Source organism: Mustelus asterias, chromosome 17, assembly GCF_964213995.1.
Source record: "Mustelus asterias chromosome 17, sMusAst1.hap1.1, whole genome shotgun sequence".
Classification (NCBI taxonomy): Eukaryota; Metazoa; Chordata; class Chondrichthyes; order Carcharhiniformes; family Triakidae; genus Mustelus; species Mustelus asterias.
Window position 1 is genome coordinate 67214928 of NC_135817.1, and position 241911 is coordinate 67456838.

Here is a 241911-nt window from a genome sequence, read left to right on the forward strand (position 1 = left end):
TACGTGGTGAGACATTGAGCACAAGTGGGTTACCACCAGGAGAGGTGCCAGCTGGCCAGAGGATGAGGTCAGACAACCGCAGAGGACTCAGATGAGTACTTGGATGGGGCAGCATACAGAGGAATGTTAATAGGTATTCACAAAAAAATAAATGCTTGGTGCATTGGGAAGCCTGACAGAAAGGCTGTGGCCAATCTCCAACTTGGGTCAAGGTTTTGCAGAGCTTGGAACCCCTCCTATCCGGTGTGGAAATGGTGTCAATTACTCTCGATGATACAGTGTCTGATGGATAATGCTGCAGTTTCCGATGGATTAGTCAGATTGCCGAGATGCAGCACCGAGAGAGGCAGTGGCTCCATGAGGCTCGTATTATCAGGAAGAAAGCATTTGTCCTCCCATCGCTCCCACTCCATTCGTGTCTTTGCTGGTCCCTGTTAACCATCCCAGGCTACTGCTGAAGTGGTGCAATCATAGTCAAGCTCCTCAAGGTTGTCCTCCAAGTCTGTCTGTAGTTGCCACCACTGAAAGTCAGCAGCCTTTCTTCAGCCATGCTGCAAACACCGAAGTTGCATTGTACAGGAGCACTAAGACAAGCAAAGATATACAGAAGTTGAGCACTAAGGGAATGCACAAGGGAGTTTGTCTCTTGCTGCAATATGGCATGATTTGATTTATAAATGCAGCTTGTTGTATTAACTTTGTGGTCAATTCTATTTCTGTTTGTGGTCAGTGAACAGAAGGAAGATGAGGTTTGTGGAAGCGTTGATCGGGGAATTGGACTCTTGGTCACTTAGATGCATTCTTCATAGAGAGCCTGAACAGAACGCAACTGTCCAGGCTGCCTCCTCTCTTCCTCTTCTTCCCCTTCCTTCTCCAACTCCTCTTCCTTATGTTCTGCTCACCCTCCTCGTGCATCCATACCTCAGCTGCTCACCGTATAGCTCATTGTCCTGTCAAGATGGCATGCAGCAGACTACCAACGATATTGACATTTACATTGACATGTGAGGGACAGCTCGGTGGATAGGATATTAGGATGTAGATAGGCTGGAAAATTGGGCGGGGATCCTGGATTCAGGATTCAATCCTGGACCGGGGAGCGGCGCGGGCTTGGAGGGCCGAAGGGCCTGTTCCTGTGCTGTATTGTTCTTTGTTCTTGTTCTTTGTTCTTACACTAGGGTCAATTTAGCATGGCCAATCAACCTCGTGGGACATAGGTTTCGCTGGCTGGACCAGCATTTGTTGCCCATCCCTAGTTGCCCTTGGAGGGCAGTTGAGAGTCAACCACATTGTTGTAGCTCTGGAGTCACATGTATGCCAGACCAGGTAAGGTCGGCAGATTTCCTTTCCGAAAGGGATATTAGTGAACCAGATGGGTTTTTCTGACAATCAATTCACGGTCATCAGTAGATTCTTGATGCCTGATATTTTTATTGAATTCAAATTCCACCAACTGCCGTGGCGGGATTCGAACCCGGGCCCCCAGAGTATTAGCTGAGTTTCTGGATTAATAGTCGAGCGATAATACCACTAGGCCATCGCCTCCCCATGCACAAAAGTTCATTATCACAGTCGCCTTCATAGTCACTGGCAATTCAGTCTTTGCCCTCCTCCGAGATTGAAGTTGTGACTGGAGCAGGAAGCAGATTTCAAAGAGGAAATCCTCATGGAAGCGCAAACGTCTCACAGGTCGTTCCGATAGGAAAATTGTTTCATGAAAACCCTGGGTAGGTATGGCCACTTGCTAGGAGTCCTTCTCTCCCTCCTCCTCCTCCCTCTTCCAGCAGCTTGCCCTGCTCTGTATGACCTTCTGCTCATTTTCCAAGTCATGCTATGCTCCAAGGAGACTACCTACTAGTGCACCCACAAAGTTGTGCAGCAGTCTTGAAGTCAGCAAAAAGTGCTTCAACACCTGCCACGCCACTTCCCGGAGACTTCTTCAATTTTAAGTAACTAGAGAAAGCACCAAAAGCTTGTGGAATTGAACAGGAGCCAAACAAAATAAAACAGAAACTAATCTGTAAGTACTTAGTAATCCTTTTAAATACTGGAAGTGGGTATATTTCCTGCTGCCGAATGACTGCTCAGCGATACAAGGTTAACTGGAGAATAAAGTGACAAAATATCACTGCTGCAATCAACAGCATCACATCACATTTCTGCACTGTACGACTTTATGACTCTACGTTAATTGATGTAACCGCTTGTTCTGAATAGTTTTGCTGGATGTATCGTGTACACCATTCCTAGTGTCATCACTGATGTAGCATCTAATGTGATCTGTCCCACAACTGTGCGCCTGCTGCAAACACAATTGCGGAGCCTAAGAATACTAACAAACCTCATTTCCTGACCCATTAATCGGGACATCTTTAGCCCATCAGTGTAAGAAACCTACTTGATTCTTTGCTGTGCCATTTTACGAAATGTTCATACTCCACAGCTGGGTGGATGATGCATTTGATGGCTGTACTGGTGAAATAATAATGTTTAAAGTTTATTTATTATTGTCACAGGTAGCCTTACAAAGTAAAAAGTAAAGTAAAGTTTATTTTTGAGTCACATGTAGGCTTACATTCAAACTTAATGAAGTTACTGTGAAAATCAGTAACTTCATTAACACACTGTGAAAATCATTAACACTGCAATGAAGTTACTGTAGAAATGTCACAAATAAAGGTAAAATACTGTGGATGCTGGAACCTGTAATAAAAACAGAAAACAGCAACAACAACAGGAACACAACACTGGCAACAACAACAACAGGAATACGACACCGGCAACAACAGGAACACAACACAGGCAACAACAAAAATAACAGGAACACAACACCGGCAAGAATAACATATAGACAACATCGGCAACAACAACAACATGAACACAACACCGGCAACAACAACAACAGGAACACAACAGAGGCAACAACAACAACAGGAACACGACACCGGTGACAACAACAGGAACACAACACTGGCAACAACAACAGGAACACAACACTGGCAACAACAACAACAGGAACACAACACCAGCATCAGCAACAACAGGAACACAACACTGGCAACAACAACAACAGGAACACAACACCGGCAACAACAACAACAGGAGCACAACATCGGCAACAACAACAGGAACACAACACCAGCAACAATAACAGGAACACAACACTCACAGCAACAATAACAGGAATACAACACCGGCAACAACAAAAACAGAAGCATAACACCAGCAACAACAATAACAGGAATACAACACCGGCAACAACAACAAGAGGAACACAACACCAGCAAGAACAACAACAGGAACACAACACAGGTACCAACAACAACAGGGACACAACACTGACAACATGAGCATCAGGAACACAACACTGGTAACAACAAAAACAGGAACACAATACCAGCAACAATAATAACAGGAACACAACACCGCGAACAACAACAACAGGAACACAATACTGGCAACAACAACAACAGGAACACAACACCAGCAACAACAACAGGAACACAATACCGGCAAGAACAACAAAAGGAACACAACACAAACAACAACAACAACAGGAATACAAAACCGGCAACAACAACAACAGAAACACAACACAACTAAATGAATATTTTTTGTCGGTATTCACACTGGAGAGGGACAGTGTTGTCGAGGGGAGTACTGAGATGCAGGCTGTTGGACTGGATGGGATTTATGTTCATAAGGAGGAGGTGTTAGCAATTCTGGAAAGGGTAAAAATAGATAAGTCCCCTGGGCCCGATGGGATTTATCCTAGGATTCTCCAGGAGGCTAGAGAGGAGATTGCAGAGCCTTTGGCTTTGATCTTTGTGTCATCATTGTCTACAGGAACAGTGCCAGAAGACTGGAGGATAGCAAATGTTGTCCCCTTGTTCAAGAAGGAGAGTAGGGACAACCCTGGTAATTATAGACCGGTGAGCCTTACTTCTGTTGTGGGCAAAGTATTGGAAAGGATTATAAGAGATAGGATTTATAATCACCGAGAAAGGAATAATTTGATTAGGGATAGTCAGCACGGTTTTGTGGAGGGTAGGTCATGCCTCACAAACCTTATTGAGTTCTTTAAGAAGGTGATCAAAGAGGTGGATGAGGGTAAAGCGGTTGATGTGGTGTATATGGATTTCAGCAAAGTGTTTGATAAGGTTCCCCATGGTAAGCTTTTGCAGAAAATACGGACACATGGGATTGAAGGTGATTTAGTGGTTTGGATCAGGAATTGGCTAGCTGTAAGAAAACAGAGGGTGGTGGTTGATGGGAAATATTCATCCTGGAGTTCAGTTACTAGTGGTTTACCGCAAGGATCTGTTTTGGGGCCACTGCTGTTTGTCATTTTTATTAATGACCTGGATGAGGGCGTGGAAGGATGGATTAGTAAATTTGCGGATGACACTAAAGTCGGTGGAGTTGTAGACAGTGCGGAGGGAAGTGGCAGGTTACAGAGGGACATAGATAAGCTGCAGAGCTGGGCTGAGAGGTGGCAAATGGAGTTTAATGTGGAAAAGTGTGCGGTGATTCACTTTGGAAGGAGTAACAGGAATACAGAGTACTGGGCTAATGGTAAGACACTTGGTAGTGTGGATGAACAGAGGGATCTGGGTGTCCATGTGCATAGATCCCTGAAAGTTGGCACCCAGGTTGATAGGGTTGTTAAGAAGGCATACGGTGTGTTAGCTTTTATTGGTAGAGGGATTGAGTTTCGGAGCCAGGAGGTCATGCTGCAACTGTACAAAACTCTGGTGCGGCCGCATTTGGAGTATTGCATACAGTTCTGGTCGCCGTATTATAGGAAAGATGTGGAAGTGTTCGAAAGGGTGCAGAGGAGATTTACCAGGATGTTGCCTGGTATGGTGGGAAAATCATATGAGGAAAGGCTGAGGGGCTTGAGGTTGTTTTCGTTAGAGAGAAGAAGGTTAAGAGATGACTTAATAGAGGCATACAAGATGATCAGAGGATTAGATAGGGTGGATAGTGAGAGCCTTTTTCCTCGGATGGTGATGGCTAGCATGAGGGGACATAGCTTTAAATTGAGGGGTGAGAGATATAGGACAGATGTTAGAGGTAGGTTCTTTACTCAGAGAGTAGTAAGGGCGTGGAATGCCCTGCCTGCAGCAGTAGTGGACTCGTCAACATTAAGAGCATTCAAATGGTTATTGGATAAACATATGGATGATATTGGAATAGTGTAGATTAGAGGGGCTTTAGATTGGTTCCACTGGTCAGTGCAACATCGAGGGCCGAAGGGCCTGTACTGCGCTGTAATGTTCTATGCTCTAACACCAGCAACAACAACAACAGGAACACCACATCAGCAACAATAGCCGGAAAACAACATCGGCAACAAAAACAGGAGGAACACAACACCGGCAACGACAAGAGGAACACAACACTGGCAACAACAGCAACAAGAACACAACACCATCAACAGCAACAATAATAGGAACACAACACTGGCAACAACAAAAACAACACGAACATAACACCAGCACCAACAATAACAGGAATACAACACTGACAACAACATCAACAGGAATACAACAGTGGCAACAACAAGAGGAACACAACAAGGGCAACAACAACAACCGGAACACAACACCAGCAACAGCAGCAACAGGAACACAACACAGGCAACAACAACAACATGAACATAACATCGGCAACAATAACAACAGGAACACAACACCGGCAACAACAACAACAAAAACACAACACCAGCATCAACATTGGCAGGAACACAATACCCGCAACAACAACAAGAACACAACATTGGCAACAGCATCAACTGGAACACAACAGTGGTAACAACAACAACAGGGACACAACACCAACATCAACAATAACTGGAACACAACAACCCGCAACAACAACAATAACAGGAACACAACACTGTCAACAACAACAGGAACGCAACACCGGCAACAACAACAACAGGAACACAACACTGGCAACAACAACAACAGGAACACAACACCAGAAACAACATCAAGAAACACGCAACACCATGAACAACAACAACAGGAACACAACACCAGCATCAGCAACAACAGGAACACAACACTGGCAACAACAACAACAGGAACACAACACCAGCGACAATAATAACAGGAGCACAACACCCGCAACAACAACAACGAGAACACGGCATCGGCAACAGCATCAACAGGAACACAACAGTGGCAACAACAATAACAGGAACACAACACCGGCAACAACAACAGGAACACAACACCGGCAACAACAACAGGAACACAACACCGGCAACAACAACAGGAACGCAACATCGGCAACAACAATAACAGGAACACAACACTGTCAACAACAACAGCAGGAACACAACACCGGCAACAACAACAACAGGAACACAACACTGGCAACAACAACAACAGGAACATGACACCAGAAACGACATCAAGAAACACACAACACCATGAACAACAACAACAGGTACACAACACCAGCGTAAACAACAACAACAACACAACACATTAACAACAACAACAGGAACACAACACCGGCAACAACAACAATAGGAACACAACAAGAGCAAAAATAACAACAATAACAACAGGAACAGAACACCGACATCAACAACAACAACGACAGGAACACAACACCGGCAACAACAACAACAAAAAACAACGACAGGAACACAACACCGGCAACAACAACAGGAACACAATACCAACAACAACCAACAAGGACAGGAACACAACACCAGCAACAAGAACAACAGGAACACAACACCGGTAACAGCAACAACAGGACCATAACACCAGCAAAAAGAGCAGGGACACAACACCAGCAACAACAGCAGGAACACAACACCGGCAACAACAACAACAGGAACACAACACCGGCAACAACAACAACAGGAACACAACACCGGCAACAACATCGACAGGAACACAACACCGGCAACAACAACAACAGGAACACAACACCGGCAACAACTTCGACAGGAACACAACACCGGCATCAACAACAACAGGAACAAAACACTGACAACAACAACAACAGGAACAAAACACCGACAACAACAACAACAGGAACAAAACACCGACAACAACAACAACAGGAACAAAACACCGACAACAACAACAACAGGAACAAAGCACCGACAACAAAACAACAACAACAACAGGAACACAACATCCGCAACAACAACAACAGCAACGTAACACCGGCAACAACAACAACTGGAACACAACACCCGCAACCACAGCAACAACAACAATAGCAACACAACACCGGCAGCAACTACAATAGGAACACAACACTGGTAACAACAACAACAGGAACACAACACCCGCAACAACAACAACAAGAGCAACGTAACACCGGCAACAAAAGCAACAGGAACACAACACCAACAGCAACAACAACAGGAACACAATATCCACAACAACAACAGCAATGCAACACCGGCAACAGTTACAACAGGAATACAACAGCGGCAACAACAACAGGAATGCAACACCGGCGACGATAACAGGAACACAACACCGGCAGCAACAACAACAGGAGCACAAACCAGCATCAACAACAACAGGAACTCAGTACCAGCAACAACAAGAACAACAACAGGAACGCAACAGCGGCCACAGGAACAGGAACACAACTCTGGCAACAACAACAGGAAGACAACACAGGCAACAACAACAACAGGAGCAGAACACTGGCAACAACAACAACAGGAGCACAACACTGGCAACAACAACAACAGGAACACAGCACAAACAACAACAACAGGAACACAACACTGGCATCAGCAACAACAACAACAGGTACACAACACCAGCATAAACAACAGCAACAACACAACACCATCAACAACAACAACAGGAACACAACACCATCAACAACAACAACAGGAACACAACACCGGCAACAACAACAATAGGAACACAACAAGAGCAAAAATAACAACAACAATAACAACAGGAACAGAACACCGACATCAACAACAACAATGACAGGAACACAACACCGGCAACAACAAAAGGAACACAATACCAACAACAACCAACAAGGACAGGAACACAACACCAGCAACAAGAACAACAGGAACATAACACCGGTAACAGCAACAACAGGACCATAACACCGGCAAAAACAGCAGGGACACAACACCAGCAACAACAGCAGGAACACAACACCGGCAACAACAACAGGAACAAAACACCGACAACAACAACAACAGGAACAAAACACCGACAACAACAACAACAGGAACACAACACCAGCAACAACAACAACAGGAACACAACACCGGCATCAACAACAACAACTGGAACAAAACATCCGCAACAATAACAACAACAACAGCAATGCAACACCGGCAACAACAACAACTGGAACACGACACCCGCAACCACAACAACAACAGCAACACAACACCGGCAACAACTACAACAGGAACACAACACCGGCAACAACAACAACAGGAACACAGCACCAACAGCAACAACAACCAGAACGCTACATCTGCAACAACAACAGCAACGCAGCACCGGCAACAACTACAACAGGAACACAACACCCGCAATAACAACAGGAATGCAACACCAGCAACAAAGCAACAGGAGAACAGCACCAGCAGCAACAACAACAACAGGAACACAATACCGACAACAACAACAACAAGTAAAACAGCAACGCAATACCGGCAACAACTACAACAGGAACACAGCACCGGCAACAACTACAACAGGAACACCACACCGACAACAACAGCAGGAACACAACACCGGCAGCAACAACAACAGGAACTCAACACTGGCAACAACAACAACAGCAACAAGAACACAACACCGGGAACAACAACGACAGGAGCACAACATCGGCAACAACAGGAACACAACACTGGCAACAACAGGAACACAACACCGGCAACCGGAACACCAGGAACACAACACCAGCAACAATAACAGGAACACAACACCGGCAACAACAAGAACAGCAACAGCAACAAAGACACAACACCGGCAACAACAACAACAGGAACACAACACTGGCAACAGGAACACCAGCAACAGCAACACAATACCGGCAACAACTACAACAGGAACACAACACAGGCAACAACAACAACAGGAGCACAACAATGGCAACAACAACAGGAACACAACACCACAACAACTACAACAGGAACACAGCACCCGCAACAACTACTACAGGAACACCACATCGACAACAACAACAGGAACACAACATCTGCAACAACAACAACACAAACACAGCACCAGCAACAACAACAGGAATACAACACCGGCAAGAACAACAACCAGAACACAACACCGGCAGCAACAACAACAGGAACACAATACCAGCAACAACATCAACAGGAACACAATACCAGCAACAACACCAACAGGAACACAATACCAGCAACAACAACAACCGGAACACAACACCGGCAGCAACAACAACAGGAACACAATACCACCAACAACACCAACAGGAACACAATACCAGCAACAACACCAACAGGAACACAACACCGGCAACAACACCAACAGGAACACAATACCAGCAACAACACCAACAGGAACACAATACCAGCAACAACAACAACAGGAACACAACACCGGCAAGAACAACAATAGGAACATAACACCCCCAACAACTACAACATACAAGATTATGCCCCCTATAATCTTGTAGACTTCTATCAGGTTGTCCCTCAACCTCCGTTGTTCTCGTGAGAACAAACCAAGTTTCTCCAATCTCTCCTCATGGCTAATGCCATCCATACCAGGCAACATTCTGGTAAATTTTTTCTGTACCCTCTCCAAAGCCTCCACATCCTTCTGATAGTGTGGCCACCAGAATTGAACACTATATTCCAAGTGCGACCGAACTAAGGTTCTATAAAGCTACACCATGACTTACCAATTTTTAAACTCAATGCCCCGGCCGATGAAGGCAAGCATGCCGTATGCCTTCTTGACTACCTTCTCCATCTGTGTTGCCACTTTCAGTGACCTGTGTACCTGTACGCCCAGATCCCTCTGCCTATCAATACTCTTAAGGGTTCTGCCATTTACTGTATATTTCCCATCTGTATTAGACTTCCAAAATGCATTACCTCACATTTGTCAGGATTAAATTCCATCTGCCATCTCTCCACCCAAGTCTCCAACCAATCTACATCCTGCTGTATCCTCTGATGGTCCTCATTGCTATCCGCAATTCCACCAATCTTTGTGTCGTCTGCAAACTTACTATTCAAACTAGTTACATTTTCCTCCAAATCATTTATATATATTACAAACAGCAAAGGTCCCAGCACTGATTCCTGAGGAATGCCACTTGTCACAGCCCTCCATTCAGAAACGCACCCTTCCACTGCTACCCTCTGTCTTCTATGACTGAGCCAGTTCTGTATCCATCTTGCCAGCTCACTTCTGATCTTGTGTGATTTCACCTTCTGTACCATATGAGGAATGGTTGAGGACTCTGGGTCTCTACTCATTGGCGTTTAGAAGGATGAGGGAGGATCTTATTGAAATTTACAAGATACTGCGAGGTCTGGATAGAGTGGACATGGAGAGGATGTTTCCACTGGTGGGAAAAACTAGAACCAGAGGGACAATCTTTTAAAACAGAGATGAGAGAAATTTCTTCAGCCAGAGAATGGTGAATCTGTGGATCTCTTTGCCGCAGACAGCTATGGAGGCCCAGTCATTGAGTGTCTTTAAGATAGCGATAGATAGGTTCTTGATTGATAACGGGGTCAGGGGTTATGGGGAAAAGGCAGGAGAATGGGGATGAGAAAAATATCAGCCATGATTGAATGGTGGACCAGACTCGATGGGCCGAGTGGCCTAATTCTGCTCCTTTGTCTTATGGTCTTATAGTCTATGGTACCAGTCTGCTATGAGGGACCTTGTCAAAGGCCTTACTGAAGTCCATGTAGACAACATCCGCTGCCCTACCTTCATCACTTCCTCCAAAAATTCGATCAAGTTAGTGAGACATGACCTCCCCTTCACAAAACCACGTTGCCTCTTGCTAATATGTCCACTTATTTCCAAGTGGGAGTAAATCCTGTCTCGAAGAACCCTCTCCAATAATTTCCCTACCACTGACGTAAGGTTCACCGGTCTGTAATTACCTCGATTATAGTTTCCCCCGTTCTTAAACAAAGGAACAATATTGGCTACTCTCCAATCTTCTGCGACCTCCCCTGTAGCCAGTGAGGATATAAAGATTTCTCTCAAGGCCCCAGCAATTTTCTTCCTTGCCTCTCTCAGTATTCTGAGATATATCCCATCAGGCCCTGGCAACTTGTCTCCCTTAATGTTTCTCAGGAACCCCAATACCTCTTCCTTTTTGATCTTAACATGACCCAAACTATCTACACACCCTTCCCCAGACTCATCATCCACCAAGTCCTTTTCTTTGGTGAATACTGGCACCAAGTACTCAGTTACAACCTTGCCCATTTCCTCTGGCCCCCCTGTCCTTGAGTGGGCCAACCCCCTCTCCCTGGCTACCCTCTTGCTCTTTATATATATATATAAAAAGCCTTGGGATTTTCCTTAATCCTGCTGGCCAATGACTTTTCATGACCCCTTTTAGTCCTCCTTACTCCTTATTTAAGTTTCTTTCTACTTTCTTTGTATTCCACAATTGCTTCATGTGTTCCCAGCCTCCTAGCCTTGACAAATGCTTCCTTTTTCTCTTTGATTAGGCTCCCAATATCTTTCGTTATTCAAGGTTCCCGAAACTTGCCATACGTACCCTTCATCCTTACAGGAATGTGCCGGTCCTGAATTCCTATCAACTTATACTTGAAAGCCTCCCAAGTGCCAGATGTTGATTTGCCCTCAAACATCTGCCCCCAATCTACATTCTTCAGTTCCTGCCTAATATTGTTGTAATTAGCCTTCCCCCAATTTAGCACCTTCACTTGTTGATTCCACTTATCTTTATCCATCAGTACCTTAAAATTTACTGAATTGTGGTCACTGTTCCCGAACTGCTCCCCTACTGAAACGTTGACCACTTGGCCGGGCTCATTCCCCAATACCAGGTCCAGTATGGCCCCTTCCCTAGTTGGACTATCTACATACTGTTTCAAGAAACCCTCCTAGATGCTCCTTTCAAACTCTGCCCCATCCATGCCCCTAGCACTAAGTGAGTCCCAGTTGATATCGGGGAAGTTAAAATTTCCCACCACAACAACCTTGTTGCTTTTACACCTTGCCAAAATCTGCCTCCATATCTGTTCTTCTATCTCCCACTGGCTGTTGGGAGGCCTATAGTAAACCCCCAACATTGTGACTACACCCTTCCTATTCCTGAAATCTACCCATATTGCCTCACTGTATGAGCCCTCCGAGGTGTCCTCCCGCAGTACAGCTGTGATATTCTCCTTAACCAGTAGTGCAACTCCCCCATCCCTTTTACATCCCCCTCTATCCTGCCTGAAACATCTGTATCCTGGAACGCCAATTCTGTCCTTCCCTTAACCAAGTCTCTGTAATGGTAACAACATCATAGTTCCAAGTACTAATCCAAGCTCTAAGTTCATCTGCCTTACCTGTTACACTTCTCGCATTGAAACAAATGCACTTCAGCCCACCAGACCCTCTCTGTAGACTGTGTAGAGCCACAGTAATGAAATGGCTGGTCCAGTTCAGTTTCTGGTCAATGTTAACTCCCAGGGTATCGACAGTGGAGTGACTTAGAGAGAGAATTGCCAACCTTAGCTTCCAGGCAGCTGAAGGGTAATGGTGGAGTGATGTGAATTGGTGATGCATATGGTCCCAAAGTGCAGGAGTATTGGTATCTCAGATGGTTACAGCCCTGCAAGAAGTGAAGCAGAGTGAAGGGTGGGGCTAAGGAGCATTTTGAACATGAGGATGTGAATTTTAATACGGCAGAGTTGTTGGATTGGAAGCTGACGTAGGTCAACGAGCAAAGTGTGCTGGGTGAAAGAGACTTGTGTGGGCTTGAATGTAGGCAACATAGTTATTGTCAAACTCAGGTTCATGGAGTGAAAGGCCAGCCAGGAATGGATTGCATGCAGGAGGCAGTCACAGTTTGCTGATCCAATTCAAATCAAGCTTGAGGTGGAATATCGATGGGGGCTTTGAGCTTTCCTGTTCTCATTCAGGGAACGATCCCCACCTCAGTTCAGTGCAGTTCACAGAATAGAATCATAGAATCACACAGTGAAGAAGAGGTCCATCGAGTCTGCACCGATTCGTGAGAAACACCTGAACTCCCATCTAATCCCATTTAGGCCCATAGCCTATAGTTGATTGGTATTATTCAATTTCAGTCTCTTGCATCAAGTCGGCAAAATTCAAGTTCAAACACCTGGACTTATTTTTATTTCATCTGTTACTTAGACAATAATAAAGATCTCTGTCTACAAGTGCAGTACTCGTTGGAATTTAGAAGGCTGAGGGGGGATCTTATAGAGACCTATAAGATAATGAAGGGGCTGGGTAGGGTAGAGGTGGAGAGATTCTTTCCACTTAGAAAGGAAGCTAGAACGAGAGGGCACAGCCTCAACATAAAGGGGGGTCAGTTTAGGACAGAGTTGAGGAGGAACTTCTTCTCTCAGAGCGTGATGAATCTCTGGAATTCTCTGCCCACTGAAGTGGTGGAGGCTACCTCGTTGAATATGTTTAAATCACGGATAGATGGATTCCTGATCGGTAATGGAATTAGGGGTTATGGGGATCAGGCGGGTAAATGGAACTGATCCACTTCAGATCAGCCATGATCTTATTGAATGGTGGGGCAGGCTCGAGGGGCTAGATGGCCTACTCCTGCTCCTATTTCTTATGTTCTTATGTTCTTATGTGCCTTTTTTGACAGAAATGTAATAATACGTTCTACACATAGAGGGGGAGATTTCCAAGTGTTCCATTTATGATAACATTACAAATAGCAAACAAGAGGAAGTCTAACCACCTAAACATTTATTCCACATGCATTATAGAATAGTTGTGGCAGTGGTTTCCTTACAATTTTTGGAATATTTTTGTCCAGTACATATTTTTGCTTACAGTTGGCAGGCAAGTTCCTGGAATGCACCTTTTAGCTATGATGGGAGGGCAATAGAGGTTTAGCCAGAAAGTGGACACTTGGTTGAATATTCTGATTCCACCATGATTTCTACACAGTGCTTTAATCAATGTATCGATCTATACTTTCCTGATTGAATAAATTATTACCAAATGCTTCACTAAAATCGTAGGCAGAAGAGTGTCATTGTATAGAGGATTACATTTTTAGCATGCTATTTTCCAATCAGGCTTTGCAGTTTGTTTCCATCATGCTAACATCATGGATGATTGATGATTCTTCCGAAGGAACTCTTCAAATGCAGACAATAAAAATATAACAAAACTTACTTCAACTTCTAAATCAAGGAAAGGGTTCAATAAAGAAACTTCATTACTTCAAACCTGGGGCCTCGCTCTGGGCCAATCCAAGTGCCCCACAATTCCCAACAGGTTCTTATTTATAGTGAGTCAGCTGGTCAGCTGACCATCACATCATTCTGTAATTGGTTCCATGGTTCACTGGGTCAGCTGACCCTTACAGCTTGTTATCATTGATCACATTACATTCAATAAAAAGTTGTCACCGGTTACATTCTAACAATTGAAGTGCTTTTCCTTGTTGTGCCTTGATTATGAATTCCAGAGAAGCAAATGCGGAATGAGTTGGATTGGAATTCATGTTTACCTCATGTTTGCCATCTGTTTATCTGGTGTAAACTGAAATGCTATTTAAGCAATTCATTAGAGGATAAGTATTTCTTTGATTTTGATTTGATTTGATTTATATTGTCACATGTGTTTGCATACAGTGAAAAGTATTGATTTTTGCGGCTATACAGACAGAACATACCGTTCATAGAAAAGAGAATGAGAGAGTGCAGAATGTAGTGTTACAGTCATAGCTAGGATGTAGAGAAAGATCAACTTAATGCAAGGTAGGTCCATTCAAAAGTCTGATGGCAGTAGGGAAGAAACTGTTCTTGTATGTGACCTCAGACTTTTGTATCTTTTTCCCGACGGAAGAAGGTGGAAGAGAGAACGTCCGGGGTGCGTCGGGTCCTTAATTATGCTGGCTGCTTTGCTGAGGCAACAGGAAGTGTAGACAGAGTCAATGGGTGGAAGGCTGGTTTGCGTGATGGATTGGGCTACATTCGTGACTTTTTGTAGTTTCTTGCGGTCTTGGGCAGGGCAGGAGCCATACCAAGCTGTGGTACAACCAGAAAGAATGCTTTCTATGGTGCATCTGTAAAAGTTGGTGAGAGTGGTGGCTGACATGCCAAATTTCCTTTGTCTTCTGAGAAAGTAGAGGCGTTGGTGGGCTTTCTTAACTATAGTGTTGGCATGGGGGGGACCAGGACAGGTTGTTGTTGATATGGGCACCTAAAAATGTGAAGCTCTCGACCCTTTCTACTTCGTCCCCATTGATGTAGACAGGGGCATGTTCTCCTTTAAGCTTCCTGAAGTCGATGACAATCTCCTTTGTTTTGTTGACATTGAGGGAGAGATTATTGTCGCTGCACCAGTTCACCAGATTCTCTATCTCATTCCTGTATTCTGTCTCATCGTTGTTTGGGATCTGAATCACTACGATGGTGTCGTCAGCAAACTTGAAAATCGAGTTGGAGGGAAATTTGGCCACACAGTCATAGGTGTATAAGGTGTATAGTAGGGGGCTGAGAACACAGCCTTGTGGGGCACTGGTGTTGAGGACGATCGTGGAGGAGGTGTTGTTGCCTATCCTTACTGATTATAGTCTGTGCGTTAGTAAGTTCAGGATCCAGCCACAGAGGGAGGAGCCAAGGCCCAGGCCATGGAGTTTGGAGATGAGTTTCGTAGGAATAATGATGTTGAAGACTGAGATGCAGTCAATAAACAGGAGTCTGACATAGAGTCATAGAGTCATAGAGGTTTACAGCATGGAAACAGGCCCTTTGGCCCAACTTGTCCATGCCGCCCAATAAATCTTCATTCCTTGACCAGGAATCGAACCCGGGCCGCAGAGGTGAGAGTGCCAAATCCTAACCACTAGACCACCAGGTAAGACATAGGTGTCTTTGTTATCTAGGTGTTCCAGGGTTGAGTGCAGGGCCAGGGAGATGGTATCTGCTGTAGACCTGTTGCAGTGGTACGCAAACTGTAGTGGATCCAGGCAGTCCGGGAGGCTGGAATTGATTCGTGCCATGACTAGCCTTTCAAGGCACTTCATAATGATGGATGTCAGAGCCACTGACCGATAGTCATTAAGGCACGCTGCTTGGTTTTTTTCAGGTACCAGGATGATGGTCATCTTCTTGAAGCAGATAGGGACCTCAGATTGTTGTAAAGAGAGGTTGAAGATGCCTGCGAATACCCCCGCCAGCTGATCCATGCAGGATCTGAGTGCTCATCCAGGTACCCCATCCGGGCCAGTCGCTTTCCATGGGTTGACCTTCGAGAAAGCTGCTCTGACATCTGCAATGGTGACCCCAGATACAGGTTCATCCAGGGCTTCCAGGGTAGAGGGCATGCTCTCGCTGACCTCTTGCTCAAAACGGGTATAGAATGCATTGAGCTCATCAGGGAGGTGTGCGTTGGAGCCGACGATTTATTATGTCTTGCAGACCTTGCCATTGTCGGCGGGGGTCCGCATGGCTAGCCTGGTACTCTAACTTTGTCCAGTACTGTCTTTTGGCATTTTTGATGGATCTCCTTAGATCGTATCTGGCTTTCTTGTATAGGTCAGTGTCGCCTGACTTGGACGCCTCAGACCTAGACTTCAGCAAGCAGTGGATATCCCTATTCATCCATGGTTTACGGTTGGGAGACACGTGGATTTGCTTCTTTGGCACACAGTCTTCTAAAAACTTACTAATGAAGACAGTTACTGTTGTGGCGTACTCATTCAGGCTGGTCGCAGAGTTTTTAAATACTGACCAGTCCACTGACTCCAAGCAGCCCTGTAGGAGATCATCCGATTCCTCAGACCAACATTGCATAACTTTCTGTGATGGATTCTCTCGCTTCAGTTTTTGCTTGTAAGCCAGGGGCAGGAGAACAGCCTTGTGGTCTGATTTTGCATCGACTACTTGTACCTCTGATAAAAAGACAACAATTTTGGGGACCAAATTGCAATTACCACGGAGTTTATTTGAACAAATAAAATTTTGCTTCACTTCAAGTTTTTTTTTCATAAATTAAGATGCCATCTCTCTATTTTGTCTGCAATATTCACCAAATATTTCCTTCAGGTCTTCTATGACTCTTGGGAACAGATCAGCTTGCTTGGGGTGAATAAACTCCAGGGGGGTCATCCTCCCAAAAGATTCTACGCGTTGAATTTGTGTAAAAACTTGAGTAAATCACTCGCGCTTTTTCAGCGGGTGTTTCACAATGAATCTCCCACACTCTGCGTAACTCACTGAAAATCAGTGGCCGGGGCCTAACCTCGCTGGAGAGGCCGGCAGCATAGCGCTGAGCGGGCCACTGCGCATGCGCCGATCTGTCAGCGCCGGGATTGACGCATGCGCAGTAGCCCTGTCTGCCAGCCTCCCGATCACTGGCCAGCTCGATCGCTGGCCAGCCCCACGACCCCTGCATAGCTGGCTGTGCGACACCACCCCCGCCCCCCACAGCCTGATCGCTGGCCCCCCCAAACATGCCCAGGCCAGCCTCGACCCCCCAACCCATCTCAATGCCTCCCCCCCCACAGCCCCAATCTTTTGATTGGCCCTCCCGATCCACCCCTCCACCACACGACAGCCCCAAATCTCCCCCCTCCCCCGCTCCGTCCCCGTCCCCCCGACTGGAGTGAACCACTTCCCCCAGGGGGGAGCAGAAGGCTAACGGGCCCAGAGGCTTCAGTCCCGGACCCGTTAATGATATTTAAAATAGCTTATAATGTGCATTTTCATAATGTACGCAGCTCCGCGCCGATTTCCACAGCGGGATGGGAGAATCGCTCCACTGATTTTCCTACACTCCTATTGTGGCAAAATGCCTTGCCACCCTTGAGCATCCCTCCCTGATGACCTGTTTGGGAAATCCTGGGATCTAGTCCATTAGTGGCCCTTTCTGCTCTGTCATTGGGCTGTACTCAATTCATGCTTTTTAATGTGCCCTGAATAACAATTAGGAAAGCAAAGAGGGGATATGAGAATGCTCTGTCTGGTAAAAGTAAGAAAAATCCCAAGATATTCTGTAAGAATATCAATGGGAAGAGGATAACCAGGGAAAGAGTAGGGCCCATTAGGGACTAAGGGGGCAATCTGTGGGTGGAGTCAGAGGACATTGAGTGTTGAATGAATACTTCACATCCGTCTTTATCCAAGTGAATGAGGATGATGGTATGGAATTCAGGGATAGAGACTGTGAGGTTCTTAAGCAAACTGACAAAGGGAAGGACAACGTATTACAGATAATGACAGCCTTAAAAGTGGATAAATCTCCAGGTCCAGATGAATTGTGCTCCAGGCTTCTGTCGGAGGCAGGGGAGAAGATTGTAGGCATTCTGACCCAAATTTTCAATTCCTCTCTGGCCATAGGGGAGGTGCCAGGTGACTGGAGAACAGCTAATATGGTTCTGCTATTTAAGAAGGGTTATAGAGATAAACCAGGGAACTACAGACCAGTGCGTCTCATGTCAGTGGTAGGGCAAATATTGGAGAAACATCTGAAGGAGAGCATCTATCTCCACTTGGAGAGGCAAAGCTTGATCAGGGATAGTCAGGTGTATAAGGCGTATAGTAGGGGGCTGAGAACACAGCCTTGTGGGGCACTGGTGTTGAGGACGATCGTGGAGGAGGTGTTGTTGCCTATCCTTACTGATTATAGTCTGTGGGTTAGTAAGTTCAGGATCCAGGGAGGTCATGCCTAACAAATTCGATTGAATTTTTTGAGGGGTTGACCAGGTGTGCAGATGAGGGTAGTGCAGTCGATGTAGTTTATATGGATTTCAGCAGAGCCTTTGACAAGGTCCCACAGGGAGACTTGTAAAGTAGGCAAATGCACATGGGATACAGGGTAATTTGACAAAGCGGATTCAAAATTGGCTCAGTTGTAGGAGACAGAGGATGATGACAGAAGGCTGCTTTAGTGACTGGAAGCCAGTGTCCAGTGGCGTACCACAGGGATCTGTGTTGGGCTCCCTACCATTCATCCTTTATATAAATGACATTGATGGCGATGTGGGGGGTAGGATTAGTAAGTTTGCGGATGACACAAAGATTGGCCAGGTGGTTAACAGTGAGGCAGAGTGTCTTGGGCTACAAGAAGATATAGATTCAATGGTCAAATGGGCAGATAAGTGGCAGATGGAATTTAACTCTGAAAAGTGTGAGGTGATACACTTTGGAAGGAGTAATTTGACTCAATGAATGGTAGTACACCAGCAAGTTCTGTGGAACAAAGGGAACTTGGCATGTTTGTCCACAGATCTCTGAAGGCAGATGGGCATGTTAGGGTGGTGAAAATGTCATACGGGACACTTGCCTTTATCAATCAAGGCATAGGTTACATAAGCAGGGAAATCATGTTGGAGTTGTATAGAACTTTGGTGAGGCCATAGGTAGAATACTGTGTGCAGTTCTGGTTGCCACATTACAGGAAAGATGTGATTGCACTGGGGGGAGTACATAGGAGGTTTACCAGAATGCTGCCTGGGATGAAACATTTAAGTTATGAAGAGAGTGGGTAAGCTTGGGTTGTTTTTGTTGGAGCAGCGAAGACTGAGGGGCGACCTGATCAAGATGTACAAGATTATGAGAGACATGGACGGAGTGATTAAGGAGAAGCTGTCCCCTTAGTTGAAGGGTCAGTCACAAGAAGACATAGGTTCAAGGTGTGGGGCAGGAGGTTTAGAGGGGAATGTGAGGAAAAACCTTTGTACTCAGAGGGTGGTGATGGTTTGGCGCTGTCTGGGAGGGTGGTAGAGACAGGTTACCTCAAATCCCTTCAAAAAGTATCAGGATGTGCACTTTGCACATCATAACATTCAGGGCTATTGGCCAAGTGCTGGCAATTGGGATTAGGTGGGAGTTCAGGTGTTTCTGATATGTTGGTGCAGACTCAATGGGCCAAAAGGCCTCTTCTGCGCTTTTCCTAACAGCATATATCTGAAGATACATTGGTAAACAGTAGTGCATTGTTCTTGGAAAGAAGGTGGCTTATTTATAAGTGTGCTTTACAGATATCTCAATCCTGAATTCCAAAATGAAATGTCAGTTGAGTGCAATGATGTTGATGTAGGTTGAAATGTCCTAAAGAGGGTGCTATTTCCGTTTTTATTAATACCAGCAGTGAATTCTTCTGCATAGTGTGATAGACGTCATCAAAATTGTAAAAGCTTTCAACACTGTCAGATTTGCCATCGTGCATGTGAACAGCTTGAGGTGCAGTTCCTTCTGTGTGTTATTTTAGCATGCTTGTGTTAAATTCTTGTCTGCGCTATTTATTTTCAACATCTTAATGACTTACTTTAACAAATCACAGACAGGGATCTAACAGAAATTAACCAGAGCACTAAAAAATAGAGGGCAGAGGAAATTAAACCACGTCAAGTTGACAAATTTGTAAGGAGTCTTAAAAAATAAAGTTTATGCCCAAAATACTCAATCATGTCACACCTTTGTTTCACGCACTAAATGGGCATATTTAGTCTATCTGGCAGGAGCCACGAGCTAAACTGGTGATTTAAATGTGCCACTTACCACATTGGATCAGACTGCCCCATAGGCATCCAGTACACAAGCCAGAATTATTCAAAGCTGTGACAACAGCAAGAATTTTATTCTTGCGGTGATGGCCCAGATTGTGGGTGACACTTTGTGTGACACTTGCTCTTGTTTTAAGAGGATCTGGAAACTGCCAATTTGATTCACTCCATATGATAACAAGAAGCGGCTGACGGCACTGGATATTGCAAAGGCTACGAACTCTGACAATATTCTGGCAATAGTACTGAAGACTTGTGCTCCAGAACTTGCTGCACCCCTATCCAAGCTGTTCCAGTGCCACTATGGCACTGGTATTTACCCGGCAATGTGGAAAATTGCCCAGATAAGTCCTGTATACATAAAATGCAGGACAAATCCTACCCGGCCAATTGCTGCCCCATCAGTCTACTCTTTATCATCAGTAAAGTGATGAAAGGGCTCATCAAAAGTGCCATCAAATGACACTTGTTTAGCAATAATCTGCTCACTGATGCTCAATTTGGGTTCCTCCAGGGTCACTCAGCTCCTTCAAGCCTTGGTTCAAACATTTTGATCAACTGGGCCACTGGGCTGACGAATGGAAGATGGAGTTTAGAACATAGAACATAGAACATTACAGCGCAGAACAGGCCCTTCGGCCCACGATGTTGCACCGACCAGTTAAAAAAAAACTGTGACCCTCCAACCTAAACCAATTTCTTTTCGTCCATGAACCTATCTACGGATCTCTTAAACGCCCCCAAACTAGGCGCATTTACTACTGATGCTGGCAGGGCATTCCAATCCCTCACCACCCTCTGGGTAAAGAACCTACCCCTGACATCGGTTCTATAACTACCCCCCCTCAATTTAAAGCCATGCCCCCTCGTGCTGGATTTCTCCATCAGAGGAAAAAGGCTATCACTATCCACCCTATCTAAACCTCTAATCATCTTATATGTTTCAATAAGATCCCCTCTTAGCCGCCGCCTTTCCAGCGAAAACAATCCCAAATCCCTCAGCCTCTCCTCATAGGATCTCCCCTCCATACCAGGCAACATCCTGGTAAACCTCCTCTGCACCCTCTCCAAAGCCTCCACATCCTTCCTGTAATGTGGGGACCAGAACTGCACACAGTACTCCAAGTGCGGCCGCACCAGAGTTGTGTACAGTTGCAACATAACGCTACGACTCCTAAATTCAATCCCCCTACCAATAAACGCCAAGACACCATATGCCTTCTTAACAACCTTATCTACTTGATTCCCAACTTTCAGGGATCTATGCACACATACACCTAGATCCCTCTGCTCCTCCACACTATTCAAAGTCCTCCCGTTAGCCCTATACTCAACACATCTGTTATTCCTACCAAAGTGAATTACCTCACACTTCTCCGCATTAAACTCCATCCGCCACCTCTCGGCCCAACTTTGCAACCTGTCTAAGTCTTCCTGCAAACTACGACACCCTTCCTCACTGTCTACCACACCACCGACTTTGGTGTCATCAGCAAATTTGCTAATCCACCCAACTATACCCTCATCCAGATCATTAATAAATATTACAAACAGCAGTGGCCCCAAAACAGATCCCTGAGGTACACCACTTGTAACCGCACTCCATGATGAATATTTACTATCAACCACCACCCTCTGTTTCCTATCCGCTAGCCAATTCCTGATCCAATTTCCTAGATCACCCCCAATCCCATACATCTGCATTTTCTGCAGAAGCCTACCATGGTGAACCTTATCAAACGCCTTACTAAAATCCATATATACCACGTCCACTGCCTTGCCCCCATCCACCTCCTTGGTCACTTTCTCAAAAAACTCAATAAGGTTAGTAAGGCACGACCTACCTGCCACAAAACCATGCTGACTATCACCTATCAATTCATTACTCTCCAAATAACTATAAATCCTATCCCTTATAATTTTTTCCAACATCTTGCCGACAACAGAAGTGAGACTCACCGGTCTATAATTCCCGGGGAAGTCTCTGTTCCCCTTCTTAAACAATGGGACAACATTCGCTAACCTCCAATCTTCTGGTACTATACCAGAGGCCAACGACGACCTGAAGATCAGAGCCAGAGGCTCTGCAATCACTTCTCTTGCCTCCCAGAGAATCCTTGGATAAATCCCATCCGGACCAGGGGATTTATCTATTTTCAGACCCTCCAGAATATCCTGCACATCCTCCTTATCAACTGTAATACTGTCTATTCTACTCCCTTGCAACCCAGTGTCCTCCTCAGCTATATTCATGTCCCCTTGCGTGAACACCGAAGAGAAATATTGGTTCAATGCTTCACCAATCTCCTCCGGTTCCACACATAACTTCCCTCTGCCATCTATAACTGGCCCTAAACTTGCCCTAACCAACCTTCTGTTCTTGACATACCTATAGAACGCCTTAGGATTCTCTTTAACCCTATCCGCCAAAGTCTTCTCATGTCCCCTTTTAGCCCTTCTAAGCTCGCTCTTCAACTCCCTCTTAGCCAATCTAAAGCTTTCTAGTGCACTACCCGAGTGCTCACGTCTCATCCGAACATAAGCCTCCTTTTTCTTTTTAACCAACAAAGAAACTTTTTTGGTGCACCACGGTTCCCTAGCCCTACCAATTCCTCCTTGCCTGACAGGGACATACCTATCACAGACTCGCAGTAGCTGCTCCTTGAAAAAACTCCACATGTCGGACGTTCCCAGTCCCTGTAATCTCCTAGTCCAACCTATGTTTCCTAATTCTCTCCTAATAGCCTCATAATTACCCTTCCCCCAGCTAAAACCACTGGCCCGAGGTTCATGCCTATCCCTTTCCATCACTAAGGTGAACGTAACCGAATTGTGGTCACTATCACCAAAATGCACACCAACTTCCAAGTCTAGCACCTGGTCTGGCTCATTTCCCAGCACCAGATCCAATATAGCCTCACCTCTAGTTGGCCTGTCTACATACTGAGTCAAAAAACCTTCCTGCACGCTTTGAACAAAAACTGACCCCTCTAACGAGCTAGAGCTATAACAATTCCAGTCAATATTAGTCAAGTTAAAATCCCCCATAACAATTGCCCTATTACTTTCACTCCTAAGCAGGATTGACTCCGCAATCCTTTCCTCAACCTCTCTAGAACTTTTAGGAGGTCTATAAAAGACTCCCAACAGGGTGACCTCTCCTCTCCTATTTCTAATCTCCGCCCATACTACCTCAACAGATAAGTCCTCATCAAACCTCCTCTCTGACACTGTGATACAATCTCTGACCAATAATGCTACCCCTCCCCCTCTTCTACCTCCTTCCCTACTTCGACTAAAACATTTGAACCCCGGGACCTGCAGCATCCATTCCTGCCCCTGCTCTATCCATGTCTCTGAAATAGCCACAACATCGAAGTCCCAGGTACTGATCCACGCTGCAAGTTCACCCACTTTATTGCGAATACTCCTGGCATTGAAGTATACACATTTCAAACCCTGCTCCACCCCACCTCTGCAATGCCGTGCATTGCAGTCCCCATCCATGCATCCCTCACTTTCAGCCCCACTACTCAGGATCCCTCCCCCCCCCCGAATCAGTTTAAACCTCCCTGCATGGCCTTAGCAAATTTACCCCCCAGGATATTGGTCCCCTTCTGATTAAGGTGTAGACCATCCTTCTCATAGAGGTCACACCTTCCCCAGTACGAGCCCCAATTGCTTAAGTACCTGAACCCCTCCCTCCTGCACCATCCCCTCAGCCATGAATTCAAACCTTCCCTCTCCCTATTCCTCTCTAAACTATCCCGTGGTACAGGCAAGAGTCCAGAGATAACCACTCTGTCAGTCTTGGCCTTTAGTTTCCACCCCAACTCCATAAATCCCTGCCTAATATCCCCTTCCCCTATCCTCCCTATGTCGTGTGTCCCCACATGTACAATAACTTGTGGTTTATCTCCCTCCCCCCTAAGAGTCCTGAATACCCTGTCAGACACATCCCGGACCCCAGCCCCTGGTAGGCAACACACCAACCCTGAGTCCCTACCTTTAGTTCCGACCCTCCTATCTGTCCCCTTAATTGTGGAGTCCCCAATCACAAGGCCCAGTCTTTTACAGCCCCTAACCACCTGAACTTTCTCACTCGGCTCACCCCCAGAGATCTGCTCTCTATGCTCAGTTGATTCCTCCTCAACTGTAGCCTTTAATTTAGATAAATGCGAGGTGATGTATTTTGATAGATCGAATCGGGACAGGACCTATTCAGTTAATGGTAGGGCATTGGGGAAAGTTATAGAACAAAGAGATCTAGGGGTACAGGTTCATAGTTCCTTGAAAGTGGAATCACAGGTGGACAGAGTGGTGAAAAAGACATTCAGCATGCTTGGTTTCACTGGTCAAAACATTGAATACAGGAGTTGGGACGTCTTGTTGAAGTTGTACAAGATGTTAGTAAGGAAACACTTGGAAAATTGTGTACAATACGCCAACATCTTCATGCACAAGTTCGAGCAAGACATCTTCATCGCACATGACATTCAGCCGACGCTATACACCAGATACATTGATGACATTTACTTCCTTTGGACTCATGGCAAAGAATCACTGAAAATACTACATGATGACATCAACAAGTTCCACCATGCTGCCTGGGTTTGCAAAATCCTACTAACTGTCCTGGCTTCAGACAATTCACACCTCTTTAACCTGTGATTATCCCTCTCTCCACTCGCATCGCCTGTACCTGTAAAGACTTGATTACCTGTTGTGGTGAACCATCGTTGGTTCCCACTGGATAGTGCTGAGCCAGGGGCTGGCCAGGACTACAAGGATGTACATATGTTACTGTTGGATTGTGCTATTGTTGCTGTTGGGTTAGGGTGGGGTTGTTACACCTGTGTATGTTACTGTTGTGGCACATCCCAGTCGGGCTCCGCCTCCTGGGAGAGGTATCAGAGTCCCTGCTCTGGCCGGGACCCCTTCAGTCTCGGAGAGTGTACATAAGTTCTGATAGCTTCATTAATAGTAAATAAAAGCCTTCATTTACTGAGCTTCGAGCCTCGTGTCTAAATTGATGTGCATCAATTTTATTTACTATTATTAAACTCTCGACGGAGAAAAAAAAGAAGAGAGAGTATGGAGCAAATTCTCAAGCCAGAACGTCTGACGCTAGATCCACGTGCGGTGGGCGCTTCTAACACCTTCGACCACTGGCTGAAGTGTTTCGAAGATTACCTAGCAGCCTCCGCAGTGGTCACTACAGATGATGACAGACTCCGGGTCCTCCATGCGAGGGTAAGCGATACAGTCCACCTCGCGATCCGTGCGGCCACTAATTACCCTAAGGCTCTCGAGCTTCTAAAGAAGCGCTATACAAAACCACCTAACGAGATACACGCTCGTTACCTCCTAGCCACACGACGACGGCAGTCGGGCAAAACGATGGAGGACTATGCCAATGAGCTCCTACAGCTAGCCAGGGGCTGTGACTGCAAAGCTGTGTCGGCTGAGCAGAGCATGTACGACCTCGCCCGAGATGCGTTTGTGGCCGGGGTCGGATCATCATACATCCGTCTCAAACTGTTGGAAAAGGGTAACCTTAATCTTACCCAGGTCATCGAATTAGCAGAAATGCTCGAGTCGGCTTCAAAGAGCTTAGTCTTATATCCAGAGGACCACGTGGAGACAACGTGGCAGGAGCAGTCGCAAATCCCTCCTCGCCCCTTGGGTTCGAAATGCTGTGTAATGGCATGCTCCCATTCAGGCCAGACGACGGCTGCAGCCCCGTGCGGCCCACGGTGCTATTTCTGTGGAGGAGCAAAACATACCCGACAAAAGTGTCCCGCTAAAGCGGTAATGTGCACCGCATGCGGTAAAAAAGGGCATTATGCAAAGGTGTGTCGATCGAAACCCAGGAACGGCAGTGCGGCCTGCAATTCTTCAGAGCTTGGATCATCATCATCGTCGAAGTCGTCGCGGGGTTCATCCACGTGCGAGTCCAGGACGATGCCATTACGGTCGACGGAGTCGGAGGAGTATGACCACCAGGGGTCGCTGAGTTTGGCGCCCTCACCCACGTGCGATTCATGGGGGCAGCCATGTTGGTCGACACTGACCACGAACGACCAGCAGGGGTCCTCCGCATCGATTTCGGCTGCCTGCAGTGGCGTTCATGAACCAACGGTGGCGTCGATCATCCTGGACCAGGCCAAGCCTCATAGACTCGATCGTTCAATGATGGATATCCAGGTAAACAATCATGTGCTTTATTGTCTGTTTGACAGCGGGAGCACTGAGAGCTTTATCCACCCAGACACTGTGAAGAGGTGTGGACTCCAGATTCAACCTGCCAAACAGACAATCTCTATGGCATCAAGGTCCCGGTCTGTTGCCGTGCTAGGGAGTTGCGTGGTAACCTTGAAAGTACAAGGCACAGTTTACGAGCGCTTCAAGCTCCTTGTGTTCCCGTATCTTTGCGCGCCAATACTTCTTGGACTAAACTTCATGGTCCACTTGAGGAGTGTAATCCTACAGTACGGGGGGCCACTCCCTTCGCTGGCAGTGGGAGAACAGCTGCAGTCTCCAAATTGCCCAACGCGCCCCGCCTGCAACCTCTCTACGTTAAAGATCACCACACAAGTCCAAAGATGTGTGGGTTAGGTTGATTGGCCATGTTAAAATTGCCCCTTAGTGTCCGGGGATGCGTAGATTAGAGGGATTAGCGGGTAAAATATGTAGGGATATGGGGGTAGGGCCTGGGTGGGATTGTGGTCGGTGCAGACTCGATGGGCCGAATGGCCTCTTTCTGTACTGTAGGGTTTCTATGATTTCTATGATTTCACACCCTCCTTATTTCAGAATCTGGTACCAGGCTGCAAGCCCATCGCTACTAAAAGTAGGCGTTACAGCACTGAGGATCGGATCTTCATTAGATCTGAGGTTCAGCGGCTCCTCAAAGAAGGGATCATACAACCCAGTGTTAGTCCGTGGAGAGCACAGGTTGTGGTGGTCAAGAGCGGGAACAAACCCCGGATGGTCATTGACTACAGTCAGACCATTAACCGATATACGCAGCTGGATGCGTATCCTCTCCCGCGCATATCTGATATGGTCAATCAGATTGCGCAGTACCGGATGTTCTCCACCATAGACCTCAAGTCCGCCTACCACCAACTCCCCATTCGCCCAGAGGACCGACAATACACGGCTTTAGAGGCGGATGGTCGCTTGTATCATTTTCTTAGGGTTCCCTTTGGTGTCACCAATGGGGTCTCGGTCTTCCAGCGTGCTATGGACCGAATGGTGGACCAGAACAGGCTGCGGGCTACCTTCCCGTACCTGGATAATGTCACCATCTGCGGCCATGACCAGCAGGACCATGACACAAACCTCCAGAACTTCTTACGCACTGCATCTCGCCTGAACTTGACCTACAACAGGGAGAAGTGTGTGTTCCGTACGCGCCGTTTAGCCATCCTGGGATACGTGGTAGAAAACGGGGTCATTGGCCCTGATCCAGACCGTATGCGCCCCCTTGCTAAACTTCCCTTGCCTGCTCGTGCAAAAGCACTGAGAAGATGCCTAGGCTTCTTCTCATATTATGCGCAGTGGGTTCCCAACTACGCGGACAAAGCCCGTCCGCTTATTAAGTCCACGACTTTTCCCCTAACGCCAGAGGCCCAATTGGCCTTCAAGAAATTGAAAGACGACATCGCGAAAGCTACAATGCACGCGGTAGACGAGTCCATCCCCTTTCAGGTGGAAAGCGATGCATCTGATTTCGCCCTGGCCGCCACACTTAACCAGGTGGGCAGGCCCGTCGAATTTTTTTCCCGCACCCTCCAAGGCCCCGAAATTCGGCATTCAGCGGTGGAAAAGGAGGCCCAGGCCATTGTGGAGGCCGTCAGACACTGGCGCCATTACTTGGCGGGAAAACGGTTCACCCTGATCATGGACCAGCGGTCCGTGGCGTTCATGTTTAACAACACGCAGAGGGGCAAGATCAAGAATGACAAGATCTTGCGGTGGAGAATTGAACTCTCCACCTATAACTACGATATCATGTATCGTCCAGGGAAACTCAATGAACCCTCGGATGCCCTCTCGCGTGGAACATGCGCTAGTATTCAGGATGATCGTTTGAATGCCCTCCATAGTGATCTGTGCCATCCTGGGGTCACTCGGCTCTACCACTTTGTAAAAGCCCGCAACCTGCCTTACTCGGTGGAGGACGTCAGGTCGGTAACAAGGAGCTGTCGGATTTGCGCGGAATGCAAACCGCACTTTTACCGACCTGACCGGGCACATTTGGTCAAGGCCACTCGTCCCTTCGAGAGACTGAGTGTTGATTTTAAGGGCCCCCTTCCCTCAACAGATTGGAATGTGTACTTTCTAAACATCATCGATGAGTACTCCTGGTTCCCTTTTGTTGTTCCCTGCTCGGATACATCCGCTGCCACGGTGATCAAGGCATTCCGTGATCTTTTTACCCTGTTCGGGTACCCCAGCTACATCCATAGCGACAGGGGCTCGTCGTTCATGAGCGATGACTTGAGGCAATTCCTGCTCTCATACGGGATTGCCTCTAGTAGGACCACGAGTTACAACCCCAGGGGTAATGGACAGGTGGAACGAGAGAATGCTACAGTCTGGAAGGCTGTCTTACTGGCGTTGAAATCCAAAGGTCTTCCAGTCTCCCGTTGGCAGGAGGTCCTCCCTGATGCGCTTCACTCTATTCACTCCCTCCTGTGTACGGCAACCAATGCTACTCCCCACGAGAGGATGTTCTCATTCCCTCGGAAGTCTTCCTCGGGGATATCTTTACCGTCTTGGTTGACGTACCCAGGACCCGTCCTCCTGCGGCGACATGTAAGGGCCCGCAAGTCCGACCCGTTGGTCGAACAGGTCCATCTCCTCCACGCCAACCCTCAGTATGCCTATGTGACATACCCTGACGGGCGAGAGGACACGGTCTCGATCCGAGACCTGGCGCCAGCAGGGGACGTAGCAACCCCTGTCGCTCCCATACCCCCAGTAACAAACCCATTATCTCTCATTTCTTCCCTGGACACGGCGCGGGCAGCATCGGGACCATTGCTTAACAATTTTACTCCCATGTACAGCTTGCCTGAGCCCAGAAGATGGTCGCCACTGCAGGGCATGTCAGGATCCCCTGCACTACCGTCTCCTCAGGGTCAACCGGCCTGTGAGTCCATGGAAGAACAGCTGGACGCCGTTTTGGGGAGAACACCACCGCAAGTGCCTACTCCGGTGTCACCGCCGGTATTGAGGAGGTCACAACGACGGTGCGGTCCCCCTGACCGTCTGAACTTATAGACTGCTGACATTTTATTCTGGTTTTTGTACCCCGCCGGCCTTTGTTTTCAAAGGAGGGGTGAATGTGGTGAACCATCGTTGGTTCCCACTGGATAGTGCTGAGCCAGGGGCTGGCCAGTACTACAAGGATGTACATATGTTACTGTTGGATTGTGCTATTGTTGCTGTTGGGTTAGGGTTGGGTTGTTACACCTGTGTATGTTGTGGCACATCCCAGTCGGGCTCCGCCTCCTGGGAGAGGTATAAGGGTCCCTGCTCTGGCCAGGACCCCTTCAGTCTGGGATAGTGTACATAAGTTCTGATAGCTTCATTAATAGTAAATAAAAACCTTCATTTACTGAGCTTCGAGCCTCGTGTCTAAATTGATGTGCATCACCTGTAAAGGCTCGCATTCCAACCATTCTTCACATTCCAATCTGTAATTATTTTGCAATTGTTTCTTTGTCTATATATGCCATGTTTGTGAACCTACCTCCATTCACCTGATGAAGGAGCAGTGCTCCACAGGCTTGTGATTCCAAATAAACCTGTTGGACTTTAACTTGGTGCTGTGAGACTTCTTACTAGCAGGTAGGAAGCAAAGAGTTGGCATAAATGGGTGTTTTTTCTGATTGGCACTCAGTGACTAGAGGGGTACCGCAGGGATCTGTGCTAGGACCCCAACTGTTCACATTATATATTAATGATTTGGAAAAGGGAACTAAATTTGGATGGGAGTGTGAGCTGGGAGGAGGATGTAGAGATGCTTCAGTGTGATTTGGACAGGCTGAGTGTGTGGGCAGATGCAATATAATGTGGATCAATGTGAAGTTATCCAATTTGGTAGCAATGATAGGAAAGCAGATTATTACTTGAATGGGTGTAAATTGAGAGAGTTGGATACTCAGCAAGACCTTGGTGTCCTCGTGCATCAGTCGCTGAAAATAATCACGCAGGTACAGCAGGCAGTAAAGAAGGCAAATGGTATGTTGGTCTTCATAGCAGAAGGATTTGAATATAGGAAAAGGGATGTTTTACTGCAGTTGTACAGGGCATTGGTGAAGCCATACCTGGAGGATTGTGTGCAGTTTTGGTGTTCTTATCTGAGGAAGGATGTTGTTGCTATTGAGGGAGTGCAGCAAAAGTTTACCAGGCTGATTCCTGGGATGACAGGCCTGTCATATGGGGAGAGACTGAGTCGGTTAGGATTATATTCACTGGAGTTTAGAAGAGTGAGAGGGGATCTCATAGAAACTTATAAAATTCTAACACGGTTAGACAGAGTAGCTTCAGAAAGAATGTTCTCAATGGTGGGGGAGTCCAGAACTAGGGGTCATCGTTTGAGGATAAGAAGTAAACCTTTTAGAACTGAGGGGAGGAGAAGTTTCTTCACCCAGAGAGTGGTGAGCGTGTGGAATTCATTACCACAGAAAGTAGTTGAGGCCAAAATGTTGTCTGATTTCAAGAAGAAATTAGATATAGCTCTTGGGGGTAAAGGGATCAAAGGTTATGGAGGGAAGGGGGGAATCAGGTCATTGAGTTTGATGATCAGCCATGATCCATAATGAATGATGAAGCAGGCTCGAAGGGCCAAATGGCCTACTCCTGTTTTGAGTTTCTATGTTTTCTACTTTCTGAATGTGCATCTTGTTTGTGATCACTGATCTTAGCCCAATTTCCTGGCATCAGTTATGGTTCATTCACCCTGCAGCTGTTCTCTCAGCTTCCTTTGGCCTGACCAGCACTGAGTCATTGACTGGCTATTAGGTGACTAAATACAGCCCCTCTGGACATGGCGAGATGCTGCATTCTGCAAAACACTGAGCAAGCACTCATTCCCACTATCGGGCAGCAAGAAGTGGGTCAAACTAAATCAAGCAGACTCAGCCATTTCAACTCTTAGCTATCAGAACTCTCATTGTAACTGATTCTGGTATTTCCAACACTACCAACAATCTCACAGTTCTTATCACTATCATCCTTACCACTACCATTTGATTGCCTTCCTTCAGTCTAGTCTCACACAGCTTAGCCTGGGCTGCCTACAACTAAGCATTGATCAGCCCTTGTCAGGATCTGAGCCCTCTACACCAGAGCTAGCACATAATCTCACCTGGCCCCTGTGTCATCCTATACCACTGCCGTAACATGGCCAGTGATTTACCACATGAAGTTCTCTTCTTTAGCCTAGCCTAGCCTCTAAAATGCACATGGTGCCCATAGCTGAGATGTTACTTGTTAGGGTTAGATTTGGATTACACTATATCCCAATTCATAATAAATCAAATCAAATGACCGAGGATAGACCGAAGGGGCGGTAATTGGCCATGTTGGATTTGTTCTGCTTTTTGTGTACAAGACATATCAAGGCAATTTTCCACAATGCCGGGAAGATGCCAGTGTCATAGCTGTACTGGAACAGCTTGGCTAGGGGTACACATGTTCTGCAACACAAGTCTTCAGTACCATTACTGGAATATTTTACACACTGATTCCAGCCTGCATTTGAGATGAAAGTCCGGGCCCAAGCTTTTGGTCATCTGTTCGAATATCCACTTAAATGGTTTTGTGTCAAAATTTGATAGATAGCGTTCCGGTGAAGCCTCTTGGGATGTTTTACTGGGTGACACGGTGGCACAGTGGTTAGCACTGCTGCCTCAGAGCGCCAGGGACCTGGGTTCAATTCCGGCCTTGGATCACTATCTGTGCAGACTGTGCACATTCACCCTGTGTCTGCGTGCATTTCCTCCAGGTGCTCCGGTTTCATCCCACAGTCCAAAAGACATGCTGGTTAGGTGCATTGGCCATGCTAGATTCTCGCTCAATATACTGAACAGGCGCCGAAGTGTGGCGGCTAGGGGATTTTCACAGTAACTTCACTGCAGTGTTAATGTAAGCCTACTTGTGACACTAATAAATAAACTTTAAACTTTATCTGACACCAAAACCTCTGCCAACCCATAAATTGGGAACCAATTTCTCAAAGACTCACTTGTTATCAATGCAGAACAACACTCTCTAAAACTGTCACCCACTATTTCTCCTCTTCTTACAAGAGTTGGATCAGTTGCCAGAGCCGTGTAGGACATTGGGGGAGGAAAGTAGTGAGAAAGCTTTCTAGAGCAGGTCACGGCATTGGAAAATCCTACGTCAAAATGTCACCACGTAAGGTCTAGTGAAGGAGTGCTAGTCATGGTCCCCTACAAAAGGCAGTAATTGAGTTTCAGAAGTAGCAAACCTTATGTTTGGGCAGCATACCACTGTCAAGCATTAATTCTAATCTATCAACCATGACCAGGAGCAATGGAAATTTGTGGACAATTTTGGCAAAATACTGGAGCTGGATTTTACTTTAAAATATGCAGGAAATCTGGGAGACATTGCTCTGGTGCCCTTTAAATACTCATTTTTATTAAATAATAAAAAAAAAATCATAAGGATACAATAAAGTCCATATTGACGGTTATTAAATGTAAACACTTTTACAAGGCATTGCAGTGACCTACTTTATACTGGATCATCCTGCAGTCATCTGTGTGATAATTTAATATGCCATCAGTGCGTCCAAACTGTGAGCAAACATTGAATGAGTCTGCATTGCCTCATGAGTTTTTACAGACAGGCCAGCAGTAATTTTAAATGGTGCAGCTATTAGCTGAAATGGTTGCCACAAGAGGTCACAGGTTTAGGGCGCTGGGGAGTAGGTACAGAGGAGATGTTAGGGGTAAGTTTTCCACTCAGAGGGTGGTGGGTGCGTGGAATCGGCTGCCGGTAGTGGTGGTGGAGGCGGATTCGATAGGGTCTTTCAAGAGACTTTTGGATAAGTTCATGGAAGTTAGTAATATAGAGGGTTATAGGTAAGTTTAGTAGGTAGGGACATGTTCGGCGCAACTTGTGGGCCGAAGGGCCTGTTTGTGCTGTAGCTTTTCTATGTTCTATGTTCTATTTTCAGCTTGGTTGCAACTGGATTTACATTGAAATTCAAAATGGAAGAGTAAAGTACTATCTCATTAAGGAACGAGTTGAGAGGGAAACGGAGAGCCAACATTTCTTCCATTCACTCATAGAATGTAGGCATCGTGGGAAAGCCGGCATTTATTGCCCATCCCTACTTGCCCCTTAAGAGGGTGGCGGTGAGCATGCCATTGTCACAGCTTGGAGTGTGGACCCAGTTTAAGGTGGCCCAGGAGATATTATTATTGCACAATGCAAACTACATTTCTCTTTAACTTTTATGAGGGTGAGGCACAAGTGGTCAGAATTGGAGGGGGTCTCAGAGATGGGAGGGTGACAGATACTCTGCAGAGATAGGGTGGGGCTTGGCCATGAAATGGTTACTAAACGAAACATTTTCAAAGCAAGGGATTGCTGGACTGGGAAGCACACATAGAACGTACTTTGCACCTCAATTGCCATGTTTGGACTGACGTGGGTGAAGCAAGAATCGTGCAGAACTATAGCAAGAATAAAAAAATACCCCACGCTTTCCCTCTCTTTCATTCTGAAGAAGAGTCAAACGGACTCGAACGATTAACTCTGCTTTCTCTCCTACAGATGCTGCCAGACCGGCTGAGTTTTGTTTGCCCAGGATTCTCTGTTCTGTTTCAGATTTGCAAAGTGTTGCTTCATAAGAGCAAGAATAAGTTTGTGACCCTGAAAGAACACCCCAAGGATAAGCTTCTCTTTATTTTGTGGGACTGTGAGGAGAAAGTGTGCCCATCCAGGCTCTGCAAAAACAGCCCGAGGCCACTTCCATCCCAGCGACCCCTTTCCAGCCAGCCCCATGGGCCACCACGGCAGTGGCTTGGAGCGGGCAGACTCTGCTTGGCATGTTCACTGTCCGGCTATAGCCTGTCACCCAGTGCTGACATGGACAGGTCCTCCAAATGGACTGGGCCTCCCACTGGGGTCAACAGACACGCTGCCATGTTCCACTGGCCAGCCACACAAAATCCCCTCAGTGCAGGGGGGTGGTGTTGGAGGGGGCGGGGAGGGGGTGTAATCCAACCATACTGTTTATCCTTAAACAGACACAGAATAGTCTGGAATCATTCTCTGAATGTGGTTAATAGGAGCAGGAGGAATGATAATAATTTTTGGCCAGACAATATAGGAGGAGCAGGTCCATCAGTGACTCCAATTTGTTGTAACCCAATGGCCACGCTAATTTTACTGTCTTGAGAAACTTTGGTGGAAAATGTTTTCCTTTAACACCATAGCCAGTTGGCTTTGTTTAAAAGCTTAAAGTTTGCTGCGTTGAAAATAAAACACTGTTCCCAAATCTCCTGGAACACGTTTAAATGCCAGAAACTGAGATTAAGTTACATGGTTCGGCTTAACTATTCACTGACAGAAATCTACATTTGCTATTGAAGGGATTGCATTCTATACAGTATGAATCCGCATTTCTGTTCAGATTGTATGACCATCGAGGTAATAAATTTAGTGTAAGTTGCAGCTAAATACTATAGCTAAGATGTCAGTAAATTGACAGGAAAATGAATTACAATTAGCCTTAGCTTAAGTGACCAGGCTTGTTCAGAGCGCATTTACTTAATCAGAGGCTTCAGTGAAGGAGGAACTTCTCCAAATGTTCTGATAATATCTTGAAGATGCTTTTGCTCAGAGTTGGGGTTATGTGAACATAGTTATGCTTATTACCATGAGTGTATTGTTGGGGAATTTCACCATCTATCCAATAATCGGCCTTTATTCAAGCTACAGCAGGGAAGTCTGTCTCCACAAGGGGGCATACAGATTTCTTGAGTGATACGTTGCAGCAGTAATTATACCTTTGTTTATCTTACAAGTAGTTTGCATATACCAATCTCAAACAAGTATACATTGGTCCTGAAGTCATTGATATCCAATTACAGCTAACAGCTCTACTTCATTTATGTGAGGTGAATATAGTTAACCGGTTACAGCCTCTAAACACTTGTCTAATTATAATATTCAGCTACTAATGAAGCAAGTCCACATGGCTGCACCATCCAAGCATCCAAACCTGCAGATCTATGGGCGGCACGGTGGCACAGTGGTTAGCACTGCTGCCTCACAGTGCCAGGGACCCAGGTTTGATTCCTGGCTTGGGTCACTGTCTGTGTGGAGTTTGCACATTCTCACCATGTCTGCGTGGGTTTCCTCTGGGTGCTCTGATTTCCTCCCACAGTCTGAAAGGCATGCTGGTTAGGTGCATTGACCCGAACAGGCACCAGAGTGTGCCGACTGGGGGAATTTTACAACAACTTCATTGCAGTGTTAATGTAAGCCTTACTTGTGACTAATAAATAAACTTTAACTTTAGACCTTGACTGTTATGGCTATTTTTCTTGTGGCTTATCAAAGTCTCCATGCTCTTGTCCCTTGTTCATCTTGTTTAAGCAGCCAACCTGTAACTCTGCTGCATTCAATTCACACGGCAACTCCAGTGCATTTAGTGATTGTAACCCTTTCACGAAGGCAGTCTTCCCTGCTATAGCTTGAATAAAGGCCGATTTAAAACTCCAAAAATCTTTGTCTGGTCTTCTTTAAAATTTATTTTTAAGTTTATTTATTAGTGTCACAAGCAGGCTTACATTAACACTGCAATAAAGTTACTGTGAAAACCCCCTAGTTGCCACACTCTGGTGCCTGTTCGGGTACACTGAGGGAGAATTTAGTACGGCCAATGCACCTAACCAGCACGTCTTTCGGAATGTGGGAGGAAACCAGAGTACCCGGAGGAAACCCACACAGACACGGGGAGAACATGCAGACTCCACACAGACAGTGACCCAAGGCTGGAATCGAACCCGGGTCCCTGGCGCTGTGAAGCAGTAGTGCTAACCACTGTGCCACCGTGCCTGTTAGCTGTTATCTCTCATCATTGCTGAATGTTGGGGAGCTTGCCTCGTCTCCAGTTAAGTCCAGGGAAGAAGAGGCAAAACGGCAATGAGGCGAGTCATCATGATTCCTGTGCAGCCTTGGGAGCACTCCAGGATCATGGATAAGGAATATTAGTCTGACATAGTACTTACAACCAGTCACATAGTCTGACATAGAGTCAGTTAGAGGGAGAAAACATGTTTTCTGAGCAAGGCAGTGAGAACAGGAAACCACGTTTTTGAGGAAATCAGTCAATAACATGGAAATAAGGTTTTGAGAAGAAGGGAAAATACTGGAACAGAAAGGAATGGATTCAGTTTCCAACTTTGAAAGTTCAGATAAGAGCAGTAGCTATGTTTCTACTCCCGTGTAAAAGCAAGCCTGTTCTCCATAATCAGATGAAAAAGGATAAACAAGAATGATTGTGGAAATGAGGAAGCAGATTAGTTAGTTGGCCAAGACTCAGTCTCTGACCCATACAAGCCGAGTATATGACAGCTTAAATAACTCATGACCTGCAACAGAGTAAGTGTCAAAGCATTATGATCATTCGACAAACGTAATGCTTTGTTAAGTTCAGTAGACTTTGCAACTAAAAAAGTTCAAATCTCAGCTAAATGAACTTCTTGAATCAATTGGCATGTTATTTGGTCTGCTCAACAGACCCTGACAGTGTGAAGTTTTTCAAAGTTATTTATTCGTGTCACAAGTAATAGCCCACCAATGTCTCTATTTTCTCAGAAGACTAAGGAAATTTGTCATGTCAGCTACAACTCTCATCAACTTCTACAGGTGCACCAAAGAAAGCATTTTTTCTGGTTGTATCACAGCTTGGTATGGCTCCTGCTGTCCCCAAGACCGCAAGAAAATACAAAAGGACGTGAATGTAGCCCAATCCATCACGCAAACCAGCCTCCCATCCACTGACTCTGTCAACACTTCCCGCTGCCTCGGCCAAGCAGCCAGCGTAATTAAGGATCCCACGCACCTTGGACATTCTCTCTTCCACCTTCTTCTGTCGGGAAAAAGATACAAAAGTCTGAGGTCACGTACCAAACGACTCAAGAATAGCTTCTTTCCTTCTGCCATCAGACTTTTGAATGGACCTACCTTACATTAAGTCGATCTTTCTCTACACCCTAACAATGACTGTAACACTACATTCTGCACGCTCTCAATTCCTTCTCTATGAATGGTATGCTCTGTCTGTATAGCGTGCAAGAAACAATACTTTTCACTGTATGCTAATACATGTGACAATAATAAATCAAATCAAATCAAATCAAAAATAACACTGCAATGAAGTTACTGTGAAAAGTCCAAGTTGCCACACTCCGGCGCCTGTTCAGGTACACTGAGGGAAAATTTAGCATGGCCAATGCACCTAACCAGCACATCTTTCGGACTGTGGGAGGAAGCCAGGCATCCGGAGAAAACCCACGCAGACACGGAGAGAACGTGCAGATTCTGCACAGACAGAACATTAGAGTTAGGGTTAGAGTTACTTTGTTGAAACAATTCCAGAGAAAAGATCACCATGACCTATAAATCTCCTCAGAACTGGCCACTGCCTGATGCCACAATGTCACTGAGAGGGTGGCAGGTACACTGTTGGCATAGGTTTTCCAGTGTACTTCTGATCAAGTTACAGGGACAGAGCGTGAGCAACTCTGAGGAAATTCCCAGCCTAAGTATTTTTCCAGAAGTTTTTTAGGAAGTAGTCAGCTTAGTTCTTATTGACCAGACTGATTCCTGGGATGGCAGGATGGACGTATGAGGAGAGATTGAGACGGTTACGATTGTATTCGCTGGAATTCAGAAGAATGAAGGGGGGATCTTATAGAAACCTATAAAATTCTAAAAGGACTAGACAGGGTAGATGCAAGAAGGATGTTTCCGATGGTGGGGTTGTCCAGAACCAAGTGGTCATTGTCTGAGGATACAAGATAAAACATTTAGGGCAGAGGTGAGGAGAAATTTCTTCACCCAGAGAGTGGTCAGCTTATGGAATTCGCTACCACAGAAAGTAGTTGAGGCCAGAATATTGAAAGCTTTCAAGAAGCAGTTAGATATAACACTTGAGGAGAAGGGGATGAAAGGATTTAGGGGGAGAGTGGGATCAGGGTATTGAATTTGATGATCAGCCATGATTATAATAAATGGCAGAGCAGATGTGAAGGGCCAAATCACCTCTTTCTGCTCCTATTTTCAATGTTTCTATGTTTTGAGTGTTTGAGGAGTGATGAGGAAGACTTCAATTGTAAATATGTATTGTGCAATCGTTCCTTATTTTGTCATCTTCCATAAAACAAATTCATTTCAGATTTAGGCCTGGATTTTTTCTCTGCTGGACCATCACATGTTGGGCAATATAGCAATGGAAAATATAGGAAAACTAGGCCTGCTGATCTACTGCTGCATTCCCATTTCAACATTAACTTTTCTCCCCTTGCCTTAGCAGGATTGATTGCCAGAGACCAAAATGCAAGACGCAGCGATCCAGCCAATTTACCCAGCGTCTGCTACTGATACAGGAGAAGACCACTGAACCCCCATTGTACCTCAGTGAAGGGTCTGTCTACTTCTTCAGAATAAACTTGAGCACAACTGTTCCGAAATAAATACTCATCTTAAATCATCTTTTATAAGCATTTTACAGAAAGTGAAATAAGGATTACTTAAGAGAGAGAGGGAGAGAGAGCAGCAAAAGCCAGTGCTGAGATCGAACAACTCAAAACATAGTCTGGATCGAACCAACGAAACATCGATCTGTGTCTACAATATAACTGAATACTTATTATTACAATGTTGGGTTGGGTCACCAGATGCATCAACAACTTGCTGCTGTGGCCATGAGAAAGCTTCTGTTTACCTTACATTGTACTTTCAGAGAAGGCAGCTAAGTCTCTAGGCTGGATCCAGAATTCCAAGCTGATGTGGCCAAATTAGCTTCAGTTAGCTTAAAGCATAGCATAATTAGTTACATTAGGCAGAAATACCTTAAAATGAAGCCTTTTAACTGGACAAACCACACAGAGGATCCCACACTCAGTAAGCATCATTTTAGGCCTAAGCTCCAGGCATGGCTAGACTCTGAGACAAAGTGAAAAACGACTGGAAAATGGCAGCCTTTGACACCGTTTGTCACTTAATCCATGACAGAGTGGTATAAAAACAGACTATGGAGATTTGAAATTTAAATGTTGTCATTTTTTAATTTTCAATCACAATTTCTGTTCAGACTTTATTAAAGAACCAAAAACAAATTAAAAATACTTATGAAGATCAATGAATACAATTTGGAATTCTATAACAAGTGATTATGACATAAAATATTCTAATCGGAATATAGGACCTAGGAAGAGTAGGCCATTCGACCCTTTAAGTCTGCTCTGCCATTCAGTAAGGCTAAGGCTGATCTTATTATGGTCTCAACACTACTTTTCTGTCTGCACAACACCAGGTTCCCCATCCCACCCCACCCCATTCCCATAACCCCTGGTTCCTTTGTCTATTAAAAGTACTCAGATAGTTTTGCTTTTTAAGGGAATCAACGAAAACAGAAAAATGCTGGAAAATCTCAGCAGGTCTGACAGCATCTGTGGAGAGAGAGTAGAGCCAGCGTTTCGAGTCTGGGCGACCCTTCATCATATCTGTGGATTTCACTCATTTGTTTGTTCCCCTCCCCCAATGTTAAAAGAGCTAAAAATGCATAGTTTCTATGCTTTCAAGTGGATATTAAAATAAATTCTTGTATTTTAACTTGATTGCTTTTGCCAGTCTTTACCTATCCAGGGTCAGGTACAACATTCGGCATGCTGATAGAAATATAGAAACCCTACAGTGCAGAAGGAGGCCATTTGGCCCATCAAGTCTGCACGGACCTCAGTCCCACCTAGGCCTTATCCCTGTAACCCCACATATTTACCCCACTAATCCCTCTAATTTATGCATCCCAGGATACTAAGGGGTAATTTAGCGTGGTCAATGCACCTAACCTGCACATCTTTGGACTGTGGGAGGAAAACGGAGCACCCGAAGGAAACCCACACAGGCAGTGACCCAAGCCAGGAATCGAACCCAGATCCCTGGAGCTGCGAGGCAGCAGTGCTAACCACTGTGCCACTATGGGGTCCCTGATGAACCTATCATATCTGTACATTCCCAACTAGCTCACTGTGAGGGAAATGGGGTGTGGGAATGCATAGTTTCATTTCCTCGCTTTGTTGTTGTTCCAAAATAGTGAGCTGAGCAAAAGAAAATCCTTTTCAACACTTAAAAAATTTATTATTTAATTTTTAACATTTTTGAGCCTGATTTCAACAATTCTTTCTCTAAGAGTTTGAGGAAATCTGAATCCAGCACATTAATAGCATGGCGGTGGAGGGGAAACATGGGCACATTGCTGTCAATGGATTTTTTTTGGTGTGTCCCAGCCTGGACATGCTGCAGACCTGAAAGGCCAACTTTAAAACAAAATTGGAACTATCAAGCTCGCCATTCTGAATTTTGTAAAGCCAGTCTGTCACGTCAGATTCACCAGGTTGCTGATGCTGCTGTTTCTGACATTTGGGCAGTTTCATTATTCTTTTTTTTTAAAGCCTGCCAGAAAGTTACGAAGTTGCCTGAAGGTCATCAACAGTACCAGCAACTGAGAGTGTTCTTGCTTGAAAAATAGTAAGTGAAATCTCTATTTTAGAGCCATGTGGATGCTGAGGGAGTGAGGCTGAAGGGTTGTTGGAGGGGTTGACAGGAGGCTTTTCAATTATTGGAGGAGTGTGGGAGGTTTGGGGTGTTGGAGGGGTGGGGTGAGGTTAGGTCGTGTTGGAGAAGTAGGGGGGAGGTGAGGGATGTGGGAAGGTATCACTTTTTTCATTTTGGGCTTTAAATTCACAATGTACAACACAATTTGTATGGCGGCTTCAAGGGGGAAAGGGAAACAATTTCTGGTTTAGGCCGTACTGAAGGTGTGTACCATGTATCATCCTTCTCTGAAAAAGTCAGAACAATAATTCAAGCTACATTTTTTCTAAATTGGTAGATGTCTGACTGACAAATCCTGTCATTAACGTAAAAGGAGCAGATGCCATTTATGGTATATTTTGGGTTAGGATCAAATGAAGGTTTTTTTAGCTACAGAGTTGAATTGTTTTGTAAATGATTTCTTTGCAGCCGACTTCCTAACATCAATCGATTGCTCTGTAATTAATTATCCTTAATTAGCATTGGGCTTACAGTTTAATCATTGATACTGCCTGCTGCATGCAGGTGTAATGAAAAGAAGACAAAACCTACACTTATACCTTTCAAGATATCTCAAATTGCTTTAGAGCCAATTAAATACTTTTGAGTTGTAGTCACTGGTATAATGTAGGCAATGTTATCAAATGGCAGAGCAGGCTTGAGGAGCCCAGTGCCCGACTCCTGCTCTGAATAAGTATTAGGGGCGGCATGGTGGCACAGTGGTTAGCACTGCTGCCTCACAGCTCCAGGGCCCTGGGTTCGATTCCCGGCTTGGGTCACTGTCTGTGTGGAGTTTGCACGTTCTCCCGGTGTCTGTGTGGGTTTCCTCCCACAGTCCGAAAGACGTGCTGGTTAGGTGCATTGGCCATGCTAAATTCTCCCTCAGTGTACCCGAATAAATAAACTCTGAACTTATATCTGATACCAAAACCTCTGCCAACCCATAAATTGTGAACCAATTTTTCAAAGAAATTTCTAACAGTCTGAAAGACGCGCTGGTTAGGTGAATTGACCTGAACAGGCGTCAGTGTGTGGCGACTAGGGGAATTTTACAGTAACTTCATTGCAGTGTTAATGTCAGCCTTACTTGTGACACTAATAAATTAACTTTAACTTTAAGACCCACTTGTGGCATTGGGCGGAGACTCAACATTTATCCACTTTCTATAACTATCGACCAAAACAAAGTACTCTTTCCCTTCCACTTCAAAGTAAACAACCTGTACTCTTCTCACAGTTTCCTTATCTTTGACCACGGAATGGAAAGAATCTTGGTTGGATCATTTCTCTTTCTGAGAAACACTTCACAACTTTTCACCAACTCTTCAATATTTCTATCTATCTTTGGAAACAAAAATCGCTTCTTGCTGCTGCTTTCAAACGGACTATCCCTGATGAAGTTCCTCTAACAATCTCTCTCTCTAAATCTTGGCAGAATAATGACTCTCAAACCTCAGAGGAGACAGCCCTGATCTACACTCACTTCATTTCTACATGTGAAATATTCCTTCAGTTTTCAACACCACACTCTTTTGACCAGCCATTCATGACATAATTGAGCACATAACTGAGCGAAACACCACTGCAAATTTCTTAATTAATATATCTGGCAGACACTGATACTTCATCTGGGTATGTCAAGTCATTCATAAGTAATGTAGTGGCTAATAATAAATCAGTCTTTACGGGTAAATCTGCCTGCATTCACATGATCTGGTGAATTACAATATTTAATATTACACTGATGTCTAATTTTATCATTTGGTCCTCCTTGCCCAAGACCACTTTTTGCTCTGTTAGCACTATCTCAATGACAGAGATATTCTACTGTAAATAACTCAACCCAGTTTCTCTGTACATTCTTAAGCTTGCCCATCAGGGAGACTTTACTCTCTCTATTAGTACCAATGGCAATTAATAGAGTTCATCATCATATTCTGTTCTCACACTAACTTCACCTAACACGGGAATACTGTCATTGGAATAACTGGGAAGGGAATATGACTGAAGTTCTTCTCGTCCGCACCTTTGGAGATATCAGACACGGCTGCTGATGATTTAATGATGAAAATAAAATGTAGATCTCCAACTTTCATGTTACTGTGGCATTGTAATTACATGGAACTGTATCATGTTGACCATGAGGCATAGCAATTTGACTGTAAATGGAGGCATTTAAAGCATTGAAAAAATACATTGTTAGTTTGTGTGCTTCCTATAGGTGATACAACTGTGAGTATTAATTGGCCTTTTGGCTAAGATCAAGTGTAGTATGGTCGGCAGCCCATGGTCGGCCGCACTTGGTTGAGGTCATTAGGTTACACTGAAGCTTCATATGTTTCATATGAAGCAATTTTTTAAAGCGGCATCTCGGCCTTTTGGCTAAGATGCAAATGAGCTCAAGTCTTGGAGGAGGAACCTCCCCCTTCTCCAATCAGCTTGGCTCATGTAGATCAGGCCCAGGACAGGGTGGTTTAGTCGCTCGCCCTGTCTTGTCAGCCTGGATCTGGAATGTCTCAACTTGTTGAGACTCTGAATTGGATTTGATTTGATTGAATTGGAAAAGTATTTTAAAAAAACTGTGAGTATTGAACACACAATTTGGTCCAATTTTAGTCCAACGCCGGCATCTCCACATCATGACTATTAAACAAACCAAAGAGTACAAAGTTTACTTCAGCAGCATCGTTCAATATTGTTAATTTGTCAGGAAAATATCCAATTTGTTAACTCAAGCACCGCAAATGATAACGCTGATCTTGGTGATTCCCTCAGCCCTTATAAACATGTTACCAAGTGTACAGACTGTGAAGAGATCATTGCGGAGGTTTTTACTAGATGACATGTTAGGCGGTCATTGATATTTTTCCTCTTCGCCACAGGTTAGATAATCTGTTATTTTACAGAATAACCCCACAGCCTCTAACAGATCCATCAACTTATAAGTTTACTGTCTAACTATGCTCATTAAATAAGATTTGGTTTGCTTAAACCTGACGTCAACAACAATGTAAGAGAAAAGTAAGCCAAAGTGAAGATGAACCTTGATACACCAGGCATGAAACTTAGAGAATTCAGTGCTGGTCAAAAGGTCATGCTGAAAAATCACTGCAATGACAAACAAAAATATGTGATTAGAGTGTTGTAAAGAGATTAGGTGCATTCAAATATCTAGTGAAGATTGGAGAGAGACTCCATCAGTGTCATGTCGAACACTTGCTAGAAAGAGGAAATCTGACAAAGGGACAACCTCGTATGGGCCAATTTCCCCCTTTAGTTCCAAGCGGAAAACAGAAAGAAAGTGAAAGTCACAAAGAAACTGAGGGTGGAATTTTCACGTCCTGCCTGCCACGGGAATTGTAGCGGGCGGGTGTGGACCATGCAAAGATCCGTTGACTTGGGGCAGCAGGGCCAGAAAATCCTGCCCTGAAAGTTTGTCAACATCACGGAACCCACCAGTTAGAGCAAAATGAGTCAGGGTCTTTTATTAAGACAAAGCAATCATAGCCAAGTCATTAAGTTGGTAGTCAAAATCAAAGTTCAGGTTTGACACAGCCAGAGATATAAAGAGAGCAGAGTCAAGCTGATAGAAGTGAAAGGAAATAACCAGACAGAAAGAGAAAGAAGCCTTAGTTGATAGTGCACAGGAAGGAAGGAGAAATAAGTTGTTGTTTTCATTAATTCTTGTCAAATAATGAGACTTTTGTAAAACATATACTGGTTTTAAGAAAAAGCATTTTTGTCTCATATAACTTACTCTGCAAATACTAATCATGTATGTTTTAGGGTTACAGTGACAACAGACTTGCATCCCAACATCCTCATCAGTTAAATTTCAGATTTTTTGATGTTTGTTAGTGATATTGTAATCATGATGTGGAGATGCCAGCGTTGGACTGGGGTAAGCACAGTAAGAAGTCTCACAACACCAGGTTAAAGTCCAACAGGTTTATTTGGTAGCAAATACCATAAGCTTTCGGAGCACTGCTCCTTCGTCAGATGGAGTGGATATCCACTCCATCTGACGAAGGAGCAGTGCTCCGAAAGCTTATGGTATTTGCTACCAAATAAACCTGTTGGACTTTAACCTGGTGTTGTGAGACTTCTTACAGTGTTATTGTAACCAGGGAAATTATACACTTTACATTTTAATGAACAAGTTGGTCTTAAGTGGGGAGGGAGTGTAATATATTGCAAGATTTGATCATTTTGTTACACTGTCCTCTCTGCTGTCCTCTTTGTTGGGGCGGTGTTTGTTCAACAATGGTCGTCTGCAGTTGAGCAAGTTGGTGGCCTTACTCAGTGCAATACATGACACCAAAAATATAAAATTTCTTCTGCAAGGATATTTCAATTCATGATAGAATGTTTGAGGTGGGAGTGGAGCAATTCAGCTGGCAATATAAGTTTTCTTTCACAGGTAGAATGCAAACGTAATTCCTTAATACGGGAAACAGTAACACAAACTGTTCTGGGAGTAAAACATTTAAGAAATTGTGAGGGAAGTGACATGGAGGGCAATTCAGAGATTCAGGTAGACTGCAGGGGAGGACAAAAGCTATGCCAAAGAAACTTTGCAGATAGATACTTACCCCGTCGTCTCACCCTGTAGAGACAAACTTTAAACACTCTACTTTGCAGCTGAGCCACTGACAGCTAATAAAATACAATCAGGTGTAGCTTCATTTGGAGTCATGATGTGGAGATGCCGGCGTTGGACTGGGGTAAACACCTGGTGTTTACCTGGTGTTGTTAAAACTCTTACTTCATTCAGAGTCCCAGCCTCTGACAGATTAATCATTATACTGTTAGTTTGTAACTGTTTGTGCATTTTCCAATGAGATTAATAGCATTTTCCACACCATGAAATGTGCCTTCATAGCAGCTTCTACATGGTTCAAAATGCATAGATGATGGAGCCATCTTCAAGGATTTTTCCTCACAATTACTGGTGACTTTGGAAATAAGGCAATATGATGCATCAGCCTGAGTGCAATGGATAAGGACCAGCCAAAAAAATGCACACACACATAGCACATCCAACTTCTCAAAGCCATCTGTAGATGCAAAAATCGAAGAATCCCGTCTGGCCCCCCTACTGGTTCTTGTTCAGCAATGAGCCACAATATGATCATTAGAAGGAGCAACATAATTGTGACTGAAGTTAAGCATTCAGGAATATCATTTTGTGACATTCAGCTTGCTGCATGAAGGACCATTTTGTTTCTGTGATAAACATTTATTCAGCATCCTCGATAAAAGTGCAGCAAAGGTACATGGTAGGCTGGACAGCCCAATGTTCCTCCATGTGACACCCACTTGTATGACAGGTTAAAGTTTAAAATAATTGTAGTTTTACTGTTTTGTGGAATTTAAATACCACAGCTATGCTTTTTATGGGACGTGGGCATCACTGGCAACATCAACATTTGTTACTCATCCCTAATTCCACTTGAACTGAACGGCTTGCTAGACCATCTTAGGGGGGGCAGTCAACCACATTGCTGTAGTTCTGGAGTCTCATGCTAGGCCAGGCTAGGTGAGGACAGCAGATTTCCTTTTCTAAAGGACATCAGTGAACCAGATTTTTTTTACATCAACAAGTTTACAGTTGCTATTTACTGACGAGCTTTCAATGCCAGATTTTAGGAATTGAATTTAAAATTCCACCAACTACTATGGTGGGATTTGAACCTGTGCCCCCACAGTATTAGCACAGCTCTCTGGATTACTAGTCCGGCAATAATACCACAACACCACCATCCCTATACTTTTCTTGTAACGTACCCTAGACATGAACTTTGTGTCAGTATTCACCAAAGAGAAGGACTTGGTGGATGATAAGTCTGGGAAAGGGTGTGTAGAGAGTTTGAGTCTTGTTGAGATCAAAAAGGAGGAGGGACTGGGGTTCTTGAGAAACATTAAGGTAGACAAGTCCCCAAGGCCTGATGAGATACCCCAGAATACTGAGAGAGGCAAGGGGGGAAATTACTGGGGCCTTGAGAGAAATCTTTGTATCCTCACTGACTACAGGGGAGGTCCCAGAGGATTGGAGAATAGCCAATGTTGTTCTTTTGTTTAAGAAGGGTAGCAAGAATAATCCAGGTAATTACAGGCTGGTGAGCCTTACGTCAGTGGTAGGGAAATTATTGGAGATTATTCTTTGAGACAGGATTTATTCCCACTTGGAAATAAGTGGACATATTAGTGAGAGGTAACATGGTTTTGTGAAGGGGAGGTCATGTCTCACTAACTTGATCGAGTTTTTCAAGGAAGTGACAAAGATGATTGAGGGTAGGGCAATGGATGTTGTCTACATGGATTTCAGTAAGGCCTTTGACAAGGTCCCTCATGGCAGACTGGTGCAGGAGGTGAAGTCGCATGGGATCAGTGGTGAGCTGGCAAGGCGGATACAAAACTGGCTCGGTCAAAGAAGACAGAGGGTAGCAGTGGAAGGGTGTGTTTCTGAATGGAGGGCTGTGACAAGTGGTGTTCCTCAGGGATCAGTGCTGGGACCTTTGCTGTTTGTAATATATATAAATGATTTGGAGGAAAATGTAACTGGTTTGATTAGTAAGTTTGCGGACGACACAAAGGTTGGTGGATTTTCAGATAGCGAAGACGACCATCAGAGGAAACAGCAGGATATAAATCGGTTGGAGAGTTGGGTGGAGAGATGGCAGATGGAGTTTAATCTGGACAAATGTGAGGTAATGCATTTTGGAAGGTCTAATACAGATAGGAAATATACAGTAAATGGCAGAACCCTTAACAGTATTGATAGGCAAAGGGATCTGGGTTTACAGGTACACAGGTCACTGAAAGTGGCAATGCAGGTGGAGAAGGTAGTCAAGAAGGCCTGTGGCATGCTTGCCTTCATCGGCCGGGGCATTGAGTTTAAAAATTGGCAAGTCATGTTGCAGCTTTATAGAACCTTAGTTAGGCTGCACTTGGAATATAGTGTTCAATTTTGGTCGTCACACTACCAGATGAATGTGGAGGCTTTGGAGAGGGTACAGAAAAGATTTACCAGGATGTTGCCTGGTAGGCAGGACATTAACTATGAGGAAAGGTTGGAGAAACTTGGTTTGTTTTCATTGGATTGACAGAGGTTGAGGGGCGACCTGATAGAAGTCTACAAGATTATGAGGAACATGGACAGAGTGGATAGCCAGAAGCTTTTTCCCAGGGTGGAAGAGTCAATTACTAGGGGGCATAGGTTTAAGGTCCAAGGGTCAAGCTTTAAAGGAGATGTACGAGGCAGATTTTCTACACAGAGGGTGGTGGGTGCCTGGAACTCGGGGGGGGGGGGGGGGGGGGGGGGGCAGTGGAAGCGGATACAGTAGTGACTTTTAAGGGACGTCTGGACAAATATATGAATAGAAAGCGAATAGAGGGATAGGGTCCCATGAAGGGTAGGGGTTTTAGTTAAGTCAGACAGCATGGTCGGTGCAGGCTTGGAGGGCCGAAGGGCCTGTTCTTGTGCTGTAATTTTCCTTGCTCTTTGTTTGTGTTGCGAAGATTCGATAATTAGAGTAACACTTTTACTTTTTTTTATTCATTCGTGGGACATGGGCGTCGCTGGCTGATCAGCATTTATTGCCCATCCCTAGTTGCCCTTGAGAAGGTAGTGGTGAGCTGCCTTCTTGAATCGTTGCAGTCCATGTTCTGTGGGTTGACCCACAATGCTGATAGGGAGGGAATTCCAGGATTTTGACCCAGCGACTGCGAAGGAACGGCAATATATTTCCAAGTCAGGAAAGTGAGTGACTTGGAGGGGAACTTGCAGGTGGTGGTGTTCCCGTAACTGTATTTGAAAGACTTCTATGTGAAATCTGGAAGATATCCATTTACTGTGTGAAGACATACTCTGGTAATGTCAGCCAAGGCAACTCCCACAGAGCACGTCTGTTAACTAGCATTGAAGTCAGACTTTGTGGTCTGTTTTCAGAGCAACTTGGGGCTGTCATTTTCTCATTGAAGAAGTTCCAGGCAAGTTTTTTGTTGTCTTTAACTTTTTCTTTGCATATATTGAGTGACATAGTAACAGAGTGCAGCTGGAGGCATCAGTAATTAGAACAGATGTTTTACAAAATTAACCTCAGTGGATGCTAGAGAGCATATAGGGTCCAACGAACTACAAAGGAAGCCTTTCGATATAATTTTTTGATTTGATTTATTATTGTCACATGTATTAGCATACAGTGAAAAGTATGGTTTCTTGTACGTTATACAGACAAAGCATACCGTTCATAGAGAAGGACGTGTAGAGAATGCAGAATGTAGTGTTACAGTCATAGCTAGGGTGTAGAGATTGAATTAAAGCATTGTTAGGGATTAAAAGAGTTACAATGAAGTTTTGGAAGCATAGAACAAGTTAAAAGATAGAATTAGAAGGTATGCTGGGCACAGCTTGCGAGAAGTCACCTCGCTCCGGTGCCACCTTGGAAACAAAAAAATGTTTTCCAAATAATGATATTAAATTTATGAAAATCACACCAAATGGCAGACAGCTACAATTTCAATGTATTTATGCATTGGGATTCCATTCTCTTTGAAGCCATTTATGACTGCTCATTATAATCTAAATTGTATGTGAGTTATGTTGGCTATTCTCACCTTGAACATCATTAACTTAGTGGTGCTGATAATATTGAAAAGGTAAACACAAGAAGGAAAGGAGAGGGTGCAGAATATAGTGTTACAGTCATAGCTAGGTTGCAGAGAAAGATCAACTTAATATAAGGTAGGTCCATTCAAAAGTCTGATGGGAGCAGGGAAGAAGCCGTTCTTGCGATCATGCCGACTCAAGAACAGTTTCTTCTCTGCTGCCATCAGATGGTTTGAGTTATAAGGAGAGGCTGGATAGACTGGGACTTTTTTCCCTGGAGCGTCGGAGACTTGGGGTGATCTTATAGATGTCTATAAAATAATGAGGGGCATAGATCAGCTACATAGTCAACATCTTTCCCCAAAGATAGGAGAGTCTAAAAACTAGAGGGCATAGATTTAAGATGAGAGAGGAGAGATACTAAAGGGTCCAAAGGGGCAATTTTTTCACACAGAGGTGGTGAGTGCCTGGAACAAACTCCCAGAGGTAGTAGTAGAGGCAGGTACAATTCTCTCCTTTATAAAGCATTTAGACAGTTACATGGATAAGATGGGTATAGAGAGATATTGGCCAAACGCGGGCAATTGGGTCTAGCTAGTGGTAAAAAATGGGCAGCATGGACAAGTTGGGCCGAAGGGCCTGTTTCCATGCTGTAAACCTCTATGACTCTATGACTTTATTTCTTACAATACATGATTAGAATTGACCAGTTAGGTGACATACCATTAACTGTGGAACCTCACCTCATTGCCTTTAACTGTGGAACCTCAACTCGCAAGAATTGGCTTCTTCTAGAGAGGAAATAGATAAAGGGAAGCAAATTAACTTCAAAAGGAAACAATCTTCTGATCAGCTCCAGAGATTCATCTGCTCTCACTTCCCTTCCCTTCACCCAAGAACAGCATTAAGGTGTACATGAAGTTGAGAATGTCTCAATATGCAGTGACATGGACCTGAGGGACAGTTATACATTAATTCCCTTTTTTATGTGACAGCAGAGTAAGAAAACTGTTTTGCTACACATTATTTACTTGATGTCAAGTGGATCATGAGGAATGCATCGTTGGAGTAAACATAGCAGTTTACACATGTCACAGGCTCCCAGGCATTTTCCTCTTTAACAGTGCCTAGTATTTTAACACACTCAGTCCTGCAAGTGACCTTCTCGAATCAGCCTTGTCGATATGAAAAGTTCCTGGAACCGCGTAGTTTTGTCGACGTTTAATTTTCCTTCAATGTTAAGTCTTTACATTGATGGCAAAAACAACCCTCCCAATTTTCCATGTGAGATGCTTGCTGCTACTGGAGCCATGCAGCTTCAAGATCTGCCAGGGATGGTTTATGCTAAGCTTACCTCTGTTTATTATTACGGGGCTGTGAATGTGAGATTTGCACTGTCTATCCAACATGAGCCACACCACGTGGACTCAGTTTCTATCACTGGAGCGAGATAAACACCCAGTTAATTTGTTTGGAAATGTTGATTGAGGGATAACAGTTGGCGCTGCTTCAAGCAGTATTACAGGATGCTGGACTTGGTTTCACGTCTTACTGTACCTCCAACAATGTAGTCTTGATCCCCTCAGTCTGCACGGACGTGTCAGCCAAGATTATGTGCTCAAGGCTCTGGAGTAGAACTTAAACCCACAGCCGTCTGAGGCAGAAGCAAAAGATGAACCACTAGGCCAAACCACCTCGCAAATAGAAGGTCCCATATAAATTGTGAACCTGTTCACTTTCTCTCGGTTGTAGGTGTAGACATGAGTGCTATACTGGGGATTGACAGAACGGAGCCATGCATGCAGATATATAAATCTGAACACTTGCAATCGAAGCATTTAATAGGTTAATATTGCTGAAAAGAGAGGTATGTTGCAGAAACTATTCATCTTGCCCCCATTGGGACAAACACAAGAATGCCAAAATTTCACATGCTCGCAACTATTTTGTCTATAGGAGAAAAGTGGGCTGATTGGTTGGCAAGTCGACTCTGACTGGTCAAGGTGGTTAAGATCTGGCTGGTTGTAGGGATTCGCATTCTAATCAGTATTCTGTAACTTGATTTTTCTGTCTCTGTGCCCTGTTTGAGAGCACATTTCCACTCCATCTGACGAAGGAGCAGAGCTCCGAAAGCTAATGGCATTTGCTACCTAATAAACCTGTTGGACTTTAACCTGGTGTTGTTAAAACTCTTACTGTGGTCAAGGCGTTGCCATGGGAAAAGCAATAGGGAACTATAGGCTAGGCAAGATTCCGAGCAATTCAAAAAAGACACAAGGCGTGAAGTATTCCTTTTGTTTGCAGAGAATGTATGTCACTTCCAGCAAGCGTAAATGAACCATGTTATAGGCTCGACTGATTATCTTAAGCTGGTTGTATCTGTAGCTATCGGTGGAATCAGGATTGTTCAGCAAGTGCTCCCCGATTGTGGAATCACATCTAATAGTCAACACTTTGTTTTGGATTTTGCAAGTGCAGACTGGTTGTGTCTCGCCTGTACTTTGCCTATTTCTCCATGATAATGTCTCAGCCAATGTTTTAAGTGATATTTAAATTCTGTAGATAGCAAGTTATCCCGTAAACTGAATGGAATCCAAAGGAGACCAATTTTTCTGTCTCTTCGACACCAAAGAGTGAGGCAGGAGGATCGGGGCCTTCAGATAAATCTGGTCGCTGGAGCAACCTTTTACTTGGAAACTGGGGAGAAATACAGTTCTATGGCTTTCAGCAGTGGGGATAACTGTCAATGTTGAGGTATGCCCGATGGGAGTAGTGACTATTAGGTTCTTGGGTGAAAATGTTGGAACATTTAACAAAATAACAAAATACTCAGCAAAATCTAATTAATCCTTTCTCTCTTGCTGCTTATATATATATATAATATATATATACGCAGGTAAATTTCATTTTTACATCGTACCATTTTACTGGAAATGCCAGTTTTATGGAATGAAAATGATCAGGTTGTAAACTGGCAGTCACACACGCTGTGGCACTGTCTGCTTCCCTCAAACACATGAAATCACTTGAACACATACCTCCCTGTTCAATAACCAACATATTTATTTTCCAATGTTATTAATATCTTTGTGTATTTTACTAAAATTCTAAGGGTGAACAACACAATACCGGTTTTCAGGAAATTCCTTTTTTATGGAATGAACTCGGCTCCGGCCCATTTTGTAAAAACGGGATTTACCTGCAACACTCACTCAGCACTTTACTGATAGGCACTTTATTTATGCTACAGAGCTGTTTGTGCACTTACACTGACAGTGCAGTGAATAGAAGTGTGACCACACCAAACCTGAGTAAAACTGAAAGCACTATTGTGAGATTTCCAGAAATCCATTTTAAAGTGAGAATTACTAAAACCTGATTAGCAATCGTACAAAATTTCATGAAATTGCTGAAGGGTATCAATAAATGTAAATGAAGAGTAGTTTATTTATCTCCAATGTGTGTGAATAGACAGATATTCCAATTATTGCAAAGTAATTAGCTATTCACAAACTGAATTTACACCAGATTAAAACCCTATTAACTGGGCCATTATGTAGTGTCCCAACTATTCCACACAAGCTTTGCACCACACATCACACCATAGCACAGTCCATTAACACCAATCTGACATAAATCAACCTCACTGTCCAAGAAATGTGTGTTATTTGTCTCCATTCTTGCGCTGTGCTATTCACGTTGAGTCAACAAATGTGTTTCTTGATCATCTGCCATTATACGGCAGAGGGGTTCCCATCATTTTAGAGCAAGCCTATTTTGGAGCAGAAAAATTGCACAAAGGACATTGCTGATCAGCATAGCTTGAAGTAACTCAGTTTTGTATATGCCTTGATAGGCTTTCCAATTGCTGAGATCCTAATGTCTTTGTCTCTATCCTTCTTGTGGAGAGGATCGCACCCTCTGAAAAGCTCTTGACTAGGCCGTCACTGACACTAATACCTGTTTTTAATTCATTTTAGGGGATGTGGGCATTGCTGGCTGGGCTGGATCAGCATTTACTGCCCATCCCTAACTGCCCTCCATTTCAGAGGGCAAATGAGGGTCAACCACATTGCTGTGGGTCTGGAGTCACATGTAGACCCGACCAAGTAAGAACAGCAGATTTCCTTCCCTAAAGGACATTAGTGAACCAGATGGGTTTTTTTTAACAACAATTGACAATGGCTTCATGGTCATCATTAGACTTTTTTAAAATTGAATTCAAATTTCACCATCTGCCACGGTAGGATTCAAGCCCAGGTCCTCAGAACATTACCCTAGGTCTCTGGATTATTAGCCCAGTAACAATACCACTACCCCACTGCCTCCTGCTGCTGCTCAGTACTGTTGGGTATTTTGCCATATTCAGAATCCTCTCTACCTTAGTCCACATCTACCTTACACTGCATCTGGAGTACCGTGTGCAGTTAGGGTCTCCACATTGGATGCGGTACAGCAGAGCTTCATTCAATTGGTTCCTGGGATGAGGAACTTGTCCTTTGATGAGAGGCTGAGTAAATTAGACTTATATTTCCTGGAGTTTAGAGGAATGGGAGGCGATCTCATTGAAACTACAAAATTCTGAGGGAGTTTGATAGGATGGATGCTGAGAGAATGCTTCCATTGGTCGGGGAATCTAAAACACAGAGACAGGGTCTCAGGGTAAGGATCTGATCATTTTATGACTGAAATGAGGAGAAATTTCTTCATTCAAAAGCTTGTGAAACTTTTGGAGTTCTCCACCCCAGAGGGCTGTGGATGCTCTATTATTGAATACATTCATAGAATTCCTACAGTGCAGAAGGAGGCCATTCAGTCCATCGAGTCTGCACCGAACACAATCTCACCTAGATCCTATTCCCATAACCCCTCATACCCACCTTGCTAATTCCTCTGACACTAGGGTCAATTTAACATGGCCAATCCACCTAACCCACACATCTTTGGACTGTGGTAGGAAACCAGAGTGTGCGGAGGAAACCCAAGCAGACACAGGGAGAATGTGCAAACTCCACACAGTCACCTGAGACTGGAGTTGAACCGGGTCTCTAGCACTGTGAGGCAGCAGTGCTAACCACCGTGCTGTCCCTAGGGTTTTAAGGCCAGGTTAGACAGATTTTTGGTCTCGGGGAATTAAGGGATATGGGGAGCAGGCAGGAAAAATGGAGTTGAAGCCCAAGGTTGACCATGATTGTATTAAAGGGTGGAGCAGTGTCGATGGGCCAGGTGGTCTACTCCAGTTCTAATTTCTTCTGTTCTTTTGTAGTCTCTATCCCCGCCAGGCTGTCTATCTCTGAAAGTGGTGGGGTGCATGGCAATGCTTCTCAGGATTCTCCAGGTATCTTGGAGGTGGGGAAGGGGAGGTGGGGGGGAGGGCAATGCTGTAGTTGCCAAGAAGAATCTAGGGGAAAGGGATAAAGAGCGGAGAAGAATTGGGATGACACTGAAAGGCTGGACAGAACAAATGAAGTTGTTGCAATGCAGCTAGATGCAGTCCAGTTTTGTGATTGACTGTGTTTCAGAGGATCCTGGGAGAGTGCAAGTAATATAGTTAAAGGTCAGTTCACAGCAGTTCACAGCTTTGTAATGTGCTATCCTGACAGCCCTTGCTGGATCACTGGTCTTGAGCATTTGCTGCTGCAGCTCACACAGCACCATGAAGTCAGAAGGTTGTCGCCTGGTGTATTCTCCTCCCTTTTGTTGTATGCTGTTGAGAGTAGGACTATCACATGTTGTGTAATGTTGAGAGTGAGAAGAAGCAAAGGACAATCGGAATGGAAAGGCGCTGAATTGAAAGTAGGTATGCGGAGCGTGAAGACAGAAAGGAGCCACGAGAAGAGTTGGTGATTAGGCAAAGGCCAATAAACAAGGTGAGAAATGCCACCAGTGACTGCTGTGAAGGGAACAAGATAAAGGTTTGTGTTTGCAATTGGAATGATTGGCGTGACTGTGGCATTGTGTTGAGTGAAGAATGTGATGGAGGGGAAGAATTGTTGAAAGTGGTGCAGGAGGAGACTGTTGCCACCAAATAGAAGGTGGTACAAAAGCTAGCCTCAGTCCAACCACTTTGATGCAGCAGTTCAAGTTAATAGATGCCAAATACCAAGGAGCGGCTGCAATAAATACATCTGAACCATCAATAAGTACTAATGTGCTTGGGTGGCACAGTGGTTAGCACTGCTGCCTCACAGTGCCAGGGACCCGGGTTCAATCCCAGCCTTGGGTGACTGTGGAGTTTGCACATTGTCTGCATGGGTTTCCTCCAGGTGCTCTGGTCTCCTCCCACAGACCAGAAGATGTGCTGGTTCAGTGCATAGGCCATGCTAAATTCTCCCTCAGTGTACCCGAACAGGCGCTGGAGTGTAGTGACTAAGGGATTTTCACAGTAACTTCATTGCAGTGTTAATGTAAGCCTACTTGTGACACTAATAAGTAAATGCAAACTTTTAAAATCTATTTCTAATATAACATTTGCTTAATACTGTCCACACTGAGTGCCAGGATCCTGGATATGACAGTGTCTAAAATGTGCTTGATATATCTTAAAAAGTTTCAATCTTGTCCTGATATTTTTGTCCCTTTATATAGTTAGCATTTCTCATAGCCCACCAATGAACATAAAGTTTTGACTTTAAAGATTTGGCGACTTGCATGATTTCCTCGATTCCCCGAGGATTACAATTACTTTCTGCTGCTCCATTTCAACTGGTTCCAAACCCTAATAAAAATGTAACCTTTTAAAAGCTTGCTTTGAACTTAATCAAATGAGTTCTTAATAAACCCAGCAGCCTGCATCTTGCCAGAACTTTAATGATTTGTAATATTTGGCATTCAGCATTGATCCAACATCTGTTGAAGAAGATGCTCAGTTTCAGTAAAGTTCAGTACATAAAACCAATGGTGAAAACCCGTCGAGGCAGCAGAGGCCGCGGAAAAGGTGGGGGAAGGCAAAGCCACGAGGAGATCGGGCTGGCGGGCAGGCCTGGAAGTCGCTGGGGATCTGGCATGGTGGTCAGCTGAACCCGATTACATGATGCAGGCTCGCCACTGGATCCCGTGGAGGTCTGAATTCAGGAAGCCCGCACCAGGTGATTGCCGTACAGGAGCTGCCGCCGTATTTAAAGAGCAGCCAACCAGTTAGGATTGGAAATTGTCTTACAACCTTTTTATGAAGGCTCTGCAGTCTAAATTGGCTGCATCTGAGTTTCTGCTGCTCCAGCACAAAAAGACATTCTGAAAACCAGGGAGAGGCTTCCACTGCCATCACACGTGACTATTCAGTGGCATCAATGGGTTCAACCGAGGTCTGAATTATCACAGTCCAGCTAATGCATCCTCCCGAGCACTTAGGGATGAAGAAGGACAGGGTGATGATTCCCCGTGCAACTATTACCTCCCCCTTTTCTTGCAGGCAGCCTCCAAAGTGTCCTCTCTCCAGGGACTCAGACTGGTGAGGCCACTTTAAGGGATGGCCCCTCAGTACCTCAGTTTTGCACTGCCCCTTCTAATTTCGAACCCACTACTTTCTGGGTTCTACATACAGAATTTAACCCGCCTTGGACTGCCGGAGGGGTACGTCCTCGGACCTCAACTGTTTACAGTCTATATAAATAATCTGCAAGCAGGGACAGAGTGCAACATAAGCAAAATTTGTGGAGGATACTAAAATAGGTGGAAAGTCAGCAGTAAAGAGGAGATAAAGATTTTACAGATGGATATAGATAGGTTAGGAGAATGGGCCAATATTTGGCAGATGGAGTTTAATGTGGATGAGTGTGAGGTTATCAGTTTTAGCCAAAAAAAAGGCAAATTATTATCTAAATGAATAGCAGATTCAAATGCATCTGGGCAGAGGGATCTGGAGTCTTTATTCATGAATCACAGAAAGTCGGCGTGCAGGTACAGCATGTAATAAAAAAGGGAAATGGAATGTTAGCATTTACTGCAAAAGGACTGGAGTATAAAAGTAGAGAAATGTTTATGTAATTATTTAGGGTGTTGGTGAGACCACATGTGGAGTATTAGGTCCAGATTTGGTCTCCTTATTTGGGGAAAGGATGTAGTGGCATTGGAGGTTCACCTGATTGATTCTGGGAAATGAAAGGGTTGACTTATGAGGAGAGATTAAACAGTTTGGGTTTGTATTCGCTGGAGTTTTGAAGGATGAGAGGTGATCTGATCGAGGAATATAAAATAGTAAAAGACATTGATAAAGTAATCATAGACCAAATGTTTCCTCTTATGGGACAATCTACAACAAGAGGTCGCAGGTATAGGTTGAGAGGCAGTAGATTTAAAACTGAGATGAGGAGGAACTGCTTCTCGCAGAGTGGTGAATTTGTGGAACTCACTGCTCCATAGCGTGATGGAGTCTGAATCATTAAATGGTTTCAGGAAGGAGATTGATATATTTCTGATTTTAAAAAAAGGATAAAGGGATTTGGGGAACAGGTAGGGAAGTGGATTTGAGACCAGGGAGAGATCAGCCATGATCTGATTGAATGGCAAGCAAGCTCAAAGGGCTGAATTGCCTACGTTTGCTCCTATTTCCTATGTTCTTATGTTGGAGTTGAAAGATAGAAACTGAAATATTATACATTATCTTAAAAAGCTAATCTTGTGTTTAAAAAATTAGGATGATTGGAGAAATTTGACATTCCACAAATAGAAAATTTATTTTTCAGAGCCAGAGATATCATTCAACAATAATTATAGAGAAAGAAAGACTTGCATTTCTATAGCAACTGCCACGATCTCAAGATGTCTGAAAGTGTTCTAAAGGCAATAGAGTATGTTTGAAATGTAGTCACTGTTGTGATGGAGTAAGCTATAACACCAGTAAAAGCAAGTTACACCTCATTCAGCAAGGCATAACCTTTTCATGGGTTTTTGCAGCAAGACTAAAAGCACAGGGAAGCAATGGCGGAGTGGAATTGTCACCGGACTAGTAGTCCAGAGACCCAGGATAATGCTCTAGAGAACCGGGTTCGAATCCCACCACGGCAGATGGTGAAATTTGAATTCAGTAAAGATCTGGAATTAACAATCTACTGATGACCATGAAATCATTGTCGATTGTCATAAAACCCATCTGGTTCACTAATGCCCTATAGGGAAGGAAATCTGCAGTCCTTACCTGGTATGCCCAGCCAGCAGCGCCCACACCCCGCAAATGAATACAAATGAATAAAAAGTGGAGGTACACATCAATTGATATCATTTCCGTACAGAAGCACTTCGACAACACAACATGTGGAGGAGTGAGGAATCTCTGAGAGCAGCTTCTGGATTCTGTGGAGGCAGTGGAAGTGGCTGTCAGCTCCACAGAAAACTGATGGGGAATGCCACCGTTTCATTACAAACTTTCATTATTGGGGCCACTGAGCCATTTCTCACCATGTCCAGGAAATCACTGCTCCTCTGTGCTTGGAATTTGTCAATTACAAGGGGACGCAGGTTCGAGGTGAGAGGGAGGAAAGTTTAACGGAGATGTCCGGGGGAAGTTTTTTATGCAGGGAGCGGTGGGTGCCTGGAACATGCTGCCCAAGGATGTGGTGGAAGCATTGCACATTAGCAACATTTAAGAGGCATCTGGATGGGTACATGAATAGGGAGGGATAGAGGGATATGGACCGAGTAAGGGCAGAAGGTTTTTTTTTAAATAGGGCATCACGATTGGCACAGGCTTGGAGGGCCACAGGACCTGCTCCTGTGCTGTATTTTACTTTGTTCTTGAAACTGGATAAGAGGTAACGGTTCCACGTTGAACTGAATTTCAAAGTCAAAGTTAAAAAGTTTAATTATTAGTCACAAGTAAGGCTTACATTAACACTGCAATGAAGTTACTGTGAAATTCCCCTAGTCGCCACACTCTGGCGCCTGTTCAGGTCAATGCACCTAACCAGCACGTCTTTCAGAATGTGGGAGGAAACCGGAGCATCCTGAGGAAACCCATTTGTGAACAATTTGTGAACAACGTGAACAATTATATCAATTCTACTTTTCTGAGCCAATAAAGGTTTTATTACAGTAGATGTAAATTATAATTGAGCAACTGAAATTGCCTGGAAATATAATTCATATGCTAAACATTTCAATAACATAAAGAGGTCACAAGTGCAGAAATAGTACTTCAGGCTTCAGTACTTCATTCCAACCAGAATATGAATTCTGAAAATAATTTGCTTGAGTATGCATGAAAATAGACCTTTTGTTGAGTCTCTTGCATGACACATAAGTATTCATTCAATATGAGGTTACCTGGCTTCTCGACTGTAAGTTAAGCCCATCATCCGGTTGGAAGATAGTTCTGTTTGTGGCAACAGGTTGCGTGAAATTCAAGAGTCTTATAAAATCTGCCAGCGTCCAGGCAAAACAAATATTGGTATGTTTTTATTGGAAGGATGGCTGAAGATTAAAAAGCCCTTGGATTTCATGCTGCTTGTTAGCACACAGCAGCGAGCTCCTACTATTCCGAGGTAGACTTGAGTTCCCAAGGGTTGTTAGACACCTGTTTGCCTGCCTGCCACTGTTCAGATCCACTTCAGACATTCATCTCTCAGCCAAACCTACACTTTGGCAAGGGACGCTGTGCCTTTGAGAGAGACAGGGAAGGGAAAGCTGACATTGTTGGCTTGGAAAACGTAGGTTCTGCCCAAAGACAATAGGCAATTGCAAAGGAAAGCAAATGATGGCCACTGTAATAGTGAAATGTCACTGGGGTAAAAATAAACCATACCCAAATGATTTGATATAACTTATGTAGAAATTCGAATTGATTTTAATAGAATATAACTTATATTCTAATAGATTTTAATCGAATATAACATATATTCTAATAGATTTTAACAGAATAAAACTTATGTAGAAATTCTAATAGGCCCAAATGCCTGTAGCTGTAGACCCATAAAAAAACAATGAGGTGTATGGGTGGATGCACAATGGGGCTGCACTTGGTTGTACCAAAAATGGGAGAGCGTATTATGACTCCATGTAAATGCAAATTATATGTCATAAGATATATATCCTGCCAGTTAGTCCCTAAAATGACTGGAATCAATTAAAATCTGTGAGCCACTGACATCCAGCACTAGTAAGGGTGTTCTTGGGAGGAGTTAAAATGGCCGACTACCTAAAAGTAATGAATTCAGTGTGATTGATTGATTAATTTGGGGACTTTGGCCATAAGCAGCAGTCTTGCTCTTGGGCCTGCTCAGTCTGCTGAAATGCACTGCAGTGAATTTCTCCCTGCCCTCCACCAGAGATGTATCTTCCATTGGCACCATCAATAGGCGAGGCTATCATCAGGTGCCTGCTCCTAACTCTAAGGATTGGGATCATACATAATGCTGGGGAAAGTTCCACCCTGACCCAGATCCAGCTCCTAAGAATGCGTCACCATAGCCCTTGGGCCTTTAACTTTAACCTCCAACTAATCAACAATAGCAGCATCAGAGGGCAAAAATATTCAAGGATAGTTTCAACCCAAATTCACTCAGCAGAAAACTGGGATTGGCTACCAATGACCGATATCACCCTATCAGATTCCTGCTGAGTGGGTTAGGATAGAATTATCTTCCATGCATCTTAACGTTTTAAAGTTTGTTTATTAGTGTGACAAGCAGGCTTACATTAACACTGCAATGTGAAAATCCCCAAGTAGCCAACTCCGGCACCTGTTCAGGTACACTGAGGGAAAATTTAGTGATTACACCTGTCGTTCTGAATGGGAAAAAGCAAGATTAACCTTCTCTGTAATAAAGTACTTGTCTGAACAATACAATACTAAAACAATAACACCTAAAATTAAAAGCAAATTACGTTGTTCACAATAGCTATTTCTCACAGTGGGTCTTGAGCATATCATTAAGTGGAATATTATGCTATAATCTTTGCTTTTAACATCCCTAATCTGCCCTTGTTGGTAAAATGGTTGTTCAATGGACTCTAGGGGAACACCTTTGTTCTAAGTTATAGGGATCCAGTGGGGAAATCTCACACTATTCTAAGTACTCGCTTGGACTCTTGTTATTTTTAATGGAAGCTAAAATTAGTAGCACATTTCCTACAAAGCTAACCTTTGCATATATTGGATATAAAAATCAAAACAATGGTTACGAAGAAGGAAAGCAGTCCCAAATACTTTCGAGCAAAATAAATCTCTTAAACCAAGCATATAGCAATAGGATAGTTGCCAAACTTGCTATTGATTTGTTGTGCCAATTTGGTACCGTCTGCAAACTGCTGAGAGTAATAAAGCCACGATCTCACTTTGATGCCAAACTCTGATAATAAGGCTAATTAAGTCGCAAGCGGAATATGGGCTCACACTTACAATGACTCCTCTATTCTTTCCACCTGGAGATTAAAGCATTGATACATATTGTTCAAAGGTTAAACCAAAGGACTCCAAAATACTTGAGTTAAAATAATGGGTGGAATTTAATCCAGGTGATGGAGGTCTCGTGTAGAGCCCTGCGTCGCCTCCCCAGGGAAGGCCCGTTGTAATTGCCAGCGACAGACCTTCCCCAAGATCTAGGATCCCGGGGACAGCAACCCTGCCCACCGACAGCTCCTCATTGTCATCAGCAGTGGTAGCAGCTGGCAATGCGCCCACCAGAGGCCAGGGTCAATGAGGGCAGGATGATGGTCATGGAGAGGGTGTCGCTGGCTAAGGGAGGGGCAAGGAGGTAGGGAGGTCAAAAGAAAGTGTGTGGGGTGGGGGGCTGTCATTTGCCCCCGCCCCCATGTTGTGTCGCTGTGTCACTCCATCAGGCCCTGGGAGCCAACCTCTCAGTCTCAATAATTTTGCCATTTATGATCTTGGGCATACACTCCACAGTTATGCACTCACTATAGCCAGAGACCTCCCCCCTCTCCATGACCCTTGCTAGCTATTGATCGAAACAAAGTACACTTCCCCTTCCACAAAATAAATCAACATATATTCATTCTTGTGGGTTTATTTTGTGTTTGACCATGGAATGAAAGGAATCTCAGTTGGATTATTTTGTCTTTCTGAGACACACTTCACAACTTTTCACCTGCTTTTACTGTCTCTAACTGTGCATAACTGTGCCTAGCATAGCAAACTGCACATTGGGTGGAACTGTCAGTAGGTTCAATGGCAGATTGGGGAGGTGGGGGGCTATGGGGGTGGGGAGAGGGGGGGGAGATTGGAGAATTTAGCAGGAGTTCAAAAATCAGTTTCACGCCAGTGTGAATTTCCCATGGAATCTTCTGCTGGTGCCCACCATGGCGAATCGGGAAACCCGTTCAAGTCTGGCATCACACTAATTTGCATCCATTACTGGGATGCAGATGAAGACCAGACCAAAATCTTCCACCCATGTCCGATTCTCTGTCATGCCAGCGGGAAAACGTGCCAGTCCAAAACACGTCTGGAACAATGTGGTGTGCAGAAGTCGGGACTCATCTGAAGAAAGCCTGGGGTTGCCTCCGGAGTTTGGGATGGAGGCTGGCAGCAACTCTGTACCTTGGAACACCAAAGCAGCGTGTGGGTGGAACATCTTTTAGGTGGATCTAACAGTTTTACTGGTATCAAGGAGGTCCATCTTTCAGTCTCAGAGTGTTCCTGGATATTGTTCTCCTTTCTTCAACAATAGGTTCAGTGATGTTGGGCACCTTTTAAATATGGCAGCCAGATATGTTGATGGGATGTGTGCCATTATGCCCACCCTGCCTCAAAATACGTCGCTAATTAATCAGATCGGGGTCATAAGATATGGCACAGTTTCCGCCAGCCTTTGCAGAGGGAGACACTCCCCACTCCCGTCCCCACCATAGTCCCAGATGGGAAAATTCCACCCATTGTCCTTTACCTCAACTTTAGACTTTATCATTTGGATCCCTGTTTCAAAGACCACTTTGTGCTCCCTTAGCACGATCCTCAATGTCAGACTTGCTCTTGTGATCCCCATTGGCCCAGTTTAACTGTATTTTCTTAAGCAAATCCTTTCCAAAGGGAGATCTCATGCCCCCTGAGAGGTTTGTACATCATATCCTTACGAATACAACCCATTTTTCACCCCGGTTGAAGCGGAAAATGTCTCGGGTGAGTGCCACAGTGCAGGAGTGAGGAACAGGCCAAACCTGCACCACGTACAGTAACACTGAGAGTGCCTCGCACCTGATGACCATGTTCTTACCTGCAATGGAGAGGGAGCGTGGCTCCCACCTACCCAGCTTTTGTTCATTATACCTACTCACTCCCTCGATTTTCTAAGGTGTGCCCTGATCTCGCCAAACCATATCCCCAGCACCTTCAGGCCATCTGACCTGACAGTGAAGGGGACAGGGGATTGGCCAGCCCATTTCCCAAAGTAAATGGCCTCGTTCTTGCTATGTTTCACCTTGATGCCCGAGGCCAATTCGAACCGGTCACAAATGTTGATCAGTCTGTATCGACAACAAGCAGAAGACGGTGATGTTGTCCATGTACAGCAGGCTTTGACTTGAGTGCCTCCGCTGCCTGGGGTCATCACTCTTCTTATGCCCGAATCCTTCCTCAGCAAAGGGCTCTATGCAACGCACAAACAGGTTGGGAGAGAGAGTGCAGCCCTGCCTGACCCCAGATTTACTTGGAAAGCTTCCTGATTCCCACTTGTTGATTGAAACTGCACTACTGATGTTTGTGTGGTGTCTGCTCTGGCCCTAACTGCATCTTGAAGCTCCAATATCCCAAGCAGCATTTCCCCTGCAACAGCTATCCTAATGACCACTCTAAGTGAGATTGGGCGGCAGAGTGGCACAGTGGTTAGCACTGCTGTCTCACAGCCCCAGGGACTAAGGTTTGATTCCCGACTTGGGTCACTGTCTGTGTGAAGTTTGCACATTCTCCCCGTGACTGCGTCGGTTTCCTCTGGGTGCTCCAGTTCTCTCCCACAGTTCGAAAGATGTGCTGGTTAGGTGCATTGACCTGAACAGGCGCTGGAGTGTGGTGACTAAGAGAGTTTCACAGTAACTTCCCTGCAGTATTAATTTAATACAGTAAGAAGTTTAACAACACCAGGTTAAAGTCCAACAGGTTTATTTGGTTAAAGTTTAACAACACCAGGTTAAAGTCCAACAGGTTTATTTATCACGACAGCGCAGAGTCGCGGAGCAGAAACTGATAGCCAGGTTCCGCACACACAAGGACGGCCTCAACCGGGATATTGGGTTTATGTCACACTATTTCACATAAATATTTCTGCTTTTTTCCTCCTGAGTCTTTATCATGCGATCCTAGAATCAGAATTTATGTCACACTATTTGTAACTCCCACAGTTGCGTGGACCTGCAGAGTTTCACTGGCTGTCTTGTCTGGAGACAATACACATCTTTTTAGCCTGTCTTGATGCTCTCTCCACTCCCATTGTTTTGTTTCTTAAAGACTGGATTAGTTGTAAGTATTCGCATTCCAACCATTATTCATGTAAATTGAGTCTGTGTCTTATAAGTTCTGTTTGTGAACAGAATTCCCACTCACCTGAAGAAGGGGCTCAGAGCCTCGAAAGCTTGTGTGGCTTTTGCTACCAAATAAACCTGTTGGACTTTAACCTGGTGTTGTTAAACTTCTTACTGTGTTTACCCCAGTCCAACGCCGGCATCTCCACATCAGTATTAATTTAATACAGTAAGAAGTTTAACAACACCAGGTTAAAGTCCAACAGGTTTATTTGGTAGCAAAAGCCACACAAGCTTTCGAGGCTCTGAGCCCCTTCTTCAGGTGAGTGGGAATTCTGTTCACAAACAGAACTTATAAGACACAGACTCAATTTACATGAATAATGGTTGGAATGCGAATACTTACAACTAATCCAGTCTTTAAGAAACAAAACAATGGGAGTGGGGAGAGCATCAAGACAGGCTAAAAAGATGTGTATTGTCTCCAGACAAGACAGCCAGTGAAACTCTGCAGGTCCACGCAGCTGTGGGAGTTACAAATAGTGTGACATAAATTCTGATTCTAGGATCGCATGATAAAGACTCAGGAGGAAAAAAGCAGAAATATTTATGTGAAATAGTGTGACATAAACCCAATATCCCGGTTGAGGCCGTCCTTGTGTGTGCGGAACCTGGCTATCAGTTTCTGCTCCGCGACTCTGCGCTGTCGTGTGTCGCGAAGGCCGCCTTGGAGAACGTTTACCCGAATATCAGAGGCCGAATGCCCGTGACCGCTGAAGTGCTCCCCAACAGGAAACTTGTGACACTAATAAATAAAAAACTTTTCAAAAAATTAGTGTCAGCAACAAACTGCAGAAATTTATTGTAGAGTCAATTAATGGAAAATATCTTCTATGCGTTGATATGATATAATTTTAGAAAACACAATGGGTTTCTTTATACAATATAATGTCCCATGATCCACTGAACAAACCTATTGATACTAGCCAATCACCTTGGTGCTGCTTACAGTTAACCTGGGCAAGCTGTTCCTGTCATGATATTTAGCTTCTGACGGGGAGCTGTGTTTAATGTAACCCCTGCCTCTTCAAGACCATTGCTGAGATACTCCGATGGACAAAGTCTACACATTCACATGGATTCTGAGGTTTACATGAGTAAGGTTTCTGTATATTGGCAGCCACTGGTTCCCTGATTCCTGCCTGTTGGGGCAGGTCAGGTTAGCAAAGGCGAAAAAAACCAGCAGCAAGAACTGTTTTGCTTTCTCTTTCACTCAACAGTATTGCGAATTAAGTGTTGCGTTTTACATGTACCTTCTATCGCTTTACGACAGTCGGTGAAAAAAGAAACACGGGTAATTGTTGCAGATGTAAGCTGATGAAAACTAACTGAACAAAGAAGAACAAAGGAAAGTACAGCACAGGAGCAGGCCCTTCGGCCCTCCAGGCCCATGTCGAGCATGATGCCCTAACTAAATTCAAAAAAACCTTCTGCCCTTCCTGGACCGTATCCTTCTATTCCCTCCCTATTCATGGACCCATCCAGATGCCTCTTAAATGTTGCTAATGTGCCCGTTTCCACCACCTCCTCTGGCAGTGCGCATTCCAGGCATCCACCACTCCCTGAGTGAAAAACTTCCTCCACACATCTCCCTTAAACATTCCCCCTCTCACCTTGAACCTGTGCCTTGGCGTTTTACAAACTATAGCATAAATGAAGTGCGCTAAAACTTGATTTTCAAGCTAATACATGATTTATCCATGCAATTAATGTCATTAATTTTATGAATTATTAATATTGCAATTTGCAGAAAAGTTATTCAAATTACATTGAAAGAAATTCTGAGCATCCATTGCAGTACTGTGCATTATCTGTGTCAGTTTTATATCATTAAACTGAAATATTAGTTTAGTCACAATTATACATCTTGATGAAGTTCTGTTGTTCATTCAGTTCTGACGCTGGAGTCTGAAATAGCCTCTTTCTTTTGGATCTGAATATTTCAGTTGCATTTGGTTTCCGTAAAGATCTTTTTTCAATAGAATGTGCTATTCTTTCCAAACAGCTACTAGTGCAAACAGATGAAAGCATGTAAAAGTTGCAGCTGCTCCCTCAACTGAGTGCTGTCAGGGGGAAAAAAAAAAGTGGGGCTGCTTTGAATTGGTTGTGGCAATAGGTGGGAGGGAGAGAAGGAGGGAGCAGAGGAAAGCAGTCTGACTGAATAATGATAAAATGCTCTTGAATCAATCATCAGCTTGAATGTATTTATTTTTACTCTGGTTGCTTTAACGAATAATGTTCCTTTTCCTCTTCTTCTACGTTCTTAGCTGCTCTGCAGCTTTGCTTTAGCTCTTATCTCTCTCTCTCTCTCTCTCCAAAAACAATAAGAGGTCCTGTCTGCCAGTGTGCCTGTCAGATTCTTGTCTGCCTTCGGGACTGCCCACCTCCTGTTGGCGAAGAGCTCCTCCCATTTGCACATATAAGCCAAGTTAAGTTGCTGGCAGGCGCCGAGCAGAGCATTTTCCCAGTCCGCTGCTGTACTGAGCCAGTGAACATCAGTCCTCGCATCACCCACAGCCCAAGGTAAGAGTTCTACAGCCACTGAACATTGCTGTTTTAAGTTGCTAAGGGTCTGACTGCCAGCTGTTAAACCTCGACCCACCAGGGGTTTGGTTTCAAAGTAACTGTTTCTGTGATTCTGATTTTTACTGCTGCAGTTGACCGATTTTTTTTAAAAGGTGGGTGACCTAAGGGCAGCAGGTAATAATATCCTGACACTTGTCTTACGCCTGTACTGTGAGCCTTTCACGCTCAAGAATTAAAAATGAGAGGAGAAACCATAGGGAGCATGCTTCAGTCAAATTAAAGAATTAAAAGGCTTATAACAATTACTCCCTTTTCTCCAGCAATCGGCTCACCTGAGGTTCACATCTGTCAGAATGTCACTAAATTATCAGCGACAGACACTGGTGTAAAGACATGCTGACAGACCATCGTGTGGAAATCAGAGCTGCTGTTAAACTGGAGAATTTCTGCTCACCAGAAAAATAACAAAAGAAAACTGGGGACTAACTTTTGTTTCAGCTGAAGCAGATTACTATTCAGTGCAGCAGTTAACACTGGATGAAGGGGGATTGTTAACAACATTGCAACCGGAGACTTCTAAAAATTGTATTCTGAGGTAGAGTTCTGCTATAATCTGTGAATTCCCTGCTGCGTAACAGTATTTTTCAGTCAGATTGCTAAACATAGAGCCAGATGTTAGAGTGTCTTCTTACCGTCTGCTGTGCTGGATATTTGGACAAGAGTGGAAGGAGGCTTGGCTTTATTGAATTGTCACATTTACCTGGCACAGGCTCTGGCGCAGGGAAATGGGACCACTGGGCAATCAGGATTTAGCTTCGAGTTTAACCAGTCCAAGGCAGCGAGGTACCCTGCGCCTTTCAATTAACCTCGTCAACCTCTCCCAACCTTCCTCCCCCATTCCTTCCTTCACAAGTGTTTCAACAAAGGCCCTTTATGAAGGTGCAGAATTTGAAACTTCCGTGTGGTCTCCCCTCGGCCGCACTTCTTTGGGGAAAAGTCAATTTCCTCAGGAATTTTGCGGCTAAACCTTAACATCTGCAGTGCGTGACCTCATACTTTCACTCACCAAATTGCAAGTCGCAGAAACAAGGTGAAAGACTGCGATGTAGATTACATTTTTAAAAAAAAACTTTACTAGGCTTGTTAACCTGCCAGGATTGCCTTGCAGTCTCGAGGAATTAAAGTTTAATCCTCAGCAACCTTGGAGAAAAAGCTTTGTAAATGCACTTTTTTAACACTTTTTCATATATTAATTATAAAAGCATTGGCGATGGGGAAAAGGCTGTTTGCCTGTATCATCCAATCACACAATGAATGATCACTTTCCAATTTTCGTGGGGAAATATTGTGCCATAAGAAGGGCTTCATTGGTTCACCTGAGGTGGGAGCATCGGAGCTGGATGGTTGGAGGTAGGGAAGTCGGGTGACAACACAGCTGGGAATACATTCTGGGGCGGTCAGGGTAGCACAGTGGTTGGCAGTGCTATCTCACAGCGCCACGGACCCGGGTTTGATTCCTGGCTTGGGTCACTGTCGGTGTGGAGTTTGTACGTTCTCCCCAGTGTCTGTGTGGGTTTCCTCCGGATGCTCTGGCTTCCTCCCACAGTCTGAAAGATGTGGAGGTCAGGTGCATTGACCCGAACAGGTGCCGAACTGTGGCGACTTGGTGAATTTCACAGTAACTTCATTGCAGTGTCAATGTAAGCTTTACTTGTGACTAATAAATTAACTTTTTCTCCCCTTCAGTTGTTTTTTTCACAAGCTATTCTGTCAATAGCAGAATATAGACTTTATTCTTTTTATAGTTCCTGCGAAACAGTTTTCCATTTTTTTGAAGAGCTTGCAGAATGTATTTTGTGATGTGTCCCTTACGAGCCTTGATTCTCTTTAAGAGTTGACCTCGTACGGGCTGCCAGAGTTTCTGCTTTATAAATCCGCAAAAGCAGTCTGATTTATGGCTTTCACCACAGTCATGGTTAGTTTTCAAAAGTTCATTCATGGGATGTGAATGTCACTAGCTGGGCCTGTATTTGTTGTCCTTCCCCAGTTGCCTCTGAGTGGCTTGCTAGGTCTTTTCAGAGAGCAGTCAATTGCATTGCTGTGAAGTCACATATAGACCGGACCAGGTAAGGATTGCAGATGACCTTCCCTAAGGATAATTGAAATAGATGGATTTTACAACAATCGATTCATGGTCATCATTAGATGATTTTTAAAAATTGAATTCAAATTTCACTATCTGCTGTGGTGGGATTCAAACCCTGATATCTAGAGCAATCCATTGGTTTATCTTAATCATTAGTTCAGTGACAATACCACTGCACCACCATCTCTCATTAGGCGGCTTGTGCCATTCTGTGACACTTTAATGGTCCCAGGAGCATTTACAACTCCCAGTTAGAGCATTGTGTTACTCTGATACTCCCTCTACTGATCTGAATAAGAAGCGAGGAAATTTGCACAATGCGTTTCTCGTGAACTTTTCTGATTGGGCAGCTGAAATCAGACAATTTGATTCTGAAAAAGGTATTTGATCATTTTTCTGTTATGATGAGTAAAATTGTTAATGATGAGTGTTTCATTGCAGTCCTAACATAAATACTTTTTTAATGTGAAAATCATAATGCAATCATATACATTGGATAGGATAAGCCTCTGGTTTAAAAGGACCTTTCAGTCCATCAATAGTAGTGACAAATGAATGACTCATTCATAAACTGATGATGCAAAGTGATTGACAACATTATGTGATTTTGTGACAATTGTGAGAATTTTCTTCATGCAATTAAAGTAATTCAATTGCAGATGATAAATACAAATCCATACTCTATACTGCAATGACATTTCATAGAATCATAACAGTGCAGCCTTAAGGGGGCCATTTGGCCCATCGAGTCTGCACCGACTCATCCCACCCAGGCTCCATCCCATGTATTTACCCCTCTAATCCCCCACCCTACACATCTTGGGAAACTAAGGAGCAATTTAGCACAGCCAAGCCACCTAACCTGCGCATGTTTGGACTGTGGGAGAAAAGCGGAGTACTTGGAGGAAACCCACGTAGACACGGGGAGAACATGCAAACTCTACACACAAAGTCACCCAAGGTTGGAATCAAACCCAGGTCCCTGGCATTGTGAGGCAGCAGTGCTAACTACTGTGGCACCGAGCTGCATTTAAAAATCATTGAGATGCAGGCTGTTAAGAAAGCATCACACGATCACAGCAGAACATGGTGTTACTGAACCATTTGGACAGCTCTTTTTTATAATTGCACATTCAAGCACAAAGGTAGATTTTGCCTTTTGACTGTCAGAGGGAGATGGTGGTGAAGTACGATTGTCACTGGGCTAGTAATGCAGTTGATGCAGGGTAATGCCCTGGGGACCTGGGGTTTGCAAATTTGAATTCAATTAGTACATATTTAGAATTAAAAGTCTAATGATGACCATGAAACAGTTGTCATAAAAAGACATCTGGTTCATTAATATCCATTAGGGAAGGAAATCTGCCATCCTTAGCTGGGGCCGCCAAGTGACTCCAGACACCCCAACAATGTGGCCTCCAAATGTCCTCCAAAATGGCCGAGCAAGCCATTCCGTTCAGGGACAATCCGGGATGGGCAATAAATGCTGGCATCTCATGAATTAATTTAATTCAAAAGCCTGATGCTTTTGAGGATGTGGCTTTAGCAGAGTTGTAGAGCAGCAACAGGTGTCCTGGCACAGTTTGCCAGACTGAACACTGGAAATCAGACTGGAGATGCCCACGAGCAAGTTGCAGGGGGGATCGTAACATCAAATGCTGCTCTGCTGGAGTCCATGGATGTAGTTGAAATCTTACCTTTGGAAGTTCTTTTCTCTTTTTCACACTCTATGGGCTCTGACTATAGAAAATGTCAATCGGGGTGCTACAATGCAAAGATGACACCTATTTCTTTTCTCAAAAAAAGGGCCTAGCATCTGAAATAGCTGGGCGGTTTGGACTCCCTGATTGGCCCTCCTTATAATGCTATCAGCTGTATTGCTGGTGTTAGTGGGTGATAAGAAATAATAATAAAAATAATAATAGTAATAAAGACAGGAAGAATAGAAAAGCAATATACTATTTAAAAAGGAGAGAGATTGCTGAACTCTGATGTACAGAGGGATCTAGGTGTCCTGGTACATAAACCAAAAAAAGTTAGTATGCAGATACAGCAAGTGATTAGGAAGGAAAATGGAATGTCGATGTTTATGGAATGGAATATAAAAGTAAGGATGTTTGCTGTAGCAGGACCTTGGTAAGATTTGGAATATTGTGTACAGTTTTGGTCTCCTGATTTGAAAAAGAATATGATTGCATTAGAAGCAGTACAGAGAAGGTTACCTTGACTTATTCCTGGGATAAAGGATTGTCTAGTGAAGACAGATTGAACAGGTTGGATCTAGACCCATTAGAGTTTAGAAGAGTTTAGAGAGGTGATCTTATTGAAACATATAAAATCCTGAGGAGACTTGATAGGTTAGATACTGGGAGGATGTTTCCTCTTGGGGGGGTGGGGTGGGGGGGGGGGGGAGACTCTCTTTCGGAGAGACAGTGCAGACTCAATGGGCTGAATGGCCACCTTCTGCCCTGTAGGGATTCTATTTGCCTCAACCACTCATTGTGGCAGTGAGTTCCACATTCTCACTAGAACCAGGGAACACAGTTTAAAAATAAAAGATCTTCCGTTTCAGGTTAGTTTTGTTTGGTTGTAGAATTTGCTCCCCCAGAAAGCAATGAAGGCTGAATTTGATTGAATTTATTCAAAATAAATTGGATAGATTTTGGATAGATAAGAGAATCGAGAGTTATGGGGACTGATAGAAAGATGGAGTAGGGACCATAACCAGATCAGTCATGAACTTATCAAATGGCAGCACAGACTCAAAGGATTGAATAGCTTACATCTGCTGCTAAGTCCTAAGTTCCTCTATTTACCCCATTTTGAGGCTATTATCACCCTGTTAATAGTAGGGGAACACCACCATGTAAACAGTGCAGAGTCAACATGTTAGGTAGATTGAATTGTCAGACTAATACATGGGTGTCTAGAAAAGATAGGAAAGACCCAAGAATGCCAACAGACTACTATTATGATCAACTGATCCAAGAAGCATCGAATAAATTACTGAATTTAAAATGCCCTGGTGACCTCATGTTGAATTTGTTTTCTGATCTTGGGTCAGGTTGAATAGTGTGAAATGAGTGAAAAACTTGTAATAATGCCTGGAAATGGTTATGAGGATGAGTGAGGTAAGAGGTTGCAGAAATGTCATCGACCTGAAACCTGGGTCCGGATGGAATGCATCCCAGGGTATTGAAAGAAATGTCAGAGGTAATAGTGGATGCGTTAGTGATTATTTGTCAAAACTCGTTGCATTCTGGGGTAGTGCCGGTTGATTGGAAAACGGCTAATGTTACGCTGCTGTTTAAAAAAGGAAGGAGACAAAAGGCGGGTAACTATAGGCCGGTCAGCTTAACGTCTGTAGTAGGGAAAATGCTGGAATCCATTATTAAAGAGGAGATAGCAGGGCATCTGGATAGAAATGGTTCGATCAATCAGACGCAGCATGGATTCATGAGGGGAAAGTCGTGCTTGACGAACATGTTGGATTTTTATGAAGATGTGACTAGGGCGGTTGATGGAGGAGAACCGGTGGATGCGGTGTTTTTGGATTTCCAAAAGGCGTTTGATAAGGTGCCCCATAAAAGGCTGCTGAAGAAGATTAGGGCACACGGAGTTGGGGGTAGTGTGTTAAAGTGGATTGGGGACTGGCTATCCGACAGGAAGCAAAGAGTCGGAATAAATGGGTGTTTTTCCGGTTGGAGGAAGGTAACTAGTGGCGTGCCGCAGGGATCGGTACTCGGGCCGCAACTGTTTACCATTTATATAGATGATCTGGAGGAGGGGACAGAGTGTAGGGTAACAAAGTTTGCAGACGACACAAAGATAAGTGGAAAAGTGAATCGTGTGGAGGACGGAGAAGATCTGCAGAGAGATTTGGACAGGCTGAGTGAGTGGGCGAGGATATGGCAAATGGAGTATAACGTTGATAAATGCGAGGTTATACACTTTGGAGGAAATAATAACAAATGGGATTACTATCTCAATGGAAACAAATTAAAACATGCTACCGTGCAAAGGGACCTGGGGGTCCTTGTGCATGAGACGCAAAAGCCCAGTCTGCAGGTACAACAGGTGATCAAGAAGGCAAATGGGATGTTGGCCTATATTGCGAGGGGGATAGAATATAAAAGCAGGGATGTCTTGATGCACCTGTACAGGGCATTGGTGAGGCCGCAGCTGGAATACTGTGTGCAGTATTGGTCCCCTTATATGAGGAAGGATATATTGGCATTGGAGGGAGTGCAGAGAAGGTTCACCAGGTTGATACCGGAGATGAGGGGTTTGGATTATGAGGAGAGGCTGAGGAGATTGGGTTTGTACTCGTTGGAGTTTAGAAGGATGAGGGGGGATCTTATGGAGACTTATAAGATAATGCGGGGGCTGGATAGGGTGGAGGCGGAGAGTTTCTTTCCACTTAGTAAGGAAGTTAAAACTAGAGGACACAGCCTCAAAATAAAGGGGGGTCGGTTTAAGACAGAGTTGAGGAAGAACTTCTTCTCCCAGAGGGTGGTGAATCTCTGGAATTCTCTGCCCACTGAGGTGGTGGAGGCTACCTCGCTGAATATGTTTAAAGCGCGGATGGATGGATTCCTGAGCGGTAAGGGAATTAAGGGTTATGGGGATCAGGCGGGTAAGTGGTACTGATCCACGTCAGATCAGCCATGATCTTATTGAATGGCGGGGCAGGCTCGAGGGGCTAGATGGCCTACTCCTGCTCCTATTTCTTATGTTCTTATGTTCTTATATGGTATGCTTGCCTTTATAGGACGGGGTATAGAGTATAAAAGCTGGAGTCTGATGATGCAGCTGTATAGAACGCTGGTTAGGCCACATTTGGAGTACTGCGTCCAGTTCTGGTCGCCGCACTACCAGAAGGACGTGGAGGCGTTAGAGAGAGTGCAGAGAAGGTTTACCAGGATGTTGCCTGGTATGGAGGGTCTTAGCTATGAGGAGAGATTGGGTAGACTGGGGTTATTCTCCTTGGAAAGACGGAGAATGAGGGGAGATCTAATAGAGGTGTACAAGATTATGAAGGGTATAGATAGGGTGAACAGTGGGAAGCTTTTTCCCAGGTCGGAGGTGACGATCACGAGGGGTCACGGGCTCAAGCTGAGAGGGGCGAAGTATAACTCAGATATCAGAGGGATGTTTTTTACACAGAGGGTCGTTGGGGCCTGGAATGCGCTGCCAAGTAGGGTGGTGGAGGCAGGCACGCTGACATCGTTTAAGACTTACCTGGATAGTCACATGAGCAGCCTGGGAATGGAGGGATACAAACGATTGGTCTAGTTGGACCAAGGAGCGGCACAGGCTTGGAGGGCCGAAGGGCCTGTTTCCTGTGCTGTACTGTTCTTTGTTCTTTGTTCTTTGAACAGGCGCCAGAGTGTGGCAACTAGGGGATTTTCACAGTAACTTCATTGCAGTGTTAATGTAAGCTTAAATAAACTTTAACTCTGTCCCTCTCTCCACAGATGCTGCTGAGTATCTCGAACATTATTTTTATTTATGAAGATGAGATAAGCTGTGCCAAAAATGAACGCATTTCACAATGCTAACGTGTCTGAACTGGGTTAAACTGGATTATTATTTTGAAACAATCCAAATTTAACCTGATTCAGTAACAGTTTTACACTATTTTGTTGATGCCCTAACTTTTAAAGACAAAAGGCCGGAATTCTCCCGTCCCACCCACACTGGAACTTTAGCGGACGGATTGCGGACAATGTGAAACCCCATTGACAGTCAGGCGGGAATTTCTGGCTTTTAGACCAGCACGGTTGGAGAATTCCACCCATGCCTTCATTGAGGGACAATGAGATCCAATTTTCTATAGCATCAAAGGCTTGCAATGCCTCTAAAAATAGCACCTGCTTCCAACAGGGACTGTTGCATGGGTGGGTCCTCAGCCATCAATCTTATTGGTGCTGGTGGATTTTTAAAGTTTATTTACTATTGTCACAAGTAAGCTTACATTAACACTGTAACAAATGTGCTGGTTAGGTGGATTGACCCGAACAGGTGCCAGACTGTGGCAACTAGGGAAATTTCACAGTAACTTCATTGCAGTGTTAATGTAAGCCTACTTGTGACTAATAAATAAACTAAACTTGAAAGTTACTGTGAAAATTCCCTCGCTGTCACACTCCGGCACCTGTTCGGGTACACTGAGGGAGAATTTAGCATAGCCAATGCACCTAACCAGCACGTCTTTCGGACTGTGGGAGGAAACCGCAGCACCCGAAGGAAACCCACGCAGACACGGGGAGAATGTGCAAACTCCACACACACAGTCACCCAGTACGGGAATCGAACCCGGGTCCCTCTTTTCATTTGACTTTCAGCGATTTTAGAGGAAGCATGAATCGCTTGGCCACCATTGTACTCAATGTTCCTATGTGGGAAATGAAGGTGTTTGAGTTGCGTATTTGTGCATGTTTTGGTGATGAGAGGATACAAATATGCAGTCGGGGGTGGTCTGGTGCACGAGATATGTACCTGATCCCCAGTGGTGTAGTGAAAACCATGTGTATCTGAAGTCCTGTGGTCCACACATTGGTCTCATTATTTATAAATGAAGTTCCATTCAGGCAATTCAAACATTTGGATTTATGCAGACGGATATATTTAAATGCTCACCCCAAGACTGTATATGCATTGATCACTGCTGCTCCTTTCTGTGGTCCCATCTTATTTCAGTATGTGTCCTGCATTCACTATTCCTTTGGTTATTGGAATTGGCATGATTCAGATTTTCCGACTGAGATGGTCACTGAGGAATGTTAAAGGTTTTTATTTTCTTCATTTTACATCACTTGGCCAGTGGACAATTTTTATTTGCAGTGACTAGTTAGCCAATGGATTAGTATTCAGTTAAACCTTCAGCCACTGTGTTCAGACCGATTTAACAAATCGCTAGTCTCTAAGGCACAGGTAATGTTCAAAAGCATTCCCTCATCATCCCGAGCAAATCGGATGAGACCTCCAGTTGCACGGATAGCTCTTGATGGTTGCTAATGATTTATGACAAGTGCAAGCATTCCTGGGGCATTCTTCTCTCCGTTACGAGTGGATATTCCCTCAGCTCTCACTTGGGCTTTAGAAATACATGCAGATCCCAGTTGTTGTCAGAGACTCCTGGGTTCTGAGCATTAAAATGTGCCTGAAGTGAGCCCATTTGTGTGAATGCACTGCCCTGTGCAGTAATGCCCAAGGTGGCCTCGCGCGTCAAGGGTATACTCTCAAAATTAAAATGACTACCTCCTAGACTGTTAAGAAACTTTATGAGTTCTTTTGTATCAATGTTAGAACATTACAAAGAAGGATTCTGGCAAGTAGAGTCACCATGGAGGGAGACAGTCAAAAGGATTCCCTTTACAGGAATTACTGCCATGGGAAGCATAGAAGGAAGGTTTAGAAAATACTGGTAGCAACATTCAGAAAAATCTTATTTTCTGTACAATACTTTTAGAGATCTATTAGCGTAGTTTGCTAAACTGGCCTTTTAATGGCAATACGACAGGTAAATTATTTAAATTATTATTTCAGATTACTTCCAATATTGAAATAAAAACTTATGTTGACCAAATACTTCATTGCAATGTTAATATAAGCCTACTTGTGACACTAATAAATTTACGTAAACTTAACGTTATTATCACTGATGTTTAAATTTTAAAATATTTGGATTAGATTTGCATGCTGAAATTACTTGGGAACATTGTGTAGTGTGAATGAGGCCAAAATTTTCCAGCAGTTCCTGCCGGTGGGATCTTCCAGTCCCGTCGCGGCTCATTCCCTGGCAGCAGAGGGTACAGGCCACGCAAAAGCCCGTAGATATTGACAGAACTGGAAAATCCCACTGCTGGCCAATGGCAGGCCACCTCCGCTGCTGGGGAATGCACCACAGGGCGGGAGGGTTGGTGGAGGAAAATCCCATGTCTTCTTTTTAATCATTTGTCAGGTCCGTGTTGTTTGTAATGCAGTAGTGCTACCAGAGACATAAAGAATGATCTGTTCAGGAATTTCCAGCATATGTCTCGCTCCAAGCCTACTGCCACATTTTTAATACTGCAGGTTTGTCAAGTGTTTTGTAGAGTATTTGTGGTGATTTCTTACCAGCAGCATTGTAGGAGACGTCATGGTCTATCTGTGTGGGTGACTGTACAGAGTGGGTTTGGAGCCTGTACTGAATATAAGACCTCTCAGAATTTTTTTTTGTTTCAATTAAGTCACCTCCTTCTCTTTTAAACTCAAACGGATACAAGCTTAGCCCATCTAACTTTCCTCATAAGACAACATGCCCTATCCAATATTAGTCCAGTAAACCTTTCAACTGCTTCCAATGCATCCTTCCTTAAATAAGGAGTCCAGTACTGTACACAGTATGGAATGAGCTGCCAGAGGAAGTGGTAGAGGCAGGCACATGGATGGGAATGGTTTAGAGGGATATGGGCCAAGTGCCTGCAAATGGGACTGGTTCCATTTAGGAAACCTGGTTGGCATGGACGAGTTGGACTGAAGGGCCTGTTTCGGTGCTGTATATCTCTGTGAGTTTAAAACTAGAGGGCATAGGTTTAAGGTGAGATGGGGGAGATACAAAAGGGTCCAGAGGGGCAACTTTTAGAAAAAAAGGGTGGTGAGTGTCTGGAACAAGCTGCCAGAGGTAGTAGTAGAGGCGGGTACAATTTTGTCTTTTAAAAATCATTTAGACAATTACATGAGTAAGATGGCTATCGAGGGATATGGGCCAAATGTGGGCAATTGGGACTAGCTTAGTGGTTTAAAAAAAAAGGGTGGCATGGACAAGTTGGGCCGAAGGGCCTGTTTCCATGCTGTAAACCTCTATGACTCTATGGGCAGGATTTTATGGCCTCGCTCGTCCCGAAACCATAAACTCCTGCCCAAGGCCAACAGGCCTTTCCATGGTCCGCCCCTCGCCCACTCCAATTCCCGTGGCGGGAATGACAGTAAAATTCCGGCCTATGACATCTTTTCCTTAATAAATCTCCTTAGTATGTTGCACCTCCATGGACTCCTCGCCTCAATCCTGCAAACACCAATATACAAAACGTTTAAACAGGAAGTTCCATATATGGGTCAAAGTGATTAAATTCTTGCAAAAAGGTTGGAATTTGGTATTAGTGTTGTGTTATATACAGGAAAGGAAAGATAAACTGAAGCCTCTAATTCCTGTCCCTTTTGTCCAGAATCGGTGTGGTTTATTTTTGAAAAATAAGGCAGCCAGTCTTTGGTGAGTTTAAATCAAGAAGATTATCAATTCCCTCGCTCACCCCCAAAAATGTAAATGCTAGATCAGTTAAAGCCCACTTACTCAAGAAAGGTACAGTAAAAGAAGTTAGTGCACTTAGTGAATTAACAAAAATAGTTAAAAGTTCACAACAAAAACAGAAAATGCTGGAAAAACTCTGCAAGTCTGACAGCATCTATGGAGAGAGAATAGAGCCAATGGTTGGAGTCAGGCTGACCCTTCGTCAGAACACAGTTCACTAGTTCAAAGTTTATGTCACTTTGGGAGTCCAGTGAAGAAGGGAGTTTTTTTTGCCATTCTTGGATTGTAGTTCAGGTAAATTCAGATGGCTGGGGTCAGATCCAAATTAACTGCAGGGATCCTTTGAAATAAAGACTGTTCAGGTTGTGCAGACAGATATTTATACTGCTTTATGAGGAGGTCCAATTTCATTACTCGGAACTCGGAATTTTGGAAACAGGCTAGGAGGCTGTTAAAAAGACTTACAAGCCTCTCGGTTCAGGAAAAAGTGGCACAGCCTTTCTCTGCAGCTGTTGTATTCTTGGTGTTATTTTGCAGACTGCACAGGTCTCTCTGAGTTTTGGGATAAAGTGTTTCAGTATCACAGAACCAGATGCAATCACATGATTAATGACTATTGATGTACAGTAGAAGGTAAATTATGACTTTTGCACTTAACTTGTGGAAAACTAGTCTCCTTGTTACATCACAAAACTAAATGGGGAAATCTGAAGCACAAAGGGACTTGGGAGTCCTGGTTCAGGACTGTCTTGAGGTTAACATGCAGGTTCAGTTGGCAGTTAGGAAGAAAATTCAATGTTAGCGTTCATTTCTAGAGGGCTAGAATACAAGAGCAGGGATGTACTGCTGAGGCTGTATAAGGGTCTGGTCAGACCCCATTTGGAATATTGTGAGCAGTTTTGGACCTCATACTTAAGGAAGGATGTGCTGGTCTTGGAGGGGGTCCAGAGGAGGTTTAGAAGAATGATCCCAGGAATGAACGAGCGGAAACTCCCAGTCATATGTGGAGCGGTTGAGAAGTCTGGGTCTATACTCGACGGAGTTTAGAAGGATGAGGGGGGATTTAATTGAAACTTGCAGGATACTGAGAGGCTTAGATAGAGTGGACGTGGAGAGGATATTTCCACGAGTGGGAGAGACTAGAACGCGAGGGCACAACCTCAGAGTGAAGGGACGCTCCTTTAAAACCGAGATGAGGAGGAATTTCTTCAGCCAGAGAGTGGAGAATCTGTGGAACTCATTGCCACAGAAGGCTGTTGAGGCCAGGTCATTGAGTGTCTTTAAGACAGAGATAGATAAGTTCTTGATCAATAAGGGGATCAAAAGTTACGGGGAGAAGGCAGGAGAATGAGGATGAGAATCATTAGCCATGATTAAATGGTGGAGCAGTCTCGATGGGCTGAATGGCCTGATTCTGCTCCTATATCTTATGGATTTTATGGAGACAGATAGAGCGGGATTTACTGAGCAACCTGCTGCGTGTTTCATGGCAGCAGAAGGTGGCCCGCCATTGGCCTGTGGCAGGATCTACTGGTCCTGATACCTGTGGTGGTCGTGCACCATCGGTGGGACCGGAAGATCTGGCTGCGTAAATGGCTGGAAAACCTCACCGTAGAATCTAGGAGTCCATGTCTTAGTGTTTTGTGGAGTAAGCTTCAACAATAGCACACATAAAATTCCCCACAGGGGCGGTGTTAGGGTATGTCCATTCCAGGAGTCACCCGCACCAATTATAATTCAACTCTGAGCTCCCCAGCAGCTTGATAGTCTATGTTGAAGTTGCAGAGATCACCTGGCCCTCTTGGCAGCCATCTTAATAGTTCATCAATGTGAAGAAAATAATATAAAAATACAATTTTAAAATTTGCAATATCTTCACTCATACGGCCAGTGCCGATCCGATGGGCTGAATGGTCTCTTCTTGCGCTGTAACAATTCACCATTAGACCCTCGTGAGGCTTGTAAGTGGATAATTTATAGCCACTAAGATACTTATCTCTCCACTACCAGTCTGGTGGGGGAGCAGGCTCACAGGGGAAGTATGGGCTGATGTTGGGCAAACCGGAGTGGGGGGGGAGGAAGGTGGGGTGGGGTGGGGTGGGGTTGGGGTGGGGTGGGGTGGGGTGGGGGAGGAAGGGGGTGGGGGGGGGGGGGAGGAAGGGGGGGTGGGGTGGGGGAGGAAGGGGGTGGGGGGGGGGAGGAAGGGGGTGGGGGGGGGGAGGAAGGGGGGGTGGGGTGGGGTGGGGGAGGAAGGGTGTGGGGGGGGGGGAGGAAGGGGGTGGGGGGGGGGAGGAAGGGGGTGGGTGGGCGGAGGAAGGGGGTGGGGGGCGGAGGAAGGGGGTGGGGGGGGGAGGAAGGGGGTGGGGGGGGGAGGAAGGGGGTGGGGGGGGGAGGAAGGGGGTGGGGGAGGGGAGGGGTGGGCGGTGGGGAGGGGCTTGTGTGGTCCTCCTTTGTGGGTCCTCTGAGCCTATCTGAAGCACACCCTCCTCTACTCATCCCCGCCTTCAACCTTCACCCTGGCTTCTTGAACTCGAGTCCTCAGTCTTCTTGCACACATACACACACACCCCCCACACCCTCGCCAAGACCCCTACCCTGGATTTACATGTTTCCTCAGCATTGGGAACCACCTGCAGTGGCTGTCTCATCATTGAACAGGGGCTTTCTCTCGAGAAAGGGACAAAGTCTTGCCTTAAAGCAAATAAACGTTGCTGCCAGTGTTGACTTGCTGTAAGGAAGCTGTCTGGAATGCAGGGAGGGTTCCCCCGTCTGACCTTTTGGCCAGTCCCCTGCTTCCGTTATATTGCTGCTGAGGAAATACAGCTAAGGCATTCATGCGTTCCTTACCACAACTGGTTAAGCTTTCAGTGTTATACTGTTAAATATCTCCCCAGACCAAACACTGCCACAGTTTTCCTAATACAATTACCTCTCCACAATATCTTAGCTCCAGGGCTTGTGAGTTATTTGAATTTTGAAAGTATAGTCTTGACGAGAGATGGTAAATAGCACAGATTGCCCCTACCTGCCAGTAAGAGCAGATAGAATCATAGAATCCCTACAGTAGAGAAAGAGCCCATTCGGCCCATCAAGCCTGCACCAACACTACTCCCATCCAGGCCCTATCCCTGTAACCCCACATATTTACCCTGCTAATCCCCTTGACACTAAAGGTCAATTTAGCGTAGCCAATCAGCCTAACCTGCATATTTTTGGATGATGAAGATGATTTTGAAGATGAATTAGAAATGCTTCCAATGAGCGAAACAGTTTTCTAGAATCTGGCAGCAGATAATGAAAGATAATTTGACATCCCTGTGTCAACATTGTCTTTGAGTTTGAATGAATTCTGACAGTGCTATTGAGGCCAACTGTCTCAGTCTCACGTCAAGTTATTTGCTGCCAGCTCCTAGGTCTCTCTCACTTTCAACCGCCCCATGCACATGTCTCACTCTCTCTCTGTCTAACACTCTGACTGCACTATATGGCATCTCTGTGCCAAAAACTCCAGCTACAGGTCTTGGTCTTCCTCTGTGTACCGCTCTGATCTTTCCCCAGGGTTTCAAATGCTGATTCTCTTGATTTTGTTCCAGTGTGTTCACATCTGAATATATCCAGTAAATTTCAGTCCTGCAGAAGCGTGATCAGTGCTAAGGCAAGTCATCAATCTGCCTTTTCTTCCTGATCCCTATCCATGTCCGCACTGCATAGTGTGTGAGCTAACATTGACCGTGAGACCAGAAGAAATAGGAACAGGAGTAAGCCATTCAGCCCTTTGAACCTGATCCACCATTTAAAAAGATCACGCAGTGGTGGAGTGGGATTGTCACTGGACTTGTAATCCAACGACCCAGGGTAATGACCTGGGGACCTGGGTTCGAATCCCACCCACGCAGGTTAATAAAAAAATTGTGGCTGGAATTAAAAGTCTAATGAGGAACATAAAACCTTGTTGTAAAAATCCATCGGGTTTGCTAATGTCCTATAGGGAAGAAAATCTGTGATCCATACCCAGTCTAAGCGATGTGGTGGACTCTCAAATGCCCCTCTGAAATGGAGGGCGGTTAGGGATGGGCAATGAATGCTGGCCCAGCCAACAATGCCCACATCCCATGAAAAGAATTTTAAAATAAGTGCACTTTTCTACCTAATCTCTGCAACCGTTAATTCCCCATCTGATTACCAATTTATTGGTCTCTAGCTTTGAAAATGTTCAAAGACACGGCTTCCCACAAGACCCAAATCTCCAAGGTGTGAACCATATCTGTCCAATGGACTTTCTGGCCATGAAGGGGCTAAGAGGTACAAGTATACTTTTACATTGCATTGTTATTAAAGTTTTAAATTTATTTATTAGTGTCACACACACAGGCTTACACTAACACTGCAATGAAGTTACTGTGAAAATCTCTTAGTCGCCACACTCCAGCGTCTGGTCGGGAACACTGAGGGAGAATTTAGCGTGGTCAATGCACCTCGCCAGCAAGTCTTTCGGACTGTGGGAGGAAACCGGAGCACCCGGAGGAAACCCGCGCAGACACGGGGAGAACGTGCAAACTCCACACAGACAGTGACCCAAGTCGGGAATCGAACCCAGGTCCCTGGCGCTGTGAGGCAACAGTGCTAACCACCGTGCTGCCCAATTACCTGTTATGGTGGGTTACATCATATTTATATTACACTGACCATTTTTGACAATAGGATTGGAATTAAGATGCCAATGGGGTCCAAAGATGTGCAGGTTAGGTGGATTGGCCATGCTAAATTGCCCCTTAGTGTCAGGGGGACTAGCTAGGGTAAATGCATGGGGTTATGGGGGTAGAGCCTGAGTGGGATTGTGGTTGGTGCAGACTCAATGGGCCAAATGGCCTCCTTCTGCACTGTAGGATTCTATGAGTATTGAAGAGCCATTACTTTTTATATTGCAGCCAGCTGGAATTCTCAGTCCAGTAGCAAAAAAAAGGCAGCAATGGATTCCTGGGTAGGGACGTGGCAAAGCCGGCAGGTTGCCCATTTGGTTGTCGTGGAGCAGGCTCAACCGATTGTGACGGCTGGGACGGTTTTAACCAGCATGCCGCTTGTCAACATAGCCAGCTTTCTCAGTGGGAAGCGGCTGCTCAGCTGTTCAAATTTCCAGGAGGGGAATCCCAGACGGGGGAGGGAGGAAATAGCCTGGGGGCAGGGGAGGCCCAAAGTTTCCTTGTGGGGCCTGAAGAAGTACTCCTGTTCCTCTTGGCTTGCAAAGAAACTAATAAAAAGCTAAAACAAAAGCTTACCTTGCTGGGCCTCTTCTGGCTCAGGATCTTGTTCCCAGCTGGTTTGGCCTGGGATGGAAGCCACCACTACTCTCTCGTTCAGGCCTCAAGTTAAAACAGCAGATTATCACAGAATCCCGACAGTGCAGAAGGAGGTCACTCTATCCATCGAATCCCCACCGTCTCTAACAATGCATCTTATTCAGGCCCTATAATCCCCCTAACCTACACATTTTAGGACACTAAAGGATAATTTTGCGTGGTCAATTCACCTGACCTGCACATCTTTGGACTGTGGGAGGAAACCAGAGCACCCAGAGTAAACCCACACAGACACGGGGAGAACATGTAAACTCCACATGGACAGCGACCCGAGGCCAGAATCGAACCAACCGGGGTCCCTGGTGCTGTGAGGCAGCAGTGCTAACCACTGTGCCACCGCGCCACCCTGATTAGATTTGACCCTGATGATATCATCAGAGCGTGACCTGTATAATTAAAGAGGACCCCATTGGTTTGGGACAGGTGTCCTTGCTGACGGCTAGATAGAATGGTCAAAAATTGAGCACATAATCTTAGCATTGCTGGACAGTGTGATCTTTTCATGTATCCCTGGGAAAATTATAGAGTCAGAAAATGACAGTCACACGGACTGGAGAAATTTTGAGCACTACTGGGTTGCTGGGGGAGTGGGGCGGAGGCCGTGCGGTGGGAGGTAAAATGTGAAAACAGTTCCACATTGTAAAAGCGCCAATCAAATTGTTATCCCAGATTTGATGCATGTTTCCATGCACTACATTAGACAAAGGGCAGGATTTTCCAGCCCAATGGCCATGGTTGTGGGCAGAATGGGAAAGTTTGGAAAACCGCAACAGCTTTCCCAATTTTCTTGTACCGTTGGCAATGATGCCCGGTGGTGTTGGGGCAGGAACCGCCCAAGAACCTTGCATTCAGTAACTGATTAACCTCTTATGAACTTACACTGTTATTAAATGGTGAGCCCAAAATATAATCTGGCAACGGCTGCAGAAAGAAAAAAATCATAAAACTTTTCAATTCGGAACAATCATTAAGTTATGGAACAAATTGCCTACAGAAAATGGTAAAATGAGCACATCGTTTCCTCTTTGTAGTCCGAAAATAAAACATTTTAACTGACAATCATGAAAAATGTTCACACTGCTTCGCAAATCAGCATTAGTGGGTGGCACGGTGGCACAGTGGTTAGCACTGCTGCTTCACAGCGCCAGGGACCAGAGTTCAATTCAGGCCTTGGGTCACTGTCTGTGTGGTGTCTGCACACAGTGTCTGCGTGGGTTTCCTCCGGGTGCTCTGGTTTCCTTCCACAGTCTGAAAAGCGTGTTAGTTAGGTGCATTAACCCGAACAGGTGCTGGAGTGTGACAACTAGGGGAATTGCACAGTAACTTCAGTGCAGTGTTAATGTAAGCCTTACTTGTGACTAATTAATAAATAAACTTTTAAAAAATCACATTGATATAAATTTCACAATAACAGTGTGGTTGTAATTTCTTAGCGATTAAATGGATGTGACGGCTCATTGTTGCAAGCCATGTTACAGACATCGTCAAACATTATATGAGGCCATTGGTGGTCATATGAATGGGAAAGAAATCACCTTTTCAAGTGTTCCCTTATCAGAGTGCAGTTGAAGGATCATTTCACATAAATGCATTGTTTTAACACTGCTGCAGTTTTTAATGTAAAACTTATTCTGAGGCTATTATTAGGATTAAGGAGTAAATTATTTATTAAGCTATTTAGTTAAGAGTAGTTATTCAGAACTAAAATGGACTTCCAGGAACTGCACAGGCACAGATAATTGCAGAAATCTGGAGGTTTTTGACTTGCACCTCCAGAAGTTCTGCTACAACAGAATCTCGCAGAGATTTAGCATCAAATCATAAAATCTTAGAATCACCAGAGTGCAGAAAGAGGCCATTCGGTCCAACGTGTCTGCACCAACTCTCTGACAGAACATCTTACCCAGGACCACCCCACCCTATTCCCGTAACCTCATGCATTTACCTAACTAATCCCCTAACCTACACATCTTTGGACACTAAGCAACACAGTGGTACAGTAGTTAACACTGCTGCCTCACAGCACCAGGGACCTGGGTTTGATTCCGGCTTGGGTCACTGTCTGTGTGGAGTTTACACATTCTCCCCGTGTCTGCGTGAATTTCCTCCGGGTGCTTCGGTTTCCTCCCACAATCTGAAAGAGATGTTGGTTTGGTGCAGTGACCCGAACAGGCGCCGGAATGTGGCGACTAGGGGAATTTCACAGTAACTTCAATGCAGTGTTAATGTAACCCTTACTTGTGACTAATAAATTAAGGGGCAATTTAGCATGGCCAAGCCACCAAACCTGCACATCTTTGGAATGTGGGAGGAAACAGGAGCACAATATGTGGAGAGACACGAAGTTGCTGTTCTTGACTTACCAACTTGGCTACCAACTAATCATGTCAGAAAATGTTAAACCTCATCTATTATAAATTATTTATTAACAATGTGACAAGTCTTAATTACTGCCAAACTCTTTTGCTCTGAACAATACATTTCACAAATGTGACATTCCCTTCATACATATTTTAAGTATTGTATGGAAATTAAATTAAAATAGTCTCATTTACGTTTCCTGCTTTACAAATGTTGGCTCATGTAGATTGAGGAGAGGTTTCAGAATGGGGAGGTGCGGCAGATGAGTTATGGTTGGGGAAGGGCAGGTTTCCTGAGATGCCATGGAGTTTTAACCCCAAGGTGTGCATGTTCTTTTTAAATAGAGTCCCCAACCAGCCGCCAGCCAGATTGGCAGACTTGGCTCCCTGTTGGGCAAGTAATTCACCAGAATATGCTTCAGCTAGGTTTTCTAGTTGTTGGGAATCCGAATCATGGGTAAGGGATTGGAAGTATATAGAGAGTGGTGGTGGGATGGAGGTTCAAGATTGATCACAGGTCAATGTAGCCATGCTTTATAAAAATAAATGAATTTACTGGCTGCAAACCACCAGCTGAATTTTTAAAAAGACGAACGCCATATTCCAATGACTTGAAATCAGTCAAAGATGGCTCCATATTTGTGTCACTTATCTTCTACACTTCAAATGAAATTAAAACAATTGTTTAGGTATTCAAAAGGGTGGAGACAAAGCATTCAACATAATCTCTTGAACAATGAGACTCTGGCTATGAAAGGAATGTGCTCAGAAGTAATCTAATCATGTAAACCAGGCAACTGGAATCCACGAGCCAAGACCATATTTAGATGACTGGGCAGCTGGTGAGTGAGGGTCGTGTGACAATCTAACTAACCGCTTGTGTGTTTAAGCACCTGTTTCGTCTGTAGACCAGAGTACAAGCAAATGAGATGCTAAAGAAACAAAACTCTAGGCGGGTTACCCCTCTCTTTCTCTCACCATCTGACTGGCAAGCATTGAGCCCTGTCTGCTGTTTGACTATCCATGTGCCACAGGCAGAGGGTAAAGACTAAAGCTAGCAGCTGAAGATAATTCGTACATTAACATCCTCACCACCTCAATGCTGAAATCAGAAGGACGTTCTAGTTGAGCCTGAAGCCAACAAAATCACAACTCTTCAACATCCACAGGCCACATTAACTCTACTGGACTTTAAATTGCTTCATCCATCTTCTCACTTTATAATCTATTAATGTGTGTGAACTTCAAGTGTGTGTGTGTAAAATTGGAATGTTTTTATTATTTTACTAAGAACAGGCTAAGTACAATGACAATACTTATTCTCTTTTCTTTTTAAAAACTCAGGAAACTTGTCTGTGTGTATCTTTTATGGTCATAGATTTTAAATAATTAAACACTCATTGAATTGGACAGCACATCCATTTTTTTAAAAACCTGTTGCAGTCAATCGAGGAGTTGAAAAAGAGGGAAATCATCCTATCCCTCCTCACCTCATCGTAACAGGGGTAGTGAGGGGAGTTCATGGGAGATGGAGATTGGAGGGGGTTTGGACATCAGGAGGTCGGGGAAGAGATCATTGGGGGTTTCAGAGACTGGGGAGGGTGACAGGTTTTCAGGGGAAGAGTTGGATACCGGGAGGGAGATCAGGAGTAAGTGCTGGGTGGTCTGTTATCAAGTGGAGTTGGAATATCAAAGAAAATTACAGCACAGGAATAGGCCCTTCGGCCCTCCAAGCCTGCACCGACCATGCTGCCCGACTGAACTACTGAACTAACTACCACCGAACAGACATTTTCAAGCCGGGGTCTGTATTTACAAATAGGTTTGTTGAGCCTGGAATAAACATTGCTGCTCCTTCTTGGCCACAGCACTGCTGTAAAGGTAACTACTCTTGTATCTAGTCTTTCTTGTCTCCATTAGCCAGCTGGGTTATGGGGCTTGAGAAATCTGGCTAAAATGTGTTAAAAATGGAAGCATACAGCTTCTTGAAATGATATGAACCAACTGACTCATCTCCTGACTGTGGACTAATTATCCAGCCCTCATTTCGTCTCCATTAAGAGGATTCAAGGTAGGTTGGCTTCTGTTTCGGGTTCTTAATCTCCCATCCCCATAAATCCCAGCTCATCACAAAACAGCAGCACCACTGACCTTCATTAGCTGCTAGGTTCCCACCACCTTGAATTTAAAACTCTCATTCTCATGTTCAAAGCTCTTTATGACCTAGCCCCTACCTATCCTTGTAGAATCTTACCAACCCTCTGGGAATCTTGCGTTTCAGTTTTGGTCAATCCCTTAGCCTGTTATTGGCCGCTGTGCCTTCAGCTATCTAAGTTTAAGCTCTGCAATTCCCTCCCCAAACCTCTTTAGCATCCATTCATCCTTTAAGACTCTCCTTAAAAACTACCCATTGACTAAGGTTTGAATCACACCACCCAATAGTTCCTTCTTTAACAGTGATGATTTTTTTGATTAAAGAAGTGAAGTTGCCATAGTCCCAGATGACCATAGGCTGCTCTCCTCTTTGAGGGGGGGAGCTGGTTGGTGGTGATTTAACCTGAGGATTACCACCCCTCAGGTGAGGTGCAGGGTTGAGAAGACAGGGCCCTAATGAATAACCTCAGCCTATACGGGATATGAACACATGCTGTTGGCGTCACTCTGCATCATTAACCAGCTGTCTAGCCAACTGAGCTAAATCGAACCCATTTCTCTGATTACACTAAACAAAGAGCAAAGAACAAAGAAAAGTACAGCACAGGAACAGGCCCTTCGGCCCTCCAAGCCTGCACTGATCATGATGCCTGCTTAACCTAAAACCAGATGCACTTAGAGTCCGTATCCTTCCATTCCCATCCTATTCATGTATTCATCCAGTTGCCCCTTAAATGCCGCTATCGTACCTGCTCCCACCACCTCCCCAGGCAGCGCGTTCCAGAAATTCACCACCCTCTGCGTAAAAAACTTGCCTTGCACATCTCCTCTAAACTTTTCCCCACACACCTTAAACCTATATCCCCTAGTACTTGACTTTTCTACCCTAGGAAAGAGCACCTGACTATCCACTCTGTCCATGCCACTCATAATCTTGTAGACCTCTATCATGTCACCCCTCAACCTCCGTTGTTCCAATGAGAATAAACCAAGTTTATCCAACCTCTCCTCATAGCTAATACCCTCCAGACCAGGCAACATCCTAGTAAACCTCTTCTACCCTCTCCAAAGCACCCACATCCTTCTGGTAGTGTGGCGACCAGAATTGTACACAATATTCCAAATGAGGCCTAACTAAGGTTCTATACAGCTGCAGCATGACCTGCCAATTTTTATACTCAATGCCCCGACCGATGAAGGCAAGCGTTGCCATTTTCAGTGGATATGTACGCCCAGATCTCTCTGCCTGTCAATACTCCTAAGAGTTCTACCATTTACTGTATAATTCCTATATGCATTGAACCTTCCAAAATGCATTATCTCACACTTGTCCAGATTAAACTCCACCTGCCATTCCTCTGCCCAAGTCTCCAACTGGCCTATATCTTGCTGTATCCTCTGACAACCCTCTTCACTATCCGCAGCTCCACCAATTTTTGTGTTGTCTGCGAACTTACTAATCAGACCAGCCACGTTTTCCTCCAAATCATTTATATATACTACGAACAACAAAGGTCCCAGAACTGATCCCTGTGGAACACTGCTAGTCTCGGCCTTCCAACCAGAAAAGCACCCCTCCACTGATACCCTCTGTCTTCTATGGCCAAGCCAGTTCTGTATCCATCTTGCCTCTCATCCCATGTGACTTCACCTTTCATACCAGTCTACCATGAGGTATCTTGTCAAAGTCTTTACTGAAGTCCATGTATACAACATCCTCATCTATCATCTTCGTCACTTGCTCGAAAAACTCGATCAAGTTCGTGAGGCACGACCTCCCCTTCACAAAACCATGCTGTCTATCACTAATAAGTCAATTTCTTTCCAAAAGTGAGTAAATCTGCCCCTAAGAATCTTTTCCAATAATTTCCCTACCCCTGATGTAAGCTATATTGGACTATATTGAAGATACCTGGGTTTTTTGTTTTACATTAAAGGAACTACATAAATGCCTTTATTTTACATTCTTGAGAAGGCCAGTTTAAGTTCCATTCCTAATTGCCATTGACGAGGTGTTGGTGGGCATTTTTTCTTATCTGTTGTTGCCCTTGTGTTGGAGGTGTTCGTAAATGCTGGTACATGGGAGGGAACGTTATCACGATTTTGCCCCAGTGATCATGGAGTTACAGCAATTTATGTTCACGTCAAAATGGTGCCTTGGAGGAAAGCTCAGAGCGAAAAGGTTGCCTGGCTAAAAGTCAAAAATCATTCAATAGCCTCCAATTGGTTTATAAGGTGATACGCCATATGGATGAAGAGAATGTGGGGATGTGGGGATGTATCTGTTGGAAGCAGTCGGCCATATGCCCAATGCACAATCAGAATTGGCAATCTTGGTGTTGTGTTGTTCGTGTATGTCCGGGTCCAATGCAGCACTCTCCTCACTTAACAGCTGCAGTGACACTTCCAAGAGGGGACCTGGACAGACTTACTTCTTTCTTCCCATTTCCCTTGACCAGTAGAATTTGTAATCTTACTTCTATCCAGTTGGCAGCTATTGAATCAGCATTGATTATTCATCATTTTCGGAGTATTTATTAATTGTGTCAATTAAAATTAAGTATATACAGGTGGAGGGCATTGATTGGATTGCTACTTAAACACATACAGAGACACTTTTGTGGGGAGAGAACAGAGATATTGTTTAAAATATTGGTTCTGTTCTTTCTCCACAGATGCTGTCAGACCTGATTTTGTTTTCAGCATGCCAACATCTGCAGTAATTTTTTAAAACATTCATTCGTGGGACATGGGTGTCACTGGCTGGCCAGCATTTATTGCCCATCCCTAGTTGCCCATTAACCTGAGGGGCTTGCTAGGCCATTTCAAAGGGCAGCTGAGAGTCAACAACATTGCTGTGGCTCTGGAGTCACATATAGATCGGACCAGGTAAGGACAGCAGATGGTTTAATGGAAACCAGTAGATTCTTAATTCCAGATATTTATCTTTTATTGAATTCAAATTCCACCTTCTGCAGTGGTGGGATTTGAACCCGAGTCCCCAGAACATTAGCTTTTATCATAAAAAGACACGTTTTGAGTTTAATCCAGGTTTGATGGAAGTAGTATGAAGAGACACTACTGCCAAAAGAGTGCAGTGAATTCAGGAGACACATACCAGTAATGTTTCACTCTGTTAATAAATCTATCCAAAGAAAGACTTGCTTTTGATTCTTCTTTCACCAGCTGGCGATCAGGAGTATAACAATTTGCCTGCATTTTCATTTCTAAATGCTGAATCCTAGCAAATAAGCTGTGACTTATTATTTTATTTAAACTTCAACAGTAAATAAATGTTCAGTTATTTAAGTAGTCTCTCAACACCAGGTTAAAGTCCAACAGGTTTATTTGGTAGCATGAGCTTTCGGAGCGCTGCTCCTTCATCAGGTGAGTGGGAGTTGGGTTCACAAACAGGGCATATATAGACACAAGCTCAATTACAAGATAACGGTTGGAATGCAAGTCTTAACATGCAATCAAGTATTTACAGGTACAGACAGTGTGAGTGGAGAGAGGGTTAAGCACCGGTTAAAGAGGTGTGTATTGTCTCCAGCCAGGATAGTTAGTGAGTTAGTGGGCTTGCAAAATCTCACTAACTGTCCTAGCTTGAGACAATTCACATCTCTTTAACCTGTGCTTAACCCTCTCTCCACTCGCATTGTCTGTACCTGTAAATGCTTGATTACCTGTTAAGACTTGCATTCCAACCATTATCTTGTAATTGAGCTTGTGTCTATATATGCCCTGTTTGTGAACCCAACTCCCACTCGCCTGATGAAGGAGCAGCGCTCTGAGAGCACGTGCTACCAAATAAACCTGTTGGACTTTAACCTGGCGTTGTGAGACTACTTATTGTGCTTACCCCTGTCCAATGCCGGCAACTCCACATCAGAGTTATTTGAGGTTACAATTGCTATACCAATTGGCTCCAACCAGTTCCTATTATAGTGTTGAAATCCAAAACACACAGAATTGCACAATTAAGAATTCTTACAGACTAAGCAGAATTAGTAAAATCCTGATTAATGTGGAACTAATTTCACAAAGAATGTTACTCTTGCATCAGGATTACATTTTAATCAGGATTTCTACAGACGCAATATAAAAAATAGTTGTACCTTGGCCTTTAACGTGTGTTTTTTTTTCCTTTATTCTTTCATGGGATGTGGGCATCATTGGCAAGGTCAGCATTTGTTGCCCACTCTTAATTGCCCTTGAATGGAGTGTCTCCCTGGGCCATTTTAGAGGACAGTTAAGAGTCAACCACATTGCTGTGGGTCTGGAATCACATGTGGGCCAGACTAGGTAAGAATGGCAGATTTCCTTCCCGACAGGTCATGAGTGAACCAGATTGGTCTTAAAACAATCAGCAATGGTTTCATAGATATCACTAGACTTTTAATTCCAGATATTAATGTTATTGAATACAAATTTCACCATTTGCCGTGGTGGGATTTGAACCGGGAACATATCAGTACCTTGGGTGTCTGGGTTACTCGTCCAGTGACAATACCAATACGCCACCACCTCCCAGAGTGGTTTAGTATATAAGACTGTAATGTATAACGATGGGAACAGCCATAACTGATTCAGTAATTAACCGGGAATACAGAAAATTGCCTGGGCCCAACTTTTAGGCCGAGAATTAGTCCTGTGTAGGCTGTTCATCCCCAACAGGGTGGCTGAAGACTGGCCTGAAATTGGGTCCTGGACTTTAGTTTAGCCAAAGGACTGTCACCACCCATCACATTTCCACAGTCAGATTGGTTATTTCAGCAGATGAAGGTAGGCAGCCCTTGGCGGCACAGTGGTTAGCACTGTTGCCTCACAGCACCAGGGACCTAGGTTCAATTCTGGTCTCGGGTCACTGTCCGTGTGGAGTTTGCCCATTCTGCCCGTGTCTGTGTTGGTTTCCTTTGGGTGCTCCGGCTTCCTCCCACAGTCCAAAGATGTGTTGGTTGGCCGTGCTAAATTGCCCCTTAGTGTCAGGCAGATTAACAGGGTAAATACGTGGGGTTATGGGGATAGGGCCTGGGTGGGTTTATTGTCGGTGCAGACTCGATGAGCTGAATGGCCTCCTTCTGCACTGTAGGGATTCTATGGATTCTAAGCATGTAGATAATGAGGGCTGCAGGAGTTGCAGCGATCACTGTCATCAGGGATGCTGTGAACACAGGCAGAACAGTCTTGACTCCGGACATAAACCGATACTTACCTCTTTTGGTGTCGGTCAGCTCCTCAGCTACAGCAATGCCTAAGAAACATGAACAGAGCAGGGCTGAATCCTACAGGGCAAACAAACTTCTCCGAGGGATTTTTCTTTGGTTGGGTAATTCGAGGTAGGATTAAGATTAAGACTAGCATTAAAGTTTATTTATTTGTGTCACAAGTAGGCTTACATTAACACTACAATTAAGTTACTGTGAAAATCCCCTAGCCGCCACACTCCGGTGCCTGTTCGGGTACACTGAGGGAAAATTTAGCGTGGCCAATGCACCTAACCAGCACGTCTTTCAGACTATGGGAGGGAACTGGAGCACCCGGAGGAAACCCACGCAGACACGGGGCCGGAATTTTACTGTCCCGTCCGCCATGGGAATCAGAGCGGGCGAGGAGCAGATAATGGATAGGTCCGTTGACCTCGGGCAGGATTGTACGGTTTCGGGACGAGCAAGGCCGTAAAATCCCATCCAACAAGAACGTGCAGACTCCGCACAGACAGTGACCCAAACTGGGAATCGAACCCGGGTCCCTGGCACTGTGAGGCAGCAGTGCTAACCACTGTGCCACCGTGCCACCCACAATTGCAGCTGCTTCTGTATCCTGACCGTGGCTTTAGCAGGTTGACAAGTAACAATCACAACTTCCATCAAACACACGCGCAATTCCTTCGACCGACACAATAATTGGTCCTGAGGAAATCACAATCCTCAAAATGAAATTGTATGCGTAGCGCCCTAAGATACGCTAGGACTGCCAGGACAGCGCAAAATCATTTAGAAACTTCAGGGTCGGTCCAAAGTTTTCTCTTTTGCTTACAAGTTCCACAATTTCATAATAGTCATGATAAAGCATCAGGAAATCATTGCGGAATTGCTCTGTACATACTTGCAGCAAATCACCAAATCTCTAACATTTCCAAGCATTAGCAAGCGTACCGCAAGCTGTGTTCAAAATATTTTTCCAGCTTTTCATTAAGCAAACAAATCAGAACACATCTAATGCGAACTCTAATACCTGCAATGAATCAATGATTAAACTGGAGCCGGCGTTTTAAAAAAAAATCAGCTTATCGGCCAAGTCTCAATAGTGTGGTCTAATCATGTTACACTATTATTTTGAGCTGAAATACCGCTATAATTCTCAAACAGTGAAAACCTCCAGAGATTAAGATGATATGTTTTTTTTTGCCTTTTGCGAACTTTATCTCTTTTCCTGAAGACCTTTATTATTTGCTGGAGCAGGACTTCATGGTTTCATATCCAAAGACCCCGATGTGTGAGTCTTAGCAGTAAGTTTCAGAAAGTTATTCAACCCTAGCAGGCCATAATCCAATCCTCACACAATGTCCACACATGTCTCTAATCTCAAGTAGCCACTTGGCAGCAGTCAGCCTGAGACATTCCTGTTCCACTAGACTCAATTGTGCTCTTAATGCCACTTTGGCTGAGGTCAGCTGTAGCTGACCAAAATATCACTTAAAAAAGAACAACAAGGTAATATTGTGTCAATCATTTCAAATGTTTAGATCCGGTGATCCGCACACACAGTTTGCTGTCAAAGTCTGCGCTGTTGATAGAGTTACAGAACAGAAGTCAGTCACTTGCAATGTTAGCATTCATGTCGCGAGGGCTAGAATATAAGAGCAGGGATGTACTTCTGAGGCTGTATAAGGCTCTGATCAGACCCCATTTGGAGTATTGTGAGCAGATTCGGACCCGTACCTAAGGAAGGATGTGCTGGCCTTGGAAAGGTTCAGAGGAGGCTCACAAGAATGATCTCTGGAATGAAGAGCTTGTTGTATGAGGAACGGTTGGACTTTGGGTCTTAGAAGGATGAGGGGGGATCTTATTGAAACTTACAGGATACTGCGAGGCCTGGATAGAATAGATGTGGAGAAGGTGTTTCCACTAGTAGGAAAAACTAGAACCAAAGGGCACAACCTCAAACTAAATGGACGATTCTTTAAAACAGGTGTGAGGAGGAATTTCTTCAGCCAGAGAGTGGTGAATCTGTGGAACTCTTTGCCACAGAAGGCTGCGGAGGCCAGGTCATTGAGTGTCTTTAAGACAGAGAATGATAGGTTCTTGATTAATAAGGGGATCAGGGGTTATGGGGAACAGGCAGGAGAATGAGGATGGGAAAATATCAGCCATGATTGAATGGCGGAGCAGACTCGATGGGCCGAGTGGCCTAATTCTGCTCCTATGTCTTATGGTCACTTTCCAAATGAGATTAAGGAGGGTGAATCCCCCTGACTGAATATTACACGACTCCCAGGAGTTTATGTGAAAATGATAGAATCCCCACAATGCAGAAGGAGGCCGTTCGTCCCATTGAGTCTGCACTGACAACAATCCCACCTAGGCCCTATCCCTGTAACCCCCCATGTATTTACACTGCTAGTCCCCCTTACACTCGGGGGCAATTTAGCATCTCCAATCAACCTAACCCACACATCTTTGTGGGAGGAAACCAAAGCATCCAGAGAAAACCCACACAGACACGGGGAGAACGTGCAAACTCCACACAGACAGGCCAGATTTGAACCCAGGTCCCTGGAGCTGTGAGGCAGCAGTGCTAACCACTGTGCCACCATTCTGCCCCATCTACATTCGGCACAGATTTATAGAAGTCTCAGTGTCATTGCTATCAGACTAAAATCAATGTTGCTCCCACTCTAGGAGTCACTAGTCTTATTGCTGCTATGGTAATTCTAGAAACTGCTTCCTGTGAGAAGGAGTTCTTACTAGTTCTCCTGATTAGCACGTATCTAGTGACCAGTTGAAAAGCAATCTTGGCAGCAACTTGGAAGTTGACTACACTTTTGACCATTAGTACTTTATTGGATCAGGGAGTCCTAAAACAAGGAGAGGAAAGTGATGATGGAGATTAGGGCCCAGATTTTAGTGGAGTTGTGTACACTCCACACCTCAACCAAGATGGCGCGGTGAATCTGGAATTCCCACACTCATTGAGGAACAGATCCTATTTTCATCTGGGGCTTGGGGAAGAAGGCGGGATGTAACTTGCAAATATGGGAAACCCAACCCCACCGGGGCCATTTGAACTTCGTGCTGAATTCAAACAGACCCCAAGTCTCGGTTCCCACAATGTTTGACTTATAATTTTTAAGAGTAGGTGAGAATGTGTAAAAAAAAAAATGAATAAGGTTTGTGGAACTGTCAAGCCGTCAAGTTATTTAAATCCACTGCTCTTTAAATTTAGCAAAAAGCACAGCAGGCTGTGTCTCTGAATTGAAAAAAAGTGTTTGCAATTTCAATAGCTGTTTGTTTACATAAGTTTGATGGCTATCATTGCACTATCATTACTGCTTGATTGTTTCCATAATCTATCACTATCACAGTGGAGGGCCTGGAGGTTCATAGTTTGATTGGCAGCTCCAAGAAATTATTAAGGGATTAGTTGTCTTTAATGTAGGGCTATGAATACAAATGTTTGTTTCTATGAGGGATGAAGTACTTGAAGGGATTTAAATGTATTGAACGGCCTTTTATAAATGACAGTGTTTTATATATAATGAAGTCTGCAATAGGTACATAGAACTTCATTTCAGCATGGCTCCTGAGGTCCATGGTGGATAGTGGATAGGTTGGCCTGTAGGATATAAGAGAAAAGCATAGTGGGTAGAGGGACATGGTTTGGCAGAAGTTGGCATGGCATTGGCTTAGAGACTATATGGGGCTATGATGGTGAGAGTCATGTGTTGAGATGCTTTAGCACTAAGTTGGAATAGGGGCTTTAAGGACATGGGGCATAGATAGAGAAGCACAGGTTGGCATAAAGAGTATGGGGAGTCATGGAGATAGCTGGACCCATAATTTGACATGAAGGTGGCATGGGGAGTGGGCAGGTGAATGAGGAGTAGGATAGCAGATGTGTGTGAACACCTTAATTTCCAAATCACACACTGTCCTGACACCCAGTACTGGATGAACAAAATTTCCTCCATTTAAGTATTGGGAAGATGGAAGCCATTTTATTCAGTCCCCACTACAAACTCCATTTACTAGCCACCAACTCCACTCCTCTCCCTTACAACTGTCTGAGACTAAGCCAGACTGTTCACAACCATGGTGAAATATTTCACTCCCAGTTGAGTTCCCAACCACAAATCTGTGCGACCTCAAAGAGTGTGCACTTCCATCTCATTCACATCGCTCATCTTGGCCCTGTCCCATGTTTCTGAAACTCTCACCCATTCCTTTATTACCTCTCGACATGGCTATTCTAACACACTCCTGATCGGCCTCCCACATTTGACCCATGATAAACTTTGGTTTATCTAAATCCTTGTCCTCCGCACTGAGTCCCATTCACTCACCCATCACCTTGTTGTCACTGACCTACACAGGTTAAACAGCTATTCAATTTAAAATTCTCATCCAGACCTAAGTCTCCAGAAACTGTCGTGGTATTTCCCCGTACCTTTCACAAGTCAGCAGTCTAATTGTATAGTTTCCAGATCTGAACTTATGTTGGTGGCATCCTTGAAATTGAAATGAAGTATATGTAGATTTGTTAAAGTGGTCAGATGCATTTTAAAGAGCAATTTAGCACTCATGAAATTGTAAAGGTTTGAAAATAGTGGTGGAACGAATATCAAATTGTGACAAAACATTTAAAATGATGCCTTAGTTTCATTAAGTCTTTTCCTCAATTAGACATTTTCATATGATGATAACGAAAGGAATTATTTCCTCACATTGAACAGTATTGAAATGTCTTGTCGGGAATAATGTCATTCAAATGATCAAAATGCCCCATTCAGCAAAGTAGGAATGAATGAGGAATTAGCCCTGATCAAGGCAAAACCCCAATAACTAAATTCTGACGAGCATTTGGAGAATACTGCTGATTTCAGTTCACTGCTCACAATCTCCCAATCACAAACCATTACCGGCATTGAAAACAAGCGGTAGGATTTTCCAGCCACACTCGCCCTGAAGCCGGAAATTCCCAGAGGCAGCACCTCGGAGAAGCTTCTGAAGCAGATCAGAAAATGGCCCAATCAGCAGCAGCAACAGCAAAGGATAACTGTGGATGGAGATGAAAGGATTGGGCAGAATGAGAGAAGTTGATGAGTGGAATGCCTTCAGATCTCATTCTAGGAGTGTTTGAATTTACATTCTACATTACTTGGAAGATTGTAGCATAGCGATAATGGCACTAGTCTAAAAATCTAGAGACCCTGGCATCTGTCCTAGTGTGTGGATTCAACTCCCACCATGGCAGCTGGTGGAATTTAAATTCAATTAATAAATTTGGAAATGAAAGCTAAGCTGGACGTTTCCGGCCTTTTCTTGCTGGCCGGATCTTCCAGGCCCACCCCCACCTTTCCTGGCAGCAGGGGAGGTGTGTGCATAGAACAGGAAAACCCATTGACAGCAGAGGAACCAGAAGATCCCGCTGCCGGCCAATGGCAGGCCATCTCCACCACCATGAAACATGCCGCGGTAGAATTGGAAAATCCCACCCAAGTCTTAGTAATGGTGACCCTGCCAACAGTAATCGATTGTTGTCCTTTAGGGAAGACTGTAAGTTTCAATCATATCACCTATAAGACCAGAGGAAATAGGAAGAAGAGTGGGCCATTCAGCCCTTCGAGTCTGCTCCACCATTTAGTAAGATCAAGGCTATCCAACACTCACTAAGTCCACTTTCCTGCCCTATCACTGTAACCCTTAATTCCCTTACTGATTAAAAACCTATTGATCTCAAAATATTCAAGGACTCAGCCTCCACAGTTTCCTGGGGTAGAAACTTCCAAAGATGCACGCTCTTTGAAAGAAGGTCGCAAATCTGAAGGAAATCTGCCAACCTTACCTGGTCTGGCCAACATGTGGTTGACTCTTAACTGCCCTCTGAATTGACCCAGCAGACCACTCATTTCAGGGGTAATTAGGGATGGGCAAACAATGCTGGCCTTGTCAGCAATGCACATGCAATGAAATAAGGGACAAAAAAAAAATGATTTGAAAGCTGTCCCCCTTTACTGACAACACACGAGTTTGGGGGAGGAACTTGCATGTACCAGTTCACACAATCTAAGTGTAAAAGAGTTAAGAAGGATTGAGGTTGGCTAACGCGCTGTTTAATGTGGACAAATGCTGGTGAGAGTGGGGAAGGGAAATAAGCATTAAGGATGTTGGATCAACCAATGCATACTGCAAGAAAGTGAGGCAGAAGGTAAATAACTCACTGAAATCATCAGCCTGATGTGCAACAGCAATAAAGGAAAGAAACTAAGTATTGCCAGATGCAGAGAGCCTAAGTCACAGGAGCAGTACTGAGCTTATGCAAAACATAGGGTCCACACTATCTGCAGAGCTGTTTACAGGGTTGATCATCATTCTATAGTAAACGTGTTCTGTCTTTGGGGGGGACTAAAGTTGTACTGAGGCTTAGGCAGTGGAGGAGATAGCAAAGAGTCTGGGAATGTTTACTGGAGAAAAGAAAGCCTCAGGGAGAACTTAAAAACTTTTCGAGATCCTTAAGAGTATACGAACTCTAATAAAATCACTTGACATAACCACAAAGTCTGTAACTAAGCAGCATGGCCTCAAGGTCAAGAAGAGAGAAGCTGAACAAGCAATTTAAATATTAACTGCCTCACATGAGCTGTAATGAATTGTTTCTAAGAAATGCACAGGGAGGCAATTCAAGTGTAGAGTGTCTGGGTGGTTTTGTTTGGGGAAAAAGCCTACAGGAGAAAACAGTAACTTATATTTTTATAGTGCAACCCACACAAAGAGGGATGGCTCTTGACTATTCTACAGTCTGGAAACAAGGACTTGATGAAAGAGGTAAAGTGAGTGATTTTTGTTGGGCAATGTATCTGAAAGAACATTACAAACTTTTCAAAATGGCCTTCACACCAAGTGCCATGTTGACACAATGTCTACATAGATCATGTTGTACTCTGAGATGCTTCAATACAGTCAGAAAAACATGACAGACATTTCCAAATGGTAAATACAAATGTGCCTCAGCTAACCAGTGCTCCCTGCAGCCGATGCACTGACATGGAGTGTCAGTCAGAGAGTTGAAATAGCAACACTACAGCCCTTTCCCTGTGGGCAGTGTGAGATCAGGTCCTCATTCCGAAAATATGGTGTGGTAGTCAAACTGAAAACAACCCTCTCAGACCGAATTTCCTGATACGTTTGTGTAAAAGAAATGTTTATCTGCAAATATTTCACACTTCAATCAACCTGCGTGCAGGCACTTTTCGGAGTGTTTTTCGATAACACATTCAGCCTAGTGGCGTCATAATATCAACTGAGAAGATGTGTTTGCAAAAGTTGTTAAGTTAATGTGGTCAGCAACAGTATACACCTTAATAACATTTCAATTTTTATTATCAGGGAATTAAAACATTCTAGAATGAAACAGTTTCTGCTTTTGATGATATTGCGCTGATGCGGGTAAGTGGTTCTTGCAAAATGGAGCTATTTTCCTCCCACTGCACTACCGGATCAAGCGTAGTGAATCCACATACAAAGTAAAACCCTCTTGCCAGTCTCCTGACTGTACACAGCCTTCCGGGCTCATGTCTGAGGGTCAGCCGCACCATCATTTGGCCAATACTCTGGGGATGGGGGGATTGGGGGGAGGGGTGGTGCGGCCTAGAGTTCAGTGGATGACAAGGCTGTTATTCCAGGATGTCTGTCACCGTGGGTCACCATGGCTGTCCGTTGGAATTGCTTGGGAGGCCAGTAGGGGATTTTGAGCACAGAATGCGAGATAAAATCCCTGTGGGAAACGGGACAAATATGGAGGAGTTGCAGCTTTGAGGTGCAATATTCTTTAATGCTGATTATCCGATCCCTAACTACAGCGTCTGCCTTTAGGACTGGCAGCGCCAAATACCCTCTCGTTGCTCCTAAATCTTAATCTTGCGCAGCCTAGCGCTATGTCTAGCTGACCCCCCTGACCCCAGGATGTACATCAGAGGTGGAGACGACCTACTGTGTTCCGCGCCAGTGGCCTTTGATGCCCTTGGTGGGTGTCCACTGGAAGATCAGGATCCGGAGTGCCTCAGCTGGCTTTCGGATGTCACGGATGTAGCCATGCCAACCTGTTCAGCATTCTGCCTTTCATATGCCCTGGTGTCAAGAAGGGGTGGAATTCAGAAGGGCTGAAGATGATTGGGTCTCCTGGGTGTAAGGCCCTGGCATGGCCTCCTGAGCTTCTTCCTGCCTCGGGGCACTCATGGGCCCTTGGGTTACTCCATGGGTTGGAGGGGTATCTGGAGTCAGTGCCAGTCCTAGAGGCCTAACATTGTCTGCACCATGGTGTGAGACCCTCAGCAATGAACCTCTGCACCTGGATCAAGCTCGGGAGTCCCTCTGCAATTGCCCTCAGTGACTGGACCATGATCTCAAGGACTGCAACCATAGCCCTCTGAATCTGGAGCACGTTCCTGAGGCCTTCAATCATGGTCCTCAGAGACTCAGCCATGCTTTAGACCCTGCCACCTATGGCTAGAAATTCCGGCCCCTTCCCATTGTGGTGCCTCCCCTCCCCCCATCCTTTTGCAGTGTTGGCCTGGATACCACGCACCATCTCCTGTGCCTGAAGCCTGTGGGACTCCTCCAAGCAGACTTGTAGTTGCCGGAATGTGGCTGGCAGCTCCTCCTGCAATCCTCGGCTCTGCCTCTGCCTCTGCCTCTCCAGCACCTTGGGAAGAATGTTTTCTAGCAGCTCGGCACCTGGTTGTGGGCCAGCGGTTTCCTGGGATCCAGCAGACCTCCACTTGCTCAATCGCTCGGACGTTCCCACCTCCACCTGATTTGCATCAGTAGATGTGTGGTGACCTCCGGGTTTCTCTCTGGCACAGGTACTTAGGCCCAATTCGGAAAAATCACGGCCTGAGTCATTTTTTGAGAAGATTCGGCCCAGTCAATTTGGATAATAAAAACATGTGTGCAATTTAATCTCAATAGTTTTTCAGTTGAAAAATATTGTTTGTTCTTTTGTTCTTCTTTCGTTTTTGAAAATGTTTTATTTGGTTTGACTCTGCACAAATGGGAATGTTGAACACAACCAGGGGGCAGCACGGTGGCACAGTTAGCACTGCTGCCTCACAGTGCCGGGGACCCAGGTTCAATTCTGGCCTTCGGTCACTGTCTGTGTGGAGTTTGAACATTCTCCCCGTGTCTGCATGGGTTTCCTCTGAGTGCTCCGGTTTCCTCCCACAGTCCAAAGATGTGCGGGTTAGGCTGATTGGCCATGATAAATTGCCCCTTAGCGTCAGGGGGATTAGCAGGGTAAATATGTGGGGTTACAGGAACAGGGCCTGGATTGTGGTCGATGCAGACTCGATGGGCCGAATGGTCTCCTTCTACACTGTAAGGATTCTATGAACTGTGTCAGTCTGGAGTGTATTGGATCACTCTCGAATAATTGATGGATTTAATAATTAGGAAGGAAGTACCAAATATGAGCGGGTAGAAATCTGGCTAAATCCTAAATCTTCCAAAATCGAGTTTTCCTGACAAGATTGAAAATCCAAGCTGTAGATGAACTCTGCAAATATTTTTAAACTCCAATTCTACAAGAAGACCCCCTTTTTACACCATGGTTGAATTTTCTATTTTCCATACTGTTTTTTCCTCGCGCTCTCCCCAAGTAAGATTCCTAACCCAGTGTTCATTTATACCAGATCATGAGCAGTCTTATGTCGCAGTTTATACCCACACAGAACTGGAACCTTTAACTTTACTTCGTATGTAACTCTTACAGCTGGCAGACTGTGAGGATTTTCCTCTCAGTGGTCTGTGCTCAATTCAAACCCAGATTTGAGTATTATCCACTGGACCACCCACCAACCTCTTCAGAACTATTCCTGAGTAGAATTATGGAGCTTGCTGTATTATTTTAACTTAAGATTCAGATGATTAAAACGTGGATGCTACTCCTGGTTTTAATGGAATTATTTTGTTAATTGAATGCATTTCCTGAAATGTAAGTAATAGATATATTACGGTTCAGATGTTCCCGTGTGAACTTTCTTTTTGGCAAATATTAAATTGTCATTTTCCTGTTTGACAGATTGCATTCATTAAAGACACTTTATAAGTTTTCTTGTTATTATGCTTTTTTTCATCCCACAAGTATTAATTTAAATGGTAGGGTATGCGTGAGTGAGAGTTTTTATGGGTGCATATTTTCTGACCAGCCTTTGGTTCATATTAAGGTAAGGAATGACAGGACTGCAGATTTTCACATGATGCAGCCAAAGGGATCAGTACTAGGCATTAGGATCAGTATTGAACAATAAGGCCTTTTTTTTAAAACTTGTTTGCCCTGACTTCTTCTTTATGAGGGGAAATGTTACGGAAATACTTCCTCACAATTTAACCAAAAATAGTAATGGAGAAAAATATAACAACATCTCCACGTGAAAGCCAAATAATTTCATGCACTGGGAGAGTGGGAACTACTGAAGGAGTAAATGTTCAGCCTTAAAAGTACAGATTTTGAACTATTTTGGGCCCCTTATCTAAGGAAGTACGTGCTGGCCTTGGGAGAGGGATGATGTGGAGATGCTGGCGTTGGACTGGGGTAAGCACAGTTACGGAGGGCTTGTCCATAGGGAATGGCTTCTTTAATGTGTTTAGGGTTGTGGTGAACCATAGATAGTTATCACTATGGGTACTTGTACATATGTTACTCTTGGTACTGTTGGGGTTAGGGTTTGGGTGTTCCACCTGTTATTATTGTTTATGTGGTACACTCCGTTCGGCTCCGCCTTCTTACAGGAGTATAAAGGTCACTGCTACTTCCTAGTAGCCCTTAGTCTGGGATAATATTGTTAAGTAGTGTGCTCCAATCTTGTTGTGAATAAAAGCCTTTATTCCCGGGTACGTCCTAGCCTCCCGTGTGAATCAATCGCACATCAAGGGTGGAAGCTGGAGAAATGGAGCATCGTGAGGTTATCCGTGGGCTTGCGGTACAGTGAAGTGCGGTACAGTGAAGAGGTGGCCGTCCTTGGGAGAGGGTCCAGAGGGGAGGCTTTAAGGGCCAAATGGCCTTCTCCTTCTCCTATCTTCTATGTTTCTATGTTCATAAGGATGATCCCAGGAATGAAAAACTTGACATATGAGAAGCGTTTGAAGACTCTAGGTCTGTACTCGATGGAGATTAGAAAGATGAGGAGGCTCTCATTGAAACTTACAGAATCCATAGATGTGCAGATTAGGTGGATTGGCCATGCTAAATTGCCCATAGTGTCCCGGGGTGCGTAGGTTAGAGGGATTAGCGGGGTAAATGTGTGGGGTTGTGGGGATAGGGCCTGGGTTGGGATTGTTGTTGGTGAAGACCTGATGGGCCAAATGGCCTCCTCCTGCACTGTCGGGTTTCTATGATTCTCTGATGAATACTGAAAGGCCTGGATAGAGTGGATGTGGGGAAGATGTTTCCATTAGTGGGGGAGACGAGAATCCAAGGACACAGCCTCAGAATAAAGGGACAACCCTTTAGAACCCAGATGAGGAGGAATTTGTTTAGCCAGAGGGTGGTGACTCAGAGGGCTGTAGAGGCCAGGTCATTGAGTGTATTTAAGACAGAGATAGATAGATTATTGATTGGTAAGGAGATCAATAGTTATGGGGAAAAGGTGGGAGAATAGGGTTGAGAAACTATTCAGCCATGGTCGAATGGCAGAGCAGACTCGATGGGCTGAATGGCCTAATTCTACTCCTATATCTTATGGAGATGGAATACGCTTTAGGGAGACATGAAAGGCTCAACAATGAATAATACTTTTAACAACATTTCACAGTAATAAAGTAAAGGCCATTGCAAAATGTACTTGGGTGAAAAGACTCGAACATGAGTCACAATGAATATTCATAACATCCACTAAGAACGGACTTCAGAGCTCTGACGAAGGGTCAACCAGGCTCGAAACATTGGCTCTATTCTCTCCCCACAGATGCTGACAGACCTGCTGAGATTTTCCAGCATTTTCTGTTTTTATTTCAGGTTCCAGCATCTGCAATATTTTGCTTTTATTTAGAATAATTGCAAGGCTTGATGAATAATTCCCATGAAGTCTCATAATTCCTGCCTTTGGATACCAGACATGTGTATTGTCCATCTGTCATTTTAATATAAGAAGTGCCTTTATTCACGTTACTGATGTGGTACTGAAGTTGATTGACTGGGATGAGATTGTGTAAACTTAATGGAACTGAGGTACAAGGTGGGAGATCATTGTGGTGCAGGGTATTTGGTACCCTTGAATGAACTTGGAACCCTGCATCACATCCATTCGGAATTCAATCCTTGAGACTTGGGGAGGGATAAACTGAATATATTTACAATAGTGCTGATCATATACAGTGGTTTAACAGCTGTGCCACCATCATGCTGTCAAAGTTTCTTGATTTTTCTTACCCTACCGTGACATCAAGGTGCAGCCCCAACATCTGCAGCAGAGGTGGTGGTAGGCTGCTAACTGCTGTGCCCTGTTGTCTGAGATGGCTCTTGCTGGCGCCCTCTTGGAGCCCGTGGCCTGGATGGCCCCAGCCTACTCCGGGACACGAGCACCTCCCTCAGCCTGACCTGCTGAAGTTGATGGGAGTCACAGGCAGAGGGGAATTGGAGCATCAGACACCCTTAAAGACTCCTGGGTTGATGCCCCTGGGGTATCTGGTCGGTGCCTCTCCTACATTTGGGTTCCTGAGGGCCCCTCCTTAACTCATTGAATATAATGAGTTGGGCAGCACGGTGGCACAGTGGTTAGCACTGCTGCTTCACAGCACCAGGGACCCGGGTTCATTCTGGCCTCGGGTCACTGTCTGTGCGGAGTTTGCAGGTTCTCCCCGTGTCTGCGTGGGTTTCCTCCGGGTGCTCCGGTTTCCTCCCACAGTCTGAAAGAAATGCTGGTTAGGTGCATTGACCCGAACAGGCGCTGGACTGTGGCAACTAGGGGAATTTCACAGTAACTTCATTGCAGTGTTAATGTAAGCCTTACTTGTGACTAATAAATAAACTTTAACTTTAGCATTGGAGTGCAGGTCTGGGTCCAAATTCAGCAGAAATTGTGCATTTTGCTGGACCAGGGTCTCCAAGGTGGCCTCCATCCTTTCCATGAAGACTTTAATGCACTGGCATGGTGGAGGCAAAACATCAGACAGAATGTGGACAGAAACCTCCATCCTTCATTCCAGTTTGGTGCTAGCCTCTGACAACTGTGCCTGATGTTCCCCTGCCTGGCTCTGCATCTCCAACATTACTCTCAGGGTTGATTCCAGAGGTTCATCATCGGACCCAGACTCTGCAGGGGCCTGGTCTCCAGCAGTCCTCCGAGTGTCAGAGACCTCAGCTGCCTCTGCCTGCTGTGGCCGTGTGTCCATGAGATGATCACCAGATTGTGATCCCAAGCCTTCTCGAGAACTCGGTCCCACCGAGGTGCGTATACCTGTGCTTCTGGAAGGTCCAGGTGAATGCAGTGACAAGCTTCATCAGATGAGCCTTCAGCATTCACATCTGAGGTGGGCTTGGGCTGGGGCTGAGGCTGGGGCATTCACTGAAAGTCTTCCTGCTCTTTTTCTTGCTGGTAGCTGGAATAGAGAGAAGAGATAATTAGTGATTGACTAAGCAGACACTCAGTCATTGTGTCAGTGTACACGCATGGAACCTTGAGGCTTGCTGGGGGAGTCTGATCTCACCTGCCACAGAGGAACAATCTCTGTCCTTTCCAGTGAGCTCTGCTGCTTGCTTCTCATAGGAAAAGGGTATCCTCGGCTCTGGGGCTCCTTTCTGACCTTCAATCTCTCCTGCCGATTATGGGTGAGCTTGTCCTGGTTAACAAACAATGCCTCTACTTTCTCAGAAGACTAAGGAAATTTGGCATGTCAACTATGACTCTCACCAACTTTTACAGATGCACCATAGAAAGCATTCTTTCTGGTTCACAGCTTGATATGGCTCCTGTTCTGCCCAAGGCCGCAAGGAACTACAAAAGGTCATGAATGTAGCCCAACCCATCACACAAGCCAGCTTCCCATCCATTGACTCTGTCTACACTTCCTGCTGCCTTGGCAAAGCAGCCAGCATAGAACCCCACACACCCCGGACATTCCCTCTTCCACCTTCTTCCATTGGGAAAAAGATACAAAACTCTGAGATCACGTACCAACCGACTCAAGAACAGCTTCTTCCCTGCTGCCGTCAGACTGGGCGCATCTTGCATGAAGTTGATCTTTCTCTACACCCTAGCTATGACTGTAACATTACATTCTGCACTCTCTTATTTCCTTCTCTATGAACGGTATGCTTTGTTTGTATGGCGCGCAAGAAACAATACTTTTCACTGTATATTAATACATGTGACAATAATAAATCAAATCAAATCAAAAGATGGATTGACTGTGAGTAATATGGATGAAAGAGCAGCTCAGAAGCATGATGCCTGCTGTGTGTGCTGAGATCTCCCCAGCGAGGGATCTTGCATGAGTTATGTTACAGCTGTATTAAACTTTAGTTAGGCCGCACTTGGAATATTGCATGCAGTTCTGGTCGCCACACAACCAGAAGGACCTGGATGCTTTGGAGAGGGTGCAAAGAAGGTTTACCAGGATGTTGCCTGGTCTGGAGGGTTTTAGGTATGAGGAGAGGTTGAATAAACTCTGATTGTTTACATTAGAAATACGGAGGCTGAGGGGCGACCTGATAGACATCTACAGAATTATGAGAGGCATTGGTAGGGTGGATAGTCAGAGGCGTATTCCCAGGGTGGAGGGACCAACTACAAGAGGGCACAGGTTTAAGATGAGAGGTGGTAAGTTTAGAGGGGACATGTGAGAAAACCTTTCACACAGAGGGTGGTGGGTGCCTGGAATGCACTGCCAGTGGCAGTGGTGGAAGCAGGCACATTAGCAACGTTCAAGATGCATTTTGATAGGTACATGGACGGGAGGTGAACAGAGAAATAGAAACCGTGTATTGGTGCAGATTTAGAGCCATAGAGTCATGGAGGTTTACAGCATAGAAACAGGCCCTTCGGCCCAATTTGTCCATGCCACCCTTTTTTTTTTAAACCCCTAAGCTAATCCCAATTGCCCACATTTGGCCCATATCCCTCTATACCCATCGTACCCATGTAACTATCTAAATGCTTTTTAAAAGATAAAATTGTACCTGCCTCTATTACTACCTCTGGCAGCTTGTTCCAGACACTCACCACCCTCTGTGTGAAAAAATTGCCCCTCTGGACACTTTCGTATCTCTCCCCTCTCACCTTAAACCTACGCCCTCTAGTTTTAGACTCCCCTACTTTGGGAAAAGATATTGACTATCCAGCTGACCTGTGCCCCTCATTATTTTATAGACCTCTATAAGATCACCCCTCAGCCTCCTACGCTCCAGAGGAAAAAGTCCCAGTCTATCCAGCCTCTCCTTATAACTCAATCCATCAAGTCCTGGTATCATCCTAGTAAATCTTTTCTGCACTCTTTCTAGTTTCATAATATCCTTTCTATAATAGGGTGACCAGAATTGCACACAGAATTCCAAGTGTGGCCTTACCAATGTCTTGTACAACTTTAACAAGACATCCCAACTCCTGTATTCAATGTTCTGACCGATGAAACCAAGCATGCCGAATGCCTTCTTCACCACTCTGTCCACCTGTGACTCCACTTTCAAGGAGCTATGAACATGTACCCCTAGATCTCTTTGTTCTGTACCTCTCCCCAACGCCCTACCATGAACTGAGTAAGTCCTGCCCTGGTTCAATCTACCAAAATGCATCACCTCGCATTTGTCTAAATTAAACTCCATCTGCCATTCGTCAGCCCACTGGCCCAATTGATCAAGAACCCGTTGCAATTGGAGATAACTTTCTTCACTGTCCACTATGCCACCAATCTTAGTGTCATCTGCGAACTTACTAACCATGCCTCCTATATTCTCATCCAAATCATTAACATAAATGCCAAATAACAGTGGATCCAGCACTGATCCCTGAGGCACACCACTGGTCACAGGCCTCCAGTTTGAAAAACAATTCTCTACAACCACCCTCTGGCTTCTGTCAAGATTGATGTGGAGATGCCGGCGTTGGACTGGGGTAAGCACAGTAAGAAGTCTCACAACACCAGGTTGAAGTCCAACAGGTTTATTTGGTAGCAAATACCATAAGCTTTCGGAGCAATGCTCCTTCGTCAGATGGAGTGGCGGGGCACAGGAGAACAGAGACCACTCCATCTGACGAAGGAGCATTGCTCCGAAAGCTTATGGTATTTGCTACCAAATAAACCTGTTGGACTTTAACCTGGTGTTGTGAGACTTCTTTCTGTCAAGGAGCCAATTTTGTATCCATTTAGATACCTCACCCTGGAAACCTTGGTGGGCCAGAAGGTCTGTTCCTGTGCTGTATTGTTCTCTTTGTTCTTTGAGTTGGTGATTTTAAAGTATGCCTGCAAACATGCAATGCTGATATCCCATCTGCTGGTAGCGTGTGACATCCCTGTGGACTCTAACACAAAAACTGCCTGATACCCTGATGAGAATGTGAGTTTGGAGTGAGTGGAAGTTTCACTTACCCTGGTGGAGTGCATCAGAGCATTCATTCGCTTCCTGCATTGCAGGGTAGTCCTCCTTTGGGTGTCACAGGCACTGTTGCCTGGCAACCTCCTTCCAGGTCAGCACCCTGGGAGAAGGAGGTTGACCTGACCGGTCGGTGGATGCCCTGCACCCTTCCTGAAAAAAGAGGACCTCCCACCTTTCCTGAATGGCATGGAGAAGAATCTCCAGGAAGGCCTCACTGAACCGTGAGGTTCATGATGACATGGTGGTCAGCACTGCTGCCTCACAGCGCCAGGGACCCACGTTCGATTCCCAGCTTGGGTCACTATCTCTGTGGAGTTTGCACATTCTCCCCGTGTCTGCGTGGGTTTCCTCCGGGTGCTCTGGTTTCCTCCAACGGTTTGAAAGACATGCTGGTTAGGGTGCATTGACCCGAACAGGCGCTGGAGTGTGGCGACTAGGGGAATTTCACAGTAACTTCATTGCAATGTTAATGTAAGCCTTACTTGTGACTAATAAATAAATACACATACAGAACTTAACAATACACCTCTGGCCTGCAGTGAGTGAAAGTATGTGTGGATGCCACTTAAATATGTTGGCGGGACCTTCAGCCCAGTCAAGTAATGGCAAATCACTGCCTGTCCCACCACGAGATTTGACAAGCTTCTGTCTGATGCATGATTAATTAGCTGCAAAGCAGAAGACCAGACATAAAATCTGTTTCACCGCCCAGGAGGAGTCACACTGACTTTGCTGCTTGCCACCACATTTAGCCTCCAGAAGGCAAAATTCCACCCTGGATATTTCACGGGGAAAGCACACTATTCTTTTGACTGAATGCCCTGGCCTCTCGGTTAACAGAAATGAGGGGATGTCGGCCCATTTTGTTGTTGACCCCAAATATTCTGACTGAAATACGTTTAGTTTTCATTGAAATTTAATTGAAAAAACTGTTTATAATTATAATCATCCTAGATAGGACATTCTGACTCCAAAGTTCTGGTTGATATGGGAAATGGAAAAACTGACATAAATTAAAGGAAGAAATTTTTAACTTGTTCGGTTAAGACCCATTTATTGGTTGGCAACGTAGAGTGCACCTTAATGAGCTTACAAGCCATACTGGTCAGGAATGTTTGATACTGATATTTGGTGATAAGGGGTGGAAGAGTATTCAATCCCCACGTTTCTACCCTGTGGTGATTGTCTCTTTAAGGATCAATCTGCAAGGTAAGGATCACATGACCCAGGGAACCAATTGGAGAGTTGGGTGTGGGCTCACCTTGGTGAGCTCAGATTTCTGTTCCAGAACGTTCTCAGAAGCTGGCTCCACCACGGGGCTGCAAGCCTCTGTACAACCTTTAGCTGTCAATAAATGTTTTTGTTTAAGCTTATTTATTTGTGTCACAAGTAAGCTTACATTAACACTGCAATGGATTTACTGTGAAAATCCGCTAGTTGCCACACTCCGGTGCCTGTTCGGGTACACCGAGGGAGAATTTAGCATAGCCAATGCAGCTAACCAGCACATCTTTCGGACTGTGAGAGGAAACCGGAGCACCCAGAGGAAACCCACACAGACATGGGGAGAATGTGCAGATTCTGCACAGACAGTGAGCCAAGCCGGGAATCGAACACGGGTCACTGGCCCTGTGAGGCAGCAGTGCTAACCACTGTGCTACCTAATGTGTTGTTGTTTTTCCCTAAACTGGTGAATAAGAATTATTACATACCCCTGACAAAATAATTCCCCCCCCAACTCCCAATAAATACAGATTTAAAAATCCCTTACTCCACCAAATCCTGGAATTCCCTCTCTATACCTGAGGCATTGGGATGGGGCATTGTTCACCATTAAAGGTGCCCTGGTGGCGCGGTGGTTAGCACTGCTGCCTCACAGTGCCAGGGACCCGGGCTCAATTCCAGCCTCGGGTCACTGCCTGTGCAGAGTCTGCATGTTCTCCCCATGTCTGCATGGGTTTCCTCTGGATGCTCCAGTTTCCTCCCACACTCTAAAGATGTGCAGATTTCGGTGGATTGTCCCTGCTAAATTGCCCCTTAGTGTCCCAAGATGTGTAGGTTCAATGGATTAGCCATGGTAAATGTGCGAAGGTACGGGGATAGGGTGGGGGAGAGGGCCTGGATAAGATCATCTGTCAGAGAGTGCGTGCAGACTTGATAGGCCAAATGGCCTCCTTCTGCACTTTAGGGATTCTTTGATTTTATAAATTCAATGGCATAACTATAGGGTTCGTGGTGGGAGATACAGGAAGGATATCAGAGGTAGGTTCTTTACGCAGAGAGTGGTTGGGGTGTGGAATGGACTGCCTGCAGTGATAGTGGAGTCAGACACTTTAGGAACATTTAAGCGGTTATTGGATAGGCACATGGAGCACAGCAGGATGATAGGGAGTGGGATAGCTTGATCTTGGTTTCAGATAAAGCTCGGCACAACATCGTGGGCCGAAGGGCCTGTTCTGTGCTGTATTGTTCTATGATAAAATGGAGCTGCAATTGCTGTCATTTTTTTTCTTTAAATTATGTGTGTGTGTCTGTATGTGTGTGTGTGCGTATGTGTGTGTGCGCGTATGTGTGTGTGTGGAAACAACGGGAGGGTGGGGGGGAGGCGGTGGTGGGAGTCTCTCTGATACAGCCATTTTGCATTTTTAAGGTTAAGGGCCTTGTTATGCAAGAAGAGCAAACTGGCTTAGTTTACTACATTCCTCAAATCTGTGAGCTTCAGGAGAATAATGGACCCAGTAGCACTACACACCAGGTGCCAAAAAGATTCAACAAAAGGCAGTCTTGTACTACAACTGGATGCAACATTTTGAAAAAGAATGGGCAAACAAAGCCTTGGGAAGTAAATTACTGACTTCACTCTCTTACTTTCAAGTTGCTTCTTCATCTGTAATATGAGAGATTTTACTTTGGAATACTAAAAGCTGGTACAAGTAACTGCTCTGTTCTTGTGGACCTACTCAAAAAGCTTTATAAAGTATATTGTACGATTTGAAGCCTCCGATTTTATTTACAATCCTTGTCTCCATGCAACCTTATTCAGCTGTGGAATGCTACTGGCTGTGAAGCAAGAATTACTGTGTCAGGGTTTTGAAACTCAGGGCTAGCTGCAGCTACAAAGAGCTGTTCTTAATATTGATCCCACAGCCAATGAGACTGAACAGCAATGTATTTAATTCCGGCAAGTTGTTAGTTCTTTGTTCAAACCATGAGGCTGGAAATGCCAAGAACCTGAGCGTGGGTACCTGGAGTTTTATTGTATTGAGGAGGCTAAGTGGGGATGTGTGTGGTTTACCGACACGGGGCAATTGATTCTGGTATTGTGCCACTGTGGCACAATTTGGGTTGGCGGGTTCCATATTGTTGGGAACAGCAAGTGCTGAGAATATTACCTCGTCCAGCCGTCTCAGTGGGAGACTTCAACAGCCGCCACACTGGCGGGGGTTATTCAGCACTGGACAGTGATGGTGAACAGCTCCTAAACTGGGGCCAACAGGAATCACTTCACCATGATAAATGGCCCCAAGCAACAAGGAATGTTCTGTTCAGCCAGTTGGGGTTAAGAACATAAGAAATAGGAGCAGGAGTAGGCCATCTAGCCCCTCGAGCCTGCCCCGCCATTCAATAAGATCATGGCTGATCTGAAGTGGATCAGTTCCACTTACCCGCCTGATCCCTATAACCCCTAATTCCCTTACCGATCAGGAATCCATCTATCCGTGATTTAAACATATTCAACGAGGTAGCCTCCACCACTTCAGTGGGCAGAGAATTCCAGAGATTCACCACCCTCTGAGAGAAGAAGTTCCTCCTCAACTCTCTGACCCCCCCCTTTATTTTGAGGCTGTGCCCTCTAGTTCTAGTTTCCTTTTTAAGTGGAAAGAATCTCTCCATCTCTACCCTATCCAGCCCCTTCATTATCTTATAGGTCTCTATAAGATCCCCCCTCAGCCTTCTAAATTCCAACGAATACAAACCCAATCTGCTCAGTCTCTCCTCATAATCAACACCCCTCATCTCTGGTATCAACCTGGTGAACCTTCTCTGCACTCCCTCCAAGGCCAATATATCCTTCCGCAAATAAGGGGACCAATACTGCACACAGTATTCCAGCTGCGGCCTCACCAATGCCCTGTACAGATGCAGCAAGACATCTCTGCTTTTATATTCTATCCCCCTTGCGATATAGGCCAACATCCCATTTGCCTTCTTGATCACCTGTTGCACCTGTTGGAATTTCTCAACCGATTGCTGGGTCAGCTCCTTTGATGGTCACCCCTAACCGGCACGGTGCCTAGTCCTGGATGGTTTCCCACCAGTCAACACCTAGCCATTGCTCATTCACGTTGACCTTTGCATTCCAGTTATCAGTGTTGCAGAGGCGATGCAAGATGGAACTTGCGTAAAACAGGCTGGCCAAGCTACAGCGAGGCCTTGGCCCATGTCATTGTAACCGTAACTATTCATGGAGAAAAAAATCATATCATTGCCTTTGTGGTGCCATTCACAAAGCTGTTTGCACAGCCATCCCTCATGGCCATTGACTCATCTATATCCCATACCTTGATGCGGAGAATGCAGCACTCTTAAAGAAATATGAATCATACGGCGACCCCTAATGTAGCAGACCACCTCACTGAATCTCTCAATGCCACATCACTAGTAATGAACTGAAAAAAACAATACCAACAACATGCAGAACCTGGCTGTCCTGATCCCTTCAAGATCACAGAACTGGAGAAAGCACGGAGGACCGTGGAATGTGGAAAAGCAGCAGGATCTGACAACATTGTACCAGAATTCCTGAAAAAAACTTCATCCCCATGCTAGTGCTGACTCAGTTCCATACAAGAATCATCAGCTCAAACTCACTCCCGAAGCTGTGGCATACAGCAAAAAGCATTCTAGAACCTGGAAAAGATCTCACGTTGGCAGCCAGCATCGAGCGATTTCACTACTTTCTGTGTGCTTTACAATATTAGAGCGTCTTATCCTGGAACACACCTCTGGAAGCAGAGACAGTCCTTCAAGTTGACCAAGCTGAATTCCATAAGGGATGTAGCACATGTGATCAAATCCTTGCCTTCACCACCTACGTTGAAAATGGCTTCCAAAAGAACCTGAAGACAAACACAGTGCTCCTGGACCTCCCAGCTGCCTACGATACAGTGTGGCACACTGGCCTGCTCTGAAAGATGTCCCGTCTGCTTCCAGCATGGGATGGGAAAGCAACTGACCATAACTGGAACTCTCCGCTCAATACTTACAGAATCATAGAATCCCTATAGTTCAGAAGGCATCCATTCGGCCCATAGAGTCTGCACCAACAACAATCCCACCCTATCCACAGAATCCCAAATGTTTACCCTAGCTAGTTCCACTAAGGGGCAATTTAGCATGGTCAATCAACCTAACCCACACATCTTTGGACTGTGAGAGGAAACCGGAGCACACGGAGGAAACCCACGCAGACAACGGGGAGAATGTAGAGACTCCGCACAGACAGTGATCCAAGCCGGGAATCGAACCCGGGTCCCTGGCTCTATGAGACAGCAAGAAGTTTAACAACACCAGGTTAAAGTCCAACAGGTTTATTTGGTAGCAAAAGCCACACAAGCTTTCGGAGCTCTAAGCCCCTTCTTCAGGTGAGTGGGAATTCTGTTCACAAACAGAGCTTATAAAGACACAGACTCAATTTACATGAATAATGGTTGGAATGCGAATACTTACAACTAATCAAGTCTTTAAGAAACGAAACAATGGGAGTGGAGAGAGCATCAAGACAGGCTAAAAAGATGTGTACTGTCTTGATGCTCTCTCCATTCACATTGTTTCGTTTCTTAAAGACTTGATTAGTTGTAAGTATTCGCATTCCAACCATTATTCATGTAAATTGAGTCTGTGTCTTTATAAGCTCTGTTTGTGAACAGAATTCCCACTCACCTGAAGAAGGGGCTTAGAGCTCCGAAAGCTTGTGTGGCTTTTGCTACCAAATAAACCTGTTGGACTTTAACCTGGTGTTGTTAAACTTCTTGCTGTGTTTACCCCAGTCCAACGTCGGCATCTCCACATCATGTCTATGAGACAGCGTCAGGGACTTGGGTTCGCTTCCCGGCTTGGGTCACTGTCTATGTGGAGTTTGCATGTTCTCCCCGTGTCTGCGTGGGTTTCCTCCGGGTGCTCTGGTTTCCCCCCACAGTCTGAAAGACGTTCTGGTTCGGTACATTGATCCCGAACAGGCGCCGGAGTGTGGCGACTGGGGGAATTACACAGTAACTTCATTGCAGTGTTAATGTAAGCCTTACTTATGACTAATAAATAAACTTTATTTTATTTATTAACTTTATGTCATTCTATCACACATTCGCTGACTGATGAAAACCCACAAACTGATTGAAAGCATGCGTGCTGCACCTCACTTAGCTCTCCACAATGACCTGTCCTACGCAACCGCCTTCCATCTCGCTGCCCCATATGAATCAACCCTACTGAGCAAGCTCACTCGGGGGCATCCTTTGAATCAAGGAATGGGAAACACGCGAGGCACTAACAAGTTCCTGTAACAAACCCCATTTATCGAATGGTAGATTCTGAACTATCACAGCTCCTTGCCAAATAGGATGAGGACAGGGCAGAGCCTCATGTGTGGCCAACTTCCATTGCTGGAGCCTCAGTGCAAACACCTTATATACTTGTGGAAAGACACAAATAATGCTACACGTTCCCAAAGAGTGTCGCCTCTACAGCCTCAGTGTCAAACTAATCAGGGCAGCACGATGGCACAGTGGCTTTGTGCAGGTTAGCTTTAAGTGGTGTGAGCCTTGCATGAACTTGGCCCTGCACTGAAGCATGCAATCCCTCAGCAGTGCATTCAGTCAGGGTTGCATGCCACAGTCAGAATTAGCAGGCAGTATGAAGTCCACACGCAGCTTGCATCATTTTGAATGGGCATGGATTAATCTTGCATTGAGATCCCGCACTCCTTAATTTAAGGGTTATCCAATTTGGGCCCCATTCTACAGTATTGCCCTGATCAACCTCCTCTGTTACCTCATCAAGATTTGCTTTGATAAATCCATACTTGCTCCGCGCGATTAACTCACACCATTTCAAATGGAAGCTTATTTTGTCTCCGGTAATGGTTCCTAATAACTGACTTTGATTTGATTTATTATTGTCACATGCATTAGCATGCAGTGAAAAGTATTGTTTCTTGCGCGCTATACAGACAAAGCATACCGTTCATAGAGGAGGAAACGAGAGAGTGCAGAATGTAGTGTTACAGTCATAGCTAGGGTGTAGAGAAAGATCAACTTAATGCAAGATAGGTCCATTCAAAAGTCTGACAGCAGCAGGGAAGAAGCTGTTCTTGAATCAGTTGGAACGTGACCTCAGACTTTTGTATCTTTTTTCTGACAGAAGAAGGTGGAAGAGAGAATGTCCGGGTGCATGGGGTCCTTAATTATGCTGGCTCCTCTACAAATGGTGTTAGGCTAATTGGCCCTTAGTTTCCTGGTTTATTTCGCACCCTTTCCTGTACAGCAATATAACATGAACAACCTTTCAGCCTTCCAGCACTGCTCACTCCTCTTTCCAATGAGGGTTGAAAGATTATGATTAATTCTTCTGCTATTTCTATTGGATTTTATTTCAGTGAATGAGGGTGATTTATCTGGGCCAGGTGACTCATCGACTTTCAGCAACACTACTCTTTTTGGAATGTCTTCTCAATCTATTACTATCCTGTCCATTACTTCCCTCTCTAACTGTACTGCAACTTTTACTTCAACTGCTTCCCTTGTGAAGGCAGATGTGAAGTACCCATTTAATATCTTAGCCAGGTCACCTACCTTTGCATGAAGATTTCCCATTAGATGCTTAGTAAGCTTTTCCCACTAGCTAATGACTTGCAGTCATTGGGCCAGAACTTTCCAGCAATTCACGCCCCGCCAGTGCTGTAAGCAAGGACGGGGCGCTCAGCCAAATCTCCATTCACTGCAGCAACACCAGAGAATCCCGCTGGCCTGAACGACCGGAAAATTCTGGCCTAAAACATTTTAGGGTTCAATTTAATGCTGCCCTATAATCAATTCTCCTAACTTTGCTGTCTCCTGCATTAACTTTTTCAATTCACTCTTATACTTCCCATAATCTCCCTTGTTATTAGAGGAATATTTTTCCGGTGTTACAACCATGTGAGGAAGTGTGAAAATGACCTCCCTCCCCCACCCCGCCTCTCCCAGCTCCCCCATTGCAGCATTCCAGATTTGACCGGAGTAGAGTATTTTGTGAATTCAGTAAGAATGAAAGTATGAACATCTGTATGTCTGTACTTAACCATTTCAGTACTGATTGCAAAGAAACTAGTCTGACAGGCTTTCAAGAGTTTAAAATGTAAATGTGTTTGTTTTTATTGATTTTAAAATCAAGCCAGATAAAGATATAAAGTTATTTAAAAATGTAAACCCATGTCCAAAGATGTGTAGGTTGGGGTGGATTAGCCATGGTAAATGTGCAGGGTTGCAAGGATAGGGGGCAGTGGGGAGTGGACCTGTATATGATGTCCTTTCGGAGAGTCGGTGCCAACCCAATGGGCTGAATGGCATCTTTCTACACTGCAGGGATTCTATGGATTCTCTTCCAATTAATCTTGCATCAGTTGTCACCATATCTGAATTTGAAACTTACTACTTGCTTTCATCCAAACTGAGTTTTTCTTAAGCTTTCCTCTCTGCCACTCTTTCAATAAGTAGGTATATGAGTTCTGTCATGCATTTCCCTGTTGTAATCTGCCCAGTTCTTCATGTGTCCCTATTTCAGTCGATCGTTGACCTGAAAAGGGAAATTAAGAAGACAATGCATTTTTTCTTGTCCTCAGATAGCACAGAACTCAAAGTCAAGTGTCTGGGGATTAAGTTGCCAGGGAGATCCCCTAGTGAGTAGGGAATGTCTTTGCCAGGGAGATCCCCTAGTGAGTAGGGAATGTCTTTAGAGCCTGAGTGAACTCTGTACCCCTCTTTATTTTCAGCCCATGCCTACAGCCAGGGTTATTAAATTCTTTTCTGTATAAGGTTGTCTTTTTGTCTGAAATTCGCTTCTTCTCTTGTTGCATCCTGAGCAACAGGCCGAGAAGACAGTGAATGACAAGTCTGAGTTGAAGCACTGAAAACAAACATGTAGGTGGAAAACTGTTAGGCTGTCCTCAGTCTTTGCAACTCCCCAAAGCGTACTTACCTGAGAGTCAGCTTTTTACTGTCAACACAAACAGCTGCAGCCCCCCCTGCCCCCGTCCCACCCCCCCACCATATTAGGTCACAGGACCTCAAAGTAAATCACAGGCAGTAGTTTTCTCAACAGAGCTTCATAGAATCCCTTCAGTGCAGAAGGAGGCCATTCGGCCCATTGAACCTGCACCAACAACAACCCCACGTATTTATCCTGCTAATTTAGCCTGACACTAAGGGGCATGGTCGATCAACCTAACCCACGCATCTTTGGAATGTGGGAGGAAACCGGAGCACCCGGAGGAAACCCACGCAGACACAGGGAGAATGTGCAAACTCCACACAGTCACCCGAGGCTGGAATTGAACCCGGGTCCCTGGTGCTGTGAGGCAGCAGTGCTAACCACTGTGCCACCGTGATGCTGCACTTATCTGAGCTGCAGTTCTAATCCTCAGCAGTATCTTGCTGTCCTCCTTCACTCAGGAGCCTGCACTGTTGGGACTGGAGCTGTATATTAATCTAACACAACCCTCCAGGGAAAGCCAACTGTGCTATCTGTGATCTCTCTCTCTCTCTCTCTCCCCACCCCCTGCAATGTTCAAGATCGCACCAGTTCAAAATCCCACCAGGAGACCAAAAGCAGGTTTTCTTTTCCCTGAGGTAACTGCTTTACATTGTTATGCACACCTCACTTCACTTAGGGTAAGAACGAGAGGAAAGAAAAGGCCACACTTATCCTTAGAGCAACCAACTGATTTAGGATAGCTTAACTCAAGTCTGGTGATTCCCCTGTCATGATGTGGAGATGCTGGCATTGGACTGGAGTAAACACAGTAAGGAGTCTAACAACACCAGGTTAAAGTCCAACAGGTTTATTTGGCAGCAAACGCCACTAGCTTTCGGGGCGCTGCTCCTTCGTCAGGTGAGTGGGAGAGCTGCATATACAGACACAAACTCAATTTACAGAATAATGAATAATGATTGGAATGCGAGTCTTTACAGCTAATCGAGTCTTACAGACAATGTGAGTGGAGAGAGCATTAAGCACAGGTTAAAGAGATGTGTATTGTCTCTGGAGACAGTGACCCCACCTCAGCGCAAGAACAGCAGCACTAGACAGTGAGGCTGGGGGAGCTCCCAGTAACAAGCAGGGATAGGACATAGGGATTTGAACATGGGAATTAAAAAGCAGAAATAATCTAAAATGAAGGAGAGAAGGAGGAAGGATACTAAGAAATGTCAGTTAACCATTGTCTTTAATCAGCCCAACTCTGAAACAATTTATGACAATTGAATTGTGAACTCAAGTTAAGGTCACAATCAACTTCGTCTCTGAAATTGTTCTGCTACATTTCTTCCTCTAGGCTGGAAGAAGCCAATACTCATTGTCCAAGATCCTCAGTGATTGTGCAATTTGTATTCTTTTAAGGTGAATTGTCCCTTTGTTGGACATAATGAGAAGTGGAAAACGCTGCATTGTTTATACGGCACAGCAACAGGCCATTCAGCCCAACTAGATTGTGCTGGTATTTCTATTTCACACGAGTCAGTACCCATTTTCATCAACCTTGTTTCAGCCTTCCAGCTACTGCTGTTTGGCTTGGAAATCCAGAAGTAAAATGACAATGAGGTGGGTGTATTAAAAGGCCACAGACAGAAGATACTCTCAGGTTTCCCACACAATATCAGACTATCACCTTTACTCCCTGTATGTACCCTAGTTAATATCAGGACCAATCTCTCTACATCTACCTTGTTCAACCCATTCATAATTTATCTCTATCGAATCACCTGTAATCAGTTCCCTTTTCTAAAGAAAAATAGCCCCAACTTGAGCTTTAATATAAATTAATAACTATTAACCAGAAACTCAGCTAATGTTCTGGGGACCTGGATTTGAATTCAGCCATGGCAGGTGGTGGAATTTGAATTCAATAAATAATATCTGGAATTAAGAACCTATTGATGACCGTGAAACTATTGTTGATTGTCGGAAAAATCCATAGGATTCACTGATGTCCTTTAGCGAAGGAAATCTGCGGTCCTTACCTGGTTTGGCCTACATGTGACTCCAGAGCCACAGCAATGTGGTTGACTCTCAACTGCCCTCAGGCAACTCTGGATGGGCAATAAGTACTGGCCAGCCAGCGATGCTCGTGTCCCACGAATGAAGTTTAAAGTTTAACTTCAATGGTTTGGTGAGTGTTGATGGCATTCATTGTGAAGATAACATTTATTTTGAGCAGAAATCAATTTTGGATCAGGAGTATAGTCATGATATGTATTAACTCCTGATTCTTGCCAGTCACAGAGTTAGCCTTGAGGGGTGTAAGTCGGAAATGAGAAATCAATCCCACATTAAAAATCCAAAACACAGAACATATTTCTAAATCATGTCAACCTGAAAATGGTATTTGGAAATGGGTTGACTTAAATTATTGTCCTCAGTATTAAACTGTAGTGACTACGAAAGATTTTTGGCTTGGGTTAGAACCTCTCCGCAGTTGTGGTGAATGAGGCATGTCGGGTATGTTTGTATGATAATATTGGATATCTTTTTATTTGGAGTTGATTACGTTTGCCCTTATTCTGTCTGCTTGAAATTTATTTAAGCAGCACTGATTTTATTATATGTGAAGTATTGAACCGAATCAAGTTCAAACCCAAAAACTACAGAGATGAACGATGAAGCCTGTGAGATGTTAGCTTCTCCTCAGTTTGCCAAGACATCAGTCTGTTGTTGCTTTTCAATTACATTTTACCAGTAAATTTCAATTACTCTTTAGCTTGTTCACCAAATTTAGCTTGTTCTTGTATGGTTCCCATGAAAAAAATCGCCTTTTTTAAAGTTTATTTATTAGTGTCACAAATAGGCTTACATTAATGCTGCAATGAAGTTACTGTGAAAATGTCTGAGTCACCACACTCCGGCACCTATTCGGGTACACTGAGGAAGAATTTTGCATGGCAAATGCACCTAGCCAACACATCTTTTGGACTGTGGGAGGAAATCAGAGCACCAAGAGAACCATGCAGGCACAGGGAGAATGTGCAAACTCCACACAGACAGTAACCCAAGCCGGGAATCGAACCTGTGTCCCTGGCATTGTGAAGCAGCAGTGCTGGCTACTGTGCTACCGTACTGTAATGTCGTATGCTAAAGGATAAATCCAATATAACATCCTAGAATGACTGATGTATCACTGTGATACCTGTATTCAGGCTTTGCTGAATACACTTTGAAAATTTAGCCATATAAGAACAAAGAAGAAAGAAAATTAGAGCACAGGAACAGGCCCTTCGGCCCTCCAAGCCTGCACCGACCATTCTGCCGACCATTCTTCACATCTTTTAAAAATGGCATAATATTATTCAATAATTAATCACTAATATGATTGAACTACGTTGCTTCTTTGTAATTTTTTATGGTTGTAAATTGCAGTGAACTTCTATCAGTTAGTTCTCCACCTCCGATGAATCCATGTTAACCGTATGATATTTCACACCAATTAGACTTAAAGAAAATGGATTTCCATTTTGATCCAGCATAATAGCTCCCACTTATCTTCCCTCCATCCAAATACTTTACCCATTCTTCCTGGTTTCTACTGTTTCCCAGAATATTTCTCACACTGGTGGAATTCAGATCTGGCCATCAGCTGTGTAAAAGCCTGGACACAGCTATGACACTTTGCTGTTTCAATGGAGCTGTATTTAATCTGCCCTGTCTCTTTAGGGTCACTGGTTAGAGATAGCCCTGGTGAGGAACTTGTCTAAATAGGTAAACCCAAAGGTCAATTTGAGGTTAACCTTTGTGGATTGTCAACAGTTTGTGAATTCCTGGCTCCTCAGAACAGCCCAGGTTATCTAAGAAGGAGAAAACAGCAGAAAATGGAGTAGATTTTGACTTGAGATAATCTTGCATAACAAGTCCTAGGAAAATTTGTTAACCCATTTTAAATCTCCCCCAGTGTTATTTTTCTTTGAATTCACCTGTGGCAGGATTTGTGCCGTCTTTATTTTTATATAATTTGAAATTCAGATGTTATGCAGTCAGACATGAACTCGGTTTAGCCGATTTGCTTGAAATTTGTACTAAGATAAGGAAGGAAGATAAAAAAAGAGGGTAAGCTTTCCACAGAGAGTCACCTCATCTCCCAAAGTAACTCATACGGTTAACATGGATCAGGGCTTTGATTCATCGGAGGTGGAGAACTAACTGAGAAGTTCACTGCAAAACAGCAGTAAAAAAGCAATTTGTATTCAGTGCTTTTCTCTGAGGAGAGAAGAATAAAGCAGAAAAACATAGGTTAGACAGCTTAATTGTATCGGCCACGCTAAAGTGGAATCATTAAGAAAGCATGTTTTGGGCAGCGAATGTACAACAATCTCAGGCCTTGGAAATGGTATGTCAGCTTTTTTTAGCAATACTTGGACTCCTAAGGCCACATTAGTTTAAGTTTATTAATTAGTGTCACAAGTAGGCTTACATTAACTGCAATGAAGTTACTGTGAAAATCCCCTAGTCTATGATCCCCCCCTCAAGATTGGTTTGCTCTGAACTAGCTGGGAAACCAAGCCTACGGATCACCTATTAGGCCCAACCAAGGCATCAAGTAGGTGTGATTCTCCCAAACCCTCCTTAAAAGAATCGAGTGGTCATGCCCCAAAACATTGCCTCCGCTCCCTTCCATCACAACGTCCAGCTCCCCCAATCCCTGCTCCTCTGTCCTCAAATTCAGGGCCCAAAACCATCTAATCGCTGATCCCCTTGGCCCAGTCCTGAACCTGATTAGCTGCCCCATTCTCAATCCTACCCCTGGACTTGATCTGACTCCTTGATTACCTTGATCCAGCCCTTGGCTGGATCCAACTGATCATAGACACCAGTCCAATGTCCTCTCTGCTGGCAACTACTCATCACCGTCAACTCCATTTGGCCAGATATACACCATTTTGGAGTAGCAACTGTACCCCTCACCCCAACTCTGCAAAGAGTGGGTTCATCCAAACTCCTGGACCTTGGAATTTGGTCACAGAAGGGTTAAGATACGTGAACATCACCAACCTCATAATTGGAAACCCTACAATATAAACTTTCACTTTGCTCAATGTACATAAGAACAGCATTAGAAATAGAAAGAGAGTAGGCCATATGGCCCTTGGAGCCTGCTCTGCCTTCAGTGAGATCATGGCTGGGATTTTCTGGCCACGTGACTCCACCACAGGGGATGCAGTGGGCCAGCCAAATGCCCATTGACTCTCAATGGGACCAGACAATCCCAGTGGCACGCGGGGCTGGGAAATCTCTCCCCATGGCTGACAACCCTCTGAGAAAAGAAATTCCCATATCTCCTTCTTAAATGGGAGACCCTTTATTCTGGAACCACATTCTCAATTCTAGATATTTCCACAAGGGGGAAACATTGGGCAGAATTTAATATTGGCAGTGGGAACCTTGCCTACTGGCTGAAGAACTGACAGAACCACCATCGTTGGGGAAGGCCTGCAGGAATTAAGGGCCCACCCAACACTTAACTGGCCAGCATTAGGTCTTCACTGGAATTTAGGACTCAGGGGTAGAATTCCTACCCCAAAATCCCAATGAGAAGCCGGCAGATTTCCATTGCCCGTCAGGAATGGTGGCTGCTAGAGGTAAGTGCCCACCAGAGGCCTAGGATCGTTAAGGGAGCCAGGCCACAGGTGGGTGAAAGTGGGATGGAGGTTATGGGCAGGGGATTATTCGCTGGGAATGCTGAGGCTCAGAAAAGGGTAAGGGAATGACTGCCAGCAGGTCCTCCCTTCCTGATGTTGGGTTCCTCATTCAATCAAGCTTCTGAACGAGGGACCAGTCCTGGAAGCCAGGAATGCAAACCTGACAGAGTTGGATAAGTAAGTACCACCAGCGAAGGAGATAGTTATCGACTTCAAGAAGCATAATGGGGGACATGCCCCTGTCTATATCAATGGGGACGAAGTAGAAATGGTCAAGAGCTTCAAGTTTTTAGGTGTCCCAATCACCAACAACCTGGCCCGATCCCTCCATGCCGACGCTATAGTTAAGAAAGCCCACCAACAGCTCTACTTTCTCAGAAGACTAAGAAAATTTGGCATCTCTGCCATGACTCTCACCAATTTTTACAAATGCACCATAGAGAGCATTCTCTCTGGTTGTATCACAGCTTGGTATGGCCCCTGCTCTGCCCATGACCGCAACAAACTACAAAGGGTCATGAATGTAGCCCAATCCATCACGCAAACCACTCACCCATCCATTGACTCTGTCTACACTTCCCGCTGCCTGGGCAAAGCAGCCAGCATAATTAAGGACCCCATGCACCAAGGACATACTCTCTTCCACGTCCTTCCGTCAGGAAAAAGATACAAAAGTCTGAGGACATGTACCAACCGACTCAAGAACAGCTTCTTCCCTGCTGCCATCAGACGTTTGAATGGATCTAGTTTGCATTAAGTTGATCTTTCTCTACACCCTAGCTATGACTGTAACACTGCATTCTGCATTTTCTCCTTTCCTTCTCTCTGTATATTATGCTCTGTCTATATAGTGCACAAGAAACAATACTTTTCACTGTATGCTAATATATGTAACAATAATAAATCAAATCAAATGACGGCAGAATGAGGTTCTTAAGTGGGTAATAATTGCCCATTTGGGACTTCAATTATTGTGCAGGTGGGAAGGCTATCCATGCACCTTCCTACCTTGGACTTCATCAAGAGGAGGCAGGAAGGTAACAGGGTAGTCACCCACTCACCCCACATCCACCTGACCCACACTTCCACACTCACTATGTGGTGGGGGCATTAAATTCCACCCATCCTGACAGAATCTATTCTATCAAACCCCTCAGGATTTTAAATGTTTTAAACTATGTTGCCTCACAGTGCCAGAGACACAGGTTCATTTCTGGCCTTGGGTCACTGTTTGTGTGAAGTCTGTACGTTCTCCCTGTGCCTGTGTCTTTTTCCTCTGGGTGCTTCAGTTTTCCCCCACTGTCCTCAGAGGTGCGGGATAGGTTGATTGGGTCATGCTAAATTGCCCCTTAGTGTCCTAAGATGTGTAGGTTCGGGAGATTAGTGGGGTAAATACGTGGGGTTACTGGGTAAGCCTGGGTAAGAGTCAGTGCAGACTCAATGGGCCGAATGGCCTCCTTTGGAGGGATTCTATGATTTTATGATTCAATAAAATCACCTCTCAATTTTCTAAATTTTAGTGAATATATGTCCAAACTGCTCAATCTTTCCTCATAGGGTCACCCTTCGTCCAGAATTCAAACAAGTGAACCTTCTCCGAACTGCCTCCAATAAGGAAACCAAAACTCTAGCTATGATCTAAACAATGCTATGTGCAGTTGTAACAAGACTCCTCTACTTTTATACTAACTTTTTTGTGATTTGTGTATGAGGACATCCAGATCCCTCTGTCCTACAACATTCTGCAGCCTCCTCCCATTTAAATAATCTTTTACTTTTCTATTCTTCTTGCCAAAGTGACATTTTCATACATTACATTCCCCTTGACAATTTTTTTTGTCCCCATAAGATATATTGTATATGTTGCATACCAGTTTATTTAACACAATCTCTTCAGCCTAATTATTATATTAAGAACTATTGTCCACTGCGGAGATAGATAATGTCCAAAATGGGGTTACTTGGTAGTGGAATTTTGTTTCAGCTGTGTAAAACAATGCAATAAGGAAGAGACTGCAGGTCTGGACAGAATTTTCACATTAGTCTAATATTTGGAATAAGAAACAAGAAGACATTTGGGACTGAAGTGATAATCATTTCCAGTGGAATTTCAGTGAACTTTATGAACCTGCTTCTTCTTCCTGGTAAACCAAGTAATTCAGGAACAGAATGTCTTGTGTCAATATAGTCTGGAATGCTTGAGCTATGCAAGGCGGGGGATTGTGGAAAATAGTGTAAGGGTGTTAGTTAGGCCTCAAATTGGCACTGACCATTGAAGGAAGGAGTGTCAGAAAATACTGGGGGGAAGAGGGAAGGTGAGAATAACGAGGGAAGGGGAAGAAGGACTTGCCTTTGGGGGAAAGGTGGGCCAGTAAAGGCAATGGGGGAGGTGGAATCCAAGTGTACCAAGTGGGTGGAAAAGAGCTTGGGCAAAGGGCGGCTATCTGAGGGAAAGCAAAAATATTTAGGAAGAGAGGCAGAAACTTTAGACAGCAGCAGGAGGTAAAGGGGCAATGGCAGCTGAAGTATGAAGTAACCTGGGAGGGAAAATGACACAGTAAGAAGTCTCACAACACCAGGTTAAAGTCCAACAGGTTTATTTGGTAGCAAAAGCCACTAGCTTTCGGAGTGCTGCTCCTTCATCAGGTAAGTGGGAGTTCTGTTCACAAATCAGGCATATAAAGACACAAACTCAATTGACAAAATAATGGTTGGAATGCAAATCTTTACAAGTAATCAAGTCTTAAAGGCACAGACAATGTGAGTGGAGAGAGGGTTAAGCACAGGTTAAAGGGATGTGTATTGTCTCCAACCAGGACAGTTAGTGAGATTTTGCAAGCCCAGGCAAGTCATGGGGGTTACAGATAGTGTGACATGAACCCAAGATCAAGGTTGAGACCGTCCTCATGTGTGTGGAACTTGGTTATCAGTCTCTGCTCAGTGACTCTGCATTGTCGTGTGTCGTGAAGGCCTCCTTGGAGAACGCTTACCCGAAGATCAGAGGCTGAATGCCTGTGACCGCTGAAGTGTTCCCCAACAGGAAGAGAACACTCTTGCCTGGTGATTGTCTAGCGGTGTTCATCCGTTGTCGTAGCGTCTGCATGATCTCTCCAATGTACCATGCCTCGGGACACATGAGGACAGCCTCAACCGGGATCTTGGGTTCATGTCACACTATCTGTAACCCTCACGACTTGCCTGGGCTTGCAAAATCTCACTAACTGTCCTGGCTGGAGACAATACACATCTCTTTAACCTGTGATTAACCCTCTCTCCACTCACATTGTCTGTACCTTTAAGACTTGATTACCTATAAAGACTTGCATCCCAACCATTATTTTGTAAATTGAGTTTGTGTCTTTATATGCCCTGTTTGTGAACAGAACTCCCACTTACCTGATGAAGGAGCAGTGCTCCGAAAGCTAGTGGCTTTTGCTATCAAATAAACCTGTTGGACTTTAACCTGGTGTTGTGAGACTTCTTACTGTGTTTACCCCAGTCCAACGCCGGCATCTCCACATCGTGGGAAAATGACAAACAGAGTAAGAGTTTGCAGAGCCAGGATTTGACTTCAGCAACTGTCAGATCTCACTTTCACCTTTGAATGCCATGGCAATGTAATGGTAATAAATTAAAGAGTGACAGGCATATAAAGAGATAGCGTGGCTAAAAGGATTGGACCTGCATGACCTCAAGATGGATATATGGAGTAGGCGAGATGGGCTACTCAGGGTAATGGAACAGAGCACACTTTTTTGGAGGAGTTTGGCTGTTTCTGTCATGTTGAATATCAACTTTTTTTGTTATTCATTCATGGGACATGGGCACCGCTGGCTGGGCCAACATTTATTGCCCATCCTTTGTTGCCTGAGGGCATTTGAGAGTCTACCACATTGCTATGGCTTTGGAGTCGCACGTAGGCCAGACAGGGTGGCAGATTTCCTTCCGTAAAGGAAGGACATTTGTGAATCCTATGGGTTTTTCCAACAATTGACAATGGTTTCATGGTCATCAGTAGATTCTTAATTCCAGATTTTTTTTTTTGAATTCAAATTCCACCACCTGCCATGGCAGGATTCGAACCCGGGTCCCCAGAGCATTTAGCTGAGTTTCTGGATTAATAGTCCAGCAATAATACCACTAGGCCATTGCCTCCTCCCTTAAAACCTAGGACTCCTCTGTGGTGCCAGAAGAAATTTAATAACCTTCCCAGAACAGCTAAGACACCTTTCTCCTCTTCCACCTCAGACTATAGGTGGAGTTGTAGGCCATTCAGCCCCTTGAGCCTGTTGCTGCAATCAATTAGATCATAGTTGATTTGTATCTACAACAGTGGAATGTTTACTGGGTGAAAGTGATAAACAGGATGCTGGAATGCATCGTTGAAGGGTGATAATTAGCTTGTACAAACTTGAACACTGTGTGTAGTTTTAAAACAAATAAACTGGATAAAGGTTCAATATCCCAAGCTTGGGGACAAGGGGACATGAACACACTTTTGGACAAAAACAAAAGTGAACATTGTAGAACGTATTAAGAATTTCAAGAAGCTGATGCCCAAATATTTGGCCACGTTCTATCAGAGTATCAGAGATAAAATGGACAGAAACAGTGTTAGAATCTCTTATGGTGTTTTGTAGTCACGTACAGCCTGGTGTTCCCAAGGCAAGTGGGACACAATAGGGGAAGGGAGGGGAGGAAGTTACTTTATTACATCTAATGACATTTCATAAATAATTTACACCTCCTGAACTGTTAGATTGCTTTAGGAAACAGGAAAGCAAAACCTATACTTTTTCCCCCCTGAAAGCGACAATATGTTTTTTAATCTATTTTCACCTCTATTAAGAATGAACATTACCACTACAATTCTTTTGGCTGAGACCACACCATTTAACAATAATGGACAGAATGATAATGAAAATGTTTTATCCTCCTTTTCATATGTCTAGATGTTATTTAGTCATCCTAAATTGTAAATAACGCCTGGGGTGTAATGGTAGCATCCCTACTTCTGGGCTAGAAGTTCCAGGTTCAAGTCCCACTTCATGACTTGATGGCCATGGAAGGCGTGTTCTTAATGTGGCCAAACATGTTATCAGCTGGTAAATCCTTTCAATTCACCTGACGACAGGTGGTAAGTTTGGGAGAGTTTCCTGTTCAGCCATGTTGCAGAAGGCAATGGCAAACCACAACATTATTTTGCCAAGCGTAATGGAATTTGAATTCGATAAAAAAATCTGGAATTAAGAATCTACTGATGACCATGAAACCATTGTCAATTGTCGGAAAAACTCATCTGGTTCACTAAAGTCCTTTAGGGAAGGAAATCTGCTGTCCTTACCTGGTCTGGCTTACATGTGACTCCTGAGCCACAGCAATGTGGTTGGCTCTCAACTGCCCTCCAAGGGCAACTAGGGATGGGCAATAAATGGTGGCCCAGCCAGCGACGTCCATGTCCCATGAATGAATTTTTTAAAAATCATGGATCAATCCACTGGAAGTCCAGAGTTGGCAATGCCCTCTGAGGATATCTGAAGGAGGAAAATAAAGTGGGGATTATTTTGGTGAAAGGGTGAATTAGACACACCAAATTGAAAGTCAGGTTTTAGCTCACTATTTTGGCCTGGATATTTGATGACCATAATTCAAACTTGCATGGAAGCAATAATCAGACACCTGTAGGTTTAGCATTCAATTGCTAATGAGGCACAGTGGATGGAATTTACTGGCTGTTTAAGCTGACTGGATTTTCTGGTTCCGCCAACAACCATCCCGGCTGTTGGTTTCCCGGTGGTGTGAGGTGGATTCAGTGGGAAATCCCATTGATAACAACGGGACTAGAAGATCCTGCCACCGGCCAGTGGTGGGCCACCTCCTGCTGCTGAGAACCACACCATGGGGAGGCCAGAGAATCCCATCCAATGTTTGGTTGTACATTTGGGCTTCACTCAGCCACTTCCACTGAAGGTGTGGAGTGTGCTGGCTGACACGCAATGTCTCTTTCAGAGTGGTTCAGGGCCCAAGTGTGCAGATTCTAGGAATTGGCACTGGAGGTGGAAAAGGTGAAGTAAAGTAGAGATGTCCTGTACCACGTGCAGAATAAGGATCCACCTCCCATTCCCGTCCCTCTCCTGTAGCAGTTGATGTTATTCTACTTGGTCTCATCTCCTCATTCCTCCTGCAGACCTTGGGTGGCTCTAAAGAAGGTACCAAAGATCATGCACTCACTTTATTCTTTTTTATTAATAAACCAAAGATAAATAAAACAGAAATGACAGGAGGTGACAGCCCCTGGTGGGGCACTGTAGCTAAAACAAAACGTCAAAAGGAAACTTAACTAATTAAACCAATGCACTTCCTTAACAGGGGGCGATTCTCCCAGCCCACTGTGCTGCTCTAACAGCACAATGGGCCGGGAGACATCAGAGGCTGCTGGGAGGGAGGGGTGTTGGGAGTGCCAGGGGGAAGGTTGGTGGCCAAGGAGATTGGGACTGGCAGGGGGTGAGACATCTGGGCTTGGCTTGCCCGGAGAGGTCCAGGAGGCCAGCATTGGATGGGCAGTGATGGGAAGAACTAGGAGCAGGAGTAGGCCATCTGGCCCCTCAAGCCTGCTCTGCCATTCGGTAAAATCATGGCTGATCTTTTCGTGGACTCAGCTCCACTTACCCTTCTGCTCACCATAACCCTTAATTCCTTTCAAAAATCAATCTACCCTTGCCTTAAAAACATTCAATGAGGTAGCTTCAACTGCTTCACTGGGGAGGGAATTCCACAGATTCATAACCCTCTGTGTGGAGAAGTTCCTCCTCAACTGAGTCCTAAATCTGCTCCCCCTTATTTTGAGGCTATGCCCCCTAGTTCTAGTTTCACCCGCCAGTGAAAACAACATCCTTGCTTCTATTTTACCTATTCCTTTCATAATTCTATGTGTTTCTATAATGTCCCCCCATTCGTCTAAATTCCTGAGTATAGCCCCAGTCTACTCAGTTTCTCCTCATAAGCCAACCCTCTCAACTCCAGAATCAACCTAGTGAATCTCCTCTGCACCCCCTCCAGTCTCATGTAAGGAGACCAAAACTGTACACAGTATTCCAGGTGTGGCCTCACCAGCACCTTATACAGCTGCAACATAACCTCCCTGTTTTTAAACTCCATCCCTCTGGCAATGAAGGACAAAATTCCAATTGCCTTCTTAATTAACAGTGCAACTGCAAACCAACTGTTTACGATTCTTGCACAAGGACACCCAGGTCCTTCTGCACAGCAGCATGTTGTGATTTTTTTACCATTTAAATAATCGTCCATTTTGTTGTTATTCCTACCAAAATGGATAACTTCACATTTACCAACTGTGGTGGACTTCAGTTGTGCCTTTGTCCTGCCTGGACCACCGTTGTGTGTTTGTTATGCCTGGATACATCCCCTGCCGGCTCGGCTCCTCCCCTTGTCACCTAGTATAAAGGTGGCTGTCTCCTCCCCCTTGTTCAGTTCGGGTCGGTTACCTGTTGGGATGTGCTCCTGATTCTGTTATGAATAAAAGCCTACAGTTGTATTGGCACACAAGTAGTCTTTTGCCTAATTGATAGTGCATCACCAACATTGTACTCCATCCCACTGAGGCATTCAGGAGGCTGGCGGTACAGGGCCACTGCGCATATGCGGATCTCCGCTCTAACGGCGCATGCGCAGTGGCTCGCTCAGTGGTATGCTGCCGGCCTCTCCAGCGGGAATAGGCCCTGCCCCCTGATTTTCAGAGTGAGTCACGCTAGGGCATTCAGAAGTGCTCAGCGTGTGGGAGATTCATTCTGAAAGTCCTGCTAAAACAATCGGTGGGAGATACCTTAGTTTTCACGCAAATTCGGCACTTAGAATTTTTGGGGAGAATCGCCCCCATAAAGTCTCAAATTAGAACTGAGATGAGGACAATTTTCTTTACTCAAAGGCTTGTGAGACTTTGAAGTTCTCTACCTAGATGGTTGTGGATGTTCAGTAGATTTTTACACCCCAAGGAAATTATGGGACAAAGAGATGGTGTGGGGAGGTGCGGTTGAGGCAAAGGGTAATCCATAATCCCAATGAGTAGCAGAACAGACTCGAAGGGCTAAATGACCTACTCCTGCTCCTATTTCTTACATTCTTGTTACAGTAGAGAAGCGCCATTTACCTTTATTAGCCGAAGTCATCAAGGAATTTCTGAAATAAATGTTGATTCAGTTTTGGTGAAGACTTGACAAGTCTTTTGATGTCCGTCAAAAGACCTTTTCAAACCTCCAGTGACAAGTGATCGGTAAAAGGTGATGTACCTTGAAGTAGCACTCAAAATCCTCTGCAATGTCTAGTTTGCTCCTAAATAGTTTGGTTTAGGAGATGTCAAGTGCTAGCCATCACTGTTCTTAGTGAGTATATACAAGCAATTTAAGTGGTACTGCTTATATTATCACTTGCTGGTTTAGAGTTGTTGTGATTTATTTGCAGCCTTGGAAGGTTGGTTGTGGATAACTCGCAATGCATACTAGCAGTTTGTTACTGTGCTACGTTGTTTGTTCTACTATATTTAAAATGGTGTGTTTATTGTTAATACTGTTATATCGGTCGTTATCTTTATAATTTATAATTTACTATTGTGAGATGGCATTTTGAAAGTGTAAAATGTATTTTTGTATTTGTAAATTGTTTGATAAATAGAAGAGTGGTGATGATTTATGTTAAATGCCATCTAACTTAAGACACCACCCAGACCACCTCATAGAGTTATAGAGGTTTACATCATGGAAACAGGCCTTTCGGCCCAACTTGTCCATGCCACCCCTTTTTTTAACCACTAAGCTAGTCCCAATTGTCCGTGTTTGGCCCATATCCCTCGATAGCCATTTTACCCATGTAACTGTCTAAACGCTTTTTAAAAGACAAAATTATACCCGCCTCTACTATTATCTCTGCAGCTTGTTCCCTGTCACCTTGGAGACTTATTCCTATCTAAAATATCTGGAGGAAATGCGGTCTATTTGCCCACAGTTTTCTTGTCTATTCACATAATACAACTTTAATATTAAAAAATCAAGGAAACTGGGTAGTAACCTTTTGGAAAATAGTGCTTGTTCCTTCCAGAGCTTTGGTTTTATTCCTTTAAGAAAGTGATGGGAGTTATCTAAAAAAAAATCTGTAAATGTTCCAAAACTCATTTCAGTCTTGGATGGCCCATTTTAGCTTTGACTGTTTGAGCGTCTGTTCATATATTTGATCAGAAAGTTGTGAGCTGCCTTTGTGTTTGCGAAGCTATCACCAATTTGAGTAATGAGCCAAAGGAAAGAATGTGCCATTCATAGCTTGAAGTTAGTCAGCTCAATCAGTTTGCAGTGTTAGGGTAAGGATTTAATTCCACTGGCCAACTTATTAAACTTTATTGAAATATGAGAAACCCTGATATACTTTAATTTGTAGGCCCGTTGTAACCGTCTATCTTGTTTGGTTGTTGTTTGGTTCCCATTTCATCAGAATACAAAGAGTACTAACATAAAGAAAAGAACAAAGAAAAATTACAGCGCAGGAACAGGCCCTTCGGCCCTCCACGCCTGCACCAACCATGCTGCCTAACTGAACTAAAACCCCCTACCCTTCCGGGGACCATTTCCCTCTATTCCCATTCTATTCATGTATTTGTCCAGACGCCTCATAAAACTCACTATCGTGTCCGCTTCCACTACCTCCCCCGACAGCAAGTTCCAGGCACCCCACCACCCTCTGTGTAAAAAAAAAACTTGTGCCTCGTACATCTCCTTTAAACCTTGTCCCTCGCACCTTAAACCTATGCCCCTAGTAATTGACTCTTCCACCCGGGCAAAAAGCTTCTGACTATCCACTCTGTCCATGCCCCCCTTAATCTTGTAGACTTCTTTCAGGACACCCCTCAACCTCCGTCGTTCGTTTTAGTCACAGGAGTCGGGCTTTCAGCCATTGCATAGTTAATAGCACTCTCACCTCTGGGGCACAAGGTTCCGGCCCCACTCAAGAGTTTGAGAACAAAACAAAATCAAGGCTAGCACTCCAGCGTAATACTGAGGGAGTGCCGCACAGTCAGAGGTGCTGTCTTCCAGATCACATTGAACCGAAGCCCCATCTGCTTGTTCGGGTGGATGTAAAACGTCCCATGGCAATATTTCAAAGGGAAGGGGGGACGTATCCCCAGCGTCTTGGTCAATGTTCATTCTTCAATCACTGTCACAAATAAACAGATGAACTGGCCATTATCACATTGCTGTTTGTGGGAGTTTGTTAAGCACGCTTTGGCTGTGGTGTTTAAAACAATGGCGACACTTCAAAAACCAACTTAAATTGTAGTAAAGTTCTTTGGACATCCAGTGGTCTATATAAAGCACTATATAAATGCAAGTCGTTGTTTCGACACCTCGATCCTGCTATGATGTTCAATTAAATCATGTACATTGGTAAAACTCCAATTACCCGCCTAGCTCCTCATCAGATGATATGCTTATCGAACATAACTCTCGCAGTCTTGACAGCTCCAGATATCCCAGCATCCAACTGGGGAGAGAATTCAAGATGTCCACCACCTTTTGGGTGAAGGATTGTTTCCTGATTTCCCTCCTAAAGGACCCATCTTTGAAATGTGAATGTTGTCCGTTCCCCATCATCCCCCCACTACTCCATGACCTCACCTTGCAAAAGGAGATGGGAAAATCAAGAGAAACTGTCCAATCTTGTTATCACTTTAAACATAATCAGACTAACCCTCAACCTTTCATTTTAAATTGTAGACAGCAAGGATATCCACTCAAGACAGGTGAGATCCTTTAACAAGTACGCAGCTTAGGCTTTGATGACGTTATTGATGCCCGATTGATATTTTTATGGGTAGGATAACAGGGTGGCTATCCTGCCAGTGCTGGGCCCCAGGTCCAACAGTGGCATCTTGCATTTTTATATGTAATAAAACATTCAAAGGAACTTCAAAACAAAAGTTGACACCAGGCCCACGAAAGGAGATCCTAGGAAAGGGAGATCTTAATGAAAATCTTAAAGGGAGAGAGAGAAGTAGAGAAGATTTAGATAGGGGATTCCAGAACAACAGGGTCTTGGTAGCTAAAGGACAGCCACCAATAGTGGAGGGAACTAAATCAAAGCTGTTCAAGAGACGAGAATTTGATGAGTGCTGATGTCGCAAAGGTTTGTGGGACTGGAGAAGATTATAGAAACAGGGAGGGGGTTGCTGGGGGGAGGCCATGGAGAGGTTTGTAAACAAGATTGGGAATGTTAAAACTGAGGTGTTCCTGGACCGGGAGCCAATGTTGGACAGTGAGGACAGGACTGATGGATGAAAGGGACTCGATTCAAGTGATCCAGAGTCTGAAATTAAATAAAACAAACACTGTGGTTTTCTTTTGGACCAGGGAGAGCCGGAGAGTTCCTCCCATCTTCACGAGGGAGCCTTGGATTTCCCCTGTCCTCCCCTTTCTTCCATGGTGCCCTCCAATCTACTAGCCTTGTGTTGGGGACCATTTTCTTGAATTCCAGCAGTAACCTTCAAGCTGCCGGATTTTTATTGGGCAGCCAATTCAGTCAGGGTTGGACACGCAGTGTAAAAATGAGGCCCAGTTATTAAAATTGGCCGAATCTCCCTGTGACCATTCCCTGACAGCCTGACCACTCACCCGGCTGCATTTCACCCCATGAGTGAAAATCAAACTCCATTTGTTGTATTCTGAAAATAGTTTAAGTCTGTTACAGAGTAACAAAGTTTGAATCAGAATTTGTGACTGATGAAGGAAGGGAATTGAGGCCTGATTTTCCCTCCGCCACCCCAATAGGAGGGCCACATTCAGGATTTTAAAATCCGGTTGGTTTTTACCTCAACTTTCATGCCAAATCCCATTTTAACTCTGAACTGACAGCTTTTTCTCTTGGGGAAAGTATGAAACAGCACGGTAGCACAGTGGTTAGCACTGCTGCCTCACAGCTCCAGGGACCTGGATTCGATTCTGGCCTTGGGTGATTGTCTGTGCGGAGTCTGCATGTTCTCCTTGTGTCTGCTTGGGTTTCCTCCCACACTCCAAAGATGTGCAGGTTAGGTGGGTTGGCCACGCTAAATGGCCCCTTAATATCCCAAGATGTGTTGATTAGATGAATTAACCATGGTAAATGGGTGAGCTTACGGGGATAGAGAGGAGCAGGGGGCCAGGGTGAGATACTCTGTCAGAGAGTTAGTTCAGACTCGATAGGCTGAATGGCCTCTTTGGCACCGTAGGGATTCTATGAATCTAGGATACTCAGATAAAAAGGAAGGGCCCTAATTAAAATAAAAAACATGGATGAGGTCATCTTCATCAAAACACCATTTTAACTGAAAATTAATGAAATCCCACCCAGTGTCTGAACCCCAACAGAAAAGCTGCATTATGTGGAACCTACTGGAGATGTGTTTTTAAAAAAAGGGGATTTCAGCATCAGCTCTCTAGCAATGTGACCCCTCCTGGAAATCACACACTCAATGCAGATAGGCTGACTGAATTGTCCCATGACTGGATAGCCCTTTAACCCCACTGGAATAAGGCCACTGTGTCCTTACAAATGGCCTGTCTCCTGTCCAAAATGGCCTCTGTACAGAGAATCATAGAATGCCTCCAGTGCAGAAGGAGGCCATTCGGTTCATTGAGTTTGCACCGACAACAATCCCATTCAGGATCCTGCTCCTGTAACCCCACGTATTTACCCTACTAATCACCTTGACACTAAGGCGCAATTTAAGCATGTCCAATCAACCTAACCCACATATCTTTGGACTGTGGGAGGAAACTGGAGCACCCGGAGGAAACACATGGGGAGAATGTGCAAACTCCACACAGACAGTGACCCAAGGCCAGAATCGAATCCAGGTCCCTGGAGATGTGAGGCAGCAGTGCTAACGACAGTACTACCGGTACACAGGACTTGACTTCCGAGTTAAATCTGAGGATTTAATTTGAAATCAAATTATGAATTTACAAATGCTTTACCTCTTTAGTGCAACAGCAAATAAGCAGCAGAGGAACGCAAGTTTTAAACTAAGCATGGCTCATCCGTGGTATGATTACACCAGCGAGATAAAATTCCTCTTTTAATGAGAAACAGGAGAAGGTCTGTTTTGTTCTCTAATTAATGGCCCGGTAGCAAAATGACCCATCTTAGGAACTGTACATTTCAAAGTCATGCATTCCAGCAATTTGTCATGGTTAAAAAAAAAAAGCCCATTTGTCATGAAGAGCGTTTCACCCCTAAGGGCCTTGAAGTTAGATAACTTTCACTTATTCCTCGAGTAAAGAATCGAGTGAAATATTCTGCTGGCCTGCTGGCAGCAACTATGAGCGTGGTAACAAAAATTCCTTTCGCTGATGAGGAGAGAGTGAGACATCAAATGGATAAAAAATAAAAACAGAAAACACTGGAAATAGTCAGCAGGTTTGGATTTGATTTGTTTTGATTCACTATTGTCACATGTATTAGCATAAAGTGAAAAGTATTGCTTTTTGCGCGCTATACAGAAAAAGCCATAGAGAAGGAAAGGAGAGAGTGCAGAATGTAGTGTTACAGTCATAGCTAGAGTGTAGAGAAAGATCAACTCAATACAAGGTAGGTAAGAGATTGAATTAGTTTTCAGCTTATTTATTAGTGTCACAAGTAGGCTTACATTAACACTGCAATGAAGTTACTGTGAAAATCCTCTAGTCGCCACACTCTAGTGCCTGTTCAGTACACTGAGGGAGAATTTTGCATGGCCAGTGCACCTAACCAGCAGGCCTTTACTCCTGTTCCTATGTTCTACAATCAATTAGGGGTATAAAGCTATCCATGTCAGTGAAAAGGTCTTAAAAGCACAAAATCTGTGCTATGAGGTGACTGCAAAATTATTGGACATTAGTACGAGATGTCTAGTCTTTGAGTCTGGCTTTAAATGTGACTTTTAACACATTCCCAATGGGCCTAACCTGAACATCGATTCATCTTTATTTTTCAGATCTGTCAATCTGGCATTTATATCACCAGAAACAACAAATTTGGATCACTGGACTTGAATATAAACTCTACAGTTCATCTCTAGCTGCACAGACCCAAACAAACTAGTGGAGGAAATCCCATTAGGTTCTAAGAAGGTAAGTAGAAAAAGTTTAAATTCGGCTATAGGACATAGTTTAAACCACTCTGCAAGAAGCACGTTGCAGGGTAAAGAATTCCTGAGTATGTGAGATGTGAAGAATATAGAAAGGAAAAGTCAGCAGAAAATTAAACTTGAGAGAAGAAGACAAGGGACTTAGTCTGAGGAGCAGACTAAGTGTGAACTTTTCTTCCACTGAACGTATCTCGATAAATCAAATGCTGGAAACATTTCTACGGCTATTACAATCAGAAAAGAAAACTTGTTAATATTTTACTTTAAGTCAAATTAAGCACATATTAAGCATCATGAAAGTCCTTGCAAAGTAATTCAATATATTTGACACATATATATATATTAGAACACAGAAAGAGGTCACTTGGCCCATCTGTATTGGTGCTAGCTCCTCAAATGGACTCTTCACTTCACTTCAACCCCATTTCACCTGTACTTTTATAGTCTTTTTCAAATACTTAGCCCCAATTCAATTTCAAAACACTGTCTCAATGGCCAGTTGTGGTCAAATATTCTAATCACCTTTTTGTATGAAAATTAGTCCTCTAATTTTGACCAATGAAAAGGCAATTTTGAAATCTTGTTCTCATAACTATAGCTGGTCATTTTATATATCACTGGGTAAATGTACTATTCTTGATATCTGCATTATGGCTCGGGCATTGCATACTGAACACGTTTTAAGTCACCAAGACTCCTGAGACAGCATCTTCCAAACCTACGACCTTAACCATCTAGAAGGAATTGCATTATAGATGATAAACAGTGAATCAAAAGACAATAAATTAATTGAGTTGCTGTGATGATGTTGAAAACAATCAAAATTTATCGTGTTACACTCAGTGCCAGGTATCCAGAATTCTTTGCAATGGGTAATGTAGCTTTCTTACTTTTAAAGCGGATTTTTATTTTCGCTTCTCTCTGTTAGGCGGGTGGCGCCAGACTGTGGATGAGGTAGTGAAAGGGTAGCATAGGTTTTAAAGTTTATTTATTAGTGTCACAAGTAGGCTTACATTAACACTCCAATGAAGTTACTCTGAAAATCCCCTACTCGCTACACTCTGGCGCCTGTTCGGGTACACTGAGGGAGAATCTAGTATGGCCAATGCACCGAACCAGCACGTCTTTCCCTAGCGCTGTGAGGCAGCAGTGCTTACCACTGTACCACCGTGCCACCCCTGGGTTGTTTACAAAGGACTGAAAAGGATTTGGCTGCATACTGTATTGTTGTAATTGACAAATAAAGAAAGGATGTGCATTTCCATAGTGACTGACGTCGTCACATTTCCAATAATGAAATAGTTTTGAAGTATGGTCACTGATGTAATGTAGCAAATCTTATTTTTTTCACGACAACGGATACTTCAGCAATAAGGATGAAGACCTTATGGGGGCAAATTGGTCCTTGTCAGGTCCAGTTTCAAGTGAAAACAGGGGCAAGAGGGATCAATTTCACAGGATTATTTCTCATGTTTAAAGAAGGCTTGAAATGTCAGCACCAAATGGCTTTGGACAATGTGCAGGCATCATGAACATCTGCATTAAGTAGGCGTAAGGTATTGATGAAGGCTAACTAGCTATTTATGCACAGTATTGCTGACAGAATTTGTGTAGCATTGACATGCTGGGCCTGCTCCACTCAGGATTTACATCAGCCTAGCATGAGACCGACAACATTTATTCTAATCATCTTGTGGAGCAGCAAGACTGGTCCATCGCACACACTGAAGGGCAATTTTCTGTGGCCACTCCACCTAACCTGCATGTCTTCAGACTGTGGGAAAAAACCGGAGCATATTACACATAACACAAGGAAGAAATATTACCCTGATGTTGCTGTTTTGATCTGTAATCCATCCCAGAACGCTGAATGAACAGCGAAAGATCAACCACAACAGAACACCCTCTAGTGGCAGCATGCCACACACAGGGGGTGGAATTTAATGCCCCTCTCCCCCCACTGTGGCATGTTTGTTGGCAGGGGAGATTTTTTTGGATAGGAGGGTGGCAGCGGGGACCATGCGACCTTTGTGCCACTTCCTTAGTTAAGTCCATGGAAGGAAGGCCCCAGTCATCCTTCTGCCCCACAGTTGATTGTGGACCTTAAGAGAGCAACGTAGGGGCCATATTCACCTATTGGTGGGGGATGGGGGAGAGGTGGAGGTGATTGGTACTTTAAGTGGTGGGTCTTCCTGAAAAGAGGAAACATAGGGCTTGATGCGCTATCAATTAGGCAAAAGACTACTTGTGTGCCCATACAACTGTAGGCTTTTATTCATAACAGAATCAGGAGCACATCCCAACAGGTAACCGACCCGAACTGAACAAGGGGGAGGAGACAGCCAGCAGGGGATGTGTCCAGGCATAACAAACACACAACGGTGGTCCAAGCAGGACAAAGGCACAACTGAAGTCCACCACATTCACCCCTCCTTTAAAAAAACAACACTGGGTGAAGCGGAAACAGTATCACAAGTCCAGGCGATCTTGTGGCTTGATTCGCCATCGTGATCGTCGTAGTGCAGGTTGCAGAGTCGTCCGAGCAGAGAGCGGTGTCAGCCCAGGCTCCAGGCACTGAGCGTCGAGAGGAGGCGCCAGGTGGTGTGAGGCGGACCCATCCGTCGTCCCGTCCAGTAGTTGGGTACTGCATGGCGACGGCCCCGGCAACTCAAGTGAGCTGTACATAGGGGTGAGAGGAATGAGCTGTGGCCCTGGTGGTGTATGGAGAACAGTGGGAACTGGGGCTGAGGGGTGGAGGGCCGTAGTGGGCTCTGGGCGCACAATATGGGAGACTGGGACTGAAGGGGGGAGGAGCGTAGCGGTCTCTGGGCGCACAACACAAGGGACAGAGGGGCGGAGGGACGTGGTGGCCTCAGGGGCACCTGCGGGTGCCAAGCCGCGGACAGAGACCGTGTCCTCCTGCCCATCAGGGTACGCTACATAAGCGTATTGAGGATTAGCGTGGGAATTCGAAGCCACGGAGATAGTCTGGCTCCAGGGCCGCACGGGAAGGGCATATCGACGCACTGTGCGAGGGTGTATAAAACTTTCTGTGCTCCCGCAGTCGAACAGGCAGTTTTCTGCATGGTCATTTACCTTGATCTCCATTATTGACTTGGAGAGTTGGTGAGGCTGCGACTGGTCCAGGCAAATCGATGCCACCGTCAAATCCAGTACAAATCCATCTTCGTCCGTGTCTGATGGCGCCACGGATAAAGTTTCCCGCTTGGCGTGCCTTGATGACGGCATCAAAGATGGCGATTCCCGCGCATCCGCTGACTGCATCAAAGATGGCGACTCCCGTGCATCCGGCAACTGCATCAAAGATGGCGATTTGCGCGCAGCCGCTGACTGCATTAAAGATGGCTGCGCCCACGGAACACACATGGCGCCACGAGGCTTCGCGATCGGCTTCGCCCGGCAGACTTTGACGAAGTGGCCTAGCTTACCGCATCCAGAGCAGATCGCATCCTTTGCCAGGCAGTGACGCCGAGGATGCTTGGATAGGCCGCAAAAGTAGCATTTGGGCCCCGCTGGAACAGCCGTCGCGGTGGAACCGTCGCCGGAACGGGATGCCGGGTAGGCCCCGAGATTGCGGGAGGCCGCTTCTAGCGATTCAGCCATCGTGGCCGTTTTCTGGAGATCCAGGCCATCCTGTTCAAGCAGACGCTGCCGGATGTAAGTAGACTCAACACCCGCGATGTAGGTCCTCCGTGTTCTGAGCTGCTGAAACAGCCTTACAGTCACAAGCTCGAGCTAGGACCTGCAGGGCGCGCAGAAATTGGGTGCACGATTCTCCTGGCTGCTGCTTGCGAGTAGCCAGGAGATGTCTGGCGTAGACCATGTTAGGGCTCTTTTGAAACTGCCCTTTTAAGAGTTCTATAGCGTCCGCGTATGTAGTAGCGTCCCGGAAGATACCGTAGACGGCATCGCTTACCCGGGCGCGGAGCACATGGAGCTTATCGCCGTCGGAGTCGACGACCGCAGCGGCGTCGATGAATGCTTCAAAGCAGTCCAGCCAATGGTCAAATTTATCAGAGACTCCGACCTCTTGAGGGTCTAATGCTAACTTGTCAGGTTTTAAAAGCTGCTCCATTTCGGTCAAATGTTATGAATAAAATTGATGCGCTATCAATTAGGCAAAAGACTACTTGTGTGCCAATACAACTGTAGGCTTTTATTCATAACAGAATCAGGAGCACATCCCAACAGGTAACCGACCCGAACTGAACAAGGGGGAGGAGACAGCCAGCAGGGGATGTGTCCAGGCATAACAAACACACAACGGTGGTCCAAGCAGGATAAAGGCACAACTGAAGTCCACCACAGGGCTCTCGCCACCTCTCTAGTTGACAGGCAAGACTTATCACCTTCATAAAATTCTGCCCTGACACACAAGCAGACAGACACACGCGCACACAAACAAGGGCTAGACTTTTCATTGTAACATTACCAATTGTGAGAGAGAAAGTTGAAACATTCTGTAGCAATCCAGACTGAAGGCTTTGCGTCAAGGTACTGTCAATGTATAATCGCACAGCTTATAAAATAGAGGATTAAAATACTGACTTATGGCCCATAGTCAAGTACAGGACTTCATGTAGGTCACTGGGAGATAGAGGGTGTGAACAGGAAGAGGTTTCTTTCACAAGTAGCAAGGAAAATCAAAAGGAGAGTCAAAATGAGCTGAGGGAGACATTTCAAATCCTAAGACATAATGCCATCTCTCTCTATAATTCATATTACCTTCATGAATCTGATCTTATTTTGGTGATACTTTGAAGCAAAGCTTTTAGTCTGGATTGCGACAGAATGTTTCACCTTTCTATTCTCAATTGGTAATATTACAATGTACTATCAGGAAGGTCTAGCCTTGTTCGTGTGTGGTGGCAGCAACAGAAAATGGGCAGGAAATGGATGGATTTAATCTACAGATGGCAGCAATTGCTAATGGCTTTTAGAATTCTTCTGAAGGCAGAGAGAAGTTGTGAAATAGAATCAGAGTCCCTACATTGCAGAAGGAGGCCATTCGGCCAATTGAGTCTGCACTGACCATAATCCCACCCAGGCCCAATTCCTGAAACCCCACATATTTACTCTGCTAATCCCCCTGACACTAGGGTCAATTTAGCATGGCCAATCATCCCGCACATCTTTGGAGTGTGGAAGGAAACCGGAGCACCCGAAGGAAACCCACACAGACACGGGGAGAATTGTGCAAACGCCACACAGACAGTGACCGGAGGCCGGAATTGAAACCGGGTTCCTGGCGCTGTGAGGCAACAGTGCTAACCACTGTGCCACCGCGTTGAGGAAAATCTCAGAGTTCAGCAGTACATTTGCCATGGGAACAGCTATTAGAACATTATCATTGCTGTAAATATTATCGCAATCTCAATGTGATCATATTTTTTCATAATTTTGCAAATAGTCACAATAGCTGGTTTTATCACCTTTGTAACTGAAGAGGTAATATTTTCACACTTGTTTGTCAGTCTGTTTGCCCATAAACAATATTTCTCAGGAACTGATAGATTTCAACAAGATTTGGTACACAGATAGGGTACGGCCCAAGGAATAGCTGATTAGATTTTGATGAAGATGTAGATCCAGGTGTTGGATTTATTTAAACGGGACATCAACATTGGGAGATAGGGCAAATAATCTCTTTTTCAGAATGTTGTGGGTTATTTTATTTAGAATATTCTTGACTGCCTTAGAAAGTGATGGATTGTCTCAGCTGCTGTTGTGGAGTTTGTTACAGCTGTCAAAATGTAAGCAGAGTTTTCAGCGCTGGTTGTTGAATGTGGATTAGCCTGAAGCCTCATCAGTGAGATGAGAGCTGTTCGGAAAAAGTTTTCTTTTTTCGAATTTGTAATGACAGAGCAAGGAAGTCTTATGATGTCATACAGGCGTCCCAACCACTGGACTAGAAATTCCACTTTAGGACTTGATGGCCATGGAAGGTGTATTCATAATGTGGCCTGTTAATCCTTCCAGTACATCTTATGACAGGTGGTAAGACTGAGTGTTTTCTGGTCAGCCATACTACAGAAGACATTGGCAAACTACTGCAGTACTTTGCCAAGTATAATCATGGACCAATGCAATAGAAGACCATAATTGCCAATGCACTATTAGGAAATAATACCTGAAGGAAGAAAAGTTATAGATCATCAATCAGGCAGGGAAAAGCTTCAAGGAAATGCTACAACATTAAAATAATGTTAAGTTGATACAACATGGCTGAAGCTTGTGCTCGACTCAGTGCTCTCTTCACTTGTTTTATATTTTTCTCGTGTATTTGGGTGCAACATAGAAAATACAAAAAGAAACAGCAAAATAAGAGGAAAATAGGATAAACAAGAAATGTCTGGCCGTGATTTGGGAATGATGCAGGCATCTTAAATCTGGACTTTGAGACACAAGACAGAGCAAAATCAGTGCCCCAACTACATATATTCCATTGCAAAATTTAACTCCTTTTTCCCAATGGCAGAATTACTTTTTGTTGCATTTCCAATTCTTCAAGGTTTTTTTTAACAATGAAAAATACAAGAAGCTGGTGTGCACACATCATGCTCTGTCACAAACCCAAATATAAAAGCACCTTGTCATGTAAACATCTTGAATTAAACACTAAAATTAGACGAGGATGAGAGGTTGGTCCGCACACACATTTAGGTGCATCCAGCAGAGGCAACAAAACTGATATCAAAGCGGACGAGAACGAATTGGTCCTCTTGCATCAGCAAGATGTGACCACTCCACCTGCCAAAACTTTGCTCCCTCCCGCCGTGAGAAACAGACTGCAGGGAGAGCAGAGAACCCCTCACCCCTTATGTCCTCTTTTATCATTTACTTTCCTACCTATTTTTGTGTGACTTGCAAATAGTCATTGGATGATGTATGTAATAGTTAGCTATAAATGATTAATTGGTCAGGTCACGATGCACAGAGTGCACCTTGCCAATAGGGAGTTTGCCTTTTGTTTAACTACATGCTTCAAGTCGAAACAAAGATTACTGAGACCTTGGAGGACAAGCTGAGCCCACAGATTTTTCTGAAGCACCTTTTTAATTTTGATTCAACAGTGGCAGTCTGTAGAGCAGAAACAATCCTAAAGAGTGCACGGGGATTAAATTTCAGTCTGTTAATGAGTCCTGAATTCTCTAACTATGAGGGCTTGGTGTTTGTGGGAGCCTGAGAGTTATTTTAGAAAACATGTGTGACTGATGCTTGATCTAAGAGTTTGATGATTAAGGTCCAACTCATTTTAAAAGGTTGAAAATCAAGGCTTGTCCTTTTACAATGTGAATGAGGTCATTCAACTCTAGATTGTTCTCCATAGAGACTAAACATTGACAAGGAAGGAGTTAGGAGTCAATCTTCCAGTTCATTGGCACTCAGAGCAAACCTTCATTATACACAATGACAAATGCATTATTGTACTCCTCATCATTTCCTTCTAAGGAGGTGGTTGCATTAGGAACTCTGAAAATCAGTGGTCTTTTTGAGTATTATGTTTTGTAAGTGCATCAGACTTCATTACCATTTCTGCTCAAACCTGGTATTTTCAGCAGGGTCAATGGGCAGGATTGAATCAAGGCCACAGGGTTTGGCCTTCCAGTTGTGGAGCCAGACGGAGCCTCTTATTGCTTCAGTAGGGGAAAGCCCGGGGTGAGGTGCCACTGTAGAGTCTTCCCGATATTAAGAACCTCAGGGTGGGAAATCCCAGCCCCCAAGAACTTCCGGGCATTGGAGGACCATTGTCCTCCATTCTACTCAAAGCTATTATATAAGATAGGAGCCAAATTAGGCCATTCGGCCCATCAGGTCTGCTCCGCCACTCAGTCATGGCTGCTAAATTTCTCAACCCCATTCTCCCACCTTTTCCCCGTAATCTTTGATCCCCTTACCAAGCAAGAACCTATCTATCTCTGTCTTAAATATACTCAATGACCTGGCCTCCACAGCCTTCTGTGGCAATGATTCACCACACTCTGGCTGAAGAAACTCCTCCTCATCTTGGTTCTAAAGGGTTTATTTTGAGACTATGCCCTCGGATCCAGGCCTCTGGGAGTAATGGCAGTTGCCGGCAATAGAGCCACCAGAGGCCCAGGATCAATGAGGGACCTAAGGCCAAAGGTGAGTGAGGGGTGGGTGAGGGATGAGGGGGGATCAGGTGGGAGTGAGGGAGTTGGAGGCAAGGGCAAAGAATGGCTTCAGCACTCTAACCCCCCTGATGCTTAATCAGAATGATGGGATGAGTTCCTTAAGGAAGCATTAATTACCCACTTAAATTAGTGTCCAGGCAGGGAAGACATCTTTGAACTTTCGTGGCCTAGACTTAATCGTGCGGAGGTGGGAAGGTGATGATGGGTCCCTGCCTGGCAACCTCCTACCCAACTATGTGCCCCCCACCTCCAAACTCACCACCAGAAAGTGGGCTGTGGGGGGTGCATTAAATTTCATCCAATCGTTCTGAATAGCTCGGTTCAAATCTTTGCAGTTTGGACCAAAAAAAAAGATGTCTGTCAAATATTTTGCAGAAGGGTTTACAGTTCTTACTCCTACAATTGTCAAAAATGCATAACTCAATGTTACTGCTAGCATAGGGAGTGCTCCTTGAGTGAAAGCAAACTGAAAGCTTATTTGGTAACTAGGATATCTAGTTGGTTTTCCTCAAGATAAAAATCATTTTATATTAACAGCAATATCATTTATTTTTATATTAACATCATTCAAAACCAATCCAGGTGTGAACCTTGGACACATGGGTCGAGATCGGACTGTTTTAATTGCTGGACCCAAGTGTTGTAGAAATGACATTAGAATATCCTGTGAACTATAGGTAGATGGACTATGATCCATATGTGCCTCTTAATCAAAGAATGATCGACAGAGACAAGTCTAAATTGCATTACCTGTCAAAATGGCCACCATTGCTCTTAAATGTTATGCCACAGGATCCTTCCGGGCACTCACTGAGAGTCTTTCCAGCAAGAAGGGCATATGGAAATTCTTTATAAAAGCAATTTACTGCGGATGTTGGAATCTGAAACCAAAAGAGAAAATGTTGAAAAATCTCAGCAGGTCTGGCAGCATCTGTAAGGAGAGAAAAGAGCTGACATTTGAATCCAGATGACCCTTTGTCAAAGCTAAAAGGCATGTCTAAGTAGGCAATTTTTTACCCCATTTGATTTTGATTTGATTTATTATTGTCACATGTATTAGTATACAGTGAAAAGTATTGTTTCTATATAGACAAAGCATACCGTTCATAGAGAAGGAAATGAGAGAGTGCAGAATGTAGTGTTACAGTCATAGCTAGGGTGTAGAGAAAGATCAACTTAATGCGAGGGAGGTCTATTCAAAAGTCTGATGGCAGCAGGGAAGAAGCTGTTCTTGAGTCGGTTGGTACGTGACCTCAAACTTTTGTATCTTTTCCTGACGGAAGAAGGTGGAGGAGAGAATGTCTGGAGTGCGTGGGGTCCTTAATTACGCTGGCTGCTTTGCCAAAGCAGCGGGAAGTGTAGATAGAGTCACTTGCTAACTATGTGAACATCAATATAATCAGCAGCCCCAGGGCTACCTGATACTTATAGCTTACCACAGGCCTTCATGCATATAGCTTGTTCAAGCACCCACTTTCAATCTACTTTCATATCTAAGTAGGAAATGTTTTGTTCCATAAATATATAAATAAAATTCAACTCAAAAGGGAAAATAGTGCATCCTCATCACATGATTCCTGATTCTTTTGTACAAAATCAATTTAGAGAGACCCATTTACTGTGTAAATCTCAAAAGCAATGATTACCTGTATTACCAACGTTAATGGCTTCTGGAGCTTCTATTCTTACATATTCACTGAGAAATTTCTCATGCTCACGTTCAAGATTTATGTATTAAAACATTTTGCCTTTTTGATGACCTTTCACCCGGAGGCAGTGCTGTCAGGAAAATTTGTAATTTCTTTAAAATGACCGTGGAATCTTTAATTAACCTCAAGAATGTTAAGTCATGGTTTCAATGGTGAAGAGATAAATTGTAATTTTCCTGCATAATGAAATCTACTGGTTCATGTGAAATACTAGTGACCCTTGACCTAGAAGCAGCACTAACAGAATCATACTGTGCAAAAGAGGCCCTTCGGCCCATCGAGTCTGCGCCGACACATTAGAAACACCTGAACTCCCACCTAACCCCATCTGCCAGCACTTGGCCCATAGCCCTGAATGTTATGACATGCTAAGTGCTCATCCAGGTACTTTTTAAAAGATGTGAGGCTATCCGCCTCTACCACACTCCTAGGCAGAGCGTTCCAAACTGCCACCATTGTTGGCTCCAATGCACCCCTCCCTGATGAGCTCAATGCATTCTATGCCCGTTTTGAGCAAGAAGTCAGTGAGAGCACAATTCCATCCCGGAAGCCTCGGGCGAACCTGTATCCGAGGTCAGAGCAGCCTTCTCAAAAGTCAGCCCATGGAAAGCAACTGGCCCGGATGGGGTACCCGGATGAGCACTCAGATCTTGCGCGGATCAGCTGGCGGGAGTATTTGCAGACATCTTCAACCTCTCTTTACACCAATTCTGAGGTCTCTACATGCTTCAAGAAGACAACCATCATCCCGGTACCAAAGAAAAGCCAGGCAGCGTGCCTTAATGACTATCATTTGGTGGCTCTGATATCCATCATTATGAAGTGCGTCGAAAGGTTAATCATGGCACAAGTCAATTCCAGCCTCCCGGACTGCCTGGATCCACTACAGTTTGCCTACCTCCGCAACAGATCCACAGCAGATGCCATCTCCCCGGCCCTGCTCTCAACCCTGAAACATCTAGATAACAAAGACACCTATGTCAGACTCTTATTCATAGACTACAGCTCAGCCTTTAACACCATTATTTGGAGATTCATCTCCAAACTTCATGGTCTAGGGCTCAGCTCCTCCCTCTGCAACCGGATCCTAGACTTCTTAAGCCACAGACCAAAATCAGTAAAAATAGGCAACAGCGCCTCCTCCACAATCATCCTTAACACCGGTGCCCCACAAGGCTGTGTCGTCAGCCCCTTACTATACTTCTTATACACCTTTGACTGTGTGGCTCTCCAATTCGATTTTCAAGTTTGCTGATGCCACCACTGTTGTGAGTCGGATCTCAAACAATGATGAGACAGAGTACAGAAAAGAGATAGAGAATCTAGTGAACTGGTGCAACAACAATTTCTCCCTCAATGTCAACAACACAAAGATAGTCATCGACTTCAGGAAACATAGTGGAAGGCATGCCCCTGTCTACATCAAAGGGGACGAAGTAGAAATGGTCGAGAGCTTCAAGTTTTTAGGTGTTCAGATCACCAACAACCTGTCCTCATCTCTCCATGCGGATGCTATAGTTAAGAAAACCCACCAAAGCCTTTACTTTCTCAGGAGACAAAGGAAATTTGGCAACAACACTCTCCAACTTTTACAGATTCACCATAGAAGGCATTCTTTCCGGTTGTATCACAGCTTGGGGTATGGTTCCTGCTCTGTCCAAGACCACAAGAAACTATAAAAGGTCATGCACAAAGCCCAGTCCATCACGCAAACCAGCCTCCCTTCCATTGACTCTGTCTACACCTCCCACTGCCATGGAAAAGCAGCCAGCATAATCAAGGACCTCATGCACCCTGGACATGCTCCCTTCCACCTTCTTCCATCGGGAAAAAGATTTTTAAAAATCTGAGGGCACGTACCAACTGACTCAAGAACAGCTTCTTCCCTGCTGCCGTCAGACTTTTGAATGGACCTACCTTGCATTAAGTTATCCTTTCTCTACACCCTAGCTATGACTATAACACTGCATTCCGCACTCTCTCCTTTCCTTCTCTATGAACGGTATGCTTTGTCTATAGAGCGCACAAGAAACAATACTTTTCACTGTATGCTAATACATGTGACAATAATAAATCAAATCAAATCTTCCGGTAAAAAGGTTTTTCCTCACATCCTCCCTAAACCTCCTGCCCCTCACCTTGAACCCATGCCCCCTTATGGCTGACCCTTCAACTAAGGGGAACAGCTGCCCCTTATCCACTCTGTCCATGTCCCTCATAATCTTGTACACTTCGATCAGGTCGCCCCTCAGTCTTCTTTGCTCCAACGAAAACAACCCAAGCCTATCCAACCTCTCTTCATAACTTAAATATTCCATCCCAGGCAGCATCCTGGTGAATCTCCTCTGCACCCCCTGCAGTGCAATCATGTCCTCCCTATAATGTGGCAATCAGAACTGCGCACAGTACTCTAGTTGTGTTAAGACTAGAAGCTGTGTGGCTGGCAGCCACCAAGGAGGACTGCAGCCACAAAGGAGAGCCACAAGCAGAGGGGTTGGTGTGTGAACACAATGAGAAAGCAGACAGAGACAGAAAGAGAAACACACCAAATTTTTGTGAGGATAAGAAGCAATCAAATCTCTCTTAGGAAGTGGCCAGTTTTCCTGTTTGGCAGAGAAGAAGAGAGGGAATCTTGGAGACAATGTGTGAGCAGGCTTAAAAAAAAGCTCTGAAATTTAGAAAACCGTGTGAATAACTCAGCAATACTAAAGAGCTGAGTGTTTTCCAAGAAGTGGCCAAACCATGCAGTGGGGTGTTATTGTTGGTTAGTTGAAAAGGAACGTTGGAAAGCTACACCATCAGAACTGTCATGACCTGAGGGAGAGAGGCAACACAGAAGCGTGTCTTACTGATGATAATCATACCCATGAAACTTGGAGATGAAAGTTGGTGTTTATAGGATTTCTGATCTACCCGACATGAATAAAGAACATCATTTTGCAGTACTGTGTAGCTATATATTGTCATACATGCTGAAACAGAATTCTTGTGTTGTGTAAGACATGTCTTTGTTGACTATTTAAAAGGAAATTTACTTTTGGTTTGAAGTATAATTTGCATATTAATTTGTGTCTAATTGCAGTGGTTCTGATTTGTGTTAATGTATAAGTTATGAAAAGTGAAATCTTGCTGGTAATTTTTTCATTTGTGGGTCATTCAATAAATTTGATTGGCACAGTGGTTAGCACTGCTGCCTCACAGCGCCAGGGACCTGGGCTTGATTCCCAGCTTGGGTCACTGTCTGTGTGGAGACGTTCTCCCCCTGTCTGCATGGGTTTCCTCCGGGTGCTCCAGTTTCCTCCCACAGTCCAAAGATGTGCAGGTTAGGTTGATTGACCATGCCAAATTGCCCCTTAGTGTCCCGTGATGTGTAGGTTAGAAGGATTAGCAGGGCAAGTATATGGGCAAATTACGCGGATAGGGACTGGGTGGGATTGTTGTCAGTGCAGACTCGATGGGCTGAATGGCCTCCTGCATACTGGAATGGAATCCTGTAGGGATTCTCTGTTTCTAGTTTAAACTTACCTCATGGGGATCACGATGTCTTCAATCAAGAGAGCAGTCGATTGAGACAGCTCGGTGAAAGTCCTACCTCAGCATGTAACCATTGTGATCATTACATGTATAATGTGAAACCCTATTATTCACACTTAAATAACTTTTCTTTCCCTTACAAATATTTGTTTCTTTACAATTTCTAAACAAAACTATGCGGGTTAGGTTGATTGGCCATGCCAAAATTGCCCTTAGTGTCCTGGGATGCGTAGGTTAGAGGATTAGTGGGTAAATATGTAGGGATTTGGGGGTAGGGCCTGGGTGGGATTGTGGTCGGTGCAGACTCGATGGGCCGAATGGCCTCTTTCTGTACTGTAGGGTTTCTAAGTTTCTAAGTAAAACGATACAACTTTTCTTCATCTTCTTGTATTTTGTAGGATTGTTCATTTTTTATAATTCTTTCATGGGATGTGGGTGTCATTAACAAGGCCAGCATTTTTTACCCATCCCTTGTTGCCCAAGGGCAGTTGCGAGTCAATCACATTGCTGTGGCCCTGGAGTCACATGTAGATCAGACCAGGTAAGGACGGCAGATTTCCTTCCCTAAAGTGAGTGAACCAGATGGGTTTTTACAATAATCAGTAATAGTTTCATGGTCACCATGACTGTGAATTCCAGATTTTATTCATTGAATTCAAACTTCACCAGCTACCCCAGAACCTTAACCTGGACCTCTGGATTGCTGACACAGTCCCATTACCACGATGCCACCATCTCCATTAATCGTCCTTCTTGGAGCATCGTTCATGCCTTGCCCAGTTGGCTTTCTCTCAAACCTCTTTGCAGGCTGTGGGTGTAGACCCTGAAAATACATCTAAATGCTACCCCATTGGAAACTACCTCAGACCCAGACTGTGGCACTACTTTCAGTGGGAGGGTCCTAAACATCCACTCTAATGGTGGACACAACTCCGGAAGCATGTAGGGCACTTGCCATGATGCAAAGAAAATGGCCCAGATTTTTGCACTTGGGTTGGGTATGCAGGGACAGGAAAATCCCCTGCTCAGCAAAATTGGCTTCTCACAGGTCACATTTCCATTCTAGGGGCTGAGCTGTATTAGAAGTCGGGTTTTCTGTTCCCGGGACGAACGTAGAGGCTGCCAGCTTTAGAGACGGGTTGGACAGAAGGCCTCCTTTCTGTGATCCAGCACTTTGTTGAACTAAAGAAAATAAAACAAAAGAAGCTCTCACCAACTATGCACTCCCTTTTCCCCTTCCATTTCAACACTTGCCACCTTATGTCCCTCCCCCTTCCACATTCGATAGCCCCCCACAATCCAATGACCCTTTATAAACTCTGTGCCAATTTAATGCTAATTCATGTCCCCCTCCCCATCATACTTTGCCCTTATCCCCTACATGCCATCTCACCTAGTATCTTGTAATAGTTCATTGACAGCTTTGACATTTTCTTGTTATTGATAGTTCCTTGACAGTTGGGCAGTTTGTTGACAGTTCATTCACAGCTGAACAATTCTTTGACAGTTCATTTATATCTGGACAGTCGTTGACAGGTCTTTGACAAATAGACAGTTCTTTGACAGCTTGTCAGTTCCAATGTGTTTGTGCATAAAAAGTGAATAATCATGTTCACAGTTAATAATCCCAAAGGGTTCCTTATCTCTCCATAAGCGTGTTACTCCTCCCAAAAGTGTCCCAGAACCACATCCAAAGGGGTATCCTGGCTATCCATGTGAATCCATCAGGTTTAGACCTCATCTTACTTGTTCCAATCTATGCACCCTGGATTTCACTCTCCTGACTTATAAAAATCTTTCTTCAGTGGAGGCAGTGGTGATTTAAATGGCCAGCTGCCTTGGTAAACTGCATATGTGCAAACCTTGGACTGGCTTCACTCCTGCCGCAACAAAAATCGAAGATGCCGCACTCAGGGGCAGGACTTAGAACTTTTAGCCATTTCCTGGAGTTTTGCCTCTCCCTCATGGCAAAACGACCTGTGCTAAAGTTTCCAGGTAGAATGCTGATTTCAAGGAGGTGTTCCAGTTCCACCACTTCCCTCCCACCCCTCTGTAACAAATGTTGAAAGTAACTATGACTTCTGTCTGGAAGGAGGGTGGAAAGACAGTGATCCTATGTAAAAGGAGCCAATTTAAACTTGTTTAAAATATTATTTGGGGCTCCAAGCTAGAAACCCAGACTCTCAGCTGGGCCCCACACCCCTCAGTATGCCTTATTTTACAAGACTGCACTTGCTGGTTTGATGCCCCTTACATTAAAACATTTTCGGCAGGAAAGTATTGCATTTGTGCATTTGTTGTAAAGTGCTTTGAGATAGCCAGAGGATGTGAAATAGGTTATGTAAATGTCATTCATTTTTTTGCTCTGAGGCCTGAGGAAATCAGAGCCTCCAGTGTGCAGAGTTCTTTTTTAACCTTGTCAGTGGAATGCTTGCCCATCAAACACATCACACAATTCTTCTTTCTGTCAAAGTCAAGTTAAAAATACCTCCAGGGAATCCTTCGTGTGATTGTTTGCAATGGATGAAGGCTCTGCCCCACTGGATCACCCTCGTTATTTCAACTGATACTCAGCCAATAAGCACCTCAGTCTCAATTCTGAGTCTCCTAGCATTGAGAACTTGAAGCATCCTGGAAGGCCTATAGATATCCAGGGCCTTGGAGTTCAAAATCTCTGCCATGCATTTTGTTCCTCTATCATGTCTGGGGCTTGTGCATCTTGTCATCTCTCCAGAATGTACTTTTCCCACACCCGGAGGATTATTGCAACACAATCTTTTCAAACTTGCACTAATCCATTTTACAAAATCAGTGTGCACTCCACACCAGCATTACTGAACCTCTTGGTATATCTGTTGGTTAGGTGGTTTGACAATTGTTTGACAAGTATTCAGATTGGCCTTTATTCTCATCCCAGTTTTCTCCGCAACTTTTATTTTCGTTTGGAGGGATGAGATTAGAGATCTGGGAGATAAAATTTTACTTTGGTGCAAGTTTAAAATGGGAACGAAAGATCGGGAAGGTAAGGGTTTATTTCTGTGCCATATATTCAATGTGTAACCAACTGCCAATATGCTGGCATCCTTTTTTTATTCATTCGTGGGATATGGGCATTGCTGGCTGGGCCAGCATTTATTGCCCATCCCTAGTTGCCCTTCGAGGGCAGTTAAGAGTCATTGCTGTGGCTCTGGAGTCATATGTAGGTCAGACCAGGTAAGGATGGCAGATTTCCTTCCCTAAAGGACATTACTGAATCAGATGGGCTTTTCCAACAATTGACAATGGTTTCATGGTCATCAGTAGATTCTTAATTCCAGATATTTTTTATTTGAATTGAAATTCCACCATCTGCCATGGTGTGATTCGAACCTGGGTCCCCAGAACATTAGCTGGAATAATAGTCAAGTGATAATACCACTAGGCCATTGCCTCCATTTGCACCCTTACCAAAATTGAATTTTACCCTCCTGAGGATTGAACTCATAACAACCTGGCACTTTGTGTGCAAATCCTACCTCCTGACAGCAGTAGGGGGGAAGGTTAGTGGGAATCATGTTCCTGCTTGGAAAAAAAAATCTGGCCCTCTTAAAGAGTCTGCAAAGGGATATAGATACGTTAATAGGCAAAAAATTGTCAGATGAAGTATAATGTGGAAAATTTGATTTATTATTGTCACATGTATTAGCATGCAGTGAAAAGCATTGTTTCTTGCATGTTATATAGACAAAGCATACCATACACAGAGAAGGAAAGGATGTTGCTAGTCTTATCTTTACATCCTTTCATGAACAAGAGTGTAACATTTGCAATTCTCCAGTCCTCTGACACCACCCCTGAGTTGAAGGAAGGCTGAAAAATTATGACAAGTTATGCAGAATGTAGTGTTACAGTCATAGCCAGGGTGTAGAGAAAGATCAATTTAATGCGAGGAAGTTCCATTCAAAAGTCTGATGGCAGCAGGGAAGAAGCTGTTCTTGAGTCGGTTGGTACGTGACCTCAGACTTTTGTATCTTTTTCCCAAAGGAAGAAGGTAGAAGTGAGTATGTCTGGGGTGCGTGGTGTCCTTAATTATGCTGGCTGCTTTTCCGAGACAGTGGGAAATTATGAGGTAACCACTTTGGGATGAAGAATAGAAAAGAAAAATATCATTTCAGTGGAGACAAATTTTGGAATCTTGCAAGGCAGAGGGTTCTACATGTCCTTGTACATGAATTACAAAATGTTAGCATTAATAAATAAGTAGAGAAACAATGCTGCAAGTTTGTAGGTGAGACTGCATCTTGGATACAGTGTGCAATTCTGGCCTTCTTATTTCAGGAGGCACACACTTGCATTGGAGGCAATTTGGAAAACGTTGACTAGGCTGATTCCTTGGATGAAGGGGTGGTCCTATGAGGACAGTTTGAGCAGACAGGGCCTTGACTCATGGAAATTTTAAAGACTAAGACATGACCTTAATGAAACTTATAAGATGCTGAGAAAGCTTAACAGAATGATTACAGAGAAGATGCTTCCCCTCTTGGACAAAACTAGAACTCGGGGCAGAGTTTCAGAATAAAGGATCTCCTATTTAAGATGGCTTTGAGGAGGAATTTCTTCTCTCAGAGGATCATTAATCATTGGGATTCTCTATCCAAACAGCAGCAGAGGTTGGGTCATTGTATATATATTCAAGACTGAGGTAGTCAGATTTTTGACCTAAGGGAGTCAAGGATTATTAGATTGGGCAGGAAGGTGGAGTCGAGGCCATGATCAGAAGAACCATGATCTTGATGATTTGAGGTGTTGTGATGCAGTGGCAGCATCCCTAATGCAGGAGTAGAAGCTGCAGGTTCGAGCCCAGCGCCAGGACATGCTGGCTATGGAAGGAGTGTTCATAACGTGGTTCAAAGGACTGATAATCAGTTCAGGAATCCTTCCACCACTTTCCCTACTACTCCCTAAATGATAAAAAGCAATGGGTGCAAACTTACCAGCTGTTCATGCAGTGCTGCCGTTGCAGCCAAATTTCCCTGTTCACTGTAGTGGGATGGGAAAATCCTGCCGGTGTGAATGGCCATAACATTCCAGCCAATGCGTGTGTGGATTTGAAGATATGCTAAAAAAGAAATTGAATGATGGTGAATGTTTGAGGGGCCTAGTAGCTCATCCCGTGCATATGTCTTTTGCTTTTATGTACTAATTGTGTTAATAAAACTGCCTGTGACAATATTCAGACACTGGTGTTCCCAGTGTCCAAGGTTTGATTTCAATTTCTCTCCACAAGTGTTTTATGATCCCTTTTCAAGGGTCGTATGAGTGACGGTCTTTTGAGTTTCAAAAAAGATTCTTTGCCAATTTATTTCCTCAATACCAACAGATGTCCAAAGATTCACAACAAAACAGAGTTGAATGAGAAAAAAATAAGGTTACTGAGCCAACACAACAGAACCACCAAAAGAATCCCATGCCTGCTGGGATGATGTATGCCAGTTGTCTTTGAACACAAAGAACCCATTGCAAAGTCCCCAGATGCTCTTAGGGATTTGCGGGGGTAAGCTCAGTGTTTGATATGTCTGTCTAAACAACTCGGCAACAAAGGAAACTGCAGTAAATGTTGTCACTGTGGACAGCTACAATGCGCCACATACTTTAGATTTATTGCATTCAGTGTGTATTTCTTCATCCTGCTATTTCTAATATGTATGCTGCTACACTGAAGATGGTTGACCTAGATACTGAGGTGACAGACAACTGGAAAAAATGACTTTTGAGATAGTTTTGCAAAACAATGTTAATGGCAGACCAGTTTGTATTTGGTGCTCAAATATAAAGGAATATAAATGCTGTATGAATGGTTAACTGGTTTGTTACAATCAGCTATGAAAGGCATGAGTTCATTTTGAATTGAAAAGGGTTTTCTTTATGTTACGTAGTTTGAAAATGCAAGATTTAATGGTTTGGTAGCACACGGCATGTTTTGAGGTTAAAAGCACTCAATAATGCCATTATGGAATGTATTGGGATTGATGCACTTTTTCTTAACGGCCAATAAGGTGGTTTTTATAATGCAAACTTTTGTTGTTTGTTTTAGGTTTCTAACCTGGCCACAACCTATAATTGAACAAGCATGCCCTTTTAAACATTGCTGCCAATCGTGGCATATTGGAAGTGCCAGGTTAGAAATTTACTTCAAAAGGAACATTTTGTAAGCCCATTTATGGTAAATATCAGTGACAAAAGTACGAAGAAAACTTAGAGAACCTTTAACGAACTCAACGTGGAAAACATTATTCACTTGGGCAAGAGCCAATAAAAACATAGTGATTTTCAAAAGGTTTTATCTGATACTTCTCACCAGATGCAAAATCCGACATTTTGTACCTAAATTGTTGAGGGATATGATTATTACATCCCATCACACTAAAGCGTTGCAGTGGAGGAAAGGAATGGAAACTTGAAAAAAGAACATAAATCATGGATGTTTTACAGTCAAATATTTGGCAGTCTTCTCAAGGTGTGGACCTACCTTTCAGTCATGGAGGTATTTTCACAAGAGATATATAAAGAGCAACTGTGAACAAAACACAAATGTTTGATTGTAAACCACGAAACCTTTCCAGTCTCAATGTTATTTAACTTAGAAATAGTTTTAAAAGAATTCTGCATTTTAAAATCCAACACAAGCTCCATTGTAAACGTTTATTGCAGGATATATCAAGTCTTCCCCGTACAGGATACAAGTAACATCCTAGAAATAGTTGTAAGACAGTAATTGGAAGGAAGGGAGGAACTCAAGAAAATTCCAATCACCAGGGAAGTGATACTTAGAACTCTGAATTGACAAGTTCCCGCGTCCTGATGGATTTCATCCTAGGTGTTTAAAAGAAGTGGCTAGTGAGATGGTTTTAGTTTTAAATTGGTTTTAATTTTCCAAAACTCACTAAATTCAGAGAAAGTTTCATTAGATTGGAAAGTGGATAATGTAATTCCATTATTCAAAAAAGAAGGGCGATTGAAAGCAGGAAACTATAGGCCAGTTCTAGGGAAAATGTTAAAAACGCTCACTAAAGATATTATAGCAGAGCACTTTGATAAACTCAAGGTAACCAGGCAGAGTCAACATGGTGTTGTGGAAGGGAAATCATGTTTAACCAATTTATTAGAGTCCTTTGATGTAACAGGTAAATAATAAATGATTTGGATCGATGATATGGTTGCTAAATTTGCTGATGACACAAAGATAGGTAGGAAACTAAGTTGTGAAGAAATGTGGGGAAGCTAAAAAGGATATAGAGAGGTTAGGTGAGTGGGCAAAGATCTGGCAAATGGCACATAATGTGTGAAAGTGTGAAGTTGTCCATTTTGGCAGGACAAATAAAAGAAAAAGCATATTATCTGAATGGTGATTGCAGAGCTCTGAGATGCAGAGGGATCTGGGTGTCCTTATGCATGAGTTGCAAAGGGTTAGTCAGTAAATGCTGTAAGTAATTAGCAAATCAAATAGAATGTTATCGTTTGTTGCAAGTGGAATTAAGTACAAGAGTCGGGAGGTTTTGATTCCATTATATAGAGCATTGGTGAGAACACATCTGGAGTATTGTGTACAGTAGTTGTTCCTTATTTAGGCTTGTATCTGCTGGAGTTTAGAAGAGTAAGAGGGAACTTAACTGAAACACATAAGATCCTGAGGGGACTTGACAGGGTGGATGTGGAAAGAATGCTTCCTCGTGTGGAATAATCTAGAACTAGGGGTCACTGTTTAAGCATAAGGGGTCACCCATTTAAGACAGATGAGGAGGAAAGAAAATTGTCCCAGAGTGTGGTGATACTTTGGAATTCTTTTTCTCAAAAGGTAGTTGAGGCCAAATCCTTGAATATCTTTAAGGCAGAAGAAGACAAATCCTTGATAAGCAAGGGGGATTGAAGGTTATGGGAGGGTAGGCAGGAATGTGAAGTTAGGTTAAAGCTAGATCAGCCATGATTTATTGAATGGCAGAGCAAGCTCGAGGGTCCAAGTGGCCGACTCCTCCTCTTAATTCATATGTTTGTATGGAAAAGAGCATAAATAGAGGCCATCAATTTAAAATAGTCACCATGAAATCCAAGAAGGAATTCAAAAGAAATATCTTCGCCCAAAGAGTGGTGACAATGTGAATCGTATAGATACATATAAGGGGAAACTAGACAGGCGTTTGAGTGGGAAGGGGATAGAAGGTAGATTTAGATGTGAGGAAGGCTCAATTGAAGCATAAATACCTGCATGTACTGAATGGCCCGTTTCTGTGCTGCACATCCTATGTAATGTGATGTTGCAATGATTTCATTGCATTTTATAACATTGTTGAAATATTTGTCCATGTGCTTCCATCCAGCCAGTAAAAACAAAATGTTTGAGTGAAATGAATGCATATGATATTAATAGTTAACATGTTAATGCATTTACATCATTTCCTATCTACAGTAGTTCAGTTAAAACATATTTTATCCATTTACATAAAACACATAAGAATATTGTCACAAGAGCTTTAACATAGAAAATAAGTGGCCCTTGAATCTCCATAGTGTGCACTTATGCCATTCACAAAAACCTGGATATTTCACTCTGCAATTAATGGGAGTCTAGATACATTCGGCACACCCACACATTATGAACTAGAATGGCTGGATCTACTTTATTATCAATCCATAGACTTTGAAATTGCCTTGAAGTGACTACCAGCATATCAACATTTATCAGTTCAAACGCACTTCATTGTTCTGCTGTTTTAATGGGATATATTAACCCTGATTCTTTTAATGAATTAGCACCTCTGTTAATATGCTAGACCCAGAAATTGTATCCAAACACAATAAACATTTGTATATTTGCACAATGTAACTTCAGTACCTTAAGCGCAGATTTATCCTAAACGTGTCAACTAAATCCTTGGATAACACGACAATCAATCTTCAAGCAAAACATACACTTGTTATGTATGAATATTTCTGTACAATTCACTGTACTGCTGACACATTAGAATGGAAACATTTCTGCAAAATATATCTTAGCGGCCAAACTTAGAAATATTTGTCCTTTGATAAGTAGCAGCAGACCTCAATACTAGCACAATTTAATACCTAAATACAGTTTCTATTTGGTTTGGCCTGAAGCTTCATCTTGCTATCACTGGTTGTTGGTGTGGGTAGACTGAATTATTGAACTAGTTGAAACAGTAAATCAATTCAGCTGGATTCTGCATAGGTACAGTTTGTTATGGTTGGAAACCTGCATTGTTTTAGCTGTTTGGAAAGTCTTTAATGCTGCGAATGGACATCTGTTTTGTATAGCCAGTTTATCCTTTGCGTTGCTCACGACCAAAAGGAGTAATTGATACCATAGATAGTTTTAAGGGGATGCTAGATGAACACACGAAGGAAAAGGGAATTGAAGGTTATATTGATAAGGGTAGATGAAGAGGGGTAAGGAGAGGTTTGTGTGCAGCACTATTATGAGCATGGACCTGTTTGGTAAATGGCCTATTTCTGTGCTGTACCTTTGAAATAATTCCATGTACAGCTGCTCCTCAATGCTGGGAGCTGTATGGACTTGATATGGCCTGAATTTTGGAAGTGATTAATCCTCACATTGCTATGCATGACTTCAATGGCATGATATTAATGTTAATAGTTTTTTGGGAGGGTTAGAAATCCTTCATTGATGCCGATACAGACTTACAGATTAAGGTTAGGCGATGGCCTAGTGATATTATCGCGGGACTATTAATCCAGAAACTCAGTTAATGTTCTGGGGACCCAGCTTCGAATTCAAATTTGAATTCAATAAAAAATATCTGGAATAAAGAATCTACTGATGACCGTGAAATCATTGTCGATTGTCAGAAAAATCCATCAAGTTCACTAATGTCCTTTAGGGAAGGAATTCTGCCGCCCTTACCTGGTCTGGCCTACAGGTGACTCCAGACCCACAACAATGTGGTTGACTCTCAACTGCCCTCCCAGGGCAACTAGGGATGGACAATATATGCTGGCCCAGCCAGTGACGCTCATGTCCCACGAATAAAACAAAATACAGATTGTAGATCTGAATGTGTAGAATTAAAATCCTGCAAGGTTATGATTATAAACTTTAATAGTCTTAAAAGCCCTTTGATCTGTGGTGAGCAACCTGCGGCCTGGGGGCCACATGTAGCCCATCTGGATTCTGAGTGCAGCCCACAGGATATTTTGTTGACTGTTGTCCATGCACAGGGTTGCCACATTCTGCTGATTTCTGTCTGCGTAGCCATTTTCCTACCGGTATAAATGAAGTAATCCATACACAAAGCAAGGTCAAGTGAATACATGCTGATTGCATACAACATTGAAAGTGAGAGCTGTGCGCTCCCTCTGCATCCAAGTGTCAATATTTATTTTATCATTTGAAGTTCATTAATATATAAATGATTAAGCATTATCTGTAACTTGTTATGAAATGTTTAGGGAATATTAAGTGTATTTAATCTTATTCATGGGATCACAGTTAGTAAACAAGCCCAATTTCAACCTTGCACCCACTGAGATGAAGGAGGGCCATTCAGGCATCCCACTCACTCGCCTAGATTGCCCATCACTGCCTTTGATTTTGGGTGGATGTAGTCTGTTAACAGGTAGCAACCTAGACGAATGAGTTCAAAACCAGTTGTAAGATAAATTTCTAGAAGTTTGACAATTTCTGGATTGTGACGCAAGAAGCCACCCAAAGCTTGTTTTGTTATAAAAAAACCCAATTAGTTCCTTCCTGACCTTCAGGGAACCACATTCAGTGAATTATTCTTAACCTCCCTGCTAATGATTCAAAAGAAAGGCTTACCACCACCTCAAGGCAACTGGGTGTGGGGAATAAATGTGGCCTGACCCAGAGTGGATGTGTGTCCTACCCTGAAATATTACTCCGAGGTTAATGAGAAAGAATTCCTTAAACAGGAGGAAGATCAGCCTAGGTGTAAAAATGAGATTTGAAAGCTAACAAAGGGGATATTGTTTACATTGAAAATGATTCTCCAGTGTTTGCGCACATTTTTGCCTTTTTATTGGGAAGTTTCAGAATTATTCCGATCTGGCTTTGACCTCAGGGGCAACATGATATGCTTTCTAAAGAATTTGAATGGTGATGTAATATTAGGGTTGCAGAGCCCATCAAATGACCTTAAAACCTGACAGAAATTCAGTCTGGGCTTGTCCGATCGTCAACCAATGATCTACTTGTTGAGGTGAAAATTTCAGCTTTAACAATCAAAACCATCTGTGTTACTTATTTTCAAATTTTCTTCCACAATAAAAAAGTATGAGGGCAAGGGGCCCATATGTTGCAACAGCTTCCATGTATCAAGAATTTGTTCTTTTAAAGGACATTTGGTTGGAATTTAAAGATAAGAATCAATCCGCGATGTACTGTTCCAGTGCTGATAGCTCATTTGGCAAGCAATGTTATGTTTGGATCAGGATTATCCAAGGTCAGGTTTTTTTTTTTGAAATGTCCGATTTATAAAACCAATGTAGCCTCAACCCATCAAATTAATCCTCCCACAATTCAAAAACAATAGCTAACAAAATATATACTTTTAAGTGAGTGAATTAGCTTAGTTGTGTTACTATCTGTAAGGGAACTGTGTGAGTTAACTGGCTTGATTGGCAATCATTCAGTCAAGATTGTTTTTTTTTTGGTAGCACAGTGGTGGCTAGCACTGCTACCTCACAGCGTCAGGGACTCGGGTTCGATTCCGGCCTCAGGTCACTGTCTGTGTGGAGTTAGTATGTTCTCCCTGCGTCTGCGTGGGTTTCCTCCGGGTGCTCCGGTTTCCTCCCACACTCCAAAGATATGTGGGTTAGGTTGATTACCCATGCTAAATTGCCCCTTAGTGTCAGGGGGAATTAGCAGGGTAAATATGTGGGGTTACAGAGCCTGGGTGAAATCGTGGTCAGTGCAAACTCGATGGAACGAATGGCCTTCTTCTGCACTGTAGGGATTCTATGATAATGCGATTATTTACACATCCGGACCTCTACATGAAGTTGGAGCTTCTTCTCCTTCCAGAACTCTCTTACTTCTCAGTCATGTGGGCTGACATCATTATTACATCAGCATCATGTCCGCTTATGATATTCACCCTTTCCTCTATGCAAAGCATTGGAGCATTGATAGATAGCACAGATGAGGTTAGCCAGCCCTGTTTGAGTTGAGAGGTGGATGGAAACAAAACACTTTGAACCATTTGTGGAGGGTTCATGGAATCACAGAATCCCTCCAGTGCAGAAGGAGGCCATTCAGCCCATCAAGCCTGCACTGACAATAATTCCACCCAGCCCCATCCCCATAATCCCTGCGAATCCCTCTGACACTAAGGGGCAATTTAGCACAGCCACTCCACCTAACCCGCACACCTTTGGACTGTGGGAGGAAACTGGAGCACCTGGAGGAAACCCACGCAGACCGGAGGAGAATGTGCAAACTCCACACAGACAGTGACTGAGGCTGGAATTGAACCTGGGACCCTGGCGCTGTGAGGCAGCAAGGCTAATCACTGTGCCACCGTGCCGCCAGTTCTATCATCGAGAGTATGAGTTCCTTACAGAGAAACCTATATCCCGCTCACGTGTTTCCTCTGAACTCTTCCCGTGTCAGACGGATAAGTGAAGTTTTTCTTTCAGTGACCCGTTTCTTGGTGAGCCTTGTCTCTGGTAGGGAAGCTATTCAACAGTCAGTCCCTTCACAGCTGTCTTACTCATGTTATCATTGTTATTGAGGAGTGAATTGATTCATGATTGCAGAGTGGTTGAGTCTTAGATGAAGCTGTATCAGATCTCTTGCAAACAAGAGAAGATTTAACTCTAATCAAGGGGTACAAATTGCAAGAAACACCAGGCTCAGGAAGCAAAATAGAATGTTTGTTCACAGAGAGGGCAAGGTCACATGTAAATGAATGAGTGAGGCCATTCAGTATGTAGATCAGAAGAGGGAAAGCGCACCAAACAGAAACCTCCATAAAGAGGGACAGGTAAACCAATCACCATCTTGGAATACACTCAGTATGGCAGGAAGATCCTCCACAAGTGGGAAGAATGTCCAGCAGGGAGAGCAGAGTGCCACAATTGTGGAAAAATCAAATATTTTACAATTGTCTGCTGATCTAAAACACAGGAAGGAAAAATATTAAAACCAAACCACATGCAAAAAGTGGCAAAACCAGAGGGAAAGCAAGTAACTTTCCTAGGGGAAGTAAATTAAATGGAAAATAAATACTGGAGGATTAAACTTGAAGTGGATGGACACCCCACATTGTTTAAAATTAGACACAGGGGCTGGACTTTCTGTCTTATCTGACAAGTCCATTACTTTACAGCCTTCATCTATCGAGTTACAAGGTCCACGTGGGACAACATAGAAAATCATAGGCCAACCCATGGCAAAATTGAAGGACAAAGATAGATAAATGATTGAACCTCTCTGTACGTCATCCAGGATCATGAATCTTCTTTACTAAGCAGGAAAACATGCTTAAAATTGAAGTTAATCTATGAAGTTGTTGAAGATGCGGAAGAGTATTACAGCAATATATTCAAAAATGAATTTTCAAGATTTTTCCCAGGATTGGGAAGACCAAAGAATATGCACCATATTACCCTAAGAACTGCTGATAAATCAATTTGTCTCTTTACACTAAGGAAAATCCCTTATCCATTTATGGATAAAGTCAAGGGTGAAATTGAGAACATGCTACAGCAAGGGGTTATCTCACCAGCAACCATGCCAATGAAATGGTGTTCAGGAATGGTCATGGCTCCAGAGCCACAAGACCCAATTAGAAACTGTGTGGGTTTAACTGAACTCAACAAACGTGAGATCCAACCAATAGCCTCAATGGACGAGAGCCTTGGTAAACTAGCCAAGAGTACACTATTCGCAAATTGGATGCAAACAGCAGATTTTGGCATTTGCCTCTGGACAAAGAGTGCAGAATTCAGACCAAATTAATAACACCATTAAGTCATTATTGCTTTAGTAGATTACCATTTGGACCTGCATCCACTCCTGAAATTTTCCAGAGAACAGTATCTCAAACACCAGAAGGCATGGAAGGAGTAACATGTCATATGGACAACATACGTGTACATGGCTCCATAAGAGAAGAACAAAACCTTAGGTTTAGAGCAGTCTTGAAAGTCCCACAGGACGGGGGCCTAATATTGAATGCCACCGTCAAACCTATGATTACATTTTTCAATTACACTGCACAACAATCAACCCACAAAACAGCAAAGGCAACCAGAGAGTTTCCACATCCCAGGGACGTTACTGAACTTCAGAGATTATTCAGGATGGTCAACTGAGTGGACAAGCTCCTACTAAATAAACCTTTAATTCAGGTGTTGAGACAAGGTCAACAGTGGTGTTGGAATGTGGCCTGGCAAAATGCTTTTGAGACAATCAAAAATCTTTTAATTTCCTCTGAAGTTTTGGCACATTACAAAGCAGAACTACTGATAGTAGTAGCAGCAGATGCATTGTCTACAGACTTGTGTGCAGTATTATTTCAACTGCAGAGAGGTACTGAACATAGACCAGTTTATTATGCTTCAAGGTCACTCAGACGCAGAGAAAAGGTATGCTACAATTGAGAAGGAAGCATTGACAACAACAAGGGCACATGTGAAATTCTATGACTACATGATAGGATTACGGTTCAAAATTGAAAAAGTTCATAAGCTTCTAGTCACACTTCTGAACATGAAGGAGATTGCAAAAATGCCACCAAGAATCCAACAATTCAGATTAAGATTAACGAGATATGACTCCATAACAGAGCATGTTATGAGGAAGTACCAGATGTCAGTAGATGCACTATCAAGGATACCAGTTGAAAGATCCAATCTGGAGGATTTACATTTCATTGAGGAGGTGGAAGCACATGCATCTCTCGTTACTTAACACTACCAGCTACCGCAAAGAAGGAGATAAAACAAGCACAACAGGAATATGACAAATGTGTCCAGTTAACAAAATATTGTCTGGAAGGATGGTCAGACTATATTCCCAACATTCCAATGCTACAGCAGTACTTTGAACTGAGAAAGCACCTCACGATCATTGAAAATCGTCTAGATTTTAATGACAAAATAGTCATTCCGAAAATATTTTGGCTTGATGTTCTTCAAAGACTTCACCAAGGTCATTTAGGGACAGCAAAATTTTGAGCAAGAGCCCAGCAGTCAGTGTGGCCAGGCATTACTCATTCTATAGAATAAATTATTTCCAATTGCCTTACGTGTGCAGTGAACAGCCAAGAGCAACAAGAATCACTATCACCTTCTACTTTTCCATCAAGGCCATGGGAGCATCTGGGAATGGGTTGATTTGATTTTAAAGGAAATATGTTCTTTATGGTCATTGATTGTGGCTGAGGGTGGATTGAAATGAACAGATTGTACAGCATCATTTTGAAAGCAATCAGTCAATCACTGAATAGGATTTATACAACACATGACATTGTGGATATCATGGTGTTAGACATTGCTGTGCAAATTTTAAATGAATTATTCAAACATTTTGTGAAGAAATGCAGATTAATTCAGTCCACCTCGTTATCCTCTGACTAGTGGAGAAGCTGAGCAAGATGTATGAGCCATCGAGGACCTGATGAAGCAGAATGAAAAATTTAATTTAGCTCCTCTGAGTTCTAGAACCTTACCACCACGAAATGATTTCTCATTATCAGAGGTGAATAGGAGATTGAGAACACAACTTGCAGCTCTGCAACAGAAAATAAAACCTAACATTACCTCGAATGATCACAAGAAGGTGAAATATCGACGAAGAACAGAGAACGAGACAGGCTTGTAACTTTAACTTTATGGGGAAACCAAGACTTATTAATACTGAAGCCCAGGGAGAGAGGATGGGTACAAGACAAATAGAAAAATGGTATATTAATAGAAGGGGCTCCACAACCAAAATCATACAGGATTGAAATGGACCAGGGAAAAGTTTATTTATTAGTCATAAGTAAGGCTCACATTCACACTACAATGAAGTTACTGTGAAAATTCCTTGGTCGCCACATTCCAGCACCTGTACGGGTACACTGAGGGAGAATTTAGCATGGCCAATTCACCTAACCTGCACATCTTTGGAGTGTGGGAAGAAAGACACAGGGAGAATGTGTAAACTCCACACAGACAGTGATCCAAGCAGGGAATTGAACCCGGGCCCCTGGCGTTGTGAGGCAGCAGTGCTAACCACTGTGCCATCATGCCGCCCTATAAGGAAAAACCACAGCACCTTAATATCCTTGCAAAGAAAACAAACAGAAACTTGGATTTACTATTCAGATCCTGGTGGAGATAAAGAAGAAATAAGACAAAACTCCGTAGCCACCTAGGAGAAGGACACTCACACCGACAGAAAGAAAGAGCGCAGAACATCCTCAATCTCAGAAGGAGATCAGAAAAATATCAGGAAATTGGTCAAAGCACCTCAGAGACTTAACCCTGTGAAGTCTGAGGGGGGAATTTTCCTGTCCCACCTGCCATGGGAATCATAGTGAGCGGAGTGAGGGGGGACCATGCAAAGGTCCAACGATCTCAGGTGGGATTTTCTGGTCCAGATCTTACTGCATGTAGTCATGGACTGTTTCAGTCAGGAATAAACAAGCTAACTGATAAACCTTTCCCATACATGAACACGTGAGCACCTGCTCTGTTCCTACTTTATGATCAATATTTTTCTATATTTCCTTCCCAGCAAACCCAGGAGGGCTGCTGCTGCATGTCCGACATTGGGTGTTTACACCAATTTTAACTGCTTTTAAGTTCAACAGAAAAGGAAACACTGAGTTTTGAAAAGTCAACCCAATAAACAATTGAACACTAAAAGCCTGAAAGCCTAATTTTAATTAGTAGGTCACAACTTGCTACTGACTTCATAGGATCGCTACAGTGCAGAGGAAGGCCATACAGCCCATTGAGCCTGCACCAACAACAATCCCACCCAGGCCCTATCCATGCAACCCCACATATTTATTCTGTTAATCCTCCTGACATCCCCCTAACACTAAGGAACAATTTAGCATGGCCAATCAACCTAACCCGCACATTTTTGGACTGTGGGAGGAAACTGGAGCACCTGGACGAAACCCACGCAGACATGGGGAGAACGTGCAGATTCCACGCAGACAGTGACCCAAGCTAAGGATTGAACCTGGCTCCATGGCGCTGTGAGGCAGCAATGCTAATCACTGTGCCACCGTGGTATGACTTAGGTTACAATATGTTCATAGAGAATTGGGCACTGAACATCTGGCTATAGAATATCTGGTTATATATCGCTAAGAATTATTCATGTTCAGTAAGTAGTCTCACAGCACCAGGTTAAAGTCCAACAGGATTATTTGGTAGCATGAGTTTTTGGAGCATTGCCCCTTCACCAGGGCACTCACCTGATGAAGGGGCAGCGCTCCGAAAGCTTGTGCTACCAAATAAACCTGTTGGACTTTAATCTGGTGTTGTGAGACTACTTACTGTGCCCACCCCAGTCCAACGCCGGCATCTCCACATCAATTATTCATGTTGATAGGCATCAATTTGGCAAGTAAAATGTTCGACCTTGGGTTGGGTGTGGAATTTAACTTCCCACAGACATGCTATTTTACATGCATCAAGCGATATTTAACTGTCAACAACATTCACCTGTCTGGAGCTCCTTCAGTAAAAGGAGGATGGGAGTAATTTTGATTTTGTGCAATGTTGTGAATCAGATAATAATAAATTGTTAGGCTGTTTTGCATCTCATTGATTTTCATAGAAATAACAATTAAAATTGCTGATTCGCTACCACTCATTGCTGAGTAAATGGGATTAGTACAGATTGGTATTTGATGGTTGGCATAGACATGGTGGGCCGAAGGGCCTGCTTCTGCGCTGTATGACTCTATTTTACACTATTGCTCAAAGTCAAAATGATTCCCCAGCCACTGAACCTGCTGGGCGCGATCTTACCAGCCGGTCACGCCATGATGACCCTGGTGAGATACTCTCCCTAATCTAATTAATGGGCTGGTTCTTGTCTTGAGACTCAGCTGCTACCCACATTTCCTCTTTTGTTGGTGTACCACATACACATGCTGCCTATTCATTCTGCTATCTATTGATATTTTTCAAAGGAATGTCAGCAGCCTCTGGATTGTTGCGAGTTGAGGCCTTCGAGTCTAACTTGCAGCCTGTCAAATCCGAGTCAGCAGAATGTCCACAACACCAGCTTGCAAATCAGCTCAAAATACACATGGGCGTTCAGATCAGAAACATAAGGGTTGGCTGCACCTAATTTCAAACAGAATTCAAGGGATTCATATGGAACAGAAACCAGAAAGAGGGTTAGACTGCAGTTATACTGTTGCCAACACTCTCGCACTGGTTCTGTGGACTTTGATGTGACCTGAATAATCCTGATGACTGAAGCGTGCACATGAGGTAAGCCATAAAAAAAAGCATGGCATAAAAACACATGCAAAGCCCTGCTTTTAGGAGGGAGCAGAAGCATCCATCACTTTTTTATTAACATTACAAACATTCAAAAGGTCACTTGGGTACCTTTAAGAAGCATATTTGCACTGAGATGGAGTGTACTTTCACACTGTGCAAGACTGCCTTCTGGTAAACACCTGTCTTGGCTTTAATGCACTGTGGGACTCAGATGGAAACTGGTTCCTAGGTTATACTGCCACCTTTGTATCATTGAACATCTGACCAGTATCACTGTTAACTCAGAAGTGATAGGAAGACTGTACCTTTAGGCAAAACCTTCCAGGCTGTGTCCGTCTGTGAAAAATGATGTGGTGTGATGTCACATGGAATTATAATGAATTATAAGCGAAACAGGCCATTCAATACAATTGGTCCATGGACATTGTTAAGGTTTCACACAAGTCTTCTCATGGTGGCACAGTGGTTAGCACTGCTGCCTCACAGTGCCAGGGAGCCGGGTTCAATTCTGGCCCTGGGTGTTTATCTGTGTGGAGTTTGCACGTTCTCCCCGTATCTGTGTGGGTTTCCTCCGGGTGCTCCAGTTTCCTCCCGCTGTCCAAAGATGTGCAGGCTAGGTGGATTGGCCGCACTAAATTGTCCCTTAGTGTCCAAAGATGTGTCGATGAGATTGATTAGCCATTGGAAGTGTGTGGGGTTACAGAGTAGGATGGGGGAGAGGGCCTGGGTAAGATGCTCTGTCAGAGAGTTGGTGCAGACTCAATGGGCTGAATGGCCTCTTCTGCACTGGAGGGATTCAATGATCTTCATCTTGCTCTATCAGCAAAACCTTCCATTCTTTTCTCGGTAAGTGTTTATCCAACTTCTCCTGAAATATATCTATGTACAGATGAGTAATCAATCAACACCAGTTTCAGGTTTAATGAATAGAGGACGGGAAATTGTTCTATTGGTCAGAATTTTATGCTGCTCACCGGCGGGAGTGGGGCAGAGCGTGAAATTGCAGGGATGGGATTCCCTGTGAGATCCTGTCGGCCTGACCACACATTGGTTTTACACTGGGCTGGGCAAGGCCTCAGATGGGAAACCTGTGCCAATTGAGGCCCTTAAGTGGCCAATTGTTCTCCACTTAAGGGCTGTTTCCAGCCCAGCCTCAATTTTAAGGCTGGTGAGAGAATTGAACTTCCATGAGGGAAACCTGATCTGTAAGCCAGCTGTTGCTGCAGGGGCTGGGGATCACCAGTCAATCAGATTGTGTGACAGCTCTCCAGGGTGGTATCCCCCCCCAAGTGAGGGGCACGTTGTTAGAGCTTGAAATGGCTGCGAGGAACTTGGAGTCGGCAGAGAACTTTTCAGATGTATAGAATATATACCAATACATGTGACAATAATAAATCAAATCAAATCAAATTAAATCACCTCCAAGGCCTTTCCACTGTCCACAAGGCACAAGTTAGGAATCCGATAGCTCATGGCCAGTCTTTGGAATGACAGAGGTTAAGAGGCCACCTGATAGAAGTCTACAAGATTATGAGGGGCATGGACAGTGTGGATAGTCAGAAGCTAAGTCAGCGAAGTCAGAGAATTTGGCTACGGCGGGATGGGAAATTCCCACCGGTGTGAATGGTGATAAGATTCCGGCCCAACTTTTGTTTTTGAAGGAGAATTAACTTAGCCCCAGGAATGCTTATTATTTTCTGGTAGTTGTGACGGTCACTTAGGAGTCACGCTACTGAAAACAGGTAGCCTCTATAGTAGGGACAGAGTGTACAATATCAGAATTTATGTATATCACAGTCTGTGACCTGGAAATACTTTAGTACTGGATAAATGGATTGGTAGAAAGGGTGTTTATGTGAATCTGAGGGTGTGGGAGTAATTTGTTCAACAGATACCAAAGAACAAAGAGAACAAAGAAAATTACGGCACAGGAATAGGCCCTTCGGCCCTCCAAGCCTGCACTGATGATGCTGCCCGTCTGAACTAAAACCTCCTACCCTTCCAGGGACCATTTCCCTCTATTCCCATCCTATTCATGTATTTATTCAGACCCTTAAGAGTCACTATCGTATCTGCTTCCACTACCCCGGCAGCGAGTTCCAGGCTCCCACCACCCTCTGTGGAAAAACTTGCCTTGTACATCTCCTTTAAACCTATGCCCCTAGTAATTGACCCTTCCACCCTGAGAAAAAGCTTCTGACTATCCACTTTGTCCTTGCACCTCATAATCTTGTAGACTTCTATCAGGTTGCCCCTCAAGCTCCACCGTTCCAAAGACCAGCCATGAGCTATCACGTTCCTAACTTGTGCCTTGTGGACAGTGGAAAGGCTTTGGAGGTGATTTGATTTGATTTGATTTAATTTATTATTGTCATATGTATTGGTATACAGTGAAAAGTATTGTTTCTTGCGCTGCACAGACAAAGCATACCATTCATAGAGTAAATAGGAGAGAAGGAAAGGAGAGAGTGCAGAAGGTAGTGCTACAGTCATAGCTAGGATGTAGAGAAAAATCAACTTATTATAAAGTAGGTCCATTCAAAAGTCTGATGGCAGCAAGGAAAAAGCTGTTCTGGAGTCAGTTGGTACGTGATCTGACTTTTGTATTTTTTTCTGACAAAAGAAGGTATAAGAGAGAATGTCCGGGTTGCGTGGGGTCTTTGATTATGCTGGATGCTTTCCTGAGGCAGCGGGAAGTGTAGACAGTCAATGGATGGGAGGCCGGTTTGCGTGATGGACTGGGCTAAAATTGGTGAGAGGTGAGTCACTTGTCACAAAATTTGCAGCCTCAAACCTACTATTGTAGAGTCAGCTTTTGTGTGACTGGCCCAGTTAAGTTTCTGGTCAATGGTAACCCCCAGGATGTTTATAGTGAAGGATTTGGCACTAATACCATCAATAATATCAAGGGGAGATGGTTAGATTCTCTCCTCTAGAAGATGGTCATTGCCTGGCACTTGTCTGACACTAATCAACCCAAGCCTGACCCTTTTCCAGGTCTTGCTACATGTGGGCGCAAACTGCTTCAGTATCTGAGGAGTTGCAAAGGATATTGGACCCTGTGAAATCATCACCAAATATTCCCACTCCTGACCTCATGTTGGAGGGAAGGCCATTGATGAAACAGCTGAAGATAGTTAGGACACAATTATGAAGAACTCCATTCACTTATTGATTGCAAAGAAATGAGACAGGCTTTCTTGAGTTTTAAAACTAAAAGTCGTTAGTTTTTTTATTGAGTTAAAAATATAAATATATTTTTAAAAGTTAAACTTGCATTTCTCAAACTTTCGTGACCTACATTCACACACACACACAAAAGCATGCAAAATTTACAAGTTGTGCTGTACAAAGTTACTTTCTTAGCCAAATTAAAGTTCAACGCTGAAAGATAAAAGAAAACTCGGAAGTTCGCTGTTTATGAGTCCTTGGCTGGTCACTGTGGATGTGGCAGATATTTTTCCAAGTTCTTTTAGATTCCAGGAGTTGAGTTGAAGCCCATGTAATTGGAACTGCTAGTGACAATTTCTTTTGAATCCATTGTCCGTCTTTTTAAAAAGTTGATGAATTTTGCACCTAGGTTCCTTTTAATGGAAAATTCACTATCTCTGTGCTGGATCGTTAAACTGTAAGAGATAGGACCTTGACTCGAGAGAGAAGAGATGAAGGAAGAATGTTGCTGCTTCATTAGCAGCTTTTCCCACTACTTCGTACTTCTCGGTATAACAGCTATATTAAAGTGATTTCAAAGTGGTTACTTCAATCACATGATCTCTCTCCCCATAATGATTTCAGTAGATTTGTTTATCTGATGTCTGAACCAATGGTTATTTTTGTTTTATGGCCAGGGATGATTAGACTCGCTAATGATCCAACCATCAACCCCCTAAATGAGTCATTATCCATCTCGATGAGCTAGGAAAATACCCTACATATAATTACTGTTCTGGCAGACACTTTTTCTCTGCTGGAGAGGTAGTCTTGGTAGAAATGTGAATGTTACATCCAGTACATTTCAGTAAATCCTTTTGAAGTGGTCCTTGACATCCTCATGTTTGAAATTCTATGAAGGTGTCTGAACATATCTGAATTGTAAGTCGCATTGGAACTTTACAGAAGTTGGTCAACTTGCAATACCAGGTATCATGTGACTTGTGTCATTATACTTTTTAAACAGTTCAACATATGTTTGATCAGCCAGTGAAATTACAAATTAAGATAATTCTTGTATAAGTCACATCATTGTGACACTAAGTAAAATTCCAACCAGTGGAGAGTTACTTCCCTGATTCCCATTGACTTCAGTTTTGATTGAGTTCTTTGATGCCATACTTGGTCAAATGCTACATTGATTATGGGCAGTCACTCTCACTTCACCTCTGGAATTCATCTCTTTTGACGATGCTTGGACCAATAGGTTGTAATGAAGTCTGGAGCTGAGTGGCTCTGGCAGTGTGCAATTAGAGCATTGATGAGCAAGTTATTGCTAAGTGCTACCTCAAAGCATTATCAATGGCACCTTCCATCCTTTTGCTGATTTTTTTTTTCATGGGATGTGGAAAGTCACAAGTAAAGCGAGCTTTTGTTGCCCATCCCTAATTGCCCTCGAGAGGTAAAAGTGGACTGATCTAGAAGTAATTAGTAGGACTGGATTTGTTCTGCTTTTTGCAAACAAGACAAACACGGGCAATTTTCCTCTATCCTAAACCCATTTTTAAAAAAATATCCCATACATGTATTGCCTCAGTGTAAACACCCTCCTCCCACACCAGGCCATCAGTCTTTTAGAGTCATAGAGGTTTACAGCATGGAAATAGGCCCTTCAGTCCAACTTGTCCATGCCACCCCTTTTTTTTAAACCCCTAAGCTAGTCCCAATTACCCGCATTTGGCCCATATCCCTCTATTCCCATCTTACCCATGTAACTGTCTAAAAACTTTTTAAAAGACAAAATTGTACCCGCCTCTACTGCTACCTCTGGCAGCTTGTTCCAAACACTCACCACCCTCTGCATGAAAAAATTGCCCCTCTGGACCCTTTTGTGATCTCTCTTCTCACCTTAAACCTATGCCCTCTAGTTTGAGACTCCCCTACCTTTGGGAAAAGATATTGACTATCCAGTTGATCTATGCCCCTCATTACTTCATAGACCTCTATAAGGTCACCCCTCAGCCTCCTACGCTCCAGAGAAAAAAGTGCCAGTCTATCCAGCCTCTCCTTGTAACTCAAATCATCAAGCCCTGGTAGCATCCTAGTAAATCTTTTCTGCACTCTTTCTAGTTTTAATAATATCCTTTCTATAATAGCGTGACCAGAACTGTACACAGTATTCCAAGTCTGGCCTTACCAATGTCTTGTAGAACTTCAACAAGACGTTCCAACTCTTGTATTCAATGTTCTGTCCAATGAAACCAAGCATGCCGAATGCCTTCTTCACCACTCAGTTTGTGACTCCATTTTCAAGGAGCTATGAACGTGTACTCCTAGATCTCTTTGTTCTGTAACTCTCCCCAACGCCCTACCATCAACTGAGTAAGTCCTGCCCTGGTTCGATCGATCAAAACGCATTTGTCTAAATTAAACTCCATCTGCCATTTCTTCTTAAAGTTGCCACATTTTGTTGCAATCTCACAGTTACACTTTAATATCTAGCATGTTCTTTCTTTAGTTCTGATGAGGAGCTAAAAGGACTCAACATGTTAACTCTGCTTTCTATCTTTACAGATGCTGCCAGACCTGTGTTTTTCCAGCATTCTCTGTTCTTGTTTGAATTTTCCACACTGTTGGGTAGATGACAGTTTTCTAACTGTACTGGAACAGTTTGGCTAATTCTGGAGCACATCTTCAGTGCATGATTTTCTCAGGGTCCATAACATTTGCTGTATCCAGTGCCTCCAGCCATTTCTTGATTTCAGAAGGGATGAATTGGATTGGCTGAAGACTGGCATCTGTAACTCGAGGGACCGCAGGTGGAGGCTGAGCTGAAGCATCCATTTGGCATTTTTGGCTGAAGGAGGTTGCAAATGTTTCAGCCTTGTCTTTTGCACTGACGTGCTGGGTTCTACTACCATTGAGTATGGGAATATCTGTGGAGCTTCCTCTTCCAATCTCTTAATGGACACTGTTAACACCATTACTAGCCTCAATCACCACATTCCCTTTGTCTTTTTGTCTATGTCATTCCTATCAATTAGAGCACCCTCCCTCCTCAGTATAAATCTCATCCTATTTTCTTTGTCTTCAACTCTAAGGGTCATCCAGACTCGAAACGTTGGCTCTATTCTCTCTCCACAGATGCTGTCAGACCTGCTGAGATTTTCCAGCATTTTCCGCTTTTGTTTCAGATTCCAGCATCTGCAGTATTTTGCTTTCAGGACTTGATGTGGCAGGATTGAAGAACTTTGATCTGATGCATTGGTTGTGAGATAATTCAGCTCGTTCGCGTGTGCTTCCACTGTTTGATCACCCTGTCTTGTAGCTTCATTAGGCTACCACCTCATTTTTCACTATGCACGGTGTTGCTCCTGGCATACTCTCTTATAGTAAGAAGTCTCACATCACCAGGTTAAAGTCCAACAGGTTTCTTTGGTAGCAAAAGCCACTAGCTTTCGGAGCGCTGCCCCTTCACCAGGTGAGTGGGAGTTCTGTTCACAAACAAGGCATATAAAGACACAAACTCAATTTACAAAATAATGGTTGGAATGCGAGTCTTTACAGGTACAGTTTTAAAGGTACAGACAATGTGAGTGGAGAGAGCGTTAAACCAAGATAGAGTCCATATTCTCAACTTGCGCTCAGGACGCAGACCAGCTGCGAAACTCTGCCAAGCAGACAAGACAAAGGAACTACACCATCTACATGCACACCAAGAACAGGAAACTTGAGAAACTCGGCATCACCACCAGCAGCAACCAAACTCCCCTGGTACCACAGTAGAAAACAGTACCACTGCAGGGAAGTCCACTGTTAACTTGTCGGACTACACACTTCAACCAGATGAAATCGAAGTTCTCAGCCGAGGGCTTAATTTCTGCCCCACCACCAAAATAGACCCCATCAGTCTCGCAGCGGACACAGAGGAATTCATCAGGCGAATGAGGCTGCGGGAGTTCTTCCACAAACCCCAAGAGGCCAACAGCAAACATAATCAGACAGCCAATGAACCGGAATAGCCGACAGAGAGATCCGCAGTGCAGCAACCGAAGAGGAAAGAGTCGAATTGGACTCCTCCGGAAGGCCGCTGCCCTCGACTTGACATGTATGCCCAAGCCGTCAGGAGGTGCGTCAACACCAGATTCATCAGCCGCACTCACAAGACAGCCCCGAACATCACCCTAGCACAACGCAATGCCATCCGCGCTCTCAAGACGAACCGCAACATTGTTATCAAACCAGCAGACAAAGGAGGGGCATACTGAACAGAACGGATTATTGCAAAAAAGTCTACCGACAACTGAACAACGGGGAACACTACAGACAGTTACCCGCAGATCCGACCAAAGAACACACCCGTCAACTCAACAGACTGATCAAGACCTTTGATCCGGATCTTCAGAGCACCCACCATGCTCTCATCCCACGTACTCCCTGCGTTGGAGATCTCTACTGCCTCCCGAAGATACACAAGGCAAACACACCCGGCCGTCCCATCGTATCGGGCAATGGGACCCTGTGCGAGAACCTCTCCGGCTATGTTGAGGGCATCCTGAAACCCATTGTACAAAGAACCCCTAGCTTTTGTCGCGACACTACGGACTTCTACAGAAACTCAGCATACATGGAGCAGTTGAACCAGGAGCATTCCTCGTCACAATGGATGTCTCGGCACTCTACACCAGCATCCCCCACAATGATGGCATTGCTGCAACTGCCTCAGTACTCAACGCCGACAACTGCCTGTTTCTAGGTGCAATTTTACAGCTCATCCGCTTCATCCTGGACCACAATGTCTTCACCTTCAACAACCAGTTTTTCATCCAGACACATGGAATAACCAAGGGGACCAAATTTGCACCTCAATATGCCAACATCTTCATGCACAGGTTCGAACAAGACTTCTTCACCGCAAGGACCTTCAACCGATGCTATATACTAGATACATCGATGACATTTTCTTCCTTTGGACTCATGGTGAACAATCACTGAAACAACTATATGATGACATCAACAAGTTCCATCCTACCGTCAGACTCACCATGGACTACTGTCCGGAATTGGTTGCATTCTTGGACACACGCGTTTCCATTAAGGACGGTCACCTCAGCACTTCACTGTACCGCAAGCCCACGGATAACCTCACGATGCTCCACTTCTCCAGCTTCCACCCTAAACACGTTAAAGAAGCCATCCCCTATAGACAAGCCCTCCATATACACAGGATCTGCTCAGATGAGGAGGATCGTAACAGACACCTCCAGACGCTGAAAGATGCCCTCATAAGAACAGGATATGGCGCTCGACTCATCGATCGACAGTTCCGACGCGCCACAGCGAAAAACCGCACCGACCTCCTCAGAAGACAAACACGGGACACGGTGGACAGAGTACCCTTCGTCGTCCAGTACTTCCCCGGAGTGGAGAAGCTACGGCATCTTCTCCGGAGCCTTCAACATGTCATCGATGAAGGCAAACATCTCGCCAAGGCCATCCCCACACCCCCACTTCTTGCCTTCAAACAACCGCACAACCTCAAACAGACTATTGTCCGCAGCAAACCACCCAGCCTTCAGGAGAACAGTGACCAAGACACCACACAATCCTGCCACAGCAACCTCTGCAAGATGTGCCGGATCATCGACACGGATGCCATCATCTCACGTGAGAACACCATCCACCAGGTACACGGTACATACTCTTGCAACTCGGCCAACGTTGTCCACCTGATACACTGTAGGAAAGGATGTCCCGAGGCATGGTACATTGGGGAAACCATGCAGACACTATGACAATGGATGAATGAACACCGCTCGACAATCACCAGGCAAGAGCGTTCTCTTCCTGTTGGGGAACACTTCAGCGGTCACAGGCATTCGGCCTCTGACCTTCGGGTAAGCGTTCTCCAAAGCGGCCTTCACGACACACAACACAGAGTCGCTGAGCAGAGACTGATAGCCACGTTCCGCACACATGAGGACGGCCTCAACCGGGATCTTGGGTTCATGTCACACTATCTGTAACCCCCACGACTTGCCTGGGCTTGCAAAATCTCACTAACTGTCCTGTCTGGAGACAATACACATCTCCTTAACCTGTGCTTAACGCTCTCTCCACTCACATTGTCTGTGCCTTTAAGACTTGATTAGCTGTAAAGACTCGCATTCCAACCATTATTTTGTAAATTGAGTTTGTGCCTTTATAGGCCCTGTTTGTGAACAGAACTCCCACTCACCTGACGAAGGGGCAGCGCTCCGAAAGCTAGTGGCTTTTGCTACCAAATAAACCTGTTGGACTTTAACCTGGTGTTGTGAGACTTCTTACTGTGTTTACCCCAGTCCAACGCCGACATCTCCACATCATACTCTCTTACAGTCATCATTAAACCAGGTTTGGTCATCCGACTTGACAGGAATGTAGAATGAGGGTCATGACAGGCCATGAGGTTACAAATTGTGGTTCAATTCTGCTCTGTTTCGTGGGTGCCCAGTTTTGAGCTGCTAGATCTGTTTTGACTTTACCCTAACCAGCACAGTGATAGCACCCCAAACAACATGATGGACAATATCTTCATCATGAGAAAGGGCTTCATCTCCACAAGGTGGTCACGTTTATCAATCCTATCACTGACAATTGCATCTGGTACCGACTGGTTGGTGAGGATATGGTCAGGTAGGTTTTTCCCTGTTTGTCTCTCACCATCTGCCACAGACCCAGTTTGGCAGATTATCCCTCAGGATTCAGCAAACTCAGGAAGTAGTGATGCTACCAAGCCACCCTAAGTGGTGCACATTGAAATCCCCCCAACCGGGGTCCGCTCTGTGCCCTTGCTACACGCAATACTTCTTCCAAATTGGGTTCAACCTGGACAAGTGCTGATTCATCAGCAGAGGGTGATGGCGGGAGGGCAATAAGAAGCAGGAGATTTTCTAGCCCTTGGGTTGTCCTGTTGAGGATTTCTTTTTAGTTGTTTCACTCAATGTGGGTGTCACTGGCAAAACCTGCATCTGTTGCCCATCCCTAATTGGCCTTGAGAAGGTGAGAGCAGTATGATGGAGGAGTAGGATTTCTATTTTCCGTTAACATGAGGTCATCCAAAACTCTGCTGCTGTGAATTACCTCACTGCAAGTTCTCTGCTCGCTGACCTACTTTATTGGTTCCTAACCAGCAATGTCTTGACTTTAAAATTCTCACCCTTGTTTTCAAATCCTCGCATAGTCTCATCCCTCCCTATCTCTGTAATCTCCTCCAGCCCCACAATCCTCCAAGATATCTGCACTCCTCTTATTCCGGTCTCTTGTGCATGCACAATTTTACTTCCTCTGATATATTAGCGGCTATTGTCTTCAGTTGCCTAGGCCCCGAGTTCTGGCCCCTTTCTAAACCTCTCTGCTTCGCTACCTCAGTTTCCTCCTTTACGACGGTCCTTTGCACCTACTTCTTTGAACAAAAGGAGGCAGTGGTATAGTGGTATTGTCACTAGACTAGAATATAGAGACCCAGGTCAGGGGTTCAAATCCCACCATGGCATGTGGTCAAATTTGAAGTCAGTAAAAATAAATCTGGAATTAAAAGCCTAATGATGACTATGAAACCATTTTTGATTGTCATAAAGACCCACCTGTTTCACTAATGTCCTGTAGGGAAGGAAATCTGCTGTCCTTACCTGGTCTGGCCTATATGTTTCTCCAGGCCCACAGCATTGTAGTTGACTCTGAAATGGAGGGCAATTAGGGATGGCCAATAAATGCTGGGCCCAGCCAGTGACACCTATGTCCCGTAAAATGAACTTTTAAAAAAGTTTATGGTTATTTGGTCTAATACCTTTACATGTGGCCCAGTGTAATATTTTGTTTTATAACGATCCTGTGGAATTCTGTGGGATTTTTTGTTACATTAAAGGCGCCACATAAATATGTTGTTGTTACTGAACACTCTTCCAAGCGTCCTATAGATCCTTCAGATAAGACCGCTTCCACGCGTCTTATGGAGCCTGTGAGCAGGGTAAGGATACTTTCAAGCCTTCCTTCTGCTTTGTAATCTCTTTGCAACTCCTGAGCTCACTGAATTTCCTCGACAAGCTGCAGTTCCTCTTCGTGCTGTTTCTCTAGCCAAAGTAGTTAGATCTGGACTGCTCCTATGTTGAATATTGTCCAGTTCCTCCCTGAACGGGTTGATTTTTTAAAAACTGTGTCTTCTGGAATTTGGCTCAGTGATCAAGTTGCTTGCATCAACTTCATAACCTTAAGCAACTCAGTTAGGTCATTTTAAAGTTTTAACAATCCAGCACGGGGGAAAAAATGTAGCACCGGGCACGTTTTGGACTGGTAGATAGCCCAGATTCTTTTCATGGAGCTGTTTGAGTTCAAGCTCTCAGACGCTACAGGAGAACAAACACATAAACCATCCCAGGGACAGCCTGTGAAAACAAAGCTGTCGGATGGGTCTCTCCATCACCGCATAGCCGCGCGTTTAGTTTGGCTATAGGTCAAACAATCGGGTCTTAAAATACAAAAGGCTACGACCACAGTAAAAAGGTATTCAAACATGCGCTTCTTGCATACCCATCTGTCCACAGAGGAAGCTAGTATGTTGTACTTGTTCAGAAGCAGACACTGTTGGCATTACCTCTTCAGCGTGGAATTTGTGGTGGAAATATTTATTCTGGATTTACTTTCAAACAATAAAGTAACGATGATTGCATTGATTTTGGAAGACATTACGCTTAGGGGAGTAAAATTATTTAACTTGACAGCTAGTGAAATTCTCGAGCTGTTTCTGATTCTTTTATACTTCATAACAAGTAGGAAAATGAACATTGATTTTTATGAGTGTACTGCACAACTGTAAGGATATGGAGGGCGATTTTGAGCCTGTGTTAGCGGACCTCGCGATTGCCACATGGGCAGCAAAGAGGGAGAGAATCAGGAAAGGTGATTCTCTCCGGAGAGATCGCATTTCCCGATTTCCATGCCCTCGCCGGTGATGTCATGAGCATCATGCCCACAAAGGGCAAGAACCTTATTTTATAGCATTTACAGATAATTAGCCAGACCTCCTGCCACATGATCCCTCCCTCCCCCCTCACTGCATATTCAAACCTCGCTGACATGACTTTGATTTGATTTGACTTGATTCAGTTTGATTTATTATTGTCACATGTATTGGGATACAGTGAAAAGTATTGTATCTTGCTCGCTATACAGACAAAACATACTGTTCATAGAGTACATAACAGAAGGAAAGGAGGGGACAGGATGAAGTGTTACAGTCATAGCTAGGGTGCAGAGAGGTTTTTGCAAAGACGTTTTCTTACATTAAAGGCTCTGTCTAAATACAAGTCATTATTATTGCTGCATTGACCCTTCTAACTCTGGAAGCAATTTCTCCTTATTCGCACTATCAAAACCATTCATGATTTTGAACATCTTTATCAGCTCTCCGGTTACTTATATATTGTTTTAAGTTTATTTATTAGTCACAAGTAAGGCTTACTTTAACACTACATTAAAGTTACTGGGAAAATCCCCTAGTCATCACACTCCGGTGCCTGTTTGGGTACACTGAGGGAGAATTTAGCATAGCCAAATGAATTTAGCATGGCCAATGCACCCAACCAGCACATCTTTCAGATTGTGGGAGGAAACTGGAGCACCCAGAGGAAATCCACACTGTTGATCTGCTGATCTGATGGGGAGAATGTGCAAACTCCACACAGACAGCGACCCAAGCCAGGAATCGAACCTGAGTTCCTAGCGCTGTGAGGCAGCAGTGCTAACCATTGTGCCACTGTGCCTTAAGGAGGGACCCGGGGACGGGCAGGGATGGGGACGGGACCTGGCTAAGTGCCTTAATATCTGCCTTAAGGAGAACTCTCCTTACAATCCTTATAGGACCCTGACCCTGCCACCATTTTAATCAATCTCTCTTGTTCTCTCGCTAAGGTCTCGATATCCTCCCCAACATTTGGTGCCCAGAATTGAACACAATACCCCAGCTGAGGCTTAACCAGTGTTTTATAAAGCTGCAGCACAACTTCCTTTGTCTTTGTATTCTACCCTTTTATTAAGAAAGCCAAGGATCTCATCTATTTTTCTTTAACAACTTTGCCCTTTAAACTGTTGTTCTGCTACCTTCATGGTTTGTATATGTACACCCTCTGATATCTCAGGAAATTATCAGGTGAAGGAAGTCTGTGTTATATCTGAATCAAACTGGGATTACTGAAAGAGGCACTGAATTTGGGATAAATTCCTTTTGTCTTCTTTCTACTCTAGCCAGGCTGAATGAAACTGCTGACATTGCACTGCTGAAAGTGCGATGCATTACTATGGTAATGTGACAATGGGAAACTATCACTTACTTTTCATATTCTACTTTTCATGCAACGCTTGTGATTAGGATTAGTGCTATTTGTAATTGAATTTGTCTTGTGCTATTATTTCAGGCCCAATGGGCCAGCTGGTTATTTTTTTTCCTGCCTTTTCATTTTTGAATGTTTGTATTGTCATGACTTTTTTTGCAGGATTATAAGTCTGGTATGGCCAGCTGCCAATGGAATCAATGTGCAATGCTATAATAGTTGGAAATACGGATGCAGGTTCAATTCCCCAATGTTGCTGAGTTCATAGTTATGCTTCCCCAATGGGAATGGAAGAGGAAGCAGTGGAAGAAAAATTGTCGTAAATTAAGGAAGCATGTGTGGATTACCAGACAGCAGATCAACAGCTGCCCACCTTTTCACAATCAGCATAAGATTTGGGGCCAATGTGAGCTATAGAGCCCCTTAAGCTGGGAGACCAGGGCAACAGGAGTAGGGAACAAATAAGACAGTAGGAGAGAATTCGGTGTATAGTTATGGATATGACGGTGAAGCTAACATTGTACCTAACAGATTACTGCCTGAAAGACCAATGATGACAACCTATAGCTTGGCCCAATTGGTAGAGCTCTTTCCTCTGAGCCAGATGGTTGTTGTGTGGCACAGTGTCACAGTGGTTAGCACTGCTGTCTCATAGCACCAGGGACCAGACTTCAAATCCAGCCTTGGGTGACTGTCTGTGTGGAGTTTGCACGTTCTCCCCACGTCTGCATGGGTTTCCTCCGGGTGCTCTGGTTTCCTCCCACAGTCCAAAGATGTGCAGGTTAGGCGGATTGGCCACGCTAAGTTGTCCCTTAGGCTCCCAAGGGAATTAGTGGGGTACATATGAGAGGTTACAGGGATGGGGTCTGGGTAAGATGCTCTGTCAGAGAGTTGGTGCAGACTTGATGGGCTGAATGGCCTCCTTCTGTACTGTAGGGATACTATGATATTCTGATGTTCAGCTTATTACAGTTTGGGTACATAATCTTGGCTGGTGCTTCAGTGCTGCACTGGTGGAATATTGTACTCTCACAGATGTATTACTTTAGATGACATATTAAACCAAAACCTTCCCTGCCTGCTGCAGTGGAAAGAAGATTGTTTGACACCAAGCAAACTTGAGAAGGAAATTCTCCTCAACAATATTCCAACCTTAACCTCCACTACCAAAAGAACAATGAAAGGGCATTCATTCATTTGGATGTAATTCTCCAATCTCGTCTGTGCCTGCCCCGCTGCAAGTGAGAATGGAGAATTTGGCATTTCAGCGGCATTGGAGAATCCTAGCCACAAACGAGGGTGGAGCTTTTAGGCATTCATGTTTGTTTGGCCATACTGCATTCAAATTGACTGCCTATTTGCCTGCACAAGAGTGATTGCATTCTGAAGGAACCTGTGGGTTGTAAAGTGCATTGAGAGATTCTGACCATATACTAAGGTGCCCTATAAATACAAATTCATTCTTCTCATAGAACATAGAACATAGAACATTACAGCGCAGAACAGGCCCTTCGGCCCACGATGTTGCACCGACCAGTTAAAAAAAAACTGTGACCCTCCAACCTAAACCAATTTCTTTTCGTCCATGAACCTATCTACGGATCTCTTAAACGCCCCCAAACTAGGCGCATTTACTACTGATGCTGGCAGGGCATTCCAATCCCTCACCACCCTCTGGGTAAAGAACCTACCCCTGACATCGGTTCTATAACTACCCCCCCTCAATTTAAAGCCATGCCCCCTCGTGCTGGATTTCTCCATCAGAGGAAAAAGGCTATCACTATCCACCCTATCTAAACCTCTAATCATCTTATATGTTTCAATAAGATCCCCTCTTAGCCGCCGCCTTTCCAGCGAAAACAATCCCAAATCCCTCAGCCTCTCCTCATAGGATCTCCCCTCCATACCAGGCAACATCCTGGTAAACCTCTTCTGCACCCTCTCCAAAGCCTCCACATCCTTCCTGTAATGTGGGGACCAGAACTGCACACAGTACTCCAAGTGCGGCCGCACCAGAGTTGTGTACAGTTGCAACATAACGCTACGACTCCTAAATTCAATCCCCCTACCAATAAACGCCAAGACACCATATGCCTTCTTAACAACCTTATCTACTTGATTCCCAACTTTCAGGGATCTATGCACACATACACCTAGATCCCTCTGCTCCTCCACACTATTCAAAGTCCTCCCGTTAGCCCTATACTCAACACATCTGTTATTCCTACCAAAGTGAATTACCTCACACTTCTCCGCATTAAACTCCATCCGCCACCTCTCGGCCCAACTTTGCAACCTGTCTAAGTCTTCCTGCAAACTACGACACCCTTCCTCACTGTCTACCACACCACCGACTTTGGTGTCATCAGCAAATTTGCTAATCCACCCAACTATACCCTCATCCAGATCATTAATAAATATTACAAACAGCAGTGGCCCCAAAACAGATCCCTGAGGTACACCACTTGTAACCGCACTCCATGATGAATATTTACTATCAACCACCACCCTCTGTTTCCTATCCGCTAGCCAATTCCTGATCCAATTTCCTAGATCACCCCCAATCCCATACATCTGCATTTTCTGCAGAAGCCTACCATGGTGAACCTTATCAAACGCCTTACTAAAATCCATATATACCACGTCCACTGCCTTGCCCCCATCCACCTCCTTGGTCACTTTCTCAAAAAACTCAATAAGGTTAGTAAGGCACGACCTACCTGCCACAAAACCATGCTGACTATCACCTATCAATTCATTACTCTCCAAATAACTATAAATCCTATCCCTGAATGAGTTTGCACAGAGCAATTCCCTATATTTGACAGCACCATCATTACCAGCACCAAGGAGAAGCTGGAACTTCACCACAACGTGAGAGGGAAAGCTGGAGACTTTCAGTAGCATCCTTCCATATACCCTCGCAGCCTGTCATACAAGTGGAGATTTCCAGTGTTTCCCCTTGATCAGAGAAAGCACTTGATGTAGATAGACGCCCCAATGTGGGAATAAATAAATCCTGTACTGTAATGTTATAGAGAAATATGAACCTGGGTGCTTGGAAGTCAATATAAAACTTAGCAGAATGTGTGCACTATCTGAACAGATTTGAACTGTGAGTTTATCCAACTGGAGACACTGATATCCTTCTGCATGGAGATATATCAGGAAGAACTTGCGACTTGGGCTCAACTAAACTCTACAAAACCCAATCAGATTGGCCAGTTTCCAGCACTGCATTTGTCTGCACTCAGAAGGAATCTTGTTATTATAAAGTACCTTTAGACATCCTGAGGTTCTAATAAGGTGCATAATGCATGGTCAATATGATACCGCTGGTTTTATGTCTCTGCCGCAGTTGACCCCAAACACAAAGTGGGTGTTTTTGAGGCATTTACAGTCAGAAATGTGGGTTGGTTACCACTCTAAGCCAGTACAAGCCCATTGGCGTTGAGCCCAATCCCGTGTTTATCCTTGCACATTTTTGATTAGGAGTCACTGAAAAATTAATAGGAGCAGTTATTCTGAATGATTTATTTCCCCTTCTGAGCCCAGTGACAGGGAGGATAATTGTTTAACTCCCATGCTGGTTAAGATCATCTGTCCTCAGGGGCTCTCCCTGGAATAACATGGCTACATTTTATACTAGCAATGTCTTTATCAACTCAGCCGACATTGAGTTCGAGCAATGTACCTTCTGAAGGTGTGGGTACAGTTAATTTTCAAGCCGTTCGATTACTGGAAAACTCACATTTTCAGCAACTGCAGAAATCAGTGTAATTTGTAACTCAAGGTACACTGCTGCCACCAGACTCTTGAATGGACCTGCCTTGTTTTAAGTTGATCTTTCTCTACACCCTAGCTATGACTGTAACAGTACATTCTGCACTCTCTTCTTTCATTCTCTATGAACCGTACACTTTGTCTGTATAGCACACAAGAAACAATATTTTTCACTGTGTGACAATAATAAATCAAATCAAATCAAACTGTGATTCACAAAGGATCAGGCCAACACTATGGTCTGTGATTAAAGTACCATATTCCAAAGTGATGGCATTCGCTTTAAACTCACTGGTTAATAAAGTTGATTCATGTTATTAATCATCAGGATTGGCTATCTAACAGAAAGTAGAGAGTCGGAATAAATGGGTGCTTTTCTGGTTGCAATCAGTGACTAGTGGCGTGCCGCAGGGATCGGTGCTGGGGCCTCAACTATTTACCATATATATATATAGACGATCTGGAGGAGGGGACCGAGTGTAGGGTAACAAAGTTTGCGGATGACACAAAGATGAGTGGGAAAGCAAATTGCGTGGAGGACACAGAGAGTCTGCAGAGAGATTTGGATAGGCTAAGTGAGTGGGCAAGGATCTGGCAGATAGAGTATAACGTTGGTAAGTGTGAGGTTATCCACTTCGGAAGGAATAATAGTAAAATGGACTATTATTTAAACGGTTAAAAATTTCAACATGCTACTGTGCAGAGGGACCTGGGGGTCCTTGTGCATGAATCACAAAAACTCAGTTTGCAGGTGCAGCAGGTAATCAAGAAGGCAAATGGAATGTTGGCCTTTATTGCGAGAGGGATGGAGTATAAAAGCAGGGAGGTCATGCTGCAACTGTACAGGGTACTGGTGAGGCCGCACCTAGAGTACTGTGTACAATTTTGGTCCCCTTATTTAAGAAAGGATATATTAGCTTTGGAGGGGGTACAGAGAAGCTTCACCAGGTTGATTCCGGAGATGAGGGGGTTAGCTTATGAGGAGAGATTGAGTAGACTGGGCCTGTACTCATTGGAGTTTAGAAGGTTGAGGGGAGATCTTATAGAGACAGATAAGATAATGAAGGGGCTAGACAGGGTAGAAGCAGCGAGGTTATTTCCAATGGAAACAAGAACTAGGGGGCATAGCCTCAAAATACAGGGGAGTCAATTTAGAACAGAGTTGAGGAGGAACTTGTTCTCCCAGAGGGTAGTGAATCTTTGGAATTCTCTGCCCAATGAAGCAGTAGAGGCTACCTCGTTAAATGTGTTTAAGTCATAGATAGATAGATTTTTAACCATTAAGGGTTATAGGGAGCGGGCGGGTAAGTGGAACTGAACCCACTATCAGATCAGCCATGATCTTATTGAACGGCGGAGCAGGCTTGAGGGGCCAGATGGCCTACTCCTGCTCCTATTTCTTATGTTCTTATACCTACAGCATAATTTATTAAAGCTGATAGTTTTATGTTGACATTACAGTATGGAAATTGAACACATATGTCCTTTAAAACAACAGCTTGTCATCACTTTCTTTTTTGTTTTTATTCCAATTCAATCAAATCAAGTCCAATTCAGAGTCTCAACAAGTTGAGACATTCCCGATCCAAGCTGACAAGACAGGGCTCTCACCTCCGGTCTTGGGCTTGATCTACATGATCCAAGCTGATTGGAGTAGGCATAGCTCCTCCTCCAAGGCTTGATCTCATTTGCATCTTAGCCAAAAGGTCGAGATGCCGCTTTTAAAAATTGCTTCAAATGAAGCTAAAATGTAACCTAATGACTTCAACCAAGCACAGCACGTTGACACTACACTTGATCTTAGCCAAAAGGCCGGGTCATCACTTTTCTATTTAATGAGGTAAGAAATTTCCTCAGATCTACGCGCTTTTAGCAAATGATTTCAAATTGTAAGTGATCATCGTGGTGGGGCTTAAGAGGTTTCGGAATTTCTGTTTACATTGCTTATATTTAGGGTATTTTTTGTATACTATGGGCATCTTGGTGAGGCTAACATTGTACTGAACAGATTACTGCCTGAAAGACCAATGAGTACAACATATACAAAGGCCCTAGATCCCATTGCTTACTTTACTTTTTTTTCAGTTCATGTAGATTAGCAGGGTAAATATGTGGGGTGACAGGGAAAGGGCCTCGGTGGGATTGTTGTCAGTGCAGGTTCAATGGGCTGAATGGCCTATTTCTGTACTGTAGGGATTCTATAATTTAATATCTTTGTTTCTCAATTACAAATTTGCTGTAATCTATTATTGCGGCAAATGGGTTAAGGCACATCATCCCTTTAATAATGCAAAGCCACGCATCCCATTAATTGAACATTTGGCTGCAGGAAATAGGCATCCATACTCAGTAAAGTATGACAGAGCATTGTATCAAAGGCACCCATCCAGAGCCTGAATGCAAAACTGAGATTAACAAGGTCCAATCTTAGAACAGATAATTCTCTTTCTCTGCTCACACTGTACAAATAAACAGATTTTCATCTAACATCTACTACTAGTACCTCATGTCAGGGATTACTTCTTCCTAAAGTACGAAAATACATCAACAGTTCAGTTACGAGGAGCGAACGACTTGAAACACTGGTAGATATGAGTTATGTTGAGTGTTATTTCAGTCAATGCCTGTGACGGTATGTTGGACTATCACGGTGATGTTAAATTCTGAGCTGGGAAGTCTGTGTACAAGTGAATGTAAATCAAGTGTTGCTTCAAGGAAACTAGATTTCTTTTCTGGTGGTTCACACACAAGAATGATTCACAACCTTAACATAGAACCGATGAACAATTTTATCCGATGAAATCAGAAACGTTTATGTGTAATCATTGAATTAAAAATGTTGTTTAGTATTTAATTTACAATTCATGCAGTGTCAGTGTATCATTCAATAAAAGATCATTTCCTTCCATCACACCAATCCTTCATAAGGTGATATTTTATCCAAACAGCTAATGAAACATAGAAACTAGAAGCAGGAGTAGGCTATCCGGCCCTTCGAGCCTGCTCCGCCATTCTCTTTGGTCATGGTTGGTCATCGAATTCAATATCTTGATTCCAACCCCCCCCCCCCCCCCCCCCCCCCCCCGCCCCAAATACCTTTAGCCCCTGGAGCTATATCTAATTTATTCTTGAAATCAGCCAATGTTTTGGCCTCAGCTAATGGGAGGTGAACAGGAATTATTACTTCTTCTGTCACTACATGTAAAGCTGCAATTGTATGAACACACGAGAATAATCATTCATAATCGCAGATTATAGAAATGCAAATCTGAAAGATCACAAATATCAGAACCGCTCAAAACAAGAACAAAAGGTTGCCATTTTAAATAGAATAAAAATGGCTAGAGCAGATACCACTAGATCAGATGACCTTCTTAAATGCTTACAATTTGTTCCTCAACCATATAATTCACAAATCAACAAGTAACCTACAAAAAAAGGGCAAGTGCTTTCCATTAAAATATCACATAAGCACAAGTGGCATAAAATGTGCTTTGTGTACCTTTACCAGTGTGTGTCAGTCACCCCTCTGTCACCAGGTAAGCCCAGAGGAAGGTATTTTGTGTAAATCTTCCCTTAGATGGCATCAGTAAGTTCCTCTTCAGTGGCATTGACAATATAAAAGACTGCCCATTATCCATATTAACAATGCCATTGAAGTTCCAGACACACATTTTGCTCCATGGCTGCGTTTTATTGGCAATTGATGCTCCCCACTCAGCCTTGTGGGTGCATGGCAATGCATAATTGAGAATGTGACCAACCAAGCTATGCACAAGCAAACTTCCCATAGGTGTGACCACACAACATTCTTAAAGAGACCGTGCAGTGCAACAAGCTGGTCGCAGACAGCAAATGGAAAATTGGAAATAGCAGAATGTAAGAGAAGATAACAATGACAGCAGAAAACTTGCATTTATATAGCACCTTTAATATAGTAAACTATCCCAGGGTGCTTAGCAAGAGCGTTACCTAACAAAATTTGACACTGAGCCACAAAAGGAGATATTAGAGCAGATGAAAGCGGAGTTGTTATCCTGCCTTTACAGTTGACATGCATTTTGGGAGACACTTTGCCATCCCTACAAAGCAGGTGCAAAAGCTCCATTTGAAAGAAATGAGGGTATTTAAATGTTATCTAACTAACATGGGAGCGATCTGGACAAATACACTGTAGCTGGTAACCTGGCATGAGAAATCCCACATAGAAATACTTCTGCAATGATGGAACAGTTGGGCTACATTAATAACACAAAGTAGGTGAGATAGTTTGACATGTACCTTGGCCTTAAATTTCAATTGATCTTTTAGTTGAAGCAAACTCAGTAAACAGCGTCGACTTGGTCAATGTTTACCAATGTTTACCGTGGGGCGGCACGGTAGCACAGTGGTTAGCACTGCTGCTTCACAGCTCCAGGGACCTGGGTTCGATTCCCGGCTTGGGTCACTGTCTGTGTGGAGTTTGCACATTCTCCTCGTGTCTGCGTGGGTTTCCTCCGGGTGCTCCGGTTTCCTCCCACTGTCCAAAGATGTGCAGGTTAGGTTGATTGGCCATGCTAAAATTGCCCCTTAGTGTCCTGGGATGCGTAGATTAGAGGGATTAGTGGGTAAAATATGTAGGGATATGGGGGTAGGGCCTGGGTGGGATTGTGGTCGGTGCAGACTCGATGGGCCGAATGGCCTCTTTCTGTACTGTAGGGTTTCTATGTTCATGTTTCTAATTCCAAATGGAATTTGCGGCAATGATAGAAAGTGTACATTTTTGGGAAACTCAACAAGTGTCCTGACCAGATGAGAAATAACATTGTCATTTGATTTGATTTAAACATCCATCAGTCAGCTTACAACCAGCTCCGTGCCAATTTTGAGGTGATGAAGCGAACTGTAATCCAGACACCTTTTCATCTTGTTTGTCAAAATGATCAAAAGTATTAACTCTAAAAATTGATTCTGTAATGTGAAGACAAATGCGCATTAGGCCCTCTGTGAATTCATACATTTCCTTCACTTTCCTAAGTTTGGATCATTATTTTTAATACCAGACATATTTTTTTGAAGCCAGCTGTAGGGCACCATCTAGTGTGCAGATTCCACCTGCAGGTTTATCTGTCGGTTTTTATTGACACAAATTGTTGGTTTAAAAAATTGTGCATGTTAATCGCAAGTCATTTGCTGCAGCAAAGCAAGGGAGCAGCAGCTTCTCATTAGTATAGTACCTGTCATGCGGGGGACCGGGGTTCAATTCCCCGACGGGGTGTTTCGAGGTGTGCCCAAAGGCGCACTGCTAGGGTGTCTTTAGGGTGGCACGGTTGTACAATGGTTAGCACTGCTGCCTCACAGCACCAGAGGCCCAGGTTCGATTCCCGGCTTGAGTCACTGTGCGGAGTCTGCGCGTTTTCCCCGTGTCTACGTGGGTTTCCTCCGGGTGCTCCGGTTTCCTCCCACAGTCCGATAGATGGGCTGGTTAGGTGCATTGGCCATGCCAAATTCTCCCTCAGCGTACCCAAACAGTGTAGTGACCAGGGGATTTTCAGAGCAACTTCATTGCAGTGTTAATGTAAGCCGACTTGTGACACAAATAAATAAACTGTAACTAAAAAAAAAACTTTAAGCTTAAAAAAAGAAAGACAAAATTGGACTAACATAGTGCTTTTCATCTGCTTTATTTATTCTACAGATCAAACCTGAACTGCTTTGAAACTGTAAAGCCGCATTTCTGCCTCCTTTCCTAACTACCGCCTGGTAAGGAAAACAAAAGTAAGTAGAAGTGGAATCATTTCCCTTTGTTTATAAGACTATGGGGAAATCTGCAGATTATAACTGTAAGCAAGATGACTTTGAGGTCCTTTTAAAATTGGAGACCTTGGTGTAAATGTGAAGGTGTTAATACAGCTGTTTTAACATTCTCACTGTCCCAGCCGCAACTACTATGTTCCTCACTACCACCACCATCGCACTTTGCAAATGAACTTTCATGGTGTTTCTGCAATCGTAATCCATGCAAACTAAATTTTGAAATGACAGAAGTTACCTGCACTTCTTTAATGGCAGATCATAGATTTAATGTTATATTCAAAAAGACAGCAACTCCGATAGTGCAGCACTCGCACGGTACTACACTGGTATGTCAGCCCAGATTGTGCATTATTTAAGGCTAATATATAAAGCATTAGAACATTCAAGGCCTGTGAATCACCCAATTAGGGTCGCCAATGTGGTTTAAATGTATTCATAGAATCTCTACAGTGCAGAAGGGGCCATTCAGCCCATCAAGTCTGCACTGACTCTCCGACAGATCATCTTACTCAAGCCCTATCCCTTTACCCCCACATATTTACCCTGCTAATCCCCCTAACCTACACATGTTGGGACTCTAAGGGGCAATTTAGCATGGCATTTCCACCTGACCTATATATCTTTGGAATGTGGGAGGAAACCAGAGCACCTGGCGGAAACCTACACAGACATGGGGAGAACGTGCAAACGCCACACAGAAAATTGAACCCGTGCTGTGAGGCGGCAGTACTAACCATTGTGCCACCGTGCCACCCCCCATTAGCTGGCTCCCACGTCCACCCTGATGACGTTGTATGTTACTTAGTCTAACATTGGAATGATTGCTGGGACGTGGGTATGTTCACATGACAACTGGTTTATTTTACGCAATGGAACTATGTACAGCTATCCACGACCAGGTATTACATTACTGAAGCCATGAAAATTCTCCCTCGTGACTCTTAGCAATATGTCCCCTTGAATAATCATTATCAGAGGAGCTATTTACACAGTCCCACCCATTGCCCCTAATTCTACACATTCATTGGAAAGCAAAAATATTCATTACCCAATTGAATAATGTTTGACTGTCAGCCAAACAGCCTTTTCTTTCCATTTTCAATATTTTCACATCTGGTAACGAGAAATGTTCAAAGAAAATGATGACAAAAACCCAATATTTTTTCATGTCGCCGTGATTTTTCTCCAGGGGGGTTGCCCACGTGTCCCGCCGAATGGTCTTCAATTCTTGGAGACTCCGGGCCAATCCTGGAAAATTGGCAACCCGACTGTCCGAATCGCTTCTATTTTTAAACAGCGGCAATCGGGAATTTATAGGAAAATCCTTTTCACCAGTGTTGCGTGATAGATTTTGACAGTTAACCAGTTGCTGCTTGGAGGGTTAAATGAGAAACTTACCCTTCAAATTCTCGCAAGCCAACTGGAAAAATTGCTATCAGATGTTATCTCCGAAACAAGGTCACTATTAATGGGTTATATTCACTATTTTGTAAGACTGACTAATGCTGAATGTAGGTTCCACAATTAGCCCCCTTTGTTCTCCAATTCATTGACAGTTTGAGGAATAAACAGATGTTTCACAGTCGCACCATCAGTTCTGGCATCGCTTCACCCTATTGCAGTCAGCGGCCAGCATTATTCAGCTTTTAACTGTGGGAAACTGTTATTGAAAAGATACATTCATTTAACTTCAGTCTAAATTGCAAAACATTACCAGCTGACAGGCTGTCTGGAGACTCTTGATTTATGTTGAGCAGACTTTTCAGCGAGACGTTTTGGCTTTCCTGGAGTTCAGGCCTAAGAGGCCTGCTGTGCAGGCGAATCCCAGCAGGTGACGGTTTAAGAACCCGTCCAAGTGCATGTTAAAAAGTCCTGGTGCAGTCAGTGCACTCTGGAAATGTGCGGGAATGATTCTTCTTTTATCACAATTCCCCGGAATTTACTGTTGTGAAGAATTGTAATAATGTATACTGTAGATCAAAACATCAAGCTAAACCAGACAAAACGACTGCAACAGATCAACTGTGCTATAAAACTGTTCTTCCTTTAGGGAAGGAAATCTGTATCCTTCCTTGATTTGGCCTACACGATTCCAGACCCGTCGCAACGTGGTTGACTCTTAACTGCCCTTAGAAATAGCTTACGAAGCCATTCAATTCAAGGGCAATTAGGATTGTACTCTGTTATCTTTTTTGAGGAGTCAGCTGTGTTTTAGTTGCTGTGCAGTATTTAGATCTCTATTGCTTCACCCAGTCTATCTCTTGTTGCCCATGAAGTGTCATCCTGAGAGGATGTCTTGCCTGATTCCATGTCAGAATCCATGGATGATCACATTGCCAAAGAGCTGGTAGTTTCCAGTGGTAAAAGTCAAGTCAAAGTTCAATCCCAGCTGCGAGTCTTCTTCCCTTGACAACTGGATATCAACACGGAAGCTGTGGCAGAATCTTTAACACTTCTGAAGCTGCAGAACCCTGTACAGCAATTTTCTCCCCAAGTTATTCATCTCCAGGAAATCCATCTTCATTTCTTTGGTGAAATTCCTCCCATTACAGAAGATGGTGCTGTCTTGTTTCGTCAGAAATCCTCCCATTGCCTAGAGTGGCGCCATCTCACTCAAAGTGTGGCTCTCTTGCTGCTGCTTCCAGAACGTGGAAACTCCTGAAGTAACATTGGGAAAGCATCTCTTCTTCCTCCCTGAAAGGCTTTCAGGAATTTTGTCATTCTTTTCCTTCACCATTTATATTCATTGGAAACGCCATCTTGATGCAGCAGTGGATGATGTGCCTGTGACAGTCTTCACTGGAGTTAAAGGTCATTTCTCTTCTGAAGGTCTTTCCCTGTGTGATTCAGGGGAGTAACAAGTTCCTCAAAGAGTCCTGAGTTCTTCTCTCCCAGTCCCAGAGGGCCCGATTTTACCATCTCATTGTGCCTGTTTTCAGGCGTGAAAATTTGGTAAGGTCGGGCGTGAGGCGGGTAGCGGGATCCATGCCCGCCTCCACGCCAGTTCCCCCTTTACCAAGAGCTGAAACAGGCGCGACGGCCATTTAAATGCATTTAAATTGACTTAATGGGCTGCACGCCTAACCTTATCCACACTTCCTCCCTTATCATTGCGTTCGCCAATCCAGAATCGGCACAAAACAGTCCACAAACGTCCGATTTAGGCGCTCCAGTTAGTGAGGAGGTAAGTGCCGAGTGTCTGATGGCTCTCTGCTTGAGATTGTTTGGGGGGGGAGTCCACTGCCTGAGATCAATGGGGGGGGGAAGGGATCCCGCTGCCACTCTGCCTGAGATCAATGGGGGGGAAGGGGTCCCGCTGCCACTCTGCCTGAGATCAGTGAGGGGGAAGGGGGGTCCACTGTCACTCTACCTGAGATCAGTGAAGAGGAAGGGGAAGGGAGGGGCCCACGATTGATCTAGGTGGTGGGGGTGTGGGGGGGATAAGGGGATCAGTAATGTTGTTGGGGTGAGGCAATGTCTGTTGGGGCCAGGGGGAGGCATTATCTGGCCCGGGAGGGATGTGACAGGGAAGCACCATTCTATCATTTTTTTTTCTGCGCATGCGCAATTGGAGGCGCCGATCGGAGCTGCAGGGTTTCGGGCGGGTTAGGCCTCACCCACAAGCTTGTGCAGCGCAATTCAGAATCGCTGATATTTTTGCAGGCAGCGTGCGTATGGGGGTGCCTGAGAACGAGTCTAAAAGTCAGATCTGAAACACTCCTATTTCAAGTCCACCCAGCACTTAGAATCAAAATGGTAAAATAGGGTCCAATGTGTCCAAAAGTGAATGCTCTTCAATCTTCTCTCTCGGATCAGTCTTTCCTGAAAAGTCACTGTCCTTGCAGTTCTGTAGTTCCAACAATGCTGCTAAATTGCTGTCCCATTCTGATGATGATGATAATGATCCCCAAGACAGAGAGGAAATCTCGCACATCTCCAAGGTGCCTTCCCTAAAGGCCAGGAATACTTTGGGAGACTGACATCTTCAGGAATGTGACTTGGGGAGGGACAAAGTGATTTGATAAAGGGAATTACAGCAAAGAAATCAAAATAGCAAAAGACAAAGGGCGGTATTTTCCGTTCCCTTCCCACCAGTGGGATCTTCCGGTCCCATTGAAGATGATCTCCCGTGGCCAGTTCCCCAGTGGCAGGATAGGAGAACTATGGAAAATGTCATAGACATTAGCGAGCCGCCTTCGCCACCGGAAAACAGGCTGGAGGAGCCAGAAAGTCCTGCCCATAGTTTCATAATGTTGTTAGGAAGTAGATAGCATACTTGGGGCGAGGTGTAGTATAATGTGTCAGCAGAGAGGAGATGCTAATGTATGATGTGGATGATGATGTGTCACTGATATCAGTCAGTTATATGTTAGACTCTCAAGAGAGAAATTGAAACACCATGTCCGGAAGCAACATACCTACTCTGTAGCCCCTTTAGATGTACTACTAATAAACAAATGTTAAACAAGTCCCAGCATATGTTACAGAATTTCTAGTAACCAAATATCCCTCCCAGAGTCTATTGTAAGGTATTGGGCACTATTCAGTAAGTCTTATCAAAGTATTTGTAGTTTTAGGTAGTTCAACAGTAAGTATTTATTAACTACTAGAAATGATATTCATAGGTACTGTAATGGTCCAAGCTTGGAGATCTCTCCATGCTTGCTTCTACAAAGGGCTCTGTCCAACACTGCACTGATCCCCTTGGTGCAGATCATATGTTCCCTTACATCACTGTATGGGCAGTACTATACTGAATCCTGCATTAGCATTTATGTGCCAGTCCCTTATACTATCGACTCCGAAGGTAAGAAGGACTGTCTCAGAACTGGAGAAATTCATTGATAATAAAAGCCTGATTTTACCATCATGTTGCGCCCATTTTTGGGCATGAAAACTTGGTAAAGTTGGGTGTGAGGCGAGGAGCGTGATCTGCGCCTGCCTCCATGTTCGCCCATCCAGATTCGGCGCAAAACAGACATGCTCTACAAAAATCCGATTCGGACGCTCCAGGTAAGTGCCGAGAGTCCGATGGCTCTCTGCTTGAGATCGGGGGGGGGGGGGGGGGGGGGAGTGGGTGTCCGCTGCCACTCTGCCTGTGGGGGGGGAGTGGGTGTCCGCTGCCACTCTGCCTGTGATCAGTGTGGGGGAAGGAGGGGAGGGGGCCGCGATCAGTCTGGGTGGTGGGATCAGGGGGTCAGCAATGTTGTGGGGTGGGGCAATGTCTATGGGGGCCAGGGGGAGTCATTATCCGGCCCGGGAGGGATGTGGCAGGGGAGCAGCATTCTATCATAGTTTTGTTTGCGCATGTGCAGTTGGGGGCGCCGATCGAAGCTGCAGGGTTTCGGGTGGCGTTAAGCCCCGCCCACAGGCTTGTGCAGCACGATTCGGACTCGCTGATATTTTTTCAGGCGGAGTGTGTGTGGGGGCGCCTGAGAACGGGTCCAGAAGTCGGATCTGAAACACTCCCAGTTTCAAGTCCGCCCAGCACTTAGGGCCCTATTTTACCATTTTGATTCTAAGTGTTTCTTTTGGAATGGAATAAGATACACAGAAAAGATTACACATTATGGAAGAGCATTTTTCATTTCAAATTCTGGAGGCCTAACAGGTTCCCATTCAGAACAGAGCCACATTAAACCCTCAACCAGGAGGCTGTGGAGGCCAAGATAACGAATATATTGAATATGGCATTGAGATAGAGGATCAGCCATGATCAAAATGAATGGTGGAGCAGGATCGAAGGGCCGAATGGCCTACTCCTGCTCCTATTTTCTATGTTTCTACGACTGCTGTTTGAACCATGCTATCCAAGAGGGGTGTGTTTGAATAGATATGAGCTATGTCAGAAAGAGGGACTTTCATAGAAGCATAGAATAGAATCAAAGAATCCCTACAGTGCAGGAAGCTGCTCGGCCCATTAAACCTGCACAGACAACAATCCTACCCAGGCCCTATCCCATAACGCCACATACTTACCCTCCTAATCCCACTGACACCAAGGGTCAATTTAACATGGCCAGTCAACCTAACCCGCACATCTTTGGAGTGTGGAAGAAAACCGGAGCACCCGGAGGAAACCCACACAGACACAGGGAGAATGTGCAAACTCCACACAGACAGTCACCCGAGGTCAGAATTGAACCTGGGTCTCTGGCGCTGTGACACAGCAGTGCTAACCACTGTGCCACCATGCCACCCACAGTGTTCCATCTCAGAGAAGGAAAAACAAGGCATCAACCATTTAGAGGGGATATCCTTTCAGATAATTCAGATAATATAACTTAACGAGAACAAAAATTGCTCAGTCTGTACCCAAGAGAATTGATCTTTGTCACAAAAGCAGTTTGTGGAATAGACACATGGAATAGATTTCCAAAAGTAGTGAAACATTCCAGAACAGCTTAGAAACAATCAGATGCTGCATTGGAGAGTTTAGGTCCACTTGGGTCCACTTACCCCTTTGCTGTCAACGCTGTCTGACACAGATACTGCACATGGTCTTTACAGCTTGCCCTCGGTATTAGTCCTCCCAGGTTTCTGAGAGAGAATTAGGCGGGTATTAAGATTGAAATCAGAACTTGCTCAGTCTGTACCCAAGGGGAAATCACAGGGATAAAGGGAGAAGGGGGAAGAGAGTCTGAAGAACATTAAGAAATTGCAAAAGTTTTCTGTGCTCTTTCCTTCAGATCATGGCTGTGCCTTTGGTCCCTGCTCACTTTCTGACAGTAACTATCCACCTGTTGGTGGCCGGAAGCGTTTGCGGAGGTGCCTACTATCAAATGAAGCAAGTTCCACAGCAGATTCCACAGATGCCAGTGCATGGACAGCTCCCACACATGATGCGCCACAGGAAAGAGGGACCTCATGTACAGCACCTGGGCAAGGAGGTGCCACACGTGCCAGTGTATAGAAAGGATTTGCCATATGTGCCCCGCTATGGAAAAGATGTTCCTCAAATGCATATGTTTGGAAAAGATGTGGTGCCTCGGAAGGAAGCAAAGGGTAAGACTTCAAATAATCAAATCATTTTTATTCTGTGTGACAGACAGCAGGACGATTCCAAGTTCATCTCTGATCTGCATTGTTAACCATTATGTGGAGATGCCGGCGTTGGACCATTGCCAGCTGAGACAGTGGTAGGTGCAGAGTTGGAATTGTTAATGAAACTGTTTAACTATGAGGCTCATAAGGTCTCAATACACTGAGACCTATAACTTAACTCAGTACTACGAGGACAGGAGGAGATTCGTGAGACAATAAAAGTCATTATTAGGGATTTGAAGGATAATGGAGAGATCCAAGAAGCTGATGCTTCATGTAAAAGGTTTGTGTGATGAGGAAAGATTGTACAAAGTGCAGCTTTTCCGCCCGGGATGGAGGTCTCTGAGACATTTTCAGATGGCTAATGGTAAAGGAAAGATAAATCTGGAAAATGTCTTCGTACTGAAACATGAGAGTAGTACAGGTTCAAACTTGTAAAAGGCAACTTTAAGGCTGACATCAGAACAGTCTCCTTCACAAAAGCAGTAATTTACACATGGAATAGACTTCCAAAAGTAGTGAAACATTCCAGAACAGTTTAGAAACAATCAGATGCTGCATTGGAGAGTTTAAGTCCATTTGGGTCCACTTGCCCCTTTGCTGTCCAACTCTGTCTGACCCGAATACTGCATATGGTCTTGCCCTTGATATTAGTCCGCCCAAGATTGTGTGAGAGAATTAGAGAGGTGCTAAAACTGAAAAGAAATGGGGACTATGTCTCCAACCATTGCTGTTTTTTACAGGATGTGGCTGCTGACTGAAAAAGTTACCACCTGACCTCCCAAGCAAATCTTCAACATCCCCCCCACCTCCGCTGAATGTGACTTTCTCTCCGACCCCTTCCACCATCGCCACCCCCCCCCCCTTCCCCCTCAAGCCACAATGGTCTCTCTCCTTCCAGCAGATCAAACCCAACTCCAAGCCTCCATCATTGATCCTCCCCACCCACACCCTTCAAAGCCACAATTGTGCCAGACACCTAGCACCCAATTCCCAGGGACTGTTCCCAAGGGTTTCCAGCCATGGCTGCCTGCCACTGGTTTTTCCCACACAGCAGCCAGCTTGTCCAGCTGTTGGACAGGAAATGGGGAAAAAAAATAGTGATCTTGAAGTCCTGCCATCAAATTTGGCAGGATCTCTGCGTCTCCAAGCATTTCTGGCCTCCCTCGTACCCTCCCTGCCTCTCCATAAATACCAGAGCCGCTTGTATGTGATATTATCGGAGATTGACTTGTAGATATATAAATATTAAAAGGGAAAGAATAACACCAGGATTAATGAGACGTATACCTCGGAATACCGAGGTGGGTAGTAATGAAAGAGCAGAAATACTAATCATGACCTTCCAACATTTTTTAGAAACCAGAATTGGCACAAAAGTGGTAGTAAATGTTATATTGCTGCCCACAAAAGTGGACATGGCAGTAGAACAATAGTCTCTCATTAGCTGAAGGAAAAGTAGTGCTACAGACTATATTGAGGGATATGTTGCTGAGCAGTTCGAAAGGTCTGGGAAATCACACCACTCTCTTAGATTTGTCAAGATTAAGGTCGGTTTGACTAATCCAATTCTTTGAGAAAACTGAGTACATAGGCAAAAGAATTGGAGTGGATTTGATTTACTTGAAATTCACAAAGCCATTGGGGGCCGGGCTATTATAGGTACAGTGCTGGCTTGAAAAGAAATGTGACCAAGGGATACAAAGCTGACAGGAAGGGTAATTCTTCTCGATATTTGATTTGATTTATTATTGTCACATGTATTAACATACAGTGAAAAGTATTGTTTCTTGCGCGCTATACAGACAAAGCATACCGTTCATAGAGAAGGAAACGAGAGAGTGCAGAATGTAACGTTACAGTCATAGCTAAGGTGTAGAGAAAGATCAACTTAATGTAAGGTAGGTCCATTCAAAAGTCTGATGGCGGCAGGGAAGAAGCTGTTCTTGAGTAGGTTGGTATGTGACCTCAGACTTTTGTATCCTTTTCCCGACGGAAGAAGGTGGAAGAGAGAATGACCAGGGTGTGTGGGGTCCTTAATTATGCTGGCTGCTTTGCCGAGACAGCGGGAAGTGTAGACAGAGTCAATGGATGAGAGGCTGGTTTGCGTGATGGATTGGGCTACATTCACAACCTTTTGTAGTTTCTTGCAGTCTTGGGCAGAGCAGGAGCCATACCAAGCTGTGATACAACCAGCAAGAATGCTTTCTATGGTGCATCTGTAAAAGTTGGTGAGAGTCGTAGTGGACAAGATAATCCTCATCAACAAGATGCAGCTAACACTGTGTCGCAGGAATCTGCGTTTGTATCTGCAAATATTTTAATCATAACCCTCAAATCCAAAACTTTGATATATGTATATATATATTATAATACACCACAAAAAAGTTGTCTTTGTGATTGAGAAGATGTGAGGTTAGGGCGATTCTCCCATCGCGACCCGCAACTTTTCTGGCAGGATGGGCTGGGAGATGCGCGTCGCCGGCCTTGTTCTGGGATTTGCGTATGCGCCGGGAACGCATGCACATCTCTCAGAGCCCGCGAACAGTCGGAGACCAGACCATGCTGGAAACCGGCAGGAAGACAGGTAAGTCAGGTGAATCTTTTTTAAAATGTATTTTAAATATGTTTTCAATATCATTATCGGGAACTTGCCGGTCCTGATTGAATCTCCCACCCCGCCAGGAGTACGTCCTTCCGGCGGGGTTTAGACTAGCGCCCCACGTTCGGGGAACTAGCGGGAGACCCCGCCGGAATGAAGGGGGTGAATCAGGGCCCCCGAGGGGGTCGGGTGGTGGGGTGTGGTGCCCCCTGGGCATGGGAATCCTGGCAGTGCCCCCTGCCACTGCCCCAAGGGCAAAGTACCCATGCCCAGGGGGCACCTTACCACTGCCCATTGGGCATCAGGCAGTGCCAAGGGGTCAATCTATGGGGGTGGGGGGTCCCGCTGCCACCCTGCATGGGGATCGGTCTGGGATAGAGGGAGGCAGCGATCGGGGTGGGCTGGGGGCGTGGGGGGGGTGTGGTCTGCCAGGGGGGGGCCTGCCTCCCGGGGGGGATCAGCAGCGGGAGGGGTCTGAACATCAGGGCGCTCCAGGGCCGGGGTGGGGAGGGCGGTGTCAGGCTGGCCTGGGAATTGTTGTGGGGGCCGTGATCGGGCCATGGTGGGGGCTGGAGGGGCAGCACTGCGGGGGTCCCGGGCTGGCCAGTGATCGAGCTGGCCAGCAAACGGGGAGACTGTCAGATCGGGACCACTGCGCAGAGCTCCAGAACTGTCGGATTCTGGTGCGAATAGCTCCCCCCCCCCCCCCCGCCCCCCCCCACAAGTTTTTAATGAGATTCATGATTGGGTCCTCTGCAGTGCACAGAGTGGGGAGATTCGAGTGTGAAGTTGAACTGACAAAACAGTCGTGACCTAGAACAGTTTTCCCACCAATTCAGCACCTTTGGGAGAATCGCCCCCATTGTTTGAGATTGAACAGGACGCTGGGATTTTCAAAGTCTGGGGGGCCAGCAATGAAGGAACAATGTTTATGGTAAGATGAAACAGAAGCTTAGGTCTTCCTGATGTCTAGTTGGAGGAAATTGTGGCAGATTGAAGACTGGATGCTGGACAAGTGGCCTGACACCACAGAGGCAGTAGAGTGGTCAAGATAGGTACTGGAGAGATGGAGCAGAGCGTCATTAGCAAGTTGATCTAAGGATGCAGAAGATACCACTTCAGAGCAGAATGGAGAAAGATTAGGAGCTGTCGATGAAGCTACACAAGAACTTGTTAGAACACAATTAGATACCCCGTTATCCAAAGGTCATTAGAGTCACGGATTTCAATTTTGACTAACTTCATTTTGATTAACCAATGCATTCTTAAATGCTTATTAATTTTACCTGAAATTATGGCTGGTTCAGGTTTAGCTCTGTTGGCTAGAATGTGGTTCTGAATAACATGTGCAGTGCAGGTTCAATTCCCATTCTGGCTGAGGTAGATTTGAGACGTACACCTTTGCCTTGCCTGAGAATCCACCACTGACAAAAACTCGCAAGAAAATGCTTCAGGATGAAGCATCAGTGGACAAAGAGGAAAGGCTGTGCTGTCACACCACAGTTTGTCTGCAGCTGACTTCAGTCTGACATCCATATTTAGGAGGCTTTATTTTCTTTCTTCTCTCACTTTGAATAAAGCTGTTGTATTTGCTAATCTCCAGTCCAACAGCACAAGTTGCATAGTTGGGGAGGAATGAAAAATTGTGCCCAGAACTTTAACTAGCACCTCTCTGACTATTTGCAGCAGCCCTCAGGATCCACTGGTTTACCATCATTTATTTAGCTGGACCAATTATTTTCTGACAGGTTATGCTATCAATCAATTGTGCATTTGAGATAAAAACTATTCAGTTAGTCTCTTTGCCATACCTCAATTCTCCACAGTTAGACTGCTTTCTTATCCCCAGGTGCTTATCATAGAAACATACAGTGCAGAAGGAGGCCATTCGGCCCATTGAGTCTGCACCGAACACAGTCCCACCCAGACCATATACACATAACCCCATGCATTTACCTTAGCTAGTACCCCTGATACTCAGGGGCAATTTAGCATCGCCAATCCATTTACCCGCACATCTTTGGACTGTGGGAGGAAACCGGAACACCCGGAGGAAACCCATGCAAACACAGGGAGAATGTGCAAACTCTATACAGACAGCGACCCAAGCCAGGAATTGAACCCGTATCCCTGGCCCTGTGAGGCAGCAGTGCTAACCACTATGCCACCATGCTGTAGATTTTAATTTTCATGTTTGCTAAATCCTTACCATTTATTTTCCTATTTAAATCTTTAACTGTATTCCCCTTCGCAATATTCCTTTTCACCTCCCTAGAGAATTATATTCTCTATATCCCTTATGGTTATCTTTGGAATTGTAAAAGTGCTGACTTTATCATAAGATTCTGTTTAGTTTTAATCTCTCTAATCTTCTTACAGTACACCAATGCCTTTGGCTCTAAAGTACATCACTGCCTGTAAAGTGTTTTGAGATACCCTGAATGCAAGTCTTTCACGTTTTTATTTATCTCTGGAACTCTGTAGTTTATCTATCTCACTAAATTATAGCACTGATCAATCTAGTGTTATTGTGCTAACTTTACATAGAATCCCTACAGTGCAGAAGGAAGGCACTCAGCCCATCGAGTCTGCACCGACTCTCTCAGGTAGTATCTTACCCAGGCCCTATCCCTGTAATTCCACATATTTTCCATGGCTAATCCATCTAACCCATACATCTTTGGACACTATGGGCAGGATTTACCAATCTCGCTCGCCCAAAACTGAAAATCCTGCCCGAGGTCAACAGACCTTTGCATGGTCGGCCCCCTCTCCTCGCCCCCCCCCCCCCCCCCAACCCCGCCCGCTACAATTCCCATGGTGGACGGAATGGGAAAATTCCCCCCTAAGGGGCGAGCGATTTAGCATGGCCAATCCACCTAACCTGCACATCTTTGGACTGTGGAAGGAAACCGGAGCACCCGAAGGAAACCCACGCAGACACGGGGAGACTATGAAAACCCCACACAGTCACCCAAGGCTGGAATTGAATCCAAGTCCCTGGTTCCGTGAGGCAGCAGTGCTGACCACAGACAGTTAATTCAAACCACTTCCCCATTTACCTCACTGAGCTTTAGTTTTTTTTCCCCATTCCAGCACCCTTATCTTTTGTTCTTCATCATCCTTCATATTCTTACATTGAATGTAATTATTTTGCATTTCCGGAATTATTTTACTGTTGTCGCATTCATAGTTTGGCCCTTTTCATTTCACAAATCTTTGACAAGGAATGCTGCTTTCCTTACTGGACTAGAAACATGCTGATTGACAAGGTGGTCCTGAATACATTCTGAAAATAACCACATGGATTATTTTTATTCCATTCTATCTTGGAAAAGCTAAGATCATCCATTATATCATCCTATGATACTTTTACATCTCTGTTATATATTTTCTTGCAGTTCCAGTTGTTAACATTTGTCTTGGGTGCTTTACACAGCATTAACCACCAGAGGACTCCCATTGTCAATAATGTGCTTGCTCTTGTCTACGGTGCCTGATTAATGTGGACTCACCTGATGCATTTTTCACCCAAGCTGAACACAATCATTGATTATTGTGGCTCACCAAGAATATTTTTTCCCCCTTTTATGATTTACAAAATATTCTAAACATAAATGAAATCACAACAAGCTTGGATGAGGTACATTTTATTTGGGAGTGGGGGCTTGTTGGATGTGTGGGGAATGCGGATGGGGTAAAGGCTCCAGGTTGCTTGAAGTGGATTGAAAGTTTTCAATCAGACAGTACTAGAATGCAAGGCAAAACTTTAGCCTAAGGTGCTGGTGTAAAATTAGGATCCACATATCAAGGGCAGGGCGGCACGGTGGCACACTGGTTAGCACTGCTGCCTCACAGTGCCAGGGACCCAGGTTCGATTCGCGGCTTGGGTCACTGTCTGTGTGGAGTTTGCATGTTCTGCCTGTCTCTGCATGGGTTTCCTCCGGGTGCTCCTGTTTCCTCCCACAGTCCAAAGATGTGCGGGTTAGGTGGATTAGCCATGGCACATTGTCCCTTAGCGGGGCAATTTAGCTAGTCAGGGGGACTAGCTAGGGTATGTGTATGGTTGTGGGGATTGGGATTGTGGTCTGGTCTGTGCAGACTTGATGGGCCAAGTAGCCTCCTTCTTCACTGTATGATTCTATTATATGGGATATGGGACAACTGTGGGCAATTGGGATTCGCTGGGTGGGTATAATGATCGGCATGGACGGGTTGGGTCAAAGGGCTTGTTTCCATGCTTTATTGCTGTATGATTCTATGAGTCTATAATATTCGACGTGTACACCAGGCTCTCTCTGGCGCCTCTGCATTACACAGTAAAACTTTACAATGGTGCCAAAGCATTGTCCATCATAATTAAACTGCACAGAGGATTTTCTTTCTATTGTGGAGGGAGAAGGATTACTGTAAACACACTTGCTATTTTCCCCTCCAAGTGCCAGGAAGTCAGTTTAAAGAGCCACTTCATGAAGAGTGTATCTGTGAAACCTTTTTTGCAACACAGTGTAACCATAAAAATCAGGTCAGAACGACATTGTCTCTTTCCTTACACACTGTACCACTGTGATAAAATTATGCATGGCTGTTTGAGTGTTATGCCCCAAAGAGATTTGCCAAGTAGTTTCTCACAAAGACAAACAGAAGCTGTGTTTTTGGTGTAACAGGATCTCTATGTTCAGATGCAGAATTTCTGTCTTAATGGCCTTATTAAGATGACCTGATACAAGACGTCAAATGATATAAATGCTGCTTGTATTCTTTTCGACAAGTCAAAACATAATAAAGTGTTGATTCATCCTTGCCTTCACTGGGTTAGATTTTCAACTTGCTAGCAATGGAAATGTAGATCACTGGATTTCTATAACAGACAGCTGGTCTACAATGCCAGACTTACAACCAGATGGCAAGTTGAAAACCTACCTCACTGATGTTTGCTGCAGGACTGTTATTTTCTTTCTGGGGACCTCGAGCAATAGACCAGTTTGTGGCCCTTACATTTTACGAAACAGTCATTCTAAATACTACCTCCTGCTATCTGACGTCAAATCTGTAGAAATTTTTAAAAAACTTATTCAATCCAAATCCAAATTCCAATTGCAATCCAATTCATGGTCCCCACAAGGAGACAAACAAGTGGCATAGTGGGGTGGCATGGTGGCACAGTGGTTAGCACTGCTGCCTCACAGCGCCAGGGACCCAGGTTCAATCCCCAGCTTGGGTCACTGTCTGTGTGCAGTTTGCACGTTCTCCCCGTGTCTGCATGGGTTTCCTCCGAGGTGCTCTGGTTTCCTCCATAATCCAAAGACGTGCTGGTTCAGTGCATTGGCCATGCTAAATTCTCCCTCAGTGTATCCGAACAGGCGCAGGAGTGTGGCGACTAGGGGATTTTCACAGGAACTTCATTACAGTGTTAATGTCAACCTACTTGTGACACTAATAAATAAACTTTACTTACTTAATTGCAATCCAATTCATGGTCCCCACAAGGGAGACGTACAAGATCCCAGCTGACAAGGTGAAGCATTACACCCCATCTTGGGTTTGATCTGACACTTCATCTTAGCCAAAAGGCCAAGATGGCTTTAAAAAATTGCATCAGGCGAAGCCTCGCTTAAATCTCATTGGCTACCCTGATCATTGACTCTACCCTTGCATGGAAGATCCCCTGCATGATCATGGTTTCATCCCTGCCAGGTAAGTCAAATCTGTAGATGTACGATTGTGAAAACACACCTTGACAATAATATAAAACAATTGACAAAATGATCAGTGATCACCAATTACCATTAGGCAGTTGAACTTTCAATGGCTCTGACTGGTTTAGAACCTATGAAATTGCCCACATTGCCCAATTCTAACACTGGCCCTGCTCCTCCAGTCCATTACAATGCAGATTTGGTGTTGCAAAAAGTTAGAGTCAAGGAAACTCCCACATATAATAGTTGGAAGCTGCAGTGTAATATTGAAATTAGAGGGGACTGCTGTTGCATTAAGTGCTAATGGAAGTAATAAACAATGTCACCAAGCAACATTTATTCACCAATAATCTGTTCACCAAAAGTTCAGTTTCCTCCAGGATCACTCTCTTGCAGATTCAGCCACAGCGTTGATCCAGCCATAGATGCATGAGGGGAAGGCGAAGGAGAGGCTAGAGTAGCCACCATTGACATCAAAGCAGCATTTGATTGAGTATAGCAAACTCAACCCTAGCAAAACTGAAGTCAATAAGAATGGAATCTTTGGAAATCATTAAGTTTGAGGAAGATGGTTGTGATGGTTACAGACCAATCAGTTTGCTTTCCCTCCTCTTTCCTCATCATTCTGCAAGTTTATTCCTCATCAAATATTTATTCAATTTGCTTTTGAAAGTTATTTTTGAATCTGCTTCCACCAGTCTTCCAACCAGTGCATATTCCATTAGAGTAAAGTGCATAAACATTCACTTCATCTCAGCTCTGGCCCTTTTATTTTTAATCCCTGTCTTCTGGTTACTCAATCCTTCTGTCACAAGAAACAGTTTCCCCGTTTTAACCCTATCAAAACCCTTCATGTTTTGGTATCGTTTAAGAAAATCTCTGCAGTTTCTCTGAGGCCTTGAAACTCTTCCCAAAGTGGACTGCCCAGAATTGAAGATAATACAGTCCAAACAATGGTTTATAACGGTTAAACGTAACACTCCACGCCGTGGTAAAGCAAAGTGTCACGCACCCTTTTCTAACAATCTTTTCAACTTGTCCTGCCATCTTCAATTCACCCCCCAAGTCTCTGTTCCTGCACCTCCATTAAATTTGTTCCATTTAGTTTTTATTGCTTCTCTTCATTCTTCCAAACAAAATGGGTCATTTCACACTTTCTACATTAAATTTCATCTGTCTTGTGCCTATCCATTTTCCAGTTTACATTCTTCTGAAATCTGTTACTATCCTCCTCGTTGAACAAAGAACAATACAGCACAGGAACAGGCCCTTCGGCCCTCCAAGCCTGCGCCGCTCCCCGGTCCAGGATTGAATCCTGAATCCAGGATCCCCCCCCAATTTTCCAGCCTATCTACATACTAATATCCTATCCCCGAGTTGTCCCTCACAGCTATGATGCTTTGTTCATCACAACCTATTAACTCACCCCTACCCCCCCATTCCAGACCATGTGGTCTCCAGGGAGAGGCGAAAACCCAGAGTGAAAACCCCAGGGCCAATATGGGGGAAAGAAAATCTGGGAAATTCCTCTCCGACCCCCTGAGGCGATCGAAACGAGTCCAGGAGATCACACTGGCCCTGATCGGAAAATGCTTCCCAACCCTATTCATTTCCACTTCCACGAACACCATATGAATTCCCTGCCCCCGAGACAGGTTCCCAACTATCCGCAGTCTCGCTCTGTACTGGCACCAGCAAGATGATCATAGAATGAAGCCTTGAAACGAGAAACAAAGAACAATTAGCCCGCGCCGCTCCCTGGTCCAAACTAGACCACTCTTTTGTATCCCTCCATTCCCACTCCGTTCATATAGCTGTCTAGATAAGTCTTAAACGTTCCCAGTGTGTCCGCCTCCACCACCTTGCCCGGCAACACATTCCAGGCCCCCATGACCCTCTGTGTAAAATATGTCCTTCTGATATCTGTGTTAAACCTCCCCCCCTTCACCTTGAACCTATGACCCCTCGTGAACGTCACCACCGACCCGGGGAAAAGCTTCCCACCGTTCACCCTATCTATGCCTTTCATAATTTTATACACCTCTATTAAGTCTCCCCTCATCCTCCGTCTTTCCAAGGAGAACAACCCCAGTTTCCCCAATCTCTCCTCATAACCAAGCCCCTCCATACCAGGCAACATCCTGGTAAACCTCCTCTGTACTCTCTCCAAAGCCTCCACGTCCTTCTGGTAGTGTGGCGACCAGAACTGGACGCAGTATTCCAAATGCGGCCGAACCAACGTTCTATACATCTGCAACATCAGACCCCAACTTTTATACTCTATGCCCCGTCCTATAAAGGCAAGCATGCCATATGCCTTCTTCACCACCTTCTCCACCTGTGACGTCACCTTCAAAGATCTGTGGACTTGCACACCCAGGTCCCTCTGCGTCTCTACACCCTTTATGGTTCTTCCATTTATCGTGTAGCTCCTCCCTACATTATTCCCACCAAAATGCATCACTTCGCATTTATCAGGATTGAACTCCATCTGCCATTTCTTTGCCCAAATTTCCAGCCTATCTATATCCTTCTGTAGCCTCTGACAATGTTCCTCACTATCTGCAAGTCCTGCCAGTTTTGTGTCGTCCGCAAACTTACTGATCACCCCAGTTACTCCTTCTTCCAGATCATTTATATAAATCACAAAAAGCAGAGGTCCCAATACAGAGCCCTGTGGTACACCACTAGTCACAGGCCTCCAGCCGGAAAAAGACCCTTCCACTACCACCCTCTGTCTTCTATGACCAAGCCAGTTCTCCACCCATCTAGCCACCTCCCCCTTTATCCCATGAGATCCAACCTTTTTCACTAGCCTACCATGAGGGACTTTGTCAAACGCTTTACTAAAGTCCATATAGACAACATCCACGGCCCTTCCTTCGTCAACCATTTTGGTCACTTCTTCAAAAAACACCACCAGGTTAGTGAGGCATGACCTCCCTCTCACAAAACCATGCTGACTATCGTTAATGAGTTTATTCCTTTCTAAATGCGCATACATCCTATCTCTAAGAATCTTCTCCAACAACTTCCCCACCACGGACGTCAAGCTCACCAGCCTATAATTACCCGGGTTATCCTTCCTACCCTTCTTAAATAACGGGACCACATTGGCTATCCTCCAATCCTCTGGGACCTCACCTGCGTCCAGTGACGAGACAAAGATTTGCGTCAGAGGCCCAACGATTTCACCTCTCGTCTCCCTGAGCAGCCTTGGATAGATTCCATCAGGCCCTGGGGATTTGTCAGTCTTTATATTCTCTAACAAACCTAACACTTCCTCCTTGTTTATTACTTTTCCAAGATTCGCACATCTGCAAGCTTTGAAATTATGCCCTCTATACCCAAGTACATACTGACACTGCCCCTTTAATTCCATGGGTTTCAATTTCACAAATAAGTCTGTGTTGTGGCACTGTATCAAACAACTTTTCTAAGCCTATATTCACAGCATCAGCCACAAGACCCTGTCAATGCAAGGCCACAAGGGGGACTTCAAAGTTCTACAGTGTTTAGCTCCAGGCTTTTGAGAATGAATCAGTCCATACCAGGTTACGTTAAGAGCTGGGTAACGTATAGACTTAGGCTGACAACTACAGCAACATTTGTATCACATAAGTGCTAGATAATGACTGTCTTGAACAAGAAAAATCTAGCCATCACCCACGAACCTCAGTGACTCCTAGGTTCTGAGACACAAGTCAGTAACATCTTAGTGAGCCGCCACTGGTAAGATGCTGCACTAGACCAGCTATATCAGCAAGGTGCTTGCAAGGGTGGAGGGGAAAGTATGTACACTGTGATGAGTGGCTCAATTCGGCATACTCAAAATCTCTGCACCAACTACAAATCCAGAATATGATTCAATACTCCTCAGTTGTCTGGGTGGGAGCAGCTAAAACAATCGTCAAGAAACTCAACATCAAGCAGGACTAAACAATTGACTTGATAAAGTTCCCTTGCCACTGAACTCAATAGTCACAGGCTGTAGTATGTCCGATCTGCAGGGTTAACTCCTGGCAGCCCCTTACCCCTTTGTAACCTCTGCTACCAAGAAGAATAAGAGTAGCAATGTTGTTGGAGCACTTATCATCTCCAAATTCCTCTTCAAGCCATACATTTGACTTGATCATACATCACAGTTTACATCATGGTTGTGGAGTCAGAATCCTAGAATTCCATAATAGCAATGTGGGAACACCATCACCATGGAGACTGTGGCCCATAACCACCTTCTCAAGCAACTTGGGACAGACAATTTGGGACAGCTTTGTCAAACAAAAATCAATTACTAGTGACGTATTCAAATACTGAACTACTTTTACACTTGCTTTCTCATAAGGGCTAATAAACATTATTTCACCCATATTTGATGGCATATTTTTTTTCTTCTGGAGAATTCTGTAAACTTGCAAAAAACCTCTAGACAACTGACTTCAGGGCAACATGAGGCAGCATGGTAGCACGGTGGTTAGCACTGCTGCCTCACAGCGCCAGGAACCTGGGTTCGATTCCTGTCTTGGGTCACTGTCTGTGCGGAGTCTGCATGGGTTTCCTCCGGATGCTCTGGTTTCCTCCCACAATCCAAAAGACGTGCTGGTTAGGTGCATTGGCCATGCTAAATTCTCCCTCAGTGTACCCGAACAGGCACCGGAGTGTGGCGATTAGGGGATTTTCACACTAACTTCATTGCAGTGTTAATGTAAGCCGACTTGTGACTAATAAACAAACTTTAACTTTACTTTAAACATGCAATGATGTGCAATCATCAGTATGAGTCCAGTCTTTTGACAGCATATCCCACTCTCCACAGATGCCCGGCTGAGATCCACCGCTATGTATCAATGCACCATTAACATTTAAAATTAACTGAGATGGATAGGAAAATACAGTAGACAAAACACAAACAGTCACATAACTCAAACCAGACTGCAATTGAAGAACTCAGGCACTGGATCAAGCAATCTGTACTCAAATGAGAAGAAAATGAATTGGAACGAAATGAGACAAAGTGTGTGTGTGTGTGCGCTGTTTTTGTCTGTTATTAAAAACACCAAAGTTGTCAGTGAAAGTGCCAATAAAAACACCAGCAGCAGCTCATAAATTAATGTTATGGGGACTCTTGGCTTTTTATGCATTGTTGAAAGAATATGTTCAGACTCAGCTAGCTGAACAAATGCTCCAAAGAAACACAATATTGCGTAAATATTTGACAGTCTCACATAACACTGTTAAAAGCAGTTGCCCTTTGAAATCTTGAACAGGTCACCGATAGCATTTCTGATGGGAAGCCAGATGTGTTCTGTTATAAAAAAGAGAAGCATTGTAGCATGTCATTTACGATCTCTTAGTTTAATAATCCCACTCATATCGGCTGTTTAACTGATGCTTTTGTAAAGACACAAAACTCTTACTTGCCATTAGGTCAGAGTTTAGCTGCTCTGGAGGCTACAGGTCAGAACCCAGGAGCTGTTGCTGTCTTTAAGTGTGATTGGTAAGGTCAGTCAGGGTCACAGCCATGAAGAGTCCAGATATCAGTGAAGGTATTTCCAATTCAGGCTAGCGTTTGTACATTTAAAATTACTCTTTATTTCTTAGCGTCTTTTTAAAAAGTGGGACAGAGAATTGTAAGGCAGAATAATGTGCCAAACCGACTGATTTAATGATATAGTTAGCAGCCTATTGTTCATGGTGAGTGAGTGAAGGTGCTCTTTTGGAAGGACAGAATACCAGGTTATGCATAATATTATTATTCTGTTCCTAAAAGGTTTGATTGCCAAAATCCTGCTGCCGTTCATGCCGGTGGGATCTTATGGTCCCGCCAATGGTGCACCCCCGCCGCAGGTTTCCCAGCAACAAGAAATGCATTCAACAGGAAACCCCATTGACAACGGCGGGACCATAAAATCCCACCTCCAGTGAGCAGCGCGCCACCTCCCATCGCCGCAAAACATGCTGCGGAGAGGGAGAAAAATCTCACTCACCGTTTCAACTCACTGATCCTTCTTCAGAACTGATTCCTGGTATTTCTGAAGAAAGTTTAGAAAAGTATTTCTTCTCACGTCAGACAAGGCAAATGTGGTTTTTTGCAAAAGATTTCTTTCAGCTGCTAGGAGATGAATGTTTCTAATGAACTCTTCATCGAAAATGGTCAAAATAAAACTTGGTTTGTCTTTTACAAGTTCTGACCAAGGTACCAGAGAAAATCTCACCTTTCTAGGCCAGGCAATCATATCAGAAACATCTTAAAGCATTTAACATTCAGTTAGTTTGAATACAAGGATTATGTTTGAGTAGATCATAGATCATAGAATCCTACACTGCAGAAGGCCCATTGAGTCTGCACTGACCACAATCCCAGTCCCTATCCCCATAACCCCATGCATTTACCCTAGCTCGTCCCCCTGACGCTAAGGGGCAATTTTAGCATAGCCAATCCACCTAACCCGCACATCTTTGGACCGTGGGAGGAAACCGGAACACCCGGAGGAAACCCATGCAGACATGGGGAGAATGTGCAAACTCCACACAGACAGTGACACAAGCCAGGAATCGAACGCAGTTCCCTGGCCCTGTGAGGCAGCAGTGCTAACCACAATGCCACCATTCCGGTTCTGAGTCGGAGGAGAGCTACGGATTGGGTTTGCTTGATACTTATGTCTCCATCACTTCTTGTTGTGACATCAATTTTCCAGCATACATAATTTTAATCATTAAATTTATTATTAATTTAGTTTATTATTTTAGAACTATTCTGACATATAGAAGTATTTTATTCCAAAATACATTGTTTCTTTGTTCAGAAAGACTTTGAGGTAGCCTAATGAAAGTTTGTCCAAAAAATTAATTACACTGACAAATAGCAAATGGAGTTTAATTTAGACAAATGCGAGGTGATGCATTTTGGTAGATCAAATCAAGGCAGGACTTACTCAGTTAATGGTAGGGTGTTGGGGAGAGTTATAGAACAAAGAGATCTAGGGATACAGGTTCATAGCTCCTTGAAAATGGAGTCACAAGTGGACAAAGTGGTGAAGAAGGCATTCAGCATGCTTGGCTTCATTGGTCAGAACATTGAAACAGGAGTTGGGACATCTTGTTGAGGTTGTACAAGACATTGGTAAGGCCACACTTGGAATACTGTGTACAGTTCTGGTCACCCTATTATAGAAAGGATATTATTAAACTAGAAATAGTGCAGAAAAGATTTACTAGGTTGCTACCAGGACTTGATGGTTTGAGTTATAAGGAGAGGCTGGATAGACAGGAACTTCTTTATTTGAAGCGTAGGAGGCTTAGGGGTGATCTTATAGCGGTCTATAAAATAATGAGGGGCATAGATCAACTAGATAGTCAATATCTTTTCCCAAAGGTAGGGGAGTCTAAAACTAGAGGGCGTAGGTTTAAGGTGAGAGTGGAGAGATACAAAGGAGTCCAGAGGGGCAATTCTTTCACCCAGAGGGTGGGGAGTGTCTGGAACAAGCTGCCAGAGGTATTTGTAGAGACGGGTACAATTTTGTCTTTTAAAAAGTGTTTAGACAGTTACATTGTTAAGATAGCTATCGAGGGATATGGGCCAAATGTGGGCAATTGGGACTAGCTTTGTCGTTAAAAGTAGGGAGGCATGGACAAGTTGGGCCGAAGGACCTGTTTCCATGCTGTAAACCTCTATGACTCTACACTGATAACAGCAAAATTGTCAACTGTCAGAGGGAACAAGTTAAAAATGAACAAATTGGAATTAGGAAGGTAAATCAACCGATACGTATTTACACTACAGTTTATATTCTTGTGGAGTGAATTAGCAGAGAAGGCCATTGGCATAAACAATTTTTTAAAAGTTTAGCAGACAGTAATAGCATTTCTGGAGAAAGAAGGAATCTAGGTAAATAGTGAGACGATAGGTTTGCGATTTATTAAAGGTGAGTTATTTTCCTATTCCTAAAACATGCTATGTTTTTACAAAAACCAGACAATTATGACCTAAATGGCAAAGCAGGAATACAAAATATAACCTGAAGACCATATCGGCTATAAATAATAACAGCAGTGTCTGGGAATGCATGATTCAGGATTGTAACTTAGTCTTGTGGTTAAGGATATAATCTTTGGTTAGAACTACAGCTTTGTAACACATGCATCTCTCGCTGCCAAATGGATCACTCATAAGTCCAGTATCAATCCCTCAGTATTCTCCCTCCAGCTGATGCTAACAGGAAAGTACTGAATTAAATCAAGATCCCAAAGGCTTCCTCCCTGAAAATGCAGAATTTGTAACTAGCAGAAGCGAAAGGCCAGTTTGCAAGCAATGACTGTTCAATGCCCTCGCTGTCTGCAGCCTTGACATTGAGATACTTTAAACATGTCATATAAACTTGAAGAATAATCACCTTCATTATTCTGAAATCTATTCACGAAACAGTTTATAGGATGAATGTAAAATAATGGGGAGAGGAATAGAAGCAGTCATAAAAGGAATGGCGACGCAGTAATTAACACTGCTGCCTCACAGCGCCAGGGACCTGGGTTCGATTCCCGGTTCGGGTCACTGTCTGTGCGAAGTTTGCACCTTCTCCCTGTGTCTGTGTGGATTTCCTCCCACATTCCAAAGATGTTCGGGTTAGGTGGATTGGCTATGCTAAATTGCCCCTTAGTGTCAGGGGGACTAGCTAGGTTAAATGCATGGGGTTATGGGGATAGGGTCTGGGTGGGATTGGGATTGGTGCAGACACGATATGTCGAATGGCCTCCTTCTGCACCGTATGATTTTATGAAAGGAGAAAACTTTGGCCAAGTGTATAAGAATGGAAAGTGTTGCCACAATTAGGTAGCTGTCAATCTGATTAAATAATAGGATTGCAAAGATATTTAAGGCACAATTCTCTTCCATTTCACATTGTACCATTGTGCGCATTTTATGGTTTTCATCAAAGATATAGTTCTTCAGCGTGCAAAGGCAAAGCTGAATGTGCGCTCCATGGGTGATAACATCCAATGTGTACACCATCATTCCAAAAAGGAGAGGAAGAGAACATCATCTTGAATTAATTTCAGACAAATCGCTGGTCTCAGCTCCCCCCACATTCAAACACTGAACCTCTGAATAGCATTCACAAGAATGTAAGTAAGTCCATTCAAACAATCAAATCTGCTTCTCCTGGGGCCCTTACATGATTATTCAGAAATGGAAAGCTCAAATCAAGTTGATGATTGCTACAAAACTATTCTTGAGCTGGGCAAAGCGCAAGGTTTTAAAAAGGGGCGATTTAACTGGTGCTATAGAAATCAGAAGAAATAGTAATCTCATTAACACCAGTGTACCTGCATGAGGTCATTTCCTCTCTTAATTCTTTATTGAAATTTAATGAATTGAACCCAAAGAAAAACTGGATAATTAGGTGATGGTATCTGGACCCGAATAAAGTAATAATTTTGAGAAAATATAGTCACAGTGAAGAATATTCAGACATATGTGGATCTGCACCTGAGTAAGAAATGGTCTAATTCACCCAATAAATGTTTAGTTAGGGATATCAGCTGGAATTCTTCAGTCTCGCACATCCCACCACCGCTGCCAGCGAGAACGGAGAATTTGGCGCTCAGCCAGAGGTCGGAGATTTTCCAGCCATCATTACCTGGAATGAATCACTTTGCTATTTCATTGTAAAAGTTTAAACCGAACTGCACTTTTCCCAGAAAAATACATTTAAAATAGACAGAAATTTTGAAAATGAATACTCCTGAACTTGTTAAGTATGTACTGTATCTGAACTGCTGCTATACTCCAATAACATCTAGACATTCGTTGGAGATGTCTGAGGGTATGTTTTATATTGTGGTAAACTGAAGTTTCATCAGGAAACTATTTGAGGGGAATTCCTAATGCTCCAAATGCAGTCTGGGCATTTTTAAAACATGCAATTGTTTATACAAACAAAACCAGTGCAATCTGACTCTGTCAAACAGGACGCTTCACTACATCAAAGTGCGGTGAAGTTCCTGTATTGTTAAATTCAATTTGGTTAGGACAGTTTTCTTTTAAAATGAGAAACACATTGTAGTTGTACTAGTTGAAACATAACCCCTCTGGGCTGGGAAAAATCATTCTCCTCTCAAAAAGAATTCCTTGGGTCTTGTCAGTGCCAGAATTCCCTCATGGTCAAAGGAGTTCCACTTGCTCCTCTTGCTGGTTGGGTTAAGTATAGCTGCTTGCCTTACTAACAATGGAAGGTCTCACAATGCTCATCTGCAGTATTTGCTAGTCCCAAATAGAATAGGAACTGCAGTGCTACAAGTGTCTTTAGTATTTACAAGTAGGGGAAAAATTAACACTCATGACTGCTTTTCAGTGATTTCTGCTGGATAATACATTTGTGTGTTGATGTCACATGAAGCGAAGAGAAGGCAAGGGTGGGTTCACTGTGACACCTTCCCATGGTTGAGTAGCCTCCAATCAAACCACTTACAACCACCTACCGCTAATCGTCACTGAACCACCCCCTCCCCCGCAACGCACACTCTAACGTTTAGTGTCAGGTCATAGTGAATAGGCCATCCCAATGTTCATTCTTCTAGTGCGTCAATTCTCTTATCAGTTTATTTAAGTTTAAGTTTATTTATTTATTAGTCACAAGTAGGCTTACATTAACACTGCAATAAAGTTACTGTGAAAATCCCCTAGTCACCATACTCCAGTGCCTGTTAAATTATGAAAGGCAGATAGGGTGAACGCTGGGAAGCTTTTTCCCAGGTCGATGGTGACGTTCACGAGGCATCATAGGTTCAAGGTGAGGGGGGGAGGTTTAACACGGATATCAGAAGGACGTATTTTACACAGAGGGTGATGGGGGCCTGGAATGCGCTGCCGGGCAAGGTGGTGGAGGCGGACACACTGGGAACGTTTAAGACTTATCTAGATAGCCACATGAACGGAGTGGGAATGGAGGGATACAAAAGAATGGTCTAGTTTGGACCAGGGAGCGGCGTGGGCTTGGAGGGCCGAAGGGCCTGTTCCTGTGCTGTATTGTTCTTTGTTCTTTGTTCAGGCATACTGAGGGAGAATTTAGCGTGGCTAATGCACATCTTTCGGACTGTGGGAGGAAACCGGAGCACCCGGAGGAAACACACGCAGACACGGGGAGAACGTGCAAACTCCGCACAGGCAGTGACCCAAGCCGGGAATCGAACCCAGGTCCCTGGTGCTGTGAGGCAGCAGTGCTAACCACTGTGCCACCCCATCAAGGAATCAAGGAATGATCACTTGGAAATTGGGTGAAATAATGGAGGGTAACCACACCTAACAGAGTTACCTTTAGAACAGCAGGAGAAAGAAATGAAGGCGGACTTTAGTGCAGGGATTGATGCACGATTAACCTCACATCAATCAAGCGTATATAGCTTCTTATCCGTTTATTGTTTTCTCACACAATTGTACATTTAGAGAACTGTGAGAACATCAGGTTGATGCAGCAGAAAGACTTGGCTGATACAGTGCAGGGGTGTCAAAGTCATTTAAATGCTGAGTCTAATCCGATATCCAAGTGTTTGGCACTGATCACATTCAGCATAAATTACTAAAATAGAAACAGATGAAGATAAAACATATTGGTCCTTACTTGAATTTAATTTTATTTCCTACATTGAAGCAGTATTTGCATGGTGGGGCGGGATGGTAGCATGATAGTTACCACCAGGGACCCAGGTTCAATTCTGGTCTCGGGTAACCGTTTGTGCAGATTCTGCATGTTCTCCTCGTGTCTGCGTGGGTTTCCTCCGGGTGCTCCGGTTTCCTCCCACAGTCCAAAGATGTGTAGGTTAGGTTGATTGGCCATGGTAAATTGCACCTTAGTGTCCAAAGATGTGTTGGTTGGGTGGATTGACCATTGTAAAAGTGCAGGGTTACAGTGATAGGGTGAGGGGAGGCCCTGGCCTGGGGTGGATGCTCTTATGGAGAGTTCGTGTAAACCGATGGCCTCTTTCTATACTGTAGGAATTCTACAATTCTAAAATTTCAAAAGTACTCATAGAGTCATAGAAGTTTACAGCATGGAAACAGGCCTTTTGGCCCAACTTGTCCATATCGCCCCTTTTTTAACCACTAAGCTAGTCCCAATTGCCCGCGTTTGGCCCATATCCCTCTATACCCATCTTACCCATGTAACTGTCTAAATGCTTTTTAAAAGATGAAATTGTATCTGCCTCTACTATTACCGCTGGCAGCTTGTTCCAGACACTCACCACCCTGTGTGTGAAAGAATTGCCCCTCTGGACCCCTTTGTATCTCTCCCATCTCACCTTAAACCTATGCCCTCTAGTTTAGACTCCCCCACCTTTGGGAAAAGATATTGACTATCTCACTGATCTGTGCCCCTCATTATTTTATAGACCTCTATAAGATCACCCCTCAGCCTCCTACAGCTCAAGAGAAAGAAGTCCCAGTCTATCCAGCCTCTCCTTATAACTCAAACCATCAAGTCCCGGTAACATCTTGTAAATCTTTTCTGCACTCTTTCTAGTTTAATAATATCCTTTCTATAATAGAGTGACCAGAACTGTACACAGTATTCCAAATGTGGCCTTACCAATGTCTGTACAACTTCAACAAGACGTCTCAACTCCTGAACTCAATGTTCTGACCAATGAAACCAAGGATGCTGAATGCCTTCTTCATCACTCTGTCCACCTGTGACTCCACTTTCAAGGAGCTATGTACTTAGATCTCCTTGTTCTATAACTCTCCCCAATGCCCTACCATTAACTGAGTAAGTCCTGCCCTGGTTCGATCTACCAAAATGCATCACCTCTCATTTATCTAAATTAAACTGCATCTGCCATTTGTCAGCCCACTGGCCCAATTGATCAAGATCCTGCTGCAATCCTCAATAACCTTCTTCACTGTCCACTGTGTGATCAATCTTGGTGTCATCTGCAAACTTACTAACTATGCCTCCTAAATTATCATCCAAATCATTAATATAAATGACAAATAACAGTGGACCCAGCACAGATTCCTGAGGCACACCGCTGGTCACAGGCCTCCAGTTTGAAAAACAACCCTCCACAACCACTCTCTGTCTTCTGTCATTGAGCCAATTCTGTGTGCATTGGACTACCTCACCCTGGATCCCGTGAGATTTAACCTTATGCAACAACCTACCATGTGGTACTTTGTCAAAGGCCTTGCTAAAGTCCATGTAGACAACATCAACTGCACTGCCTACATCCACCTTCTTGGTTATCCCTTCAAAAGACTCTATTAAATTTGTGAGACATAATTTTCCACTCACAAAGCCATGCTGACTGTCCCTAATCAGTCCTTGCTTCTCTAAATGCCTGTAGATCCTGTCTCTCAGAATACTCGATTGTCCTAATGGTCCCTGGAATATCCTGAGGTCATGGGAGACACTAAACTTTGGTAACACCAATCTCAAAAATCTTCTGTCACATTGCAATAACTTTCATTTGGAGTTTCTCTGGTGCACAGTGCTTGGGAAAAGTGCGGTGAAGATTTCAAAATCTCCTTCCATTGTTCCTGTAGTTGGAGTTTTTAAATTCCTTTTTCAGTTCTGCAATTTGCCCACAATAGTGTCATATTGTGATTTCTAGACTAGAATAAGCATTAAGTTACGATGACGAATATACTTTTTCAAAGTCGCAAAATAACATTATAATAATATTCCAATATGAAATGGTTAAAGAATTCGTGAGCTCCATAATATCCATTGCAAAAGCACCATCTTGACCTCATTGTAACCATCGTGTTCTGAATTGAGAATAGGTGGTCCCATCGCACAACTTTAGATAAATTCATCAATGTGGCTCCCCAATTTAGTCACCGCAATGCAGCGTGTTATGGCAGTTCATGGTGACCTTCACACTTGTCCGAATGTCTATTAAATTAGCAGAAGCTGGGCACTGGATCCTGAATGGAATTTACTGTTTTTCTAACCACATTCATGGTGCATTTTAAAACATTTGCTTCACAGAACATCTTGATGGAAACTACAGTGAAAACGACTAAAATGTTGACTTGGATTGATACTTTGCAATTTGGCCTTCAAAATGTTGTCCCAACTCCAGCTTTTCTGGCCCATCTGTTGCCATAGGCATATCTCCCGTCCAGTCCACATTCCATCTGTCTGGATTTCCCTTCAAGTTGTTGAAGAGGTTCTAACGCGCAGCAATGCACGGTTCCACAAGCCTCTCCGATACACACCTGTTCTTATTAGCTCTACAATTATATCAGTGCTTTCATAGAATCCATAGAATCCTACAGTGCAGAAGAAGGCCATTCGGCCCATCGAGTCTGCTTCGATCACAGTCCGACCCAGGCCCCATCTCCATAACCCCATGCATTTACCCTAGCTAGTCCCCCTGACACTAACAGGCAACTTAGCATAGCCAATGCATATGGGCAGCACGGTGGCACAATGGTTAGCACTGCTGCCTCACAGCGCCAGGGATCCGGGTTCGATTCCCAGCTTGAGTCACTGTCTGTGAGTTTGCATGTTCTCCCCATGTCTGTGTGGGTTTCTTCCGGGTGTTCCGGTTTCTTCCCACAGTCTGAAAGACGTGCTGGATAGGTGTATTGACCCGAACAGGCGCCGGAGTGTGGCGATGAGGGGAATTTCACAGTGACTTCATTGCAGTGTTAATGTAAGCCTTACTTGTGTCTAATAAATAAACGTTACCTTTTTTTAAATCTTTGGAGTGCGGGAGGAAACCGGAGCACCCAGAGGAAACCCACGGGGAGAACGTGCAAACTCCACACAGTCAGTGACCCAAGCCGGGAATCGAACCTGGGTCCTTGACGCTGTGAAGCAGCAGTGCTAACCACTCATCAACAACAATTGAAAAACAACAGAAAAGGACTTTACTTTGTCCTGATTTTGACTAATTTCTCAGCTCGATCACTGGCCCAGACTTTTCTGATGGCGACAGCAATGAATATCTAGATATTCACTGAAGTTACATATAAGGATTCTGAGGAAGCCCCAACCTGCATCCAGGTGTGATATTTCCTCAGGAAGTTTAAATTGCCGATGGGCAAAGCTATGCTACCCGGGCCATTCCAAGAATGTCTCAGACACTGATGTTAGTGCGGAGACTTGAACTTGATGCCTGCACTATTGCAGAAAATTACCCTAATATTCTCCCGCTGTTAATCACAGGCATAGCATCTGGGTTGACAGTAAATAAGGGGGGGACCTATATCAGGAAGGCCTGATAATCATCCACCATCCACCCCTACCCCCACATGCTCCTGACAATTCTCATTCCCCCCAGACCCTAACACTGTTCATCCCCTGATAATCCTCACTCTGTCATGCCCAACAATACTCTCTCCTTCACTCCCCTCCTGACAATACTCCTGTCAATTTTACCTCACCCCTCCACCCTCGACAATGCTCACTTCCCACCCCACCCCCCAACAATGCTCCTCACAACCACCCCCACATGACCCCGCCTTCTGACAATATTCACCCCTCCTGCACCCTCAGCAATGCTCACTACCCCCTCCTGTCCCCTCAGCAATGCTCACTACCCCCTCCTGTCCCCTCAGCAATGCTCACTACCCCCTCCTGACAGGAATTACTCATTTCCCTCACCCTGCCCTCCCAACAATGCTCACCACTCCCACTCTCTCCACTCAGCCACCAACCTCCTCATCCCCCACCCCTCGTTTCCTTTAGATCCAAAAATCAAGCCCTGTAATCACCCAATCACCCCAACACCGACTCCATCATTTTTCCAGGGTCACTAATCCCTGATTTCTCTCCTTCCCAACAAGATATCGAATGCTGAACCCCACCCCCCCCCCGCCCCGCCCCCCCCCCCCCCCCCCCCCCGCCATCTCCCCGATCCGCCATCTCCCCGATTTTCCTTTGCCCCCTATTATCTCCAACTCTGCCTCAATCTTCGCGTGATTCGTGACTGGCTTGAAATCACCCCCAAGCACCCCAATCATCCTTTATTCCAGCACTATCTCTATAACTACAAAAAAACATACCTGACCTTTGGCTGCGGTTAGGGGTAGGGTTAGGGTTAGGGGTAGGGTTAGGGTTAGGGTTTAGGGTTTAGGATTAGGACTGTTTTCTCAACTAACGGAAAGCCCAGGCTTGTCAATTCAGTTGGTTTCTGAGCGGCAACTCAATTTTAAAAATACATTGTTTAGGATTTCACGATATTCAGGGTAACATGGGGTTGAATTTTCCATTTATAGATCAGGCGGGACACTCCCCCACCATCCTGCACAAATGGCAAAAATGGTGTGATGACATTGGGTAGGCAATATGATGTTGTCACACCGGTCTCCAGAATTGTAGAAGGCAACTGGGCGTGGAAATCAACAGCTCCCCCACCATTTGAAATGACTAATTATCAAGCTTTTTAACTTGTTGATGGTCCAATCATCTGAAATTTTTTGTTGCCTGCTGTGTTTTGTTTTGGTCATCGTCTGTGAAAATGTTTGGGAGTGTTTTACAGCAGCTGGGTGGCACAAGGGCAGAGGAAGAGGTCTGGTATGAATGTAGAAGCAGTTCTGAGTTGACCAACAATGCCTCTTTCTCATCTTCACTCTCGAAAACCCACCGCAGCGACTATCGGGGGCCACTATTTCTGTAGAGCTTTTCCTGTTGGTCAAAAATTCTCCCTCAGTAAGTGGTTTCGATGACACATCTATTCCATGGACAATCACAAAGCTCACCTTAACAGAGGCATCGCGCAAGTATTAGTGAACTCATTTGGAGAGCCAGCGCAGACACGGTGGACCAAATGGCCTCCTTCTGCACTGTAACAATTCTGGGATTCACTTATTGTTGCTTTTTCAAGCACTGTGCTGACGAGGCCCTGTGTGTTTACCGTTTCATTACGCTTTTCTCCATAGTACCTTTGATTGTTTTATTCTTTTGTCACAGCTAGCTCCTGCTTTCAAATCAAACACCTGGGATTTCCATTTATTTCCCCCCAGAAATAGAAATTGTGAAACAGGCAAGCTCCTGATTTTCTTTGTGCATGAAGGCTTGAAGGCTACTTCTCATCGCAGAACTTAAAAATAAAAAAAAATGTTTCAGGACATCATATCAATGTGGAAATAAAAATTTATGGGCAAGAATTCAGTCATATTAAGCTCACAATTATACAATCTTTCACATTCACACACAATTATACACACGCTCACGTTCACGCACGCTCACATTCACCCCTTTTCTGAATATACTTTTATTGTCTTTGTAGAGCATAGTAAATATGTTATAACAATAAAGCAAATGAAAGAAAAATCTAATTGTATACACTTGAAGTAGGAGGAATACTGAACACCTCTATAGATTTGTGATACTTGTTGTGAGTCCATGTGGATAAATTGGACAATACTGAGCCCAGTTTCTGGACATGGAGTGGGGATAAAGGTCCAAATTTGCAGGCCTATGTCCCATGCCCCTGGGGCCCCTGGAAGATGTCCAACCTCGCTTTGGGTCAGACATCATTCAGTATCCTGATGGCCACTTTAAACAGGATCCCTCCTGGAATGTCATCTCTGTTGAGTGAGATTTCCCTGATCTAATTGTATCTTAACAATCCTCAATGTTACTCTTCAGATTTCAGTGAAGAGTAAAATCAGGCAGGGTGAAAAGCAAATGTTGCACTCAATCCTGTCAGTTACCTGGCTGCTAGGTTAGGTTAATATTTCTCCCTAAATATCTGATCAGACTTTACAAAAAAAATACAAACTAACCTTACAGCATAATGGAGGAAGACAAATCATGAAGCACTGGTGTAGCCAAGAATTGGTGCGGCATATTTACATAAACATTCTCCAGTGTGATTCACCTATTAGATAACCTATAGGAAGGAGTCACAGAATGGGTATAAGATAGTTTCACACATGGAACTGTGGAAGACTAGAACTTGGGCATAGACCCCTAACAGATAATTATTGAGTGGTCTTTGCAAAGGTCTTTCAATCATCAGTTGACATTCAACATAGGGAAATCCATCATTAATATAGGGACACCATAATGCTAATAAATGGTAGCGTATAAAGACTTAGACAGGAACTTTCAGTGGGATGAAACGGGTTTTGCTCTGGATTGTTTGACTCTTGAGTAACTGAATCTTGCTGGGAATTTCCTTGAGGATTTTCCCAAGAGGGAGAAGTAGGAGAATTGATATGGGTGGAATGGTTTAAGAAAGATGGCAAGTTAGTGAATTCAAAGGTGAGAAGGCAAGGAGAAATGAAAATTGAAACCATCAAAAATGAGGAATCGCTTAGTGCAAAGGTGAAAGCGGAAACCAGAGAGGACATCTTAGTGAGAAATTAGAGTGAGGCTGGTCGGGTGATATAATAGACAATGAGGATTTTAAAGAGCTGGTATAGGGAAAATAAGGCTTTTGTGTTGTACGACTCCATGTTCTGCCTATCATACAAATGAGCAATGTGGTATATGAATTTTAATGCCAGTGTGATTCTAGGTGTGCAGGCCACACATCTCAAAACTGGCCGATCATTTCAAACAGCATGTCCCAGCTGCTATTAGCAATGGGCAAGGTACAAGACTGTACCCAACCATCCCGTGCTTGCAAAACTCAAAACACTGTTGTCCAACATTAGATATGATTCTGCGATTGAACAACATTTGCTAAACAACCTTCAATGAGCAAAGAATTATGTTGACAACTGATTTATGATAGTCGGAATTACAGTGTGATGTATTTGTGTGTACTTGAAGCTATACATATTAATACACAGGACCCTGACCTTTGCAGACAGAAAGAACATGTACACACACTGTGCCTGTTTCAGCTGAACAAAATAAGTGACAAACATTGGTTGACTCATTCCCCAGGGCAATGCCTTGACCAATTCGGGTGAAGCTGTCTGGTTTAAATTTTCAAACAGTGCTTGGCAATTAACTATCAATCACCATCAACTGCTGTATTCTCCATGTCAATGCCTCTACCAATCAGAGTCTGCTTGCTAACCAATCAGGACTCACTTCTCATGCAACACAAACTGTTTTCCCCTTATATTGGTATTCTTGCAAATTGTCCTGATGAGTTCAAGATGAAAAACTTTGACATTTCTTTTTTCAGCAAAGTGTATGCTGTTATTTATAGAGGTATATATATATGTTACTGTGAGATATGGGTCAGTGTGAGTTACATACATTGGTTATGAATATTGGTTTCCGTAAGCTAGGTTTTTATGTTTTTTCATGGAATGGGAGTGTCTCTGGCAAACCCAGCATTTATTGATGATCCCTATTTGCTCTTGGGAAATTGGTGATGCTGCAGTCCATCTGATGTAGATATACCTACAGTGCTGGTAAAAAAAGGGCATTCCAGGATTTTGACTCAGCGACAGTGAAAGAACAGAGATCTAGTTCTGAGTCAGGATGGCGTGTGTCTTGGGAGGGTAAAAGGCACTTTAGAGAGTTGGTGCAGACTCAATGGGCGGAATGGCCCCCTTCTGTCTGCACTGTAGGGATTCTATGGTAAAAGTGTAACAACACGAAGCACGATTTTGTAGACGCAGATGTTATAGAGGTATAACAGCACAGCAGCATAGTGGTCAGCACTGCTGCCTCACAGTGCCAGGGACTCGGGTTCGATTCCCGGCTTGGGTCACTGTCAGTGTGGAGTTTGTACATTCTCCCCGTGTCTGCGTGGGTTTCCTCCGGGTGCTCCAGTTTCCTCCCACAATTTGAAAGACGTGCTGGTTTGGTGGATTGACCTGAACAGGCACCGGAGTGTGGCGACTAGGGGAATTTCACAGTAACTTCATTGCAGTGTTAATGTAAGCCTTACTTGTGACTAATAAATAAACTTTTTACTTTTAGATAGTTATATAGAATTGTTTAATGGACTTTTTTTCTTTCAAGCGGTTTTCAAATACTTTGGCTTAAATGACATTAAAAGCTTCAGATATTCACAATTAATAAAATCAGTGACAAATATTTCTATTCAAATCTTTACATTTAATTTTTTTCTCTTCACTAGAAATGATACCAACATTTCCAAGCGCAATGAAAGGTGAAAAAGGTCCATCAGGGGAGCCTGGAGCAAGAGGACCAACTGGACCACCTGGTCTGCCAGGCCTACCAGGTCGCGGTCTTCAAGGACCAGTAGGAAAGCCAGGTCTACCAGGTCAACCGGGTTTCCCAAGTGTCGGGAAGCCTGGGATGCCAGGAATGCCAGGTAAACCAGGAGAGATGGGATTGCCAGGTCACAAAGGTCAGATGGGACCAAAAGGAGAACAAGGGCCAATGGGACCACCAGGACCACAAGGACTACCAGGTCCTTCAGGAATTCCTGGATTTGGAAAGCCAGGTAGGCCGGGATTGCCCGGAAAACAAGGGCTAAGAGGAGAGCCAGGACAGAAAGGATTGCCAGGATTGCTAGGTCCTGTCGGACCCAAGGGACAAGCAGGAATAAGTGTACCTGGATTGCCGGGTTTACGGGGCCCGCAAGGAATACCTGGACAACCTGGGCCTTCAGGACTACCAGGTATATCGAAAGCAGGTTTAAACGGCCTTCCGGGGGCCCCAGGAGTCCCAGGTAAACAAGGATTCCCAGGTGAGCCAGGGGCTCAAGGTTTTCCAGGGCCGCGTGGTATTCAAGGACCCCCAGGAATGCCAGGTATTGGAAAACCAGGTATAGAAGGGCTTCCTGGCCAGCCTGGTTTTCCAGGGGGGAAAGGTGACAAAGGACTTCCAGGTTTACCAGGGCCTACAGGAATGCCTGGAGTAGGAAAACCAGGGTTCCCAGGCCCAAAAGGTGAACGTGGTCAGGGTGGGCCGCCAGGAATGCAGGGGTATAAGGGTGAACCTGGACCTGCCGGCATTCCTGGAATCCCTGGTCCTCAAGGTGCAAGAGGACTGCCGGGGCTTCCTGGGCAAATTGGGGCACCGGGTGGTTTAGGTTTTCCGGGTGTAAAAGGAGAGTTTGGGCCACCTGGCCCTCAAGGTCCTCGAGGCCCCAAAGGGGAAGCAGGTCCACAGGGTTTGGCAGGTATACCAGGATATGCCGGGGAAGAAGGAAAACCAGGTCTAAGAGGTTTGCCAGGACCGACCGGACCAAAAGGAGACGTAGGAGAAAGAGGCCCATCTGGTTTACCTGGGCGACCAGGACTACCAGGGTTAAAAGGGGAAATTGGGTTCCGTGGAGAGAAAGGTATCCAAGGTCCTACTGGAATACCTGGAATTGCTGGTCCAGGAGGTCCAATTGGGCCTCCAGGTCTTCCTGGACCAAAAGGAGATAAAGGATTACCAGGGCCACCAGGGATACCCGGCATAGGTAAGCCTGGAGTTCCAGGACACATTGGACCAACAGGAAAACCTGGTCCAGAAGGTCCTCAAGGATTATCAGGAGCACCCGGCCCTCCGGGCCCTCCAGGACTTCCTGGTTTTCCTGGCCCACCAACTGTTCAGCCAGACATCAGACAGTTTCAACTTCCGGAGATGGGGCCAGGAATCGATGGCAAGGCACCACAAGGATATATCACTCAACCCAGTAAAAAAGGGAAACAAATAGGAATGAATCCAGAGATGCCGGCGTTTACTGCTAAACTGACAATACCTTTCCCACCGGTAGGATCTCCTGTCAAATTTGATAAAATCCTATACAATGGCCGACAGGGTTATAATCCGCAATCCGGAATTTTCACATGTGAGATACCGGGAATTTATTATTTTTCATATCACGTCCATTGTAAAGGTGCTAATATATGGGTTGCATTATACAAGAACAATGAGCCACAAATGTACACCTACGATGAATACAAGAAGGGGATCCTTGATCAAGCTTCTGGGAGCGCAGTTCTTGAACTAATGCATGGAGACAAAGTCTGGATGCAGCTTCCATCTGAGCAGGCAGCAGGACTTTATTCAGGCCCATATGTGCATTCATCTTTCTCTGGATATTTATTGTATCCAATGTAAAAAAAATGTAAACATGTAAAGCTTTTAAAATATGATCTTTGTTACCTTTTGAAAGTTGCATTTTCACTACAAAAGCAATAGCTGATATTTGTAGGATAATTAACTGTCATTCTTTCTTTGATGGAAGGCTAATGTGAGAAAAGTCCAAAGAAACAGGAGAAACCATGTCTGTTTTATGCATTCTAAATGTCCGTTAAAGTACTGGGAAACACAGAATAATACACCAAGACCCAGGGATCACCTCAGATCAGTGAAATAAAAGTTTCCTTGTGCTGCTCAGAGACCCATGTGAAAATATGCAGAGAAAAGTTCCCTCTTGGATCCTAATCCACAAGTGAACTGTTTCTCGCAATTGGAGCTAATTTTGCAATCGCAATCAGAGATGAGAATTTAAGAAATAGGCTCTAAATTATCGCTTCGCAGTAGCAAAGATGAGTGCGAAATGCCTAACCCAGGAGTTCTTGATGACATCTTACGGGGTGCAACTTGGAAAAAAGATTTACAGAAGCAACCCTGCCTCTTTAAGAGCACAAATTCACAAAACCATAACTGCTGAAAGAAAGTTACATTCGCAATTCAACCCTCCCAGACTGTGAAAGGGGCAAAAAGGATAAAAGATTATTTTCATCAATGAAGTATGATCAAATATGACCACATTATGTTTATACCTGCTTCACCTAGGAAATGATGTGGAGATGCCGGCGTTGGGCGGGGGTGGGCACAGTAAGAAGTCTCACAACACCAGGCTAAAGTCCAACAGGTTTATTTGGTATCACAAGCTTTCAGAGCACTGTTCCTTCATCAGATGAGTGGAGAGTAACTCGCCATTCACCTGATGAAGGAGCAGCGCTGCGAAAGCTCGTGATACCAAATAAACCAGTTGGTCTTTAACCTGGTGTTGTGAGACTTCTTACTGTGCTCATCTAAGAAATGGTAGGGATTAAATAGCAACATCTAGGTTTCATAGAGTCATAGAATCCTATGAATCCTACGAGGTCATTCGGCCCATCGAGTCGGCATCGACCACAGTCCCACCCAGACTCTATCCCCACAACCCCATGCATTTACCCTAGCTAGTCATCATCATCCAGTTCCCCAGTCAAAAATACTCTAAACAACAACCAGTGACCTGCAAGCTGATGAAATGGAACAAACAATAGATTTCTTGTAAAACATCAAGGAATTGACTTCCAAGGAGTGGGAAGTTGAAGGATTGTTTGTGCAGTCCACTATAGCCTTATGGGTTTCTGCTCATTCACCCCACTTAGCTTTCTTTCAATGTAGCATGACATGAATAATTAAGCAGAAGTCCAGGTGGCACGGTGGCACAGTGGCTAGCGCAGCTGCCTCACAATTCCAGGGACCTGGGTTCGATTCCCAGCTTGGGTCACTGTCTGCAGAATCTGCACATTCTCCCCGTGTCTGCATGGGTTTCCTCCAAGTGCTCCAGTTTCCTACTACAGTCTGAAAGGCGTGCTGGTTAGGTGCATTGGCCGTGCTAAATTCTCCCTCAATGTACCCGAACAGACACCAGAGTGTGGCAAATAGGGGATTTTCACAGTAACTTCATTGCAGTGTTAATGTAAGCCTACTTGTGATGATAATAAACAAACTTTAAACTACGCTCAAGCAATTGCGCATTTCTTTGTCTAAAGAGACGAGAACCGTAGAAATTGACGGTAGGGAAAGTGAGAATTTGGTCTATTGTGTCCGTGATGACTTGTTGCTGGAGTGTGTAATCCAGAACTGATCAAAATGCCATTTTCTCTCTCCTGTAGCCTTGTATATTCCACAGCTTGAAGCATGTATCCACAATTCCCTCAAAATGCCATTTCTTCAATGAGTGCACTTAACACTTTGTTTACTCAGAATCTGAGAAATAGACTAGCACATCCATAAACAGATACAATATCATGGGCAGATCTGACAGCATCTGCGGACGGAGAAACAGAGTTAAAGTTTCGAGATCGTATGAGCCCTGCAGAGCTGACAATAACCAGTGTGGTTATTCAGCTCTGAAGAAGAACTTCTCAGGCATTTCCTGTTGCATTCCAGATTTCCAGCATCCACAGTATAGTTGCTTTACAATATCTTTTTAATTTAAACATGAGTTACCAAACAATTTAGAATTTTGAATGTGTAAAACAGCCTTATGCCACCGCTTCTCTCAAAAGGTATAAATGAAAGTAATGGAAGGAAAGTTTCATGCCAGTTGCGCATTGCTTTTTTAAAAAAAAAATAACTGTTTAGTGAGCTCATCAGGCTATCAAAATATAGGAAGCAATATTGTGTTTTGTCCAAGTTTTCCTCCATCTGACCTGATGGTTGAAGTACATAACCACAGTTTTCTGATGACTTCTGCCCATTGTAACTATGAATAAAATTTCCAGCTTTTCAACACTAATTTATTTGTTTTACTACTGATTGTCTAAATTTGTATATGAGTAGATGGGCTGCGTCAAAATGTGAAATACATAAAAGCAAAATTCAAATATGAAGCAATAATAATTTGTTCAATTTAATAAAATTTCTACAGCTCATGCCAACTTTTCATTAGTTTTTGACAGGCTGAATCAGTCACATTGTTTTTACAGCTTGTGCGATTTATCATACATCCTACCATTTGACAGTGCAATTCTCTCTGACTTTAATTCCAAATTAAGTTTCCATGAAAAGCAAGGGAAATTTAAAACATTAATAGACTAAAGAAGGTTTAGCTGATGAATATCTCCAGTACATTTTTCCAACCTTACTCTTTGATATCTTCTCTGATGCTGCCTTATGATCAATAGCCACACCACTGCATGGTTACATGGTTTAAACTGATATTAAACGGTATCATTTAACCAGTGCTTCACTGCAATAGTATATCAGGAATTGGTAATGTTTCTACCTATAGGAGTCATTTTTAAAAATTTTGTCAAGTTTTTTTTTGCAGCGAACTATTTTGGTGGGTCACAATGTAACACCTTAATAGCATTAGGTGCTGTAGAATTTTTATTTTTAGAACTACCACTTTCATCAAAAGTTTCTCGAAGGAGGTATGGTGACATGATGGATTGGTGTTACAATACATTGGGCACAATGTTCTGGGGCTCTACACTTGGACCTGTAATCCCTCAATTCAGCTGCGTTCCAAACTCAGCCGTGCCAGACACGGACAAACAGTGACTTGAGAATGAAGGGAAATTAGTCAGAAAGGTATAACCAGAACCTGAGAACAAGCCACCTATCCACGCTTCCCATTTGGAAACCATTCTTAGGGAACCCACCAGGAGAAAGTAAAAGTTATTAAATAACGAGGAAAACAGATAGCATAAAACTTCAGTGCTAAGTGTAAATTACCCAAATTTTAAAATCTTGCCAAAGTATGCACAGGATTCTATTTGCAGCATATCAGTAAGACATGACGTGTTCACTTTTGATTGATTGCAGTAACACCCTGAATGTAATGTAACAAACTTTTTTTTTCTCTGGTAACAAATGCATATTCTGTATTATCAAAATTATTTTGTACTGAATTGGAAATTATTGTATTAAATATTTAAACACTTATTTTCAGATTCACTTGGAGATGAATCTTTCTTATTTTGTGGAATGTTACTTTGCATGTTTCTTTAAAAGTGACTTTATAGGGTTTTTCAAGATTGTGTAAATGAATGTGTAATTTTACAGCATGCAGTCCTTCATGCTTAATTAAACATCCCTCCAAGCTCTTAATTTGTCTTTCCATTTGAAATAAATGGTTAGGATCCCAATTGTTGTGCTGGTTGGCTGGGACCTGCAACAACAGTAAATATGGGTAACACGGTGGCACAGTGGTTAGCACTGCTGCCTCACAGTGTCAGGGACCTGAGTTCGATTCCTGGCTTGGGTCACTGTCGGTGCGGAGTCTGCACATTCTCCCCGTGTCTGCGTGGGTTTCCTCCGGGTGCTCTGGTTTCCTCCCACATCCTGAAAGACGTGCCGGTTAGGTGCATTGACCCAAACAAGCGCCGGAGCGTGGCGACTAGGGGATTTTCACAGTAACTTCATTGAAGTGTTAACGTAAGCTTACCTGTGACACTAGTAAATAAACTTAAACTTATGAAATATTGTCCTCCCCCAACCAATCCATAGCATATTCAGCTGAATATAATCAAATTCTTTGTGTACTTTTAAAAAAAATATATAAAGAAACAATCACAAAATTGCCCAAAGAACAATACTTACATATATATCGAGGGATAATATAATTGGATACACAGCATTGGATTACTGACAGGTGTAGTGTAATCAAATTGTGGGTGAAAGAATCTGACTGTAGACGATTGTTCTCCATATTAAAGGCTATAAAACAGCAACAGAAGAACCTGCTTTTATATATAGCACCTTTAATGTTTTAAAGTATCATACAGCGCTTCACAAAAACGCCACACTGAACACAGAGATATTGGGAGGAGTGACCAAAGGCTTGGTCAAAGAGGTGGGTTTTAAGGAGTGACTTTAAGGAGAGAGAGACAGAGGTTTAGGGAGAAAATTCCAAGTTCCAGATAGCATTGATGAGGGCAAGGAGGAGAACAATCAGAGTGGTGCAGTTAACATGCTGTCCAACCACCCAAGAAGATCGAGTTGAGAAACTTCCTGATCTGGCAGTCATGTCTCCTTTGAAAATGCCCCCACCCCCTACACTGCCGTGTCAGGGAGGCAGGATCAGGATGGGACCAGGCATGCTGCCCCCCAGAGGGCAAACCCAAGGCAGCAATGGAGACAGGCAGAGGGCAAAGCTGGCAAGTAGCAATCTTCTCTGTTCAATGTGATACTAACCCAGTTTTAATGATGAATGTCAGGCTCTCAGACCCTGACCCTCCACCCCGCAACACCCCACATGCCATGAATGCCCCCTCATAGTCCCCATGCCTCCTCCATTCTCCCTCCATGCCCCTCTTACCTTTCATGCCCCCTTATATTCTCCATACCCCTGATGAATACTCCATAGCCACTCACTGAGTATCCACTATGGGCATACCTCAGGAGCCTTGTCTTTGAAATGGAGATGAAGGAAGAATAAACTTCTAACAATCTAATTGAGTTGCCACTCAAACACACTTCCTGCTAAAAAAGAATTCTCATTCATAGAATCCATTCAAAACAATTTAAATTCCTTCAAGTGGTCAATCTGTTATTAAAAATAAGCAAAACTCTATTTTACTAATCACAAAAAGAGACAATCCTTTAATAGCCTCTTAAAACTATGAATAACCCCCTGCTAAGAAAAGTGTTTTCAGGCTTTTGAAAATCAGCCAAGCATTTGTATTTGGCACAGTTGTAATCGGGTCTGCTGAAATTGCAAAATCAGCTGACCACTATTTTTCTAAGCTACAACAGATATTGGGGGGCAATTTTGAGCCTGTACTCTACATCTGCGGGAATGATGGCGTATGCTCAAAATCCAGGGAGCACAATTCATACCAGCAAATTTCTGAGTTCTGATCTTATCGGCCTCTCTCTTGTGGAGTGGTGTAGCCACAGGACTGCAGAAAGCTCATTTTAATACAATCCCATGTCATTAGCGAGCACTCTCTCTGGGACTTCCCCCTCACCGCATATTCAGTGGGCATGACATCACACAGGCATCATTTACAACAGGTTCAGCTGGACATGAACCTTCTGTGGGAGTCTTCCTGGGATAATAAATGTAAGTATAGCCCCCCGGGGAGAGGGGCATGATCAGACAGTGGCCTGGCAACGCCCTCTGGCACTATCCTTGGCACAGTTAGTTCCAACCTGTGCCAAGTGGCGAGCCCAAGTGGGAACCTCATGGGGGGGATTAGATTCATTTAGGATGTGGTGGTCAGGAGCAGACAGAGCAGCAGGGGATGCTGGCAGGGACTGTTGGGTGGAGGTGGGTGCCGGCTCAGACTCTTGGGGATGGGGTGGCAGAAGGTGGAAGGGTACCGATGGGGGGAGGTGGTGAGGGAAGAGAAGGAGCTGATGATTGGGAAGAGAAAGGGCTGATGATCGGGGGGGAGGAGTGATGTGGGAGGGCGAAGTAGACAAGTGTCAATTCCAATTGGGAGAGAGGAGGGGGGACCCTGAGACCTCCTTGGTGAGCTGGTGGGGAGGTTTACTCAGGTTCTGATCAGGCTGCCCTTTAAGGATAGCGCCCCAATCTCTGAGCAGCAGTGTTTTGCCAGCATGTAGAGGCCCTGCCCACTTTTGAGATGGTGTGAAACACGCCCCCTTTATTTTTCTTTGGCATGTCGTAAGCTCTGGAGAGAAAACCGATCAGTTTCTCTGGAGAGAAACACACCAGTTTTCTCACTGGAAAAAACATTCTGCCATTTTTTGGTAAGATTTTGCCCAGTGTGTCAATCAAAATAGTTCAGGAGCAAGCTCACTTTTTCTTCAAATGAAAGATGCTGAAGCTTTCTTTCTATACAAAAGGCTTTTATGTGACTTCAAATCATTAGAGGTCTCAAGCAGTGTTTTCTGCAGTTTTGAATGCAAAGAAGCATTTTTCCTTTACCCAATGGGAAAAGTACTCTAATGCATCTCAACATGACAACAATGTCGATCAACTAAATTTGCAGGACAGAGCCCTATAATTAATCACTGCAATAAAAACATATCTAATTTGCAACACAGCATTGAAACTGAAAGAACAAATTGTTTTACTATTTCAAAGCCTATTAATGTAAGAATTCCAGAAGCAGGTGACTCCTGGAATAGTCAAAAGTGGAATTGCCAAATGCAGACTCACTACCTGCACCCTTATTCTGGAAAGAGGTAGGAATCCCAGAATTGGGTCCCACCTGTCATTTTTAAATCCCCTCCACCCCTGTTCCGAAATGGCAGAGCAGCTCTTGGTCTTAAATGCTTCCCAAATGAACTGAGTGAAGGTGATGAACTATAATTCATTCTGAGGCACAGTGGCCTATGATTTGGTACATTTTGTGTTGGCTTTTATTTCAGCATTGTGGCCATGAGCAAACTAATGCTCAGTAAAAAGGCAAACCATTACATTGGCTATTTGGTTTCTGATGATCAGGCCCCAGGGGCTAGCACAGCAGAAGATTGAGATAAGAATGGATATTATGAATTAAGTGGTGAAAGCTCACAGAAAGAAAATTGATGTAAAAAATATAAGATTGGAAGAATTGTCAAGATCAATAGTCAAAACCTACAACAGCTATCACAACTTAAGTACCTGGGAAGCATCTGGTAAGAAAATGGTCATTGCCATATAGAAATCAGAGCCAGAATAGTCATGGCAAAGAATGCATTCTCCAAACATAAGGAATTGCTTAACATTGGAATGAGCATGCCGATGAGGAATAGGAAATCTTAAAGAGAAGAATGATTTGGAGTGTGTTTTTTGTACAGGACTGAAACATGGGATTTGCAGAGTCTATCTTGTTGCAAAACATGGTTCTGGAGAAGGGCGGAGCAGATCAGTTGAGAGGACACGAGAACAATGAAGCAGTGCTCAGCATGATGCAAGAGAAAAGATCATTAGCGATTATCATTAAGATAAAGCAACAAGATTGGATTGACCGTATCCTAAGACACAAGAACTTGCTGAAGAAGATGATTGAAGGGAAATTCAAGGGGATGCAGACCAAAAAGGAGAAGGAGGGAAGCACAGGGCACAAGGCAGATCACTATTACTCCTGCTTTAAAGCCCGGTGAAATCTCATTCAAAAGGGGCAACTCTTTTCCCAGGATTTTTACACCAATACAACTGTGTGTCAATTCATTATTGCATTGGAGATTACAATAGTAGAGGTGTCTCAGCGGCAGACCCTTTGAAGGAGTACTGAATCAGTGGCAGTAACTTTCAGATTTCCACGTTATTCTGCACATGTGTGAACTCAAAGTTGCTGTATGTTTTAGTGGACTAACAATGCCAATGCGTTTGCCTCATTACCAGCCGCAACATCCAGGGCAACATGTCAATCCAATAATGAAGTTGATTTTTTTATCTTCTTCATAGAGAAATTTAATACATGAAATTATTGGTCAAAACCTTCCAATCAGAGTCAGAACCACTATGTTCAATACTGATCAGATCAAAAACCTACCCACTTACCTGGACAGGCCAGACTTCTGATCCACAATGCAGAAGAACCCCAACAGTGCTGAAATCCACACAGAGAGCAATAAAGAAGCCATATCCTCTACCCATGGGACTGGCTGCCATATGGTAAGTTTAAATGTCCAGTATGAATGTTGGTGAATGGGTGATTGAATTAATAAGTGAATGTTAGGATGGATGAGGTAAATGAGGAGGGTGACAAGTGGTTAGGTGCGAATTAAATGGGTATGGTAAGTGAATGAGTAGGGTGGTAGATGATAGTAGGGTGATGTAAGTAGGTAGGTTGGGGAGCCTGGAACTCGGCTCCTCCCTCTGCAACTGGATCCTGAATTTCCTAACCCACTGACCATAATCAGTAAGGATAGGCAACAACACCTCCTCCACGATCATCCTCAACACCGGTGCCCTACAAGGCTGTGTCCTCAGCCCCTTACTATACTCCTTATACACCTATGACTGTGTTGCCAAATTCTCCTCCAACTCGATTTTCAAGTTTGCTGATGGCACCACCATAGTTGGTCAGATCTCAAACAATGATGAGACAGAGTACAGGAAAGAGATAGAGAATCTGGTGAATTGGTGCAGCGACAATAATCTCTCCCTCAATGTCAACAAAATGAAGGAGATAGTCATTGACCTCAGGAAGCACAGTGGAGGACACGTCCCTGTCTACATCAATGGGGACGAAGTAGAAATGGTCTAGAGCTTCAGGTTTTTAGGTGTCCAGATCACCAACAAACTGTCCTAGTCCCCCCATGCCGACACTATAGTTAAGAAAGCCCACCAATGCCTCTACTTTCTCAGAAGACAAACGAAATTTGTCATGTCAGCTACGACTCTCACCAACGTTTACAGATGCACCATAAAAAGCATTCTTTCTGGTTGTATCACAGATTGGTATGGCTTCTGCTCTGTCCAACACCACAGAGTGGTGTTGAAGAAACTACAAAGGGTCTTGAACGAAGCCCAGTTCATCACTCAAACCAGCCTCCCACCCATTGACATTGTCTACACTTCCCGCTGCCTCGGAAAAGCAGCCAGCATAATTAAGGATCCCATGCACCCTGGACATTCTCTCTTCCACCTTGTTCCATTGG

General features: G+C 44.1%; 1 protein-coding gene across 2 annotated transcripts; it reads left to right on the forward strand.

Moving 5' to 3' along the window:
• Positions 1–68071: 68071 nt before the first annotated feature.
• On the forward strand, positions 68072–236292 carry col8a1a (collagen, type VIII, alpha 1a). Of its 2 annotated transcripts, none has more exons than XM_078232886.1 (5): positions 68072–68215; positions 140288–140423; positions 195333–195412; positions 202141–202456; positions 230798–236292. In XM_078232886.1, the coding sequence occupies exons 4-5, from the start codon at positions 202144–202146 to the stop codon at positions 232735–232737; spliced, it is 2253 nt and encodes a 750-aa protein (XP_078089012.1). In that variant the 5' UTR covers positions 68072–68215; positions 140288–140423; positions 195333–195412; positions 202141–202143; the 3' UTR covers positions 232738–236292. The 2 variants fall into 2 exon arrangements, with proteins under 2 accessions (XP_078089012.1, XP_078089013.1); XM_078232887.1 differs by lacking the exon at positions 68072–68215 and adding an exon at positions 83859–83961.
• Positions 236293–241911: the final 5619 nt, after the last annotated feature.

What these genes read in the sequence shown, in the direction of transcription:
- col8a1a (XM_078232886.1), top strand. Translation starts at nt 202,144, where the DNA reads ATGGCTGTGCCTTTGGTCCCTGCTCACTTTCTGACAGTAACTATCCAC. An exon ending in GCCTCGGAAGGAAGCAAAGG is followed by an intron (nt 202,457 to 230,797) that starts GTAAGACTTCAA and finishes TCTCTTCACTAG; the next exon opens with AAATGATACCAACATTTCCA.